Source organism: Camellia sinensis, chromosome 13 (genome assembly GCF_055761805.1).
Source record: "Camellia sinensis isolate YWXY chromosome 13, ASM5576180v1, whole genome shotgun sequence".
NCBI classification, from domain to species: Eukaryota; Viridiplantae; Streptophyta; class Magnoliopsida; order Ericales; family Theaceae; genus Camellia; species Camellia sinensis.
Window position 1 is genome coordinate 4,881,826 of NC_138973.1, and position 288,358 is coordinate 5,170,183.

A 288,358-nucleotide genomic window follows, 5' to 3' on the forward strand; every position below is an offset into this window, starting at 1 on the left:
CGCGGCCTCCGGTTTACCTCCTGGAAGGGTCACAACGTACTCAAAAAGGATACATCTTGCTTTTGACGAGTAATGATGAAACACGCATCAAAAGTTGGATTTGAAGTTCCCGCGGAGGGATTTCGCGACGAAAAGTGCACTTTTCTTGTACTTTCTCAGGGGTCGGGGACTCCGATCACTACCAAATTTTGCAGGGAGCTCAAAGAGGCATTGAGGACCACCTTGGGAACACCACTGACCAGGTTTGGAGGCCACCGACCAGGTTTGGTGCGGGTGGTGGTCGGTCTACCAGAAAAGGTGGTTGGCCGACCACCTAGCCCAAAACAGGGGCAGTTTTGTCCTTTTGCTCTTGTTTCTTTAAATGCATTCGGCCAAACACCTTTTGTTCGCAACTTTAGATCCGAAATCATCTTCTCCTCCTCCCTAGACCATTTTCCCTCTCAGATCTGCCCTCTATATGCGTTTTCCAATGCCCCACGCAAAGTTGTTTCGCGAAAACTTTCAGTTCTCTTCACTTTGAACTGATTAAATTTTGATTTCGGTGCTGCTTTCTCCATTTTCACCACTTGAGGTAAGTTTGTCTCAATATTTGGAACATTTTCTCGGGAGTTGATTTTTGTTGACTTTTTCATTTCCCGAGAGTTGACTTTTGTTGACTTTTTCCAATTTTAGCTCATTTTGCTCATTTTCGCTCCGTTTTGCAGATTTTTTGAAATGGCAGGTCATTTCCCTCATGGCGGAGGTCCTCTAGGTGCCGGAGGTGAGCCAGATATCATGTCTTTACCTCCGAGGGTTCGGCCATTCGATCCCGAGAGGTACCACCCTCAGGAGCATATCCTTCCTCGGGCCGTTTTCTACAATTTTACCGATTTTGATGATCGAGCACCTGTGGATCTGCTATTGCGGGAGCCGGAGTCCCACCTCTCTCATCAGGCACGGGAGGTATGTACCTCACTTTTACATTTTTCGCAATGTATTATGCATTTTCTGTGCATTTCATGCTTTCGCTATGTTTATTTGCTCATTCTAGCACACAGCTTGTTCTGAACACTTAGTCTATCACACAGTATTCCGTTTGCATCTTGAACACACAGCTTAATCACTTGAATTTCTGAACACGCAGCCCACATATTGATTGTGAACACACAGCACACACTCGTTGAGAGTTGCACATGCAGCCCAAACTGTTGAATTTCTGAATACGCAGCCCATTGTTGATTGTGAACACACAGCACACACTTGTTAAGAGTTGAACACGCAGCCCAAACTGTGAATTTCTGAACACGCAACCCATTGTTGATTGTGAACACGCAGCACACACTTGTTAAGAGTTGAACACGCAACCAAAACTGTGAATTTCTGAACACGCAGCCCATTGTTGATTGTGAATACACAACTCAAACTTTGAGATGAACACACAGTCCACTGATTTTGAAATTTGAGCACACTGCTCAAACACTTGACGTTGAACACACAGCTCAAACACTTGAACACACAACTCGAACTGATTTTAAAGTCTGAACACACAGCTCATTCTTTTAGATGAACACACAGCCCACACTTTGATGATGAACACACATCCCATTCTTTGAGATGAACACACAACCCACACTTGTTGAAAGTTGAACATGCAGCCCAAATCGTTGAACTTCTGAACACGCAGCCCAATTTTGAGGTGGACACACAGCACACACTTGTATTTGTACGCAACTCATACACTTCCATTCTGAACACACAGCTCATATACTTCATGTTGAACACACAGCTCACAGCATTGTATCTGATTTGGTTTGCACACAGCACACACATTTCGTTTGCACACAGCTTATTCATTTCATTCTGAAACTGAATACATGTGTTCATTATGAATGCAGGTGTCTTCCTGTGTCACACGAGGATATGGCTCCATCGTTGCGAGGGAGTGGTACACAGAGCTCCCGGAGGCTGTTCGTGATTGGGTTGACCAAGCAGGGTTCGGACCCTTTTGCACGGGGATATCTCGCTATCCTGCTAGTAGGACATTGATGGGTGCCCTTGTAGAAAGATGGTGGGACACCACCAACTCCTTCCATTTCTCAGCTACCGGGGACATGACTATGACCCCGTTCGACTTTACTGTGCTGACTGGCCTTGACGTGGGAGGCTGGGCGATCCTTTATGATGAGGATATGGGCGAGTGGGAGGCCGCCTGGATCTATCTATTGGGAGCTCGCCCACTGGTTGACAGAGCATCGGGCAGGGTCCGGTGCACTTGGTTTTCCACACATTTCAGGGGGATCGAGGTCGAGACTCCCGAGGAGATAGCGTAGTACACTCGAGGGTTCTTGATGTTCCTCCTCGGGACCACTCTGTTTTCCGATAGGGGGAACACCGTCGGACTCTATCTGCTGAGTGCCCTGGTAGACCTATCACAGGTCAGTCAGTATGACTGGGGTGGCGCCGGCTTGGCTACCCTCTATTGCTACATGAGCGCGACCTCCCACGAACGGGGGAACATAGTCGGCGGTTATTGGAGAGCCTGGGAGGTACTTTCTGTCATTTTTGATTTACATTTCTGCTTTTCGTTATCTGTACACTGCACGCACGGCACACTTTACATTCTATACTTTGCATTCTGCTCTCAGCATTCTGCATTCTCTGTACATTCTGCATTCACATTTTGCACTCAGCATTCTGTATTCTGATGGCTATTGGCTTGTTTTCCACAGTTATAGGTCTTTGCGTACTTTCCGACGCTGGCCTTGGAGCTCGAGGTGGCAGTGCCTCTCACGATCCCTTACTCGCTTGTATTCAAGGGCCAGTATCGGCCGAGGGCCCGGGAGACTCTGCCCTACCTGCGGCAGTATTTTGACACAGTGCGGACGACCGAGGTAATTCAGAACTCTTAGTTCTCCATGTTTTCATCTTTGATTCATTTTGCACATTTATGATTTCTAATCGGCTCATGCATTGGTTATCCGTAGATCACATGGTAGCCCTGGGCGCCCTTGGGTGGAAACACCCGATTTCAATTTGCTGGGAGATGGGTCGCTTCTCGGTACAGGATCTTATTTGAGGGGCTCGTTGGTAGGGCCTGGTTTCTGGGGGATCGCTTCATGCGTCAGACTATGGGCTACCCCGAGCAGAGTGTCCCTGCAGCACCTCCAGTCGATATGCGGTCCACTGAGGGGCTCACTCCCCAAGATGTTGAGTCGGCCATGCTGGGCACTGATATACTTTTGCATTTGGAGGAGGGGGAGTACGCGACCTATCGTCATACATACTTGATGGCTCAATTGACAGGTGCCCGTACTCCCATGAGGAGGTCTGCTGGCATGCTCTCATTGAGTCGAGCTCGGGCTGCAGATATCCCTTCTACCAGCAGGGCTGGTACATCTAGAGGTGGAGCTGGACTGGTTCCCCCGATTCCCCCGACGTATCATCCGGCCGGATGGCCAGATATCCCGACTGAGTTGACAGGATGGCGATAGGGACTTCATACCCGATTCCGATAGTGCCCCCTATGCCCGATCACCGATACGTCAGTGATCCTGACTCACCACCGGTATGTTCCACTGCTTTTCGTTTACCACTCAGGTACTTAGGCATTCATTTACTCGCTGATGACTTGAGCTTGTATCTGCAGCCTGCTAGGAAGTATACAGAGGGGTTACTCGGGTTAGTAGCCTCACTCAAGGGCATGGTCCTGCGGAGAGAGACGCAGTTGTCCATCGTCGGTGTCCCGGTACTCTTTAGTTTTGTTGCATTTATCATACTTCTGATGACATGCTAAATTTGAACATTTCACTGCATTTATTGACTCTATGTGTAGAGCACATTTGACACATACTACATTCATGTACTGTATCTGCATACACCCACTCTTTGTAGTTTTCTTGCATCTGCATCTGATATACATACTTTGGCTGACGTATTCAAATTGCGCTCTTTCTTTTCAGATGCCTCCGCTATATACTGGGCCACAGGCCAAGCCATCCAGGCCTTCTCAGAGAGTTGGGAGAGGGGGTTCGACTCGCGGCCGAGGTAGACGCAGAGCACCTGTTGTAGAGGAGGAGTCCAGCGAGGAGGAGGAGCCTGCACATCCCCAGTCAGAGACATTCGCTAGCAGAGAGGATGACTCTGGTTTCGGTTCCGGTAGTGGAGATGATGCCGAGGCGGATTCTGAGGGTGGCGACTCCGATTCTGATGATGATGATGGTGCAGAGGCTGTTCCGCAGAAGAGGACGAAGAGGGCCTCTTATTCCTGTGCTTGATAGCATTGATGCAGCTGTTCCCTACTTTATTTGCCTTTTTTACTAGTAATTGTAGCACATTGTACATTATTAGGCAGTTTTATTTTCTGTAAAACTTGTACCCTTGTTGTAAAATGTTGTAACAAAGGAAACATGATGGAATGAAACAGCTTTTTGAGAAAGTGTTGTATTTTATATTCTTAGCATTGCATCGCATTATTTTGCACGAAAATGAGATTGAATGGAATTGTGCACGGAAAATTGCCAAGTCAGGTAGTGAACCGACACAACAAACTAAACAATCGACTTACTAAGAAATAACACAACCTTAGTAAGTTTACAACTCGATAAACAAATCCCGGAAATGTTGATAAACAAAGAACAACAATTTCGACGGACAAAACTCGACAACTCGATAAAAACTTAACAACTCGATAAACTTAACAACTCGACTTGATAAGCAAAACTCAACAACAACTCGATAAACAAAACTCAACAACAACTCGATAATCAAAACTCAACAACAACTTGATAAACAAACGTATCTCGGACGATCAAGGTGATGGAACGCATCCGAAACAAAGGAAAACTCACACCTTCAACACTCCCAACGCATGGAAATGCTAGGAACTTTCTTCCAAAGGCTAGGACAAGACCAAAGCCCCACTTCTCTTCATGGCCGACCATCATAGGGAGCTGGCCGACCAGATTTTTTCATCAGAGACCAAAGGGGTGGTCGGCCTAGCAGAAAAGGTTGGCAACCACCAAATTGTTGACACGTGTCCCCCGAACAGTGCCTTATCCTCTATAAAAGTCCTAGCTTCGTGGATCTTTCATTTCATCTTAGTTTTGCATCAAAATGGAAGCATTTCTCATCCAAAATCTCAAAGCTTGGATTGCTTCTCTAGACGGCTCGGAAAAGTTAAACTTCCAGGGCTTCGGCTTGAAATTCGCGCTGGGCCGTACTCCGCTGCATCTTCCTTTCGTCCATGCCGCGGCAACGTTTTGGAATCCAGTAACACACGTCTTTAGTTTTAGTGGGCAAGAGATGTGTCCTACTTTCAAGGATTTCCAAGTTTTGATGGAGTTCGAGCGCAACGAGGACATCTTGCCTCAACTCCGATTTGGCCACGTCCAAGCCCTAGGACGAATGTGCGGCCTCACTTTGCATGATGCTCGATCATTGGTTCACGACGGGGAGCTGGACATCCCAAGCTTGGTTCGCTGGTTTTCTGATGCTGGTGACTGTGGCGACCATCATTGGCAGGGCTATCGATGACACGCGCTTTGCATATGTTTGCTATCTCACTTCTTGCTTGCCCCGGGCTCCGGTGGATTCAGTGTCCGGTTGATCGAGGTTGCCCAAGGTTTGAAGGACGGCAAGAGCTGCATTGCCATGACATTGGCTGAGACATTGATGGCTTAGACGCTTTTCATCGCCGGGAGATGGCTAGGCTTGCGGGGAGCCCACTACTATTGCAGGTAATGTTTCCCACCCAATCTCACATATGTATAGCTCACATCACTCGACCCTCAGGCTTGGTTTTTCTCACAAAACCCTTTTCTTTCTTTTCTCTCATCGTACATCTCTCTATTCTTTATTCTCTCATTTTTCATCTCTCCCCAGGTGCGGTTGATGGACAAGTTACAGATTGTGGAGCCTTGCCTAGCATACTCAGCTCGCGGCTACTTTTTTCGACAACGCCTGGTCGATGCCCTGGATGAGGGGTGGTGGTACAACTGGATGTGCAGTTTGTCTACAAACCGCATTGCTTGGCTCTGCCCTTGGCTCAATTTGCCGGCAATGAGTTACAATATGATCCGTTAACCTGGGATTCAATTGATTGGCATGACACAATGTGTCTTCTACTTTCCGTTCCGGTTCCAACGCCAGTTCGGGCATGATCAAACTTGCCCGCCAGAGGGGATAGAGTGCCCTGCTGCATTCCCAGCCCGAGGCGCACAGCTTGCCCGGTATGCCACAGCATGGAGGACTAGAGAACTCCTGGCCCCCGTTCCCACTTTCAGTTGCACCTTGTCTGATGAGTGTTTGGATTGGCTCAATGAAGAGGCACAGGAAGGGCCCACTTTGGCATCGGAGGCTTCGACCAGCTCTGGGAGGGGGGGCAGGAATACCTGACTTATCTATGCCCCAGATTTATTGCTTTATTAGTACTTTCAAGTTTTCTTTATGAATGTAATAAAAAATAACTTCAATTTGTATACAAGAGCAGGAGAACTCTGTATTGAAATCAATGAAATTGAAGGTTGTGGGTACTGAAAATTTTCCGCTTTGGTCCAAAAATGGTCTAAGTTGTAAAAAGATTAATTTTGAACAAAGTCAACTTTTATTAAAACTTTTCAAAATCATTTTCGATATGGATTAGAACTGGACACGCCTGAAATCTGTCACTGAGATGCACAACCTCGGATCCTAGCAACTGGAAAGTTGCCCCTAGTCTGAATAGTACTGCGACACTGCACAGCAACGGAAAGTTGTCCCTAGTCTGAAAAGCACTGCACTGGGGATCATACCCGAACTCTCGAATGTTGAATAGACAAAGATGGCCGAGATGATCAAATGGACAAAGTTGATCGGGGAAAAGTTTATGGCTAAACTTCAGGATGAAGTTGCCTACGTATCCCAAAGATGGGAATCAAGCCTTGATTTTGGCATTTGAGCTGATATTTGAAAAAAATGGAAGTTTGCCCTAAAATGGTTCAAATATTTATTGTGTATAAATAAATGAAATTTACATTGTAAATGTGAAATTGGAGGGATGTTGATATAAATGGTGGAGTTAGACATATATATATATATATATCACCTCATACGTTTGGAATTTGAATACATTATCTGTCTAAAGATTGAATATCTATTTAGAAATATCTATATTGGGCTATCGGTGGAGGATAGCCGTGATTGTTGTAGAAATTGCATGAGGATTAGGTAAATTGAAACTAATCTCTTGTTGGGTTGTCATTGAATATGACTATGTTTTTAAATACATTATATATGTATGTGGTTTTGGAGAAGAAAGGGGATGTACTCCACGTTTGGGAGGAGATAAGGGATGGACTCCATTAAATTAAGTTGGCTAGAGTGTCCATGGTGAAATTCCTAAAAACCCCGCCTATACTTGGGTGTGGATCCCACAGACAAAATTTCCTTAAAATGGCAAACAAATTGAAGTGTTTGTGTGTGATGGTTGAGCGATGAGGAAACCATTGACTTACAGTCTCAGTTGGGCTGTTTTGAATAATGCTAATTATGACTCATGAATTGAGGATATATGAAACGACATGAAAAATATTGATATGAAATGAATTGTGGCATGATACTTGTCGTAACATGGTTTTTGAAAAGAGAGTTATAAATTATTGTTGTCATTGAGTATTGAAACCTGTGCATCATATTTATAGCCTTGTTAAAGTTCATATATTATTCTAGATTGTTCCTACTGGGTTTTGGCTCCCCTATATGGGAAAACCATTTTCAGGTGCTGGTGATATGCTTTCACCAAGGTAGTAGCTTGTAGGGGCTTTCGAGTGAAAGCTTCATTTTGTGGTATACTTTCTTTTGTATAGCCAAGGGCTTTATTTGTATTGAGCTAGTCTCACTTTTGTTGTAACCAAGCCTTAACTTAGAAAGATATAAACCTATAGGACATTTACTTATGCTAAACTCGTTTGTATCATTAACTCTATGAAATGAAAGAACTTTACATCTTGATTCATGCTGTCATTCTTATATGTTCTTGGATGGAGTTATGGTTCTATTTTTGGGGCGTGACAACTTGGTATCAGAGCGTACCGGGTTTGAATACTTTAGGTACGTGAGAAGTGGTTAGTACCACAATGGGTTTGTCTCGCTTGGCAGAGATGTTTGTAAGTTTGTAATGATATGTGATTATGTGGGTATGGAATTTAAATTTCTAGGATGTTGATCAAGTCTTCGATTTCTAGGAGTCCTGTTAGAAAGACACTTGATCACTGCTTGTAGACACCTCATTTTTGACTGCCTGCAAGGCTTGAGCGCTTAGTCCGATACACTCAATGATGAAAGTGGTATTGTGCGTAGTTCAAGGTCTCAACCAAGGAGCTATAGGCAAGCTCTCAAAATAAACCCAAACCTTCTATATTTCCATTATTCAACACATTTTTCCACCCTATACTGTGCTAAACTAGAGAAATAGGGGATTACACCAAGGCCTGGCCGTGCGTTGGTAGTGAGAAACACTATGCTGGGCGGGAGGTCACCAACTGTCCATTTTTGAAGATATTTATCACCTTTTGAGCTCAAATTCTATAAATACAAGGTCCTCTCTCTATTTTGAGGGTTGAACAATTGAGAGAGAGCCTATATACATGTTGAGAGCTCCTTTTTCCTACACAAGCTATCTTTGAGCAAACCTACTTTCCTTGTATCATCCATATACACAATACACAACCTTGACTCACCATCTTAGAGCCTTGGTTGACCCTTGAGAAGCGTAATTCAAGCTTGAGAGTGTGTCGAGAGTGAGTTTGATTATCAACCAAAGTTTACTCCACTTTGAGAGGTATAAGATTGCAACTCTTGTTGTTGCTCTTGCTTACTTCATTTATATCTATTTCTTCCATTCTTGGGTTGTTTTTACATCCATTTGAAGTGTTGAAACTGGGGTTTGGATGAGCTACCAAAGGTGGTAAGGTTAACACCCTTACTTGTACCTATCTCCATTGCTCAACCCTTGGTTTCTTTACACTCCTTTTCTTTGATATTTGAATTGATTTTCAAAGTTGAACTAAGGCCAAAAAACATGGTTTGAAGCTTTGAAATTGGAGGGGTTGGCCACCCCTCTTTATTCTTGCTTACTAGCTTTATTGTCTTTGCTTTTTGTTTAGTTTTTTTTAGGCTCTTTTCTTACAATTTCAGCCACTGTTTTGGCTTGTTTTAGGGCTGTCCTAATTTATTTAATTGATTCAAGCTTTGATTAGTTCATTTGTTGTAGCATTAGTCTTTATACATAGCTTGTATTATGTTCTTCTTAGCTTCTCTTTACTTAACTTTCATGTTAAGAGGCTCGTTTCAACAAATAACCTAACCACCTATTTCTTTCATTTGAGAGTTATTTCAACCAATTGAGGTTACTCCAAACATGTAAAAGAGACTATACTTAATGGCTTAAGCTCTACGTAGATTCATCGTCAACGGTATAATCTCTCTTTCATGTTTAGAAGCACCTCACATTTGACATTTCTTCTCGTATTAGAGGACTTATCATCATCATCTTGGACAAATTGATTAAGTAATGGAAAGGTAAATAAAAAATGACTAAGAGAATTGGTTTAAAATTTGGATCAACCGACATAAAGAAAATGGTTGAAATTGCTTGGACTTGGCCGAACGTTATGCCAAGTTTGTTGTGTCAAGAGTTGTCACACGTCAATTCATGGCGTTCTGATGATCCTTGAAGCGTCGCAACCTCCTTCTTTGAGTTCACTCTATGACAAAAGGGAGGGATGGACATTTTCATTTCAATTATTGAATTTTGTCTAAATTGTATCCAAGATCATCAAGCAATCAACTTGCTCATTGATGATTTCGGAGATGATTCCAACCTTCTCTCAAGGCTTTCCCATGACAGAGAAGGAAAGAAGGGACAAACAAAGCCAAGAATACCTTTGTTTGCACTGCTTTCACTTCAAAACACAAAATAGAGTTTTGCATAAAATCAAGGCACGGCCGGCCTTGTGTAGGCCGGCCGGGATTCATTGAGGGGAGACCAGCCATCAATGTTTGGTCAGCAGTGCAATTTTACAGAAAATAGAGGTAGTGGCTGAAGGTGAAACAAAGTAAACCCAGGCAGACAACATTGTTCTTGGATGTTGTGCATACAACACTTGTGTATTCTTGACCCGTGCATTATTGTAATTAATTTATTAATTAGTCATGTTAAGTATTAATGTTGTAACTATTATTGTTTACTTGTAAATTGTTATAGCTAGTTAGCTTGAATAAGGTAGTTTATTATTATTCTTGTTGTAATAACGTAGTTAGCTAAGTTAAGCCTTTTGTTCATCCATTTCAAATTTGTAATAATTAGTTTCACTCGGACTTTCGAACTATGATTCGCACCCTCTTGCACGAGGGCCAACTATGTAGTAAGTTGTATGTCTTCCAACCCTTCGTATTTGTCCCTTTTATTTACTTGCTTATGATGGTTAGTTTTAGAACATCATGTTTATTTAGCATACTCCATGTTTGCATCCATTTGTCTCCCATACATGCAAGGCTCGGTTCATCATACTAACGCAATATCAATGATCAACTTCATTACTTGAATACGCGCCTCATCACATGTCTTGAATGAAATCATATACTACGTTCATGCCAAGCCCCTTAAAATGTATAAATATGTGTGTTGCATTAAGTCATATTACATCAAGTTAAGGGCATGCATATTTTGCTAATTGTTTTATTTTGATTGGCTTTCCTTGGAGTACTAGGTGAGCGTTTATCGCTTTAGCATCTTGCATCGAATGTTCGTGTTACAATGTCAAAGCATACTTCCATGAGGCTAATTGCTTAGATGATACAACTATTTGAATGCTTATGGATGAAGGCTAGCTGCTTGAATTGGGATAGTTTGACCAATGTCCGCTTTAAACTCACTTTTTAAAGTGGCAAATTCGCAAGCTCTTTTCAAGCCCACTTTTTCAAGTGGCAAATTCAAAACCATTTTCAAAACAAAAACATGAAATCAAATGTTCCAATTATCGTAAGTTAGTCTATACCTTGTGTGCATCACATAGTAAGTTAGCTAATAAATCAGAATAAGAGCATATAATGTACATAAAAATCACATCATGCTTAGTAGAGGTCGATCTTTGATCAGGCGAGTGGGGTGCTCAATTCATGACCTTCCCCTCTCATACGTAAATTCTCGAGCCGAGACACTTTGGTGATGACGAACTAATAGCCTTTGGCATGAGTCACGGGTTTCCTAAATTCCCCAAAACAAAATATTTAGGCGGCGACTCTGAAATTTGGCAAAGCAGTCCATTTTTGGCATTTGATTCAAAACATCAATTTTCAAAAAGAAATTATCGGATTTGGACTCTTTGTTGTTTATTTATTTCACATTTCACTTCTGAGATCAGATTTAGAATCATGGGAGTTCGAACTGTAGGGCTACTCGTATTCAAAAGGAGCACGAAAAGTCAAGCTACAGTTTCTGGCGACTATGCTGGGAAACTTAGAGAACTTGACTCAAATTCATGATGTGAAATTTTATCGACAAATATATATTCTTTGCATTTGCATTTGCATTTGCATCGGTGTGCTTAAGTCACTGTGTTTGTCATTTGCTATTCCTGGGCAGTTTGCCGGAGGCTTGCCTAAATGCTTGCCAAAAGGCACTGTGTTTGCCATTTGCTATTCCTGGACAGTTTGCCGAAGGCTTGCCTAAATGCTTGCCAAAAGGCTGACCGGTCGTGGGCTCTGCCATGTTGGAAACACAACCCTTGGAGCTAGATTACCGTTGTACTGGTTGATCCTCCTTTTACTTCTCAGTGTTAGTTGTGAGAGGTATATTAGGTAATCTTGCCGAGGTACCCTTTTTTGGACCAATTGGCCTAGCGCATATAGTACGCTCTAGTGACTGTTCCAAAAATAGGACAGGATGCCACCCATATACAAGATGTTATGAAACCACTTGAACGAAGTAGTGCAGCCTAGATCACGTCAAAAATCTAGGACAAGGTAACCCTACCCCCTTATAGGGGTGTTTTGGTTCTTTTACTTGGTATGTGCTTTTATAGTGAAACTATACAGGTTGGTTCATATCAGTATGAGTTTGAGAACGGGGTTCAATAGGGATTATAGTTCAGCTATGTGTTATGATTGGTGTGAATTGGGGTTGAGGTGTTGTCTGATTTTTAATAATGTTTTTCTTTCTTTCTTTTTGCTAGGTAGTTTACCATCATAGCTTCAAAAAGACCCAATATTCCCCAAGTTCTTTGGACTCGCTTTGGTAGGCTTTGCAAAGCTCAAGACCTTGTTAAAGGTCAGCCCGTGTTAGTTTCACTTCCACCAGTTACTTGATGAAGAAGGAATAGACAACAAGTAGCACCAGTACAAAGCACTCCGCAAACACCTATCCGTTCCCACTCAATTATATTGCCAGCATCTAGTTCACCTAGACCAACGATGGCACATAATACAACAGAGAACACGAAGGAATTCGCTACCATGATGGCCAATTTCCAAAGAATCATGGATACAGTAAACTAGAGAATGGCTACACAAGATGAAATTATCGCTCAGGGCATCAGTGTCAACCGTGCATCCGGTCTTAGCTGCTCAGCCAAATCCTGATCCACCCCCACAGGTTTAAAATTTTCCAGTCCCAGATCCTCAGGACATGTTCCCACCAGCTCCAGTTTATAGGCATATGGTACAACCACCTGCGGGGATCCTCCCATTTGACTTTAATGAGATTGATCCGGCCTTGATCAAAATTGCTAGACTTGAGAAGGCATTGAAGAAGTCCCAGGGCTTCAACTCAATCCTTGACATTGAGGATGGATATATTAAGGCTTTGGTTAGATTACTGGAGCAATTCAAAATGCCCTACATCAACAGGTTCGATGGGAGTGGGGATCCAATTGTGCATGTTCGGTTGTTCTCAGATGTGTTGAGGCCCATGGGTTTATCTATGGGGCAAAAGCTTTCATTGATTAGGAGCACCTTGTCTGATGTAACGGCCATCTGGTACGCCAAATTGGAAGACTCTACAAAATGGAATTGAGAGGAACTATCTGAGGCATTTGTTAACCAGTAGTCATATAATACCCAGATAGAGGTAACCATTAGTGAGATGGAGGCCACTACCCAGAATCCCAAGGAGTTGTTCTTTGATTTCGTCGCCAGGTGGGGAGCTAAGGCAGCCCGGATGACAAACTAACCGGTTGAAAGAGAATCGATCTGACTGGTGGTTCAGAATCTTGAGCCAGACATGCTGCAAAGGATGATAGTGGCACCATTATCCACGTTTGCTTTCTTACATGAGCTGGGGGTCCAAATTGAGAGTGCCTTTAAAAAGGGCATTATCTATAGAACAAGCGAACCCGCAAGAAGGCCATTTTCTTGGAATACCAATGCTAGCAGTAATACTATTCCACGGCTTACGGACGTCAATACTGTTGTCTCAATAGCCAAGATGCCGTATCCCTTTGCTATTACCAGGACTTCACCAACCTCACAAACCACACAAACTAAGTGTCCACCCTGGAACCGAAGAGTTTTTATCCCTCTCCACATGAGTCCAACCCACGCCCTCAAGATGTTGATGGAAAGAGAGCATCTCAAGCTTCTAGATCCATGACCTCTCCCAGACCCACTGCCACCTAGGCAGGATCAAATCCAATATCGTTTCTTCCACTAACAATATGGCCATCCACAGACTTATGCTTCTGTCTACATCATGAGATTCAGGACCTCATCGACAACAAAGTCATCGCCCCTCCTAAACCAAATGTGACAACTAACCCATTTCCTACACACAACCAAGTTCCTCTCCCCAAACAAATTAACCACATCCAAACACTACCACCCACCTTCAACCCTAGCACATACATTACCCCAGCCCACCTACCAAAACCAAAGGTGGTTATTCCAAAAGGCACAGACACGTGCATGGTGGATCTGACCTTACAAACTCAACCCAGGTCTGTGGTAGTAGAAATGGAGAAGAAGGAGAATGCACCAAAGACGGGGTTGTCTGATACCCATGTCATAGAAAAGGGAGTCTCGCTTGCAGAGGAGTACGATCCCAGTTTATACATTCTGGCCATTGATCAACCAAAGCCAGTCGTTATCTAGCTAGACTTTCTCAGCATTAATGCTATTAGGGAAGGCCAGTTAGGGCAACATTAGAATAATCGGCCGAAACAAGGCCTAAATGACCTAGCTACTTTAGAAGAAGATTTGGCTAAGTTAGAGGAGGAGTTAGAGGATTTGTACTTCTTTGAAGAGAAGGACACAAGCAATGTTCAGATAGGATGGTGGGACCCAAGCCAGCCGAAAACAAACAACAGATGGTTGAGTGAGGAAGAGTCAGATATGGAGGAATAGATAGGAGAAATTGGGACAGAAGAGAAAATCACTGCTCGTGGCAAAGCTGAGGCTAAACCCCTGACAAAGAAAGAACAGGCCCTGGAACAATTTCAAAGGGAGTGGATAGAAGAGATACTAACAAAGATAGCCCTGTGTAGATGCGCCTGTGGGCCTCATGCTACAGTTCGGACTCAAATAGTCACAGTCCTGTATCTAATCTCGCAGAGTGCAATGCAAGACCGATGAATCATCAAAGAGTCCAAATCCGGCAAATCGTTTTGAAAAACTGATTTTTAGAAAGAAGTGCCAAACATGGATTGCTTTGCCAAATACAGAGTCGCCACCTAAATATTTTTTATGGGGAATTTAGGAAACCTTGACTCGTTTGCCTAAGGCCACGCGTCCGTCATCACCAAAGTTGCCTCGGCTCGGGAACTTGGGTACCATTGGGGAAGGTCATTTCATAAGCACCCCCGCTCTCCCGATTAAGGATCGACCTCTACTAACCATGATATCTAATTTTGAAAACATTATGCATTCCTAATCCAATTAATTAGCTAATCTTACTATGTGATGCGCACAACACAAAAGTATAGACTAGATCGCCTAATTTAGAACAAAGCATCGCATATCCGTTGTTTGGAAATGATTTGAGGTTTGCTACTCACAAGTAGGCTAAAATACGGATTTCAATGAATTATTCCAATTCAAACAATCCAACCTTCACCCACAGGCATTCAGGCAGTAAATCAACTAAGCAGTTCGCCTCATGGCAAGCATGCTTTCATGTTAATGTTCACATACATGCGAGATGCTAAAGCATAAAACACTCGCAGTGTACTCCAAGCCAAAACAAAGAACATGTTAGTAATCAAATGTATGATCCAAGTCCATGTTAAGATGGCTAATGCATCGCAGGCAAAATGCAGCTAGAATAGGCTCGACTAATCTATGGATGGCATGTGAAATGTAACAGATAACATGTATTTAAGTTAGATTTGAAATACTATGCGATTAGTATGATGTGCCGAGCCGGGTGCATGCAATACAAATGAATGAATGCACACATGCATAGCATAAGGATGATAATTGAAATATGCCCTAATACTAACCATCAAAAGTAGGTAAGTGAAAGGGAGAAAGAAGTGGGGGTTGGAAGACATGCATCACATACACGCACACTTATTACACAATTCGCCCTCTCTTGGAGGGACCAAAAGAATAATACAAATTTAACTAACTAACAAGCAAATTAAATAGTTACAGACCACTTAACCAGTTAAGCAAATTAACTAAGCTAATAAAGCGATAAAACAACCTCGGGAAGAGGGTCCAATGCATACGTGCTCGGCTTCGCTGGGAAATCCACCACCAAGCACAAGTTGCCTCTGTTTACCCTGCTCTGCTCCTCTGAAAATTGTGCAAATCTCAATGATGCTCCAGAATCACTTCCTGATCACTATGGAAGGTCACCGACCAAGAGGAAACACGACCGACCAGGGGAAACTGGTCATCGACCATTGGTATGGCTCTTGGCCAAAGATATTTAGTTGGCCGACACTGAGAATGGTCGGTCGACCATATCTTCCTGCAAAATCCTGTTTTGACAGCAGCAGAGGGCAAACAAGGCATGGCAATGCATTTCAAAGCAAATGTTTGCACCACCACACTCCTTATCATATTCATGACTCAAAGGACGATGGCCCTCGACCCTCGGGCCACCAATCACGCATTTCGATGCATGATGGCCCAAGAAATCAAGTTGTGCATTTTGGTGTCAAATGAAATGCAAACCAAAACAAACAATAGGCCCAACCTCCATCACAATCAATTCAAGAGGCAAGGCATGCATGCAAAATGCAACCTAAGCATGCAAGCTAAGTATGCAATATGAGCGTGCAAGCAAGTAATGAGCACTAGTCACACAACCTAAGCAAACAAGCATGCTTGACATGTAACAATAATGCTAATGACCAACATGCAACAACATGTGAAGGGGACTTAGCATAGGAACATGTAAAGAAACTTAGCACAAGATGCATGCCAAATGCAACACCACTTGAACATACAACAACGTGCCAATAGACCAAGTATGCGACAACATGCAAGGAAAATGTACGCACAAGCATTCATGCACACATGGTCCAAAACTTGAGCATGAAGGAGTAACTTTTAAGCCCAAAACAGTGGCTAATATGCTAAGCACATGAAAGCAAATGTACATACAAACATGTATGCAAAAAAGGTCCAATACTTAAGCATAGAAAGGGGACTTTTAAGCACACTTAAAAGGGGACAAACATGGACAAATGGCAAGCATGATAAACTCTGAAAATCATGTTGAGGATGGTGCCAAACCAACTAAACAAAACAATCAAAGCATGCAAGCAAGGTTCAAGGCTCAAAGCTATCAAAGGGGCTTAAACCATGGCCGTACAAGGCAAGCCTCAAAGGGACAAAAGGACTCAAAACAGTCCTAAAGTAGACCAAAACAAGGTCAAAGACACACCTAGATGGCATCTAAATGGCCTAAGTCTAAAGGCATGCATGATGACCCAAACATGGAGCATAAAACACAAACCTCTTGAAACATCAAAGGAGCCATAAATGCAAGTATACAAGCATACTATATGGACTGAAATGGCATAACTAATGGTGTCAAACCACTGAAATGATGCAAGTAGAGCATGCTAGAGGATCCAACACCCAAGGCCTACAAAGGGGGATTGCATGGTAGCTATACAAAGCAAGTCATGGATGACCCAAATGACTAAAATCAGACCTCAAGCACATCAAAACATGCATAAAAGCTTCACAAAGCTAAACCGAAATCATGCTAAAAACAAGGCTCAAAGCACAAAGCATGTTAAGGCAATTTCATGGCATTACAAGGCAAGTATGCAAAGCATGCATGGTGTGTCTAAACCAACTAAAAACAGTGCTATATCATGGCAAAATAAGCACAAATACTACTTAAGACATGGCCAACATGAACTCAAGAAAGGTACTCACACATGAGGCTAAAATGGCAAATATTGAAGACAACAAGGAGATGGGATGGCCCTCTCCTTCTTAGGACCTCAAAACACCATCCCCACCATTGAAATCCCTCTGGATTTCAGTGGTGAGGAAGCCAACACAAGGTGGTCCCGGAGCTCACCAAAAGTGCACAAAAATGAGGCCAAACAAGGCCTAAGAGAGGTCAAACAATCCCAAACCTCAAAGAGACCTTAAACAACTATCAAAAGCAAGTAAATATAGAACTTTTACTAGTTATACACTAAGCTTAAAAATAGATGCAAGGATGGCTAAAAGCCTATGCAAAAATGAGAAATAAAGGGGTAAAGTTCTTACCCTTGAAGACCTCTTTCAAGAACAATGCTTCAGCAGCCTCTCCAAGCTTAGATCAACTCAAGAACTCTGAAAATAACTCCTTAGTACCTCAGTAACTAAAGGAAAGTGTAGCACTAGGTGTTTGTATGCAAAACTATGAACAAAAACACTTTAAACACACACAAAATACAAGGAGAAGGAGATATAGAGATAAAATAGATACACAATCCTCTAATCCTAATCTCAGAGCTTTGGAACTTTTTTGGAACCTTTGAGGAGGGAGGAGAAGCCCCCCCTTTATAGAGATTCACTTTTGCAAAGCTTACAAAACAAGCTAAGCAAGAGTGAAATCTCTCCATACACGTGTATGGAGGGGTGCAAAGTGGATGCCAGCTATCACAGCTGGCATAAAATATTTGCCAAAAGCAGATGAACAGTGATTGGCCAGTCAAAAATGATAAATTGACCAAAACAATGGTCGGCCGACCATACAGAGTGCCGACCGGCTATAGCCAATGGCCGGTAGCAACAAAACAGGGCCGATAGCCTTAAGACAAGACCGGTGAGGTGTGGGGATGGCCAACAAGCCATTTCCCACCCTCAGAAGCAAAAACAACAAGTGTTTGGTACAAAACCAAACACAAAACAAGCAAGTCGAGAGGTCTTGAAGCAAGGCGCATGGCCGAGACCTCCGAGAACTCAGGACGAACATAAACATGGATGATCACCGAGTGTTCAAACGGTGATGTCCAAGTCTTGAGGACGGTCAAAAATGGGGTGTCTACACCTTGGAACAGGAAAAAGGAAAACAGAAAGAAGAACTCGAGATGACGGTGGGTGATATGCAAATAACCCAAAAGGTCGAATGGGAGCCTAGCAACCGGAAAAGGATCTTGAGGAAGCTCAAAAAATATCGGATTCAGAAACCACGCTAAATACACTCCTATCTTCCAAAACGCTTCCAAGCTTCAATAGTTACTGAAATTCCTTATTTCCACATACCAAAACCACCCCAAAAATTCTAATCACTATAACAAAACTGACTTTTTACGACACCACATCAACGGCTACAATAAATGCACGTCGTAATTTCTCACTTTTACGACTTGCTTTTTTTACACGTCGTAAATACTCTTCCAACCACGACGTATCTATTGCGTAGGTCGTGAATGGTAATAATGATGATTTTTTTACGACTTGCAATGCATGTCGTAAATAATAATACTTTCTACGACATGCATATGGCGTGCTGTTAATACATCAATTATACACGATGCGCATACGCCAGCCGTGAAAAGAAAATACTTTTCATGGCATAGACAACGCCTGCCGTTAAAATTATTGCATTTTTTACGACACACACATTGCCTGCTATTAAAAATATTACCTTTTATGACACAATGCATGTCGTGAATTGTGTGATAAAAAAAAAAAAAGCGCCAAAATGAAATTTGGGCGCCAATCACCCAAAAAAGAAATATATTCAGTGTGTTTGGTTTGAGTTTTTTGGATTAAGTTTTTTGAAAACTAAGTTTTTTGATTTTCGTATTTTTTTGTTTTTAGTGAATATTTTTAACATTTTAAACATTTTTTTTTTTTACTTTTTTAGATACACCTTACTTAGATGTATCTAAAAAGTAAAAAATTTGTGAAAAAATATTTTAAAAAATTAATAAATACATAAAAATACAAAAAATGTACATAATTTTCGTTTTTTTTATTATATATTTTTAGTATTTAGTGAATTTGTAAAAGGTTTTTTTCACAAATTTTTTACTTTTTAAGTATAATTATGTTAGGCATGTCTAAAAAGTAAAAAAAAAAATTCTTAAAATATTAAAAAAAATGGGGAATTGACTAGTAAATCCCAAATTGTCATCTTGTAACCCATTTGGTCCTAAATTATTTATGTTAAACTGTTTAGTCCTTATGACAGGTTGTTTACAATTTTGCCACTGATGTGTTAATTTGAATTTATGGGGCGTGTTTATGGGAATGATGGTGTTTGTGGTTCACATACCCAAGAAAAGCGTACTAGTAGGTTTTGGAGTAGTGATACTGTGTTAATGTGGGACTGAGACCACATTGGTTTTGGGTAGCTAGTACGACATGGATGCGTGAATCAGGTTTTTTGTATGGCCCGAACTCGAAAATATGTGGACCCGGAAAATCAAATTGGTTAGACCTATTTAACTATTTTGGAAATAGGAATCATCCCCAAATTGGGAGACAATTCGGTGGCTAGGTGCAACGTGAACCTTAGTAATCGCTAGAATTGCCCCTCTCCCACATTTCACAAATTCAAATCAACATAATCCCTAAACAGACGGAAGAGATTGAAGGAATAATTGACCCAGAGTTTGTGCGTGTCAGAGGTGGTGTGGTTGTACTTGGCGTTGAGTGCTGTGGCGTGAAGAACACTAGTTTGGTTGGTCGGTCGGAGGTGTCTCCTGTGAATCCGGCTTAGCGTAGTAGTAGTGGACTAGTTGATCCGACGTGACGTGAACAATATGTACGACGTGATGACCCAGAACTCAGAATGGTGTGTGAACGTGAACAATGGTGTGTGAAACGGGTTAACGTGAACGTGAACAACGGTGCATGAATCCAGCTTAAATATGAACGTGAATGTGAACGTGAATAATGGTGAGGTATTACTGGAAATACTTTTTACTTATATGTTGTAGAACATTGATGGATCAGTCACAGAAAAAAGGTTAGAAAGAGAAAATTAGAGAAGAGAGAGAAAAGGAGAATAGAAAGAAAAGAAGAAGCAGAAGATATGGGAAAAGGAGAAGATGAGAGAGAACTAAAAAAACAAAAATTGATACCTGTATCTAAAACTAAAACCATGATGAGACTACATGCACTTGATTAAATGTTTTCACATTTTTAGAATTGGGTTAACGTGAACGTGAACATGAATATGAACAATGGTGCGTAAACACAAAATGTGAACCATCCCTGTGCGAAGCTGACGGTGTTGACGTTAAACCCAGCAATGGTGGACTGTCACAGATGATGTGGGCCACAAAACACAAACCTTAAAATAGATTATACATACATACTCACCAAGATCTCACACTTGCACCCCCTCACCAAACGTGGAATTATACATACCCAAAATAAAACAAACACACCCCACAATTTATGTGAGGGCATATTCGTCCTTCACATAACAATGTAAATTGAAAAAAGGAATAAACTGTAAGATATCCATTCTAATATGGACTTACCAATCAAACAAAAAATTTGTGGGACCAAACGGAACATAATTTACTTAGATGGGACTTTCCAATAATTTTTCTTAAAAAAATTCAGTAAAAATAAAAAAATATAAAAAATAAGAAAGTAAAATTTTGTGAAAACTGTTTTTAAAAAATGGAACCAAGCATAGTGATTATAATTTTTTTTCCTCCCCAAAATAAACATTTCAATCTCTCTCTCCCCCACAATTGCTGCCACTAGTTCTCTGATCGGCGCTGCCATTGTTGTCGATTCACTCACTTTTGTAAGTTACTCTCCCTCACCATCATTGCTCTCTCTCTCTCAATTTCTAAAGAGTGCCCTGTTATTTTTCTGGAAAAAATTTCGTCAGGTCCTAAACTTTCAAGGAAACCTCTTCTAATTATTCTTTCATTCTTTGATCATTAACAATTTAATAAGAAATGGAAAGGAAACATGATGGGTTAGAGAGAGAGAGTCTGTCTTCTCTCTAGAAACGACCTCAGTTTCTAGGGTTTGTTCATTCAATATTTCATTGATGATGGTTGATTACTCATCTGATCTACACGACTTAGATACGATGGGTGATGAACTAGTGATTGAAGGTACTACTACACCTAAGGGGAGTTCACACATCTTGAAAGATAGTCTTTCGGATAGTGATTTGTTAACTTTGATGGACTTTGCGAAGAGAAATGAGGGTAAGAAACATCGTTCTACATCTGATATCGAGATGGGAAGGAGCCCTAAGGCTTCGATTTGGGTTGAGTCTGAGATCCCTAGTCCAAGTTCTTTTATTGACGTTATGGGTGGTCTCTGTTCTAGATTCGAGAAATGAATGTTATTCAGCTCCACGTTAAAACAACAGGTATTTACTTTTCTCTCAAGATTTTTCTAGAGTTGTTATATAACATATATCATGGTATTGCGAAAAAGAGATGTCTAATGGTTTGATAAATTTGAGTGATTGATTAATGCAACAGACTCATAAGGATTCAGATTGATTAATTGTTTAACCCTTTTCTTTGGTTTGCTTCGGATGGTTTTGTGGGTCTTGTTGGCTAGGCATAGTTTATGGGTTTTGTTGCCTTTGGTTGCGTATATATGTAGATGAATTGTGTTAATTTTTTATTTGTACATTCTGGAATATATACCCCATTTTGGGGTATTATATTCAAGATATGATATTTTGTGGTGCTAATATTATTTTGGTAGTCATAATTTTGGTTGGGCATAGAGAATTGAAAGAATCTCACATTAGAAGTTATAAAATTATTTGTATTTTCTTTGAATCTCAGGAAAGGTCAGTATAAGCTACCGAAAAAAAATTTGTCTTTACAAAGGAGAACAAGTTGAAAGGAGGAAAGTCTCAATCTCTAAATAGTGAAAAGAAAATTGTAAACTAGTGAAAAAATGAGAAGGTTTATCAAGTTGTGTTTAATTGGTGCTTGGAAAGGTGGATCTGTATATAAACCTTTATTGACTTTTATTTAGCATCTTGGTACTACCAATGGAGGTTGGCAGATACAGTTGGGAAGAGGGAAAGTGAAGCTCTTTTTTGATTATTTATGTGTATGTGTGTTGGGAAAGTGAGGCTTATCAAATTGTGAATGTAACTTTTTCGTTTTTGTTTGTTTTTCTTTTTAAACAGAATTTTTGTAGTTGGTGGTGCGTAAATCCTAATGTAATAATATAAAAAAACAAATATTAGTGTACTACTTTTTGTTCTTAAAATATATGATGTGGCAGAAATTTAAAGATTGACTAAGAAAGAATAAACAACTTTAGAGTTGTTCATAACTACTTTATGTTTTGTCTGCAAAATTTTCTTAGATTTAATGTTTAGTGGTGTTTTTTTGTTTACATATATTTCTTTAGTGTTCAAAAACTTGAAAACAAGTCATGATTCTATGATGGTTCTATCTTATTCACAGAATGCCAGTTGCCTAAAATGATTTCTGGTTCATTATTAAAGGTATAAGAAGTTTGAAGATATAAGAGTGGGGTTTCTGTTTGATTAAATAGTGAAGCTTGTCTGTTTTTTCTAGTAGTGGATAAGGATGCATAATTTATTTCTTGTGAAATAGAGGCTTTTACCTTTTTGATTCTTCTTTATTCCATTTGTTTATCTTTATGTATGGTGCCTTGTCAACTAGGACTATTTGTGATTGTAAAACTAGTTATAAAATTTCAGCAGCCGGTATATAAACGCAGCCACAAACCGCCATTTAAGAGAAACCCTACAAATCTGTGTGTGTGTGTGTGTGTGTGTGTGTGTGTGTGTGTGTGCGTGTGTGTGTGTGTGTCTAAAATTGTGACAGAATTGCTTCCTAATACTAAGAGCTCTACAATTGTGGATAAACCATCCCGGGCCTGAAAGGTATGGTTCTCAATCTCCATGTGTAAACTGCAGGATCTGTCTTTAGTCCTTGTTGAGAGTAGTGATGATAAAGTGTTCTATTAACTTCAATGCTTCTACAATTTGCTAGAGGAGTAATGACAGAAATAAGGTGTCTAAACGATTGACTGAAGAAGCAAAGAAATATTTTGACGACTTCATTTCAAATGTTGAAGATATAGATATTTCTTTATTTGATGGAGAAAGGAGTGATGCAAGTTTGACTTTAGGAGTAACAAAGACTAGAAATGCAGTGTCACATTATAGGGAAACAGAAACAATTTATAATACAGCAGGATCTAATTCTCTTCCTATTGAAATGAATGGTGTTATTCTGCCTTGGTTGCAGTAGGAGACCGCCAATGATGGTCCCCCTCTTCCATCGAAGAATAAGAAAGAGCTTCCTGGGACTCTAAAAAGTATCTTATGGGATGCAACTCAGGTAATCTTCAAACTGTCATATAGTTGTAATATTTTAATTCATAAATTGTTGTTCTAACCTTTTCTAACTAAAAAGTTATTCTAAATCCAAGGTCCAGACACAACCTCAGACTTCCAAACCTAGATATAAATCCAAGACTAAAGGAAAGTCTTTCCAGAAGAATAAATCCAGTATTAAATGTTATAAATGTGGACAAATAGGTCACTATGCTAATAAATGTCGCGTTAAGATCCAAAATAAGCTTAACGAATTAGCATTAGATGACGATTTACAACAAAAAACATTACATTTAATTTCTGATTCCAGCTCAACATCAGGACCTTCTGATAACGAGCTAGCAGTAATTTATTCAGATAGTTCAGATCCAGAAACTGATGATAATCCAGATAGTGAACTTTGCCCATGTAAAACTACAGTAAACCAAGTTTCCGATGAAGTCAATTATTGGAAAGCTATAGTTGAAATGAATGGACTTAATATTGGACCAAGTATTAATGTCCTCACCGATTCTGAACAAAATCTTTTAGAAATTGCTGATGGAATCAAAGATCCAGCCACTAAATTAAAATTCCTTGAAATGTGCTATAATCAGAAGAAAGAAGATGTCCTTCCCCCAAAACATTATAGCATGAAAGAAGTTTTTAACCGTATCCAGACACCTAGTACAGAAAAACCCACTATAGTTCAAGAACTAAAGATGGAAATTAATGCTTTAAAGGTAGAAATAAAACACTTACAGAATTCAAACCTTGTTGTTCAGTCACAGATTAAGAAGATTAATAACCAACTACAAAATCAAACAAAAAATGAAGTACCTGAATCTGATCTAGATTATTTAATGTTATTAAATAGAATAACATTTCAGAAATGGTATATTCGTATCACTTTCATGATTCAACCAGATTATATTATTCGTGATGCAATTGCTCTGGTTGATAGTGGTGCAGATATGAATTGCATACAAGAAGGCTTGGTACCTACCAAGTATTTCCAGAAAACAAGTCAGTCACTTACCAGTGCCAGTGGTAACAGTTTGTATATTGATTACAAACTTCCAGAAGTCTTAATTTGCAATCAAGGATTATGTTTAAAAACCTCTTTTTTTTTTTTAATTAAAAATATGGCTCAAAACATAATTCTGGGTACTCCTTTCCTAAATCTTTTAATGCCTATTACCAAAATTGACACCATAGGTATTCATACAACACTTGATAACCAAAACATTGTTTTTGAGTTTATTACTTCTCCTTGTACAAAAGAATTAGATCAAATTACTGATTTAGTTTCTTTAAAACAAAACCTGATAAATTTTCTTCAAAAAGAAGTTAGCTTTTTAACTACAGAACAAAGATTACAACAATCCTCTTTTCAGCAAAAAATAAAATTACTTGAAAAAGAATTCCAGGACGAAAATTGCAGTGATGTTCTTAATGCTTTTTGGGATCGCAAGAAACACATGGTTTCGTTGCCCTATGAGCCTACTTTTAATGAAAAGAAAATTCCTACAAAGGCTTGTCCCAGTCAAATGAAAAAAGAGTATATGGAACTTTGTAAAAATGAAATTAATACTCTTCTCCAGAAAAAATTAATTAGACCCAGTAGATCTCCTTGGAGTTGTACTGCTTTCTATGTTAACAAAAATGCAGAAATTGAACGTGGTGTTCCTAGGTTAGTAATTAATTACAAACCTCTGAATGAAGCTTTACAGTGGATTAGGTATCCAGTACCAAATAAAAAGGATTTGTTAGATAGATTACAGGATGCAGTTATCTTTTCTAAATTTGATATGAAGTCAGGATATTGGCAGATTCAAATTGTAGGAAATGATCGTTATAAAACTACTTTTACAGTACCCTTTGGACATTTTGAATGGAATGTAATGCCATTTGGATTAAAAAATGCACCATCTGAATTCCAGCATATTATGAATGATATTTTTAATCCTTATACAGAATTTGCTATATGTTATATCGATGATGTTCTAATTTTTTCTTCTTCTATTGATCAACATATGAAACATCTTAACATTTTTAAGCATGTTATTTCCAGGAATGGACTTGTTGTTTCTGCTTCTAAAATGCAACTTTTCCAGACAACTGTTAGGTTTTTAGGACATAATATTCATAATGGAACTATTATTCCTATTAATCGAAGTATGGACTTTGCTTCCAAATTTCCCGATGAAATAAAAGATAAAACCCAATTACAGCGATTTTTAGGAAGTTTAAATTATATTCATGATTACTATCCTAATCTTGCTACCGATGCAGCAATTTTATATAGCCGTCTTAGAAAAAAAACCCTCCTATTTGGAGTCCAGAACATACTGCTGCAGTTAAGAAAATCAAAGCGAGAGTAAAAACTCTCCCTTGCTTGTGTTTACCTCATCCAGAATGGAAAAAAATTGTTGAAACTGATGCCTCAGACTTAGGGTTTGGTGGTATATTAAAACAATTTAACCCAAATACTACTAGAGAAGAACTTTTACGTTTTCATTCAGGTATTTGGCATGATGCTGCTAAACGATATCCAACCATTAAAAAAGAATGTTTAGCTATCATTAAATGTGTTTTAAAATTCCAGGATGATTTATTAAATCAACATTTTTTAATTAGAGTTGATTGTTCTGCTGCCAAACAAATATTTCAAAAAGATGTTGCCAATTTAGCTCAAAAACAAATTTTTGCTACTTGACAAGCTACTCTTTCCGTATTTGATTTTGATATTGAATATATTAAAGGTGAAACTAATTCCCTTCCAGATTTTCTAACTCGCGAATATTTGAAGAAATCTCATGCAGGGTAGAAGCCGAGGCTCCGCCCGTCGGGGCCGGGGATGGGGTTCTAACCCCTATCATACAGAATTTCCGTCATTATTTGGCCATTCCAGTAATCCAGGGAAATCTTCTAGCAAGTCTGCTAAAGATGTCCTCCTTACTCCAGAAACTGCTTATCTCCAGAATACCATCATAGAGGAAACCGTCCTCTATATTGATTCTTCAGATGTCCAATGGATGGTCGATCCGTGGGAGATAAAACGCCGTTATCTCGCCACTCAAAACGCACCCCCGCGTTTTGATCAATACAGATGTGTATGAGCAAATTCTTACTGAACTTGCTTCGGTACAATTCCAGCATCATTTAACTGATCCTTATAAGACTGCTAGTCCTATTAATTACAGTAAGGCTACTATCCAGAATATTGTGCCTATCCAGGCTTGGGGTATGCATCCCCATGTTACTAGAACACTTGACATCAGGTCTAAAGAATCCAGATATAGTTATTGGGATTAAATAGATGCCTTTTCCCAAGCATTTTATTATATGAATCCCCCACGAAGCCATTCTTGGTTCTTTCTTGTTCTTCCTGACGTTCTTAAAAATGATCTCCCAAATTGGTTTCTCATTTGGTGGGATAAATTTGGTATCCAGCTTGACGCCTTTCCAGAACATATTCGCCTTGCATTCAATGAATGGCAAGTCGCTTTCAGTCAACTTCCAGTAAATAAAGAAATTTTTATGTCCAAATGTCTTATTCATTTTGCTATTCGTTTTAGCATTCCTTGGATATGGAAATGGGATTTCCGATGTGATTTCCAGAATAAGGTTCCCAGACTAAAACGTGTTTTCCTGTATAAATGGTGGATTAAAATGGATGATCCAAAACCTAAGCAGGAATTACTCCAGAAAATTAAGGAGCATATGCAAGCCTGCTGGGATGCTTCTCCTAAGTCCATCCCAGCTCCTCCTGTCAACCCCTTTGTACAAATCCAGCAAGAGCTCAAAGAAAAGTTTCCAGACTTATCCAGAACAGAGCTTGTTATCAAAAGCATGGATTATATGAAACAACAATTTATTCAATCCATTGCTAGCAAAGACTCCAGCATGAAATCCACATCCAGTACCCAGAGCGAAGACGACAGAACTACAGTAGATCCATATGAAGAAGATAATACTTTTACTGTCCTTGCGGGTGAATCTCAGGATCCGAATGAAGACCCGACCGAACCCAATTATGGAGATATTTGGGACTCAGTTACAGAAATGATTGCCGACAAATTACTCCACGACAAAAGCAAAGGTAAAAACAAAGCAACATGATTTAGCTAGCTTTTGTCTGCCATCAACTTTCTAGCTCCACAACAGGCCAAACAACTTTCGGTCATTACAGACGCACCAACTTTTACAAAAGCAGATTTCCATTATCTGTTGCCTTTCCAGCTGTCCCCCTTTGCCGAAAATTGAAGATAAGAAGATAAGGATGCTCGACTGCACAACCATCCAGCACACGCCACTTGTCTTCGTTATCATTTTCCTTTGTAATATAAATTGGTAGCCTCTGGTCTGTGGAAGGCACCACGAAATTTTATTTTCTAAGTTTAATATTCTCTCTCTCCCTCTCTCTTTCTATTTTCAGGATTGTTTTCTTTTATAAAAGTTTGAAGTATTATAATAAAGTTTGTCGTTTTGGTTGTAAGTATTCCCTTTTGTATTTCTTTTCTTTTCATGTATGTCCATATATCAACTTGTTATATATAATGATATTTTGAATATTTGGGAAAATCGAAAACGTAATATTGAATATTATATTTCTATCACTCGTAATGATCCTTGGGCTCAAGCACAATTAGAAGAGTGTAATAATAAAATTAATCAAGTACAGACTTTAATAAACGAACAGATTTGCTTTCTAGCAAGGGCCAATCGGCCTTTTCCTCCTCCAGAATCTTAATTCATGGACTATATATGATATAATTAATTCTAAATAAAATAAAACTATTTGTCATGTTATTCCTGGATTTGTGCCTTTGAGAGGTAGCATAGTGTAAGGCTGAGTGGGACGCCATCCAAGTCGCGTAGCTCTAGTGTCCGTCAAGCGGTTAGCGGTAAAGACCTTGTGGTAGCATAAGTCGTTGACAGACGTGCTCCGTCTACCCCTGTGTAAGCACATCTTATTGGTATCAGAGCCATGTTTAACATTTTGAATAGTTTGTTTTATTAATTATTAATTATTCATATATAGTCACAAACAACAATTATGAGTACTGTGCCTACAGAGGAAAATACAGTAGCCCCTACAGTAGCTGAAACAGAAGCCTCTACATCAAAAGCCAGAGAGCTTGTTGCATACCAGGAAGTAAAACAAGCCCTTGATAAATGGACAATCCCGAAGGTAGATCCTAAGGCCATTTATAAGATTGACACTTTGAGTTTTTTCAGTAAAAAGATTATAAAGACCTTTGAACATGCAGCTCCAGTAAATAATAATGATACACTAATGTATTTATTAAGTGTCCAGGATCTCATGACCTTTTTTAAAGATTATAAATATATTCATATAGGTCTTGTCCAGATTGCTTTGAAACCTTTCACCCCTTTAGGTCAAAATACCAGTATGACGTGTACTCTACCAGATGGTAGGTGTACTAATTGGAGAGCATCACTTATGGGTGCTATGGAAACCAGTTTAGCCCATGGTCCAGTATACTTTGACATATATCCCAATTTCAGTATAGCTCTTTCTGACCAAAACTTATCTAAAGTTTTAGAATTCAGAATTCTCACTCATGGTTATGAGTACCTTCCAGGATCACCACATTTTTCGGTAATTTCCCGAATTTATTTAAAAGTTTTATCTACCTTGAATCCTTATGTAAGGAAGAAAAGTATTGATGGACAAACTGTGTTAATTGACACTAACCTTTACAGTAGCCAAGTTGCAGTACCAAAGATAATTGAATGGGAAAAATTTTCTTTCCCAGAAAGATGGAAGATAACTAATGCCGTTCCCACTAGACCAATTGTTAGACACAATTTGGATGATATTATTCAGACTCATCAAGGTAATGTTTATCTTCAATTCCAGCGACCTCCTATACAATTATCCAGAAGTATGTCATCTGCCAGTTTTAGAACTGCCCATTCTCATCAACCTTACAAAGTTGATTATCCAGAATCTTCAAGACAATCTTATTCTGAACCTCCAGATGCAATTTCCAAGGTCAACCTTCTAGATCTTACTCCCGACCTAATTCTGATGAACCTCAGGAATCTGATCAAGATCCCATAGTTCGCGGAGTCCAGTATTCTAATCAACAGATACCTCATGGAGTATATGATCCACCACCTATTCCTCCAAACATCTATCCTACAATTAGAGGATCCAGTAAAGGCCAGTATAGCCCTACAGCCAGTGATATGGATTTTAGACTTTAGATGGATTTCACACCAGGTAGTGAAAACCGCAAGATTCTCAATCAGAATCTTTTACAAGATAAATATACAGAATTTAGAAAATGGTATTTTGCTGTTCATAGTAAGGAACAATTACAAGAGTATAAAATTCAGTATTATTCTTATCTTGAGGAAATCCAAGTTTTATTTCCTTTTCCATTATGGTATGTACAGAATGTTTATCCTCTAGATTCTCAACTTAATGTTTTAGAAGGCATCCAGCAAAAATGGGTTACTATTGATGGAAGAGAAATTTGCACTATTCATCCTCCTATCCAAAATTTGGAACTTCAACCTACATGACCAAATACTAAGCCAATGACAATTGCAGCCTATACAGATATGCCTCATAGGAGCCAATACAAAGATCCCGTCCATATTCAAGATATTATTCCTGTTTACAAACAAAATAATTACACGAATCTTTTCTGTCAAACCGCAGGAAAAAAGCTTATACGCATTGAAGAAATGGTATCACATGTTAAGAAAAGCTGCAAAGTCGAACCTAAACCACCTGCTAACATTGAACCAGTTCTGATTAAACCAACTCCAGTCCTTCGTGATTTTAAATTAAAATCTAAGGAAGATACTGAGTTTATGGAAACCCTCCTTTCCCGCATTAAAGACCTTTACATTAGTGAACCACCACCGACAACTACGTCTCAAGTAAATGTCCTTTCCAGTAGTATTCGTTTGCCTTCTGATCCAGACCCCTTTGATTCCATATCTCCTCAAGAAATTCTTGAAATCCAGAAAAATTTCCAACCTGAGGATCAGCCCTCTTCGGTTAACAGGGTCACTTATGGGCAGAGTACCCAACGTTTATCTTTATCTGCTCCTCACCGACATTATTATCCTCGGCCTAGTCCTATGGATCTTCTCTACGAAGAAGACTTTTTCCAGACCCAACATTCTTACCATAGTAATACCATTTATGACTGGATTGTCAATGGTCTTTCTTAATACCAGATTTATGAACTTCTCCATTAGATGCTCATGTTTGCCACTATTTGCAAACAAAATAATAATTCTGACCATCAAGTTGCCCGCTATATTTTCTATGTTTTTTGTAAGATTTAGAATAATTTTTATGTTTTCTTTGTTTATGGGGGTACTGGATTGGAGGATCATAAGCAAATTGTTCACAGAATTCTCCTAATTCTTTTCTTCTTGTAATATGTTGTTGTTTAAGTTGTTGCTGGAGTTTAAGGTCGTTGCAAAGTGCAAGACCTTCAGAAGTGACAAAACTAATAAGTTGTTCGTAGGTATACTGGTAGTAAGGTATGTCTATCGAACGATGACATCTCGTAATTTCTTAGGAACTCGTTCAGCAAAGAGTGTCGGAAGTCCATCAATGAACTTAGCTTTCCAGTGATCAGAACTACCATCACCACGTTGCATGACTTTCATCAGGAAGACATCTTTATACCATCTGAAATGGGATAAAGAAGGGCATCGAAGTTTCATCAGTAGTTCCCTATTTCGGTCTAATATGCCTGTAGCATGCCCAATAAAATGGGTAATTATGGTGTTGATTAGTGTGTAGACAGCATCTTGTTCTTCAATTTGGGTAGCAGCTTCATCGCTAGCACCAACTACTTCAGTATCAATAACAGGATGGGTGGAAGAAAGGATTTCTGTACATTGATGAGGGGTAAGTATATTATCCCACCATCCTTTCAGAACACCGGTAAAACCACTAACAATATAGCGGGCAACTTGATGGTCAGAATTATTATTTTGTTTGCAAATAGTGGCAAACATGAGCATCTGATGGAGAAGTTCATAAATCTGGTATTCAGAAAGACCATTGATATTCCATTCATAAATGGTATTACTATGGTAAGAATGTTGGGTCTGGAAAAAGTCTTCTTCGTAGAGAAGATCCATAGGAGTAGGCCGAGGATAATAATGTCGGTGAGGAGCAGATAAAGATAAACATTGGGTACTCTGCCCATAAGTGACCCTGTTAACCGAAGAGGGCTGATCCTCAGGTTGGAAATTTTTCTGGATTTCAAGAATTTCTTGAGGAGATATGGAATCAAAGGGGTTTGGATCAAAAGGCAAATGAATACTACTGGAAAGGACATTTACTTGAGACGTAGTTGTCGGTGGTGGTTCACTAATGTGAAGGTCTTTAATGCGGGAAAGGAGGGTTTCCATAAACTCAGTATCTTCCTTAGATTTTAATTTAAAATCACGAAGGACTAGAGTTGGTTTAATCAGAACTGGTTCAATGTTAGCAGGTGGTTTAGGTTCGACTTTGCAGCTTTTCTTAACATGTGATACCATTTCTTCAATGCGTGAAAGCTGCTTTCCTGCGGTTTGACAGAAAAGATTCGTGTAATTATTTTGTTTGAAAACAGGAATAGTATCTTGAATATGGACGGGATCTTTGTATTGGCTCCTATGAGGCATATCTGTATAGGCTGCAATTGTCATTGGCTTAGTATTTGGTCCTGTAGGTTGAAGTTCCAAATTTTGGGTAGGAGGATAAATAGTGCAAATTTCTCTTCCATCGGTAGTAACCCATTTTTGCTGGATGCCTTCTAAAACATTAAGTTGAGAATCTGGAGGATAAACATTCTGTACATACCATATTGGAAAAGGAAATAAAACTTGGATTTCCTCAAGATAAGAATAATACTGAATTTCATACTCCTGTAATTGTTCCTTACTATGAACAGCAAAATACCATTTTCTAAATTCTGTATATTTATCCTGTAAAAGATTCTGATTGAGAATCTTGCGGTTTTCACTACCTGGTGTGAAATCCATCTAAAGTCTAAAATCCGTATCACTGGCTGTAGGGCTATACTAGCCTTTACTGGATCCTCTAACTGTAGGATAGATGTTTGGAGGAATAGGTGGTGGATCATATACTCCATGAGGTATCTGTTGATTAGAATACTGGACTCCGCGAACTATGGGATCTTGATCAGATTCCTGAGGTTCATCAGAATTAGGTCGGGAGTAAGATCTAGAAGGTTGACCTTGGAAAATTGCATCTGGAGGTTCAGAATAAGATTGTCTGGAAGATTCTGGATAATCAACTTTGTAAGGTTGATGAGAAGGGGCAGTTCTAAAACTGGCAGATGACATACTTCTGGATAATTGTATAGGAGGTCGCTGGAATTGAAGATAAACATTACCTTGATGAGTCTGAATAATATCATCCAAATTGTGTCTAACAATTGGTCTAGTGGGAACGGCATTAGTTATCTTCCATCTTTCTGGGAAAGAAATATTTTCCCATTCAATTATCTTTGGTACTGCAACTTGGCTACTGTAAAGGTTAGTGTCAATTAACACAGTTTGTCCATCAATACTTTTCTTCCTTACATAAGGATTCAAGGTAGATAAAACTTTTAAATAAATTCGGGAAATTACCGAAAAAGGTGGTGATCCTGGAAGGTACTCATAACCATGAGTGAGAATTCTGAATTCTAAAACTTTAGATAAGTTTTGGCCAGAAAGAGCTATACTGAAATTGGGATATATGTCAAAGTATACTGGACCATGGGCTAAACTGGTTTCCATAGCACCCATAAGTGATGCTCTCCAATTAGTACACCTACCATCTCGTAGAGTACACTGCTTACTGGTATTTTGACCTAAAGGGGTCAAAGGTTTCAAAGCAATCTGGACAAGACCTATATGAATATATTTAAAATCTTTAAAAAAGGGCATGAGATCCTGGACACTTAATAAATACATTAGTGTATCATTATTATTTACTGGAGCTGCATGTTCAAAGGTCTTTATAATCTTTTTACTGAAAAAACTCAAAGTGCCAATCTTATAAATGGCCTTAGGATCTACCTTCGGGATTGTCCATTTATCAAGGGCTTCTTTCACTTCCTGGTATGCAACAAGCTCTCTGGCTTCTGATGTAGAGGCTTCTGTTTCAGCTACTGTAGGGGCTACTGTATTTTCCTCTGTAGGCACAGTACTCATAATTGTTGTTTGTGACTATATATGAATAATTAATAATTAATAAAACAAACTATTCAAAATGTTAAACATGGCTCTGATACCAATAAGATGTGCTTACACAGGGGTAGACGGAGCACGTCTGTCAACGACTTATGCTACCACAAGGTCCTTACCGCTAACCGCTTGACGGACACTGGAGCTACGCGACTTGGATGACGTCCCACTCAGCCTCACACTATGCTACCTCTCAAAGGCACAAATCCAGGAATAACACGACAAATAGTTTTATTTTATTTAGAATTAATTATATCATATATAGTCCATGAATTAAGATTCTGGAGGAGGAAAAGGCCGATTGGCCCTTGCTAGAAAGCAAATCTGTTCGTTTATTAAAGTCTGTACTTGATTAATTTTATTATTACACTCTTCTAATTGTGCTTGAGCCCAGGGATCATTACGAGTGATAGAAATATAATATTCAATATTACGTTTTCGATTTTCCAAAATATTCAAAATATCATTATATATAACAAGTTGATATATGGACATACATGAAAAGAAAAGAAATACAAAAGGGAATACTTACAACCAAAACGGCAAACTTTATTATAATACTTCAAACTTTTATAAAAGAAAACAATCCTGAAAATAGAAAGGGAGAGGGAGAGAGAGAATATTAAACTTAGAAAATAAAATTCCGTGGTGCCTTCCACAGACCAGAGGCTACCAATTTATATTACAAAGGAAAATGATAACGAAGACAGGTGGCGTGTGCTGGATGGTTGTGCAGTCGAGCATCCTTATCTTCTTATCTTCAATTGTCGGCAAAGAGGGACAGCTGGAAAGGCAGCAGATAATGGAAATCTACTTTTGTAAAAGTTGGTGCGTCTGTAATGACCGAAAGTTGTTTGGCCTGTTGTGGAGCTGGAAAGTTGATGGCAGACAAAAGCTAGCTAAATCATGTTGCTTTGTTTTTACCTTTGCTTTTGTCGTGGAGTAATTTGTCGGCAATCATTTCTGTAACTGAGTCCCAAATATCTCCATAATTGGGTTCGGTCGGGTCTTCATTCGGATCCTGAGATTGACCCGCAAGGACAGTAAAAGTATTATCTTCTTCATATGGATCTACTGTAGTTCTGTCGTCTTCGCTCTAGGTACTGGATGTGGATTTCATGCTGGAGTCTTTGCTAGCAATGGATTGAATAAATTGTTGTTTCATATAATCCATGCTTTTGATAACAAGCTCTGTTTTGGATAAGTCTGGAAACCTTTCTTTGAGCTCTTGCTGGATTTGTACAAAGAGGTTGACAGGAGGAGCTGAGATGGACTTAGGAGAAGTATCCCAGCAGGCTTGCGTATGCTCCTTAATTTTCTGGTGTAATTCCTGCTTAGGTTTTGGATCATGCATTTTAATCCACCATTTATACAGGAAAACACGTTTTAGTCTGGGAACCTTATTCTGGAAATCACATCGGAAATCCCATTTCCATATCCAAGGAATGCTAAAACGAATAGCAAAATGAATAAGACATTTGGACATAGAAATTTCTTTCTTTATTGGTAGTTGACTGAAAGCGACTTGCCATTCATTGAATGCAAGGCAAATATGTTCTGGAAAGGCGTCAAGTTGGATACCAAATTGAATACAAGGCGAATATGTTCTGGAAAGGCGTCAAGCTGGATACCAAATTTATCCCACCAAATGAGAAACCAATTTGGGAGATCATTTTCAAGAACGTCAGGAAGAACACGAAAGAACCAAGAAAGGCTTCGTGGGGGATTCATATAATAAAATGCTTGGGAAAAGGCATCTATATAATCCCAATAACTATATCTGGATTCTTTAGACCTGATGTCAAGTGTTCTGGTAACATGGGGATCCATACCCCAAGCCTGGATAGGCACAATATTCTGGATAGTAGCCTTACTGTAATTAATAGGACTAGCAGTCCTATTAGGATCAGCTAAATGATGCTGGAATTGTACCGAAGCAAGTTCAGTAAGAATTTGCTCATACACATCTGTATTGATCAAAACGCGGGGGTGCGTTTTGAGTGGCGAGATAATGACGTTTTATCTCCCACGGATCGACCATCCATTGGACATCTGAAGAATCAACATAGAGGACGGTTTCCTCTCTGATGGTATTCTGGAGATAAGCAGTTTCTGGAGTAAGGAGGACATCTTTAGCAGACTTGCTAGAAGATTCCCCTGGATTACTGGAATGGCCAAATAATGGCGGAAATTCTGTATGATAGGGGTTAGAACCCCGTCCTCGGCCCCGACGGGCAGAGCCTCGGCTTCTACCCTGCATGAGATTTCTTCAAATATTCGCGAGTTAGAAAATCTGGAAGGGAATTAGTTTCATCTTTAATATATTCAATATCAAAATCAAATACGGAAAGAGTAGCTTGCCAAGTAGCAAAAATTTGTTTTTGAGCTAAATTGGCAACATCTTTTTGAAATATTTGTTTGGCAGCAGAACAATCAACTCTAATTAAAAAATGTTGATTTAATAAATCATCCTGGAATTTTAAAACACATTTAATGATAGCTAAACATTCTTTTTTAATGGTTGGATATCGTTTAGCAGCATCATGCCAAATACCTGAATGAAAACGTAAAAGTTCTTCTCTAGTAGTATTTGGGTTAAATTGTTTTAATATACCACCAAACCCTAAGTCTGAGGCATCAGTTTCAACAATTTTTTTCCATTCTGGATGAGGTAAACACAAGCAAGGGAGAGTTTTTACTCTCGCTTTGATTTTCTTAACTGCAGCAGTATGTTCTGGACTCCAAACAGGAGGGTTTTTTCTAAGACGGCTATATAAAATTGTTGCATCGGTAGCAAGATTAGGATAGTAATCATGAATATAATTTAAACTTCCTAAAAATCGCTGTAATTGGGTTTTATCTTTTATTTCATCGGGAAATTTGGAAGCAAAGTCCATACTTCGATTAATAGGAATAATAGTTCCATTATGAATGTTATGTGCGAAAAACCTAACAGTTGTCTGGAAAAGTTGCATTTTAGAAGCAGAAACAACAAGTTCATTCCTGGAAATAACATGCTTAAAAATGTTAAGATGTTTCATATGTTGATCAATAGAAGATGAAAAAATTAGAACATCATCGATATAACATATAGCAAATTTTGTATAAGGATTAAAAATATCATTCATAATATGCTGGAATTCAGATGGTGCATTTTTTAATCCAAATGGCATTACATTCCATTCAAAATGTCCAAAGGGTACTGTAAAAGCAGTTTTATAACGATCATTTTCTACAATTTGAATCTGCCAATATCCTGACTTCATATCAAATTTAATCTAACAAATCCTTTTTATTTGGTACTAGATACCTAATCCACTGTAAAGATTCATTCAGAGGTTTGTAATTAATTACTAACCTAGGAACACCACGTCCAATTTCTGCATTTTTGTTAACATAGAAAGCAGTACAACTCCAAGGAGATCTACTGGGTCTAATTAATTTTTTCTAGAGAAGAGTATTAATTTCATTTTTACAAAGTTCCATATACTCTTTTTTCATTTGTCTGGGACGAGCCTTTGTAGGAATTTTCTTTTCATTAAAAGTAGGCTCATAGGGCAACGAAACCATGTGTTTCTTGCGATCCCAAAAAGCATTAGGAACATCACTGCAAATTTCGTCCTGGAATTCTTTTTCAAGTAATTTTATTTTTTGCTGAAAAGAGGATTGCTGTAATCTTTGTTCTGTAGTTAAAAAGCTAACTTCTTTTTGAAGAAAATTTATCTGGTTTTGTTTTAAAGAAACTAAATCAGTAATTTGATCTAATTCTTTTGTACAAGGAGAAGTAATAAACTCAAAAACAATGTTTTGGTTATCAAGTGTTGTATGAATACCTATGGTGTCAATTTTGGTAATAGGCATTAAAAGATTTAGGAAAGGAGTACCCAGAATTATGTTTTGAGCCATATTTTTAATTAAAACAAAAGAGGTTTTTAAACATAATCCTTGATTGCAAATTAAGACTTCTGGAAGTTTGTAATCAATATACAAACTGTTACCACTGGCACTGGTAAGTGACTGGCTTGTTTTTTGGAAATACTTGGTAGGTACCAAGCCTTCTTGTATGCAATTCATATTTGCACCGCTATCAACCAGAGCAATTGCATCACGAATAATATAATCTGGTTGAATCATGAAAGTGATACGAATATACCATTTCTGAAATGTTATTCTATTTAATAACATTAAATAATCTGGATCAGATTCAGGTACTTCATTTTTTGTTTGATTTTGTAGTTGGTTATTAATCTTCTTAATCTGTGACTGAACAACAAGGTTTGAATTCTGTAAGTGTTTTATTTCTACCTTTAAAGCATTAATTTCCATCTTTAGTTCTTGAACTGTAGTGGGTTTTTCTGTACTAGGTGCCTGGATACGGTTAAAAACTTCTTTCATGCTATAATGTTTTGGGGGAAGGACATCTTCTTTCTTCTGATTATAGCACATTTCAAGGAATTTTAATTTAGTGGCTGGATCTTTGATTCCATCAGCAATTTCTAAAAGATTTTGTTCAGAATCGGTGAGGACATTAATACTTGGTCCAATATTAAGTCCATTCATTTCAACTATAGCTTTCCAATAATTGACTTCATCGGAAACTTGGTTTACTGTAGTTTTACATGGGCAAAGTTCACTATCTGGATTATCATCAGTTTCTGGATCTGAACTATCTGAATAAATTACTGCTAGCTCGTTATCAAAAGGTCCTGATGTTGAGCTAGAATCAGAAATTAACTGTACTATTTTTTGTTGTAAATCGTCATCTAATGCTAATTCGTTAAGCTTATTTTGGATCTTAACGCGACATTTATTAGCATAGTGACCTATTTGTCCACATTTATAACATTTAATACTGGATTTATTCTTCTGGAAAGACTTTCCTTTAGTTTGGGATTTATATCTAGGTTTGGAAGTCTGAGGTTGTGTCTGGACCTTGGATTTAGAATATTTTCTATGTTTTTTGTAAGATTTAGAATAATTTTTATGTTTTCTTTGTTTATGGGGGTACTGGATTGGAGGATCATAAGCAAATTGTTCACAGAATTCTCCTAATTCTTTTCTTCCTGTAATATGTTGTTGTTTAAGTTGTTGCTGGAGTTTAAGGTCGTTGCAAAGTGCAAGACCTTCGGAAGTGACAAAACTAATAAGTTGTCCGTAGGTATACTGGTAGTAAGGTATGTCTATCGAACGATGGACATCTCGTAATTTCTTAGGAACTCGTTCAGCAAAGAGTGTCGGAAGTCCATCAATGAACTTAGCTTTCCAGTGATCAGAACTACCATCACCACGTTGCATGACTTTCATCAGGAAGACATCTTTATACCATCTGAAATGGGATAAAGAAGGGCATCGAAGTTTCATCAGTAGTTCCCTATTTCGGTCTAATATGCCTGTAGCATGCCCAATAAAATGGGTAATTATGGTGTTGATTAGTGTGTAGACAGCATCTTCTTCTTCAATTTGGGCAGCAGCTTCACCGCTAGCACCAACAGCTTCAGTACCAATAACAGGATGGGTGGAAGAAAGGATTTCTGTACATTGACGAAGGGTAAGTATATTATCCGACCATCCTTTCAGAACACCGGTAAAACCACTAACAATATAGCGGGCAACTTGATGGTCAGAATTATTATTTTGTTTGCAAATAGTGGCAAACATGAGCATCTGATGAAGAAGTTCGTAAATCTGGTATTCAGAAAGACCATTGATATTCCATTCATAAATGGTATTACTATGGTAAGAATGTTGGGTCTGGAAAAAGTCTTCTTCGTAGAGAAGATCCATAGGACTAGGCCGAGGATAATAATGTCGGTGAGGAGCAGATAAAGATAAACGTTGGGTACTCTGCCCATAAGTGACCCTGTTAACCGAAGGGGGCTGATCCTCAGGTTGGAAAATTTTCTGGATTTCAAGAATTTCTTGGGTGATATGGAATCAAAGGGGTTTGGATCAAAAGGCAAACGAATACTACTGGAAAGGACATTTACTTGAGACGTAGTTGTCGGTGGTAGTTCACCAATGTGAAGGTCTTTAATGCGGGAAAGGAGGGTTTCCATAAACTCAGTATCTTCCTTAGATTTTAATTTAAACGTGGAATTATACATACCCAAAATAAAACAAACACATCCCACAATTTATGTGAGGGCATATTCGTCCTTCACATAACAATGTAAATTCAAAAAAGGAATAAACTGTAAGATATCCATTCTAATATGGACTTACCAATCAAACAAAAAATTTGTGGGACCAAACGGAACATAATTTACTTAGATGGGACTTTCCAATAGATTTTCTTAAAAAAATTCAGTAAAAATAAAAAAATATAAAAAATAAGAAAGTAAAATTTTGTGAAAACTGTTTTTAAAAAATGGAACCAAGCATAGTGATTATAATTTTTTTTCCTCCCCAAAATAAACATTTCAATCTCTCTCTCTCCCACAATTGCTGCCACTAGTTCTCTGATCGGCGCTGCCATTGTTGTTGATTCACTCACTTTTGTAAGTTACTCTCCGTCACCATCATTGCTCTCTCTCTCAATTTCTAAAGAGTGCCCTGTTATTTTTCTGGAAAAAATTTCGTCAGGTCCTAAACTTTCAAGGAAACCTCTTCTAATTATTCTTTCATTCTTTGATCATTAACAATTTAATAAGAAATGGAAAGGAAACATGATGGGTTAGAGAGAGAGAGTCTGTCTTCTCTCTAGAAACTACCTCAGTTTCTAGGGTTTGTTCATTCAATATTTCATTGATGATGGTTGATTACTCATCTGATCTACATGACTTAGATACGATGGGTGATGAACTAGTGATTGAAGGTACTACTACACCTAAGGGGAGTTCACACATCTTGAAAGATAGTCTTTCGGATAGTGATTTGTTAACTTTGATGGACTTTGCGAAGAGAAATGAGGGTAAGAAACATCGTTCTACATTTGATATCGAGATGGGAAGGAGCCCTAAGGCTTCGATTTGGGTTGAGTCTGAGATCCCTAGTCCAAGTTCTTTTATTGACGCTATGGGTGGCCTGTGTTCTAGATTCGAGAAATGAATGTTATTCAGCTCCACATTAAAACAACAGGTATTTACTTTTCTCTCAAGATTTTTCTAGAGTTGTTATATAACATATATCATGGTATTGCGAAAAAGAGATGTCTAATGGTTTGATAAATTTGAGTGATTGATTAATGTAACAGACTCATAAGGATTCAGATTGATTAATTGTCTAACCCTTTTCTTTGGTTTGCTTCGGATGGTTTTGTGGGTCTTGTTGGCTAGGCATAGTTTATGGGTTTTGTTGCCTTTGGTTGCGTATATATGTAGATGAATTGTGTTAATTTTTTATTTGTACATTCTGGAATATATACCCCATTTTGGGGTATTATATTCAAGATATGATATTTTGTGCTGCTAATATTATTTTGGTAGTCTTGATTTTGGTTGGGCATAGAGAATTGAAAGAATCTCACATTAGAAGTTATAAAATTATTTGTATTTTCTTTGAATCTCAGGAAAGGTCAGTATAAGCTACCGAAAAAAAATTTCTCTTTACAAAGGAGAACAAGTTGAAAGGAGGAAAGTCTCAATCTCTAAATAGTGAAAAGAAAATTGTAAACTAGTGAAAAAATGAGAAGGTTTATCAAGTTGTGTTTAATTGGTGCTTGGAAAGGTGGATCTGTATATAAACCTTTATTGACTTTTATTTAGCATCTTGGTACTACCAATGGAGGTTGGCAGATACAGTTGGGAAGAGGGAAAGTGAAGCGCTTTTTTGATTATTTATGTGTATGTGTGTTGGGAAAGTGAGGCTTATCAAATTGTGAATGTAACTTTTTCGTTTTTGTTTGTTTTTCTTTTTAAACAGAATTTTTGTAGTTGGTGGTGCGTAAATCCAAATGTAATGATATAAAAAAACAAATATTAGTGTACTACTTTTTGTTCTTAAAATATATGATGTGGCAGAAATTTAAAGATTGACTAAGAAAGAATAAACAACTTTAGAGTTGTTCATAACTGCTTTATGTTTTGTCTACAAAATTTTCTTAGATTTAATGTTTAGTGGTGTTTTTTTGTTTACATATATTTCTTTAGTGTTCAAAAACTTGAAAACAAGTCATGATTCTATGATGGTTCTATCTTATTCACAGAATGCCAGTTGCCTAAAATGATTTCTGGTTCATTATTAAAGGTATAAGAAGTTTGAAGATATAAGAGTGGGGTTTCTGTTTGATTAAATAGTGAAGCTTGTCTGTTTTTTCTAGTAGTGGATAAGGATGCATAATTTATTTCTTGTGAAATAGAGGCTTTTACCTTTCTGATTCTTCTTTGTTCCATTTGTTCATCTTTATGTATGGTGCCTTGTCAACTGGGACTATTTGTGATTGTAAAACTAGTTATAAAATTTTAGCAGCCGGTATATAAACGCAGCCACAAACCGCCATTTAAGAGAAACCCTACAAATCTGTGTGTGTGTATGTGTGTGTGTGTGTGTGTTTGTGTGTGTGTGTGTCTAAAATTGTGACAGAATTGCTTCCTAATACTAAGAGCTCTACAATTGTGGATAAACCATCCCGGGCCTGAAAGGTATGGTTCTCAATCTCCATGTGTAAACTGCAGGATCTGTCTTTAGTCCATGTTGAGAGCAGTGATGATAAAGTGTTCTATTAACTTCAATGCTTCTACAATTTGCTAGAGGAGTAATGACAGAAATAAGGTGTCTAAACGATTGACTGAAGAAGCAAAGAAATATTTTGACGACTTCATTTCAAATGTTGAAGATATAGATATTTCTTTATTTGATGGAGAAAGGAGTGATGCAAGTTTGACTTTAGGAGTAACAAAGACTAGAAATGCAGTGTCACATTCTAGGGAAACAGAAACAATTTACAATACAACAGGATCTAATTCTCTTCCTATTGAAATGGATGGTGTTATTCTGCCTTGGTTGCAGTAGGAGACCGCTAATGATGGTCCCCCTCTTCCATCGAAGAATAAGAAAGAGCTTCCTGTGACTCCAAAAAGTATCTTATGGGATGCAACTCAGGTAATCTTCAAACTGTCATATAGTTGTAATATTTTAATTCATAAATTGTTGTTCTAACCTTTGCTAACTAAAAAGTTATTCCACAGAACATACTTTCATTTAGTTGTAAGTTGACTACTTCACATGCTTACAATACTTTCCTTTAGATGTAAGTTGTTTGCTACACTGGTTTATAAGAAGTTAGTTGCCTTTTGTACTTGTGATAAGAATTATACAATATCAACTCTTTAGATTTTAAATTAAGGTTGGTAAATTTTTAAACAAGATTTTTTTAGCTGAAATTTTAAGTTTAATAGAACTTTATATTTTATAGGTTGAAATTTGATAGCATATAGAACTTTAAAAGGGGAAAATAAACAGACTTTACAATCTTCTTCTCTTTGTTTTTGTTTTTTTTGGATAAGTACAGACTTTAGAATCTTTACTCGTGTGTATCTTAAAAGTGAAAAGTTTAAGTTGGTACATACAGTTTTCAAACTCTGACTTTTCTCAATTATTTGGTCATGTCTCATTTGAGTTTTAATTGTTTTACAAAATTGTTCAAATGGCATTTATATAGGCAAACATGATGTGGTTGCAATAATTTATGTTTGTATTTGCTTGAAGTCAATGCTATTGCTGTGTAATAAAATGTTGCTTACTTGCCAATGCTTTCAACCCAAACTGTCTACCAATCCTTTAGTTGTCCAACCACCCAAGCAACTGGGTTGACTTGGGGCATCATGCTGATATCAAAATGCCTATTAACAAACATAATTAGCAAAAAAGATGAGAAATAATTTGAAGACAAATTATGATGACCTTGATCTAGTGCACTGTTCATAGCCCTGTTGGTGCCACAAGATCAATTTAAGGAAATGCTAATTTACTTCACTCTGTTTTTTATTTTGTTTTCTTTGACAAGTAAATAATTCTTCAAGTCTACTGCCATCTCCACTTATTGAAAGGCTTTAAACTCCATTCTGTTTTTTAAAACATTGATTATAGAACAGAATGTGTTTCACTCAAACATTATTTATAGGATATAGTTTTAAGAGTTTTTTGCATCACCCATCAATAGGGAATATCGGGTCCTCAATTCAATATCGCTCATATTAATTTGCATTTTTTTCCTCTAATTAAATTCTTAGATTTTGACCATCTGTTTTTGGTTGCTTGGAATATTAGTTAGGTGATTAGATTTGCTGCAGAACCATGTTCTGCACTTTTTTTTTTTTTTTTTTTTTGCAACAATGCGAAACTCATTTAGGCTATTATTCATGGGGGTATAAAATGGATGACTTGCAAATAAGCATGCATTGTGGTTGTAACCAAACGTTAATGGTGGCAAAGAGAGAATCTGTTGAGTGGATTTTAAGGTTTAGGATTTAAAAGAATGTAAACAAAAGTAAAAGCCATGTGTGGTACAGTTAACTCTTTATACAACAGAAATGGGTGATCATGAGGGCTTGGACCTTAGATTTTAGAACTCTGTTTCAATGGGAGGTGAAGGAAATAATGAGATTAAATGATGCTCTACTTACTGCACCTGCTATTAGAGACAACAGTTTTGAGAATTTAAGGTGGTCAACTGGCTAGTCAAATAGATTTTGTCTCCTTAGCCTATCATTGGTTTGAATTGTCCTTAGGCCCTATTTGTAGAATTACTGCCTCTATTTGAAAAAAATGTTGCCCCTCCCAAAGCTCAATTCTTTGGGTGGTTGGCATGGAGAAGGAGGATCAAATCATCTAGTTATCTTCAAAGGATTGGAGCTCTTAATAATAATGCTATTGTTCTTTCTGTTTTCTGCAAGACTGAGGTGGAATATGATGATCATGTGTTATTGCACTATCTGTTTGTTTGGCCACATGTTATTAGATGGTGGGGTTTAGTTTGGGCATTACCAGGCTCTGTTAATGACTTACTCCAATGGTGGGCCGGTGTAAATCTGTCAAAACTGGAGAGGAAAATTTAGAATTCCATTCTATTTGCTGTTTTATGGTCAGTTTGGAAGCTTAGGAATGAGGTTGTCATTGATTTATTTCTTTGTGTTGTGATTAGGTGGAGGAATCAAAGTTTGTGTTTGAAGCTAAGATATTATGGATATAGTTTCTTTTTGATATTTCAAACAATATTTTGGTGGTTGATTGATATTTTGTGATGCTTGTTTGTAATATTTGTTAGATTGTATAAAATTGGTCAAATAGAACTTGTTGAATTTAAAAAAAAAAATTGTATATTCTACGGCAAACATAATAAGTCGTTGTATTACATATTTTACAGCGCGTAATCAGCGTCATTATTTGTCTCACCAATTAACGGCGTGCAAAAGTAGTCGTAGAAAAAGTAACAACAACGTACAAAATTTGCCGTTAAATAGCTTTTAACAGCGTACTATAGCATGCCGTAGAAAAAGTAACGACGACGCACAAAATTTGACGTTAAATAGTTTTTAACGACGTATTATAGCATGTTGTAGAAAAAGTAATAACGACGTACAAAATCTGCTGTTAAATAGTTTTTAACGACGTATGAAGCATGTCGTTGAAAGTGAATGACTTTTCATAACTGGTCATAATATGACACGCGCTGCATGTCGTAGAAGGGTTTTTACGACATGCATTGCGCGTCGTAAAAATCCTTTTTTGTTGTAGTGAATATAGCCAAAGATCAATTTCCTTGATCATAAGGAAAAGTGTTTAGTGATTGAAAGTGAGAAAAATTAAAAAGTTAGCCACTTTCCATACCATAAACTCTATAATTTTGAATTGAGGATTTAAGAACACACTTCTTACACTTGAGGGTGATCAAGAGGGAGTTTGTGAACTAAAGAGTTCATGCTTTCCTTGGAAGATGAATTTTACAAACCTTTCATTTTCTTGCATTTCTTATTTATTTTGCTCTTTCTCTTTGATTTATTGTTATATTGTATATTGCTGTGATCTAATTGAAAGTGGTGAATTGCAATCCTATATATGTTGTTTTTAGCATGAGAAAGAGCTCTTCCATTCTAAATGGTTTAATCTCTTCAAAGGTTCATTACCAGGGCATTACATCTCTCTCATGCCAAGAACAACTCATTGTTTGATGCTTCTCTTATTTTAGTGGACATAACTCTCATTTTTGGACTAAAATGACTAAAGAATGGCAAGGTAATTAAAAGTGCTAATAAAATTGGACTAAAAGAGGCACAAGATAATAAAATTGAGTTGGGTTCAATCAGACGTCATATTGAACCCATTGTCTTTTCTTTTTTTTTTTCCATTTATTTTGCTCTTTTGCTTTGATTTCTTGTCATATTATATATCGTTGTATATAAACTGCTGTAATTTATTGTTTCAAATAAAATATTATAATTTATTATTTATATATAAATTGTTGTAATTTTATCACTTTATATGGTCGGTGAAACTGCCGAATTTGTTAAAGATCTGACCCCATTAGAAGAATAATGATTGGTGGTGAATAGTAACTTCCGGCGGTGAATAGTAGCCCCGATGATGAATAGTGCCTCCGGCGATGAATGGTAACTGTAGATGAAAAATGTCTAGTAAGATGGATAATGACTAAGAAGGGTGAATAGTAATTGTCATGGTGAATAGTACTGTCGGCGATGAATAGTGTCCCGGGATGAGTAGTGCTCCGCAAAGTAAGTTTCCCCAGATAGAACAAAGCAGCCTTCCTGCGTCAAGCAAAATATTTTTCGATGATCCCCAAAGCACATGAAGTTTTTTTATTTTATTTTCATTTTGAGAGTTTGTGAGGATTTTTATATTTTGCTGTAAAATTTGTTTTCTTCCTCTTTTATTTGGATATGTAATAATTCAAGTGTTGTAATAATTTTCCATCCCCACTTCTTATATATCTCATTCTCTAATCGCTTTCCCTGACTGTACATATGTATATATCTTACATATCATGCGTATCCATGCTTTTATATACATGATTCATGCTTAGATCTGGCTAAAATTTGCATCTTTGTGCTTTAATTGATTATTACATGATTTTATACGCTGTAACATGTTTTGCAATGTTTCACATGTCATGTTTTAGAAGTCGGATCTTTAAAAGCATTCTTGTGTATATATTGCGTTAGGATTTTGTATATAGGATCAAGTATATTTTTTTACTAACTTTGTTTTGTAGCTGTTCTTGTGATGTTAAAAATGTATGTTATTATGCTTTAGCATCCCGCTTGTACATAATTTTCTTATTATGTTTAGCATCCTACCATGTGGCTATTTGCTTACTTGATACAACTGTATAAATGCTAGTGGATGGAGGTTGTGTCACTTAAATTGGAATGATGTTGATTTTTCATGTTTGTAAACTCAATTTATTTGGGTTGTACATCTTCAAAACTCTTTCAAAATACATGAAATCAAGTTGTTCCAAAATGAATGACATAGTTTATACTTGTATGCTTCACATAGTAAATTTTAGGATTTATTAAATAATTAGAACATGAACATATAAAGAAAATAAAATTCATATCATGGTTTTGTAAATGCCAGTCTTTTGATCGAGTGAGCGGGGGTGTTCAATTAATGACCTTCCCCTTTCAAACTTAAGGTTCCAAGCCAAGCATCCTTGGTTATGACGAACAGTGGCCTTGGCACGAGTCGTGGGTTTCCTAATTTTCTAAAAATAAATATTAGGTGGCGACTCTGAGATCTGATGACATAATCCATTTTTGGCAAGATTGCAATAAAACGGATTTTCAATAAAACTTGCCAAATCTAGACTCTCATCTATGTTTCACATTGCACTCGTGAGACTAGATCAAAGAAATCGAGGGTTCGAATTGTTTGACGCACACGTGTACCCTCGGGCACGTTACAGTGTTCTAAGTTATCCATCATAAGTAAGTAAATAAAAGGGAGAAGATGTGGGGTTGGAAGGCATACACATTATTACAAGTTTGCCATCGCGCAATAGCCATAGTTAATTAAGCGAATTAACTAGCTATTACAAACCGAAATGAATTAAATTAACTATACTAGCTAATTATTACTACACCACAAATTGATTAACTGTTATAGCTAATTAAATAATTACAACACATAACTAGCTACTTTAACTAATTTAACTAATTAGTTAGAAGTCCACTACGTTAAGTACAACATACTAATAGTACAACATGTATCTCAACAGATCCTGAGAGTCGAGGGATGGTTCATGCATGGATGTGGATTTCTGCTCGAAAATGCTCTTCGTTTCACTACCGGAATGCCTCTGCGGTACAATTAGAAAATTGCACTGCTTTTCGACCTCAATCTCTACTCTACTCTGCTAAAAAAAAGTACACTGCTTGGTTGACAAAAGTGGCTGGCAGCCCGGAAGTAGTGGCTAGTAGCCTGCCATCCAAAAAAAGTGGCTTACTAACCAGAAAAGGTGGCCTACCGGCCACTGATATTGGATTTTCCCAGCAGCAACAGAGCACAAATAGAGCATCCTCAGGGGATGTTTGTACACCCTACCCCTCCTTATCATCAAACAGCTCAAATGAGTGGTAAGCTCGATTTGCAAGCCATCAATCGGTGCAATTTCATTACGTGATGACTTATGAACCAAGGGATAAAAATTTCAATAAATACTATGGAAAGACCAACAAAGCCTCCTTCCTATCATAGATTGATCAGGAGAAGTGGTTAACCTTGGAAACTTGAATCACTTCATCATTAACAAGTATGAAATGACCTAAGTCTCCATGTGTTCAATTAACATTTGTAGACACCCCATTTTTGACCGACCCTAAGACTCAGACGTCATCGATTGAGCACTCGGTGATTGCGCATGCTGTGCTCGTTTCGAGGTTTCGGAGTTTTCAGCTGAGTGCCTTGCCTCTGGGCCTCTGAACTCTTTGTGTTTCAGCTTGGCTTGCGGACCAAGCCCTATTTTCCTTGCCTGAGGGAAGGAGAGGTCTTGTAGGCCACTATTTTGTGGTCGTGGACCACTTTTCCCGCTTGGAGACTAGTTTTCGATTTTTGGAGCCTTCAGCCACGCGCCTTGTCTCGGGAGCAAGGGCCACTGTGGTCTAGGGACCAAGGGCCACTATGGTCTAGGAGACCACTTTTGTGGTCGTAAACCACTTTTGGTGCTCGTAGACTAGTTTTCGGGCCTCTCGGCTGCGTGCCTTGCCTCCCGGACGATGCCTCCCGGACTTTCGTCTTGCATCCGTTTTGGCTTATTTTTGGTACTGTGGGAGCCGAATAACTAGCAGAATCAGAAGCGTATGCTTTAGAAGATAGACATTACTCGGCTCTAACCTATACAATCAGGAGGCCAAATACAATAAATAGGCCGAGTAACTATTGAACTATGGGGCCAAATAAATAAGCGGATAGTGAGCGAAAAGTGGACCAGGCCCCGAGGCCTTGGAAACGAGTATAAATAAAGGAACAATAATCGAAGAAAGGTATGTGAGAACTAGTATGCTTAACTTAAAATCCAAGTAACCCAGAGAGAGTAGAGACTGACTTGCCCGTCGGAGTGCTAATTCCGGTACCCCCGACTGGAGTGTTCATTTCTTTTCAGGTGTCTATCTGAGGATCACGAGCGTCTCCCAGGATTAGAAGAGTATTTCCAAACCACTTCTCCACAATTGGCGCCGTCTGTGGAAATACTCAAACACATCCATGGCGGGTGTAACGGAAGACTCTCCGATAATCACTGATGAAACCACGTAGAGAGACGACCTCACTCTAACAAACATGCTTGGACCAGAGACTATCCCCGCAAGACACGCTTTGAACTTCGCTTCACCCTCGACTTCAGAGCATGAGGTAATGCAAGCGATCATGGAACAAGCGAAGCAAAACGAATAGAGGTTGGAGAACATGATCGCTGAGAATGAACGTCTCCGTCAGGACTTGGCCTTGGAAGTGGCAAAATCCAAACAAACTGTACGCCAAGATCCAGAACGACCTCTGAGGGCAGGTGGTCAACGACCTCGAGCCCGACAACAAGACACTGATAGCGACTCCGACTCATTATCCCCGGAGCCCAAGAAGAAGGGTCAATCTAAGACTTCCAGTTCCTCTGAAGAGAGTCCACGTATAAGGCGTAAGTGCAGGAGAAATAGTTCAAAGGAGGAAGACCAGCATGATCCCTTTGTGCGACGGATTGCAAGGGCGGTTCTGCCCAAAAAGTTTAAAGCTCTGTCGTTCACTCTCTATGATGGAAAATCAGACCCCACCGATCACATCCGTCACTACAAGCAAGCCATGACATTACATGCAGACCACGAGGTCCTAATGTGCCGCATATTTCCCAACAATTTGGGACCATTGGCTATCAGGTGGTATTATAAGCTGGAGCCAGCTTTGATTACAAACTTCCATCAATTACAAAAATCCTTCAGGGCCAGATACATCACCAACGAGGTCCAGCCGAAACAATTTGACTCTCTCTGGGCAATGCAGATCCAGCCAGGAGAAACACTACGAGCATATTCGGCGCGCTGTTGGGAGTGCTTTAATCTTGTCAACGATGCCTGCAACGACTCCATGGCCATCACCACTTTCATAATGGGTTTGCATCCTGACAGTGCTCTCCGCAGTTCCTTGACTAGAAGGCCCCTCAAAGCAGTCTAGTCGTTGATGAAGACAGTTGAGGAATACTGCAAAGTGAAGGATGAGGCCTTGCGACTTAAAACCGGAAACATGGCTAACAAGACGGCCCCTTCTGAAATTGCTCAACCAATAAATTCTATAACACCTTAGAGCCCTGAACCACGGCATCGAGCTAAACGCGACAAGAGACAGAATTCCCATCGATCAAGCGACCAATGCTCCCACCGAGCAAATGAACAACTGCAAGTTGACAGCAGGCGCATGAGGCGCGCTGCCAAGAAATATATGGGGTTGATAGAGCCGATCAACATGGTTATGTTCAAAGTCCAACACCTTTCGTTCTTCAAATGGCCGTCCAAAATTGTGGGACCTCCCGACACGAGAAGACGGGATAGACGGTATGAGTATCACAAGGACCATGGCCATGATACTGAGAGTTGTTATGCATTGAAGGATCACTTGAAGTAATTGGTACAAGATGGTAGGTTGCAACAGTACGTCCGAAAATGCAACTTAACCAAAGCAATAGCCTTAAGACAGGATTCCCCTCCACTCGGCGTGATCCACATGCTATACAGCCTACCGATGTCATCCGCGGTGCATATGATTCAGTCAAATCCTGAGCCTCAAGGCCAACTCACTCCGGCTAAACAGCCCCATGAAGCTGCGAGCATTGCTTTTGATGATTCAGATTTGGCCGGAGTGACACTTCCCTACATCGATCCCTTAGTAATTAAGTTACGCGTAAACCGATTCACAGTTGAGCGTGTACTCATTGATCCGGGGAGCACATCGGAGATTATGTACTACAAGACATTCACCAAACTCAGCTTCTCCGAATCGGATCTCTCCCTAACCCCTTATATACTATTTGGCTTCAACGCCAATCCAGAGTACCCGTTGGGGAAAATCACACTACCCGTTCGGGCGGGCTCCCGAACAGTGGATGTGGAATTCTTGGTTGTCAAGCTGCCATCGCCGTATAATCTCATTATGGGGCGAACTTGGTTGCACACCATGCAGGCAGTGCCGAGTACATATCATCAGCTGTTATGCTTCCCGACAGAACGCGGCATTGAGCAAATCTGTGGCTCCCAGAAATTAGCACAAGCATGTTATCTCCTCGCTGGAAAGACGCCAAAGGAGTTGCAAGTGAATTCCATTAAGGTGCCAGATCGGGAGAGCCTCGACGATGTTGGACAGCTCTCGAGTGAAAAGGCCATGGAAGGCCTAGACCGAGTGGAAATCGACGAAAGCCCAGACAAGTTCTTCATGGTCGACGTCTCCTTCAATCAAGCCGACAGACAACAGCTAATTTCTTTCTTGCTCAGCAACCTTGATGTCTTTGCGTGGACTCCATACGAGATATCGGATATATATCCGTTCGTTTCACAGCACCGTTTGAATGTTGACCCTAAGTACAAGCTGATCATTCAGAAAAGTCGGCGGTCAGCCGCAGAGCACACTGCCACCGTTGTTGAGGAGGTTGACAGGATGCTTGAAGCCGGGGCAATCAGGGAAGTGACCTACCCTACATGGCTCTCCAATACAGTGGTTGTGAAGAAGAAAAATGGGACTTGGCGAGTGTGCGTCGATTTCACGGATCGAAACAAAGCATGCCCCAAGGATTGTTTTTCCCTACCCAGAATTGACCAACTTGTAGATGCGACGGCACGCCATCAACGTATGAGCTTTCTCGATGCTTACAGAGGCTATCATCAAATCGCCATGCATCCAGAGGACCGAGAAAAAACTACATTCCTCACCCCAAGAAGAACCTACTCCTACAAGGTTATGCCTTTTGGGCTGAAGAATGCAGGGGCAACCTACCAAAGACTGGTCACTACCATGTTCAATGAACAACTCGGCCACACTATGGAAGTGTACGTTGACGATATGATGGTCAAGTCCAAGGAAGAGCAGAATCATATAGCCAATCTAGAAGAGACATTCGATATTCTACGTAAATATAGAATGAAGCTGAACGCTTCCAAATGTGCGTTTGGGATCGGCTCTGGAAAATTCTTGGGTTACATTGTCAACCACCGAGGAATCGAAGCCAACCCAAGGAAAATCACAGCAATCCTAGAACTTAGCTCCCTTCGATCGGTCAAGGAAGTTCAGAAGTTAATGGGGATGGCCGCCACACTCAACAGGGTCATCAGTCGTTTCACGGACTGCTGCCGACAATTCTTTCATACACTACGGCAGGGCAAGGCTTTTAAATGGTCTGCCGAGTGCGAAGCTGCTTTCAACAGCCTCAAGACCTACCTCCGATCAGTCCCACTCTTGACAACACCGTTGGCCGGTGATCCACTCATTTTGTATCTGGCAGTTTCCGACCGGGCCGTCAGCGTCGTACTGATAAAGGAAGAGCTGGGGGAGCAGCGGCCAGTGTATTGTGTGAGCAAGGCAATGGTTGACGCCGAAACGTGTTACCTTCCACTGGAGAAACTCATCATAGCCCTGGTCATGGCAGCAAGAAAGCTAATGCATTACTTTCAGGGACATAGCATTGGGGTGCTAACAGATTATCCCCTTCGATCAGTACTATGTAGCGTAGAAGCATTAGGACATGTTTCAAATTGGGCTCTTGAACTCGGCTAGTACGATATTCAGTTTCTACCTAGAACCTCAATCAAGGGACAGGTGTTTGCCGACTTTGTTGCCGAATTCACCAGGGGTCTTGCCGACTTCAAGTCTGATGAAATTCGATCGAAGCCGAACTGGAGAATTTATGTTAGGGACATTTGGTAGTTGTACTGTGATGGATCATCCAATCAACGGGGTAGCGGAGCCGGAGTAGTAATCATGGCTTCCGACGGCGCAATAATTGAGCAGGCCGTCAAACTCGGCTATCAAATAACGAGGCCGAATACGAAGCCCTTCTGGCCGGTTTGAAGAATGCACACCTTCTGGGTGCTTGGCGTTTGGTGGTATTTTGCGATTCAAAATTGGTAATCAATCAGCTAAAGGGGGAGTACGCAGCCAAAAATGACCGTATGGCAGCTTACATGAAATCGGCTAGCGCCTTGCTGGCCAGATTTGACCATCATGAATTGAATCAGATAACACATGATCAGAACACACATGCAGACACCCTAGCTTGCCTAGCCTCCGCCATTAACTCAGAGATTAAATGGACCATCGAAGTGGGTTTCATCCCGGAACCGAGCATCGGCCTTTCGAAAGAAATCCAGGACAATGTCATAGAGCCAGGACCGAGTTGGATGGACCCCATTGCCACATTCCTGTCTTCTGAACAGCTCCCAGCGGACAAAAAAGAAGCGCACAAGCTGCGAAATAAAGCCCTGCGATACTATTTGGATCCACAAGGAAAGCTTTATAAAAAATCCCTTTCTAGTCCATACCTGGAATGTGTATACCCGGACAAAGTCGAAGAGCTTCTGACTGAAATACATGAAGGTAGTTGTGGTGCCCATTCTGGCAGGCACTCTTTGGCTCATCGAGCTATAACACAGGGGTATTACTGGACGACAATGAGAGCTGATGCCGAATGCTATGTGAAGAAATGTGAATGGTGTCAGAAGTTCTACCCGTTAACCCATCTGCCTGCTGAAGAGTTAAGCTCCATTACCAATCCCTGGTCATTCGCCCAGTGGGGACTTGATATCGTAGGACCATTGCCGAGGGCCCCAGGGAACAAGCGATACTTGATCGTCGCGACAGATTACTTCACAAAATGGGTCAAAGCGGTGGCTTTAATGCACATTCAAGATGCTGATGTTAAGCGCTTTGTATGGAGAAATATCATAACACGATTCGACATTCCAAGAGCTCTTATCTCAGACAACGACACCCAGTTTGATTGTGGTGTCTACCGAGAGCTATGTAGCAAGTATGGTATCCGACCTTACTTTTCTACGCCGGCTTACCCACAAAGCAATGGTCAAGCCGAAGCCTCTAATAAATCCATCTTGGACGACATCAAGAGGAGGCTAAAGAAAGCTAAAGGCAAATGGGTCGAAGAATTGCCGAGTGTATTGTGGGCTCATCGAACTACGCTGAGGTGATCTACTGGAGAAACGCCGTTTACTCTATACTTTGGAACCCAGGCGATCATACCCCTGGAGATCGGCCACCCAACCTTGAAATCTCAAGTTTTTGATATGGGCCGAAACGACATGATGCTGGCTTTGGATTTGATTTTGATCGAAGAATGAAAAGACCATGCCCATGCGTCCATGGCGCGGTACCAGCAGCAACTTGCCAAGTCATATAATCAACGTGTTCAGCTGCGGCTGTGCCGCTACACACCAGGAGAGTTAGTCCTGAAGAAGGTACTTCCAGCTACCAAGAAACTGGCTAATGGAAAATTGGGTCCTAACTGGGACGGCCCATATCAGATTGATTCCTATCTAGGTCGTCTTTTTCTTTCTCTTTTGAGTCTGTTGTAACAGAGGAATCGGACGATTTGGAAATGATTAATAAGAATGGAATGGCTATGGCTTTTGAGTACTTTTCTGTGCCTTTGATTTATTGTATTAATTAGGACTTTCAAAATTTTGATGAAAACGACGAGGAAGAAATTCCTCCGATTTTACAACGTTTAATTGATCAAGGGCATGAGAGATTTGTTAAACCCTTGGTTGATGAAATCACTACAGTTAATATTAGTACTGAGAAGGACCCGCGGCTGGTCCAGATCGGGTCCACGTTGTCTTCGGAGGAACGCGAGCGCTTAGTCGCTTTATTAAAAGATTTCAAAGATATTTTCGCATGGTCCTACGAAGACATGCCTAGAATCAATCCTGAGATTGTACAGCACCGGATCCCTCTTGACCCTGAGGCCCGACCCGTTAAACAGAAACTCAGAAGGATCTGCTCAGACTGGGCTCTCAAGATTAAAGAAGAGGTCACCAAGCAAATTGACGCAGGGTTCCTGCTGGTATCTGAGTACCCAACTTGGTTGGTCAACATCGTCCTGGTACCGAAGAAGGATGGCAAGATCCGGGTATGCGTGAATTTTAGGGATTTGAATAGAGCCAGTCCGAAGGACAACTTTCCTTTACCGCATATCGACCAGTTAGTGTACTTCACAGCGGGGCATGCTTTGCTTTCGTTCATGGTTGGCTTTTCAGGCTACAATCAGATTGTGATGGCACCCGAAGACCGGGAGAAGACTGCTTTTACCACCCTGTAGGGGACCTACTGCTATAGAGTAATGCCATTTGGGCTGAAGAATACTGGGGCTACATATCAGCGGGCCACGACCACAATATCGCACGACATGATCCACAAAGAGGTTGAGGTGTACGTGGACGGCATGATTGTCAAGTCAAAGGAAAGAGAGGGCCACTACACCGCCTTACAAAAGTTTTTCCAAAGGATCGGGGAATTTCGGTTGCGGCTAAATCCTCAAAAATGTACGTTCGGTGTTACAGCAGGGAAAATGCTGGGGTTCTTGATCACACAGAGAGGTATCGAGGTCGACCCTTCCAAAATCAAGGCCATCTTAGAAATGCCACCACCGACTACTGAAAAGGAGGTGAGAGGCTTTCTGGGTAAAGTGCAATTCATAAGACGGTTTATCTCAAAACTAACCTTGACTTGTGAACCAGTTTTTAGTCTCTTGAAGAAAGGAAAGAAGTTCCAATGGGATGGCTGATGCCAAGCTGCTTTTGAACAGATCAAGAAATACTTACAGAACTCACCTGTGTTGTCACCACCTAAGCCGGGGAAACCGTTGATTTTGTACCTTTCAGTGACTGAAACTACAATGGGCTACATGCTTGCACAGGAGTCCGAGGACAAGGTGGAGAGAGCTCTCTACTACTTGAGCAAGAAGATGCTGGATTACGAAACCCGTTACACTTCGCTAAAAAAGGCTTGCTTAGCCTTGGTATGGGCCACCAGGAAGCTGCGACACTAACTGTTAGCTCACTCTGTAATGTTGGTTTCAAAATTAGATCCCATTAAATATCTCTTCGAGAAACCAGCACTTATGGGTAGGCTAGCTCGTTGGTTGCTTCTGCTTTCCGAATTTGATTTGAAGTATGTGACTCGCAAGTCAGTAAAGGGGAGAGCGGTAGCGGAGTTCCTAGCCGATCACCCAGTTGAGGGGGATGAAACAGTTGAGTACTTATTCCTAGACGAGGCCATCTTAGATATCGAGGATGAGTTTTGAACGATGTACTTTGACGGAACGTCAAACCAGTACGGGTATGGGATAGGGGTGTTGCTGATAGCACCCGACAATTCCCGTATCCCTCTAGCATTTAAACTCTGATTCAAAGTCTCGAACAACGAAGCAGAGTATGAAGCATGCATTGCTGGTTTAGAAGTCTCCCTAAAACTAGGGGCAAAACGGTTGGACGTCATTGGGGACTCGAACCTTGTTGTGTCTCAAGCTAAAGGAGATTGGAAAGTCAAAGAAGAAAAGATGAGAATCTACCACCAGACCTTGGACTTGCTGATTCCTCGGTTTGAGAAATTAAACTTCGCTCATCTATTAAGAGAAAACAACAGGTTCGTAGATTCACTAGCAACTCTATCTTCTATGATAGACATCTCTTTTGGATGCGTCCGATCATCATTGACCAAAAGTTTGCACCGGCCTACGAGCCGATTATTTCCATAGAAGAGGTTCAAGACGAGAACCCCTGGTATTACGATGCCTGGAACTTTTTGGAGAAAGAAGCGTATCCACCAGGGGCAAATGCCAAAGACAAGAGGGCAGTCCGAAGAATGGCTGCTCAATTTATCATCTGCGGAGGAAAACTGTATAAGAGAGGTCATCTGGGAATGCATAAGCTGTGTGTTGAGGCTGAAGAGTCGAAGCGCCTAATGGAGACCATCCATGGAGGAGAATGTGGAGCACACGTGAACGGGGTGATGCTAGCCTGAAAAATTCTCAGACAGGTTTACTACTGGTCCACCATGGAGGAGGATTGTATCGGCTTTGTTCCGTGATGCCACAAATGTCAGATCCATGCAAACCGCATGAACATCCCGCCGTAAAAGCTGTACAATATGACTTCTCCATGGCCATTTTCAGTTTGGGGGATCGACGTGATCGGGGCTGTCACTCTGAAGGGGTCCAATGGGCATGACTTCATTCTGGTCGCGATAGACTATTTCACAAAGTGGGTTGAGGCCCAATCTTATGTGATGTTGAAGGCGTCGCACATTACAAAGTTTATCAGGAACAACATCATCTGTCGCTATGGGGTCCCAAACGAGATTATCTCAGATAATGGTTCTCACTTCAAGAAAGAAGTGATTGACTTGTTGGAAAAATACAACGTGGCTTTTCACAAGTCATCTACATATCGGCCGTAGACCAACGGAGCAGTTGAGGTCGCCAACAAGAATGTCAAGCGTATTTTACAGAAGATGGTGGAAACCTATCGGGACTAGCCAGATAAGCTGCCATTTGCTCTGTGGGGCTACCGGACTTCAATTAGTACTTCTATTGGAGCGACTCCGTATTCATTGGTTTATGGGATGGAGGTCGTTCTACCTATCGAGATTGGAGTTTCGTCTTTGCGAGTGTTGGCTGAGTGTCAGATAGCTAAAGCAGATTGGCAGCAGAACAAATTTAAGGAACTCATGCTCTTTGATGAGAGAAGGCTGAAAGCACTGTACCATGTTCAAGGTTATCAACGAAGAATCGCCAGGGCTTTCAACAAGAAGGTTAAGTCTAGAAATTTGAAGGAAGGAGATTTGGTGCTGAAAGAAAACCGAGCCCCCATCCATGACTCTAGGGGCAAGTACAGGTCAAATTGGACTGGCCCTTACATCATCAAGTCTATTTGGTTTGGTGGAGTTGTCGTTCTGATGGACCTAGATGGCCTAGAGTTCTCATAGCCGATTAACATGGACAAGTTGAAGAAATATTACCCCTGAGTGGCTCGCTAGGCCGAAAACCCGAAAGGGCGACCTAAGCAAAAGTTAGAGCACAGAAAATTTGAAATGATAAAAACTGAGCTCGCAAGGTTGAAAACCCGCAAAGGGCGGCCTTGGCAAAAGTTAGAGCGTAAAAGGTGAGGGTTAATACACGAGTGAACCTAAGCTGAATTACGTAAGGCTTGATTCCCATCTTTGGGATACGTAGGCAACTTCATTCTGAAGTCCAGCCATAAACATTTCCCCGATCAACTTTGTCCATGTGATCATGTTTGGTCATCTTTGTCTATTCTGCATTCAAAAGCTCGGTTGTGATCTCCGGTGCAATGCTATTCAGACTAGGGGCAACTTTCCAGTTGCTGGGATCCAGGGTTGTGCATCTCAGTGACAAATCTCAAGCGTGTCCAGTTCTGATCCATATCGAAAATGGTTTTGAAAAGTTTTAATAAAATTTGATTTTGCTCAAATTAATCTTTTACAACTTAGACCATTCTTGGACCAAACGGAAAATTTTCAGTACCCACAACTTTCAATTTTATTGATTTCAATACAGAGTTCTCCTGCTCTTGCATACAAATTGAAGTTGCTTTTCATTACATTCATAAATAAAACTTGAAAGTTCTGATTAAAAGCAAATAAATCCGGAGCATAGTTAGGTGTTCCTGTGCCCTCTCCCAGAGCTGGTCGAAGCTTTTGATGCCAAGCTGGGCCCAATCTGTGCCTCTTCATTGAGCCAATCTATGCACTCATCAGAAAGGGTGTAACTGAAAGTGGGAACGGGGGCCAGAAGCTCTCTCGTCCTCCATGCCGTGGCATACCGAGCTAGCTGTGCACCTCGGACTGAAAATGTAGCCGGATACTCTATCCCCTCTGCTGGGTAAATCTGATCATGGCCGAACTGGCGCTGGAACCGGAAAGGAAAATAGAACACGCAATGTCTCAGGCCAATCAACTGAATCCCAGGCTGCTGGGACATGCTGTAGCTCATTGCCGGTAAATTGAGCCAAGGACAACGCCAAGCAATACGGTCTGCAGGCAAACTGCACATCCAGTTGAACCGCCATCCCTCATCAAGGGCATCGACTAGACGTTGTCGAAAGAAGTAGCCGCGAGCTGAGTATGTTGGGCAAGAGTCCACAACCTGCAACTTGTCGATCAAACACACCTGGGGAGGGATGGAAAATGAGAGAATAAAGAATAGAGAGGTGTACATTGAGAGAAAAGTGAGAAAAGGATTTTGAAAGAAAAATTGAGTCGAGGGTCGAGTGATATGAGCAATATATATGTGAGACAGGGTGGGAAGCATTACCTGCAGCAGTAGTGTACTCCCTGCGAATCTAGTCGTTTCCTGACAATGGAAAGCATCCAAGCCCATCAATGTCTCGGCTAATGTCATGGCAATGCAGCTCTTTCCCGCTTTCAAGCCTTGGGCAACTTCGATCAAACGAACACTAGGCCCACTGAAACCTGAGGCAAGCAAAAAGTGAGACAACATGCACAAGCAAAGGGCATGTTGCCGAAAACCTTGCCAGTAATGGTCGCCGCGGTCACCAGCATCAGAAAACTGTTGAATCAAGTTGAGGATGTCCAATTCTCTGTCGCGGATCAAAGACCGGACGTTGTGCATAGTGAGCCCACACATTTGTCCTAAGGCTTGGGCGTGGCCAAAGCGAAGCTGGGGCAAGATTTCCTCGTTGCGCTCGGACTCCATCAAAGCTTGGAAATCTTCGAAAGTAGGACACACCTCTTGCCCGCCAAAGCTAAAGACATGTGTTACCAGATTTCAAAACCTTGCCGGAACATGGAGGAATGGAAGATGCAGTGGAGTGCGACTCAGCGTGAATAGTGCATTTATGCTAAAGCCCCGGAAGTTCAACTTTTCTGAGCCGTCTAAAGTAGCAATCCAAGCTGTGAGATTTTGGATGAGAAATGCCTCCATTTTGATGCAAAACTGAGATGAAATGAAAGAACCATGAAGCTGGAACTTTTATGGAGGATAAGGCACTGTTTGAAGCCAACAGGTCGACCGACCACTTTTTCTGGTCGGCCAGCCAGTTTTTCTGGTCGGCCGACCATGCAACTGGTCTGCAAGGCAAGAAACTAGTCGGCCAGCCACTTTTGGTGGTCGGCCATGGAGGAAAGTTGGTTTTTGGTCTTTTCCTGGTCTCTAGAAGAGAGCTCCTAGCCTTTTCATGTGTTGGGAGCGTTGAAGGTCCGAGTTTACCTCTGTTTCGGATGCATTCCGTCGCCCGATTTGTCCGAAATGCATTTGCTTATCGAGTTGTTATTAAGTTTGTTTATCGAGTTGTTGTTAAGTTTGTTTATCGAGTGGTTAAGTTTGCTTATCAAGTTGTCAAGTTTTGTGCATTGAGTTATTACTCTTTGTTTAATCAACATTGTCGGGATTTGTTTATCGAGTTGTAAACTTACTAAGATTTTGTTGTTTCTTAGTAAGTTAAGTTGTTTAGTTTGTTGCGTCGGTTCACTACCTGACTTGGCAATGTACAATGCTTGATTTTCAATCAATCTCAGTTTTGTGCAAAGTGATGCGATGCGATGCGATGCGATGCTAAGAATGCAAAATACAACACTTTTTAAACAAAAAGCTGTTTCATTCCATCATGATCCTTTTATTACAACATTTTATAACAAGGGTACAAAGTTTTAAAGAAAATAAAACTACCTAACACTATACAATGTGCTACAACTACTAGTAGAAAAGGAAAATAAAGTAGGAACATCTGCATCAGTGCTATCAAGCGCAAGACTGAGAGGCCCTCTTTGTCCTCTTCGTCTGAGCAACCCCTGCGCCACCATCATCCGAATTGGAGCTGCCGTCCTCGGAACCCTACCCGGCATCACCTCCACTCTCAGAACCGGAGCCAGAGTCCTCCTCTCTACCTGCAGATGTCTCCGACTGAGGATGCAAGACTCCCCCTCCCCGCTGAACTCCTCATCATCTCTGATGGGTGCTCTACGCCTGCCTCAGCTGTGAGTCGAACTCCCTCTTCCAGCTCCTCGAGAAGGCCTGGATAGCCCAGCCTGTAGTGGCGGCATCTGAAAAGAAAAAGACAGTTTGAGTACATCAGCCAAAGTATGTATATCAGATACAGATGTGGGAATGTTGCGTAGAGTGTGTGCTTGTAAATGTAGTATGTGAATGTGGTGTGTCAGATGTGCTCTACACATACAGTCAACTAACGTAATAGAATGTTCAATTTCGATACGTCATCAGAAGTATGATAAATGCAAGGAAATCAAAAAGTACCGAGACGCCGGCGATGAACAGCTGCGTCTCTCTCCGCAGGACCATGCTCTCGAGTGAAGCCACCACTCCGAGTAACCCCTCGCAATACTCTATGGGAGGCTGCAGATGCAAGTGCAAGTTATTAGTGAATGAATGAATGTCCAAATATCTGAGTGATAAATCAAAACTGTAAAGCATACCGGTGGCGAGTCAGGGTCTCTGACGTATCGATGATCAGGCAATGGAGGCTCCAATGGAATCTGGTAAGATGCCTCATACCGCCAGCCTCTCAGCTCGATTAGAAGATCTGGCCACCTAGCATACTGATAAATCGAGGGGATATCTCTAGCCCCACCCCTCGATGTACCGGCTCCACTGGTCAAAGGAATGTCTCTAGCTCGGGTGTGACTCGAGGAAGGCACGTCAGCAGCCCTCCTCCTGGGGGCACGGACATCTGACAGCGGAGGCATCAAGTATGTATGGCGATAGGTCGCGTAATCCCCCTCCTCCAGCAATAGAACTGCATCTGTACCCAACATAAGCTCCTCGACCTCCCGGGGAGTGAATCCCTCAATGGATCGCATGTCATCTGGAGGTGCTGAGGGGATACCCTGATCAGGGTTGCCCATCGTCTGACGCATGAAGCGATCCCCCAGAAACTAGGCCCTGCCAACTGGCCCCTCAAATAAAATCCGATATCGAGAAGAGGCCCACGCCCCAGGGAATCGGAAACGGATATCTCCTCCCAAAGTCCTCTAGGGCTCCCAAGTGATTTGCGGATAATAAGTGCACAAACTGATTAGATGTCATAAATATGCAAGATGAACCAAAGCACTGCCGAAGAACTGAGAGTTCTAGGTTACCTCAGTCACCCGCACAGTATCAAAGAACTTCAGAAGGAAGGGCAGAGTCTCTCGAGTCCTCAGCCGGCACCGACCCTCGAATCTGTGAGAGTAGGGGATCTCAAGAGGTGCCTCCACCTCGAGCTTTAGGGCCAACGTCGGGAAGTATGCATAAACCCATAGCTATGAAAAACAGAACAATGGCCATCAGAATACAGAATGCATACAAAATACAGAGTCCTGAGTGCATAATGTGAATACAGAATATACGAAAAATACAGAATGTTGAGTGCAGAATGAAAAGTGTGTCGTGTGTGTAGTGTACAGATAATGAAAAGCAGGAGTGTAAATCAAGAGGACAGAAAATACCTCTCAGGCTCTCCAGTAGCCACCGACTATGTTTCCTTGCCCGCGGGAGGTCGCACTCATATAACAGTAAAGGGTAGCGAGGCCGGCGCTGCCCCAATCATACTGGCTGACCTGGGATAGGTCTACTAAAGCGCTGAGCAGATAAAGTCCAACTATGTTCCCCTTGTCGGAGAACAAAGTGGTCCTGAGGAGGAATATCAAAAACCCCCAGGCATACTGCTCTATCTCCTCGACGGTCTCGGGCGAAGTCCCCCTGTACTGCCCGGGAAACCAGGTGTACCTGACTCTACTCGATGATCTGTCGATCGGCGGGTGGGCTCCCAGTAGATAAATGCAAGCTGCCTCCCACTCGCCCATATCTGTGTCGTAGGGGATCGGTCGGCAGGCTACGTCAAGGCCAGTCAGCATGGCAAAGTCAAACAGGGTCATCGTCATGTCCCCAGTAGCTGAAAAATGAAACGAGTTGGTGGTGTGCCACCACCTCTCCACGAGTGCCCCTATAACGGTCCTACTTGCCGGGTAACGTGATAGCCCCGCGCAGAAGGGTCCAAATCCAGCCTCGTCCACAATATGGCGAATGGTATCTGCGAGCTCCGCATACCACTCCCTGGCAAGGATCGACCGATAGCCCCGTGTGGAATGGGAAGATACCTGCATTCAGAATGAACAGATGTATTCAGTTTAAAATGAAATGAATGAGCTGCGTGCAAATGAAGTAAAGGGACTGTGTTCAGTACGGGTTGCATGCAAACAAACATGTATGGATTGTGTGTTCAGTATGAGCTGCGTGCAGATAAAGTAAATGAACTGTGTGTTCAGAAATGAAAATTTATGAGCAGCGCATTCAGAATTAAGAATAAGTTGCGTACAAATAAAAATACATGAACTGCGTGTTCAGAATTGAGACGTGTGAGCTGTGTGTTCAGAACGAAATGTATAAGCTGCGTGCAAATGAAGTCTATGAGCTGTGTGTTCGGAAATAAAAAGGTATGGGCTGTATGTTCAAAGTAGAATGTATGAGCTGCATGCAAATAAAGTAAATGAGCTGTGTGTTCACAAATAAAAGTGTATGAGCTGCGTGTTCAGAATCAAAGAATGAGCCGTGTGCAAATCAAATCAGACACTGTGTTATGGACTGCGTGTTCAATATGAGCTGTGTGCAAATCAAATTAGACACTGTGTTATGGACTGCGTGTTCAGTATGAGCTATGTACAAATCAAATCAGACACTGTATTATGGACTGCGTGTTCAGTATGAGCTGTGTGCAAATCAAATCAGATACTGTGTTGTGGACTGCGTGTTCAGTATAAGCTGTGTGCTAGAAGAATGAGCTATGTGCCTGAAAATGTGCTGTGTGCCAGAAAATGAGCTGTGTTCCAGAAGAACGAGCTGTGTGCTAGAAGAATGAGCTGTGTGGCAGAAGAACGAGTTGTGTGCTCAAAAAATAAGTTGTGTGCCCGGAAAAGAGCTGCGTGCCTGAAAATGCACCGTGCGCCTGAAAATGAGCTATGTGCCCGGAAAAGAGCTGTGTGCAAATGAAATGTGAGAGTTGTGTGTTCAAACAGAAAATACGTTGTGAGCCTAAAAATGAGCTGTGTGCCTGAAAACAAGCTGTGTGCTTGAAAACGAGCTGTGTGCCCGAGAAGGAGCTGTGTGCCCGAGAATGAGCTGTGTGCCCGAAAATGTGCTGTGTCCTTGAAAATGAGCTGCGTGTCCAAAGAATGAGCTGTGTGTCCAAAAATGTGCTGTGTGCCCGAGATAAACTGTGTGGTCAGGATGAACCGTGTGTTGAGAGTGAGCTGTATGCCAAATTAACAGAATATTCTGCTATGAGCTGTGTGCCAAGTCAGCATCATATCCTAAGTAAGCTGCGTGCCAAATCAATATTGTGCTATTCGTGAGCCGTGTGCCAGAATAAACAGAAGTACTGTGCATATGAATGTGTTCGAAACAAGCGGATAAAATACATTGCGAAGGCATGAAATGCACGAGAAATGCAGAATACATTGTGGAAAACGTAAAAGGAAGTATGTACCTCTCGAGCCTGGTAGGATAAATGAGATGCTGGCACCCGTAGCAGTAGGTCCACGGTTGCTCGTCGCTCAAAGTCAGTAAAATGATAAAAAAGTGGTGGGAGGTAGGACATGCTCTGGAGGGTCATACCTCTCGAGGTCAAAAAACTAAATCCTCGGAGGCAGTGCCATGATGTCTGGCTCATCCCTGGCACGTGGAGAACCTCCCTTGTGATGGAAATGATCCACCATCCAGAGAAATCTGCGAAAATGAGCAAAAATGAGCCAAAATTGCAAAAAGTCAACAAAAGTCAACTCTCAGGAAAGGAAAAAGTCAACAAAAGTCAACTCCCGAGAAAATTTGCCAAACTTCGAGACAAACATACCTCAAGTGATGAAAATGGAGAAAGAAGCTCCGAAATGAAATTTTAATCGGTTCAAAGTGAAGAGAACTAAAAGTTTTCGCGAAACAACTTCGCGTGGGGCGTTGGAAAATGTGTATAAAGCATAGATCTGAGGGAGAAAATGGTCTAGGAAGGAAGAGGGGCTGATTTCGGCAGTAGGTGTGTGAGGAAAAGTGTTTTGGATGTATGTATTTAAAAAATCGAGCATAAAAGGATAAAACTGCCCCCATTTTGGTAAAATAGTAGGCCGACCAGATTTTTTGGCTGGCCGACCACCCCTTAAACAAAAACTGGTCGGTGGATCTTTTGGCTGGTCGGTGGCCCTCCTTCATGGTCTCCAATGTCCCTTTGTTCTCCCTGTAAATTTTGGTGGTGATTGGAGTCCCTGGCTCTCGAGAAAGTACAAGAAAAGTGCACTTTTTGACGCGAAATGCCTCCGGGGGAACTTCAAATCCAATCTTCGACACATGGCTCATCGTTACTCACCAAGAGCAAAGTTTATCCTTTTTGAGTACGTTGCGACACCTCCGAGAGGTAAATCGGAGGTCGCGTTTGAGTTTCTCTCTTCGAGGCTCACATTTCTTTACTCAACGTTTTGTTTCGAGCATGCTTTTGTAGTTGCACTTATCCTGCATTGTTATGCACATCATTTCACTGGCATTGTCATGCCCCCATATTTTACATGCATCGTCACGCACTTTTCATTTGCATTGCCATGCATATCTCTAACGAATATTGTACATGTTGAGTTTCTTTCTTTTACAGGCACGATATTATATGTACGGTTCATTTGAAGCTGGTGCGACTAGACGAACTGGACGGTATTGTATTCTCCGTGTGAGACATAGCGAGAGTTGTATAATTCTCTTACATTCTTACTGCATGAAATGTAGTTTGATTTGCATTCTTGCTTAAAATTGTTGCATTTATTGTGTATATTTGCTTCATTACAGCTTTCTTTGCATGATCATAAGTTATGTTCGGCTTCTTGCATTGTCACTTGCATTTTGCCCTTGCCTATGGGCACATTTCTTTGTTATCTTGCATGTTTGTCTAAGTCTTCGGCCTTGTCAAAAATGGGTCGTCTCTGGGCTTTGACATTCACTCTCGTCGCTTATGACTTTTGAGTTCTGTCAAAGAGGGGCAACTGTAGACACCTCATTTTTGACCGACCTTAAGACTCAAACGTCATCGATTGAGCGCTTGGTGATCGCGCATGTTGTGCTCATTTCGAGGTTTCGGAGTTCTTGGCTGAGAGCCTCACCTCTGAACCTCGGGACTCTTTGTACTTTGACTCGGTCCGCAGACCAAGTCTTGTTTTCTCTTCCCGGAGGGAGGAAGAGGTCTTGTAGACCATCTCTCAGTGGTCGTAGACTACTTTTCGTGGTCGTAGGCCACTGTTCCTATTTGGAGACTAGTTTCTAGTTTTTCGGAGCCGTCGACCGTGTGCCTCGGCTCGGGACCGCTTAACATTCCTCGTTTGGCACGATTTTTGGAACACACCTTGTTTCCTCTATCTAAAGGGACACTGTGGCCCGGGAGACCACTTTTGTGGTCGCACGCCACTTTCGGTGCTCAACAGCCAGTTTTCGAGGCACCCAGCCGCGCGTTTTGCCCCCCGAACCCTCGTTTTGCATCGGTGTCGGTTCATTTTTGGCATGAACCTTGTTTTCATTGTTTGAGATGTGGTACAAGGGTGGGAAACCACCTTTTCTCCTTGGAGACCACTTTTCTCCCCGCCAGCCAGTTTTCTTGTCAGGAAGCTGGTCTCCTTAGCCTTTGAGCCACATTTACTGGTCTCCCACCATACCACTAGCTTGCATTCAGTTGGGAGACCACCAAATGGGGCTACCGACCAGTTTTCTTTGAGGGAGACCACTCACCCTGGTCGGCCGACCACCTTAACTGGTCGGCCGACCACCTTAACTAGTCGGCCTGCTCCCTCCAGTTTTGTCTCTGTGAGTGCTTGGTAGCTGTGCCAGCTGGAAGGCACAGACTACATCCTCCATACACGTGTATGGGGGATCTTGAGCCTTGGTTTTTAGCTTCTTTGAGAAGCTTTGGCTTGAAACCTCTATAAGAGAGGCGCTCCCTCTCCTTATACATGTTTCAAATTTTGGTGAAGGCAAAAGAATATATCCCTCTCTATATCTCACTATTTTGAGCTCCAAAGTGTGTGATTCTTAGCCCTTTGAACACCACCTCATAGCCTAACACTTCCACCATCAATCTAAGGTTCTTGGAGGCCATTTTCAGAGGTTAAGGAGCTGTGTTTTGGGTCCAGAAGTTGCTGGTTTTTGTTGAGCTTCAAGGGTAACTCATTTTCTCCATTTTTAAGCTCTATTTTGATCCTTCTCTTAGCCTTATTTGCATGCATATTTAGGCTTTGTTGTCAAATGAGAAAAGCTTCCTTTTTAAGTGTTTTTTATGTTTGTTTAAGGCCATTTTTTTGTTGGGAGTCATCTACCCCTCTTGCATGCTCTATTTTGCCTTGTTTTGGGCCATGCCTTACGGCCTTTGTGTTGACCTTTGCTTGGCCCTTTAGCCACTGAAATCTAGCCGATTTTCAGTGGTTGGTATGTGGTTTTGAGGGCCAAAATCAGAGAGGGGTGACCCTCTCTCTCCTTGTCTTGTCTACTAGCATTTTTGGCTTTACAAAAGAGCCTTTGTTTTCACACTTCCAAGCCTTGGTTTAGGCCCCTTTTGGTGACTTTTAGGGCCTGCCTAGGCTCTGTCCAGAGTTGGTGTTGTCATCTAGGGTTCGCCTCTTGCATGTGTAAATAACCCTCTTCATAGCTTATCAAAGGAGCATTTCATTCTTGCATGCATTGGTCATGTTTCAGTGGGTTTTTGGTCAATATTTGGCATGTCATGCCTCTGTCTTTTGCTGGTTTAGTGGCATCTTGAATGCTTCACATGCTTGTAGTGTAAACCATGCTCACTAGCTTACATTGCATGTGGTTTTGGCCTTTGATTCTAGCACATTTTTGCCATGCTCTAAACTGATTTTGTTCATATTTTGGGCTGCCTCAGCTCTGTTTTTAGGCCTCTTGGTCGAATGATGCTTGCCATGCATGGTTGTAGTGAAATACCCTTGCCTAGCCTTGAGTTTTGAACCCCCTTGCATGCTTAACTTGAGGTGTTCCTATGTTTTGGCATCATTGAGCATGATATTAGAGCGTATAAGGTTGCCATATTCCCATGTTTGTCACTCTTTAAATGCGTTTGAGAGTTGTGCTTGTATGCCTCATTTATGGACCATTGCATGAGCTTCATTTTTGTACCTTTCAAACCATCATCTTAGTCCATTTTGCTACTGTTTTGGGCCTACATAGGGACTGTTTGGGGTTGGTTTGGTCATTTGGGCATCGCTTTGCATACCTCTAGTGTAATGTGCTTCACTAGGTTCGGTATTTGAGCCTCCCAATATGCATTGTGTGAGTTGTTTGCATGATTCGGGACCATGTTGCATGTTATTTCAGAGCTGGAACTTGTGCCATTGTATGCCATATTTCATCCTTTCAATGCTTTTGTAGAGTTGTATCTTGTACCTTAGGCTTTGATCCCTTGCATTGTGCATGCTTGTGTGTGTGTCATTGCCTTATTTTCATCATGTTTGGCCACTGATTTGGGTGTGGTTGAGGTCCATCCATCTTGGTTTAAGTCCATCTTGCATTGTGTATGCCATATAATCCATGTTATTGCATGTTCGATCATTGCATTGCGTATGCCTCGTTCATAACATTGCGTATGTTAGTGCATTGTGTATGCATGCCATATAATCCACGTGCATTGAGTATGCCCTTGATTAGTCCATAGCATTGTGTATGCTAGGTGCATGCGTGCATGTCATCCTTTGCATGTTTGCATCACTTAGTCGCATTACATTTAGGATTGCATACTAGAGTTGCATTTGTACATGCCATGCCATTCTACTTGTTGCATTGTGTTTGGAATAGGAGTTAGTCCAAACACGAGAAACGAGGAACATTTCATACTCCAAGTGATGAAACGTGCCTCGATTCCTGGTCGCCGACACTCTTGACCATCCATGATGGAGTTGTTGGTTTTAGTTGCTTATATGTGCATTCATGTCCCATTGAGCCGTGCAATTCGACTCCTCGGCCATCATGCATCGGGATACGTGATTGGTGGCCCGAGGATCAAGAACTACACTCCATAGAGCTTATGCAATGATAGGAGAATGGTCGGGCATACATATGTTGAAAATACCTTCCCTTCTCTCTCTTTTGCCTTTGTTACAGAAAAAGTAGAAACCAGGAGAATGAACTGGTCGGCCGACCAGGTTTTCTGGCAGGCCGACCACCTTTTCTGGTCTTCACCACCAAGGGTGGTTGATAGATGGTCTCCCTTGCCCATAGCTGGTCGGCAGCCTTCCCACAGCTTCTCTGGGTGGGGTTTCATCTCTCTGGAGCCTCGTGCAACTTTCTGAAATCAATTCCAAACAAAGGCGAGTCGAGGCATTGCGATGGATTTCCCAACAAGGCGACTCGGGTATGCATGCATCCTTTATCATTCAAGGCAGAGCTGAGGCAATCCATTTCATGTAGCTTGCATGCTAGTTTATTTGCTTCCTTAGTTAAATTTGTTAATTAGCTACTGTTGTGTAATAATTAGCTGTAATTCATTATTCATTTGGGTTGTGTAATAATTAGTTTAATTAGCTTAGATTAGCTAGTTGGTTGTGTATTATTCATTCGGATCCTCCGAGGAGGGCAATGTTGTAATAAGTGTGCGTGTGTGTGATACATGTCTTCCAATCCCACGTCTTCCCCATTTTATTTATCAGCTTATGACGGTTAGTTTTAGGGCACGTTTCGATTAGCATCCTTATGCTCGCATGTTTGCATCCATTCATCTCTCTTGCATGCACCGGGCTCGGCGCATCATACTAACTGCATTGTACTTTAATTCCAAGTTGAATACATGTTGTCTGTAGCATCTCATATGCCATCTTAGAATAGTCGAGCCTATTTCTAGTTGCATTTTTGCCTGTGTTGCATTAGCCATCTTAACATGAACTAGGATCATGCATTGATTACTAACTAGTTTCTGTTTTGGCTCGGAGTACTCGGTAAGTGTTTATGCTTTAGCATCCTTGCATGCGTGTGAGTGACTGCCATGATCGCATGCTTACCATGAAGCTATTTGCTTATGTGATATAACTGCTTGAATGCATGTGGGTGAATGTTGGATTACTTGAATTGGAACAATTCATTAGTTGCGAGTTTTAAAGCCCACTTGAGAGTGGCAAATCACCATGTTTTCTAAGCCCACTTGAGGGTGGCAAAATCCGCATTTTAGCCTACTTGTGAGCAGCAAACCGCTTTAAAAAACAAACATGAGATGTTTTGTTCCAACTCAGGCGATCCAGTCTATACTTGTATGCTGTGTGCATCACATAGTAATCGTTGGCTAATAAACCGGAATAAGAACGCATGTGTTTTCAAAAAAATCGATATCATGTTTAGTAGTGGCCGATCTTTGATCGGGCGAACAGGGGTGCTCATTGCATGACCTTTTCCAATTGTACCCAAGTTCCCGAGCCGAGGCAACTTTGGTGATGACGGACACGTGACCTTAGGCACGAGTCAGGGTTTCCTAAATTTCCCCAAAATAACATATTTAGGTGGTGACTCTGTATCTGGCAAAGCAGTCCATGTTTGGCACTTCTTTCTAAAAATTAGTTTTTCAAAACGATTTGACAGATTTGGACTCTTTGGTGATTTATCAATCTCGCATTGCACGTTGCGAGATCAAATTAAGAACTGTGACATTGAGTCCGAACTGTAGTAAGCTCAATTGAACAAAACGGGATCTTTCCCAGGACGTTCGTGGACGTCTACAGGAGCCCCATCGGCGCATGACGTCTTTGTGCCAATAAAGCCTTCAGATTCGGGGTCCCGTCGGCGCATGACGCCTTTGGGCCAATAAAGCCTTCGGATTCGGAGCCCTAGCGGCGCATGACACCTTTAGGCCGATTAAAGCCTCCAGCCGTTCGTGGATATCATGATTGGCCAAATAAAGTCTCCGAATTCGGCGCCCTTCGTGGATATCACGATTGGCCAAATAAAGTCTCCGAATTCGGCGCCCCATCGGCACATGACGTCTTCGGGCCAAAAAAGCCTCCAGATTCGGGGCCCCATCGGCGCATGATGTCCTTGGGCCGATAAAGCCTCCGGATTCGGAGCGCCCTTCGTGGATATCAAGATTGGCCAAATAAAGCCTCCGGATTCGGAGCCCCATCGGTGCGTGACGTCTTTGGGCCAATAAAGTCTCTGGCTTCGGAGCCCTATCGGCGCATGACGTCTTTGGGCCAATAATGTCTCCAGATACGGAGGCCCATCAGCGCATGACACCTTTAGGCCAATTAAAGCATCTAGATTCAGAGCGACTTTCGTGGATATCACGATTGGCCAAATAAAGTCTCCGGATTCGAAGCCCCATCGGCGCATGACGTCTTTGGGCCAATAAAGCCTCCAGATTCGGGGCCCCATCGGCACATGACGTCTTTGAGCCAATAAAGCCTCCGAATTCAAAGCCCCATCGGCGCATGACGCCTTTGGGCCGATTAAAGACTACGGATTCGGAGCGCCCTTCGTGGATTTCACGATTGGCCAAATAAAGTCTCTGGATTTGGAGCCCCATCGGCGTATGACGTCTTTGGGCAAATTAAGTCTCCGGATTCGGAGTATCATCGTCGCATGACGTCTTTAGGCCAATAAAGCCTCTGGATTCGGAGCCCCATCGGTGCATGACGCCTTTAGGCTAATTAAACCCTCCGGATTCAGAGGGCCCTTCGTGGATATCACGATTGGTCAAATAAAGTTTCCGGATACGGAGCGTCATCGGCGCAAATTGTCTTTGGGCCAATAAAGCCTCCATATTCGGGCCCCTATCCGCATGACGTCTTTGGCCAATAAAGCCTCCGGATTCGGAGCCCCATCGGCGCATGATGACTTTCGTCCGGTTAAAGCATCCGGATTCGGAGCGCCCTTCGTGGATATCATGATTGGCCAATTAAAGTCTCTGGATCCGGAGCCCCATTGGCGCATGACGTCTTTGTGCCAATAAAGCCTCCAGATTCGGGGCCCCATCGGCGCATGACGGCTTTTGGCGGTTAAAGCCTCCGGATTCGGAGCGCCCTTCGTGGATATCACGATTGGCCAAATAAAGTCTCCAGATTCGGAGCCCCATTCGTGCATGACGTGTTTGGGCCAATAAAGCCTCCAGATTCGAGGCCCCATCAGAGCATGACATCTTGGGGCCAATAAAGCCTCCGGATTTGGAGCCCCATCGGCATATGACGCATTTAGGCCGATTAAAACCTCCGGATTCGGAGCACCCTTTGTGGATATCACAATTGGCTAAATAAAATCTCCGGATTCGGCACCCCGTCAGCGCATGATGTCTTTGGGCCAATAAAAGCTCTAGATACGGGGCCCCGTTGGCGAATGACGTCTTTGGGCCAATAGAGCCTCCGGATTCGGAGCGCCGTTCGTGGATATCACGATTGGCCAAATAAAGCCTCCGGATTCGGAGGGCCATCGGCGCATGACGTCTTTAGGCCGATTAAAGCCTCCGGATTCGGAGCGCCTTTGTGGATATCACGATTGGCCAAATAAAGTCTCCGAATTCGGAGCCCCATCAGTGCATGACGTGATTGGGCCAATAAGCCTCCGGATTCGGAGCCCCATCGGCGAATGACGCATTTAGGCCCATTAAAGCCTCCAGATTCGGAGCGTCCTTTGCAGATATCACGATTGGCCAAATAAAGTCTCCGGATTCGGATCTCCATCGGCACATAACGCCTTTGGGCCGATAAAGCCTCCATATTCGGGCCCCCATCGGCGCATGACGTCTTTGGTGCAATAAAGCCTCCAGATTTGTAGCCCCATCGGCGCATGATGCCTTTGAGCCGATTAAAGCCTCGGGATTCGGAGCGCCGTTCGTGGATATCACGATTGGCCAAATAAAGCCTCCGATTTGGAGTCCCATCGGTGCGTGACGTCTTTGGGCAAACAAAGTCTCCGGATTCGGAGCCCAATCGACGCATGATGTCTTTGGGCCAATAAAGGCTTCGGATTCGGAGCCCCATCGGCGGATGACGCCTTTAGGCCGATTAAAGCCTCCGGATTCGGAGCGCCCTTCGTGGATATCACGATTGGCCAAATAAAGTCTTCGGTTTCGGAGCCCTATCGGTGCGTGACGTCTTTGGGCAAATAAAGTCTCCGGATTCGGAGCCCAATCGGCGCATGACGCCTTTGGGACAATAAAGCCTCCGGATTCGAAGCCCCATCGGCGCATGATGCCTTTAGTTCGACTAAAGCCTCCGGATTCGGAGCGCCCTTCGTGGATATCACAATTGGCCAAATAAAGTCTCCAGATTGGAAGCCCTATCGCGGCAAGACTTCTTTGGGCCAATAAACCCTCCAGATTCGGGGCCCCATCGGCGCATGACGTCTCTGGGCCAATAAAGCCACCAGATTCGGAGCCCCATCGACGAATGACGTATTTAGGGCGATTAAAGCCTCCAGATTCGGAGCGCCCTTCTGGGATATCACGATTGGCCAAATAAAGTCTCCGGACTCGGCACCCCATCAGCGCATGATGTCTTTGGGCCAATAAAACCTCCAGATTCGGGGCCCCATTAGCGAATGACGTCTTTGGGCCAATAAAGCCTCCGGATTCGGAGCGCCCTTCGTGGATATCACGATTGGCCAAATAAAGCCTCCAGATTCGGAGTCCCATCGGCGCACGACGTCTTTGGGCCGATTAAGCCTCCGGATTCGGAGAGCCCTTCATGGATATCACGATTGGCCAAATAAAGTCTTCGAATTCGGAGCCCCATCAGCGCATGACGTGTTTGGGCTAATAAAGCCTTCGGATTCGGAGCTCCATCGGCGAATGACGCCTTTGGGCCGATTAAAGCCTCCGGATTCGTAGCACCCTTCGTGGATATCACGATTGGCCAAATAAAGTCTCCGGATTCGGATCTCCATCGGCGCATAACGTCTTTAGGCCGATAAAGCCTCCATATTCGGGGCTCATCGGCGTACGACGTCTTTGGTGCAATAAAGCCTCCGGATTTGTAGCCCCATCGGCGCATGATGCCTTTCGGCCGATTAAAGCCCCGGGATTCGGAGCGCCCTTCGTGGATATCACGATTGGCCAAATAAAGGCTCCGGTTTCGGTGCCCCATCGGTGCGTGATGTTTTTGGGTAAATAAAGTCTCCAGATTTGGAGCCCAATCGGCGCATGACGTCTTTGGGCCAATAAAGCCTCCGGATTCGGAGCCCCTTCGGCGCATGACGCCTTTAGGCCAATGAAAGCCTCTGGATTCGGTGCGCCCTTCGTGGACATCACGATTGGCTAAATAAAATATCCGGATTTGAAGCCCTATCGGGGCATGACTTCTTTGGGCCAATAAACCCTCCAGATTCGGGGCCACATAAGCGCATGACGTCTTTGGGCCAACAAAGCCTCCGGATTCGAAGCCCCATCGACGCATGACGTATTTAGGGCGATTAAAGCCTCTGGATTCGGAGCGCCCATCTTGGATATCACGAGTGGCCAAATAAAGTCTCTGGATTCGGATTTCCATCGGAGCATAACGTCTTTGGGCCGATAAAGCCTCCATATTCGGGCCCCCATCGGCGCATGACGTCTTTGGTGCAATAAAGCCTCCGGATTTGTAGCCCCATCGGGGCATGATGCCTTTCGGCCGATTAAAGCCTCGGGATTCGGAGCGCCGTTCGTGGATACCACGATTGGCCAAATAAAGCCTCCGGTTTTGGAGTCCCATCGGTGCGTGATGTCTTTGGGCAAACAAAGTCTCCGGATTCGGAGCCCAATCTGCGCATGACGTCTTTGGGCCAATAAAAAGCCTCTGGATTCGGAGCCCCATTGGTGGATGACGCCTTTAGGCCGATTAAAGCCTCCGGATTCAGAGGCCCCTTCGTTGATATCAAGATTGGCCAAAGAAAGTCTCCGGATTCGAAGCCCTATTGGGGCATGACTTCTTTGGGCCGATAAACCCTCCAGATTCGGGGCCCCATCGGCGCCGGACGTCTTTGGGCCAATAAAGCCTCCGGATTCAGAACGCCCTTCCTGGATATCACGATTGGCCAAATAAAGTCTTCGGATTCGGATCTGCATCGGCGCATAACATCTTTGTGCCAATAAGGCCTCCAGATTCGGGGCCCCATCGGCGCATGACGCCTTTTGGCCGATTAAAGCCTCCGGATTCGAAGCGCCCTGCGTGGATGTCACGATTGGCCAAATAAAGTCTCCAGATTCGGAGCCCCATCGGTGCATGACCTGTTTGGGCCAATAAAGCCTCCACATTCGGGCCCCATCGGCGCATGACGTTTTGGGGCCAATAAAGCCTCCGGATTCAGAGCCCCATCGGCATATGACGCCTTTAAGCCGATTGAAACCTCCGGATTCGGAGCACCCTTCGTGGATATCACGATTGGCTAAATAAAGTCTTCGGATACGGCGCCCCATCAGCGCATGATGTCTTTGGGCCAATAAAACCTCCAGATTCGGGGCACCATTGGCGAATGATGTCTTTGGGCCAATAAAGCCTCCGGATTCGGAGCGCCCTTCGTGGATATCCCAAAATGCCAAATAAAGCCTCCGGATTCGGAGTCCCAACGGCGCATGACGTCTTTGGGCCGATTAAAGCCTCCGGATTCGGAGCGCCCTTCGTGGATATCACGATTGGCCAAATAAAGTCTCCGAATTCGGAGCCCCATCAACGCATGATGTGTTTAGGCCAATAAAGCCTCCGGATTCGGAGCCCCATCGGCGAATGACGCCTTTGGGCCGATTAAAGCCTCCGGATTTGGAGCGCCCTTCGTGGATATCACGATTGGCCGAATAAAGTCTTCGGATTCGGATCTCCATCGGCGTATAACGTCTTTGGGCCAATAAAGCCTCCATATTCGGGCCCCCATCGGCGCATGACGTCTTTGGTGCAGTAAAGCCTTCAGATTTGTAGCCCCATCGGCGCATGATGCCTTTGGGCCGATTAATCCCTCGGGATTCGGAGCGCCCTTCGTGGATATCACGATTGGCCAAATAAAGCCTCTGGTTTCGAAGGCCCATCGGTGCGTGACGTCTTTGGGCAAATAAAGTCTCCGAATTCGGAGCCCGATTGGCGCATGACGTCTTTGGGCCAATAAAGCCTCCGGACTCGGAGCCCCATCAGCGCATGACGCCTTTAGGCCGATTAAAGCCTCCGGATTCGGAGCGCCCTTCATGGATATCACGATTGGTCAAATAAAGTATCTGGATTTGAAGCCCTATCGAGGCATGACTTCTTTGGGCCAATAAACCCTCCCGATTCGGGGCCCCATCGGCGCATGACGTCTTTGGTCCAATAAAACCTCCGGATTCGGAGCCCTATCGACGCATGACGTATATAGGGCGATTAAACCCTCCGAATTTGGAGCCCCATCCTGGATATCATGATTGGCCAAATAAAATCTCTGGATTCAGATCTCCATTGGCGCATAACGTCTTTGGGCCGATAAAGCCTCCATATTTGGGCCCCCATCGGCGCGTGACGTCTTTGCTGTAATAAAGCGTCCGAATTTGTTGCCCCATCGGCGCATGATGCCTTTGGGCCAATTAAAGCCTCGGGATTCGGAGCGCCCTTCGTGGATATCACGATTGGCCAAATAAAGCCTCCGGTTTCGGAGCCCCATCAGTGCGTGACGTCTTTGGGCAAATAAAGTCTCCAGATTCGGAGCCCAATCGGCGCATGACGTCTTTGGGCCAATAAAGCCTCCGGATTCGGAGCCCTATCGGCGCGTGACGCCTTTAGGCCGATTAAAGCCTCCGGATTCGGAGCGCCCTTCGTGGATATCACGATTGGCCAAATAAAGTATCCGAATTCGAAGTCCTATCAGGGCAAGACTTCTTTGGGCCAATAAACCCTCCAGATTCGGGGCCCCATCGGTGCATGACGTCTTTGGGCCAATAAAGCCTTCGGATTCGGAGCCCCATCGACGCATGACGTATTTAGGGCGATTAAATCCTCCGGATTCGGAGCGCCCTTCCTGGATATCACGATTGGCCAAATAAAGTCTCCGGATTCGGATATCCATCGGCGCATAACGTCTTTGGGTCGATAAAAGCCTCCATATTCGGGCCCCCATCGGCGCATGACGTCTGTGGTGCAATAAAGCCTCCGGATTTGTAGCCCCATCAGCGCATGATGCCTTTGGGCCGATTACAGCCTCGGGATTCGGGGCGCCCTTCGTGGATATCACGATTGGCCAAATAAAGCCTCCGGTTTTGGAGTCCAATCGGTGCGTGACGTCTTTGGGCAAACAAAGTCTCAGGATTCGGAGCCCAATCGGCGCATTACGTCTTTGGGACAATAAAGCCTCCTGATTCGGGGCCCCATCGACAGATGACGCCTTTAGGCCGATTAAAGCCTCCGGATTCGGAGCACCCTTCGTGGATATCACGATTGGCCAAACAAAGCCTCCGGTTTCAGAGCCCCATCGGTGCGTGACGTCTTTGGGCAAATAAAGTCTCCGGATTCGGAGCCCAATCGGTGCATGACGTCTTAGGGCCGATAAAGCCTCTGGATTCGGAGCCCCATCGGCTCATGACGCCTCTAGGTCGATTAAAGCCTCTGGATTCGGAGCGCCCTTCATGGATATCACGATTGGCCAAATAAAGTCTCTGGATTCGAAGCCCTATCGGGGCATGACTTCTTTGGGCCAATAAACCCTCCAGATTCGGGGCCCCATCGGCACATGACGTCTCAAGGCTAATAAAGCCTCCGGATTCGGAGCCCCATCGACGGATGATGTATTTAGGGCGATTGAAGCCTCCAGATTCGGAGCGCCCTTCCTGGATATCACGATTGGCCAAATAAAGTCTCCGGACTCGGTGCCCCATCAACGCATGAAGTCTTTGGGCCAATAAAACTCCAGATTCGGGGCCCCATTGGCGAATGACGTCTTTGGGCCAATAAAGCCTCTGGATTCGGAGCGCCCTTCGTGGATATCACGATTGGCCAAATAAAGTCTCTGGATTCGGAGTTCCATCGGCACATGACGTCTTTGGGCCGATTAAACCCTACGGATTCGGAGCGCCCTTCGTGGATATCACGATTGGCCAAATAAAGTCTTCGAATTCGGAGCCCCATCAGCGCATGACGTGTTTGGGCCAATAAAGCCTCCGGATTCGGATCTCCATCGACGCATAACGTCTTTGGGCCGATAAAGCCTCCATATTCGGGCCCCATCGGCGCACGACGTCTTGGTCCAGTAAAGCCTTCGGTTTCGGAGCCCCATCGGTGCGTGACGTCTTTGGGCAAATAAAGTCTCCGAATTCGGAGCCCAATCGGCGCATGATGTCTTTGGGCCAATAAAGCCTCCGGATTCGAAGCCCCATCGGCGCATGACGCCTTTAGGCCGATTAAAACCTTCGTATTAGGAGCGCCCTTCGTGGATATCACGATTGGCCAAATAAAGTATCCGGATTTGAAGCCCTATCGGGGCATCACTTCTTTGGGCAAATAAACCCTCCAGATTCGTGCCCCATCGGCGCATGACGTCTTTGGGCCAATAAAGCCTCCAGATTCGGAGCCCTATCGACGCATGGCGTATTTAGGGCGATTAGGGCCTCCGGATTTGGAGCGCCCTTCCTGGATATCACGATTGGCCAAATAAAGTCTCTGGATTCAGATCTCCATCGGCGCATAACGTCTTTGGGCCGATAAAGCCTCCATATTCGGGCCCCCATCGGCGCATGACGTCTTTGGTGCAATAAAGCCTCCAGATTTGTAGCCCCATCGGCGCATAAAGCCTCCGGTTTTGGAGTCCCATCGGTGCGTGACGTCTTTGGGCAAACAAAGTCTCCGGATTTGGAGCCCAATCGGCGTATGACATCTTTGGGCCAATAAAGCCTCCGGATTCGGAGCCCCATCGGCGGATGATGCCTTTAGGCCGATTAAAGCCACCGGATTTGGAGCCCCCTTCGTTGATATGTCGATTGGCCAAATAAAGTCTCCGGATTCGAAGCCCTATCGGGGCATCACTTCTTTGGGCCAATAAACCCTCCAGATTCAGGGCCCTATCGGCGCATGACGTCTTTGGACCAATAAAGCCTCCGGATTCGGAGCCCCATCGACGCATGACGTATTTAGGGCGATTAAAGCCTCCGGCTTCGGAGCGCCCTTCCTGGATATCACGATTGGCCAAATAAAGTGTTCGGAGTCGGATCTGCATCGGTGCATAACATCTTTGTGCCAATAAATCCTCTGGATTCGGGGCCCCATCGGCGCATGACGCCTTTTGGCCGATTAAAGCCTCTGGATTCGGAGCGCCCTTCGTGGATATCACGATTGGCCAAATAAAGTCTCCAGATTCGGAGCCCCATCGGTGCATGACGTGTTTGGGCCAATAAAGCCTCCACATTCGGGGCCCCATCAGCGCATGACGTTTTGGGGCCAATAAAGCCTCCGGATTCAGAGCCCCATCGGCATATGACGCTTTTTGGGCCAATAAAGGCTCCAAATTCGGGGCCCCATTGGCGCATGATGCCTTTGAACCGATAAAGCCTCCGATTTCGGAACGCCCTTCGTGGATATCACGATTGGCCAAATAAAGTCTCCGAATTCAGAGCCCCATCAGCGGATGACGCCTTTGGGCCAATTAAAGCCTTCAGATTCGGAGCACCCTTCATGGATATCATGATTGGCCAAATAAATCCTCCGGATTCAGAACCCCATCAGCGCGTGACGTCTTTGGGCCAATAAAGCCTCCAGATTTGGGGTCCCATCGGCGCATGACGTCTTTGGCCCAATAAAGCCTCCGGAGTCGGAGCCCCATCGGCGCATGACGCATTTAGGCCGATTAAAGCCTCCGATTTCGGAACGTCCTTCGCGGATATCACGATTGGCGAAATAAAGCCACCGGATTCGGCGCCCCATCGGTGTATGACGTCTTTGAGCCAATAAAGCATCCAAATTTGGGGCCCATCGGCGCATGACAGCTTTGGGTCGATAAAGCCTACGAATTTGGAACGCCCTTCATGGATATCACGGTTGGCCAAATAAATTCTCCGGATTCAGATCCCCATCGGCGCATGACGCCTTTCGACCGATTAAAGGCTCCGGATTCGGAGCGCCCTTCGTGGATATCATGATTGGCCAAATAAATTCTCCAGATTCGGATCCCCAATGGCGCAAAACATCTTTGGGCTAATAAAGTGCCCATATTTGGTCCCCCATCGGCGCATGACGTCTTTGGGCAAATAAAGCCTCCGAATTCGGGGCCCCATCAACGCATGACGCCTTTGGGCCGATTAAAACCTCAGGATTTGGAGCGCTCTCCGTGTATAACACGATTGGCCAAATAAAACCTCCGGTTTTGGAGCCCCATCGATGAGTGACGTCTTTGGGCCAATAAAGCCTCCGGATTCAGAGCCCCATTGGCGCATGACGTCTTAGGGCCAATAAAGCCTCCGGATTCGGAGCACCATTGGCACATGACGCCTTTAGGACGATTAAGGCCTCCGGATTCGGAGCGCCCTTCGTGGATATCACGATTGGCCAAATAAAGTCTCCAGATTCGAAGCCCCATCGACGCATGACGTCTTTGGGCCAATAAAGCCTCTAGATTCAGGGCCCCATCGGCGCATGACATCTTTGGACTAATAAAGCCTCCGGATTCGGAGCCCCATCGGCGCATGATGCCTTTGGACCGATTAAAGCCTCGGGATTCGGAGCTCCCTTCGTGCATATCACGATTTGCCAAATAAAACCTCTTATTTCGGAGCCCCATCGGTGCGTGACGTCTTTGGGCCAATAAAGCCTCCGGATTCGAAGCCCCATCGGCGCATGACGTCTTCGGGCCAATAAAGCCTCCGGATTCAGAGCCCTATTGGCGCATGACGCCTTTAGGCCGATTAAGGCATCCGGATTCGGAGCGCCATTCGTGGATATCACGATTGGCCAAATAGAGTCTCCGGATTCGAAGCCCCATCGGCGCATGATGTCTTTAGGCCAATAAAGCCTCCAGATTTGGGGCCCCATCGGCGCATGACGTCTTTGGGCCAATAAAGCCTCCGGATTCGGAGCCCCATCGGCGCATGACGTAATTAGGCCGATTATAGCCTCCAGATTCGGAGCGCCCTTCCTGGATATCACAATTGGCCAAATAAAGTCTCCGAATTCGAGGCCCCATCGGCGCATGACGTCTTTGGGCCAATAAAGCCTCTAGATTAGGGGCCCCATCGGCGCCTGACGTATTTGGGCCAGTAAACCCTCCAGATTCGGAGACCCATCAGCGCATTACACCTTTGGGCCGATTAAAGCCTCCGAATTTAGAGCTCCCGTCGTGGATATCCAGATTGGCCAAATAAAGTTTCCGGATTCGGTGCCCCATCGGTGCATGATGTCTTTGTGCCAATAAAGCCTCTAGATTTGGGGCCCCATCAATGCATGATGCCTTTTGGCCGATTTAAGCCTCCGGATTCGGAGCGCCCTTCGTGGATATCACGATTGGCCAAATAAAGTCTCTGGATTCGGAGCCCATCGGCGCATGACATCTTTGGGCCAATAAAGCATCCAGATTAGGGGCCCCATCGGCGCATGACGTCTTTGGGCCAATAAAGACTCCGGATTCGGAGCCCCATCGGCGTATGACGTATTTGGGCCAATTAAAGCCTCCGGTTTCGGAGCGCCCTTCGTGGATATCACGATTGGCCAAATAATTTTTTCGGATTCGACCCCCCATCAGCGCATGACATCTTTGGGCCAATAAAGCCTCCAAATTCGGGGCCCCATCGGCGCATCACGCCTTTGGGCCGACAAAGCCTCAGGATTCAGAACGCCCTTCGTGGATATCACGGTTGGCCAAATAAAGCCTCCGAATTCGGAGCCCCATCGGCACATGATGCCTTTCGGCCGATTAAAACCTCCGGATTCGAAGCGCCCTTCGTGGACATCACAATTGGCCAAATAAAGTCTCTGGATTCGGAGCCCCATCGGCGCATGACGTCTTTAGGCCAATAGAGCCTCTGAATTCGGAGCCCCATCGGTGCATGACGCCTTTGGGGCGATCAAAGCCTCCGTATTTGGAGCGCCCTTCGTGGATATCAAAATTGGCCAAATAAAGTCTACGGATTCGGAGCCCCATCGGCGCATGACGTATTTAGGCCGATTCAAGCCTCCGGATTTGGAGCGTCCTTCGTGGATATCACGATTCGCAAAATAAGATCTCCGGATTCGGAGCTCCATCGGCGCATGACATCTTTGGACCAATATAGCATCCAGATTCGGGGCCCCATCGGCACATGACGTCGTTGGGCCAATACAGCCTCGGGATTCGGAGCCCCATTGGCACATAATGCCTTTTGGCCGATTAAAGCCTCCAGATTCGGAGCGCCCTTTGTGGATATCCCGATTCGACAAATAAAGTCTCCGGTTTCGGAGCCCTATCTACGCATGACGTCTTTGTACCAATAAAGCCTCCAGATTCAGGGCCACAGCGGCGCATGATGCCTTTCGGCCGATAAAAGCCTCTGGATTCGGAGCGCCCTTCGTGGATATCACGATTGGCCAAATAAAGTCTCTGGATTTGGTGCCCTATCGGCGCTTGACGTCTTTGGGCCAATAAAGCCTCCAGATTCGGGGCCCCATCGGTGCGTGATGTATTTAGGCCGATTAAAGCCTCCGATTTCGGAGCGCCCTTCGTGGATATCACGATTGGCCAAATAAAGTTTCCGAATTCGACGCCCCATCGGCGCATGACGTCTTTGGGCCAATAAAGCCTCCAAATTTGGGGCCCCATTGGCGCATGACTCCTTCAGGCCGATAAAGCGTCTGGATTCAGAACACCCTTCATGGATATCACGATTGGCCAAATAAAGCCTCTGGATTTGGAGCCCCATCGGCGGATGACGCCTTTGGGCCGATTAAAGCCTCCAGATTCGGAGCGCCCTTCATGGATATCACGATTGGCCAAATAAAGTCTCTGGATTCGGAGCCCCATCAGCGCATGACGTCTTTGGGCCAAGAAAGCCTCCAGATTCGGGGCCCCATCGGCGTATGACATCTTTGGACCAATAAAGCCTCCTGATTCGGGGCCCCATCGGTGTATGACCGCTTTGGGCCAATAAAGCCTCCTGATTCGGGGCCCCATCGGCGCATTACATCTTTGGGCCAATAAAGCCTCTAGATTGGGAGCCCTATCGGTGCATGATGTATTTACGCTGATTAAAGCCTCCAGTTTCGGAGCACCCTTCGTGGATATCACGATTGGCCAAATAAAGTCTTCGCATTCGGCGCCCCATCGGCGCATGACGTCTTTGGGCCAATAAAGCCTCCAAATTCGGGGCCCCATCGGCGCATGACGCCTTTGGACTGATAAAGCCTCGGGATTCAGAATGCCCTTCGTGGATATCACGGTTGGCCAAATAAGGCCTCCGGATTCAGAGCCCCATCGGCGAATGACGCCTTTTGGCCGATTAAAGCCTCCGAATTCGGAGCGCCCTTCGTGGATATCACGATTGGCCAAATAAAGTTTCCGAATTCGGAGCCCTATCAGCGCATGACATATTTGGGCCAATAAAGCCTCCGGATTCGGAGCCCCATCGGCGAATGACGCCTTTGGGCCGATTAAAGCCTTCGAATTCGGAGCGTTGTTCGTGGATATCACGATTGGCCAAATAAAGTCTCCGGATTTGGATCTCCATCGGTGCAAAACGTCTTTCGGCCGATAAAGCCTCCATATTCGGGCCCCCATCGGCGCATGACGTCTTTGGTGCAATAAGGCCTCCGGATTTGTAGCCCCATCGGCGCATGACGCCTTCGGGCCGATTAAAGCCTCGGGATTCGGAGCGCCCTTCGTGGATATCACGATTGGCCAAATAAAGCCTCCGATTTCGGAGCCCCATCGGTGCGTGACGTCTTTGGGCAAATAAAGTCTCCGGATTCGGGGCCCCATCGGCGAATGACTTCTTTGGGCCAATAAAGCCTCCAAATTCTGGGCCCTATCGGCGAATGACGTCTTTGGGCCAATAAAGCCTCCGGATTCGGAGCCCCATCGGCGCATGACCTATTTAGGGTTATTAAAGCCTTCGGATTCGAAGCGCCCTTCCTGGATGTCACGATTGGCCAAATAAAGTCTCCAGATTCGGAGCCCCATCGACGCAAGACGGCTTTGGGCCAATAAAGCCTCTAGATTCGGGGCCCCATCGACACATGACGTCTTTGGGCCAATAAAGCCTCCGGATTCGGCACCCCATTGGCGCATGACGCCTTTGGGCCGATTAAAGCCTCCAGATTAGGAGCGCCCTACGTGGATATCACGATTGTCTAAATAAAGTCTCCAGATTTAGAGCCCCATTGGCGTATGACGTCTTTGTGCCAATAAAGCCTCCAGATTCGGTCCCCCATCGGCGCATGATGCCTTTGGGCCAATTAAAGCCTTCGGATTCGGAGCGCCCATCGTGGATATCACGATTGGGCAAATAAAGTCTCTAGATTCGGAGCCCATCGGCGCATGATGTGTTTGGGCCAATAAAGCCTCCAGATTCGGGGCCCCATCGGCGCTTGACGTCTTTGGACCAATAAAGCCTCCGCATTTGGAGCCTCAGCGGCGTATGATGGCTTTGGGCCAATTCATGCCTCCGGTTCGGAGCACATTTCGTGGATTTCACGATTGGCCAAATAAAGTCTCCGGATTCGGAGCCCCATTGGAGCATGACGTCTTTGTGGCAATAAAGCCTCCAGATTCGGGGCCCTATCGGCGCATGATGCCTTCGGGCCGATAAAGCCTCTGGATTCGGAGCGTCCGTCATGGATATCACGATTGGCCAAATAAAGTCTCCGGATTTAGAACCCCGTTGGAGCATGGCGTCTTTGTGCCAATAAAGCCTCCAGATTCGGGGCCACCAACGGCGCATGATGCCTTTGGGCCGATTAAAGCCTCTGGATTCAGAGTGCCCTACGTGGGTATCACGATCGGCCAAATAAAATCTCTGGATTCGGAAGCCCGTCAGCGCATGACGTGTTTAGGCCAATAAAGCCTCCAGATTCGGGGCCCTATCGGCGCATGACGTCTTTGGGCCAATAAAGCCTCCGCATTAGGAGCCCCATCGGCGCATGATGCCTTTGGGCCGATTAAAGCCTCCGGATTCAGAGCGCCCATTGTGGATTTCACGATTGCCCAAATAAAGTCTACGGATTTGGAGCCCCATCGGCGCATGATGTCTTTGGGCCAATAAAGCCTCCAGATTCGGGCCCCATAAGCGCATGACGTCTTTGGGCCAATAAAGCCTTCGGATTCGGAGCCCTATCGTTGTAGGACGTGTTTGGGCTGATTAAAGCCTCCGGATTAAGAGCGCCCCTCGTCGATATCACGATTGGCCAAATAAAGTCTCTAGATTCAGAGCCCCATCGGGGCATGACGTCTTTGTGCCAATAAAGCCTCCAGATTCAGGGCCTCATCGGCGCAGGATGCCTTTGGGCCGATTAAAGCCTCCGGATTCAGAGCGTCCTTCGTGGATATCACGATTGGGCAAATAAAGTCTCTGGATTAGGAGCACCATCGGCGCATGACGTCTTTGGGCCAATAAAGCCCCTAGATTGGGGGCCCCACTGGCGCATGACGTTTTCAGGCCAATAAAGCCTTCAGATTCGGAGCCTGATCGGCGAGTGATGCCTTTGGGTCGATTAAAGGATCCAGATTCGGAGCGCCCTTCGTGGATATCACGATTGGCTAAATAAAGTCTCCGGATTCGGAGCCCCATCGGCGCATTCCGTCTTTCTGCCAATAAAGCCTCCAGATTCGGGGCCCTATCGGCGCATGATGCGTTTGGGCCAATTAAAGCCTCTAGATTCGGAGCGACCTTCGTGGATTTCACGATTGGCCCAATAAAGTCTCTAGATTCGGAGCCCCTTCGGCGCATGACGTCTTTGGGCCAATAAAGCCTCCAGATTCGGGGCCCCATCGGCGCATGAAGTCTTTGGGCCAATACAGCCTCCGGATTCAGAGCCCCATCGGCGCATGACGCCTTTGGGCCGATTAAAGCCTCCGGATTCGGACCGCCCTTCGTGTGTATCACGATTGGCCAAATAAAGTCTCCGAATTTGGAGCCCCATCGGGGCATGACGTCTTTATGCCAATAAAGCCTCCAGATTCGGGGCCCCATCGGCGCATGATGCCTTTGGGCCGATTAAAGCCTCCGGTTTCAGAGCGCCCTTCGTGGATATCACGATTGGCCAAATAAATCTCCAGATTCGGTGCCGCATCGGTGCATGATGTCTTTGGGCCAAAAAAGCCTCCAAATTCGGGGCCCTATCGGCGGATTACGCCTTTGGGCCGATAAAGCCTTTTGATTCAGAACGCCCTTCGTGGATATCCCGATTGGCAGAATAAAGCCTCCGGATTCGGATCCCCATCGGCGCATGATGCCTTTGGGCCGATTAAAGCCTCCGGATTCAGAGCACCCGTCATGGATATCACGATTGGCCAAATAAAGTCTCCAGATTCGGAGCCCCATCAGCACATGTCGTCTTTGGGCCAGTAAAGCCTCCGGATTCGGGGCCCCATCAGCGCATGCCGCCTTTGGGCCAATTAAAGCCTTCGGATTCGGAGTGCCCTTCGTGGATATCACGATTGGCCAAATAAAGTCTCCGGATTCGGAGCCCCATCGGTGCATGACATCTTTGGGCCAATAAAGTCTTTGGATTCGGAGCTCCATCGGCGTATGACGTCTTTGGGCTAATAAAGCCTCTGAATTCAGAGCCGTATCGGCGCATGACGCCTTTGGGCCGATTAAAGCCTCCAGATTCGAAACGCCCTTCGTGGATATTACGATTGGCCAAATAAAGCCTCCGGATTTGGAGCTCATCGGGGCATGATGTCTTTGTGCCAATAAAGCCTCCAGATTCGGGGCCCATCGGCACATGATGGCTTTGGGCCGAGTAAAACTTCTGGATTCGGAGCGCCCTTCGTGGATATCACCATTGGCCAAATAAAGTCTCTTGATTCGGAGCCCCATCGGCGCATGACGTATTTAGGCGGATTAAAGCCTCTGGATTAGGAGCGCCCTTCTTGGATACCACGATTGGCAAAGCACAGTCTCTGGATTCGGAGCCCCATCGGCGCATGACGTCTTTGGGCCAATAAAGCCTCCAGATTCGGGGCCCCATCGGTGCATGAAGTCTTTGGGCCAATAAACCCTCCAGATTCGGAGCCCCATCGGCGCATGACACCTTTGGTCAGATTAAAGCCTCCGGATTCGGAGCGCCCTTCATGGATAACATGATTGGCTAAATAAAGTCTTCGTATTCGGAGCCCCATGGGGCATGACGTCTTTGTGCAAATAAAGCCTCCAGATTCGGGGCCCCATCGGCGCATGATGCCTTTGGGCCGATTAAAACCTCTGGATTCGGAGCGCCCTTCGTGGATATCACGCTTGGCCAAATAAAGTCTCTGGATTCGGAGCTCCATCGGCGCATGACGTCTTTGGGCCAATGAAGCCTCCAGATTCGGGGCCCCATCGGCGCATGACGTCTTTAGGCCAATAAAGCCTCCGGATTCAGAGCCCAATCAGCGCATGACGCCTTTGGGCCGATTAAACCTCTGGATTCGGAGCACCCTTCGTGGATATCACGATTGGCCAAATAAAGTCTCCGGATTCGGAGCCCCATCGGCGCATGACGTCTTTGGGCCAATTAAGCCTCCAGATTCGGGGCCCCATCGGCGCATGATGCCTTTGGGACGATTAAAACCTCCGGATTCAGAGCGCCCTTCATGGATATCACGCTTGGCCAAATAAAGTCTCTGGATTCGGAGCTCCATCGGCGCATGACGTCTTTGGGCCAATGAAGCCTCCAGATTCGGGGCCCCATCGGCGCATGACGTCTTTAGGCCAATAAAGCCTCTGGATTCAGAGCCCAATCAGTGCATGACGCCTTTGGGCCGATTGAACCTCTGGATTCGGAGCACCCTTCGTGGATATCACGATTGGCCAAATAAAGTCTCCGGATTCGGAGCCCCATCGGCGCATGACGTCTTTGGGCCAATTAAGCCTCCAGATTCGGGGCCCCGTCGGCGCGTGACGTCTTCGGGCCAATAAAGCCTTCAGATTCGGGGCACCATCGGCGCATAATGTCTTTGGGCCGATTAAAGCTTCTGGATTCAGAGCGCCCTTCGTGGATATCACGATTTGCCAAATAAAGTCTCTGGATTCGGTGCCCCAGCGGCGCATGACGTTTTTGGGCCAATAAAGCCTCCAGATTCGGGGCCGCATCAGCGCAAGATGCGTTTGGGCCGATTAAAGCCTCCGGATTCGGAGCGCCGTTCTTGGATATCAAGATTGTCCAAATAAAGTCTTTAGATTCGGAGCCCCATTGGCGCATGACGTCTTTGGGCCAATAAAGGTTCCAGATGCGGGGTCCCATCTCTGCGTGCCGTATTTAGGCCTATTAAAGCCTCCGGTTTCGGAGCGCCCTTCGTGGATATTACGATTGGCCAAATAAAGTCTTCGCATTCGGCACCCCATTGGCGCATGACGTCTCTGCGCCAAAAAAGCCTCCAAATTCGGGGCCCTATCGGCGCATGCTGCCTTTGGGCCGATAAAGCCTTTGGATTCGGAACACCCTTCTTGGATATCACGATTGGCAGAATAAAAGCCTCTGGATTCGGATCCCTATCGGTGCATGACGCCTTTGGGCTGATTAAAGCCTCCGAATTTTGAGCGCCCCTCATCGATATCACGATTGGGAAAATAAAGTCTCCGGATTCGGAGCCCCATCAGTGCATGACGTCTTTGGGCCAATAAAGCCTCCGAATTCAGAACGCCATCGGCGCATGACGCCTTCGGGCCAATTAAAGCCTCCGGATTTGGAGCACCCTTCGTGGATATGATGATTGGCGAAATAAAGTCTCCGGATTCGGAGCCCCATCTGCGCATGACGTCTTTGTGCCAATAAAGCCTCCAGATTCGGGGCCCCATCAGCGCATGACGTCTTTGGGCCAATAAAGCCTTCAGATTCCAGCCCCGTCGGTACATGACGCCTTTGGGCCGATTAAACACTCCAGATTCGGAGCACCCTTCGTGGACATCACGATTGGCCAAATAAAGTCTCCGGATTCGGAACCCCATCGGCGCATGACGTCTTTGTGCCAATAAAGCCTCCAGATTCAAAGCCGCATCGGCACAAGATGCCTTTGGGCCGATTAAAGCTTCTGAATTCGGAGCGTCGTTCTTGGATATCAGGATTGTCCAAATAAAGTCTCTAGATTCGGAGCCCCATCGGCGCATGATGTCTTTGGGCCAATAAAGCTTCCAGATGCCGAGCCCCATCGCCGTATGATGTATTTAGGCCGATTAAAGCCTCCAGTTTTAGAGCGCCCTTCGTGGATATCACGATTGGCCAAATAAAGTCTTCGCTTTCGGCGCCCCATTTGCGCATGACGTCTTTGGGCCAAAAAAGACTCCAAATTCGGGGCCCCATCGCCGCATGATGCCTTTCGGCCGATAAAGCCTTTGGATTCGGAACGCCCTTCTTGGATATCACGATTGGCAGAATAAAGCCTCCGGATTCGGATCCCCATCGGCGCATGACGCATTTGGGCCGATTAAAGTCTCCGGATTCAGAGCGCCCCTCATGGATACCACGATTGGCAAAATAAAGTCTCCGGATTCAGAGCCCCATCAACGCATGACGTCTTTGGGCCAATAAAGCCTCTGAATTCAAAGTCCCATCGGCGCATGACACCTTCGGGCCAATTAAAGCCTCCGGATTCAGAGCAGCCTTCGTGGATATGACGATTGGCGAAATAAAGTCACCGGATTCGGAGCCCCATCGGTGCATGACGTCTTTGGGCTAATAAAGCCTCCAGATTCGGGGCCCCATCGGCGTATGACGTCTTTGGGCCAATAAAGCCTTCGGATTCGGAGCCCCAACGGTGTATGACGCCTTTGGGCGATAAAACCCTCTGGATTCGGAGCACCCTTCGTGGACATCACGATTGGCCAAATAAAGTCTACGGATTCGGAGCCCCGTCGGCGCATGACGTATTTGTGCCAATAAAGCCTCGAGATTCGGGGCCGCATCGGCGTAAGATGCCTTTGGGCCGATTAAAGCCTCCAGATTCGGTGCGCCGTTCTTGGATATTAGGATTGTCCAAATAAAGTCTCTAGATTCGGAGCCCCATCGGCGCATGACGTCTTTGGGCCAATAAAGCCTTCGAATTGAAAGTCCCATCAGCGCATGACACCTTCGGGCCAATTAAAACCTCCTGATTCGGAGCACCCTTCGTGGATATGACGATTGGCGAAATAAAGTCACCGGATTTGGAGCCCCATCGGCGCATGACGTCTTTGGGCCAATAAAGCCTCCAGATTTGAGGCCCCATCAGCGCATGACGTCTTTGGGCCAATAAAGCCTTTTTATTCGGAGCCCCATTGGTGCATGACGTCTTCGGGCGATAAAACCCTTCGGATTCGAAGCACCCTTCGTGGACATCCCGATTGGCCAAATAAAGTCTCCAGATTCGGAGCCTCATCGGCGCATGACGTCTTTGTGCCAATAAAGCCTCCAGATTCGGGGCCGCATCACCGTAAGATGCCTTTGGGCCGATTAAAGACTCCGGATTAGGAGCGCCGTTCTTGGATATCAAGATTATCCAAATAAAGTCTCTAGATTCGGAGCCCCATCGGCGCATGACGTCTTTGGGCCAATAAAGCTTCCAGATGCCGGGCCCCATCGCCGTATGATGTATTTAGGCCGATTAAAGCCCCCGGTATCGGAGCGACCTTCGTTGATATCACGATTGGCCAAATAAAGTCTTCGCATTCGGCGCCCCATCGGCGCATGACGTCTTTGGGCCAAAAAAGCCACCAAATTCGGGGCCCCATCGGCGCATGACGCCTTTGGGCCGATAAAGCCTTTGGATTCGGAACGCCCTTCTTGGATATCAGGATTGGCAGAATAAAGCCTCCGGATTCGGATCCCCATCGGCGCATGATGCCTTTGGGCCGATTAAAGTCTCTGGATTCAGAGCGCCCCTCATGGATATCACGATTGGCAAAATAAAGTCTCTGGATTCAAAGCCCCATCCGCGCATAACGTCTTTGGGCCAATAAAGCCTCCGAATACGGAGCCTCATCGGCGCGTGACGCCTACGGGCCAATTAAAGCCTCCGGATTCGGAGCACCCTTTGTGGATAACACGATTGGCGAAATAAAGTCTCCGGATTCGGAGCCCCAGCGGCGCATGACGTCTTTGGGCCACCAAAGCCACCAGATTTGGGGCCCCATTGGCACATGACGTCTTTGGGCCAATAAAGCCTTCGGATTCGGAGCCCCATCGGCGCATGACGCCTTTGGGCCGATTAAACCCTCCGGGCTTGGAGCGCCCTTCGTGGACATCACGATTGGCCAAATAAAGTCTCCGGATTCGAAGCCCCATCGGTGCATGACGTCTTTGTGCCAATAAAGCCTCCAGATTCGGGGACCCATCGACGCATGATGCCTTTGGGCCGATTAAAGCCTCAGCATTCGGAGCGCCCTTAGTGGATATCATGATTGGGCAAATAAAGTCTCCGGATTCGGAGCCCCTTCGGTGGATGACGTCTTTGCAGCAATAAAGCCTCCAGATTGGGGGCGCCATCGGCGCATGATGTCTTTTGGCCAATAAAGTCTCCAGATTCGGGGCCCCATCGGCGCATGATGCCTTTGGTCCGATTAAAGCCTCCGTATTCGGAGCGCCCTTCGTGGATATCAGGATTGTCCAAATAAAGTATCTAGATTCGGAGCCCCATCGGCGCATGACGTCTTTGGGCAAGTAAGCCTCCAAATGAGGGCCCCCTCAGCGCATGATGTATTTAGGCCGATTAAATCCTCCGGTTTTCGGAGTGCCCTTCGTGGATATCCCGATTTTCAAAATAAAGTCTCCGGATTCGGTACCCCATCAGCGCATGACATCTTTGGGCCAATAAAGCCTCCAGATTTGGTGCCCCATCGGTGCATGAAGTTTTTGGGCAATACACACTCCGGATTCGGAGCCCCATTGGCCCATGACGCCTTTGGTCCGATTAAAGCCTCCGGATTCAGAGCGCCCTTCGTGGATTTCATGATCGGCCAAATAAAGTCTCCAGATTCGGAGCCCCATGGGGCATGACGTCTTTGCGCCAATAAAGCCTCCAGATTCGGGGCCCCATCGGAGCATGATGGCTTTGGGCCGATTAAAGCCTCCGGATTCGGAGCGCCCTTCGTGGATATCACAATCGGCCAAATAAAGTCTCTGGATTCGGAGCCCCTTCGGCGCATGACGTCTTTGGGCCAATGAAGCCTCCTGATTCGGGGCCCCATCGGCGCATGACGTCTTTGGGCAAATAAAGCCTCCGGATTCGGAGCCCCATCAGCACATAACGCCTGTGGGCCCCTCCGGATTCGGAGCGCCGTTCGTGGATATCAGGATTGTCCAAATAAAGTCTCTAGATTCGGAGCCCCATCGGTGCATGACATCTTTTGGCCAAAAAAGCTCCAGATGCGGGGCCCCATCTCCATATGACGTATTTAGGCCGATTAAAGCCCCCGGTTTCAGAGCGCCCTTTGCGGATATCACGATTGGCCAAATAAAGTCTTCGCATTCGGCGCCCCATCGGCGCATGATTGCTGTGGGCCAAAAAAGCCTCCAAATTCGGGGCCCCATCGGCGCATGACGCCTTTGGGCCGATAAAGCCTTTGGATTTGGAACGCCCTTCTTGGATATCACGATTGGCAGAATAAAGCCTTCGGATTCGGATCCCCATCGGCGCATGACGCCTTTGGGCCGATTAAAGCCTCTGGATTCAGAGTGCCCCTCATGGATATCACGATTGGCAAAATAAAGTCTCCGGATTCGGAGCGCCATTAGCGCATGACGTCTTTGGGCCAATAAAGCCTCCAAATTCGGAGCCCCATCGGCGCATGACGCCTTCGGGCCAATTAAAGCCTCCGGATTCGGAGCACCCTTCGTGGATATCACGATTGGCGAAATAAAGTCTCTAGATTCGGAGCCCCATTGGCTCATGACGTCTTTGGGCCAATAAAGCCTCCAGATTCGGGGCCCCATCGGCGCATGACGTCTTTGGGCCAATACAGCCTCCAGATTTGGGGCCCCATCAGCGCATGACGTCTTCGGGCCAATAAAGTCTTCGGATTCGGAGCCCCATCGGTACATGACGCCTTTGGGCCGATTAAACCCTCCAGATTCGGAGCACGCTTCGTGGATATCACGATTGGCCAAATAAAGTCTCCAGATTCGGAGCCCCATCGGCGCATGACGTCTTTGTGCCAATAAAGCCTCCAGATTCGGGGACCCATCGGCGTATAATGCCTTTGGGCCGATTAAAGCCTCCGGATTCGGAGCGCCCTTCGTGGATATTACGATTGGCCAAATAAAGTCTCTGGATTCGGAGCCCCTTCGGTGCATGACGTCTTTGGGCCAATAAAGCCTCCAGATTCAGGGCCCCATCGGCGCATGATGTCTTTGGGCCAATAAAGCCTCCAGATTCGGGGCTCCATCAGCGCATGATGCCTTTGGGCTGATTAAAGCGTCCGAATTTGGAGCGCCCTTCGTGGATATCAGGATTGTCCAAATAAAGTCTCTAGATTCGGAGCCCCATCGGCGCATGATGTCTTTGGGCCAATAAAGCCTCCAAATGCGGCACCCCATCGGTGCATGACGTATTTAGGCCGATTAAATCCTCCAATTTTCGGAGCACCCTTCGTGGATATCTCGATTGGCCAAATAAAGTCTCCGAATTCGGTGCCCCATCGGCGCATGACGCCTTTGGGCCGATAAAGCCTTTGGATTCGAAACGCCCTTTGTGGATATCACGATTGGCAGAATAATGCCTCTGGATTCGGATCCCCATCGGCGCATGATGCCTTTGGGCCGATTAAAGCCTCTTGATTCTGAGCGCCCTTCATGGATATCACGATTGGCCAAATAAAGTCTCTAGGTTCGGAGCCCCATCAGCGCATGATGTCTTTGCGCCAGTAAATCCTCCGGATTCGGAGCCCCATCGGCGCATGACGCCTTTGGGCCAATGAAAGCCTCCGGATTCGGAGCGCCCTTCGTGGATATCACGATTGGCCAAGTAAAGTCTCCGAAGTTGGAGCCCCATAGGTGCATGACATGTTTTGGCCAATAAAGTCTCCGAATTCGGAGCTCCATCGGCGCATGACGTCTTTGGGCGAATAAAGCGTCTGAATCCAGAGCCGCATCGGCGCATGATGTCTTTGGGCCAATAAAGCCTCTAAATTCAGAGTCGCATCGGCGCATGACGTATTTAGGCCGATTAAACCCTCCGGATTCAGAGCGCCCTTCGTGGAGATCACGATTGGCCAAATAAAGTCTCCGGATTTGGAGCCCCATCGGCGCATGACGTCATTGTGCCAATAAAGCCTCCAGATTCGGGGACCCATCGGCGCATGATACCTTTGGGCCAATAAAGCCTTCGGATTCGGAGCCCCATCGGTGCATTACGCCTTTGGGCCGATTAAACAGTCCGGATTCGGAGCTCCCTTCGTGGATATCACGATTGGCCAAATAAAGTCTCCAGATTCGGAGCCCCATCGGCGCATGACGTCTTTGTGCCAATAAAGCCTCCAGATTCGGGGACCCATCGACACATGATGCCTTTGGGCCAATAAAGCCTCCAAATTTGGGGCCCCATATGCGCATGACGCCTTTGGGCCGATAAAGCCTTTGGATTTGGAACGCCCTTCGTAGATATCACGATTGGCAAAATAAAGCCTCCGGATTCAGAGCACCCTTCATGGATATCATGATTGGCCAAATAAAGTCTCTGGATTCAAAGCCCTATCAGCGCATGGCGTCTTTGGGCCAATAAAGCCTCCCAATTCGGAGCCGCATCGGTGCATGACGCCTTCGGGCCAATAAAAGCCTCCGGATTCGGAGCACCCTTTGTGGATATCACGATTGGCCAAATAAAGTCTCTGGATTCGGAGCCCCATCGGCGCATGACTTCTTTTGGCCAATAAAGCCTCCAGATTCAGGGCCCCATGGGTGCATGACGTTTTTGGGCCAATAAAGCCTTCTGTTTCAAAGCCCCATCGGTGCATGACGCCTCTGGGCCGATTAAACCCTCAGGATCCGAAGCGCCCTTCGTGGATATCACGATTGGCCAAATAAGGTCTCCGGATTCGGAGCCCGATCGGCGCATGACGTCTTTGTCGCAATAAAGCCTCTAGATTCAAGGACCCATCGACAAATGATGCCTTTGGGCTGATTAAAGCCTCCGGATTCGAAGCGCCCTTCGTGGATATCACGATTGGCCAAATAAAGTCTCTGGATTAGGAGCCCCTTCGGTGCATGACGTCTTTGAGCCAATAAAACCTCCAAATTCGGGGCCCCATCGGCACACGACGTCTTTGGGCCAATAAAGCCTCCAGATTCGGGACCCCATCGGCGCATGATGCCTTTGGGCCGATTAAAGCCTCCGGATTCGGAGCGCCCTTCGTGGATATCAGGATTGTCCAAATAAAGTATCTAGATTCCGAGCCCCATCGGCGCATGACTTCTTTGGGCCAATAAAGCCTCCAAATGCAGGGCCCCATCGACGCATGACGTATTTAAGCCGATTAAATCCTCCGATTTTCGAAGCAGCCTTCGTGGATATCACGATTGGCCAAATAAAGTCTCCGAATTCGGTGCACCATCGGCGCATGACGTCTTTGGGCCAATAAAGCCTCCAAATTCGGGGCCCCATCGGCTCATGACGCCTTTGGCCCGATAAAGCCTTTGGATTCGGAGCGCCCTTCGTGGATATCGCGATTGGCAGAATAAAGCTTCCGGATTTGGATCCCCATCGGCGCATGATGCCTTTGGGCCGATTAAAGCCTCCAGAATCGGAGCGCCCATTGTGGATATCACGATTGGCCAAATAAAGTCTCCGGATTCGGAGCCCCATCGGCGCATGACGTCTTTGGGCCAATAAAGTCTCCGGATTCGGAGCTCCATCGGCGCAGACGTCTTTGGGCCAATAAAGCCTCTGAATTCAGAGCCGCATCGGCGCATGACGCCTTTGGGCCGATTAAAGCCTCCGGATTCGAAGCGCCCATCGTGGATATCACGACTGGCCAAATAAAGCCTCCGGATTCGGAGCCCCATCGGGGCATGACGTCTTTGTGCCAATAAAGCCTCCAGATTCGGGGCCCCATCGGCGCATGATGCCTTTGGGCCGATTAAAGCCTTCGGATTCGGAGCGCCCTTCGTGGATATCACGATTGGCCAAATAAAGTCTCCGGATTCGGAGCCCCATCAAGTCATGACATCGTTGTGCCAATAAAGCCTCCAGATTCGGGGCCCCATCGGTGAAAGATGCCTTTGGGTCGATTAAAGCCTCCGGATTCGGAGCGCCCACCGTGGATATCACAATTGGCCAAATAAAGTCTCTGGATTCGGAGTCCCATCGGCGCATGACGTCTTTGGGCCAATGAAGCCTCCAGATTCGGGGGCCCATCGGCGCATGATGTCTTTGGGCCAATAAAGCCTCCGAATTCGGAGCTCCATCAGCGCATGACGCCTTTGGGCCGATTAAAGCCTCCGGATTCGGAGTGCCCTTGGTGGATATCTTGATTGGCCAAATAAAGCCTCCGGATTCGGAGCCCCATCAGCGCATGACGCCTTTCAGCCGATTAAAGCCTCCGGATTCAGAGCGCCCCTCGTGGATATCGCGATTGGCCACATAAAGGCTACGGATTCGGAGCCCCATCAGCGCCTGACGTCTTTGGGCCAATAAAGCCTTCGGATTCGAGGCCCAATCGGCGTATCACGGCTTTGGGCCGAATAAAGCCTCCAAAATCGGAGTGCCCGTTGTGGATATCATGATTGGGCAAACAAAGTCTCTGCATTCGGAGCCCCATCGGGTGATGACGTCTTTGGGCCAATAAAGTCTCCGGATTCGAATGCCTATCGGTGCATGACGTCTTTCGGCCAATAAAGCCTCCGAATTCGGAGCTGCATCGGCGCATGACGCCTTTGGGCGGATTAAAGCCTCCGGATTCGGAGAGCCCATCGTGGATATCCCGATTGGCCAAATAAAGTCTCAGGATTCGGAGCCCCATCGGTGCATGACGTATTTAGGCCGATTAAAGCCTCTGGATTCAGGGCGCCCTTCGTGGATATTACGATTGGCAAAATACAGTCTCTGGATTCGGCGCCTCATCGGCGCATGACGTCTTTGGGCCAATACAGGCTCCGGATTTGGAGCCCCATCGAAGCATGATGCCTTTGGGCCGATTAAAGCCTCCGGATTCGGAACGCCCTTCGTGGATATCACGATTGGCAAAATAAAGTCTCTAGATTCAGAGCCCCATCAGCGCATGACGTCTTTGGGCCAATAAAGCCTCCAGATTCGGGGCCCCATCGGCGCATGACGTCTTTGGGCTAATAAAGCCTTTGGATTTGTAGCCCCATCGGCGCATGACGTATTTAGGCTGATTAAAGCCTTCGGTTTCGGAGCGCCCTTTGTCGATATCACAATTGGACAAATAAAGACTCCGGATTCGGCGCTTCACCGGCGCATGACTTCTTTGGGCCAATAAAGCCTCCAAATTCAGGGCCCCATCGGCGCATGACGCCTTTGGGCCGATAAAGCCTCTGGATTCGGAACGCCCATCGTGGATATCACGATTGGTCAAACAAAAGGCTTCGGATTCGGAGCCCCATCGGCGCATGATGCCTTTCGGCCGATTAAAGCCTCCAGATTCGGAGCGCCGTTCGTAGATATCATAATTGGCAAAATAAAATCTACGGATTCAGAGCCCCATCAGCGCATGACGTCTTTGGGCCAACAAATCCTCCGGATTCAGGACCCATTCAGCGCATCACGCGTTTGGGCCTTTTAAAGCCTCCGGAATCGGAGCGTCCTTCGTGGAAATGACGATTGGCCAAACAAAGTCTCCGGATTCGGAGCGCCCTTCGTGGATATCACCATTGGCCAAACAAAGTCTCCAGATTCGGAGCGCCCATCGTGGATATCACGATTGGCCAAATAATGTCTCCAGATTCAGAGCCCCATCGGTGCATGACGTCTTTGTGCCAATAAAGCCTCCAGATTCGGAGCCCCATCAGCGCATGATGCCTTTGGGCCGATTAAAGCCTCCGTAGTCGGAGCGCCCTTCGTGGATATCACGATTCGCCAAATAAAGTCTCTCGATTCGGAGCCCCATTGGCACATGACGTCTTTGGGCCAATAAAGCCTCCAGATTCGGGGCCCCATCGGCGCATGACGTCTTTGAGCCAATAAAGCCTCCGGATTCGGAGCCCCATCGGCGCATGACGCCTTTGGGCTGATTAAAGCCTCAGGATTTGGAGCGCCCTTCGTGGATATCACGATTGGCCAAATAAAGTCTCTTTATTGGAATCCCCATCAACGCATGACGTCTTTGGGCCAATAAAGCCTCCAGATTCAGCGCCCCATTGGCGCATGATGCCTTTGGGCCGATTAAAGCCTCCGGATTCGGAGAGCCGTTCGTGGATATCATGATTGGCCAAATAAAGTCTCTGGATTCGAACTTCATCGGCGAATGACGGCTTTGGGCCAATAAAGCCTCCAGATTCGGGGCCACATCGGCGCATGACGTATTTAGGCTGATTAAAGCCTCCGATTTCGGAGCGCCCTTCGTGGATATCACGATTGGCCAAATAAAGTCTTCGAATTTGGCGTCCCATCGGCGCAAGACGTTTTTCGACCAATAAAGCCTCCAAATTTGAGGCCCCATCGGCGCATGGCGCCTTTGGGCCGATAAAGCCTTTTGATTCGAAACGCCCTTTGTGCATATCACGATTGGACAAATAAAGCCTCCGGATTCGGACCCCATCGGCGCATGACGCCTTTGGGCCGATTAAAGCCTCCGGATTCAGAGCGCCCTACATGGATATAACGATTGGCCAAATAATGTCTCCGGATTCGGAGCCCCCTCAGCGCACTACGTCTTTGGGCTAATAAAGCCTCCGGATTCAGAGCCCCATTGGCGTATGACGCCTTTGGGGCGATTAAAGCCTCCAGATTCGGAACGCCTTTCGTGGATATTACGATTGGCCAAATAAAGTCTCTGGATGCGGAGCCACATCGGCGCATGACATCTTTGGGCCAATAAAGCCTCCAGATTCGGGGCCCCATCGGGGCATGACGTATTTAGGCCGATTAAATCCTCCGGTATCGGAGCGCACATCGTGGATATCACGATTGGCCAAATAAAGTCTCCGGATTCGGCGCCCCATCGGTGTATGACGTATTTGGGCCAATAAAGCCTCCAAATTCGGGGCCCCATCGGCGCATGACGCCTTTGGGCCGATAAAGCCTTTGGGTTCGGAACGCCCTTCGTGGATATCACGATTTGCAGAATAAAGTCTCCGGATTTGAGTCCCCATCGGCGCCTGACGGCTTTGGGCCGAGTAAAGCCTCCGGATTCGAAGTGCCCTTTGTGGTTATCACGATTGGCCAAATAAAGTCTCCGGATTCGGAACCCCATCGGTGCATGACGTATTTAGGCCGATTAAGGTCTCCGGATTCGGACCGCCCTTCGTGGGTACCACGATTGGCAAAATACAGTCTCCGGATTCGGAGCCCTATCGGCGCAAGACGTCTTTGGGCCAATAAAGCCTCAAGATTTGGGGCCCCATCGGCGCATGACGTCTATGGGCCAATACAACCTCCGGATTCGGAACCCCATCGACGCATGACGCCTTTGGGCCAATGAAGCCTTCAGATTCGGAGTCCCATCGGCGCATGACGTCTTTGGGCCAATAAAGCCTCCAGATTCGGGGCCCAATCGGCGTGTCACGCCTTTGGGCCGATTAAAGCCTCTAAAATCGGAGCGCCCTTCGGGGATATCACGATTGGCCAAACAAAGTCTCCGGATTTGGAGCGCCATCGAGGCATGAAGTCCTTGGGCCAATAAAGTCTCCGTATTCGGATCCCCATCGGTGTATGACGTCTTTGGGCCAATAAAGCCTCTAAATTCGGAGTCGCATCGGCGCATGAAGCCTTTGGGCGGATTAAAGCCTCCGGATTCGGAGAGCCGTTCGTGGATATCACGATTGGCCAAATAAAGTGTCCGAATTCGGAGCCCCATCGGCGCATGACGTATTTAGGCCGATTAAAGCGTCTGGATTCTGAGCGCCCTTCGTGGATATCACGATGGGCAAAATACAGTCTTCGGATTCGGGGCCCCAACGGCGCATGACGTCTTTGGGCCAATACACCCTCTGGATTCGGAGCCCCATGGGCACATGACGCCTTTGGGCCGATTAAAGCCTCCGGATTTGGAGCGCCCTTCGTAGATATTACGGTTGGCCAAATAAAGTCTCTGGATTCGTAGCCCCATCGGCGCATGACGTCTTTGGGCCAATAAAGCCTCCAAATTCGGGGCCCCATCGGCGCATGACGTCTTTGGGCCAATCAAGGCTCCGGATTTGGAGCCCCATCAGCGCATGACGTATTTTGGCCGATTAAAGCCTCCGGATTCTGAGCGCCCTTCGTGGATATCACGATTGGCAAAATACAGTCTCCGGATTAGGGGCCCCATCTGCGTATGACGTCTTTGGGCCAATACACCCTCCAGATTCGGAGCCCCATCGGCACATGACGCCTTTAGGCCGATTAAAGCCTCTAGATTCGGAGCGCCCTTCGTGGATATCACGGTTGGCCAATTAAAGTCTCTCGATTCGGAGTCCCATCGTCGCATGATGTCTTTGGGCCAATAAAGCCTCCAGATTCGGGGCCCCATCGGCGCATGACGTCTTTGGGCCAATCAAGCCTCCGAATTTCGAGCCCCATTGGTGCATGACGTATTTAGGCCGATTAAAGCCTTCGGTTTCGGAGCGCCCTTTGTGGATATCACGATTGGACAAATAAAGTCTCCGGATTCGGCGCCCCATCGGCGCACGACTTCTTTGGGCCAATAAAGCCTCCAAATTTGGGGCCCCACCGGTGCATGACGCCTTTGGGCCGATAAAGTCTCCGGATTCGGAACGCCCATCATGGATATCACGATTGGTCCAATGAAGTCTCTGGATTCGGAGCCCCATCGGCGCGTGACGCCTTTCGGCCGATTAAAGCCTCCAGACTCGGAGCGCCTTTTGTGGATATCACAATTGGCCAAATAAAGTCTACGGATTCGGAGCCCCATCAGCGCATGACGTCTTTGGGCCAATAAAGCCTCCGGATTCGGGACCCAATCGGCGCATCACGCGTTTGGGCCGATTAAAGCCTCCGGAATCGGAGCGCCCTTCGTGAATTTCACGATTGGCCAAACAAAGTCTCCGGATTCGGAGCCCCATCGGGGCATGACGTCTTTGGGCCAATAAAGTCTTCGGATTCGGATCCCCATCGGCGCACGGCGTCTTTGGGCCAATAAGGCCTCTGAATTCAGAACCACATCGGCGCATGGCGCCTTTGGGTCAATTAAAACCTCCGAATTCGGAGCGCCCTTTGTGGATATCACGATTGGCCAAACAAAGTCTCTGGATTCAGAGCCCCATCGGGGCATGACGTCTTTGGGGCAATAAAGTCTCCGAATTCATATCCCCATCGGCGCATGGCATCTTTGGGCCAATAAGGCCTCTGAATTCGGAGCCGAATCGGCGCATGATGCCTTTGTGCCAATTAAAGCCTCCGGATTCGGAACGCCCTTTGTGGATATCACGATTGGCCAAATAAAGTCTCCGGATTCGGAGTCCCATCAGCGCATGATGTATTTTGGCCGATTAAAGCCTCTGGATTCGGAGCGCCCTCCGTAGATATCACGATTGGCAAAATACAGTCTCTTGATTTGGAGCGGTCTCGGCGTGTGACGTCTTTGGGCCAACAAAGCCTCCAAATTCGGGGCCACGTCGGCGCATGATGTATTTAGGCCGATTAAAGCCTCCGGTTTCGAAGCGCCCTTCGTGGATATCGCGATTGGCCAAATAAAGTCTCCGAATTCGGCGCCCCATCGGCGCAAGACGTCTTTCGGCCAATAAAGCCTCAAAATTCGGGCCCCCATCAGCGCATGACCCCTTTGGGCCGATAAAGCCTCTGGATTCGGAACGCCCTTCGTGCATATCACGATTAGACAAATAAAGCCTCCGGATTCAGATCCCCATCGGTGCATGACGCCTTTGGGCTGATTAAAGCCTCCGGATTCAGAGCGCCCTTCATGGATATAGCGATTGGCCAAATAAAGTCTCCGGATTCGGAGCCCCCTCAGCGCATGACGTCTTTGGGCCAATAAAGCCTCCAGATTTGGAGCCCCATCGGCACATGATGCCTTTGGGCTGATTAAAGCCTCCGGATTCGGAACGCCCTTCGTGGATATCACGATTGGCCAAATAAAGTCTCTAGATTCGGAGCCCTATTGGCGCATGACGTCTTTGGGCCAATAAAGCCTCCAGATTCGGGGCCCCATCGGGTCATGATGAATTCAGGCCGATTAAAGCGTCCGGTATCGGAGCGCTCTTCGTAGATATCACCATTGGCCAAATAAAGTCTCCGGATTCGGCGCCACATCGGTGCATGACGTATTTGGGCCAATAAAGCCTCCGAATTCGGGGCCCCATCGGCGTATGACGCCTTTGGGCCAATAAAGCCTTTGGATTCGGAACACCCTTTGTGGATATCACGAATGGCAGAAAAAAGCCTCCGGATTCAGATCACCATCGGCGTATGACGCCTTTGGGCCGAGTAAAGCCTCCGGATTCAGAGCGCCCTTCGTGGATATCACGATTGGGCAAATAAAGTCTCTGGATTCGGAGCCCCAGCGGCGCATGACGTATTTAGGATGATTAAGGTCTCCGGATTCGGAACGCCCTTCGTGGATACCACGATCGGCAAAATACAGCATCCAGATTCGGAGCCCCATCGGCGCATGACATCTTTGGGCCAGTAAAGCCTCCAGATTTGGGGCCCCATCAGCGCATGACGTATTTAGGACGATTAAGGTCTCCGGATTCGGAGCGCCCTTCGTGGATACCACGATTGGCAAAATACAGTCTCCAGATTTGGAGCCCCATCGGCGCATGACATCTTTGGGCAAATAAAGCCTCCAGATTCGGCGCCCAATTGGCACATGACGTCTATGGGCTAATACAGCCTCTGGACTCGGAGCCCCATCGACGCAAGACGCCTTTGGACCGATTAAAGCCTCCGAATTCGGAGCGCCCTTCGTGGATATCACGATTGGCAAAATAAAGTCTCCGGATTCGGAGCCCCATCGGTGCATGGCGTCTTTGGGACAATAAAGTCTCCGGCTTCGGAGCCCCATCGGCGCATGACGTCTTTTGGCCAACAAAGCCTCTGAATTCGGAGCCGCTTCGGCGCATGATGCCATTGGGCCAATTAAAGCCTCCGGATTCGGAGCGCCCTTCGTGGTTATCACGATTGGCCAAATAAAGTCCCCGGATTCGGAGCCGCATCGGCGCATGACGTATTTAGGCCAATTAAAGGCTCCGGATTCGGAGCGCCCTTCATGGATATCACGTTTGGCCAAATAAAGTCTCCAGATTCGGAGCCCCATCGGCACATGATGCCTTTGGGCCGATTAAAGCCTCTGGATTCAGAGCGCCGTTCGTGGATATCACAATTGGCCAAATAAAGTCTCCGGATTCGGAGCCCCATCGGTGCATGACGTCTTTGTGCCAATAAACCCTCCAGATTCGGGGCCCCATCGGCGTATGATGCCTTTGGGCTGATTAAAGCCTCCGTAGTCGGAGCGCCCTTCGTGGATATCACGATTGGCCAAATAAAGTCACTCAATTCGGAGCCCCATCGGCGCATGACGTCTTTGGGCCAATAAAGCCTCTAGATTCTGGGCCCCATCGGCGCATGACATCTTTGGGCCAATAAAGCCTCCAAATTTGGGGCCCCATCGGCGTATGACGCCTTTGGGCTGATTAAGTCTTCGGATTCGGAACGCCCATCATGGATATCACGATTGGCCAAATAAAGCCTCCGGATTCGGAGCCTATCGGCGCATGACCCCTTCGGGCCGATTAAAGCCTCCGGATTTAGAGCACCCTTCAATGATATCACGATTGGCCAAATAAAGTCTCCGGATTCGGAGCCCCATCAGCACGTGACGTCTTTTGGCCAATAATGCCTCCGGATTCGGAGCCCCATTGGCGCATGACGCCTTTGGGCCGACTAAAGCCTCCGGATTCCGAGCGCCCGTCGTGTATTTCACGATTGGCCAAATAAAGTCTCCTTATTCGGAGCCCCATTGGTGCATGACATCGTTGGGCCAATAATGCCTCCGGATTCGGAGCCCCATCGGTGCATGACGGTTTGGGCCGGTTAAAACCTCGGTATTTGAAGCGCCCTTCATGGATATCACGATTGGCCAAATAAAGTCTCTAGGTTCGGAGCCCCATCGGCGCATGACGTCTTTGGGCCAATAATGCCTCCATATTTGGAGCCCCATCTGCGCATGACGCCTTTGGGCCGATTAAAGGCTCCGAATTCGGAACGCCCTTCACGCATATCATGATTGGGCAAATAAAGTCTCCCGATATGGAGCCCCATCGGTGCAAGACGTCTTTGGGCCAATAAAGTCTCCGGATTCGGAGCCCCATCGGCGCATGACGTCTTTAGGCCAACAAAACCTCCGGATTCGGAGCCCCATCGGCGCATGACGCCTTTGGACCGATTAAAGCCTTTGGATTCGAAGCGCCCATGGTGGATATCAGGATTGGTCAAATAAAGTCTCCAGATTCGGAGCCCCATCGGCGCATGACGTCTTTGGGCTAATAAAGCCGTCAGATTCGAGGTCCCATCGGCGCATGATGTCTTTGGGCCAATAAAGCCTCCGAATTCGGAGCCCCATCTGCGCATGACACCTTTGGGCCGATTAAAACCTCCGGATTCGGATCACCCTTCACGCATAACACGATTGGGCAAATAAAGTCTCCCGATATGGAGCCCCATCGGTGCAAGACATCTTTGGGCCAATAAAGTCTTCGAATTCGGAGCCCCATCGACATATGACGTCTTTAGGCCAATAAAGCCTCTAGATTCGGAGCCCCTTCGGTGCATGACGCCTTTGGACCGATTAAAGCCTCTGGATTCAGAGCGCCCTTGGTGGATATCAGGATTGGCCAAATAAAGTCTCCGGATTCGGAGACCCATCGACGCATCACGTCTTTGGGCCAATAAAGTCGTTAGATTCGAGGTCCCATCGGCGCATGACGTCGTTGGGCCAATAAAGCCTCCGGATTCGGAGACCCATCGGTGCATGACGCCTTTGGGCCGCTTAAAGCCTCCGGATTCGGAGCGCCCTTCGTAGATATCACGATTGGCCAAATAAAGTCTATGGATTCGAAGCCACATCGCTGCAGGACGTCTTTAGGCCAATAAAGCCTCCAGATTCGAGGCCCCATCGGCTGCATGACGCCTTTGGGCCGATAAAGCCTCCGGATTCGGAGCGCCTTTTGTAGATATCACGATTTGCCAAATAAAGACTCCAGATCCGGAGCGCCATCGGCGCATGACGCCATTGGGCCGATTAAAGCCCCTGGATTCGGAGCGCCCTTCGTGGATATGACGATTGGCCAAATAAAGTTTCCGGATTTAGCGCCTCATCGGCGCACGACGTTTTTGGGCCAATAAAGCCTCCAGATTTGGGGCCCTATCGGCACATTCCGCCTTTAGGCCGATTAAAGCGTCCGGATTCGGAGTGCCCTTCGTGGATATAACGATTTGCCAAATAAAGTCTCTGAATTCGGTGACCCATCGGCGCATGACATCTTTGGGCCAATAAAGCCTCCAGATTCGGGGGCCCGTCAACGCATGACGGCTTTGGGCCGGTAAAGCCTCTGGATTTAGATCGCCCTTCGTGGATATCACGATTGGCTAAATAAAGCCTCCGGATTCGGAGTCCTATCAGCGCATGATGTCTTTTGGGAAATATAGCCTCCGAATTCGGGGCCTCATCGGCGCATGACGTATTTAGGCTGGTTAAAGCCATCGGATTCGGAGCGCCCTTCGTGGATATGACGATTAGGCATAAAGTCTCCGGATTCGGCGCCCTATCGGCGCATGACGCCTGTGGGCCGATAAAGCCTCCGAATTCGGAACGCCCATCGTGGATATCGCGATTGGCCAAATAAAGTCTCCGGATTCGGAGCCCATCGGTGCATGACGCCTTTAGGCCGATTAAAGCCTCCGGATTCGGAGTGCCCTTCATGGATATCACGATTGGCCAAATAAAGTCTCCGGAATCGGAGCCCCATCAGCGCATGACGTCTTTTGGCCAATAATGCCTTCGGATTCGGAGCCCCATCGGCGCAGAACGCCTTCGGGCCGATTAAAGCCTCCAGATTCGGAGCGCCCGTCGTGCATATCCCGATTAGCCAAATAAAGTCTCCCGATTCGGAGCCCCATTGGTGCATGACGTCTTTGGGCCAATAAAGGCTCCTGATTCGGAGCCCCATCGGCGCATACGGCTTTGGGCCGCTTAAAGCCTCGGTATTCAAAGCGCCCTTGGTGGTTAACCCGATTGGCCAAATAAAGTCTCCGAATTCGGAGCCACATCGATGCGTGACGTCTTTAGGCCAATAAAGTCTCCGGATTCGGAGCTCCATCGACACATGACGTCTTTGGGCCAATAAAGCCTCCGGATTCGAAGCCCTATCGGCGCATGATGCCTCTAGGCCAATTAAAGCCTCCGGATTCGGAGCGCCCTTCGTGGATATGACGATTGACCAAATAAAGTCTCCGGATTCGAAGCCTCATCAGCGCATGGCATCTTTGGGCCAATAAAGCCTCTAGATTCGGGGCCCCATCGGCGCATGACGTCTTTGGGCCAACAAAGCCTCCGAATTCGGAGCCCCATCGACGCATGACGTATTTAGGCTGATTAAAGCCACCAGAGTCAGCGCGCCCTTCGTGGATATCACGATTGGCCAAATAAAGTCTCCGGATTCGGTGCGCCATCAGCGCATGACCTCTTTGGGCCAATAATGCCTCCAAATTCAGAGCCCTATCGGCGCATGAAGCCTTTGGGCAGATTAAAACCTCTAGATCCCGAGTCGGCTTCATGCATATCACGATTGGCCAAATAACATCTCCCGATATGGAGCCCCATCGGCACATGACGTCTTTGGGCCAATAAAGTCTCCGGATTCGGAGCCCTATCGGCGCATGACGTCTTTAGGCCAATAAAGCCTCCGGATTTGGAGCCCCATCAGTGCATGACGCCTTTGGGCCGATTAAAGCCTCCGGATTCGGAGCGCCCTTGGTGGATATCAGGATTGGCCAAATAAAGTCTCCGGATTCGGAGCCTCATCGACGCATGACGTCTTTAGGCCAACAAAGCCTCCGGATTTGGAGCCCCATCGGCGCATGACGCCTTTGGGCCGATTAAAGCCTCCGGATTCGAAACGCCCTCGGTGGATATTAGGATTGGCCAGATAAAGGCTCCGGATTCAGAGCCCCATTAGCCCATGACGTCTTTGGGCCTATAAAGCCTCCAGATTCGAGGTCCCATCGGGGCATGACGTCTTTCGGCCAATAAAGCCTCCGGATTCGGAGCACCATCGGTGCATGACGCCTTTGAGCCGATTAAAGCCTTCGGATTTGGAGCGCCCATCGTGGATATCACGATTGGCCAAATAAAGTCTCCGGATTTGGAGACCCATTGACGCAGGACGTCTTTGGGCCAATAAAACCTGTAGATTCGGGGCCCCATCGACGCATGACGCCTTTGGGCCGATAAGGCCTCCGGATTCGAAGCGCCCTTCGTAGATATCGCGAATTGCCAAATAAAGACCCCGGATTCGGAGCGCCATCGGCGCATGACGCCATTGGCCCGATTAAAGCCCCCAGATTCGGAGCGCCCTTCGTGGATATCACGATTGGCCAAATAAAGTTTCCGGATTCAGCGCCTCATCCGCGTATGACGTCTTTGGGCCAATAAAGCCTTCAGATTCGGGGCCCCATCGGCGCATTACGCCTTTGGGCCGATTAAAGCCTCCGGATTCGGAGCGCCCTTCGTGGATATAACGATTGGCCAAATAAAGTCTCCGGATTCGACGACCCATCGGCACATGACGTCTTTGGGCCAATAAAGCCTCCAGATTCGGGGGCCCATCAACACATGACGGCTTTGGCCCGATAAAGCCTCCAGATTTGGATCGCCCTTTGTGGATATCACGATTGGCTAAATAAAGCCTCCGAATTCGGAGCCCTATTGGCGCATGACGTCTTTGGGCAAATATAGCTTCCGAATTCGGAGCCCCATCGGCGCATGACGTATTTAGACTGATTAAAGCCACCGGATTCGGAGCGCCCTTCGTGGACATCACAATTGGCCAAATAAAGTCTCCGGATTCGGCCCCCCATCGACGCATGACGTCTTTGGGCCAATAAAACCTCCAAATTCGGGGGCCCCATCGGTGCATGACGCCTGTTGGCTGATAAAGCCTCCGGATTCGGAACGCCCATTGTGGATATCACGATTGGCCAAATAAAGCCTCCGGATTTGGATCCCATCGGCGCATGATGCCTTTGGGCCGATTAAAGCCTCCGGATTCGGAGCGCCCTTCATGGATATCGCGATTGGCCAAATAAAGTCTCCGGATTCCGAGCTCCATCAGCGCATGACGTCTTTTGGCCAATAATGCCTCCGGATACGGAGCCCCATCGCCGCATGACGCCTTTGGGGTGATTAAAGCGTCCGGATTCGGAGCACCCATCGGGCATATCACGATTGGCCAAATAAAGTCTCCCGATTCGGAGCCCCTTCGGTGCATGACATTTTTGGGCCAATAAAGCCTCCGGATTCGGAGCCCCATCGGTGGATGACGCCTTTGGGCCGATTAAAGCCTCCGGATTTGGAGCGCCCTTCATGGATATCGATATTGGCCAAATAAAGTCTTCGGATTCGGAGGTCCATCCGCGCATGACGTCTTTTGGCCAATAATGCCTCCGGATATGGAGCCCCATCGCCGCATGACGCCTTTGGGGTGATTAAAGCGTCCGGATTCGGAGCACCCATCGGGCATATCACGATTGGCCAAATAAAGTCTCCCGATTCGGAGCCCCTTCGGTGCATGACATTTTTGGGCCAATAAAGCCTCCGGATTCAGAGCCCCAACGGTGGATGACGCCTTTGGGCCGATTAAAGCCTCCGGATTCGGAGCGCCCTTCATGGATATCACGATTGGCCAAATAAAGTCTCCGGATTCGGAGCTCCATCAGCGCATGACGTCTTTTGGCCAATAATGTCTCCGGATTCGGAGCCCCATTGGCGCATGACGCCTTTGGGCCGATTAAAGCCACCGGATTCGGAGCGCCCTTCGTGGATATCACAATTGGCCAAAAAAATTCTTTGGATTCGGCGCCCCATCGGTGCATGAGATCTTTGGGCCAATAAAGCCTCCAAATACGGGACCACATCGCCGCATGGCGCGTTTGGGCCGATAAAGCCTCCGGATTCGGAACGCCCTTCGTGCGTAACACGATGGGCCAAATAAAGCCTCTGGATTTGGAGCCCATCGGTGCATGACGCCTTTGGGCCGATTAAAGCCTCCGGATTCGGTGCGCCCTTCGTGGATATCACGATTGGCCAAATAAAGTCTCCGGATTTGGCGCCCCATCGGCGCATGACATCTTTGGGCTAATAATGCCTCTAGATTCGGAGCCCATCGGCGCATGACGCCTTTGGGCCGATTAAAGCCTCCGGATTCGAAGTGCCCTTCGTGGATATCACGATTGGCCAAGTAAAGTGTTCAGATTCGGCGCCCCATTGGCGCATGACGTCTTTGGGCCAATAATGCCTCTAGATTCGGAGCCCATCGGCGCATGACGCCTTTGGGCCGATTAAAGCCTCCGGATTCGAAGTGTCATTCGTGGATATCACGATTGGCCAAGTAAAGTGTTTGTATTCGGCGCCCCATCGGCGCATGACGTCTTTGGGCCAATAATGCCTCTAGATTCGGAGCCCATCGGCGCATGATGCCTTTGGGCCGATTAAAGCCTTTGGATTCGGAACGCCCTTCATACATATCCCGATTGGCCAAATAAAGTCTCATGATTTGGAGTCCAATCGGTGCATGACGTCTTTGGGCCAATAAAGTCTCCAAATTTGGAGCCCCATCAGCGCATGACGTATTTAGGCTAATAAAGCCTCAAGATTCGGAGCCCCATCGGCGCATGACGCCTTTGGGCCGATTAAAGCCTCCGGATTCGGAGCGCCCTTGGTGGATATCAGGATTGGCCAAATAAAGTCTCCAGATTCAGAGCCCCATCGGCGCATGACGTTTTTGGGCCAATAAAGCCTCTAGATTCGAGGCCCCAATGGCGTATGACGTCTTTGGGCCAATAGAGCCTCCGGATTCGGAGCCCCATCGGTGAATGACGCCTTTGGGCCGATTAAAGCGTCCGGATTCAGAGCGCCTTTCGTGGATATCACTATTGGCCAAATAAAGTCTCCAGATTTGGAGCCCCATCGGCGCACGACGTCTTTGCGGCGATTAAAGCCTTCGGATTTGGAGCACCCTTCATGCATGTCATGATTGGCCAAATAAAGTCTCCCGATTTGGAGCTCCATCGGTGCATTACGTCTTTGGGCCAATAAAGTCTCCGGATTCGGAGCCCCATCGGCGCATGACGTCTTTAGGCCAGTAAGGCCTCTGGATTCGAAGCCCCATCGGCGCATGACGCCTTTGGGCCGATTAAAGCCTTTGGTCTTCGGAGCGCCCTTGGTGGATAACAAGATTGGCCAAATAAAGTCTCTGGATTCGGAGCCCCATCGACGCATGTCGTCTTTGGGCCAATAAAGCCTCCAGATTTGAGGCCCCATCGGCGCATGACGTCTTTGGGCCAATAAAACCTCCAGATTCGGAGCGCCATCGGTGCATGACGCCTTTGGGCCGATTAAAGCATCCGGATTCGGAGCGCCTTTCGTGGATATCATGATTGGCCAAATAAAGTCTCCGGATTCAGAGCCCCATCGGCGCAGAACGTCTTTGGGCCAATAAAACCTCCAGATTCGAGGCCCCAATGGCGCATGACGTCTTTTGGCCAATAAAGGCTCTGGATTCAGAGCCCCATTGGTGAATGACGCCTCTAGGCCGATTAAAGCCACCGGATTCGGAGCCACATTGGCGCAGGACGTCTTTGCGCCAATAAAGCCTCCAGATTCGGGGCCCCACCGGTGCATGACACCTTTGGGCCGATTAAAGCCTCCGGATTCAGAGCACCCTTTGTAGATATCACGATTGGCCAAGTAAAGACTCCGCATTCAGAGCGCCATCGGCGCACGACGCCATTGGGCCGATTAAAGCCCCCGGATTCGGAGCGCCCTTAGTGGATATCACGATTGGCCAAATAATGTCTCCGTATTCGGAGCCCCATCAGCGCATGACGTCTTTTGGCCAATAGTGCCTCCGGATTCAGAGCCCCGTCGACGCAAGACGCCTTTGGGCCGATTAAAGCCTCCGGATTCAGAGTGCCCGTCGTGCATATCGTGATTGGCCAAATAAAGTCTCCCGATTCGGAGCCCCATTGGTGCATGACGTCTTTGGGCCAATAAAGCCTTCGGATTCGGAGCCCCATCGGCGCATGATGCCTTTGGGCCAGGTAAAGCCTCGGTACTCGAAGTGCCCTTCGTGGATATCACAATTTGCCAAATAAAGTCTACGGATTCGGAGCCACATTGGTGCGTGACGTCTTTGGGCCGATAAAGTCTCCGGATTCGAAGTTCCTTCGGCGCATGACGTCTTTGGGCCAATAAAGCCTCTGGATTCGAAGCCCTATCGGCGTATGACGCCTTTAGACCTATTAAAGCCTCCGGATTCGGAGCGCCCTTCGTGGATATGACGATTGACCAAATAAAGTCTCCGGATTCGAAGCCTCATCAGCGCATGGCGTCTTTGGACAATAAAGCCTCCAGATTCGGGGCCCCATCGGCGCATTACGTCTTTGGGCCAACAAAACTTCCGAATTCGGAGCCCCATCGGCGCATGACGTCTTTAGGCCAATAAAGTCTCCGGATTTGGAGCCCCATCGGCGCATGACACCTTTAGGCCAATAAAGCCTCCGGATTTGGAGCCCCATCGGCGCATGACGCCTTTGGGCCGATTAAAGCCTTCGGATTCAGAGCGCCCTTGGTGGACATCCCGATTGGCCGAATAAAGTCTTCGGATTCGGAGCCCCATCGGCGCATGACGTCTTTAGGCCAACAAAGCCTCCGAATTTAAAGCCTCATCGGCGCATAACGCCTTTGGGCCGATCAAAGCCTCCGGATTCGAGGTGCCCTCGGTGAATATCAGGATTGGCCAAATAAAGTCTCCGGATTCAGAGCCCCATTAGCCCATGACGTCTTTGGGCCTATAAAACCTCCAGATTCGAGGTCCCATCGGGGCATGACGTCTTTGGGCCAATAAAGCCTCCGGATTCGGAGCTCCATCGGTGCATGACGCCTTTGAGCCGATTAAAGCCTTCGGATTCGGAGCGCCCTTCGTGGATATCACGATTGGCCAAATAAAGTCTCTGAATTTGGAGCCCCATCGACGCAGGACGTCTTTGGGCCAATAAAGCCTACAGATTCGGGGCCCCATCGACGCATGATGCCTTTGGGCCGATAAAACCTCCGGATTCGAAGCGCCCTTCGTAGATATCGCGATTTGCCAAATAAAGACTCCGGATTCGGAGCGCCATCGGCGCATGACGCCATTGGCCCGATTAAAGCCCCCGGATTCGGAGCACCCTTTGTGGATATCACTATTGGCCAAATAAAGTTTCCGGATTCGGCGCCTCATCGGCGTACGACGTCTTTGGGCCAATAAAGCCTCCTGATTCGGGGCCTCATCGGCGCATTACGCCTTTGGGCCGATTAAAGCCTCCGGATTCGGAGCGCCCTTCGTGGATATAACGATTAGCCAAACAAAGTCTCCGAATTCGGCGACCTATCGGCACATGACGTCTTTGGGCCAATAAAGCCTCCAGATTCGGGGGCCCATCAGCACATGACGGCTTTGGACCAATAAAGCCTCCAGATTCGGATCGCCCTTCGTGGATATCACGATTGGCTAAATAAAGCCTTCAGGTTCGGAGCTCGATCGGCGCATGATGTCTTTGGGCAAATATAGCCTCCGAATTCGGAGCCCCATCGACGCATGACGTATTTAGAGTGATTAAAGCCACCGGATTCGGAGCGCCCTTCGCGGATATCACAATTGGCCAAATAAAGTCTCCAGATTCGGCCCCCCATCGGTGCATGACGTCATTGGGCCAATAAAGCCTCCAAATTTGGGGCCCCATCGGCGCATGACGCCTGTTGGCCGATAAAGCCTCCGGATTTGGAACGCCCATCGTGGATATCATGATTGGCCAAATAAAGCCTCCAGATTCGGATCCCATCGGCACATGATGCCTTTGGGCCGATTAAAGCCTCCGGATTCGGAGCGCTCTTCATGGATATCATGATTGCCCAAATAAAGTCTCCGGATTCGGAGCTCCATCAACGCATGACGTCTTTTGGCCAATAATGCCTCCGGATACGGAGCCCCATCGCCGCATGACGCCTTTGGGGAGATTAAAGCCTCCAGATTTGGAGCACCCGTCGTGCATATTACGATTGGCCAAATAAAGTCTCCCGATTCGGAGCCCCTTCGGTGCATGACATTTTTGGGCCATTAAAGCCTCCGGATTCGGAGCCCCATCGGTGGATGATGCCTTGGGGCCGATTAAAGCCTTCGGATTCGGAGCGCCCTTCATGGATATAACGATTGGCCAAATAAAGTCTCCGGATTCGGAGCTCCATCAGCGCACGACGTGTTTTGGCCAATAATGCCTCCGGATATGGAGCCCCATCGCCGCATGACGCCTTTGGGGTGATTAAAGCCTCCGGATTCGGAGCACCCGTCGTGCATATCACTTTTGGCCAAATAAAGTCTCCCGATTTGGAGCCCCTTCGGTGCATGACATTTGTGGGCCAATAAAGCTTCCGGATTCGGAGCCCCAACGGTGGATGACGCCTTTGGGCCGATTAAAGCCTCCGAATTCGGAGAACCCTTCATGGATATCACGATTGGCCAAATAAAGTCTCCGGATTCGGAGCCCCATTAGCGCATGACGTTTTTTGGCCAATAATGCCTCCGGATTCGGAGCCCCATTGGCGCATGACGCCTGTGGGCCGATTAAAGCCACCGGATTTGGAGCGCCCTTCGTGGATATCACAGTTGGCCAAAAAAAGTCTTCGAATTCGGCGCCCCATCGGTGCATGAGATCTTTGGGCCAATAAAGCCTCCAAATACGGGGCCCCAACGCCACGTGGCGCGTTTGGGCCGATAACACCTCCGGATTCGGAACGCCTTTCGTGTATATCACGATTGCCCAAATAAAGCCTCCGGATTTGGAACCCATCGGTGCATGACGCCTTTGGGCCGATTAAAGCCTCCAGATTCGGAGCGCCCTTCGTGGATATCACAATTGGCCAAATAAAGACTCCGGATTCGGCGCCCCATCGGCGCACGACGTCTTTGGGCCAATAATGCCTCCAGATTCGGAGCCCATTGGCGCATGACGCCTTTGGGCCGATTAAAGCCTCCGGATTCGAAGTGCCCTTTGTGGATATCACGATTGGCCAAGTAAAGTGTATGGATTCGGCGCCCCATCGGCGCATGATGTCTTTTGGCCAATAATGCCTCCAGATTCGGAGCCCATCAGCGCATGACGCCTTTTGGCCGATTAAAGCCTCCGGATTTGGAGCGCCCTTCATGCATATCGCGATTGGCCAAATAAAGTCTCATGATTTGGAGTCCAATCGGTGCATGACCTCTTTGGGCCAATAAAGTCTCTAAAATTGGAGCCCCATCAGCGCATGACGTCTTTAGGCTAATAAAGCCTCAAGATTCAGAGCCCCATCGGCGCATGACGCCATTGGGCCGATTAAAGTCTCCGGATTCGGAGTGCCCTTGGTGGATATCAGGATTGGCCAAATAAAGTCCCCGGATTCGGAGCCCCATCAGCGCATGACGTCTTTGGGCCAATAATGCCTCTATATTCAAGGCCCCAACGGCGCATGACCTCTTTGGGCCAATAGAGCCTCCGGATTCGGAGCCCCATCGGTGAATGACGCCTTTGGGCCGACTAAAGCCTCCGGATTCAGAGCGCCTTTCGTGGATATCACTATTGGCCAAATAAAGTCTCCGGATTCGGAGCCCCATCGCAGGACGTCTTTGCGCCGATTAAAGCCTTCGGATTTGGAGCGCCCTTCATGCATGACACGATTGGCCAAATAAAGTCTCCCGATTTAGAGCTCCATCGGTGCATGACGTCTTTGGGCCAATAAAGTCTCCGGATTCGGAGCCCCATCGGCGCATGACGCCTTTGGGCCGATTAAAACCTCTGGTCTTCGGAGCGCCCTTGGTGGATAACATGATTGGCCAAATAAAGTCTCCGGATTTGGAGCCCCATCGGCGCATGTCATTTTTGGGCCAATAAAGCCTCTAGATTTGAGTCCCCATTGGCGCATGACGTCTTTGGGCCAATAAAACCTCCGAGTTCGGAGCGCCATCGGTGCATGACGCCTTTGGGCTGATTGAAGTATCCGGATTCGGAGCGCCTTTCGTGGATATCATGATTGGCCAAATAAGGTCTCCGGATTTGGAGCCCCATCGGCGCAGGACGTCTTTGGGCCAATAAAACCTCCAGATTCGAGGCCCCAATGGTGCACGACGTCTTTGGGCCAATAAAGCCTCTGGATTCGGAGCCCCATCGGCGCAGGACGTTTTTGCGCCAATAAAGCCTCTAGATTCAGGGCTCCACCGGCGCATGACGCCTTTGGGCTGATTAAAGCCTCCGGATTCAGAGCGCCCTTTGTAGATATCACGATTGGCCAAGTAAAGACTCCGGATTCAGAGCGCCATCGGCGCACGATGCCATTGGGCCGATTAAAGCACCCTGATTCGGAGCGCCCTTCGTGGATATCACGATTGGCCAAATAAAGGCTCCGGATTCGGCGCCCCATCGACGCATGACGTCTTTGGGCCAATAATGCCTCCAGATTCGGAGCCCATCGGCGCATGACGCCTTTGGGCCCATTAAAGCCTCCGAATTCGGAGCGCCCTTCATGCATATCACGATTGGCCAAATAAAGTCTGCCGATTTGGAGCCCCATCGGTGCATGACGTCTTTGGGCCAAGAAAGTCTCCGAATTTGGAGCCCCATCGACGCATGATATCTTTAGGCCAATAGAGCCTCCGAATTCGTTGCCCCATCGACGCATGACGCCATTGGGCCAATTAAAGTCTCCAGATTCGGAGCGCCCTTGGTGGATATCAGGATTGGCCAAATAAAGTCTCCAGATTCGGAGCCCCATCGGCACATGACGTCTTTGGGCCAATAAAGCCTCTAGATTCGAGGTCCCAACGGCACATGACGTTTTTGGGCCAATAAAGCCTCCGGATTCGGAGCCACATCGGTGAATGACGCCTTTGGGCTGATTAAAGCCTTCGGATTTATAGCGCCTTTCGTGGATATCACGATTGGCCAAATAAAGTCTCCGGATTCGGAGCGCCATCGGCGCAGGACGTCTTTGCGCCAATAAAGCCTCCGGATTCGGGGCCCCATCGGTGCATGATGCCTTTGGGCCGATGAAAGCCTCCGAATTTGGAGCGCCCTTCTAGATATCACGATTGGCAAAGTAAAGACTCCAGATTCGGAGCGCCATCGGCGCATGACGCCATTGGGCCGATTAAAGCCCCCGGATTCGGAGCGCCCTTTGTGGATATCACGATTGGCCAAATAAAGTCTCCGGATTTGGTGCCCCATCGGCGCATGACGTCTTTGGGCCAATAATGCCTCCAGATTCAAAGCCCATCGGCGCATGCCAGCTTTGGGCTGACTAAATCCTCCGGATTCGCAGCCCCATCGGCGCATGACGCCTTTGGGCCGATTAAAGCCTCCGGATTCGGTGCGCCCTTGGTGGATATTAGGATTGTACAAATAAAGTCTTCGGATTCGGAGCCCCATCAGCGCATGTTGTCATTGGGCCAACAAAGCCTCCAGATTCTAGGCCCCAATGGTGCATGACGTCTTTGGGCTAATAAAGCCTCCGAATTCAGAGCCCCATCGGTGAATGACGCCTTTGGGCCGATTAAAGCCCCCGGATTCGGAGCGCCTTTCGTGGATATCACGATTGGCCAAATAAAGTCTCTGGATTCGGAGCCCCATCGGCGCAGGACGTCTTTCCGCCAATAAGGCTTCCAGATTCGGGGCCCCATCGGCACATGACGCCTTTGGGCCGATTAAAGCCTCCGAATTTGGAGCGCCCTTCGTAGATATCACGATTGGCCAAGTAAAGACTCCGGATTCGGAGCGCCATCGGCACATGACGCGATTGGGACGATTAAAGCCCCCGAATTCGGAACGCCCTTTGTGGATATCACGATTGGCCAAATAAAGTTTCCGGATTCGGCACCTCATCGGCGTACGATGTCTTTGGGCCAATAAAGCCTCCAGATTCAGGGCCCCATCAGCACATTACACCTTTGGGCTGATTAAAGCCTCCAGATTCGGAGTGCCCTTCGTGGATATAATGATTGGCCAAATAAATTCTCCGGATTCGGCGACCCATCAGCGCATGACGTCTTTGGGCCAACAAACCCTCCAGATTTGGGGCCCCACCGGCGTAAGACGTCTTTGGGCCAATAAAGCCTCCAGAGTCGGTGCCCCACCTGCGCATGACACCTTTGGGCCGACTAAAGCCTCCGGATTCGGAGCGCCCTTCGTGCATATCACGATTGGCTAAATAAAGTCTCCGGATTCGCAGCCCCATCGGCGCATGATGTCTTTGTGCCAATAAAGCCTCCAGATTCGGCTCCCTACCGGCGCATGATGTCTTTGGGCCAATAAAACCTCCGGATTCGGAGCCCCATCGGCGCATGACGCCTTTAGGCCGATTAAAGCCTCCGGATTCGGAGCGCCCTTCGTGGATATCACGGTTCGCAAAATAAAGCCTCCGGATTCAGCACCGCGTCGGCGCATGACGTCTTTGGGCCAATAAAGCCTCCAGATTCGGGGCGCCATCAGCGCATGATGCCTTTGGGCCGATTAAAGCCTCCGGATTTGGAGTGCCTATCGTGCATATCACGATTGGCCAAATAATGTCTAAAGATTCGGAGCCCCAATGATGCATTACATCTTTGGGCCAATAAAGCCTCTAGATTCGGAGCCCCTTCGGCGCATGACGCCATTGGGCCGGTTAAAGCCTCGGTTTTTGAAGCGCCCTTCGTGGATATCATGATTGGCAAAATAAAGTTTTTGGATTCGGAGCCACATCAGTGCGTGACGTCTTTGGGCCAATAAAGTCTCCGAATTCGGAGCCCCATCGACGCATGACATCTTTGGGACAATAAAGCCTCCTGATCCAGAGCCCCATCGGCGCATGACGCCTTTAGGACTCTTAAACCCTCCGGATTCAGAGCGCCCTTCGTGGATATGACGATTGGCCAAATAAAGTTTCTGGATTCGAAGCCCCATCGACGCATGGCGTCTTTGGGCCAATAAAGCCTCCAGATTCGGGGCCCCATCGGCGCATGATGCCTTTGGGCTGATTAAAGCCTTCGGATTCGGAGCGCTTGTCGTGCATCTCATGATTGGCCAAATAAAGCCTCCCGATTCGGAGCCCCATTGGTGCATGACGTCTTTGGGCCAATAACGCCTCCGGATTCGGAGCCCCATCGGTGCATGACGCCTTTAGGCCGGTTAAAGCCTCGGTATTCGAAGCGCCCTTCGTGGATATCACGATTGGCCAAATAAAGTTTCCGGATTCGGAGCCACATCGGTGCGTGACGTCTTTGGGCCAATAAAGTCTCTGGATTTGGAGCCCCATTGGCGCTTGACGTCGTTGGGCCAATAAAGCCTCCGGATTCGGAGCCCCATCGGCACATTACGCCTTTAGGCCTATTAAAGCCTCCGGATTCGGAGCGCCCTTCGTGGATATGACGATTGGCCAAATAAAGTTTCCGGATTCGAATCCCCATCGGCGCATGGCGTCTTTGGGCCAATAATGCCTCCAGATTCGGGGCCCCATCGCCGCATGACTTCTTTGGGCCAATAAAGCCTCCGAATTCGGAGCCCCATCGGTGCAAGACGTATTTAGGCCGATTAAAGCCACCGGATTCGGCGCACCCTTCGTGGATATCACGATTGGCCAAATATAGTCTCCGGATTTGACGCCCCCATCAGCGCATGACGTCTTCGAGCCAATAAAGCCTCCAAATTCGGGGCCCCATTGACCCATGACACCTGCGGCCGATAAAGCATCCGGATTCGGAACGCCCATCGCGGATATCATGATTGGCCAAATAAAGCCTCCGAATTCGGAGCCCATCGACACATGACGCCTTTGGGCCGATTAAATCCTCCGAATTCGAAGCGCCCTGCCTTGATATCACGATTGGCCAAATAAAGTCTCTGGATTCGGAGCCCCATCAGCGCATGACTTCTTTTGGCCAATAATGCTACCGGATTCGGTGCCCCATCGGCGCGTGACGCCTTTGGGCCGATTAAAGCTTCCGAATTTAGAGCACCCGTCGTGCATATCATGATGGGCCAAACAAAGTCTTCCGATTCGGAGCCCCATCGGTGCATGACGTTTTTGGGCCAATAAAGCTTCCGGATTCAGGGCCCCATCGGCGGATGATGCTTTGGGCCGATTAAAGCCTCCGATTTCAGAACGCCCTTCATGGATATCACGATTGGCCAAATAAAGTATCCGGATTCGGAGCCCCATCGGCGCTAGATGTCTTTGGCCAATAATGCCTCCGGATTCGGAGCCCCATCGGCGCATGACACCTTTGGGCCGATTAAAGCCTACGGATTCAGAGCGCCCGTCGTGCATATCACGATTGGCCAAATAAATTCTCCCGATTCGGAGCCCCATCGGTGCATGACGTCTTGGGGCCAATGAAGCCTCCGGATTCGGAGCCCCATCGACGCATGACGCCTTTGGGCTGATTAAAGCCACCGGATTTGGAACACCCTTCGTGGATATCATGATTGGCCAAATAAAGTGTCCGGATTCGGCGTCCCATCGGCGCATGATATCTTTAGGCCAATAAAGCCTCCAAATTTGGGGCACCATCGACGCATAACGCCTTTGGGCCGATAAAGCCTCCGGATTCAGAACGCCCTTCGTGCATATCACGATTGGCCAAATAAAGTCTCTGGATTTGGATCCCATCGGTGCATGACGCCTTTGGGCCGATTAAAGCCTCCGGATTCAGAGCGCCCTTCGTGAATATCACGATTGGCAAAATAAAGTCTCCGGATTCGGCACCCCATCGGCGCATGACGTCTTTGGGCCAATAATGCCTCCAGATTCGGAGCCCATCGGCGCATGACGTCTTTGGGCCGATTAAAGCCTCCGGATTCGGCGCCCCCTTCATGCATATCACGATAGGCCAAATAAAGTCTCCCGATTTGGATCCCCATGGGTGCATGACGTCTTTGGGCCAATAAAGCCTCCGGATTCGGAGCCCCATTGGTACATGATGCCTTTGGGCCGATTCAAGCGTCCGGATTCGGCACGCCTTGGTGGGTATCAGGATTGGCCAAATAAAGTTTCTGGATTCGGAGCCCCAACGGGGCATGACTTCTTTGGGCCAATAAAGCCTGCAGATTCGAGGCCCCAATGGCGTCTGACGTCTTTGGGCCAATAAAGCCTCCGAATTCGGAGCCCTATCGGTGAATGACGCCTTCGGGCCGATTAAAGCCTCCGAATTCGGAGCGCCTTTAGTGGATATCACGATTGCCCAAGTAAAGTCTCCAGATTCGGAGCCCCGTCGGCGCAAGACACCTTTGCGCCAATAAAGCCACCAGATTCGGCGTCCCATTGGCGCATGACGCCTTTGTGCCGATTAAAGCCTCCAGATTCGGAGCGCCCTTCGTAGATATCACGAGTGGCCAAGTAAAGACTCCGGATTCGGAGCGCCATCGGCGCATGACGCCATTGGGCCGATTAAAGCCCCCAGATTCAGAGCGCCCTTCGTGGATATGACGATTGGCCAAATAAAGTCTCCGGATTCGGTGCCCCATCGGCGCATGACGTGTTTGGGCCAGTAATGCCTCCATATTTAGAGCCCATCGACGCATGACGGCTTTGGGCCGATTAAAGGCTCCGGACTCGGAGCGGCTTTCATGCATACCACGATTGGCCAAATCAAGTCTCCCAATTTAGAGTCCCCTCGGTGCATGACGTCTTTTGGCCAATAAAGTCTCCGAATTCGGAGCCCCATCGGCGCATGATGTCTTTAGGCCAATAAAGCCTCCGGATTCGGAGCCCCATCGGCGCATGACGCCTTTGGGCGATTAAAGCCTCCAGATTCATAGCGCCCATCGTGGATATCACGATTCGCCAAATAAAGTCTTCGGATTCGGAGCCCTAAAGGCGTAGGATGTCTTTGGGCCAATAAAGCCTCCAAATTCGAGGCCCTATCGGCACATGACACCTTTGGGCTGATTAAAGCCTCCGGATTCGGACCGCCCTTCGTAGATATAACGATTGGCCAAGTACAGACTCCGGATTCGGAGCGCCATCGGGGCATGACGCCATTGGGCCGATTAAAGCCCCCGGATTCGGAGCGCCCTTCGTGGATATCACGGTTGGCGAAATAAAGTTTCCAGATTCGGCGCCTCATCGGCGCACGACGTCTTTGGGCCAATAAAGCCTCCATATTCGGAGCCCCATCGGCGCATTACGCCTTTGGGCTGATTAAAGCCTCCGGATTCGGAGCGCCCTTCGTGGATATAATGATTGGCCAAATAAAGTCTCTGGATTCGGCGACCCATCTACGCATGACGTCTTTGGGCCAATAAAACCTCCAGATTTGGGGCCCCATCGGCGCATGACGTCTTTGGGCCAATAAAGCCTCCGGATTCGATGCGCCATCGACGCATGACACGTTCGGGCCGATTAAAGCCTCCGGATTCGGAGCACCCTTCGTAGATATCACGAGTGGCCAAATAATGTCTCTGGATTCGCAGTCGCATCAGCACATGATGTCTTTGTGCCAATAAAGCCTCCAGATTCGGGTCGCCAACAGCGCATGACGTCTTTGGGCCAATAAAGCCTCCGGATTTAGTGCCCCATCGGCGCATGACGCCTTTAGGCCGATTAAAGCCTCCGGATTCGGAATGCCCTTCGTAGATATCACGGTTGGCACAATAAAGCCTTCGGATTCGGCGCCCCATCGGTGCATGACGTCTTTGGGCCAATAAAGCATCCAGATTCGGGGCTCCATCGGCGCATGATGCCTTTGGTCCGATAAAGCCTCCAGATTCAGAGCGCCCTTCATGGATATCACGATTGGCCAAATAAATCCTCCGGATTCGGAGCCCTATGGTCGTATGACGCCTTTGGGCCGATTAAAGGGTTCGGATTCTGAGCCACATCAGTGCGTGACCTCTTTGGGTCAGTAAAGCCTCCGGATTCAGAGGCCCACCAGCGCATCACACGTTTGGGCCGATTAAAGCCTCCGTATTCGAAGTGCCCTTCGTGGATATCGTGATTGGCCAAATAAAGTCTCCGGATTCGGAGCCACATCGGTGCGTGACGTCTTTGGGCTAGTAAAGTCTTCGGATTCTGAGCCCCATCGGCGCATGACATCTTTGGGCCAATAAAGCCTCCGGATTCGGAGCCCCATCGGTGCATGACGCCTTTAGGAAGATTAAAGCCTCCGGATTCAGAGCGCCCTTCGTGGATATGACAATTGGCCAAATAAAGTCTCCCGATTAGAAGCCCCATCGGCACATGACGTCTTTGGGCCAATAAAGCCTCTAGATTCGGGGCCCTATCGGCGTATGACTTCTTTGGGCAAATATAGCCTCCGAATTCGGAGCCCTATCGGCGCATGACGTATTTTGGCCGATTAAAGCCACTGGATTCAGAGCGCCTTTTGTGGATATCACGATTAGGCAAATAAAGTCTCCGGATTCGGCGCCCCATTGGCGCATGACGTCTTTGGGCCAATGAAGCCTCCAAATTCAGGCCGCCGTCGGCGCATGACGCCAGTGGCCTGATAAAGCTTCCGAATTCGGAACGCCCATCGTGGATATCACGATTGGCCAAATAAAGCCTCGGATTCGGAGCCCATTAGCGCATGACGCCTTTGGGCCGATTAAAGCCTCCAGATTCGGAGCGCCCTTCATGGATATCACGATTGGCCAAATAAAGTCTCTGGATTCAGAGCCCCATCAACGCATGACGTCTTTTGCCCAATAATGCCTCTGGATTCGGAGCCCCATCGGCACATGACGCCTTTGGGCCGATTAAAGCCTCCGGATTCGGAGCGCTCGTCGCGCATATCACGATTGGCCAAATAAAATCTCCCGATTCAGAGCCCCATCGGTGCATGACGTCTTTGGGCCAATACACCCTCCGGATTAGGGGCCCCGTCGGCGCATGGCGCCTTTGGGCCGATTAAAGCCTCCGGATTCAGAGCGCCCTTCATGGATATCTCGATTGGCCAAATAAAGTCTCCGGATTCAGAGCCCCATCAGTGCATGACGTCTTTTGGCCAATAATACCTCCGGATTCGGAGCCCCATCGGCGCATGACGCCTTTGGGCTAATTAAAGTGACCGGATTCAGAGCGCCCGTCGTGCATATCACGATTGGCCAAATAAAGTCTCCCGATTCGGAGACCCATTGGTGCATGATGTCTTTGGGTCAATAAAGCCTCCGGATTCGGAGCCCCATCGGCGCATGACGCCTTTGGGCCGGTTAAAGCCTCAGTATTCCAACCACCTTTTGTGGATATCACGATTGGCCAAATAAAGTCTCCGGACTCGGAGCCACATTGGTGCGTGACGTCTTTGGGCCAATAAAGTCTTCGGATTCGGAGGCCCATCGGCGCATGACGTCTTTGGGACAATAAAGCCTTCGGATTAGGAGCCCCATCTGCACATGTCGCCTTTAGGCCGATTAAAGCCTCCGGATTCGAAGCGCCCTTCGTGGATATGACGATTGGCCAAATAAAGTCTCCGGATTCAAAGCCCCGTCGGCGCATGGCGTCTTTGGGCCAATAAAGCCTCCATATTCGGGGCCCCATCGGTGCATGATGTCTTTGGAATAAACCCTTCGAATTCGGAGCCCCATCGGCGCATGACGTATTTAGGCCGATTAAAGCCACCGGATTTGGAGCGCCCTTCGTGGATATCACAATTGGCCAAATAAAGTCTCCGGATACGGCGCCCCATCGGTGCATGATGCCATTGCGCTGATTAAAGCCTCCGTATTCGGAGCGCCGTTCATGCATATCACAATTGGCCAAATAAAGTCTCCCGATTTGGAGCCCCATCGGTGCATGACGTTTTTGGGCCAATAAAATCTCCGGATTTGGAGCACCATCGGCGCATGACGTCTTTAGGCCAATAAAGCCTCCGAATTCGAAGCCCCATCGGCGCATGGCGCCTTTGTGGCGATTAAAGCCTCCCGATTCGGAGCGCCCTTGGTGGATATTAAGATTGGCCAAAGAAAGTCTCCGGATTCGGAGCCCCATCGGCGCATGAAGTCTTTGGGCCAATAAGGTCTCCAGATTCGAGGTCCCATCGGCGCATGATATCTTGGGCCAATAAAGCCTCCGGATTCGGAGCCCCATCGGTGCATGATGCCTTTGGGCCGATTAAAGCTTCCGGATTCGGAGCGACCTTCCTGGATATCACGATTGGCCAAATAAAGTCTTCGGATTCGTAGCCCCATCGGTGCAAGACGTCTTTGGGCCAATAAAGCCTCTAGATTCGGGGCCCCATCGGTGCATGACGTCTTTGGGCCGATAAAGCCTCCGGATTCGGAGTGCCCTTCGTGGATATAACGATTGGCCAAATAAAGTCTCCGAATTCGGCGACCCATTGACGCATGATGTCTTTGTGCGAAAAAAGCCTCTAGATTCGGGGGCCCATTAACGCATGACGGCTTTGGGCCAAATAAAGCCTTCGGATTCGGAGCGCCCTTCGTGCATATCATGATTGGCAAAATAAAGTCTCCAGATTCGGAGCCCCATCGGCGCATGACGTCTTTGGGCCAATAAAGCCTCCGGATTCGGAGCCCCATCGACGCATGACGCCTTGGGGATGATTAAAGCAACGGGATTCGGAGCGCATTTCGTGGACATCATGATTGGACAGATAAAGTCTCCGGATTCGGGGCCCCATCGGCGCATGACGTCTCTGGGCCAATAAAACCTCTAGATTTGGGGCCCCATCGGTGCGTGACGTCTTTGGGCCAATAAAGCCTCCGAATTCGGAGCCCCATCGGCGCATGACGCCTTTGGGCCGATTAAAGCCTATGGATTCGGAGCGCCATTCGTGGATATCACAATTGGCCAAATAAAGTCTCCGCATTCGGAACCACATCGGCGTATGACGTCTTTGAACCAATAAAGCCTCCAGATTCGGGGCCCCATCGGCGCATGACGTCTTTGGGCCAATAAAGCCTCCAGATTCGGAGCCACATCAGCGCATGACGCCTTTGGGCCGATTAAAGTCTCCGGATTCGGAGCCACATCGATGCGTGACGGCTTTGGGCCAATAAAGTCTCTAGATTCAGAGCCCAATCGGCGCATGACATCTTTGGGCCAATAAAGCCTCCGGATTCGGAGCCCCATCGACGCATGACGCCTTTCGGAAGATTAAAGCGTCCGGATTCGAAGCGCCCTTCGTGGATATGACGATTGGCCAAACAAAGTCTCCTGATTCGAAGCGCCACCGGCGCATGACGTCTTTGGGCCAATAAAGACTCCAGATTCGGGGCCCTATTGGCGCATGACGTCTTTAGGCAAATATAGCCTCCGAATTCAGAGCCCCATCGGCGCATGACGTATTTCGGGCAATTAAAGCCATCGGTTCGGAGCGCCCTTCGTGGATATCACGATTGGGCAAATAAAGTCTCCGGATTCGGCGCCCCATCGGCGCATGACGTCTTTGGGCCAATAAAGCCTCCAAATTAGGGGCCCCATCGGTGCATGATGCATGTGGGTCGATAAAGCCTCCGGATTCGGAACGTCCACCGTAGATATCACGATTGGTCAAATAAAGCCTCCGGATTCAGAGCCCATCGGCGCATGACGCCTTTGGGCCGATTTAAGCCTCCAGATTCGGAGCGCCATTCATGGATATCACGATTGGCCAAATAAAGTCTCCGGATTCGGAGCCCCATCAGCGCACGACGTCTTTTGGCCTATAATGCCTCTAAATTCGGAGCCCTATCGGCGCATGACGTCTCTGGGCCGATTAAAGCCTCCAGATTCGGGGCCCCCGTCATGCTTATCACGATTGGCCAAATAAAGTCTCCCGATTCGGAGCCCCATCGGTGCATGACGTCGTTGGGCTAATAAAGCCTCCGGATTCGGAGCCCCATCAGCGCATGACGCCCTTGGGCCGATTAAAGCCTCCGAATTCGGAGCGCCCTTCATGGATGTCACGATTTGCCAAATAAAGTCTTCGTATTCGGTGCCCCATCAGCGCATGACGTCTTTTGGCCAATAATGCCTCCGGATTCGGAGCCCTGTCGGCGCATGACGCCTTTGGGCCGATTAAAGGCTCCGGATTCGAAGCGCCCGTCGTGCATATCACGATTGGCCAAATAAAGTCTCCCGTTTTGGAGCCCCATTGGTGCATGATGTCTTTGGGCCAATAAAGCCTCCGGATTCGGAGCCCCATCAGCGCATGACGCCTTTGGGCCGGTTAAAACCTCAGTATTCGAAACGCCCTTCGTGGATAACACGATTGGCCAAATAAAGTCTATGGATTCGGAGCCACATCGGTGCGTGACATCTTTGGGCTAATAAAGTCTACGGATTCGGAGCCCCATCGGCGCATGACGTCTTTCGGCCGATAAAGCCTCTGGATTTGGAGCCCCATCGGCGCATGATGCCTTTAGGCCGATTAACGCCTCCGGATTCGAAGCGCCCTCCGTGGATATGACGATTGGCCAAATAAAGTTTCCGAATTCGAAGCCTCATCGGCGCATGGTGTCCTCGGGCCAATAAAGCCTCCAGATTGGGGCCCCATCGCCACATGACGTCTTTGGGCCAATAAAGCCTCCGAATTCGGAGCCCCATCGGCGCATGACGTATTTAGGTCGATTAAAGCCACCGGATTCGGAGCGCCCTTCGTAAATATCATGATTGGCCAAATAAAGTCTCCGAATTTGGCGCCCCATTGGCGCATGACGTCTTTGGGCCAATAATGCCTCCAGATTCGAAGCCCCATCGGCGCATGACACCTTTGGGCCGATTAAAGCCTCCGGATTCGGAGCGCCCTTCGTAGATATCCTGATTTGCCAAATAAATACTCCGGATTCGGAGCGCCATCGGCGCATGACGCCATTGGGCTGATTAAAGCCCTCGAATTCGGAGCGCCCTTCGTGGATATAACAATTGGCCAAATAAAGTTTTCGGATTCGGGGCCTCATCGGCGCACAACGTCTTTGGGCCATTAAAGCCTCCAGATTCGGGGCCGCATCGGCACATTATACCCTTGGGCCGATTAAAGCCTCCGGATTCGGAGCGCCCTTCGTGAATATAACGATTGGCCAAATAAAGTCTCCGGATTCGGCACCCCATCAGCGCATGATGTCTTTGGGCCAATAAAGCTTCCCGATTCGGGGGCCCATCAACGCATGACGGCTGTGGGCCAATAAAGCCTCCGGATTTGGAGCGCCCTTTGTGGATATCACGATTGGCCAAATAAATACTCCGGATTCGGGGCAACATCGGCGCATGACGCCTTTGGGCCGATTAAAGCCTCCGGATTCGAAGCGCCCTTCGTGCATATCACGATTGGAAAAATAAAGTCTCTGGATTCGGAGCCCCATCGGCGCAGGACGTCTTTGGGCCATTAAAGCCTCCAGATTCGGCGCGCCATCGATGCATGACGCCTTTGGGCCGATTAAAGCCTCCGGATTCGGAGCGCCCTTATTGGATATCACGATTGGCCAAATAAGACTCTGGATTCGGAACCCCATCAGCGCATGACGTCATTTGGCCTATAATGCCTCTGTATTCGGAGCCCCATCGGCGCATGACGCCTTTGGGCAGATTAAAGCCTCTGGATTCGAAGCGCCCTTCATGCATATTATGATTGGTCAAATAAAGTCTCCCGATTTGGAGCCCCATCGGTGCATGACATCTTTGGGCCAATAAAGTCTCCGGATTTGGAGCCCCATCGGTGCATGACGTCTTTAGGCCAATAAAGCCTCCGGATTCGGAGGCCCATTGGCGCATGACGCCTTTGAGCCGATTAAAGCCTCCGGATTCGGAGCGCTCTTGGTGGATATAAGGATTGGCCAAATAAAGTCTCCGGATTTGGAGCCCCATCAGCGCATGACGTCTTTGGGCCAATAAAGCCACCAGATTCGAGGTCTCATCAGCGCATGACGTCGTTGGACCAATAAAGCCTCCGGATTCGGAGCCCCGTCGATGCATGACGCCTTTGGGCCGATTAAAGCATCCAGATTCAGAGCGCCCTTCGTGGATATCACGATTGGCCACATAAATCTCCGGATTCGGAGACCCATCGGCGCAAGACGTCTTTTGGCCAATAAAGCCTCCAGGTTCGGGGCCCCATCGGCTCGTGACGCCTTTGGGCCGATTAAAGCCTCCGGATTCAGAGCGCCCTTCATAGATATCACGATTGGCCAAATAAAGTCTCCGGATTCGGAGCCCCGTCAGCGCATGACATCTTTTGGCCAATAATGCCTCTGAAATCGAATCCCCATCGGCACGTGACACCTTTGGACCGATTAAAGCCTCCGGATTCGGAGCGCCCATCGTGCATATCACGATTGGCCAAATAAAGTCTCCTGATTCGGAGCCCCATCGGTGTATGACGTCTTTGGGTCAATAAAGCCTTCGGATTTGGAGCGCCATCGTCGCATGACGCCCTTGGGCCGATTAATGCCTCTGGATTCAGAGCGCCCGTCGTAGATATCACGATTTGCAAAATAAAGACGCCGGATTCGGAGCACCATCGGCGCATGACGCCCTTGGGCCGATTAAAACCCCGGATTCCCCAAATATCTGCCTGTAAACTGATACCCTCGGGTAAAACTGATTCCCCAAATACTGATGCTGATGCCCACAGGCCTGATACTCAAACTTGCAAACTGATACATGCAATCCTGTAGAGGCCAACTCTAAAGCACATAGCAGATAAGTGAGCCAAAACACCCCTATGTTGGGGTAGGGTTTCCCTATCCTATTTTGTCAGGAACTAGGGTTTCACTACGCACACAGCGCTTTCAAACAACCTCTAATTGGGTAAGCAACCTGTCCTAACTTGGAATGGTCACTATGGATCCGAATATGCACTAGGTCAAATGGTCGAAAAGGGTGCCCCGGTAAAACTGGGGTTTGCGTTCCCATACTGTCAGAGCCCATAACCGGTCAGCCTCATGGTCATGCCTTGACAAGACAAGCCTCCAGCAAACCGTTCAGGAATGGCAGATGGCAAACACGGTGTCCTAGGCGCACCAATGCACATGCAATGCAAAGAGACACATAACTAAAATCAAAACAGGATATCACGAGTTCGAGTCAAGCTCTCTAATTCCCCAGCAGAGTCGCCAGAAACTATAGACGTCCCCGAACGCCCCCGGGAAGGTGAGGTCCCGTTCCGTTCGTTTTGCGGGTCTACTACAGTTCGGACTCAAATTGTCACGGTTCTTAATCTGAACCAAAGAGTCCAAATCTGGCAAATCATTTTGAGAAAACAGATTTTTAGAAAAAGAAGTGCCAAACACGGACTGCTTTGCCAGATACAGAGTTGCCACCTAAATATTTTATTTTGGGGAATTTAGGAAACCCTTACTCGGTGCCAAAGGCCACGTGTCCGTCATCACCAAAGTTGCCTCGGCTCGGGAACTTGGGTACGATTGGAGAAGGTCAGCTATGAGCATCCCCTCTCGCCCGATCCGAAGATCGGCCTCTACTAACCATGATATCCAGTTTTGAAAACGTTGTGTGTTCTTATTCCATTTATTAGCCTAGAATTACTATGTTATGCGCGCAGCAAACGAGTATAAACCAAATCGTCTAAATTGGAACAAAACATTGCATGTTCGTTTTGAAGATGGTTTGCTACTCGCAAGTAGGCTAAAATGCAGGTTTTGCCACCCTCGAGTGGGCTTTTAGAAAAGATGATTTTACCACTATCTAGTGGGCTTAAAATTCACAGTTTTAATACGTTACCCCAATTTAAGCAATTCGACCTCCATCCACAGGCATTCAAGCAGTTATATCACATAAGCAGCTAGCCTCATGGTAATCATGCTATCATGGCAACACTCACACGCATGCGGTATGCTAAAGCATAAATGCTTACCGAGTACTCCGAGCCAAAACAAAAACTAGTTAATAATCATATGCATGATCCTAGTTCATTTTCAGATGGCTAATGCAACACATGCAAGATGCAACTAAGATAGGCTCGGCTAATCTACAATGACATGTGAAATACTATAACTAACACGTATTCAATTTGGAATTGAAATACAAATGCAGTTAGAATAATGCGCCGAGCCCGGTGCATGCAAGGCAAATGTATGAATGCACGCATGCATGGCATAAGGTATGCTAATTTAAATATGCCCTAGTCTACCATCATAAGCGGGTAAATAAAAGGGAGAAAGACGTGGGGTTGGAAGACATACATCACACACACGCACACTTATTACAACATTGCCCTCGCGCAGAGAGTCCGAATAAATATTACAGTCCGAATAATAAACACATTAATTATTACAGAATTTCTAATTAATTAACAGAATGAATGCAAAAGGAAAGGTGGCCACAACTCCTGCCTCGGGATGCGCAAATGATGCATGCTCGAACCCGTCTCGCCCGGAAAGTTCGTACCATACCACTTCCGCCTCGGTTTACACTGCCCTGCTTCTTTGAAAATTGCCAAAGTTCTGGGATAGGTCCCCTGAACACTGTGGAACACCATCGGCTGAAGGAAATGTCCACCGGCCATTGAAACTATCCATCGGCTGCTGATGAAGCTACCGGCCCAGGAAGGATTGCCGGTCGGCACTAAATACTGCCGGTCGGCAGAAAGTTCCTGCAGAATCTGGTTTTTGACAGCAACAAGAACAGACAGTGTATGGCATGGAATTTCAAGCAAGTGTATGCATGACCACTCTCCCAATCATGTAATGGACTCAAGGGAGTATGCCCCTCGACCCTCGGGCCATCAATTACGCATGATGGCCTAAGAGGCCAAGTTTTGCAACTTCGATATCAAATGAAATGCAAGCACAAAACACATCAAAGGACCCCAACCCCTATCATGATTGATCAAGAGGCAAGGGATGCATGCTCAATGAAATGCAACCTAGGCATGGAGGCTAAGTATGCAACATGAACATGCAAATGAGCAATGTATACTAGGAGCGCAACCTAAACATGTAAGTAGACATGGCATGCAACAACATGCGATGATGGACTTAAACTAACATGGATGGCTCGCAAGCATGCCAAAATAAGTGGCCATTAGATGAAAATGAGACTCTCAAAACGCGTGCACGCATGCACGTAAACCGAGGACCAAACCTAAGGCATAGTATGCAACTCTAACAAGGCATGGTGAGGCATGAAATATGGCATACAAGCATGCAATTTCAGCCCTAAAATGTGATATAAAACAGCCCCAAATCACGGAAACATGGCACCCGATGCACGGAATGGTACCCAAAATGCAAAATTAGGCATACGCAATGACCTATAGCTATACAAAGCATGCATTTTTTGATCATGAAGTATGAAGACAGATTCAAGGCAGTCCCAAAATAAGCATGTTTACAGTTTTAAGCAAGACCAAACAATGAACACAAATAGGGCTAAACCAATATGCAAAAATGGCCCTAAATGTGAGGTAAAGAAGCAAGTGAGGGTTTTTGGCTTCAAACACAGGAGGGCCCTTCAACAAAGTTGAAGAGGGGCCCAAAAAATGATATTTTCCAGTTGGTGGACAGACCTAAAACACTGTACAAGCATGCTCAAAATGCTATGCAAAATAAGGCCAAAAAGAGAGCTATAACACAAAGTACAAAAAGGATGCCTCAAATAGTAAAAGACCCTTAATGAAACATGAAGAGGGGGTCAAAATAAGGTCTTTTATAGTTCGGAACAGAGCCCAAAAACAGAAGCACAAGAGGCTAACAAATCATGCAAAAATGGAGCCAAAAGAGAGATACAAAGGCAAGTGAAAAATGGAAGCCTCAAACAGTGATGAGCCCTTCAATAATGTTGAAGAAGGGCTCAAAGTAAGCCACTTTACAGTTTATGACATGCCTCAAAACAATTTATACATAGGCCAAAAATACTACACAAGAAAATGGCATACAAGGGAGGTAATGAAGCAAGTGCAACAAGGAGGCCTCAAATAGTGAGAGGCCCTTAAACAAACATGAAATATGGCTCAAAATAATCCTATCTCCAGTTAGGGTTGGATCCCAAAAATGTAAGCAAGTATGGTTTATAAATAAATCACGAAAAGGCTAGAAAAGGGAAAAAAAGAGGCTCACCCTTGAAGACTATGCATTTGACAACTTTTGGACCAAAATGCAACACTCCTAGGCTCTGAAGAACAACCTCAAGCTGCTGGAGTGGAGGATGGAAGGGTGGGGCTATGGGTTGGTGAAGAAATGGGTGTAGGACTTAAGAGGTTTGAAGCTTGGATGAGATAGATATATGGAGGATTGTATGCAATGTTCCAGCTGATTTTCTAACCTGGTATAAGGAAGAGGAGAGCTTCCTTTATAGAGCCAAGAGACTAAGTCTTCTCTTAGAAGCTTCAAACCAAGAGCAAAGATCCTCCATACACATGTATAGAGGATCCAGTCTGTGCCCTCCAGCTGGCACAGCTGGCATCCACTCAATCTGTAGAATACTCCGGAAGGTCGTCGGTCAGCAAAATTGGTCGGTCGGCTATTTTAAATGGTCGGTCGGCCATCTATTTTTCCGGTCGGATAAATTGATGGCCGGTGGTGGCTGCTAAGGCCAAAAAGTGGCCAGTTGGTGTCCAGATTGAAGCCCCGGAAGTTAGCTTTCCAATGGCGCAAACCTTGCATTAAAATTCCTCCTGTGGTAAAAGTTATGCCCATTTTGGTGAAGCCGCGCAGATTCGATCCAACCGGGATGATGCCCAACTTCAACCGATCATATCTCCCCCATCCGAACTTGGCTTTAAGATATTCTTGAGTGAAAAATGAAGCCCCGAAAGTGAGCTTTCCGACGGTGGTGGCCCCATAGCTAAAATCCAAGTGTGCAGATTAATAAGCCCGATTCAGCGAGGACAGCTCGACTGCCTTCTACCCAGATTCATGCATGTCTTCTCCTCCAACTTGGTTTCTCCTCTCCTTTCCTCTTTTCTCCAACTCCAAATCCCTAAACAAAGTGTTTTGAAAGATTTTTCAAAGATTTCATCTCTCTTTCATTCATCTCCAACTTGTCCTTGCTCGGTTTACCGAAAAGCGCAACATTTACCGAAATGTGAGCGTCGAAACATTGTAGAAATTTTATTTCAAAAATGTTTTGAAAGAGAAGGTTTTAAGGTCTAAAAACCATCCAAAATAGCTTTGGTCCAAAACGGGGTGTGAATTTTAGACTTGTCTTATGGGCTGTCAAAAATGGGGTGTCTACAGTTGCCCCTCTTTGACAGAACTCGGAAGTCATAAGAATGACGGGAGTGAATGTCAAAGCCCAGAGACGACCTATTTTTGACAAGGCCAAAGACTTGGACAAACAAACAAAATACAAATGAATGAATGGTTGTGCCCGCAGGCTGCCTACGTATCCCTTTGCAAGGAATCAAACCAGCGTAGTTCAGGGGCAGAATGCAAATGATATGAAAAAAGACTTTGACAATTGGACTTATACGCTACGCGAAGCCGGTTTGTATTCAAAACAATGCAATGTACTAACAAGTACAAGTGAGGTGCGCAAGATAGCGCGATAGGATGCATGCAAAATGCAAGTAAGGTGCACAAAACAGTGCGATGCGCAAGAAAGTGCGAGTGATTTGAAATGCACAAGACAGTGCGAGTGATTTGAAATGCACAAGAAAGTGTGTTTGAGGTGCGTAAAATAGCGCGAAATGTAAACTGCACAAAACAGTGCGATGTGCAAAATAGCACGAATGATTAAAATGCACAAAATAGTGCGATGCGCAAGAAAGCGTGAGTGATTTGAAATGCACAAGACAGTGCGATACGCTAAACAGCGCGATTGATGTGCAATGCACAAAATAGTGCGATACGCTACACAGCGCGATTGATTTTAAAATGCACAAGACAGTGCGATACGCTAAACAGCGCGATTGATTTTGAAATGCACAAGACAGTGCGATACGCTAAATAGCGCGAGTGATTTTGAAATGCAGAAGATAGTGCGATACGCTAAACAGCGCGATTGATATGCAATGCACAAAATAGTGCGATACGCTAAACAGCGCGATTGATTTTGAAATGCACAAGACAGTGCGATACGCTAAACAGCGCGAGTGATTTTGAAATGCACAAGACAGTGCGATACGCTAAACAGCGCGATTGATATGCAATGCACAAAATAGTGCGAGTGAGATACAACCACAAGATGCACAAGACAGTGCTAGTGAGATACAAAGTGTAAGTGCACAAGACAGTGCGAGTGAATGCATGTTCTATGCAAATGAGGTGCATTCTCTATGCAAGTATGGAAGAGTGCATTTTCTATGCAAAAGATACAAGCATTTTCTATGCAAAAAACAGGAGCATATTCTATGCAATATTGAAAGCATATTCTATGCAGAATCGAAAGCAAGCATATTCTATGCATAAATCATAACGATGCGCGGTACACATGTAACAGAAGTGTATATGAAAGTGCACATTCTATGCACTGGGAGGGCATCAAACATGTACTCTGGTGCCTCCGATTTACCTTTCGGAGGACTTTGTAACACACTCAGCTCAAAAAGGGCACACCCTGTTTATGTTGGCAATAGATAACATCTGCTGCTGCTTTAATTGCCATTCTGACTTGAAGCAGACTTACACTTGGGGTCGAGATACACTCATACTCCAGAGAAATGGCGAGGTCTGGGAAGGTACACCTGAAATGCAGTCTCGGATCTTGCCAAAGCTGGAACACCCTAAGATGCTCCAAATTTTCCTTTTTTCTTTTGCTTTGCAGTTTGGAACCTACATAGCTTCAGATAGGTCCTTGTTCTACTGTTCACACTTATCGGGGGTGAACCCTGCAGTTTTATGAAAGAACAAATACTATTTTGCACAAATGTGGAGAATGGCACAGCACTCTGAGCACAAGATGATTTTTCAGAAATTGAGAAATGAGTTCTTTAACCGGGTATTGAGCCGACGACTGGCCACAGCCAAAACGACTCGACAAGGGAAAAACAAAGGTAAACAACCTAAACATATCGAGTAACACCTGAAGCGACTCAAAACAAGAATCGAGACAGACAAAATAAAACACAAGACTCAAATGTGCACATGGAGCCTGTTTCCCCGGGTATTGTTTCCCACCCTTTCTCATTTGTGACTCTCACATCGCTTGGCCCTCAGGCTCCGTTTTTCTGAAAAAGAAAAATCCTTTTTCTCACTTTTTCTCTCAGCGCACATTTCTCTATTCTTCAATCTCTCATTTTAAATCCCTTCCCTGGGTGGTTGATGGATAAACAGAAAGTTGTGGGCTCTTGCCCCTAGCATTCTGCTAGATTCTTCTTCTTGTTCACAACAGTGAGTTTCTCCCAAAGAGGGGTTGTGCTACAACTGGACGGGTAGCAGATCAGCAGCTGACATCGGTTGACGATGCTCAGCTGGGGAGTTTGGACGTGATCAGATATGTCCAGATAAAGGAGTGGAATATCTTGTCCCATTCCGGTTCGTGCTTCGCACTTGGCTTGATACCTCGTTGCTTGGAGGATGAGAGAACTTTCAGCCGTTTTGTGATCCGCCTCAGTAGTGCCCTTTTCTGGGGAATACGGTGCCCTTTCGGCAAGTAGAGTTCCCTTTTTGGCAAGTATGTTGACAACAGGAGGAAGACAAAACATATGACTTAACTGTGCCCCTATTTCATCATTTTGACCATTTTTTTATTTTGGTTTTAAAATAATTTTGACCAACATGAAAGTTAGATCAACATACTTGTTTGATTTTTGATTTGAAAATCATGCAAGTCAGGCTATGAGCACTGAAAATTTTCCTTTTTTGAGTCCAAGAAATGGTCCAGTTTTTTTTGGAAAAATGGAATAATTTTCGAGAGAATAGTCAACCTCAGTAAAAATTCTCAAAAACTATTTTTGCAAACAGCCAATGCTCAACAAGCACGGAACCTACTCTTGAGATGCGCAACTTCAGATCCGAAGGAAAATTGCCCCTTGCTTGAAAAGAGCTGCACGGCAACGGAAAGTTGCCCCTTGTTCGAATGGCCCTACGGCACACTGTATGGCAATGGGAAGTTGCCCCTTGTTTGCATAGCATCGCAGCGCATTGCAATCAGTCCTCAGAGTGACGATGACAACCGAACTCTCGGATACAGAGAAGGCAAAGATGATCAAAACCATTACATGGACACAGTTGATTTTGGAGTGTTTTACGGCTGGACTTCGGAATGAAGTTGCCTACGTATCCCAAAGATGGGAATCAAGCCTTACGTAGTTCGGGGTTAAGGTACACTCGGGTATTTAACCTCTCCTTTTGTGCTCTAACTTTTGCCAAGGCCGCCCTTTGCGGGTTTTCAACCTTATGAGCTATGTTCTTCAATTCTTTTCATTTCTTTTCTTCTTTTCTTCTTTTTCATCTTTTTTTCTTTTCTTTTCTTTTTTTCTTTCTTTTATTTTTTGTATTTTTCTTTTTTTCTTTTTTTTTTCTTTTTTTTTTCTTTTTTTTTTCTTTTTCTTGCTCTAACTTTTGCCTGGGTCGCCCTTCAGGGTTTTTGGCCCAGCGAGCCTCTCAAGGGTAAAAGTGTAGCTCTGCCCATGTTGAATGGTTTGAGATCCTGAAGTCATCTGAATCCAGGAGGACGGCTGTTGTTCGCTGACGATGCAGGAGTCCATCCAATGGAGGCTGAATTTGCCCCTAGTGTCATGGATCGGAACTCAGTTTTTCTTCAGCAATACTTTATTCTTTCCTCCCTCTGGGATTTGGCATTCTTGCCGATCTTCATTGATTTGTGGAATGATCCATCTTCGGCTCTTCGAGCACAATCTGGCATCTTTTGCCCTAGTCCGAGGGGTGCTTCTGATCTAGTTTTGCAAGCTTCTTTTGATGACATCTGATCTTCTTGATTGATTTCCCTGCCCCTAATTCATGGGCTGCTTCAAATCAGGCCACACAGGCCTCACATTGTGGTTGATCGTTGAACCTTCTGAATCCAAGTTCAAGGTTTGAAAATGAGGGGTCGAGTCTCGAGGCTGAGAGCGATCCTAGGCTGCACAATCTCAAGAGCGATTCCACACAGGTCTTCGCAGGATCGCGCAAAACATTTTTTTTTAAATCTTTTAAGAGAGCGACTAGTCGCTCACGCTGAAGACAGTGTGGGACCAATCTGGATCAAGCCAGGATCCTTCTCAGTACTCACATTAATCAAGCATGATCTCGACCATTAAAGGCTTAGCATGCCTCTCTTTCTCTCAAATGATCAAATTTTTGCAAAACCAGAGGAATTCCTTCCTCTTCGTTTTTATCACCGCAGTGTTCAAAAGGTTTTTGAAAAAACTTAGGCTAATGCAATGAGTTTGGCGCGCAGGAGAGCAGGCGAGATGTAATGTCAGCCCATTCAATTCCTCTGGCACAACTAACTTACACTGGAAGCAAGCATGAAAATGAGATAGCCACCGCTGTTTCATTCAGATTTGTTGGTATAACTGGCCCCTCAGCAGAAACAGACTCAAAAGAAAGCGAAAAGACAAACACAAAACAAAATAGTGATGCCCGAGGTAACACCCCCGGAATCACCTGACTCTAACAAAACAGGACTGACACGATACAACAAGACAGACCTGACCGACTTAGTACAAAAAGACTGACCATATACAAAACAACAAAAATGACCTAATACCCAAGTCAGAAAGTACAAAAACTAGTGTTCGCACATTGCTCAAAACTGTGCGTGTCAAACGCCACATCTGAAGTAAACTGAGCGCTGCCCGCAGGTGGTTCATCCCCCGATCGCACCGCATTATCCCCCAGGTTCACTGATCCAATGACGATAGACTTTGTTGAGTTGGTGCGACGATGACCTTATTGTCAATCAGATCTTGTATTTCGTGGTGAAGACGGAAACAACCATCAGTGACATGGCCGACTTGCTGATGAAAGGCACAGTACTTGGTCGGATCATGGGAGGAAGGAAGTCTATCTGGCAGTGGTCGCGGCTCCAGGGGTTTCAGATCCCCCTCTCTAATCAAGACCCTCAAGGCCGCTGATAAAGACATGTACAGTGGTACGAACACCCTCTGGCCTCGAGGTGGGTGTTTTGAGGTTTGTGGAGATTTGCTGGATGCACCAGCAAAGGGATTGGTAGGCGCTGACTGGGTTTGCTGATCTCTTCCGAGCAAGGGTTTAGAGCTGAAATGAACATTCCTGGTACAGCGGCCCTTCTCCCGGATTGCCCCTTGATTCAGACTGCTCTCATTCTGAGTGGCGAAAGTGTCATCTACAATTTTTGCAACAACTGCGAGTACTTGATGTTTGTTCAGCCCTTCGGCTTTCAAAGCCTCAATATCCCACTGAAGGTGTTCATGGGGACCAATGCCTGCCCCTACCATGTTCTTACCACTTGCCTCCACTTTGCCAAGGGATTGGCTATCTTCAAATGCAGCCCGTCCTGAGGAGCCTTTCGACATGAACTCCCTGGTATGTGATGCGGTTGATGACGGGGCCAAAACTCCAAAGGCCAGATCTGCCACAGTTCTCTGAAGGTCTTCAATCATTTTCATCAGCACAGAAGTAGTGGGTTCGTGGGTTTGAGATGATTGGGGTTCAGATGCACCCATCATGCATAAGTCCAGGCTCTCTGGGATAAACACATTAGGCCTAGGCAGATGGACTGGGGTGATGTACATGCTGGGGTCGTAAGGGACGGCCAGTGTGTGGATTAGATTGAGATGTGAATGATGTACTTGGTCATTGGGGCCTAAAGGTGGAGCTATCGTCTGGTTGTCGATGAGATTTTGGACCTCATGACGAAGGCGGTAGCAACGGTCGGTGCCATGACCGCGCTGCTGATGGTACATACAGTACTTGGAGGGATTATGTCTGGCTGGAAGTGGGTTAGGCAGAGGTTGAGGATCGAGGGGTTTGAGATGCCCTCTTTCCACCAAGGCTTTTAGTGCGCTAGTCACGCTCATATAGAGGGGAGTGAAAGTTCTGCCCTGAGCTCGGGCTGGGCCAACTGTTTGTGGGCTTGGTTTGGCAAAAGGTTTGGCTGTGGCGACTGCATTGATCTCGGTGGGTTTGAGAGTGACACTACTACCAGCATTGGTACTCCTTGCAATCGCCTTCCTTGTCGGTTCACTTGTTCTGGGAATGATCCCACTGTTGAACACATTCTCGACCTGAACCCCCAGTTCATGCAAACTTTTGAAAGTGAATAGTGGAGCGACTATTAACTTTTGCAACATATCATGCTCGAGGTTTCGCACCATCATTTGCACTTGATCCCTCTCAGAAGGGCGATCTGTCATCTGTGCTGCCTTTGCCCTCCACCTTGCTACAAATTCCACAAAAGACTCTGTTGGGTTCTGGTGGGTTGTTTCAAGCTCTTGCATGGTCATTTCAACTTGGGTATTGTAAGAATACTGATCAACAAAGGCCTCAGCCAATTCTTCCCAGTTTTGCTTCACTTTATCTTCCAACTTAGCGTACCAAGTGGCTGCTACACCCGACAGGGTTCTTCCATACAGAGAGAGTTTCTGTGGCTTAGTCAGACCCGTCGGCTTCAGGACATCCAAGGAAAGTCGGATATGTACCATTGGATCTCCAGACCCGTCGAAACGGTCAATATATGGCATTTTGAATATGTCAGGGAGCGGTACAGCAGACTCAGTGTGCCCATCCTCGATGTCGGGAATGGAATTAAGGCCCTGTGCCTTTTTGAAGTGCTTTTCAAGGTTTGCAATTTTCACTGCAGTCGGAGCACCTGAGCTTGAGTCAACCTTTCTCGAGGATTCGGACACTGCAAATCTTCAACTGGCGGAAGTGGGTCAAAGTTTGGCTGGGGTCCCAAAGCTGGATGTGAGGCAGATGCCCCAGATGGACGCTGCATTTCAATACTGGTCTCAGCCTGCATGGCAGTTCACTGATTTAACGCTGCTATCACGGCCACAAATTCTTCCGAACCCTGGACCATCATGGTCTGCCGAGTCTGAACAAAGGTGATGTGACTGGCGACTGACGGATCAGATGAACCGGTGAGCCCTGACTGGCCGTTCTTTGCCTTGCCTCAGCGAAAGAACACTGGTTGCCCTTGAATTGAATTTCTGACCTAACAAAGTCTATCAACACTAGTCCAATGTACCCCGGGGATATCGGAGCCTTCTGAAGCTATAGTTCCAAGACTACCTCGCAAAAGAGAAAACAGACAGCATCTCAGCACAATTTCACTGGAACGGATTTGAGCATACTAGGATGACTGTACTCAATACTGATCACTGTTTCCCAAATATCTGCCTGTAAACTGATACCCTCGGGTAAAACTGATTCCCCAAATACTGATGCTGATGCCCACAGGCCTGATACTCAAACTTGTAAACTGATACATGCAATCCTGTAGAGGCCAACTCTAAAGCACATAGCAGATAAGTGAGCCAAAACACCCCTACGTTGGGGTAGGGTTTCCCTGTCCTATTTTGTCAGGAACTAGGGTTTCACTACGCACACAGCGCTTTCAAACAACCTATAATTGGGTAAGCAACCTGTCTTAACTTGGAATGGTCACTATGGATCCGAATATGCACTAGGTCGAATGGTCGAAAAGGGTGCCCCGGTAAAACTGGGGTTTGTGTTCCCATACTGTCAGAGCCCATAACCGGTCAGCCTCATGGTCATGCCTTGACAAGACAAGCCTCCAGCAAACCGTTTAGGAATGGCAGATGGCAAACACGGTGTCCTAGGCGCACCAATGCACATGCAATGCAAAGAGACACATAACTAAAATCAAAACAGGATATCACGAGTTCGAGTCAAGCTCTCTAATTCCCCAGCAGAGTCGCCAGAAACTGTAGACGTCCCCGAACGCCCCCGGGAAGGTGAGGTCCCGTTCCGTTTGTTTTGCGGGTCTACTACAGTTCGGACTCAAATTGTCACGGTTCTTAATCTGAACCAAAGAGTCCAAATCTGGCAAATCGTTTTGAGAAAACAGATTTTTAGAAAAAGAAGTGCCAAACACGGACTGTTTTGCCAGATACAGAGTTGCCACCTAAATATTTTATTTTGGGAAATTTAGGAAACCCTGACTCGGTGCCAAAGGCCACGTGTCCGTCATCACCAAAGTTGCCTCGGCTCGGGAACTTGGGTACGAGTGGGAAAGGTCAGCTATGAGCACCCCCTCTCGCCCTATCCGATGATCGGCCTCTACTAACCATGATATCCAGTTTTGAAAACGTTGTGTGTTCTTATTCCATTTATTAGCCTATAATTACTATGTTATGCGCGCAGCAAACGAGTATAAACCAAATCGCCTAAATTGGAACAAAACATTGCATGTTCGTTTTGAAGATGGTTTGCTACTCGCAAATAGGCTAAAATGTAGGTTTTGCCACCCTCGAGTGGGCTTTTAGAAAAGATGGTTTTACCACTATCTAGTGGGCTTAAAATTCACAGTTTTAATGCGTTACCCCAATTTAAGCAATTCGACCTCCATCCACAGGCATTCAAGCAGTTATATCACCTAAGCAACTAGCCTCATAGTAATCATGCTATCATGGCAACACTCACACGCATACGGTATGCTAAAGCATAAATGCTTACCGAGTACTCCGAGCCAAAACAAAAACTAGTTAATAATCATATGCATGATCCTAGTTCATTTTAAGATGGCTAATGCAACACATGCAAGATGCAACTAAGATAGGCTCGGCTAATCTACAATGACATGTGAAATGCTATAACTAACACATATTCAATTTGGAATTGAAATACAAATCCAGTTAGAATGATGCACCGAGCCCGGTGCATGCAAGGCAAATGTATGAATGCACGCATGCATGGCATAAGGTATGCTAATTTAAATATGCCCTAGTCTACCGTCATAAGCGGGTAAATAAAAGGGAGAAAGACGTGGGGTTGGAAGACATACATCACACATACGCACACTTATTACAACATTGCCCTCGCGCAGAGGGTCCGAATAAATATTACAGTCCGAATAATAAACACATTAATTATTACAGAATTTCTAATTAATTAACAGAATGAATGCAAAAGGAAAGGTGGCCACAGCCCCTGCCTCGGGATGCACAAATGATGCATGCTCGAACCCGTCTCGCCCGGAAAGTCTGTACCATACCACTGTCACCTCGGTTTACACTGCCCTGCTTCTTTGAAAATTGCCAAAGTTCTGGGATAGGTCCCCTGAACACTGTGGAACACCATCGGCTGAAGGAAATGTCCACCGGCCATTGAAAATATCCATCGGCTGCTGATGAAGCTACCGGCCCAGGAAGGATTGCCGATCGGCACTAAATACTGCTGGTCGGCAGAAAGTTCCTGCAGAATTTGGTTTTTGACAGCAACAAGAACAGACAGTGTATGGCATGGAATTTCAAGCAAGTGTATGCATGACCACTCTCCCAATCATGTAATGGACTCAAGGGAGTATGCCCCTCGACCCTCGGGCCATCAATTACGCATGATGGCCTAAGAGGCCAAGTTTTGCAACTTCGATATCAAATGAAATGCAAGCACAAAACACATCAAAGGACCCCAACCCCTATCATGATTGATCAAGAGGCAAGGGATGCATGCTCAATGAAATGCAACCTAGGCATGGAGGCTAAGTATGCAACATGAACATGCAAATGAGCAATGTATACTAGGCGCGCAACCTAAACATGTAAGTAGACATGGCATGCAACAACATGCGATGATGGACTTAAACTAACATGGATAGCTCACAAGCATGCCAAAATAAGTGGCCGTTAGATGAAAATGAGACTCTCGAAACGCGTGCACGCATGCACGCAAACCGAGGACCAAACCTAAGGCATAGTATGCAACTCTAACAAGGCATGGTGAGGCATGAAATATGGCATACAAGCATGTAATTTCAGCACTGAAATGTGATATAAAACAGCCCTGAATCACGGAAACATGGCACCCGATGCACGTAATGGTACCCGAAATGCGAAATTAGGCATACGCAATGACCTATAGCTATACAAAGCATGCATTTTTTGATCATGAAGAATGAAGAAAGATTCAAGGCAGTCCCAAAATAAGCATGTTTACAGTTTTAAGCAATACCAAACAATGAACACAAATAGGGCTAAACCAATATGCAAAAATGGCCCTAAATGTGAGATAAAGAAGCAAGTGAGGGTTTCTGGCCTCAAACACGGGAGGGACCTTCAACAAAGTTTAAGAGGGGCCCAAAACATGATATTTTCCAGTTGGTGGCCAGACCCAAAACAGTATAAAAGCATGCTCAAAATGCTATGCAAAATAAGGCCAAAAAGAGAGCTATAACACAAAGTATAAAAAGGATGCCTCAAATAGTAAAAGACCCTTAATGAAACATGAAGAGGGGGTCAAAATAAGGTCTTTTATAGTTCGGAAAAGAGCCCAAAAACAGAAGCACAGGAGGCTAACAAATCATGCAAAAATGGAGCCAAAAGAGAGATACAAAGGCAAGTGGCAAATGGAAGCCTCAAACAGTGATGAGCCCTTCAACAATGTTGAATAAGGGCTCAAAGTAAGCCACTTTACAGTTTATGACATGCCTCAAAACAATTTTTACATAGGCCAAAAATACTACACAAGAAAATGGCATACAAGGGAGGTAATGAAGCAAGTGTAACAAGGAGGCCTCAAACAGTGAGAGGCCCTTAAACAAACATGAAATATGGCTTAAAATAATCCTATCTCCAGTTAGGGTCGGAGCCCAAAAATGTAAGCAAGTATGGCTTATAAATAAATCAAGAAAAGGATAGAAAAGGGAAAAAAGGAGGTTCACCCTTGAAGACTATGCCTTTGACAACTTTTGGACCAAAATGCAGCACTCCTAGGCTCTAAAGAACAACCTCAAGCTGCTGGAATGGAGGATGGAAGGGTGGGGCTATGGGTTGGTGAAGAAATGGGTGTAGGACTTAAGAGGTTTGAAGCTTGGATGAGATAGATATATGGAGGATTGTATGCAATGCTCCAGCTGGTTTTCTAACCTGGTATAAGGAAGAGGAGAGCTTCCTTTATAGAGCCAAGAGACTAAGGCTTCTCTTAGAAGTTTCAAACCATGAGCAAAGATCCTCCATACACGTGTATGGAGGATCCAGTCTGTGCCCTCCAGCTGGCACAGCTGGCATCCACTCAATTTGTAGAATACTCCGGAAGGTCGTCGGCCAGCAAAATTGGTCGGTCGGCTATTTTAAATGGTCGGTCGGCCATCTATTTTGCCGGTTGGATAAATTGATGGCCGGTGGTGGCTGCCAAGGCCAAAAAGTGGCCGGTGGGTGCCCAGATTGAAGCCCCAGAAGTTAGCTTTCCAATGGCGCAAACCTTGCATTAAAATTCCACATGTGGAAAACGTTATGCCCATTTTGGTGAAGCCGCGCAGATTCGATCCAACCGGGATGATGCCCAACTTCAACTGATCATATCTCCCCCACCCGAACTTGGCTTTAAGATATTCTTGAGTGCAAAATGAAGCCCCGGAAGTGAGCTTTCCGACGGTGGTGGCCCCGTAGCTAAAATCCAAGTGTGCAGATTAATAAGCCCGATTCAGCGAGGACTGCTCGACTGCCTTCTACCCAGATTCATGCCTGTCTTCTCCTCCAACTTGGTTTCTCCTCTCCTTTCCTCTTTTCTCCAACTCCAAATCCCTAAACAAAGTGTTTTGAAAGATTTTTCAAAGATTTCATCTCTCTTTCATTCATCTCCAACTTGTCCTTGCTCGGTTTACCGAAAAGCGCAACATTTACCGAAATGTGAGCGTCGGAACATTGTAGAAACTTTATTTCAAAAATGTTTTGAAAGAGAGGGTTTTAAGGTCTAAAAATCATCCAAAATAGCTTTGGTCCAAAACGGGGTGTGAATTTGAGACTTGTCTCTCTCTTTGCCGAAGAAACTGGATCTTTGCCCTGCACACCTTTTATCACCAAGTAAACCATCAGTAACGCCCAAGTCTTATGGGCTGTCAAAAATGGGGTGTCTACAATCGGCGCATGACGTCGTTGGGCCAATAGCCGGTAAAGCATCCGGATTCAGAGTGCCCTTCGTGGATATCACGATTGGCCACATAGAGTCTCCGGATTCGGAGCCCCATTGGCGCAGGACGTCTTTGGGCCAACAAAGCCTCTAGATTCGGGGCCCCATCGGCGCATGATGCCTTTGGGCTGATTAAAGCCTCCGGATTCGAGGCCCGATCTGCGCATGACGCCTTTGGGCCAATTAAGGCCTCCGGATTCAGAGCACCCTTCATGGATATCACGATTGGCCAAATAAAGTCTCTGGATTCGGAGCCCCGTCAGCGCTTGACATCTTTTGGCCAATAATGCGTCTGAATTTGGATCTCCATCGGCGTATGACTCCTTTGGGCTGATTAAAACCTCCGGATTCGGGGCGCCCGTCGTGCATACCACGATTGGCCAAATAAAGTCTCCTGATTCGGAGCTCCAACGGTGCATGATGTCTTTGGGCCAATAAAGCCTCCGGATTGGGAGCCCCATCGGCGCATGATGCCCTTGGGCCGATTAAAGCCTCTAGATTCGGAGCGCCTTTCGTAGATATCACGATTTGCCAAATAAAGACTCCGGATTCAGAGCGCCATCGGCGCATGACGCCATTGAGCCGATTAAAGCCCTCGAATTCGGAGCGCCCTTGGTGGATATTAGAATTGGCCAAATAAAGTCTCCAGATTCGGAGCCCCATCAGCGCATGACGTCTTTCGGCCAATAAAGCCACCAGATTCGAGGTCCCATCAGTGCACGACGTCGTTCGGCCAATAAAGCCTCCGGATTCGGAGCCCCATCGGTGCATGATGCCTTTGGGCCGATTAAAGCCTCCAGATTCAGACCGCCCTTTGTAGATATCACGATTGGCCAAATAAAGTCTCTAGATTCGGAGCCCCATCGGCGCAGGACGTCTTTGGTCCAATAAAGCCTCCAGATTCGGGGCCCCATCAGCGCATGACGCCTTTGGGCCGATAAAGCCCCCGGATCTGGAGCGCCCTTCGTAGATATCACGATTTACCAAATAAAGACTCCGGATTCGGAGCGCCATCGGCGCCTGACGCCATTGGGCCGCTTAAAGCCCCCGGATTTGGAGCGCCTTCGTGGATATCATGATTAGCCAAATAAAGTTTCCGGATTCGGCGACCCATCGGCGTGTGACGTCTTCAGGCTAATAAAGCCTCCAGATTCGGGGGCACATCAACGCATGACGGCTTTGGGCCGCTAAAGCCTCCGGATTCGGAGCGCCGTTCGTGGATATCACGATTGGCTAAATAAAGCCTCCGGATTCGGGGCCCCATCAACGCATGACGTCTTTGGGGCCCCATTGGCGCGTGACATCTTTGGGCCAGCAAAGGCTCCGGATTCGAAGCCCCACCAGCGCATGACGCCTTTGGCCCGATTAAAGCCTCCTGATTCAGAGTGCCCTTTATGGATATCACGATTGGCGAAATAAATTCTCCGGATTCGGAGCCCTATCGGCGCATGACGTCTTTGGGCCAATAAAGCCTCCAGATTTGGGGCCCCATCGGCGCATGACGTCTTTGGCCCAATAAAGCCACCGGATTCAGTGCCCTATCGGTGCATGACACCTTTGGGCTGATTAAAGCCTCCGGATTTGAAGCGCCCTTCGTGGATATCACGATTGGCCAAATAAAGTCTCCGGATTCGCAGCTCCATCGGCGCATGACGTCTTTGTGCGAATAAAGCCTCCAGATTCGGGTTCCCACGACGCATGACGTCTTTAGGCCAATAAAGCCTCCGGATTCGGAGCCCCATCGGTGCATGACGCCTTTAGGCCGATTAAAACCTTCGGATTCGGAGCGCCGTTCGTGGATAACACGATTAGAAAAATAAAGTGTCCGGATTCGGCGCCCCATTGGCGCATGATGTCTTTGGGCTAATAAAGCTTCCAGATACGGGGCCCCATCGACGCATGATCCCTCAGGGCCGATTAAAGCCTCCAGATTTAGAGCGCCCTTCGTGGATATCACGATTGGTCAAATAAATCCTCCGGATTCGGAGCCCCATCGTCGCACGATGCCTTTGGGCCGATTAAAGCGTCCGTATTAGAAGCGCCCATCGTGGATATCACGATTGGCCAAATAAAGTCTCTGGATTCGGAGCCACATCGGTGCGTGACGTCTTTGGGCCAATAAACTCTCCGGATTCAGAGCCCCATCGACGCATGACGTCTTTGGGCCAATAAAGCCTCCGGATTCGGAGCCCCATCGGTGCGTGACGCCTTTAGGATAGTTAAAGCCTCCCGATTCGGAGCGCCCTCCGTGGATATCACGATTGGCCAAATAAACTCTCCGGCTTCGAAGCCCCATCTGCGCATGACATCTTTCGACCAATAAAGCCTCCAGATTCGGGGCCCCATCGGCGCATGGCATCTTCGGGCAAATATAGCCTCCGAATTCGGAGCCCCATCGGAACATGATGTATTTAGGCCGATTAAAGCCACCGGATTTGGAGCGCCCTCCGTGGATATCGAGATTGGCCAAATAAAATCTCCGGATTCGGCGCCCCATGGGCACATGACGTCTTTGGGCCAACAAAGCTTCCAAATTCGGGGCCCCATCGGCGCATGACGCCTGGGGCCGATAAAGCCTCCGGATTCGAAGCACCTGTCGTGCATATCATGATTGGCCAAATAAAGTCTCCCGATTCGGAGCCCCATCGGTGCATGACGTCTTTGGGCCAATAAAGTCTCCGGATTCGGAGCCCAATCGGTGCATGACGCCTTTGGAATCATGAAAGCCTCCAGATTCGGGACGCCCTTCATGGATATCACGATTGACCAAATAAAGTCTCCGTATTCGGTGACCCATCGGCGCAAGACATCTTTGGGCCAATAAAGCTGCCGAATTCGAGCCCCATCGGCGCATGACGGCTTTGGGCTGATAAAGCCTCTGGATTCGGAGTGCCCTTCGTGTATAACACGATTGGCTGAACAAAGCCTCTGAATTTGTAGCCCTGTCGGCGCATGATGCTTTTCGGCCGATTAAAGCGTCTAGATTCGGAGCGCCCTTCGTAGATATCACGATTGGCCAAATAAATATTTCGGATTCAGGTCCCCATCGGCACATGATGACTTTGGGCCGATTAAAGCCTCCGGATTCGGAGCACCCTTCGTGCATATCACGATTGGCCAAATAAAGTCTTCGGATTCGGAGCCCCATCGGTGCATGACGTCTTTGGGCCAATAAAGTCTCCGGATTCGGAACCCCATCAGCGCATGACGTCTTTGCGCCAATAAAGCCTCCGAATTCAGAGCCACATCAACGCATGACGCCTTTGGGCCGATTAAAGCCTCCGGATTAGGAGCGCCCTTCGTGGATATCACGATTGGCCAAATAAAGTGTCCGGATTCGGAGCCCCATCGGCGCATGACGTCTTTGGCCCGATAAAGCCTCCAAATATGGGGCCCCATTGGCGCATGACGTCTTTGGGCCAATAACGCCTCCAGATTCAGAGCCCCATCGGCGCATGACACCTTTGGGCAAATTAAAGCCTCCAGATTCGGAGCACCCTTCGTAGATATCACGATTGGCCAAATAAAGTCTCCAGATTCGGAGCCTCATCGGCGTATGACGTCTTCGTGCCAATAAAGCGTCCAGATTCGGGGCCCCACCAGCGCATTACGTCTTTGGGCCACAAAAGCCTCCGAATTCGGAGCCCCATCGGCGCATGACGTATTTAGGCCGATTAAAGACACCGTATTCGGAGCGCCCTTCGCGGATATCACGATTGGCCAAATAAAGTCTCCAGATTCGGCGTCCCATCGGCGCATGACGTCTTTAGGCCAATAATGCCTCAAGATTCGGAGCACCAATGGCGCATGACGCCTTTGGGCGGATTAAAGACTCCAGATTGGGAGCGTCCTGCGTGCATATCGCGATTGGCTAAATAAAGTCTCCCAATTTGGAGCCCCATTGGTGCATGACGTCTTTGGGACAATAAAATCTCCGAATTCGAAGCCCTATCGACGCATGACGCCTTTAGGCCAATAAAGCCTCCGGATTCGGAGCCCCATCAGCGCATGACGCTTTGGGCCGATTAAAGCCTCCGGATTCGTAGCGCCCTTGGTGAATATCACGATTGGCCAAATAAAGCCTCCGAATTCAGAGCCCCATCGGCGCATGACGTCTTTGGGCGAATAAAGCCTCCAGATTCGAGGCCGCATCGGCGCATGACGTGTTTGGGGCAATAAAGCCTCCGAATTCGGAGCACCATCGGTGCATGACGCCTTTGGGCCGATTAAAGCCTCTGGATTTGAAGCGCCCTTCGTGGATATCACGATTGGCGAAACAAAGTCTCCGTATTTGGCGACCCACCAGCGCATGACATCTTTGGGCCAAAAAAGCCTCCAGATTCGGGGCCCCATCGGCGCATGACGGCTTTGGGCAGATAAAGCCTCCGGATTCGGAGCGCCCTTTGTGGATATCACGATTGGCCAAATAAAGTCTCCAGATTCGGAGCCCCATCGGCGTATGATGTCTTTGGCCCAATAAAGCCTCCAGATTCGGAGCCCCATCGGCGCATGACACCTTTGGGCAGATTAAAGCCTCCAGATTCGGAGCGCCCTTCGTGGATATCACGATTGGCCAAATAAAGTCTGTTGATTCGGAGCCTTATCGGCGCATGACGTCTTTGTGCCAATAAAGCCACCAAATTCGGGGCCCCACCGGCGCATTACGTCTTTGGGCCAATAAAGCCTCCGGATTCGGAGCCCCATCGACGCATGACGCCATTAGGCCGATTAAAGCCTCCTGTTTCGGAGAGCCCTTCGTGGATATCACGATTGGCCAAATAAAGTTTCCAAATTTGGCGCCCCATCAGCGCATGATGTCTTTGGGCCAATAAAGCCTCCAGATTCGGGGCCCCATCAGCGCTTGATGCCTTTGGGCCGATAAAGCCTCCGGATTCAGAGTGCCCTTCATGGATATCACGATTGGCCAAATAAAGTCTCCGGATTCGGTGACCCACCAACGAATGACGTCTTTGTGCCAATAAAGCCTCCAGATTCGGGGCCCCATTGGCGCATGACGTCTTTCGGCCGATAAAGCCTCCAGATTCAGAGCGCCCATCGTGGATATCACGATTGGCCAAATAAAGCCTCCAGATTCGGAGCCCTATCAGCGCATGACGCCTTTGGGCCGATTAAAGCGTCTGGCTTAGGAACGCTTGTCGTAGGTATCGTGATTGGCCAAATAAATACTCCAGCTTCAGGGCCCCATCGGCGCATGACGCCGTTCGGCCGATTAAAGCCTCCGGATTCGGAGCGCCCTTCGTGCATATCACGATTGGCCAAATAAAGTCTCTGGATTCGGAGCCCCATCGGGGCATGACGTCCTTGGGCCAATAAAGTCCGGATTCGGAGCCCCATTGGCGCATGACATCTTTGGGCCAATAAAGCCTTGGGATTCAAAGCCACATCGACGCATGATGCCTTTTGGCTGATTAAAGCCTCCGAATTTGGAGTGCCCTCCGTGGATATCACGATTGGCCAAATAAAGTCTCCGGATTCGGAGCCCTATCGACGCATGATGTCATTGGGCCAATAAAGCCTCTAGATTTGTGGCCCCGTTGACGCATGACGTGTTTGGGCCAATAAAGCCTCCGCATTCGGAGCCCCATCGGCGTATGACGCCTTTAGGCCGATTAAAGCCTCCGGATTCGGAGCGCACTTCGTGGATATCACGATTGGAAAAATGAAGTCTCCTGATTCGGCGCCCCATCGGCGCATGACGTCTTTGGGCCAATAAAGCTTCCAGATTCGGGGCCCCATTGGCACACGATCCCTTTGGGCCAATTAAAGCCTCCGGATTCAGAGCACCCTTCGTGGATATCACGATCGGCCAAATAAATCCTCCGGATTCGGAGCCCCATCGGCGCATTACGCCTCTGGGCCAATTAAAGCGTCCGTATTCGATGCGCCCATCGTGGATATCACGATTGGCCAAATAAAGTCTCCGGATTCGGAGCCACATCGGTGCGTGACATCTTTAGGCCAATAAACTCTCTGGATTTAGAGCCCCATCGGCGCATGACGTCATTGGGCCAATAAAGCCTCCGGATTCGGAGCCCCATCGGCGCATGACGCCTTTAGGACGATTAAAGCCTCCGGATTCAGAGCGCCCTTCGTGGATTTGACGATTGGCCAAATAAAGTCTCCGGATTCAAAGCCCCATCGGCGCATGACGTCTTTCAGCCAATAAAGCCTCCAAATTCGGGGCGCCATCGGCGCATGGCGTCTTTGGGCAAATATAGCCTCTGAATTCGGAGCCCCATCAGCACATGATGTATTTAAGCCGATTAAAGCCATCGAATTTGGAGTCCCCTTCGTGGATATCGAGATTGGCCAAATAAAGTTTCTGGATTCGGTGCCCCATCGGCGCATGACGTCTTTAGGCCAATAAAACCACCAAATTCGGGGCCCCATCGGCGCATGATGCCTGTGGGCCGATAAAGCCTCTGGATTCGGAACGCCCATCGTGGATATCACGATTGGCCAAATAAAGCCTCTGGATCCGGAGCCCATCAGCGCGTGATGCCTTTGGGCCTGTTAAAGCCTTGGTATTCGAAGCGCGCTTCGTGGATATCACGATTGGCCAAAAAGAGTCTCCAGATTTGGAGCCCTATCGGTGCATGACGTCTTTGGGCCAATAAAGCGTCCAGATTTGGGGCCCCATCGGCGCGTGACATCTCTGGGCCAATAAAGGCTCCGGATTCGAAGCCTCATCGGCGCATGACGCCTTTGGGCCAATTAAAGCTTCCTGATTCAGAGCGCCCTTCGTGGATATTACGATTGGCGAAATAAAGTCTCCGGATTCGGAGCCCTATCGGCGCATGACGTCTTTGGGCCAATAAAGCCTCCAGATTTGGGGCCCCATCGGCGCATGACGTCTTTGGGCCAATAAAGCCTCCGGATTCGGTGCCCCATCGGTGCAAGACACCTTTGGACCGATTAAAGCCTCCGGATTCGAAACGCCCTTCGTGGATATCACGATTGGCCAAATAAAGTCTCCGGATTCGCAGCCCCATCGGCGCATGACGTCTTTGTGCCAATAAAGCCTCCAGATTCGGGTCCCGACCGGCGCATGACGTCTTTAGGCCAATTAAAACCTCCGAATTCGGAGCCCCATCGGCGCATGACGCCTTTAGGTCGATTAAAACCTCCGGATTCGGAGCGCCCTTCGTGGATAACACGATTGGCAAAATAAAGTGTTCGGATTCGACGCCCCATTGGCGCATGACGTCTTTGGGCTAATAAAGCCTCCAGATTCGGGGCCCCATCGGCGCACGATCCCTCGGGGCCGATTAAAGCCTCCGGATTCAAATCACCCTTCGTGGATATCACGATCGGCTAAATAAATCTTCCTGATTCTGACCCCCATCGGCGCATGACGCCTTTGGGCCGATTAAACCGTCCGTATTCGAAGCGCCCATCGTGGATATCACGATCGGCCAAATAAAGTCTCCGGATTCAGAGCCACATCGGTGCGTGACGTCTTTGGGCCAATAAACTCTCCGGATTCAGAGCCCTATCGGCGTATGACGTCTTTGTGCCAATAAAGCCTCCGGATTCAGAGGGCCATCGGCGCATGACGCCTTTAGGATGATTAAAGCCTCCGGATTCAGAATGCCCTTCGTTCATATGACGATTGGCCAAATAAAGTCTCCGGCTTCGAAGTCCCATCGGCGCATGACGTCATTCGGCCAATAAAGCCTCCAGATTCAGGGCCCCATCGGCGCATGGCGTGTTTGGGCAAATATAGCTTCCGAATACGGAGCCCCATCAGAACATGATGTATTTAGGCCGATTAAAGCCACCGGATTTGGAGCGCCCTTCGTGGATATCGAGATTGGGCAAATAAAGTCTCCGGATTCGGCGCCCCATCGGCGCATGACGTCTTTGGGCCAATAAAGCCTCCAAATTCGGGGCCCCATCGGCGCATGACGCCTGTGGGCCGATAAAGCCTCCGGTTTCGGCGCACCCATCGTGCATATCACGATTGGCCAAATAAAGTCTCCCGATTCGGAGCCCCATCGGTGCATGACGCCTTTGGGCCGATTAAAGCCTCCGGATTCGGGGCGCCCTTCATGGATATCATGATTGGCCAAATAAAGTCTCCGTATTCGGTGACCCATCGGCGCATGACGTCTTTGGGCCAATAAAGCCGCCAAATTCGGGGCCCCATCGACGCATGACGGCTTTGGGCCGATAAAGCCTCCGGATTCGAAATGCCCTTCGTGGACATCACGATTGGCCAAATAAAGCCTCTGAATTCGTAGCCCTGTCGGCGAATGACGCCTTTAGGCTAATTAAAGCGTCTAGATTTGGAGCGCCTTACATAGATATCGCAATTAGCCAAATAAATACTCTGGATTCAGGGCCCCATCGGCACATGACGACTTTGGGCTGATTAAAGCCTCCGGATTCGAAGCACCCTTCGTGCATATCATGATTGGCCAAATAAAGTCTCCGTATTCGGAGCCCCATCGGTGCATGACGTCTTTGGGCCAATAAAGTCTCTGAATTCTGAGCCCCTTCGGCGCATGACGTCTTTGTGCCAATAAAACCTCCGAATTGGGAGCCGCATCAACACATGACACCTTTGGACCGATTAAAGCCTCCAGATTAGGAGCGCCCTTCATGGATATCACGATTGGCCAAATAAAGTGTCCGGATTCAGAGCCCCATCGGCGCATGACGTCTTTGGGCCAATAACGCCTCCGGATTCAGAGCCATATCGGCGCATGACACCTTTGGGCAGATTAAAGACTCCAGATTCGGAGCGCCCTTCATGGATATCATGATTGGCCAAATAAAGTCTCCAGGTTCGGAGCCTTATCGGCGTATGACGTCTTTGTGCCAATAAAGCATCCAGATTCGGGGCCCCACCGGTGCATTACATCTTTGGGCCACTAAAGCCTCCGAATTTGGAGCCCTATCGCCGCATGACGTATTTAGGCCGATTAAAGCCACCGTATTCGGAGCACCCTTCGCGGATATCACGATTGGCCAAATAAAGTCCCTAGATTCGGCGTCCCATCGGCGCATGTCGTGTTTGGGCCAATAATGCCTCCAGATTCGGAGCCCCATTGGGGCATGACGCCTTTGGGCGGATTAAAGACTCCAGATTAGGAGCGTCCTTCGTGCACATCACGATTGGCTAAATAAAGTCTCCCGATTTGGAGCCCCATTGGTGCATGACGTCCTTGGGACAATGAAATCTCCGAATTTGGAGCCCCATCGACGCATGACGCCTTTAGGCCAATAAAGCCTCCGGATTCGGAGCCCCATCAGCGCATGACGTCTTTGGGCTGATTAAAGCCTCCGGATTCGTAGCGCCCTTGGTGGATATCACGATTGGCCAAATAAAGTCTTCAGATTCAGAGCCCCATTGGTGCATGACGTCTTTGGGCCAATAAAGCCTCCAGATTCGAGGCCGTATCGGCGCATGACGTCTTTGGGGCAATAAAGCCTCCGAATTCGGAGCACCATCGACGCATGATGCCTTTGGGCCGATTAAAGCCTCCGGATTTGGAGCGCCCTTCGTGGATATCACGATTGGCCAAATAAAGTCTCCGTATTCGGCGACCCATCGGCGCATGACATCTTTGGGCCAAAAAAGCCTCCAGATTTGGGGCCCCATCGGCACATGACGGCTTTGGGCAGATAAAGCCTCCGGATTCGGAGCGCCGTTTGTGGATATCACGATTGGCCAAATAAAGTCTCCAGATTCGGAGCCCCATCGGCGCATGACGTCTTTGGGCCAATAAAGCCTCCGGATTCGGAGCCCTATCGGCGCATGACCACTTTGGGCAGATTAAAGCCTCCAGATTCGGAGCGCTCTTCGTGGATATCACAATTGGCCAAATGAAGTCTCCAGATTCGGAGCCTCATCGGCACATGATGTCTTTTTGCCAATAAAGCCTCCAAATTCGGGGCCCCACCGGCGCATTACGTCTTTGGGCCAATAAAGCCTCCACATTCGGAGCCCCATTGGCGCATGATGCCTTTAGGCCGATTAAAGCCTCCTGATTCGGAGCGCCCTTCGTGGATATCACAATTAGCCAAATAAAGTATCCGGATTCGGCGCCCCATCAGCACATGACGTCTTTGGGCCAATAAAGCCTCTAGATTCGGGGCCCCATTAGCGCATTATGCCTCTGGGCCGATAAAGCCTTCGGATTCAGAGCGCCCATCATGGATATCACGATTGGCCAAATAAAGTCTCCGGATTCGGCGACCCACCGACGAATGACGTCTTTGGGCCAATAAAGCCTCCAGATTCGGGGCCCCATTGGTGCATGACGGTTTTGGGCCGATAAAGCCTCCAGATTCGGAGCGCCCCTCATAGATATCACGATTGGCCAAATAAAGCCTCCAGATTCGGAGCCCTATCAGCGCATGACGCCTTTGGGCCGATTAAAGCGTCTGGCTTAGGAACGCCTGCCGTTGGTATCGCGATTGGCCAAATAAATACTCCAAATTCAGGGCCCCATCGGCACATGACGCCTTTGGGCCGATTAAAGCCTCCGGATTCGAAGCGCCCTTCGTGCATATCACGATTGGCCAAATAAAGTCTCCGGATTCGGAGCCCCATCGGGGCATGACATCCTTGGGCCAATAAAGTCTTCGGGATTCAGAGCTGCATCGACGCAAGACGCGTTTGGGCTGATTAAAGCCTCCGAATTCGGAGCGCCCTTCGTGGATATCACGATTGGCCATAAAAAGTCTTCAGATTCGGAACCCCATCGACGCATGACGTCTTTGGGCAATAAAGCCTCCAGATTAGTGGCCCCATCGACGCATGACGTCTTTGGGCTAATAAAGCCTCCGCATTCGGAGCCCCATCGGCGCATGACGCCATTACGCCGATTAAAGCCTCCGGATTTGGAGCACCCTTTGTGGATATCACGATTGGCCAAATAAAGTCTCCGGATTCGGCGCCCCATCGGCGCATGACGTCTTTGGGCTAATAAAGCCTCCAGATTCAGGGCCCCCATCGGCGCATGATGCCTCTCGGCTGATAAAGCCTCCGGATTCAGAGCGCCTTTCATGGATATGACGATTGGCCAAATAAAGGCTCCAGATTCGGTGCCCCATCGGCTCATGACGCCTTTGGGCGGGTTAAAGCCTTTGTATTCGAAGCGCCCTTCGTGGATATCAAGATTCGCCAAATAAGGTCTCCAGATTCGGAGCCACGTCGGTGCGTGACGTCTTTGTCCCAATAAAGTCTCAGGATTCGGAGCCATATCGGTGCATGACGTCTTTGGGCCAATAAAGCCTCCGGATTCGAAGCCACATCGGCGCATGACGCCTTTGGGCCGATTAAAGTCTCCGGATTCGGAGTGCCCTTCGTGGATATCACGATTGGCCAACTAAGGTCTCCGGATTCAAAGCCCCATCGGCGTATGGCGTCATTGGGCCAATAAAGCCTCCAGATTCGGGGCCCCATCGGCGCACGACGTCTTCGGGCCAATAAAGCCTCCAAATTTGGAACCCCGTCGCCGCATGATGTATTTGGGCTGATTAAAGCCATCGGATTCGAAGCGCCCTTCGTGGATATCACGATTGGCCAAATAAAGTCTCCAGATTCGGCGTCACATCGGCGCATGACGTCTTTGGGCCAATAATGCCTCCAGATTTGGAGCCCCATCGGCGCATGACGCCTTTGGGCCGATTAAAGACTCCGGATTTGGAGCGCCATTCGTGCATATCACGATTGGCCAAATAAAGTCTCCGGATTGGGAGCCCCATTGGCGCATGACACCTTTAGGCCAATAAAGCCTCCAGATTCGGAGCCCCATCGGCGCATGATGTCTTTTGGCCAACAAAGCCTCTAGATTCGGAGCCCCATCGGCGCATGACGCCTTTGGGCTGATAAAGCCTCCGGATTCGGAGCGCCCTTTGTAGATATCGCGATTGGCCAAATAAAGACTCCGGATTCGGAGCCCCATCGGCGCATGACGCCATTGGGCTGATTAAAGCCTCCGGATTCGGAGCGCCCTTCGTGGATATAACGATAGGCCAAAGAAAGTCTCCGGATTCGGCGGCCCATCGTCGCATGACGTCTTTGGGGCAATAATGCCTCCAGATTTGGAGGCCATCAACACATGACGGCTTTTGGCTGATAAAGTCTCAGGATTCCGAGTGCCCTTCGTGGATATCACGATTGGCCAAATAAAGTCTCCGGATTCAGAGCCCCATGTCGCATGACGTGTTTGGGCCAATAAAGCCTCCGAATTCAGTGCCCCATCGGCGCACGACACCTTTGGGCCGATTAAAGCCTCCGGATTCGGAGCGCCCTTTGTGGATATCACGATTGGCTAAATAAAGTCTCCGAATTCGCATCCCGATCGGTGCATGACGTCTTTGTGCCACTAAAGCCTCCAAATTTGAGTCCCCACTAGCGCATGACGTCATTGGGCCAATACAGCCTCCAGATTCGGGGCCCCATCGGCGCATGATGCCTTTGGGCCGATAAAGCCTCCGGATTCAGAGCGTCCTTCGTGGATATCACGATTGGCCAAATAAAGCCTCCGGATTCGGAGCCCCATCGGCGCATGATGCCTTTGGCCCGATTAAAGCGTCCGGATTCGGAGCGCCGTTCATGGATAGAACGATTGGCGAACAAAAGTGTCCGAATTCGGAGCCCCTTCAACGCGTGACCTCTTTAGGCCAATAAAGCCTCCGAATTCGGAGCCCCATCGGGGCATGATGCCTTTGGGCCGATTAAAGCCTCCGTATTCGAAGCGCCCTTCGTGGATATTAGGATTGGCCAAATAAAGTCTCCGGATTCGGAGCCACGTCGGTGCGTGACGTCTTTGGGCAAATAAAGTCTCCAGATATGGTGCCCCATCGGCGCATGATGTCTTTGGGTCAATACAGCCTCCAGATTCGAGGCTGTATCGGCGCATGACGTCATTGGGCCAGTAAAGCCTCCGGATTCGGAGCCCCTTCGGCGCTTGACACCTTTGGGCCGATTAAAGCCTCCGGATTCGTAGCTACCTTCGTGGATATCACGATTGGCCAGATAAAGTCTCTCTATTCGGTGACCCATCGGCGCATGACGTCTTTGGGCCAATAAAGCCTCCAGATTCAGGGCCCCATCGGCGCATGATGGCTTTGGGTCAATAAAGCCTCCGGATTCGGAGCGCCCTTTGTGGATATCACGATTGGCCTGATAAAGCTTCCGGATTCAGAGCCCCGTCGGCGGATGATGCCTTTGGGACGATTAAAGCGTCTGGATTCAGAGCGCCCATCGTAGATATCGCGATTGGCCAAATAAATACTCCGGATTCAGGGCCCCATCGGCACATGATGACTTTTTGCCGATTAAAGCCTCTGGATTCAGAGCGCCCTTCGTGCAAATCACGATTGGCCAAATAAAGTGCCCGAATTCGGAGCCCCATCGGTGCATGACGTCTTTGGGCCAATAAAGTGTCCGGATTCTGAGCCCCATCGGCGCATGACATCTTTGGGCCAATAAAGCCTCCGGGTTCGGAGCCGCATCGACGTATGACACCTTTAGGCCGATTAAAGCCTCTAGATTCGGAACGCCCTTCGTGGATATCACGATTCACCAAATAAAGTCTCCGGATTAGGAGCCCCATCGGCGTATGACGTCTTTGGGCCAATAAAGCCTCCGGATTCGGAGCCCCATCGGCGCATGACACCTTTGGGCAGATTAAAGCCTCCAGATTCGGAGCGCCCTTCGTGGATATCACGATTGGCCAAATAAAGTCTCCAGATTCGGAGCCACATCGGTGCATGACGTCTTTGTGCCAATAAAGCCTCCAAATTCGGGGCCCCACCGGGGCATTACGTTTGGGCCAATAAAGTCTCTTGATTCGGAGCCCCATCGGTGCATGATGCCTTTAGGCCGATTAAAGCCTCCGGATTCGGAGCGCCCTTTGAGGATATCACGATGGGCCAAATAAAGTTTCCGGATTCGAAGCCCCATCAGCGCATGACATCTTTAGGCCAATAAAGCCTCCAGATTCGGGGCCCCATCGGCGCATGATGCCTTTGGGCCGATAAAGCCTCTGGGTTCAGTGCGCCCTTCGTCGATATCACGATTAGCGAAATAAATTCTCTAGATTCAGCGATCCACTGACGAATGACACCTTTGGGCCAATAAAGCCTCCAGATTCGGGTCCCCATTGGAGCATGACCACTTTGGCCTAATAAAGCCTCCGGATTCGGAGCACCCCTCGTGGATATGAAGATTGGCCAAGTAAGGCCTCCAGATTCGGAGCCCTAGCAGCGCATGACGCCTTTGGGTGGATTAAAGCGTCTGGCCTAGGAATGCCTGTCGTAGGTATCACGATTGGCCAAATAAAAACTCCAGATTCAGGGCCCCATCGGCGCATGACGCCTTTGGGCCGATTAAAGCCTCCGGATTCGGAGCGCCCTTCGTGCATATCACGATTGGCCAAATAAAGTCTCCGGATTCGGAGCCCCATCGGGGCATGACGTCCTTGGGCCAATAAAGTCTTCGGATTTGGTGCCCCATTGGCGCATGACATCTTTGGGCCAATAAAGCCTCGGGATTTAGAGCCGCATCGACGCATGACGCCTTTGGGCCGATTAGAGCCTCCGAATTCGGAGCGCCCTTTGTAGATATCACGATTGGCCAAATAAAGTCTTCGGATTCGGAGCCCCATCGACGCATGATGTCTTTGGGCCAATAAAGCTTCTAGATTTGTGGCCCCATCGACGCATAACGTCTTTGGGCCAATAAAGCCTCCACATTCGGAGCCCCATCGGCGCATGACGCCTTTAGGCCGATTAAAGCCTCCGGATTCGAAGCGCCCTTCGTGGATATCACGATTGGCAAAATAAAGTCTCCTGATTCGGCGCCCCATCAGCGCATGACGTCTTTGGGCCAATAAAGCCTCCAGATTCGGGGCCCCATCGGCGCACGATCCCTTTGGGCGAATTAAAGCCTCCGGATTCAGAGCGCCCTTTGTGGATATCACGATCGGCCAAATAAATCCTACGGATTTAGAGCCCCGTCGGCGAATGACGCCTTTGGGGCGATTAAAGCGTCCGTATTCGATGCGCCCATCGTGGATATCACGATTGGCCAAATAAAGTCTCCAGATTCGGAGCCACATCGGTGCGTGACATCTTTGGGCCAATAAACTCTCCGGATTTAGAGCCCCGTCGGCGTATGACGTCATTGGGCCAATAAAGCCTCCGGATTCGGAGCCCCATCGGCGCATGACGCCTTTAGGACGATTAAAGCCTCCGGATTCAGAGTGCCTTTCGTGGATATGACGATTGGCCAAATAAAGTCTCTGGATTCGAAGCCTCATCGGCGCATGACGTCTTTCGGCCAATAAAGCCTCCAGATTCGGGGCCCCATCGGCGCATGGCGTCTTTGGGCAATTATAGGCTTCGAATTCGGAGCCCCATCGGCACATGATGTATTTAGGCCGATTAAAGCCACCGGATTCGGAGCGCCCTTAATGGATATCGAGATTCGCCAAATAAAGTCTCCGGATTCGGTGCCCCATTGTCGCATGACGTCTTCGGGCCAATATAGCCTCCAAATTCGGGGCCCCATCGGCGCATGACGCCTGTGGGCCAATAAAGCCTCTGGATTCGGAACGCCCACGTAGATATCACGATTGGCCAAATAAAGCCTCTAGATTCAGAGCCCGTCGGCGCATGACGCCTTTGGGCCTGTTAAAGCTTCGGTATTCGAAACGCCCTTCGTGGATATCGCGGTTGGCCAAATAAAGTCTCCGGATTCGGAGCCCCATCGGTGTATGACGTCTTTGGGCCAATAAAGCGTCCAGATTTGGGGCCCCATCGGTGTGTGACATCTTCGGGCCAATAAAGGCTCCGAATTCGAATCCCCACCGGCGCATGACGCCTTTGGGCCGATTAAAGCCTCCTGATTCAGAGCGCCCTTCGTGGATATCACGGTTGGCGAAATAAATTCTCCGGATTCAGAGCCCTATCGGTGCATGACGTCTTTGGGCCAATAAAGCCTCCAGATTTGGGGTCCCATCGGCACATGACGTCTTTGGGCAAATAAGGCCTCCGGATTCGGTGCCCCATCGATGCATGACACCTTTGGGCCGATTAAAGCCTCCGGATTCGAAGCGCCCTTCGTGGATATCGCCATTGGCCAAATAAAGTCTCCGGATTCGTTGCCCCCTCGGCGCATGACATCTTTTTGCCAGTAAAGCCTCCAGATTCGGGTCCCTACCGGCGCATGACGTCTTTAGGCCAATAAAGCCTCCGGATTCGGTGCGCCATCGGCGCATGACGCCTTTCGGCCGATTAAAACCTCCGGATTCGGAGCGCCCTTCTTGGATAACACGATTGGCAAAATAAAGTGTTCGGATTCGGCGCCCCATTGGTGCATGATGTCTATAGGCAAATAAAGCCTCCAGATTCAGGGCCCCATCGGCGCATGATCCCTTGCGGCAGATTAAATCCTCTGGATTCAGAGCGCCCTTCGTGGATATCACGATTGGCCAAATAAATCCTCCGGATTCGGAGCCCCATTGGCGCATGACGCCTTTGCGCCGATTAAAGCGTCCGTATTCGAAGCGCCCATCGTGGATATCATGATTGGCCAAATAAAGTCTCCGGATTCGGAGCCACAACGGTGCGTGACGTCTTTGGGCCAATAAACTCTCTAGATTCAAAGCCCCATCGGCGCACGACGTCTTTGGGCCAATAAAGCCTCCGGATTCGGAGCCCCATCGGTGCATGACGCCTTGAGGATGATTAAAGCCTCCGAATTCGGAGCGCCCTTCGTGGATATAACGATTGGTCATATAAAGTCTCCGGCTTCGAAGCCCCATCGGCGCATGACGTCGTTCGGCCAATAAAGCCTCCAGATTCGGGGCCCCATCGGCTCATGGCGTCTTTGGGCAAATATAGCCTCCGAATTCGGAGCCCCATCGGAACATGATGTATTTAGGCCGATTAAAGCCACCGGATTTGAATAAATCCTCCAAATTCGGGGCCCCCTCGGCGCATGACACCTGTGAGCCGATAAAGCTTCCAGATTCGGCGCACCCGTCGTGGATATCACGATTAGCCAAATAAAGTATCCCGATCCGGAGCCCCATCGGTGCATGACGTCTTTGGGCCAATAAAGCCTCCGGATTCGGAGCCCCGTCGGTGCATGACGCCTTTGGGCCGATTAAAGCCTCCGAATTTGGGGCGCCCTTCATGGATATCACGATTGGCCAAATAAAGTCACCATATTCAGTGACCCATCGGCGCATGACGTTTTTGGGCCAATAAAGCTGCCAGATTCGGGGCCCCATCGACGCATGACGGCTTTGGGCCGATAAAGCCTTCGGAATCGGAGCGCCCTTCGTGGATATCACAATTGGCCAAATAAAGCCTCTAAATTCGTAGCCCTGTCGGCGCATGACGCCTTTGGGCTGATTAAAGCGTCTAGATTTGGAGCACCCTTCGTAGATATCGCGATTGGCCAAATAAATACTCCAGATTCAGGGCCCCATCGGCACATGACGACTTTGGGCCAATTAAAGCCTCCGGATTCAGAGCACCCTTCGTGCATATCACGATTGGCCAAATAAAGTCTCCGGATTGGGAGCCCCGTCAGTGCATGACATCTTTGGGCCAATAAAGTTTCTGGATTCGGAGCCCCGTCGGCGCATGACGTCTTTGTGCCAATAAAGCCTCCGAATTCGGAGCCGCATCAACGCATGACACCTTCGGGCCGATTAAAGCCTCCGTATTAGGAGCGCCCTTCGTGGATATCACGATTAGCCAAATAAAGTGTCCAGATTCGGAGCCCCATCGGCGCATGACGTCTTTGGGCCAATAAAGCCTCCAGATTTGGGGCCCCATCAGCGCATGACGTCTTTGGGCCAATAACGCCTCCGGATTCAGAGCCCCATCGACGCATGACACCTTTGGGTAGATTAAAGCTTCCAGATTCAGAGCGTCCTTCGTGGATATCAAGATTGGCCAAGGAAAGCCTCCGGATTCGGAGCCCTAGCAGCACATGGCGCCTTTGGGCCAATTAAAGCGTCCGGCTTAGGAACGCCTGTCGTAGGTATCGCGATTGGCCAAATAAATACTCGAGATTCAGGGCCCCATCGGCGCATGACGCCTTTGGGCCGATTAAAGCCTCTGGATTCAGAGCGCGCTTCGTGCATATCACGATTGGCCAAATAAAGTTTCCGGATTTGGAGCCCCATCGGGGCATGACGTCCTTGGGCCAATAAGTCTCCGGATTCGGTGCCCCATTGGCGCATGACATCTTTGGGCCAATAAAGCCCCGGGATTCAGAGCCGCATCAACGCATGATGCCTTTTGGCCGATTAAAGCCTCCGAATTCGGAGCGCCCTTCGCGGATATCACAATTGGCCAAATAAAGTCTTCGGATTCGGAGCCCCATCGACGCATGATGTCTTTGGGCCAATAAAGCCACCAGATTTGTGGCCCCATCGACGCATGACGTCTTTGGGCCAATAAAGCCTCCGCATTCGGAGCCCCATCGGCGTATAACGCCTTTAGGCCGATTAAAGCCTCCGGATTCGAAGCGCCCTTCGTGGATATCACGATTGGCAAAATAAAATCTCCTTATTCGGCGCCCCATCGGTGCATGACGTCTTTGGGCAAATAAAGCCTCCAGATTTGGGGCCCCATCGGCGTACGATCCCTTTGGACCAATTAAAGCCTCCGGATTCAGAGCGCCCTTAGTGGATATCACAATCAGCCAAATAAATCCTCCGGATTCGGAGCCCCATCGGCGCCTGATGCCTTTGGGGCGATTAAAGCGTCCGTATTCGATGCGCCCATCGTGGATATCACGATTGGCCAAATAAAGTCTCCGTATTCGGAGCCCCTTCGGCACATGACGCCTTTAGGATGATTAAAGCCTCTGGATTTAGAGCGCCCTTCGTGGATATGACGATTGGCCAAATAAAGTCTCTGGATTCGAAGCCCCATCGGCGTATGACGTCTTTCGGCCAATAAAGCCTCCAGATTCGAGGCCCCATCGGCGCATGGCGTCTTTGGGCAAATATAGCCTCTGAATTCGGAGCCCCATGGGCACATGATGTATTTAGGCCGATTAAAGCCACCGAATTCGGGGCGCCCTTTGTGGATATCGAGATTGGCCAGATAAGGTCTCCGGATTCGGTGCTCCATCGGCGCATGACGTCTTCGGGCCAATAAAGACTCCAAATTCGGGGCCCCATCGTCGCATGACGCCTGTGGGCCCATAAAGCCTCCGGATTAAGAACGCCCATCGTGGATATCACGATTGGCCAAATAAAGCCTCTGGATTCAGAGCCCATCGGCACATAACGCCTTTCGGCCTGTTAAAGCCTCGGTATTCGAAGCGCCCTTCGTGGATATCACGATTGGCCAAATAAAGTCTCCGGATTCGGAGCCCCATCGGCACATGACGTCTTTTGGCCAATAAAGCCTACAGATTCGGGGCCCCATCGGCGCATGACGCCTATGGGGCAATAAAGCCTCCAGATTCGGAGCACCCTTCGTGGATATCACGGTTGGTCAAATAAAGCCTCCAGATTCGGAGCCCCATCGACGCATGACGCCTTTGGGCCGATTAAAGCGTCAGGATTCGGACTGCCCTTCGTAGATATCATGATTGGCCAAATAAAGCCTCAGGATTTAGAGCCCCATCGGCACATAACGCCTTTGGGCTTATTAAAGCCTCCGGATTCAGAGCGCCCTTCGTAGATATCACGATTGGCCAAATAAGGACTTCGGATTCGGAGCCCCATCGGCGCATGACCCCTTTGGACCGATTAAAGCCTCCGGATTCGGAACGCCCTTCGTAGATATCACGATTTGCCAAATAAAGACTCCGGATTCGGAGCCCCATCGGCACATGACGCCTTTGGGCCGATTAAAACCTCCGGATTTGGAGTGCCCATCGTGGATATCACGATTGGCCAAATAAAGTCTCCGGATTCGGCAACGCATCTGCACATGATGACTTTGGGGCAATAAAGCCTCCAGATTTGGGGCCCCATCGGTGCATGACGCCTTTGGACCGATAAAGCTTCCGGATTCAGAACGCCCTTCATGGATATCACGATTGGCCAAATAAAGCCTCCAGATTCGGAGCCCCATCGACGCATGATGCCTTTGGGCCGATTAAAGCGTCCAGATTCAGAGCGCCCTTCGTGGATGTCACGATTGGCCAAATAAAGTCTCCGACTTCGGAGCCCCTTCAACGCATGATATCTTTGGGCCAATAAAATCTTCGGATTCTGAGCCCCATCGGCGCATGACGCCTTTGGGCGGATTAAAGCGTCCGGATTCGGAGCGCTCTTCGTAGATATCACGATTGGCCAAATAAAGACTCCGGATTCAGAGCTCCACCGACGCATGAAGCCTTTGGGCCGATTAAGCTTTCGGATTCGGAGCGCCCTTCGTGGATATCACGGGTGGCCAAATAAAGCCTCAACATTCGGAGCCCCATCGGCGCATGACGCATTTGGGCCGTTTAAAGCATCTGGATTCCGACCGCCCTTCGTAGATATCACGATTGGCCAAATAAAGACTCAGGATCCAGAGCCCCATCGGCACATGACGCATTTGGACCGATTAAAGCCTCCGGATTCAGAGCGCCCTTCGTAGATATTACGATTGGCCAAATAAAGATTCCGGATTCGGAGCCCCCTCGGCGCATGACGCCTTTGGGCCGATGAAAGCCTCCAAATTCGGAGCGCCCTTCGTAGATATCACGATTGGCCAAATAAACTCTCCGAATTCGGAGCCCCATCGGCGCATCACGTCTTTGGGCCAATAAAGCCTCCGAATTCGGAGCCCCATCGAGGCATGACGCCTTTAGGCTGATTAAAGCCTCCGGATTCGGAATGCCCTTCGTAGATATCACGATTGGCCAAATAATGACTCCGGATTCGGAGCCCCATCGGCGAATGACGCCTTTGGGCCGATTAAAACGTCCGAAATTGGAGCGGCCTTCGTGGATATCACGATTGGCCAAATAAAGTCTCCGGATTCGGCGACCCATCGGCGCATGACGTCGTTGGGCCAATAATGCCTCCAGATTCGGAACGCCATCGGCACATGACGCCTTTGGACCGATTATAGCCTCCGGATTCGGAGCACCTTTCGTGGATATCACGATTGGCCAAATAAAGTCTCTGGATTTGGAACCCCATTGATGCATGACGTCTTTGGGCCAATAAAGTCTTCGTATTCGGGGCCCCATCGGCGCATGATGCCTTTGGGCCAATTAAAGCCTCCGGAATCGGAGCCTCCTTCATGGATATCACGATTGGCCAAATAAAGTCTCTGGATCCGGAGCCACATCGGCGCATGACGCCTTTGGGCCGATTAAAACCTCCGGATTTGGAGCCCCATCGGCGCATGACGCCTTTGGGCCGATTAAAACCTTCGGATACAACGATCCATCGGCGCATGACGTCTTTGTGCCAATAAAGCCTCCAAATTTGAGACCCCATCGGCGCGTGACGCCTTTGGGCCGATAAAGGCTCCGGATTCGGAGCGCCCTTCGTGGATATCACGGTTGGCCAAATAAAGCGTCTAGATTCGGAGCCCCATCGGCGCATGACGCCTTTGGGCCGATTAAAGCGTTAGGATTCAGACCGCCCTTCGTAGATATCACGATTGGCCAAATAAATCCTCAGGACTTACAGCCCCATCGGCACAAGACGCCTTTGGGCTGATTAAAGCCTTCGGATTCAGAGCACCCTTCATAGATATCACGATTGGCCAAATAAGGACTTCAGATTCGGAACCCCATAGGCGCATGACGCCTTTGGAGCGATTAAAGCCTCCAGATTTGGAACACCCTTCGTAGATATCACGATTTGCCAAATAAAGACTCCGGATTCGGAGCCCCATCGGCACATGACGCCTTTGGGCCGATTAAAACCTCCAGATTTGTAGTGCCCTTCGTCGATATCACGATAGGCCAAATAAAGTCTCTGGATTCGACAACCCATCTGCACATGACGACTTTGGGCTAATAAAGCCTCCAGATTCGGGGCCCCATCAGTGTATGGCGCCTTGGGACCGATAAAGCCTCCGGATTCAGAACGCCCTTCATGGATATCAGGATTGGCCAAATAAAGCCTCCGGATTCGGAGCCCCATCGGCGCATGATGCCTTTGGGCCGATTAAAGCGTCCAGATTCGGAGCGCCCTTCGTGGATATCACGATTCGCCAAATAAAGTCTTCGAATTCGGAGCCCCTTCAGCGCATGACATCTTTGGGCCAATAAAACCTCCGAATTCTGAGCCCCATCGGCGCATGACGCCTTTGGGCGGATTAAAGCCTCCAAATTCGGAGCACTCTTCGTAGATATCACGATTGGCCAAATCAAGACTCCAGATTCAGAGCCCCACCGACGCATGACGCCTTTGGGCCGATTAAGCCTTCGGATTCGGAGCGCCCTTTGTGGATATCACGGTTGGCCAAATAAAGCCTCCAGATTCGGAGCCCCATCGGCGCATGACGCGTTTGGGCCGTTTAAAGCGTCTGGATTCGGACCGCCCTTCGTAGACATCACGATTAGCCAAATAAAGACTTAGGATCCAGAGCCACATCGGCGCATGACGCCTTTGGGCTGATTAAAGCCTTCGGATTCGGAGCGCCCTTCGTAGATATCACGATTGGCCAAATAAAGATTTCCGATTCAGAGCCCCATTGGCGCATGACGCCTTTGGGCCAATTAAAGCCTCCGGATTCGGAGCGCCCTTCGTAGATATCACGATTGGCCAAACAAACTCTCTAAATTCGGAGCCCCATCAGCGCATGATATCGTTGGGCTAATAAAGCCTGCGGATTCTGAGCCCCATCGGTGCATGACACCTTTGGTCAGATTAAAGCCTCCAAATTTGGAACGCCCTTCGTGGATATCACGATTGGCCAAATAAAGACTCCGGATTCGGAGCCCCATCGGCGCATGATGCCTTTGGGCCGATTAAAATGTCCGAAATTGGAGCGGCCTTCGTGGATATCACGATTGGCCAAATAAAGTCTCCAGATTCGGCGACCCATCGGCGCATGACATCTTTGGGCTAATAAAGCCTCAAGATTCAGGGCCCCATCGGCACATGACGCCTTTGGACCGATTAAAGCCTCCGGATTCGGTGCGCCCTTCGTGGATATCACGATTGGCCAAATAAAGTCTCTGGCTTGGAGCCCCATTGATGCATGATGTTGTAGACGTCCCCGAACGCCCCGGGAGGGTTAAGTCCCGTTCTGTTCATTTGGGGTCACTACAGCTCGGACTCTTAAAAGTCACGGTTCTAAGTCTGAACTAAAGAGTCCAAATCCGGCAAATCGTTTTGAGAAAACTGATTTTTGAAAGAAGTAGTGCCAAATATGGACTGCTTTGCCAGATACAGAGTCGCCACCTAAATATTTTATTTTGGGAAATTTAGGAAACCCTGACTCGGTGCCAAAAGGCCACGTGTCCGTCATCACCAAAGTTGCCTCGGCTCGGGAACTTGGGTACGATTGGGGAAGGTCACTTCGTGAGCACCCCTCGCCCGGTCATAGACCGGCCTCTACTAACCATGATATCTAGTTTTGAAAACATTGTGAGTTCTTATTCCGGTTTATTAGCCTAGGTTACTATGTGATGCACACAGCATACAAATATAAACCGAGTCGCCTGAATTGGAATGAAACATTTCATGCTTGTTTTTTTTAAAGTGGTTTGCTACCCGCAGGTAGGCTTTAAAACATTTGATGATTTATTCCAATTTAAGTAACCCAACCTTCACCCACAGGCATTCAGGCAGTTATATCAGATAAGCATATAGCCTCATGGTAAGCATGCTATTCATGGCAGTCATTCACACGCATGCAAGGATGCTAAAGCATAAAGCTTACCGAGTACTCCAAGCCAAAATAGAAACTTATTAGAAATCATGCATGATCCTAAGTATACAGAAATGCCTAATGCAACACATGCAAAATGCAATTATAGCAGGCTCGGCTATTTTAAGATGGCATATGAAATGCTACAGCTATCATGTATTCAACTTTGAAATTGAAAGTACGATGCAGTTAGTATGATGCGCCGAGCCCGGTGCATGCAATACAGATGAATGAATGCAAACATGCTGTCATACTGTATGCTAATTTAAACATGCCCTAATCTAACCATCATAAACGGATAAATAAAAGGGAGAAAGACGTGGGGTTGGAAGACATACATCACACTCACGCACACTTATTACAGTTGTGCCCTCGCGCAGAGGGTCCGAATAAATAATACAGTCCCGAATAAAAGAATATTACAGTCCAAATAATATACAAATTCCTAATTAATTAACGAATCAAATAAGAAAATAAATAAAACTGGCATGCAAACTAGGGACTGCCTTGCTTCTGATGGATGATGCATGTCCGGGTTGTCTTGCGCGGAAATCCACTGGGATGCCCCAATTAGCCTCTGTTTTGTGATTTTTCTTGGAAAGCGCGCCAAACCCCAGAAGTTTGCTGATTCCTCATTTGCTGCAACAGAGAGCAGGAAAGGGGCATAGCAATGTATTTTCACAGATATATGCATGTCTCGATCCTCGTGCCACCAATCACGCATATCGATGCATGATGGCAGAGGAGTCGAAATGTGCAACTCAATATAGAATGAATGCACGTATAAACATAACAAGAACCTAACTCCATCATGGGTAATCCGGAGTGTCGGTGACTGGGAATTGAGACACGTTCCGTCACTCGGAGTACGAAATGCACCTCGTTTCCCGTGCCCGGGCTAACTCTTATTCCGAACACGATGCAATATGCATGACATGCATGAAATGCAACTAAGATACAATCCTAACATACACAATGCTATGGAATGACATGCCTCGAAATACGTGTACACGGGCGCGCGAACCGAGAAAATGACAGAATGCGATCTAAGATACAACCTAGTATGCACCATGCTGTGAAAATGAGATGCCTCGAAATTCGTGCACACGGGCACGTGAACCGAGAAAATGACAAAATGCGATCTAAGATACAACCTAGTATGCACCATGCTGTGAAAATGAGATGCCTCAAAATTCGTGCACACGGGCATGCGAACTAAGAAAATGACAGAATGCGATCTAAGATACAACCTAGTATGCACCATGCTGTGAAAATGAGATGCCTCGAAATTCGTGCACACGGGCACGCAAACCGAGATGCCTCGAAATGCGTGCACACGGGCACGTAAACTGAGAAAATGCATGAATGTAATGAAAATAAGACGCCTTGAAATGCGTGCACACGGGCACGCAAACCGAGGCGATGGCAAAATGCTATAAAAATGAGATGTCTCGAAATGCGTGCATACGGGCACGCAAACCGAGGCAATGACAAAATGCTATGAAAATGAGGTGCCTCGAAATGCATGCACACGGGCACGCAAACCGAGGCAATGGTAAAATGTGATGCAATGACATAGAAAACATGATATGGGCTTATACCAACATGAGTGAGCCTCAGCCACACTCACATAGGATGCCGGCGGATAAAAAAAGGGGTGCCTCGAAATGCGTGCACACGGGCACGCACACCGAGGCGATGGCAGAATGCTATGTAATGATATGGAAACATGATATGGGCTTATACCAACATGAGTGAGCCTCAGCCACACTCACATAGGATGCCGGCGGATAAAAAAGGGGTGCCTCGAAATGCTGCACACGGGCACGCAAACCGAGGCGGTGGCAAAATGCTATGTAATGACATGAAAACGTGATATGGGCTTATACCAACATGAGTGAGCCTTAGCCACACTCACATAGGATGCCGGCGGATAAAAAAAGGGGTGCCTCGAAATGCGTGCACACGGGCGGTGGCAAAATGTGATGAAATGATATGGAAACATGATATGCAAGCATGCTAATGGAATTTCAGCACTAAAATATGGGGGAAAACAGTCCCGAAATGAGGCGAAATGACATGAAATGCATGGAATTGTCCCGAAATGTGAATTTAGGCACCCGAAATGACCTATAGCTATGCCAAACATGCACAATATGGACATGAAATGCAAAGACAGAAGCTAGACAGTCCCAAAAAATGCACTTTCACAGTTATAAACAAGGCCAAACGGAAAGCATAGGTATGGTAAAAATGGCATGCAAGAATAGGGGCCAAAAGAGGGGTAATGAAGCAAGTGATACAAGAAAAATCCAAACTGAAAATTTTCATTCTACAACATTGAAGAGGGACCAAAAATATGAATATTTACAGTTTATGGAAGCCTTAAAATCAGTATAAAAACATGATAGAAATGTGATGCAAAATAAGGCTCAGAAATGGCTATAACATGAGGTATGCAAAATAATCACCAAACAGCCAAAGACCCTCAATGAAATATGTAGAATGGACCAAAATAAGCACTTTTCCAGAACTGTAAAATGGCAAAAAACAAAAGCATGATGGGCTAACTAAACATGCAAGAATGGGGAATAAAAGAGGGATATAACATGAAGTGACCTATGGAGGTCCCAAACCATGAACGGACCTAAATTAAACATGAAGAATGGACCAAAATAACCACTTTTTCAGAACTGTAAAATGGCCAAAAACAAAAGCATGGTAGGCTGCCATTGCATGCAAGAATGGGGAAGAAAAGAGGAGTATAAAGGTAGGTACAACATGGAAGTCCCAAATGGTGTTGAACCCTTCTTCAATGTTGAAGAGGGACTCAAAATAAGCCTAATATCAGTTTACAACATGCTCGAAAATAAATTTCTCATGGGCCGAAAATAGCATGCAAAATTATGACATATAAGAGGATCAATGAAGCAAGTGTATCATGGAGGGCTCAAACAGGGTTGAGCCCTTAATGAAAAGTGAACATGAGCTCAAAAGAGGGCCCTTTTCAGTTAGGGCCGAAGCTTGAAACAAAAAGCAAGTGAGGCTTACAAATGGATCAAGAAAAAGGGGTCAAAGAAGAGAAAGGCTACTCACCCTTGAAGACTAAGACTTTTGTTGCTTCTTGGATCAATTTGCAGCTTCTTAGGCCTTTGAGAAACCTTCCTTGTTGCTGGAAATGAGGTGGTGATGGTAGAGCTTGGTGGTGTAGAAGAAATGATGGTTAGGGACTTAGGGTTTTTAAAAGAAATGAGAGGTATAGAAATGGAGTTGTATATGGAAGCTTGAAGATGAAGTTTTCTAACCCCAACAAAGGAGGCCACTAGCTGGTTATAAGGGTCAAAAAGGGGGTGTAAAGGTGGGGGAAAAGGAGAGTAACTTTCCCCCACAAAATATCCCCCGGATAAAGATCTTTTCTGGGGGATAAAGCTCCACAGCTGTAAAGTGCACAGTGCAAGGAATACGGCCGGCCTGGTACTTTTGTTGCAGGTGGCCGGCCGGCCACACCCCCTAGCCGGCTGGCTAGGGGTCAAAAAGGTCAATCAGATTTTCTGGCCGGCCACCAACTGGTAGGGTCCTCCTATGTGTGTACAACACAACCCTGTGGTTCAAAATCCAAGAAAGTGGGTCCAAGGGGTTCAACATTAGCCCGGAAAGAGGGGGTCAAAAGGGTCAAGTTGAATTAATGGCCGGCCATGAACTTTTAGGGTCCTCTCATGTGTGTACATCACAAATATGTGGTTCAAAGTTCAAGAAAAAAGGTCCAATGGGTTCAACATTAGCCCGGAAGGAGGGGGTCAAAAGGGTCAAGTTGAATTAATGGCCGGACATGAAATTTTAGGGTCCTCTCATGTGTGTACATCACAAATATGTGGTTCAAAGTTCAAGAAAAAATGTCCAAGGGGTTCAACATTAGCTCAGAAGTGCGAAAAACGGGCGCCGGAGGGCGTCGGAGGATGTATAACTGGTTGTTGCAACAATTACTGGCCTCTCACCCTTCAGTGACCTCTCTGGTGATAAAACAGAGGTACCTGCCAAAAATAAACGAAAACCGTTGCAAAATGAATGTTCGGGGGCCAAAACACGCAGTTCGGGGTCCCGAAAATGGGCTGTTAAGCACCGAAAGTGGCGTTCGGCCACGAAGTGGGTTTCTCAGCCCCCAGTGTGCCTCAAAAGGGAGAAAATAAGATGTATGCCAAAAATCAGAGCAAATGGAGATGGTTAAGCAGTCCCGAACCGAGGCACACGGCCAACGGTCCCGAAAAATCGGAAACCGGACTCCGAAATGGGCAAAATGGCGTGCGGCCACAAAATGTAGCCCACGGCCACTGAGAGATGGTCTACGGGACCTCTCGCTCCCCTCGGGAAAAGAAACAGAGAAAACCAAGTTTGGTTCGCAAACCGAGATAAGGCACAGAAGAGGGTTCGGAAATCCGGAGGCGGGGCTCGCAGCCAAGACTCTGAAACTTCTGAACGAGCACATTATGCAACATCACCAAGTGCTCAACTGGTGACGTCTGAGTCTCAAGGTCGGTCAAAAATGGGGTGTCTACAGTTGCCCCTCTTTGACAGAACTCGGAAGTCACAAGTGACGGGAGTGAATGTCAAAGCCCAAAGACGACCCATTTTTGACAAGGCCGAAGACTTAGACAAACATACAAGATAAACAGAGATGTGCCCGCAGGCATGCCCGCAGGCAAGGGGGGGCAAAATGCAAAATGATATGCAAGAAGATTTTGAAGATTGGACTTATACGCTACGCGAAGCCGGTTTTGAAAGTTGAGGATTCATGCAATGCAATGTAATGACTAAGAGGTAAAGGCACCTTGCAGGGGCAATTGGCAATGACTTACCTCATGCTGCTGGGGATCTTTCGCTTCTTCTTGGTTGAACTGCAGGTACTACTTTTCTCCTTGACCAAGGTCGCAGCTTTCCCTATTCTCCAACGGGGTGACAGACTAGGTTGGTTCAGTATCCAGAATTGAGGTGCGTACACGCTATCTCAACCTATGGGGCTTCCATACAGATTTCAAGCCGAGGACACGTCCGAACTCTAGTTTCCACCGTCGCAATTGGTCTCCTAGGAACTCACCGCGAACACAGGCAGGTGGCTATACCAGACCACTAGAAGTCGTTCGGGCACGACAAACACCAAAGGAATTGTACCTTTAGAGGATTTAAGGTCTCCTAGACCAGGAGTGCACAAGATAGTGCGAATAAAGATGCAGGATTTAAGGTCTCCACAGACCGGAGGATTTAAGGTCTCCTAGACCGGGGAGTGCACAAGACAGTGCGATGCAGAGTGAATGCACAAAACAGTGCTAAACAGATGCACAAAATAGTGCGATGCTAGAGGTGTACAAAACAGTACGAGCAAGGTGAATGCACAAAACAGTGCGATACCAATAAGGTGCGCAAGATAGCGCGATACAATGCACTAACAAGTACAGGTGAGATGCGCAAGATAGCGCGATTGAAAGCATGCAAAATGCAAGTAAGGTGCACAAAACAGTGCAATGCGCAAGAAAGCGCGAGTAATTTGAAATGCACAGGACAGTGCGATACGCTAAACAGCGCGATTGAAATGCACTAAACAGTGCGATTGATTCGAAATGCACTAGACAGTGCGATGCGCTAAATAGCGCGATTGATTTGAAATGCACTAGACAGTGCGATGCGCTAAACAGCGCGATTGAAATGAAATGCACTAGACAGTGCGATGTGAGATACAACCACAAGATGCACAAGACAGTGCTAGTGAGATACAAAGTGTAAGTGCACAAGATAGTGCGAGTGAATGCATGTTCTATGCAAATGAGGTGCATTTTCTATGCAAGTATGGAAGAGTGCATTTTCTATGCAAAAGATACGAGCATTTTCTATGCAAGAAACAGGAGCATATTCTATGCAATATTGAAAGCAAATTCTATGCAGAATCGAGAGCAAGCATATTCTATGCATGAATCATAACGATGTGTGGCACGCATGCAACAATAGTGTATATGGAAATGCACATTCTATGTAGTAGAGGAGCATCAAATATGTACTCTGGTGCCTCTGATTTACCTCTTAGAGGACTTTGCAACACACTCAGCTCAAAAAGGGCACACCCTATTCATATTGGCGAGAGATAACATCTGCTGCTTTAATTGCCGTTCTGGCTTGAAGCATGCTTAAGCTTGGAGTAGAGGCACACTCATTCTTCGGGGCACTGGCAAGGCCTGAAGAGGTATGTCCGGAGCACAATCACGGAGTTTGAAGAAGGTGAAGCACACTCAGATGCTTCGGTTTTCCCTCTTTTCTTTTGCTTTGTAGTCTGGAACCCATATAGCTTCAAATAGGTCCTTGTTTTACTGTTCTTGCATGACCTGGTTTGAACCCTGTGGTTTTAAGAAAGAACAAATTCTTGTTTTGCACAAATGTGGAGAATGGAACAGCACTCCGAGCAGAAAAAGATTTATGGAAATTGAGAAATGAGTTCTTAACCAGGTATTGAGCCTACGACGGCATACAGTGAAAAAGACTCAGCAACGGAAAACAAAAGGTAAACAACCTAAACACATCGAGTAACACTCGAAACGACTCAAAATAAGAATCGAGATAAAACAAAAGGACACGACACTCAGACGTGCACAGGGAGCCTGTTTCACCGGGTAGTGTTTCCCACCCTTTCTTATTTGTGGTTCTCACATCACTCGGCCCTCAAGCTCTGTTTTTTCTGAAAAAGCCCCTTTCTCACTTTTTCTCTCATCGTACATCTCTCTATTCTTCAATCTCTCGTTTTTCATCCCTCCCCTGGGTGGTTGATGGATGAACAGGAAGTTGCGGGCTCACGCCCAACATAATCAGCTCGCGGCTATTTCCTTCGGTGACATCTGTCGATGCGCCGGATGAGGGAATGGAGCATCTTGATCCATTCCAATTCGTGCTTCGCACTCGGCTCGATACCTCGCTGCTTGGAGGATGAGAGAGCTTTCAGTCCTTTGTTGTTAACTTCGGTCATTCCCCTTTTTTTTGGCGGGCAGAGTGGCCTTTCTGGCAAGTATGTTGGCAATGGGGAAAAGACAGGAAGTCTGACTCAACTGTGCCCGTAGTTCATCATTTTGACCATTTTTTAGTTTTAGTTTTCTCCTAAAAAAAAAAAAATTGACCAAAATGAGAGTTAGATTAACATACTTGTTCAATTTTCTGATTTAAAATCATGCAAGTCAGGCTATGAGCACTGAAAATTTTCCTCTTTTGGGTCCAAGAAATGGTCCAGTTTTGAAAATGGAATACTTTTCGAGAAGATTAGTCAACCTCAGTAAAAATTCTCAAAAACTATTTTCGCAAACGACCACTGCTCAACGAGCATGGGACCTACTCTTGAGATGCGCAACCTCAGATCCATGGCAACGAAAAATTGCCCCTTGTCTGAAGGACACTGCATGGCAACGGAATGTTGCCCCTTGTTTGAAATGGCACCGCGGCGTTCTGAATGGCAACGGAAAGTTGCCCCTTGTTTGGATAGCACCGCAGCGCATTGAATGGCAACGGAAAGTTGCCCCTTGTTTGGATAGCACCGCAGCGCATTGAATGGCAACGGAAAGTTGCCCCTTGTTTGAATGACACCGCGGTGCATTGAATGGCAACAGAAAGTTGCCCCTTGTCTGAATAGCACCGTAGTGTATTGTAGTCAGTCCTCAGAGCGACGAACGCAACCAGACTCTCAGATATAGAGAAGGCAAAGATTATCAGAACCATTACATGGACATGATTGAGTTTGAAGTGTTTTACGGCTGGACTTCAGAATGAAGTTGCCTACGTATCCCAAAGATGGGAATCAAGCCTCACGTAGTTCGGGGTTCAGGTACACTCGGGTATTAACCTCTCCTTTTTAGGCTCTAACTTTTGCCAAGGCGCCCGTTGCGGGTTTTTGACCTTGCGAGCTTTGTTCTTCTTTTCTTTTCAATTCTTTTCATTTCTTTTTCCTTTTTTGATTTTTTCGTTCTTTTCTTTGCATCTTTCTTTTTTGTTCTCTTTTTTTCTTTTTGCATTTTTTGCTTCTTCTTTTTTGTATTTTTTCTCTTGCTCTAACTTTTGCCTGGGTCGCCCTTCCGGGTTTTCGGCCCAGCGAGCCTCTCAAGGGTAAAAGTATAACAAGTCCATGCCAAATGGTTTTGAGATCCTGGAGTCATCTGAATCCAGGAGAATGGCTGCTGCTTTGCTTTGTAAGCTTCTTCTGATGAGATCTGATCTTCTTGACCTGACTTTGGTGCCTCTTGTTCGAGGGCTGCTTCAAATCTAGCCACACAGGCCTCACATCGTAGTTGACCGTCGAACCTTCTGATTTCAAGTTCAAGGTTTGGAAGCGAAGGGGTTGAGTCTCGAGGTTAAGAGCGATCCTAGGCTGCACAATCTCAACAGCGATTCCACACAGGTCTTCGCAAGACCGCGCAAAACATTTTGTTTTTGAAAGTTTTTAAGAAAGCGACAAATCGCTCGCGCTGAAGGTAATGTGAAACCAGTCTGGATCAAGCCAGGGTCCTTCTCAGTACTCACGCTAACAAGCATGATTTCATTCATTAAGGGCTTAGCATGCCTCTCTTTCTCTCAAATGATCAAAGTTTTACGAATCCCGAGGAATTCCTTCCTCTTCGTTTTCACCGCAGTGTTCAAAAAGTTTTGAAAAACTTAGGTTAAATGCAATGATTTTCGGGTGTAGAAGAGAGCAGGTGGAATGTACTGCCATTTCATTCAGATTCCGTCACAACTAGCACACGGCAGAAGCGAACATAGAAGTGCAAAAATTACTACTGTTTCATTCAAATCTGTTGGTACAACTGGCTCCCTGGCAGGAACAGACTCAAAACAAAACGAAAAGACAAACGCAAAACAAACTGGTGACGCCCGAGGTAACACCCCCCGGAATCACCCGACTCCTGTACAACAGGACTGACTCGATACAACAAAACAGATCCAAAATAAAAAGAGACTGACTCAAAACAAAAAGACAGACTCAAAACAAAACAACAAGACTGACCCAATACCCGAGTCGGAAACCGGTATTCGCCAATGCTCAAAACAGTGCATGCCATCCACCATATCTGGAGTAAACTGAGCGCTGCCCGCAGGTGGTTCATCCCTCCAATCGCATCACATTATCCCCTACAAATTCACTGATCAAGTGCCGATAGACTTTGCAGGACCTGGTGTGGGGATGACCCCATTGTCAAATAGATCCTGTACTTCATGGCGAAGACGGAAGCAGGCGTTGGTAGTATGGCCAGTTTGTTGATGGTACGCGCAGTACTGGGTAGTATCATGTGTAGCCGGAAGAGGGTTCGGGAGAGGCCGAGGCTCAAGGGGTTTGAGATGGCCTTGTCCAACAAGGATTTGGAGAGCTTTGGACAAAGGCATATAGAGGGCATGGAAGACCCTCCGACCTCGGGGTTGGTATTTCAAGGTTTGTGGATTTTTGCTGGACGCACCAGCAGGGGGATTAGCAGGTGCTGGCCTAGTTTGGTGATCTCTTCCGAGTGGAGGATTAGAGATAACAGGATCGTCTCTGGTATGATAGCCCTTCCCCCGATGTTCCTTCTGATTCGGACTGCCTCCAACCTGAGTAGCGAAAGTGTCATCCACAGCTTTTGCAACAACTGCGAGGACTTGCTCTTTGTTCAGCCCCTCGGCTTTTAAAGCCTCAACAGCCAACAGAAGATGTTCATTGGGATCCATGTCCGCCCCTATCTTGTTCCTCCCACTCACCTCCATTCTGCCAAGGGATTGGCTTTCCTCAAATGCAGCCCGTCCCAACATCGGGGAGTCTCTTGGCATGACGTTCCTGGTATGTGGTGTGGTCGATGATGGAGCCAATGTCCCAGAGGCCAGATCCGTCATGGTTTTTTGAAGATCTTTAATCATTCCCATCAACTCAGAAGTAGTGGGTTCACGGGTTTGAAATGGTTGAGGTTCGGGTGTACCCATCATGCATAAGTCCATGCTTTCTGGGATAAACACCTCAGGCTTGGGTAGATGGGCCGAGGTGATGTATATGCTGGGGTCAAAGGTGGATGGTAGTATGTGGATGTGATCGAGGTAGGCAGGAGATGTTTGGTCATTAGGGTTTGAAGGTAGAGCTATCGTCCGATTGTCAATGAGATTTTGGATCTCATGACGAAGGCGGTAGCAACGGTCGGTGCCATGACCGCGCTGCTGATGGTACACACAGTACTTGGCGGGGTTATGTCTGGCTGGGAGTGAGTTGGGAAGAGGTTGAGGATCGAGGGGTTTGAGATGCCCTTTTTCCATCAAGGCTTTTAGTGTGCTAGTCAGGCTCATATAGAGGGGGGTGAAAGTTCTACCCTGAGTTCGGCCTGGGCCAGCTGTTTGTATGCTCGGTTTGGCAAAAGGGTCGGCTGTGGCGACCGTATTGATTTCGGTGGGTTTGGGAATAGCGCTACTACCAGCGTTGGTACTCCTTGAAATTACCTTCCTTGTCAGTTCCCTTGTCCTGGGAATGATCCCGCTGTTGAACGCATTCTCAACTTGAACCCCCAGTTCATGCAAACTTTTGAAAGTGAATAGTGGAGCGACTATCAACTTTTGCAACATATCATGCTCGAGGTTTCGGACCATCATCTGCACTTGATCCTTCTCAGAAGGGCGACGATCTGTCATTTGTGTTGCCTTTGCTCTCCACCTTGCAATGAATTCCACAAAAGGCTCTGTTGGGTTTTGGCGAGTTGCTTCAAGCTCTTGGATGGTCATTTCAACTTGGGTATTGTAGGAATACTGATCGACAAAGGCCTCAGCCAGTTCTTCCCAGTTTTGCTTCACTGTATCCTCCAATTTGGTATACCAAGTGGCTGCCACACCCGACAGGGTTCTTCCATACAAAGAGAGTTTCTGTGGCTTAGTCAGACCCATCGGCTTCAGGACATCTAAGAAAAGTCGGATATGTACCATTGGATCTCCAGACCCGTCAAAACGGTCGATATATGGCATTTTGAATCTGTCTGGGAGCCGGATGGAAGCCTCGGTGTGCCCATCCTCAATGCCAGGAATGGAGTTAAGGCCCTGTGCCCTTTTGAATTGCTTCTCAAGGTTTGCAATTTTCACTGCAGTCGGATTGAACTCATCAACATGAAAGGGTTGAGTTTTCTCATTAGGCTGCACCAGGGGTCTGAGCACCTGAGCTTGAGCCAACCCTTCTCGAGGATTCAGACACTGCAAGTCTTCAACTGGCGGAATTGGGTCAAAGTTCGGCTGGGGTCCCAAAGCTGGATGTGAGGCAGATGCCCCAGATGGGCGCTGCGTTTCAATACTGGTCTCAGCTTGCATGGCAGTTCCCCGATTTAGCGCTGCTGTCACGGGTGCGAATTCTTCCGAACCTTGTGCCATCACGGTCTGCTGAGTCTGAACAAAAGTGATGTGACTGGCGACTGACGGATTAGATGAACATATGAGCCCTGACCGGCTTTTCTTTACCTTGCCTCAGCGAAAGAACACTGATTACCCTTGAACTGAATCTCTGACCTGACAAAGTCTATCAGCACAAGTTGGATGAACCTCGGGGGATATCGGAGCCTTCTGAAGCGACAGTTCCAAGACTACCTAGCAAAAGAGAAAACAGACAGCATCTCAGCCTGATTCCACCTGAATAGATATGAGCCTATTTGAATGAGTGTGCTCTCTACTGAATTCTGCGCCAAACTTCGGCCTCAAAATCTGAGTCTGATACCCACGGGTAAAGCTGACTCCCAAATACTGATAGTAATGCCCGCAGGCCTGATGCCAAAATTCGCAAACTGGTGCCCGCAGGCCTGGTGCCCAAACTCATACACTGATACATGCATTCCTGTAGAGACGCACTCTAAAGCACATAACAGATAAGTGAGAGCCAAAACACCCCTATGTTGGGGTAGGGTTTCCCTGTCCTATCGTGTCAGGAGCTCGGGTTTCACTAAGCACAGAGCGGTTTCAAACAACCTATAAACGGGTAAGCAACCTGTCCTAATTTGGAATGGTCACTATGGATCCGAATATGCACTAGGTCGAATGGTCAAAGAGGGTGCCCCGGTAAAAACCGGGGTTTGTGTTCCCATACTGGCAGAGCCCACAACCGGTCAGCCTTATGGTCATGCCTTGACAAGACAAGCCTCCGGCAAACCGTTCAGGAATAGCAGATGGCAAACACGGTGTCCTAGGCGCACCAATGCAAATGCAATGCAAAGAAACACACAAGTGTAGTCAAAAATAGATATCATGAGTTCGAGTCAAGTTCTCTAAATCCCCAGCAGAGTCGCCAGAAACTGTAGACGTCCCCGAACGCCCCGGGAGGGTTAAGTCCCGTTCTGTTCATTTGGGGTCACTACAGCTCGGACTCTTAAAAGTCACGATTCTAAGTTTGAACCAAAGAGTCCAAATCCGGCAAATCATTTTGAGAAAACTGATTTTTGAAAGAAGTAGTGCCAAATATGGACTGCTTTGCCAGATACAGAGTCGCCACCTAAATATTTTATTTTGGGAAATTTAGGAAACCCTGACTCGGTGCCAAAAGGCCACGTGTCCGTCATCACCAAAGTTGCCTCGGCTCGGGAACTTGGGTACGATTGGGGAAGGTCACTTCGTGAGCACCCCCGCTCGCCCGGTCATAGACCGGCCTCTACTAACCATGATATCTAATTTTGAAAACATTGTGAGTTCTTATTCCGGTTTATTAGCCTAGGTTACTATGCGATGCACACAACATACAAATATAAACCGAGTCGCCTGAATTGGAATGAAACATTTCATGCTTGTTTTTTTGAAAGTGGTTTGCTACCCGCAGGTAGGCTTTAAAACATTTGATGATTTATTCCAATTTAAGTAACCCAACCTTCAGCCACAGGCATTCAGGCAGTTATATCAGATAAGCATATAGCCTCATGGTAAGCATGCTATTCATGGCAGTCACTCACACGCATGCAAGGATGCTAAAGCATAAAGCTTACCGAGTACTCCAAGCCAAAATAGAAACTTATTAGAAATCATGCATGATCCTAAGTATACAGAAATGCCTAATGCAACACATGCAAAATGCAATTATAGCAGGCTCGGCTATTCTAAGATGGCATATGAAATGCTACAGCTATCATGTATTCAACTTTGAAATTGAAAGTACGATGCAGTTAGTATGATGCGCCGAGCCCGGTGCATGCAATACAGATGAATGAATGCAAACATGCTGTCATACTGTATGCTAATTTAAACATGCCCTAATCTAACCATCATAAACGGATAAATAAAAGGGAGAAAGACGTGGGGTTGGAAGACATACATCACACTCACGCACACTTATTACAGTTGTGCCCTCGCGCAGAGGGTCCGAATAAATAATACAGTCCCGAATAAAAGAATATTACAGTCCAAATAATATACAAATTCCTAATTAATTAACGAATCAAATAAGAAAATAAATAAAACTGGCATGCAAGCCAGGGACTGCCTTGCTTCTGATGGATGATGCATGTCCGGGTTGTCTTGCGCGGAAATCCACTGGGATGCCCCAATTAGCCTCTGTTTTGTGATTTTTCTTGGAAAGCGCGCCAAACCCCAGAAGTTTGCTGATTCTTCATTTGCTGCAACAGAGAGCAGGAAAGGGGTATAGCAATGTATTTTCACAGATATATGCATGCCTCGATCCTCGTGCCACCAATCACGCATATCGATGCATGATGGCAGAGGAGTCGAAATGTGCAACTCAATATAGAATGAATGCACGTATAAACACAACAAGAACCTAACTCCATCATGGGTAATCCGGAGTGTCGGTGACTGGGAATTGAGACACGTTCCGTCACTCGGAGTACGAAATGCACCTGGTTTCCCGTGCCCGGGCTAACTCTTATTCCGAACACGATGCAATATGCATGACATGCATGAAATGCAACTAAGATACAATCCTAACATACACAATGTTATGGAATGACATGCCTTGAAATACGTGCACACGGGCGCGCGAACCGAGAAAATGACAGAATGCGATCTAAGATACAACCTAGTATCCACCATGCTGTGAAAATGAGATGCCTCGAAATTCGTGCTCACGGGCACGCGAACCGAGAAAATGACAGAATGCGATCTAAGATACAACCTAGTATGCACCATGCTAGGAAAATGAGATGCCCCGAAATTCGTGCACACGGGCACGCGAACCGAGAAAATGACAGAATGCGATCTAAGATACAACCTAGTATGCACCATGCTGTGAAAATGAGATGCCTCGAAATTCGTGCACACGGGTACGCAAACTGAGATGCCTCAAAATGCGTGCACACGGGCACGTAAATCGAGAAAATGCATGAATGTAATGAAAATAAGACGCCTTGAAATGCGTGCACACGGGCACGCAAACCGAGGTGATGGAAAAATGCTATAAAAATGAGATGTCTCGAAATGCGTGCATACAAGCACGCAAACCGAGGCAATGACAAAATGCTATGAAAATGAGGTACTTCGAAATGCATGCACACGGGCACGCAAACCGAGGCAATGGTAAAATGCGATGCGATGACATAGAAAACATGATATGGGCTTATACCAACATAAGTGAGCCTCAGCCACACTCACATAGGATGCCGGCGGATAAAAAAAGGGGTGCCTCGAAATGCGTGCACACGGGCACGCAAACCTAGGCGATGGCAGAATGCTATGTAATGATATGGAAACATGATATGGGCTTATACCAACATGAGTGAGTCTCAGCCACACTCACATAGGATGCCGGCGGATAAAAAAGGGGTGCCTCGAAATGCGTGCACACGGGCACGCAAACCGAGGCGGTGGCAAAATGCTATGTAATGACATGAAAACGTGATATGGGCTTATACCAACATGAGTGAGCCTCAGCCACACTCACATAGGATGCCGGCGGATAAAAAAAGGGGTGCCTCGAAATGCGTGCACACGGGCACGCAAACCGAGGCGGTGGCAAAATGTGATGAAATGATATGGAAACATGATATGCAAGCATGCTAATGGAATTTTAGCACTAAAATATGGGGGAAAACAGTCCCGAAATGAGGCGAAATGACATGAAATGCATGGAATTGTCCCGAAATGTGAATTTAGGCACCCGAAATGACCTATAGCTATGCCAAACATGCACAATATGGACATGCAATGCAAAAACAGAAGCTAGACAGTCCCAAAAAATGCACTTTCACAGTTATAAACAAGGCCAAACAGCAAGCATAGGTATGGTAAAAATGGCATGCAAGAATAGGGGCCAAAACCCAAACTGAAAAATTTCCTTCTACAACATTGAAGAGGGACCAAAAATATGAATATTTACAGTTTATGGAAGCCTTAAAATCAGTATACAAACATGATAGAAATGTGATGCAAAATAAGGCTCATAAATGGCTATAACATGAGGTATGCAAAATAATCACCAAAAAGCCAAAGACCCTTAATGAAATATGTAGAATGGACCAAAATAAGCACTTTTCCAGAACTGTAAAATGGCCAAAAACAAAATCATGACGAGCTAACTAAACATGCAAGAATGGGGAATAAAAGAGGGATATAACATGAAGTGACCTATGGAGGTCCCAAACCATGAAAGGACCTAAATGAAACATGAAGAATGGACCAAAATAAGCACTTTTTCAGAACTGTAAAATGGCCAAAAACAAAAGCATGGTAGGCTGCCATTGCATGCAAGAATGGGGAAGAAAAGAGGAGTATAAAGGTAGGTACAACATGGAAGTCCCAAATGGTGTTTAGCCCTTCTTCAATGTTGAAGAGGGACTCAAAATAAGCCTAATATCAGTTTACAACATGCTCGAAAATAAATTGCTCATGGGCCGAAAATAGCATGCAAAATTATGACATATAAGAGGATCAATGAAGCAAGTGTATCATGGAGGGCTCAAACAGGGTTGAGCCCTTAATGAAAAGTGAAGATGAGCTCAAAAGAGGGCCCTTTTCAGTTAGGGCCGGAGCTTGAAACAAAAAGCAAGTGAGGCTTACAAATGGATCAAGAAAAAGGGGTCAAAGAAGAGAAAGGCTACTCACCCTTGAAGACTAAGACTTTTGTTGCTTCTTGGATCAATTTGCAGCTTCTTAGGCCTTTGAGAAACCTTCCTTGTTGCTGGAAATGAGGTGGTGATGGTAGAGCTTGGTGGTGTAGAAGAAATGATGGTTAGGGACTTAGGATTTTTAAAAGAAATGAGAGGTATAGAAATGGAGTTGTATATGGAAGCTTGAAGATGAAGTTTTCTAACCCCAACAAAGGAGGCCACTAGCTGGTTATAAGGGTCAAAAAGGGGGTGTAAAGGTGGGGGAAAAGGAGAGTAACTTTCCCCCACAAAATATCCCCCGGATAAAGATCTTTTTTGGGGGATAAAGCTCCACAGCTGTAAAGTGCACAGTGCAAGGAATACGGCCGGCTTGGTACTTTTGTTGCAGGTGGCCGGCCGGCCACACCCCCTAGCCGGCCGGCTAGGGGTCAAAAAGGTCAATCAGATTTTCTGGCCGGCCACCAACTGGTAGGGTCCTCCTATGTGTGTACAACACAACCCTGTGGTTCAAAATCCAAGAAAGTGGGTCCAAGGGGTTCAACATTAGCCCGGAAAGAGGGGGTCAAAAGGGTCAAGTTGAATTAATGGCCGGCCATGAACTTTTAGGGTCCTCTCATGTGTGTACATCACAAATATGTGGTTCAAAGTTCAAGAAAAAAGGTCCAAGGGGTTCAACATTAGCCCGGAAGGAGGGGGTCAAAAGGGTCAAGTTGAATTAATGGCCGGCCATGAACTTTTAGGGTCCTCTCATGTGTGTACATCACAAATATGTGGTTCAAAGTTCAAGAAAAAAGGTCCAAGGGGTTCAACATTAGCCCGGAAGTGCGACAAACGGGCGCCGGACGGCGTCGGAGGATGTATAACTGGTTGCTGCAACAATTACTGGCCTCTCACCCTTCAGTGACCTCTCTGGTGATAAAACAGAGGTACCTGCCAAAAATGAACAAAAACCGTTGCAAAATGAATGTTCGGGGGCCAAAACACGCAGTTTGGGGTCCCGAAAATGGGCTGTTAAGCACCGAAAGTGGCGTTCGGCCACGAAGTGGGTTTCTCAGCTCCCAGTGTCCCTCAAAAGGGAGAAAATAAGATGTATACCAAAAATCAAAGCAAATGGAGATGGTTAAGCGGTCCCGAACCGAGGCACACGGCCAACGGTCCCGAAAAATCGGAAACCGGACTCCGAAATGGGCAAAATGGCGTGCGGCCACAAAATGTAGCCCACGGCCACTGAGAGATGGTCTACGGGACCTCTCCCTCCCCTCGGGAAAAGGAACAGAGAAAATCGAGTCTGGTTCGCAAACCGAGACAAGGCACAGAAGAGGGTTCGGAAATCCGGAGGTGGGGCTCGCAGCCAAGACTCTGAAACTTCTGAACGAGCACATTATGCAACATCACCAAGTGCTCAACTGGTGACGTCGGAGTCTCAAGGTCGGTCAAAAATGGGGTGTCTACAGACGTCTATGGGCCAATAAAGTCTCCGGATTCGGAGCCCCATCGTCGCATGACGCGTTTGGGCCAATTAAAGCCTCCGGATTCGGAGCGCCCTTCGTGGATATCACGATTGGCCAAATAAAGTCTGCGGATACGGTAACCCATCTGCCCATGACGACTTTGGGCCAATAAAGCCTCCAGATTCGGGGCCCCATCGGTGCATGACGCCTTTGGACCGATAAAGCCTCCGGATTTAGAACGCCCTTCGTGGATATCACGATTGGCCAGATAAAGCCTCCGGATTCGGAGCCCCATCGGCACATAATGCCTTTGGGCCGATTAAAGCGTCCAGATTCGGAGCGCCCTTCGTGGATATCACGATTGGCCAAATAAAGTCTCCAAATTCGGAGCCCCTTCAACGCATGATATCTTTGGGCCAATAAAATCTCCAGATTCTGAGCCCCATCGGCGCATGACGCCTTTGGGCGGATTAAAGCCTCCGGATTCGGAGCGCTCTTCGTAGATATCACGATTGGCCAAATAAAGACTCCGGATTCAGAGCCCCACCGACGCATGAAGCCTTTGGGCCGATTAAGCTTCCGAATTCAGAACGCCCTTCGTGGATATCACGGTTGGCCAGATAAAGCCTCCACATTCGGAGCCCCATCGGCGCATGACGCCTTTGGGCCGTTTAAAGCGTCTGGATTCGGACTGCCCTTCGTATATATCACGACTGGCTAAATAAAGACTTAGGATCCAGAGCCCCATCGGCACATGACGCCTTTGGGTTAATTAAAGCCTCCGGATTCGGAGCGCCCTTCGTAGATATTACGATTGGCCAAATAAAGATTCCGTATTCGGAGCCCCCTCGATGCATGACGCCTTTGGGCTGATGAAAGCCTCCGGATTCGGAGCGCCCTTCGTAGATATCACGATTGGCCAAATAAACTCTCCGAATTCGGAGCCCCATCAGCGCATGATATCTTTGGGCCAATAAAGCCTCCGGATTCTGAGCCCCATCGGCGCATGACGCCTTTGGACGGATTAAAGCCTCCGGATTCAGAATGCCCTTCGTAGATATCACGATTGGCCAAATAAAGACTCTGGATTCGGAACCCCATCGACGCATGACGCCTTTGGGCTGATTAAAACGTCCGAAATTGGAGCGGCCTTCGTGGATATCATGATTGGCCAAATAAAGTCTCCAGATTCGGCGACCCATCGGCGCATGACGCCTTTGGGCCAATAATGCCTCCAGATTCGGAGCGCCATCGGCACATGACCCCTTTGGACCGATTAAAGCCTCTGGATTCTGAGCGCCCTTTGTGGATATCACGATTGGCCAAATAAAGTCTTCATATTCGGAGCCCCATCGGCACATGACGTCTTTGCGAGAATAAAGCCTCCAAATTCGGGGCCCCATCGGCGCATGACGCATGATGCCATTAGGCCGATTAAAGCCTCCGGATTCGGAGCGCCCTTCGTCGATATCACGATTGGCCAAATAAAGTTTCCGGATTCGGAGCCCCAACGGCGCATAACGTCTTTAGGCCAATAAAGCTTCTAGAGTTGGGGTCCCATCGGCGCATGTCGTCTTTGGGCCAATAAAGCCTCCAGATTCGGGGCCCCATCGGCGCATGACGCCTTTGGGCCGATAAAGCCTCCGGATTCGAAACGCCCTTCGTAGATATCACGATTTGCCAAATAAAGCCTCCAGATTCGGAACCCCATCGGCGCATTACGCCTTTGGTTCGATGAAATCCTCCGAATTCGGAGCGCCTTCGTGGATATGACGATTGGCCAAATAAAGTCTCCAGATTCGAAGCCCCATCGGCACATGACGTCTTTGTGCCAATAAAGTCTCCAGATTCGGGGACCCATCGCCACATGATGCCTTTGGACTGATGAAAGCCTCCAGATTCGGAGCGCCCATTGTGGATGTCACCATTGGCTAAATAAAGTCTCTGGATTCAGAGCCCCATCAGTGCATGACGTCTTTGGGCCAATAAAGCCTCCAGATTCGGTACCCCATCGGCGCATGACGTCTTCGGGCCAATAAATCCTCCGGATTCGGAGCCCCATTGGCGCATGACGCCTTTGGGCCGATTAATGCCTCCGGATTCGGAGCGCCCTTCGTGGGTATCACGGTTGGGCAAACAAAGACTCCGGATTCGGAACCCCATCTACGCATGATGCCTTTGGGCCAATTAAAACCTTCGGATTTGGAGCGCCATCGGCGCATGACGCCTTTGGGCCGATTAAAACCTTCGGATACAACGACCCATCGGCGCATGACGTCTTTGTCCAATAAAGCCTCCAGATTCGGGGCCCCATCGGCGCATGACGCCTTTGGGCCGATAAAGCCTCTGGATTCGAAGCACCCTTCGTGGATATCACGGTTGGCCAAATGAAGCCTCCCACGCCCTTCGTAGATATCACGATTTGCCAAATAAAGACTCCGGATTCGGAGCCCCATCGGCACATGACGCCTTTGGGCCGATTAAAACCTCCGGATTTGAAGCGCCCTTTGTGGATATCACGATTGGCCAAATAAAGTCTCCGAATTCGACAACCTATCTACACATGACGACTTTGGGCCAATAAAGCCTCCAGATTCGGGGCCCCATCGGTGCATGACACCTTTGGACCGATAAAGCCTCCGGATTCAGAATGCCCTTCGTGGATATCACGATTAGCCAAATAAAGCCTTTGGATTCGGAGCCCCATCGGTGCATGATGCCTTTGGGCCGATTAAAGCGTCCAGGTTCGGAGCGCCCTTCGTGGATATCACGATTAGCCAAATAAAGTCTCTGAATTCGGAGCCCCTACCGCGCATGATTTCTTTGGGCCAATAAAATCTCCGGATTCTAAGCCGTATCGACGCATGACGCCTTTGGGCGGATTAAAGCCTCCGGATTCGGAGCGCTCTTCGTAGATATCACAATTGGCCAAATAAAGACTTCGGATTCAGAGCCCCACTGACGCATGAAGCCTTTGGGCCGATAAAGCTTCCGGATTCGGAGCGCCCTTCGTGGATATCACGGTTGGCCAAATAAAGCCTCCACATTCGGAGCCCCATCGGCGCATGACGCCTTTGGACCGTTTAAAGCGTCTGGATTCGGACCGCCCTTCATAGATATCACGATTGGCCAAATAAAGACTCAAGATCCAGAGCCCCATCGGCGCATGACGCCTTTGGGCTGATTAAAGCCTCTGGATTTGGAGCGCCCTTCGTACATATTATGATTGGCCAAATAAAGATTCCAGATTCGGAGCCCCCTCGGCGCCTGACGCCTTTGGGCCAATGAAAGCCTCCGGATTCGGAGCGCCCTTCGTAGAAATCATGATTGGCCAAACAAACTCTCTGAATTCGGAGCCCCATCAGTGCATGATATCTATGGGCCAATAAAGCCTCCGGATTCTGGTCCCCATCGGCGCATGACGCCTTTGGACGGATTAAAGCCTCCGGATTCGGAATGCCCTTCGTAGATATCACGATTGGCCAAATAATGACTCTGGATTCGGAGCCCCATCGGCGCATAATGCCTTTGGGCTGATTAAAACATCCGAAATTGGAGCGGCCTTCGTGGATATCACTATTGGCCAAATAAAGTCTCCGAATTCGGCGACCCATCGGCGCATGACGTCTTTGGGCCAATAATGCCTCCAGATTCAGAGCGCCATCGGCACATGACGCCTTCGGACCGATTAAAGCCTCCGGATTCGGAGTGCCCTTCGTGGATATCACGATTGGCCAAATAAAGTCTCTGGATTCGAAACCCCATTGATGCATGACGTCTTTGGGCCAATAAAGTCTCCAGATTCGGAGCCCCATCGGCGCATGACACCTTTGGGCCAATTAAAGCCTCCGGATTCAGAGCGTCCTTCGCGGATATCACGATTGGCCAAATAAAGTCTCTGGATACGGAGCCCCATCGGTGCATGACGCCTTTGGGCCGATTAAAACCTCCGGATTTGGAGCGCCATCGGCGCATGATGCCTTTGGGCCGATTAAAACGTCCGGATACAGCGATCCATCGGCGCATGACGTCTTTTGGCCAATAAAGCCTCTAGATTCGGGGCCCCATCGGCGTATGACGCCTTTGGGCCGATAAAGCCTCCGGATTCGGAGCGCCCTTCGTGGATATCACGGTTGGCCAAATAAAGCCTCTAGATTCGGAGCCCCATCGGCGCATGACGCCTTTGGGCCGATTAAAGCGTCAGGATTCGGACCGCCCTTCGTAGATATCACGATTGGCCAAATAAATCCTCAGGATTTAGAGCCCCATCCGCACATGATGCCTTTGGGCTGATTAAAGCCTCCGGATTCAGAGCGCCCTTCGTAGATATCACGATTGGCCGAATAAGGACTTCAGATTCGGAGCCCCATCGGCGCATGATGCCTTTGGGCCGATTAAAGCCTCCGAATTCAGAACGCCCTTCGTAGATATCACGATTTGCCAAACAAAGACTCCGGATTCGGGGCCCCATCGGCACATGACGCCTTTGGGCCGATTAAAACCTCCGGATTTGGAGCACCCTTCGTGGATATCACGATTGGCCAAATAAAGTCTCCGGATTCGACAACCCATCTGCACATGATGACTTTGGGCCAATAAAGCCTCCAGATTCGGGTCCCCATCGGTGCATGACGCCTTCGGACCGATAAAGCCTCTGGATTCAGAACGCCCTTCGTGGATATCACGATTGGCCAAATAAGGCCTCCGGATTCGGAGCCCCATCGGCGCATGATGCCTTTGGGCCGATTAAAGCATCCAGATTCGGAGTGCCATTCATGGATATCACGATTCGCCAAATAAAGTTTCCGAATTCGTAGCCCCTTCAGCGCATGATATCTTTGGGCCAATAAAACCTTCGGATTCTGAGCCCCATCGGCGCATGACGCCTTTGGGCGGATTAAAGACTCCGGATTCGGAGCGCTCTTCGTAGATATCACGATTGGCCAAATCAAGACTCCGGATTCAGAGCCCCACCGACGCATGACGCCTTTGGGACGATTAAGCCTCCGGATTCGGTGCGCCCTTCGTGGATATCACGGTTGGCCAAATAAAGCCTCTACATTCGGAGCCCCATCGGCGCATGACGCCTTTGGGCCGTTTAAAGCGTCTGGATTCGGACCGCCCTTCGTAGATATCACGATTGGCTAAGTAAAGACTCAAGATCCAGAGCCCCATCGGCGCATGACGCCTTTGGGCTGATTAAAGCCTTCGGATTCGGAGCGCCCTTCGTAGATATCACGATTAAGCAAATAAAGATTTCGGATTCAGAGCCCCATCGGCGTATGACGCCTTTGGGCCGATTATAGCTTCCGGATTCGGTGCACCCTTCGTAGATATGACGATTGGCCAAACAAACTCTTCGAATTTGGAGCCCCATCAGCGCATGATATCTTTGGGCGAATAAAGCCTACGGATTCTGAGCCCCATCGGCACATGACGCCTTTGGACGGATTAAAGCCTCCAGATTTGGAACGCCCTTCGTAGATACCACGATTGGCCAAATAAAGACTTCGGATTCGGAGCCCCATCGGGGCATGACGCCTTTGGGCCGATTAAAACGTCCGAAATTGGAGCGGCCTTCGTGGATATCACGATTGGCCAAATAAAGTCTCCGGATTCGGCGACCCATCGGCGCATGACGTCTTTGGGTCAATAAAGCCTCAAGATTCAGGGCCCATCGGCACATGACGCCTTTGGACCAATTAAAGCCTCCGGATTCGGTGCGCTCTTCGTGGATATCACGATTGGCCAAATAAAGTCACTGGATTCGGAGCCCCATCGATGCTTGACGTCTTTGGGCCAATAAAGTCTCCGAATTCGGAGCCCCATCGGCGCATGACGCCTTTGGGCCAATTAAAGCCCCCGGATTCGGAGTGACCATCGTGGATCTCACGATTGGGCAAATAAAGCCTCTGGATTCGGCAACCCATCTGCACATGACGACTTTGGGCCAATAAAGCCTCTAGATTCGGGGCCCCATCTGTGCATGACGCCTTTGGACCGATAAAGCGTCTGGATTCAGAACGTCCCTCGTGGATATCACGATTGGCCAAATAAAGCCTCCGAATTCGGAGCCCCATCGGCGCATGATGCCTTTGGGCCGATTAAAGCGTCCAGATTCGGAGTGCCCTTCGTGGATATCACGATTGGCCAAATAAAGTCTCCGAATTCGGAGGCCCTTCAGCGCATGATATCTTTGGGCTAATAAAATCTCCGGATTCTGAGCCCCATCGGCGCATGATGCCTTTGGGCGGATTAAAGCCTCCGGATTCAGAGCGCTCTTCATAGATATCACGATTGGCCAAATAAAGACTTCGGATTCAGAGCCCCACCGACGCATAAAGCCTTTGGGCCGATTAAGCTTTCGGATTTGGAGCGCCCTTCGTGAACATCACGGTTGGCCAAATAAAACCTCCACATTCGGAGCCCCATCGGCGTATGATGCCTTTGGGCTGCCTAAAGCGTCGGGATTCGGACCGCCCTTCGTAGATATCACAATTAGCCAAATAAAGACTCAGGATCCAGAGCCCCATCGGCACATGACGCCTTTGGGCGGATAAAAGCCTCCGGATTCGGAGCGCCCTTCGTAGATATTCCGATTGGCCAAATAAAGATTCCGTATTCGTAGCCCCCTCGTCGCATGACGCCTTTGGGCCGATGAAAGCCTTCGGATTCGGAGCGCCCTTCGTAGATATCACGATTGGCCAAATAAACTCTCCGAATTCGGAGCCCCATCAGCGCATGATATCTTTGGGCCAATAAAACCTCCGGATTCTGAGCCCCATGGGCACATGACACCTTTGGACGGATTAAAGCCTTAGGATTCGGAATGCCCTTCGTAGATATCACGATTGGCCAAATAAAGACTCCGGATTCAAAGCCCCATCGGCGCATGATGCCTTTGGGCCGATTAAAACATCTGAAATTGGAGCGGCCTTTGTGGATATCACGATTGGCCAAATAAAGTCTCCGGATCGGCGACCCATCGGCACATGACGTCTTTGGGCCAATAATGCCTCCAGATTCGGAGCGCCGTCGTCACATGACGCCTTTGGACCTATTAAAACCTCCGGATTCAGAGCGCCCTTCGTGGATATCACGATTGGCCGAATAAAGTCTCTGGATTCGGAACCCCATCGATGCATGACGTCTTTGGGCAAATAAAGTCTCCGGATTTGGAGCCCCATCGGCGCATGACGCCTTTAGGCCAATTAAAGCCTCCGGATTCGGAGCGTCCTTCGCGGATATCACGATTGGCCAAATAAAGTCTCCTAATCCGGAGCCCCATCGGCACATGACGCCTTTGGGCCGATTAAAACCTCCAGATATAGCGATCCATCGGCGCATGACGTCTTTGGGCCAATAAAGCCTCCAGATTCGGGACCCCATCGGCGCTTGACGCCTTTAGGCCGATAAAGCCTCCGAATTCGGAGCGCCCTTCGTGGATATCACGGTTGGCCAAGTAAAGCCTCTAGATTCGGAACTCCATCGGCGCATGACGCCTTTGGGCCGATTAAAGCGTCAGGATTCGGACCGCCCTTCGTAGATATCACGATTGGCCAAATAATGCCTTAGGATTTAGAGCCCCATCGGCATATGACGCCTTTGGGCTGATTAAAGTGTCCGGATTCAGAGCGCCCTTCATAGATATCACGATTGGCCAAATAAGGACTTCAGATTCGGAGCCCCATCGGCGCATGACGCCTTTGGGCCAATTAAAGCCTCCAGATTCGGAACGCCCTTCGTAGATATCATGATTTGCCAAATAAAGACTCCGGATTCGGGGCCCCATCAGCACATGACGCCTTTGGGCCGATTAAAACTTCCCGCTTTGGAGCCTCCTTCGTCGATATCACGATTGGCCAAATAAAGTCTTCTGATTTGACAACCCATCTACACATGACGACTTTGGTCCAATAAAGCCTCCAGATTCGGGGCCCCATCGCTGCATGACGCCTTTGGACCGATAAAGCCTCCAGATTCAGAACGCCTTTCGTGGATATTATGATTTGCCAAATAAAGCCTCCGGATTCGGAGCCCATCGGCGCATGATGCCTTTGGGCCGATTAAAGCATCCAGATTCGGAGCACCCTTCGTGGATATTACGATTTGCCAAATAAAGTCTCCGAATTCGGAGCCCCTTCAGCGCATGATATCTTTGGGCCAATAAAGCCTCCGGATTCTGAGCCCCATCGGCCCATGACGCCTTTTGGCGGATTAAAGCCTCCGGATTCGGAGCGCTCTTCGTAGATATCACGATTTGCCAAATCAAGACTCCGGATTCAGAGCCCCACCGACGCATGATGCCTTTGGGCCGATTTAGCCTCCGGATTCGGAGCGCCCTTCATGGATATCACGGTTAGCAAAATAAAGCCTCCAGATTCGGAGCCCCATCGGCGCATGACGCCTTTGGGCCGTTTAAAGCATCTGGATTCGGACCGCCTTTCGTAGATATCACGATTGGCCAAATAAAGACTTAGGATCCAGAGCCCCATCGGCACATGACGCCTTTGGGCTGATTAAAGCCTCCAGATTCGGAGTGCCCCTCGTAGATATCACGATTGGCAAAATAAAGATTTCGGATTCAGAGCCCCATCGGTGCGTGACGGCTTTGGGCCGATTAAACCCTCCGGATTCGGAGCGCCCTTCGTAGATATCACGATTGGCCAAACAAACTCTCCGAATTCGGAGCCCCATCAGCGCATGATACCTTTGGGCCAATAAAGCCTCCGGATTCTGAGCCCCATCGGCGCATGACGCCTTTGGACGGATTAAAGCCTCCAGATTCAGAACGCCCTTCATGGATATCACGATTGGCCAAATAAGGACTCCGGATTCGGAGCCCCAGCGGCGCATGACACCTTTGGGCCAATTAAAACGTCCGAAATTGGAGCGGCCTTCGTGGATATCATGATTGGCCAAATAAAGTCTCCAGATTCGGCGACCCATCGGCGCATGACATCTTTGGGCCAATAAAGCCTTAAGATTCGGGGCCCCATCGGCACATGACGCCTTTGGACCGATTAAAGCCTCCAGATTCGGTGCCCCCTTCGTGGATATCACGATTGGCCAAATAAAGTCTCTGGATTTGGAGCCCCATCGATGCACGACGTCTTTGGGCCAATAAAGTCTCCGGATTCGGAGCCCCCTCGGCACATGACGCGTTTGGGCCAATTAAAGCCTCCGGATTCGAAGCGCCCTTTGTGGATATCACGATTGGCCAAATAAAGTCTCCGTGTTCGGAGCCCCATCGGCGCATGACGTCTTTGTGCCAATAAAGCCTCCAGATTCGGGGCCCCATCGGCGCATGACGCCTTTGGGCCGATAAAGCCTCCGGATTCGGAATGCCCTTCGTAGATATCATGATTGGCCAAATAAAGACTCCGGATTTGGAGCCCCATCGGCACATGACGTCTTCGGGCCGATTAAAGCCTCCGGATTCGGAGCGCCCTTCGTGGATATGACGATTGGCCAAATAAAGTCTCCGGATTCGGCGCACCATCGGCGCATGACGTCTTTGGGCCAATAAAGCCTCCAGATTCGGGGCCCCATCGGTGCATGACGCCTTTGCGCCGATTAAAACCTCCGAATTTGGAGCGCCCTTCGTGGATATCACGATTGGCCAAATACAGTCTCCCGATTCAGAGCCCCATCAGCGCATGACGTCTTTGGGCCAATAATGCCTTCGGATTCGGAGCGGCATCGGCGCATGATGCCTTTGGGCCGATCAAAGCCTCCAGATTCGGAGTGCCATTCGTGCATATCACGATTGGCCGAATAAAGTCTTCGGATTCGGAACCCCATCGGTGCATGACGTCTTTGGGCCAATAAAGTCGACGGATTCGGAGCCCCATCGGCGCATGACGTCTTTGGGCCAATAACGCCTCCAGATTCGGAGCCCCATCGGCGCATGACGCCTTTGGGCCCATTAATGCTTCCGGATTCGGAGCGCCCTTCGTGGATATCATGATTGGCCAAATAAAGTCTCCGTATTCAGAGCCCTATCGGCGCATGATGTCTTTGTGCCAATAAAGCCTCCTGATTCGAGGCCCCATCGGGGTATGACGCCTTTGGGCCGATAAAACCTCCGAATTCGTAGCGCCCTTCGTAGATATCACGATTGGCCAAATAAAGACTCTGGATTCGGAGCCCCATCGGTGCATGATGCCTTTGGGCCGATTAAGGCCACCGGATTTCGAGCGCCCTTCGTCGATATCACGATTGCCCAAATAAATTTCCGGCTTCGGCGCCCCAACGGCACATGACGTCTTTAGGCCAATAAAGCCTCTAGATTTGGGGCACCACCAGCGCATGACGCCTTTGGGCTGATAAAGCCTCTGGATTCGGAGCACTATCGGCGCATGACGCCTTTGGGCCGATTAAAGCGTCCGGATTCGGAGCGCCCTTCGTAAATATCACGATTGGCCAAATAAAGACTCCAGATTCAGAGCCCCATCAGCACATAACGTCTTTGGGCTGATTAAAACCTCCGGACTCAGAGCACCCTTCGTGGATATCACTATTGGCCAAATAAAGTCTCCGGATTCAGTGCCCCATCGGCGCATGATGTCTTTGGGCCAATAAAGCCTCCAGATTCGGGGCCCCATCATCGTATAATGCCTTTGGGCCGATAAAGCCTCTGGATTTGGAGCGCCCTACATCGATATCACGATTGGCCAAATAAAGCCTCCGGATTCGAAGCCCCATCGGCACATGATGCCTTTGGGCCGATTAAAGCGTCCAGATTCGAAGCGTCCTTCGTGGATATCACGATTGGCAAAATAAAGTCTCCGTATTCGGAGCCCCATCAGTGCATGATGTCTTTGGGCCAATGAAGCCTTCGGATTCGGAGCCCCATCAGCGCATGATGCCTTAGGGACGATTAAAGCCTCCGCATTCGGAGCGCCTTCCATGGATATCATGAGTGGCCAAATAAAGTCTCCGGATTCGGATACCCATTGGCACATGACCTCTTTTGGCCAATAAAGACTCCAGATTCGGAGCCCATTGGCACATGACGCCATTAGGCCGATTAAAAAGTCCAGATTCGGAGCGCCCTTCGTGGATATAGCGATTGGCCAAATAAAGTCTCCGGATTTGGAGCCCCATCGGCGCATAACGTCTTTGGGCCAATAATGTCTCCAGATTTGGGGTCTCATCGGCACATGTCGTCTTTGGGACAACAAAGCATCCGGATTCGGAGACCCATCAGTGCATGACGCCATTGGTCCGATGAAAGCCTCCAGATTCGGAGCGCCATCGTGGATATGACGATTGGCCAAATAAAGTCTCCAGATTCGGGGCCCCATCGACGCATGACGTCTTTCTACCAATAAAGCCTCCAAATTTGGGGCCCTATTGGCACATGACGCCTTTGGACCGATTAAAGCCTCCGGATTCGGAGCGCCATTGGCGCATGACGCCTTTGGGCCGATTAATGCCTCTGAATTTGGAGCGCCCTTCGTGGGTATCACGGTTGGCCAAATAAAGACTCCGGATTCGGAGCCCCGTCGGCGTATGACGCCTTTGGGCCGATGAAAACCTCCAGATTTGGAGCGCCCTTCATGGATATCACGATTGGCCAAATAAAGTCTCCGGATTCGGTGACCCATCAGCGCATGATGTCTTTGGGCCAATAAAGCCTCCGGATTCAGGGCCCCATCGGCGAATGACGCCTTTGGGCCGATAAAGCCTCCGGATTCAGAGCGCTCTTCATAGATATCACGGTTGGCCAAATAAAGCCTCCGGATTCGGAGCCCCATCGGCGCATGACGCCTTTGGGCTGATTAAAGCGTCTGGATCCAGACCGCCCTTCGTAGATATCACGATTGGCCAAATAAAGACTCTAGATTCAGAGCCCAATCGGCGCATGACGCCTTTGGGCTGATTAAAGCCTCCGGGTTCGGAGCGCCCTTCGTAGATATCACGATTGGCGAAATAAAGACTCCGGATTCGGAGCCCCATCGGCGCATGATGCCTTTGGGCCGATTAAAACCTCCGGATTTGGAGCGCCCTTCGTGGATATGACGATTGGCCAAATAAAGTCTTTGAATTCGGCGCCCCATCGGCGTATGCCGACTTTGGGCCAATAAAGCCTCCAGATTCGAGACGCCAATGGCGCATGACGCCTTTGGGCCGATAAAGCCTCCAAATTCGGAGCGCCCTTCGTGGATATCACGATTGGCCAAATAAAGCCTCCGGATTTGGAGCCCCATCGGTACATCACGCCTTTGGGCCGATTAAAGCCTCCGGATTCGGAGCGTCCTTCGTGGATAACACGATTGGCCAAATAAAGTCTCCGAATTCAGAGCCCCATTAGCGCATGATGTCTTTGGGCCAATAAAGCCTCCGGATTCTGAGCCCCATCGGCGCATGACACCTTTGGGCTGATTAAAACGTTCGGATTTGGAGCGTCCTTCGTGGATATCACGATTGGCCAAATAAAGTCTCCGGATTCGGGGCCCCATCAGCGCATGATGTCTTTGTGCCAATAATGCCTCCAGATTCGGAGCGCTATCGGCGCATGACACCTTTGGGCCGATTAAAGCGTCTGGATTCGGAGAGCCCTTCGTGGATATCACGATTGGCCAAATAAAGTCTCCGAATTCGGGTCCCCATAAGCGCATGTTGTCTTTAGGCCAATAAATCCTCTGGATTCTGAGCCCCATCAGCGCATGACGCCTTTGAGCCGATTAAAGCCTCCGGATTCGGAGCGCCCTTCATGGATATCACGATTGGCCAAATAAAGTCTCCGAATTCGGAGCCCCACCGGTGCATGTCGTCTTTGGGCCAATAAAGTCTCCGGATTCGGAGCCCCATTGTCGCACGACGTCTTCGGGCCAATAAAGCCTACATATTCGGAGTCTCATCGGTGCATGACACCTTTAGGGCGATTAATGCCTCCGATTTCGGAGTGCCCTTCGTAGATATCACAATTGGCCAAATAAAGTCTCCGGATTCGGAACCCCATTGGCGCATAACGTCTTTGGGCCAATAAAGCCTCCAGATTTGGGGCCCCATCGGCGCATGTCGTCTTTGGGACAATAAAGCCTTCGGATTCGGAGCCCCATCGGCGCATGACACCTTTGGGTTGATTAAAGCGTCTGGATTCGGAGCGCCCTTCGTGGATATCACGATTGGCCAAATAACGTCTCCGAATTCGAATCCCCATCAGCACATGATGTCTTTGGGCCAATAAATCCTCTAGATTCTGAGCCCCATCAGCGCATGACGCCTTTGGGCAGATTAAAGCCTCCGGATTCGGAGCGCCCTTCGTGGATATCACGATTGGCCAAATAAAGTATCCAGATTCGGAGCCCTACCGGTGCATGTCGTCTTTGGGCCAATAAAGTCTCCGGATTCGGAGCCCCATCGTCGCATGACGTCTTCGGGCCAATAAAGCCTCCATATTCGGAGCCCCATCGGCGCATGACGCCTTTAGGCCGATTAAAGCCTCCGGTTTTGGAGCGCCCTCCGTAGATTTCACGATTGGCCATATAAAGTCTCCGGATTCGGAATCCCATCGGCGCATAATGTCTTTGGACCCATAAAGCCTCCAGATTTGGGGCCCCATCGGCGCATGTCGTCTTTGGGCCAATAATGCCTCCGGATTCGGAGCCCCACTGGCGCATGACGCCTTTGGTCCGATTAAAGCCTCCGGATTCGAAGCGCCTTCGTGGATATGACGATTGACCAAATAAAGTCTTCAGATTCGGAGGCCCATTGGCGTATGACGTCATTTTGCCAATAAAGCCTCCAGATTCGGGGCCCCATCGGCACATGACGCCTTTGGGCTGATTAAAGCCTCCAGATTCGGAGCACCCTTCGTGGATATCATGATTGGCGAAATAAAATCTCTAGATTCGGAGCCCCATCGGGGCATTACGTCTTTGCGCCAATAAAGCCTCCAGATTCGGAGCCCCATCGGCGCATGACGTCTTTAGGCCAATAAAGCCTCCGGATTTGGAGCCCCATCGGCACGTGACGTATTTAGGCCGATTAAAGCCTTCGGATTCGGAGTGCCCATCGTGGATATCACGATTGGCCAAATAAAGTCTCCAGATTTGGCGCCCCATCAGCGCATGACGTCTTTGGGCCAATAAAGCCTCCAAATTTGGGGCCCCATCGGCGCATGACGCCTTTGGGCCGATAAAGCCTCCGGATTCGGAACGCCCTTCGTGGATAACACTATTGGCCAAATAAAGGCTCCGGATTTGGAGCCCCATCGGCGCATGAAGCCTTTGAGCCAATTAAAGCCTCCAAATTCGGAGCGCCCTTCGTGGATATCACAATTGGCCAAATAAAGTCTCCGGATTCGGAGCCCCATCAGCACATGACGTCTTTGGGCCCATAAATCCTCCGGATTCGGGGCCCCATCGGCGCATGACGTCTTTGGGCCAATAAGGCCTCCAGATTCGGAGCTCCATCGGCGCATAACGCCTTTGGGCTGATTAAAGCCTCCGGATTCGAAGCGCCCTTCGAGGATATCACTGTAGACACCCCATTTTTGACCGTCCTCAAGTCTTGGACGTCACCGCTTGAACACTTGGTGATCATCCATGTTTGTGTTCGTCTTGAGTTCCCGGAGGCCTCGGCTACGCGCCTTGCCTCAGGATCTCTTGACTCGACCATTTTGTGTCTGGTTTTGCACCAAACACATGTGTTTTTGCTTTGGAGGGCAGGGAATGGCTTTTGAGACATCCCCACATTCCACTGGCCATGGCTTGAGGCCACCGGCTGTGTTTTGTTGCCATCGGCCAAATGTGATGGCCAGCCGGCCAATTTGACTGCCGGTCGGCCACTTTGATGGCCGGCCGGCCAAGTGTGGTTTTCAACAGATATTTATGTAAACAGCTGGCAGCTGTCATTCTAGGCCATACCCCAGCCCATCCCTGGACGTGGGTGTTCTGAGGAGCTGCAGATTGATACATATCTATATCAATCAAGCTCTCTCACATAGGAAAATAGGGGAAGGAAGAGATATACAACTTGGAGCAAAAAAATCTCTCTCTCTCTACATTTTCTGCCTCTCTCTCTAAGGTTTAGGGCTTGTTTGTGCTCAAAAGTGCATTTTCTTTGTACTTTTGCATACAAACACCTAGTTCTCTACTCCCCTTATTGAGCTAAGATCCTTGAAGCTGATTCTTGGGGTGATTTGAAGCCTTTTTTTGGTCCAAAAGTTGCTGATTTGCTGCTGTGCTACAAGGGTAAGACTTTTGTCCCTTTTTACCCCCTTTTTTTTGCAAAGCTTTTTGGCCTATCTTGCATCTATTTTTTAGCTTAGCATATAACATAGAAAAGTCTTGTTTTTGAGTGCTCTAAATAGTTTGTTAAGGGTGTTTTAAGCTTTGGGGTTGTTTGACCCCTCTTAAGGCTTGTTTGACCTTTGTTTTGTGCCATTTCGGTTGAGCTCCGGGACCATTGTGTTTGGGCCTCCTCACCACTGAAATCTTGAGGGATTTCAGTGATGAGGATGGTGCCTTGAGGTCCTAGGAAGGAGAGGGCCACCCCCTCTCCTTGTTGTCCTTGAAAAGGGCTATTTTTGCCTCTTGAGGGAGCATCTTGTTTAAGTGTATGTTAGCCATGCTTCAACTGATTTTTGTGCTTATTATGTCATAATATGCCTCTATTTTTAGTTGGTTTGGACACACCTTGCATGCCTTGCATACATGTCTTGTAATGCCACATTTTTGCCTTAACATGCTTTAGGTGTAGACCCTTGTTCTAGCATGATTTAGGCTTAGCTTTGTGAAGCTTACATGCATATTTTGATGTGCTAAGGGACTGTTTTAGGTCATTTGAGTTTCATGTCTTGCTTTGTATGGCTACCATGCAATCCCTCTTGAATGCCTTAAGTTGTGGCCTCTCTAGCATGCATTACTTGCATTGTTTCAATGGTTTGGAACCACTTACCATGTTATTTCAGTCCTTATAACATGCTTGTATGCTTGCCTTTGATGCCTCTTTGATGCCTTATGAGGTTGTGCCTTGTGCTCCATGTTTGGTCATTGTGCATGCCCTTGAATTTAAGTCATTTAGAGACCATCTAAGTGGTCTTTAGGCTTTGTTTTAATATGTTGAAACTCTGTTTTGATCATTTAATTCATGCCATGTTTGGTTTTGCTAAGGGTAGTTCAATACCTCCTTAGCTTGCCTTAAGTACTTGGACCATTATTGCATGCTTTGCTTGTTTTGATTAATTGGTTTGGCACCTCTCTTTCATGCAATTTCAGAGCTTATGATACATGCCATATGCCCATGTTTGTCTTCCTATTAAGTGTGCTTAAAGGTTGCTTATGTGATGTTCAAGTGTTAGCCCATTTGCATGCATGTGTGTGTGTGTATTGGTTATCATTTCCATAACATTGGCCACTGTTTTAGGCTTGTTTAAGGGCTGCCTAATTTAGTTTAAGTCCACCCTTTGGCATGTTGTTGCATGCTTAGCTTATGACATGTTGTTGCATGTTGAAATGATGTTGCATTTGGCACGTTTTCTCCTCCTTGTTTTGGTTGCTTAACATACCATATGTTTTGCATGCTTATGTGTTGAGATTGTGCCTTGTATGCTCATTTAACTTGCATGCTTGTTATATGCCTTGCATGCTTCCCATATGCTCATGTTGCATGCCTAGTTAACATACTTAGGTTGGATTGCATTTGCATGCATGCTTCGCCTCTTGATCAAGCCATGATAGAGGTTGAAAGCCCTCCCTTGGTTTGTTTATGTGCATTACATTTCATTTGAAATCAAAATGCACATTTGATTCTTTGGGCCATCATGCATGGAAATGCACGATTGGTGGTCTGAGAATCGAGAATCATATCCCTTTGAGTCATGAATATGATAAGGGGTGTGATTGGTGCATACATTGCTTGAAATACATTGCCATGCCAAGTTCTGTCCTCTGTTGCTGTCAAAACAGATTCAGCAGGAAGTTTTGGCCGGCCGGCAGTGTTGGGTGCCGACCGGCAAAACAGGTTTGGCCGAGAGCATAATTTTGTGGCCGGTGACCATTCTCCATGGCCGGTGGAGTTCTTACTCAGCCGGTAGTGTCCCACAACACTCAGAGAAGCAACCTTGGGAGTTGTGCAATTTTCAAAGAAGTAGAATAGTCAAAGAAGAGGCAAACTTGTGCATGGCGTTGGATTTCCGAGCAAACCCGAGCACGCGCGCATTGGATCCTCTTCCCGAGGCCTTTACTGCTTTCTTAAGCTTAGTAAATTTGATTCATTAATTAGGTGGTCTGTAATAATTAATTAGCTTGTAGGTTAATTAATTTGTATTATTCTTTTGGTCTCTCCGAGCGAGGGTGAATTTGTAATAAGTGTGGGTGCGTGTGTGCATGTCTTCCAACCCCCATTTCTTTCTCCCTTTTACTTACCTGCTTTGATGGTTAGTATTAGGACATATTTACTTTAGCATACCTTATGCTATGCATGCGTGCATCATTCATTAGTCTTGCATGCACCAGGCTCGCGCGCATCATACTAACTGCATAAGTATTTCAAATCTAACTTAAATACGTGCTACTTGTACAATTTAACATGTCATTTATAGACTAGCCGAGCCTACTCTAGTGACATTCCGTATGCGTTGCATTAGGCATTTAAACATGGACTTGGATCATGCATGATTGCTAACATGTTCTTGTTTTGGCATGGAGTACTAGGTGAGCCCTTTATGCTTTAGCATCTCACATGAGTGTGAACGTTAACATAATAGAATGACTACCATGAGGCTAGCTGCTTATGTGATATAACTGCTTGAGTGCCTGTGGATGGAGGTTGAATTACCTAAATTGGAATAATGCACTAAAACTGTGAGTTTTAAGCCCACTAGATAGTGGCAAAACCATCTTTTCTAAAGCCCACTTGAGAGTGGCAAAACCTGCATTTTAGCCTACTTGCGAGTAGCAAACCATTTTCAAAACAAACATGAAATGTTTTGTTCCAATTTAGGTGATTTGGTCCATACTTGTTTGCTGTGTGCATAACATAGTAATTCTAGGCTAATAACCGGAATAAGAACACATAACATTTTCAAAAATGGATATCATGGTTACTAGAGGCCGATCTTCGGATCGGGCGAGAGGGGGTGCTCATAGCTGACCTTCCCCAATCGTACCCAAGCTCCCGAGCCGAGGCAACTTTGGTGATGACGGACACATGGCCTTTGGCACCGAGTCAGGGTTTCCTAAATTCTCCCATAAAAAATATTTAGGTGGCGACTCTGTATCTAGCAAAGCAGTTCATGTTTGACACTTCTTTTCTAAAAATCTATTTTTCTCAAAACGATTTGCCGGATTTGGACTCTTTAGTTTAGATTGAGAACCATGACAATTTGAGAGTCCTGAACTGTAGTGACCCATAAAACGAACAGAACGGGGGGACTCGTCCTCCCAGGGCGTTCGGGGACGTCTACAATCACGATTGGCCAAAGAAAGTCCCCGGATTCGAAGCCCCATCGGCGCATGATGTCTTTGTGCCAATAAAGCCTCCAGATTCAGGGCCCCATTGGCGCATGATGCCATTGGGCCGATTAAAGCCTCCACATTCGGAGCGCCCTTTTTGCATATCATGATTGACCAAATAAAGTCTCCGGATTCGGAGCCACATCGGCGCATGACGTCTTTGGTCCAATAAACCTCCGGATTTGGGGCCCCAGCGGCGCATGACGTCTGTGGGCCAATAAAGCCCCCGGATTCGGAGCCCCATCGTTGCATGATGCCTTTGGGCCAATTAAAGCGTATGGATTCAGAGTGCTCTTCGTAGATATCATGATTGGCCAAATAAAGTCTTCGGATTCGGAGCCCCATTGGCGCATGACGTCTTTGTGCCAATAAAGCCTCTAGATTCGGGGCCCTATCGGTGCATGACGCCTTTGTGCCAATTAAAGCCTCCGGATTCGGAGCGCCCTTCGAGGATATTGCGATTGGCCAAAGAAAATCTCCGGATTCGGAGCCCCATCGGCGCATGACGTCTTTGTGCCAATAAAGCCTCCAGATTCGGGGCCCCATCGGCGCATGATGCCATTGGGCAGATTAAAGCCTCCGCATTCGGAGCGCCCTTTTTGGATATCATGATTGGCCAAATAAAGTCTCCAGATTCGGAGCCATATCGGCGCATGACGTCTTTAGGCCAACAAAGCCTCCGGATTCGGGGCCCCAGGGGCGCATGACGTCTGTGGGCCAATAAAGCCCCCGGATTCGGAGCACCATCGTCGCATGACGCCTTTGGACCGATTAAAGCGTGTGGATTCAGAGCGCTCTTCATAGATATCATGATTGGCCAAATAAAGTCTCCGGATTCGGAGCCCCATCGGCGCATGACGTCTTTGTGCCAATAAAGCCTCTAGATTCGGCGCCCCATCGGCGCATGACGCCTTTGTGTCGATTAAAGCCTCCGAATTCAGAGCGCCCTTCGTGGATATCACGATTGGCCAAAGAAAGTCTCCGGATTCGGAGACCCATCGGTGCATGACGTCTTTGTCCCAATAAAGCCTCCAGATTCGGGGCCGCATCGGTGCATGACGCCTTTGGGCCGATTAAAGCCTCCGGATTCGGAGCGCCCTTCTTGGATTTCAAGATTGGCCAAATAAAATCTCTGGATTCGGAGCCCCATCGGCGCATCACGTCTTTGGGCCAATAAAGCCTCCAGATTCGAGGCTTCAACGTCGCATGATGTCTGTGGGCCAATAGAGCCTCCAGATTCGAAGCCCCATCGGTGCATGACACCTTCGGGGCGATTAAAGCCTGCGGATTCGGAGCGCTCTTCGTGGATATCCTGATTGGCCAAATAAAGTCTCCAAATTCGGAGCCCCATCGGCGCATGACGTCTTTGTGCCAATAAAGCCTCCAGATTCAGGGCTCCATCGGCACATGACGCCTTTGGGCCGATTAAAGTCTCCGGATTCGGAGCGCCCTTTGTGGATATCACGATTGCCCAAATAAAGTCTCCGGATTCGGAGCCCCATCGGCGCATGACGTCTTTGTGCCAATAAAGCCTCCAGATTCGGGGCCCCTTCGGCACGTGACGCCTTTGGGCCGATAAAGCCTTCAGATTCAGAGCGCGCTTCTTAGATATCACAATTGGCCAAATAAAGACTCCGGATTCGATGCCCCATCGGCGCATGACGCCTTTGGGCCGATTAAAGCCTCCAGATTCAGAGTGCCCTTCGTTGATATCACTATTGGCCAAATAAAGTCTTTGGATTCGGAGCCCCATCGGCGCATGACGTCTTCGGGCCAATAAAGTCTCTGGATTGGGAGCCCCATCGGTGCAAGACGCCTTTGGGCCAATAAAGTCTTTGGATTCGAAGCCCCATCGGCACATGACGTCTTTGGGCCAATAAAGTCTCCGGATTCAGAGCCCCATCGGTGCATGATGTCTTTGGGCCAATAATGCCTTCGGATTCGGAGCCCTATCGGCGCATGACGTCTTTGGGCCAATAAAGCTTTCGGATTCGGAGCCCCATTGGTGCATGACGCCTGTGGGCCGATTAAAGCCTCCGAATTCGTGGTGCCTTCGTACAAGCCATATAAACAAAAGCTGATATATGCATCTAATCAAAACGGAATAGTTCAAGCCGCACAAACATAGTCTAAAACGTGCAAACACTCAAAGTAAAATGTGTTCGTATCAAGTGTCTCAGCTTTATAAAAAGTACGATTGGTATCAAGTTTACTAACATAAATAAAAAGTACTCTACACATTGAAAATTAAGCATTTTATTAGAATCAGCCAATAAATACATAATTTCTACATAAGCATTACAAGGTCTTCTTCTCTTCGTCGGCTCCCTCATCATCACTCTTCTCAATTTCGAAAGCGGAGTAGGGGAAATGATTTTGGTACAACGACAACGCCGAATTCACACATGCTGCCTGGAGAGCCTCAGCTTCCTGAAGTGCCTTGACCCAGCTGTGCCTAAACCCACGATTTTCACAACGGCAAACTTCTTCGGTGAGTTTCTCCTTGGTCTTCTGAATTCCAACCTTTCGGCCGTCATGAAAGCCTTTTTCATAAGCCGCGGCCCTCGCAGTCTCAATCGCGAACATGCTAGCTGTGTTCTGATCGGCAATAGCATCACTTATCATCCTTTGAGTCACTTTCTCTTCCACAACCGGGTTGGGATGGCTCGCTGATTGAGACTCGACGGACTTGATTTTCCTTAGCTCACGCTCGACCTTCTAACTTCCGAATATGTTCATCTCTCTACTCTATATCCCGCTGAGCGACGCGCAGACGCATGCCGATTTCATAAGCGGTGTACAGCCCCTTCACCGCCCCGTGAACGTCTTCACGAAACACTTCAAAGTCCTGTCGACCTACCATCGACTGCTGGACCTCGGGTGAAAAAATCTGTCGAGCGAACTTGACTGCCACATTTGGATCTCGAACGATCGAATCCGCGTCTGTCATGGGTCTATTCTCCACAAAGACCGCAAAACTCAATGGGCGTGGATACGCGTCGGATTCCCTCCCAGAACAGGGTTGAGGAGATTTGCCCTGTGGCTGCTTGTCCATCTTTGGCGACCTACTTCGACGACGAGGAGATTGGTGTCTCTCCCAATCCCTCGAAGTCCCACTTCCCGTGCACGAAGGTTCACCACTTCAAGTCATATCTCCTCCTAGCTCAGATAGCGTCCTCGCTTCCCCTCTACTGTTAAAAAAAATCTATTCGACATTCGCACTTGTTTAATCTTCCTCAAAGAGCTGGATTGAGTTGCTGACCAAGCACATAAATAGGACCTTCGTTGACGAAGTACACGCCCATTTATTCCCTACGAGGGCAGCACCTGCGAGGCAATCTCATTAATATTGAAACCTCAATAGCCCGGCGCCGACTGAGTCATATTCCCCAATTGCCCCATCAACTACTGTTATTCGGTGTTCTATGTTCATGAACCAGCTGGGGCAAGGGTAGATTCATCAATCTATTCGGCTTGAGTGCCCTAGCCGCTCCACGAATCAATTCATCGGTACAATATTCATAAGCTCTTGATATTCGGCGTTCTATGTTCATGAACCAGCTGGGGCAAGGGCAGATTCATCAATCTATTCGGCTTGAGTGCCCTAGCCGCTCCACGAATCGATTTATCGGTACAATATTCATAAGCTCTTGATATTCGGTGTTCTATGTTCATGAACCAGCTGGGGCAAGGGCAGATTCATCAATCTAGTCGGCTTGAGTGCCCCAGCCGCTCCACGAATCGATTCATCAGTACTTCATAAGCTCTTGATATTCGGCGTTCTATGTTCTTGAACCAACTGGGGCGAGGGCAGATTCATCAATCTGGTCGGCTCGACTGCCCCAGCCGCTCCATGAATCGATTTATCAGTACAATACCCATGAACTAGTCCTATTCGGCTCTCGGAGTTCATACATTGTCGGGTAAGATCAGATTTATTGATTTGATCGGCCAAATACCTAAGCACAATGGCGATCAAACTGTGCTGCAGCCACTCTATGAACTAGTCTTATTCGGCATCCAAAGTTCATACATTGGCTGGGGCAAGGGCATACGATGGGGCCGAGTCGATTTACTTGTTCGGATAAATTAAGATTAAATTAATTGCCAAGTTACACTGTTATCCTATCGGCAGCTATGCAGTGGGATATTTAATCTACTCATCTCTTGATCCTACTTCCTATCGGATCGATAGTTAGCAAGCACAACAGACAGTAATCATTTTATCCAAAGTAGTGAAAAGCAAAACTCTTCATTACTATCAAAAACTACGTACAACTAATAGTGAAATGAAAAGGAAATTTTCATTAATAAATTGAGCATAGATAGTAACTAATTTATACATGAAAATTACCTTGAACTAACAGAAATCTACTAAACAAAAACATACATTGAAATTGAAAATACTTAATGTGGAAGCCAGAAAAAAATATATATCAACGTATTGGGCTAACCCAAAAAAGGCCTGCCAAGGGGCCAACATTGGGCTTATTCGGCCCACCTCCGTCTATAAAAGGAAGGGACCTCATAACATATAGGTATGATCTCTCTCTGCTCCACAGAGCACAAAAACACACTTTACTATTCTTGATTCTTCATTCATGGATTCTAACTTCATCATCGGAGTGTCCCCGGCCGGTAACCCCCGTTGGGTGGCATCAACTAGATTTATTTCTCGCAGGTTCATGGAGCTATCTTCGTTGAATCTCACCAACAATCCATGTAAGAGGATATTTCATGGTCTCACAATTGGCGTCGTATGTGGGAACGACTGAATGAGATCAACGAAGAACACAACAAACATGTTCTTATAAGTACAAATATAACAACAAATTTGATTTATTTTCCCTCTGAAAATTATTTTACCATTGGTTCTTGGATTGGATATACATATGTTTATGCTTACAAAATAGAGCTTTTTGTTCACTGTGAATCTTTTGTATCTCCTTTTTCTCTCTCTACAAATGGGTTTCACTTTTCTTGAAGAGAGCATCTTTTCGGCATATTAAAGCTGAGTGATGAAATTTTCTTGTTGAATCTGTTAAAGCTGTTAGTCGGCACTTTACCAACTTATGCAAGTGCACTTCACGCTGTTCATGTTGATTGATGAAATTTCATCTTTTCTTAGATTATACATACATATATATATATATATATATATATATCTATACTAACAATTTCTATGGACTCCAAACTTGGGTCTTTACTTTCTCTCTCTAAAAATTAGGAACTAACTTTTATCACCTACCTTTCCATGGAGCACTCTAGTGGTACAATCAATTCAGCTATTAAAATAAATTATATATATATATACATATATAATGATATTAGAAGTTTACCAAAAACATTGTTTCCCTTATAACCCTTACCTTTTTGCCGAGACCATGATTATGAATTTTATATAAATCAGTTTGCAGAGAACACTATTGAGGATTATATATATATATAAATTGCTTAGTCAACATTATTCAAAAATTCAAAATTTTCTTAGTCAACACATTATATATATATATATATATATATCAATTCGGAAACTTTATCAAGTTGCTTAGTCAACATTATTCAAAAATTTTCATTTCCTACATCACATCACTCGGCCAAGCATAAGTTCTTCGACCACCACCTTGTTAAATTCGCGCAGCCATTCAACCATTCCCTCCCCGAGTTCCAATTTGATCAAGAGTTATTACATTAGCACTTCTCAGCCACTTAAGCAGTTTTGGGAACCCGCCTTACTCGGCGTTGCCATTGGCCTATCAACTCGTCTATTCCTCTGCCTCCACAATTTGGTGATGCCACTCTAATTAAATCATTCGGCAATAGCAAATAATCGACCGACCGCGTTGCCAAAATAAAGTCGAAGACCAAATAGTATAAGGAAATATTTTCAGCACAATCAAAGATGAATTACTGATCCAGTTTTCGGCAACCCAAACGTACTAGCCTAGCTCAGTACAGCCAACACACACTATTCGGCAACCACCAACGAACCAACTTACATCCACCGGCCCAATGAACAAGTCGGCAACCTATCGGCTTATTCAGCAACTTTTATTTTCATTCACTTTGCATAGTATCACTCATCGGCATATTATCAACAAAGTTTCGATGACTTAATTGTTTTATTTGCATTACCTCTGCATGTTATCAACTTATTCGGCTTGTTCGGCAACTTACTCGGCATATTATCAGGAGCAAATTAATATCAACTTTGCATTTTATCTAGCATGGACAACTTGTTTGGCTCTATGCTCTCGGCATAAAACTAGCACCGCGACTTACCGAAATCCACATCTAACAAATACCAGAGGATTTGCGTCAACTCAGGGAGTCCAAACCCACTAACTAGAGGAGCAAAAAAGTAATCGATGCTTGTCGATAGTTGCGCAACAGCCCATATTTTCAAAACCTGTAATTTTCAACATTGTCGAAATCAAGTTTTGATTACACCAATGTAAAGTACTCATCGAGACGAGTCCAACACAAACAATTGCGTCAAAATCAAAGCTAAAATGAAGTCGTATGAGCCAATTGAAATTTGGCCAGAAAATCACATATATTGCTGAAGAAGACGACCTAGGAGTTGGCAAAACGTAAGAAATTATTCGGATGATTGCAACTAAGTTACATCTTGTAATAACCAAATAATTAAGTTCAAATATATATAATGCACAAAATATGGACACAAGGCATGTTATGGCAGAGTGGTTAAGTGTTAATCTTTTATCGCAAGAGCGCACGTTCAACTCTTGCCAGCCACACTAATTTTCTTTTATTTTTTGCAATATAAGAGCAATTATCTAGTGGATCGCATAGCACCAGTCTCCATCGATTTGGAGCATTCTGAACACATCCGTACGGTCTGATTTTGCAAATTCCATACCCAAAATTTGTAGATTTTATATGCAATGCCACATATCGTAGCTCAAACAGTACTTTTTGCCACCAAGCCTGGCATTTGATCAATGCCACATTCAACAATTTTGGTGTCTTCCCGCAACTATAACAACCCACATCATTTGGCGATTTTGGCTCAAGTCTATTCCAAATTGCTTCTGAATAACCACTGTCATTCGTAAGCAACAAGCCAATGTTATTCGGAAGAAATAAGGCAACTATACTTTGTTCTCAGCTTACTTCTCGGCAATGTTGGCCACCATCCAATCTGAATTTCTTCCGAATACCTAACATCATTTGCAAGCAATGGGGCAACGACGATGCAATGTTACATATTCACAAAAATGGAAGCAATTTTCTAACAAATTCCATAACAATGGTACAATTTAGTCGGCTTAAACGCTTATCGCCGAACTCACTGAACAACTGTTACACTCAATTGGCGCTTTCAATTCGGCCACTTGGTAGTTCAACTAACCGGCATGCAATTTCAGTAACAGGATCTTAGGGCGAGGATATAATCCTCCGTCTTCCCTGATCATTCGTTGTGTTACCCGTGTTACCTTGGCCATTTATTAGCCGATCATCATCTCGGTACCTCTCTTATGCATGCATACTCGGCCAACTTGGTATAAACATTGCAACGAAATTTACTTTAGTTACAAACTCCAGCTCCTTTTCACACCGTTCCAAACAAGCGCCAGTTTTGGGGCAATACATTATACACTTGGCAGTCGGCCGTTCGCATTTAGCAATCGGCAGTTTGCATATTTTTGCACGCCATCATTTTACCAAAGCCAAATCTACCCCACCACATAGGGCAATGGGGCAAGTCCAATCTGCATTCCTTCAGACTAACGCCTGTCGTTCGAAAGCACTAGGGCAAGTCTACATTGGACTAAACACAAACTGAGCAATGCTAATTGGCCCAAAATTTATTCTGCAATTAAATAGTTGGCCTAATATCTATTTGGCCATTCCTTACAAGTGGGGCAATATTCTTTGTGATTAACACGTCTACCTCATTTGGTACTGGCCATCACTAACACAGGATGCATTATTCAAAGTCCTTGCCATATTGGCACTTGGTCGCCACTTAAAATCAGTAAAGTCTTTGAGTACAGTGTAGTCTTCGCACTCGGCACGGAGCGCCATCAGCAAAGGCCTACACCCATGCCCGGGGGTTATAATACCGCGGCCTACACCCTTGCCAGGGGTTATAATACCGCGGCCTATACCCATGCCCGGGGTTAGAATACCACGGCCTACCCCTATGCCTGGAGGTTAGAATACCGCGGCCTACACTCTCACCCGGGGGTTATAATACCGCAGGTCTACACCCTCACCCAGGGGTAATAATACCGTGGTCCATTTTTTGGCTGTTATATCTACCTTATTTAAACTGTCTTATTTGGTTCAGGCAATCGTTTTCGTGCTCAGCATATAAAAATATTTCTATCACGGCACGAAAGTCCATATTTGGAAGCAATCTTTGCACTCAACAATATACTACACCCTTGCCCGGGGGTTATAATACCGTGGCCCACCGTTATAGAGATAGTATTACTTACTGGGCTTTAGCTCACCTCTCTCCTTTATATTTATATATTTGTACATACATTCATACATTCATGCGTTCATCCAATCATTCATTCATTTATGTTATTCATTTATCCAATGTATTCTTTGTCAAAGGACCTAACATCTATTTTAGCAGCAAAACTTGGCAATAAAAACTCTCATTCCTTCTACCGAAGACAATGAAAGTTTTGGGGCAATTGTGGGAGCCAGCTTATTGGGCTAACCCAAAAAAGGCCTGCCAAGGGGCCAACTGTTGGGCTTATTCGGCCCACCCCTGTCTATAAAAAGGAAGGGACCTCATAACATATAGGTATGATCTCTCTCTGCTCCACAGAGCACAAAAACACACTTTACTATTCTTGATTCTTCATTCACGGATTCTAGCTTCATCATCGGAGTGTCCCCGGCCAGTAACCCCAGTTGGGTGGCATCAACTAGATTTATTTCTTGCAGGTTCATGGAGCTGTCTTCGTTGAATCTCACCAACAATCCATGTGAGAGGATATTTCATGGTCTCACAATAAAACTAGAATGTCTCCCAAATCAATCTTCGGGATCAAACTCAAGTGGCTCAACGTCCACTTGCTCGTATGGAATTGGCATGGCCAATGTAACTCCAGCGGCAGCAAGGGCTTTGAGCCACCCATGTTTGAATCCCTGATTCTCGAATTTGGGGACGTCTTCTACGTAGTTCTCAAGGGTGGCGCTCTTTCCAGCTTCGAACGCCGCAAAAGCCTCAGAGTTGGCTTTTTCCTTGGCCTTCTTCAACTCTTCTAACTCGGCCTCCACCTTGGCAAGCGCCTCCTTGGCTAACTTGAGCGATTCCTCGCTCATGTTTGCCCTCTCCTTGGCGTCGGATCTGAGCTGGTCAGCAGTCCGAGCCCTCTCCTTCTCAACTTTGGCTCGAGCACTTTCCATTGTGGCTCTCATCACCTCAAACTCGGCCCTGCTCCTCTCACCTTCAACTTCCGACTTCAAGCGGCCAATTCTTTCAATGGCATCGTGCTGGCGGTGGCCTAGTTCGGCTAACCTTCCAACCGTCTGCAAAACAAGGAGTTGGGATCATCACATACCAAGAAATATCGTATGCAAACCAAACCAACCAAGGAGTAAAAAAGATCAAGTCACATACCAGAAGGGCCGACTGGGCAGCTAACGCTATAGCTACCAAATCCGGCTCTGCTTGAAAGGTGGCCTTATCAGACGGCAACGAGACTGAGGCAGCCAAGCTCAACACTACAGCTAGATCCTTTAAGGCAGATGCGTCAGAGGAGATCGGTGTGTTTTTGATCTTTGGTTGAACAACGAAAGGAACAACCACATCCGACTCCTCTAAACAAGGCCGTTTGTCAGTGGGGCTCTCCTCTGAGCCGGCCTCTCCCTTGGCGGTACATTTTTCCTCTCGCTCTTCTAGAATCAGCCGTTCTTCTGGAATCTGCTATTCGGCTTCCTTCTTCGTCTTGGCCACAACAACTTGAGCCGTTTCTTCTACAATAATGGGTTGTGAAGATTGAATCGGGGTAGGTCCAAAACGGGTGGCCTCGGTTTTTCGCTGGGTGGCCATGCGTTCGATATTTCTATTTCGCGCCATCTGCGTGAGATTTTCCCCAGCGATATCCTTAGAATAAATGTCGGGTAGGTCTCCCAAACTTGTAAAAATATCTCCGAAGGAAAACTCCACCCGACCCGAAGTGGACGGTGAGTTAGGCTGGTTAAGACTGGCTGCCTCAAACGCTGAGTTTAGAGCCTCGTCGACCTCTTCGGCCTCCGCAGCGAACTCTCTCGTTGGTTCGGTAATTACCTCAACCACCGGCTCTACGTCTTGCTCCAAATCAGAAGCTTCGAAACCAATTTGCCTAAGGGTCTTGAAGTTGGGGAATATAAGAGTGGTAAGGTGTTGTTCGCCGGATGGGATCGGAATGTCGTCCGCGGCCTAGAACGTAGTATAAGTTGGCTCGTACCGCAGGAGTATATGGGCAGCTCTCCCTTGCTTCTGTACGTTTGGATGTCCAAAATACTTGAGTGCAGTCTTAATTTTCCCAAGGACTGCGTCGTCAGCCGAGGTCAGAATCTTCTTCAACTTATTGCCTGCAAAAACAAAGGACTAGACTTGGATAAAAAGCTGAATAAAAGAAAGATCAATAAACACAAGGAGTTACACGGGAACCTGGTTCACCCCTCCGTCTGGGAATAGGGTCTAGTCAATCTTCGCCTTCGCCGAATTCCCAGTTGCCTCGGACATTGACCATTACATCGTCAACTCGTTTGCCAGAGTTGGCAAGCATGGTTACCAAGTGATGGTTGGTGTCCTTGGCCTTAAGAAAGTAGCGCCCAAGCCAACTGAAGGATTTGGCTAAAGCGTGGCAGTACCTAATCGCCGAAATGCCAAGGTTGATACAAAGGCGCCGGTTCAGCTCTACGATTCCCATTATGATTCGAAAAAAATTCACATTGGGTTGGGAAGGAATTAGACCCCAATGGCGGAGGACGACCCTAAGAAATGGGTGTAGGGGAAAGCGAACTCCGCCATCCGCAATGGACAGGAGAGGAAAGACGATTGTATTTTGGTCATCCCTCTCCATATCAAGAGTATTGTCCGTCACTAGAGATAGATGGACATCATCAGGGATAGAAAAATGTTCTCGAAACCCAGAAATACGACCCTTGAAAATGAGGTCTTTCAAATGCTTAGTCATTCTAGTAAGGACTCAAAGGTATTCTAAATCAAAAATGAACACAGAAAATAGGATTACGAAAAGAAGAGAAGAAAACTTATGAAAAAACAAGGAGAGATGGGAAGAAATTACAGAAGACGCGAGACAGAGAAGAGATACCGGCTGGCAATCCAGGAGGCTCAAATATTCAAACAAGCGTGCATTCGAAGAGACTGGAGTTTCAAATCATAATAAATGCAAAAGATGCACGAATGAGGCGGGAACGTATAATGATGACCGAGAGGCGTGTGCGTTCTGACATTCACATTGGGATATGTGAAGCCGCCTAACTTATGTTTCTCTTGACTTTTCAAATTCGAAACCAAACACACCAATTAACTGCCGTCAATGGGGAGTTTGGGGGACAATTGTGGGAGCCGAATAACTAGTAGAATCAGAAGCATATGCTCCAGAAGATAGACATTACTCGGCTCTAACCTACATGATCAGGAGGCCGAATACAATAAATAGACCGAGTAACTATTGAACTATGGGGCCGAATAAATAAGTGGATAGTGAGCGCAAAGTGGATCAGGCCCCGAGGCCTTGGAAACGAGTATAAATAAAGGAAAAGCAGTCGAAGAAAGGTATGTGAGAACTAGTATGCTTAACTTAAAATACAAGTAACCCAGAGAGAGTAGAGACTGACTTGTCCGTCGGAGTGCTAATTCCGGTACCCCCGACCGAAGTGTTCATTTCTTTTCAGGTGTCTATCTGAGGATCACGAGTGTCTCCCAGGATTAGAAGAGTATTTCCAAACCACTTCTCCACAAGTACAAACCTTGTTTTCCTTGTTTGGAAGGTGGTACAAGGGTGGTAGACCAGTTCTTCCCCTTGGAGACCACTTTTCTTCCCGCCAGCCAATTTTTTGGTCAGAAAACTAGTTTTCTTGGTCTTTGGGCCACATTTTCTGGTCGGCCACCACACCACCATCTTGGTCTCATGCTGCAGACCACCACTCCCACCTGGCCGACCACTTTTTGCCTTGGCCGACCACTTCCACTGGTTGGCCGACCAGTAGAAGTAGTTGGCCGATCACTTGAAGTGGTCGAACGCTTTTCACCAGCTTCCTGAAGATATTTTCTTTACAGCTGGCACAGCTGGAAGGCACCAGAACCATCCTTTATACACGTGTATGGAGGGTTGGCCTTGGACCCATAGCTTCTTCAAGAAGCTTGAGCTTTTGTTCTTTATAAGAGGGAGGCTCCCCCTCCCTCCTCCTGGTTTAGAAAAGTTCCTTGAGCTATACATACAATCTATATCTATACATCTTGATTTCTCTCTTGTTTTGTGCCTTAAAGTGTTATTTCTTTATACTTTAACACACAAACGCACACTCAAACACCATCCTTTTGTTGCTGAGGTGCTTAGGAGCTGGTTTTGAGGTTTTTGGTTTGGTTTAAGCTTGGAAAACCTGCTGGAGTTGTGGTTTTGAAGGTGGTCTTCAAGGGTGAGCCTTTAACTCCTTAATTCCTTGATTTTGCTTAAGCTTTTAGGCCTATTTTCATGCAGATTTAAGCTTAACCCTTAACTACAAAAAGTTATGTTTTTGCATGCTTAACATCTTTGTTTAAGGTCACTTTTGTGTTGGAGGTTGTCTACCCCCTCTCAGGCCTTGTTTGGCCTTGCTTTTGTGCCTTCTTTTTAAGCTTTTGGGACCACCTTGTTTTGACCTTCTCACCACTGAAACTCAAAGGAATTGCAGTGGTGGAAGTGGTGTTTTGAGGTCCCAATAAGGAGAGGGTCATCCCCTCTCCTTGTGTCTTCAATACTTGTTTCATTAGCCTCATGTGTGAACATGTTTGTTAAGCTTATGTTGGCCATATCTTAGCTTGTATTTGGGCTTATTTTGCTGTGTCATACTACTATTTTTACTTTGTTTTGTCACTCCATGCATGCCTAATACACTTGTAGTGTAAATCTCATAAACTAGTTTTATGCTTCATGAAGTAGCATGTCATTCTAGCTTGTTTTGAGTCCATTTCAGCATGTTCTTGGTGTTGTTTTGCCATGCCTTAGGTCTGTTTTGGTTTGGTTTGATGGCCCTATGCATGCTCCATGCACTTGTAGTGTAATTCCATGAACTAGCCTATTGTGTATCATGCTTTAACATGTCATTCTAGTATGATTTTGGCTCAACTCTAAGAAGCTTTTGTCCATGTTTTAGCATGCTTAAGCTCCGTTTTGTGTTGTTTTGGTCATGCATGCCATGTTTTGTATAGCTATAGTGCATTCTAGCTTATTAGCTTTGTGTATCAAGTCCACTAGCATGCATTGCTTGGCCTATTTCAATGATTTGGCATCATTTGTTATGTGATTTTAGTGCATGTTTCATGGGCATACACTTGCATCTTTCACTTATTCAATGCGTTGGAGGGTTTCCCCCTTCATGCCTTAACATGGGTCATTGCATATGCCTTCATGCCTAAGCTTGCGAGCCATCATTTCAATGTGTTTTGGGGGTTATTTTGCCATGATATAACTTTGATTTTTTTTGGTTAAGTCATCCCATGCTTGGTCTTAATAGGTGTAGTGTAATCCACCTTATTTGCCTTGCATTCATCATGCCTTATGCCCTTCATGCTAGCTTGCTTTTGTTTCCTTCCATACATGTTTTAGTATCATTTTGACATGTTCTAGGACTGTTTTGGGTTGCCTTTGCCATATGCTTCACGCTTTGTATAGCTGTAGTGGAATTAGCCTTGCCAGCTTTGTGTTTTGATGACTCATGCATGCTATCTTTGAGCTATTTAGATGATTTAGCATCATTTAATACTTCATTTCAGAGCATTTAGCATTGTCGTGTTCCCACTTCATTCACCCTTTGAGTGCCTCTAAGGGTTGTGCTTTGTAGCCTTGCTTGTGGCCTAGCATGTATGCCATCTTGCCTAGGTCCTTGAGCCTCTATCTTAGCATATTTTGGCCTTTGTTTAGACCTAATTAAGCTCTGTCCATGGTTGGTTCATGCACTTGTGCCATGTATTGCATGCCCCTTTTGTAGTCCTCTTTACTAGCTTCATGCTTTAAGGACCTTTGCATGCTATGCTTGCTTTGTTTGAATGATTTGGCATCATTTCATACCTTATTTCAGTGCATCTGGTGTTGTCACACTTCCATGTTTATCACTCCTTGAGCACCCTTGAGGGTTGTGCTCTTAGGCCTACTTGATAGGCCAAGGCATGTACATGTTTGCCTTACCCTTTAGTGCCTTTGTTTTGGTGTTATGGCCACTGATTTGGGCATGACTAAGGTCTGTCCACTCTTTGGTTTAAGTCCATTAAGCATGCTTGTCTTCATGTTGTTTGCATGCTTAGGTCACATTGCACTGTGTATGTCATGTTGTTTATTGCATTGCGTATGCCATGTTCATTGCATTGTGTATGCTATATTGCCATTTGCATTGCGTATGCTAGTTGTCATGTGCATTGTGTATGCTAATTGTTGTTTGCATTGTGCATGCTAGCTGTGGTTTGCATGCTTGTGTTGCATTGCATTTTTGCATGCTCCATGTTACATAGCATTGTGCATGCCATGCTTGTGTTGCATTGTTGTTTGGAATAGGTGTTAGTCCAAACACGAGAAACGAGGGACGTTTCATACTTTAAGTGATGAAATGTGCCTCAATTCTCCGTCGCTGACGCTCTTGATCATACATGATAGAGTTCTAGGCATTTATGTGTTTATGTAGGCATTCATTTCATATTGAATTGTGCAACTTCGCCTCTCGGCCATCATGCATCGAAATGCGCGATTGGTGGCCCAAGGGTTGAGAACCACACTTTCTTGAGCTTATGAAATGATAGGGAGGATGGTTGTGCACACATATCTTGCAAATACATTGCCATGCCCTTTCTTGCTCTCTGTTGCAGAAAATTGGAGAAGTGCAGCAACAACTGGTCGGCCAGCCAGAAAAACTAGCTGGCCGACCACTTTTTCTGGTTTGTAACAAAAAAAGTGGTCGGCAGTGGTCTCCCACATCAAGAACTAGTCGGCCACCCTCCCACAGGTCCCCAAGGTGAGTTGGAAGCTCTCTGGAGCTTGGTGCAAGTTTCTGAGAGTAGTTGCAAACAGAGGCAAATAGGGGCATCGCGACGGATTTCCGAACGAGGCAACTAGGCATGCATGCATTCCTTTTCCCTCTGAGGACTTTTCTTTACTGCTTTACTTAGCTTGCTTTCCTTAGCCAGTTTATGCTTTGGTTCTGTACCTAATTAGTTAAATGTGTTTAGCTATTCAATTTGAGTTGTAATAACTAGTTTGTCAACTTGTTAGTTAATTAGCTTTGTTTTGTACTTAATTAATTAGCTTGTTAGTTAATTAGTTTTGTGATGTAATAATTAGGTTAATTAGCTTAGGTTAACTAGTTAGCTTCTTATTCGGATCCTCCATCGAGAGGGCCAATTGTTGTAATAAGCGTGCGTGTGTGTGATGCATGTCTTCCAACCCCCATTTCTTTCTCCCTTTTACTTAACCGCTTACGATGGTTAGTTTTAGGGAATATTCGGATTAGCATACCTTATGCACCTTATGCTTTGCATGCATGCATCCATTCATTTGTTTTGCATGCACCGGGCTCGGCGAATCATACTAACTGTATTGTATTTCAATTCCAAGTTGAATACATGTATCGAATTGTCGCATTCATATGCCATTCTAGAATAGCCGAGCCTATCTTAGTTGCAATTTTACATGTGTTGCATTAGCCATCTTAACATGAACTAGGATCATGCATGATTTCTAACTAGTTCTTTGTTTTGGCTCGGAGTACACTGTGAGTGTTTACGCTTTAGCGTACTGCATATGTGTTATTGACTGCCATGTTCAGCATGCTTGCCATGAGGCTAACTGATTATTTGATATAACTGCCTGAATGCCTGTCGGTGAAGGTTGGATTACTTGAATTGGAACAATTCATTAAATCCCCGATTTAGCCTACTTGCGAGTAGCAAACTCCAAATCAATTTCACAAACGAACATGCAATGTTTTGTTCCAAATTAGGCGATCTAGTCTATACTTGTATGTTGTGCGCATCACGCAGTAAGATTAGCTAATTAATCAGAATAAGAGCACATGTGTTTTCAAAAACAAAATATCATGCTTAGTACAGGCCGATCTTTGATCGGGCGAGTGGGAGTGCTCATTGCATGACCTTCTCCTCTCGTACCCAAGTTCCCGAGCTGAGGCAACTTAGGTGATGACGGACACGTGGCCTTAGGCACGAGTCAGGTTTTCCTAAATCCCCAAAAAAATATTTAGGTGGTGACGCTATATCTGGCAAAGCCGTCTATGTTTGGCACTTCTTTATAAAAATCAATTTTTCAGAACGATTTTTCGGATTTGGACTTTTGGTGATTTATCAGTCTCACATTGCACTTTGTGAGATTTAGATTCAGAACCGTGACATTGAGTCCGAACTGTAGTAGCCTAGAGAACAAAACGAGATTCGCGCCCTCGCCGACGTGGAGCACGGAGAGTTCTCGCGGGGTGCGTCTACAACGTCCAATTGAACACCAAATTGTTATCATGCATCTCTTTTAGTCATCTCTTTTAGTCCCAATTTGATTACTCCATTTAAATTACCATCCATTCATTAATTCATTAGGTCCAATGATGAGCTTTAAGTCCACTAATAGAAAGAAGCATCAAACAAAGGGTTGCTTTGGGCATGAGAGAGACACCATGCCGTTGGTAATGAACCCCAAAAGGGATTAAACCATTATGCATAATACCTCTATCTTAAGCTTAGCCAAGCAATTGGTTTGAAATAACTTTCAAAACAATAAAAAGCCAATGATGAGCTTTAAGTCCACTAATAGAAAGAAGCATCAAACAAAGGGTTGCTTTGGGCATGAGAGAGACACCATGTCGTTGGTAATGAACCCCAAAAGGGATTTAAACCATTATGCATAATACCTCTATCTTAAGCTTAGGCAAGCAATTGGTTTGAAATAACTTTCAAAACAATAAAAAGCCAAGAAATGAGGAAGGGTGCATAGGTGATTAAAAGATGATCACAAATAAGGAAAACAAGAAATAAATGCTATCAACTCAAACAAGTTGGTGGATAAGGCCTAAACCACCAAACCTATGAGGACCATTACACTACAAGCATACAATACAAAGCATGAATGGGACAAACACATGAAAAAGGTCCTAAAATAGGCTAAAACAGTGCTGGAATTGAAGTCAAAAGAGCTAAGAAAGTAAACTACAACATTGAGCAATTTAAGCTATTAAACAAGCACAAGGAGGGAAGGCTACCCCCTCCTTTTTTCGGACTTCAAAAACATGATTTTTAGCATCTGGAAAACTCTAAAAACCAGTGATAAAGAGCTCAAAAAAAAGTTGATGAAAATTTGGAAAACACAAGGATAAAAGCCTACCAAGCAAGGCACAAAGAAGGGTGATCCACCCCTCTACCTTTAATGTCTTGAAGCCACAAGTTTCAGCCCTCCAAAATAGGTAATAAACAACTCAAAAACAACAATAAAATATAGGAAATAGATGGCACAAAGGAGCTAGGATGTATACCTCTTTAAGAGGAATGACCCTTGAATTACAAACCACTAAATTCGTACTTTCAAGTGCTAAAATGCAAGCTTTAGCACCTCAGCAAGGAACCCTCAAGGTTTGGTTTAGAGTGTCTAGGGAAAGGTCATGTAAATTGCAAGAGAGAAAGAAATGTAGAGAGAAATAAATTCCAAAACTTTTTGCTCTTCCAATTTTTCTAACCCTAAAAAAATGAGTCTTCTATATATAGAAATATATGAGACTATCTCAGGAAGATCTATACAAACACAGCTAGTGCAGTGCATGCACCTGTGGAGACAGTTGGCAAAAAGATCTGAAAATTTGCATAAGTGGCCGGCAGGCCACTAATGGTGGTCAACAAGACACACTAGTGGTCGGCAGGCCACACTAGTGGGTCTGGAAGTCACTGGAAAAACAGGCTTGAAAAACTACTATTTTAGTCCAAAACAAGGCATAAGGTTTGTTGGTAAAAACTGAGGTTTCCTGCTAAGGAAATCAAGCATTTGACAAGCGTACACATTCATCATTGAGTGATCAATCAGTGGTGCCCAAGTCTTAAGGGTGGTCAAAAATGAGGTGTCTACAGGTAATTATGACTCATGAATTGTGGATATATGAAACTGTGGAGAATTGGTTTGAAAATACTCTTCAGATCTTGGGAGACGCTAGTGATCTTCAGCTAGTCACCTGAAAAGATACAAACACTCCTGTCGGGGGTGCCGGAATTAGCACTCCGACGGACAAGTCAGTTCAAACACTCAGGATAGCTTGTTTACTAAGTTAAGTGAAGTGATTCTTACATACCTTTCTAAATTTGTGGTTCTTGCATTTATACTTGCTTTTTGGGCCTCGGGGCCTGAGCCTACTTTTATCCAATTCCCCTTTTATTTATTCGGAGCTACTGATCTCCGGCTATTCGGCCTTTCTAACGTATTCGGCATCCTAGTCACGCAATATGGAGCCAAATAATATCTGATTTCTGGGGTACGCACCTTCCGGCACTTCTATTTATTCGGCTCCCACAATTGCCCCCCAAGCACTTTACCAACAACAATTGGCTGGAGTGCTTGGTTCCGAATTTTGAAAAATTAGAGCCAAAATTCGGTGGTTGGCCTCATCCTCATGCAGATATCTAAGCGCACCCCTTTTGGTTGTCGTGTCGACTTCTGGCCCCCTTGTACGTGTCTATTTATTGCGATTTAAAATTTTGACGTCCTTTTGAGTATGTATTTTATGACGCTCGTCGCTAGATTGCCTTTTGAATCGTCCCTGCAACTCTCTTCTTCAATATCGTCTTCGTCCTTTGTAAGTTCTCTCCTTCCTTGCTTTGAAGACTCTTTCTAGTTTATTCCTTCGTTGGCATATTCTTATAAACTGTAGGGTATGGCGAAACATTTAAAAGACCTTCTCTCGTCAGATCGAATTGCTGGCTTTAAACGCCATTTCTCCATTCCTGATGATGTTCGTCTGTCGTTTGTGGCAAACGGCACTCTTGATATAGAGAGGGAGGACAAAACCACGATTGTCTTTCCTCTTTTGTCAATCGCAGAGGGTGGAGTCCGTTTTCCCCTTCACCTATTTCTTAGGACTGTGCTTCGCCATTGGGGTTTAATCCCTTCCCAATTCAATGTGAATTTCTTTAGAATTATAATGGGGGTTATAGCGCTCAACCGTCGCCTTAGAATTAACCTTGGCATTCCAGCCATCCGGCATTGCTATGCCTTGGCTAAGTCTTCTGGTCGGCACGGGTGTTTCTTCCTTAGGGCCAAGGATATCGACCATCAACTAATTACTATGCTTTCCAGTTCTAGGAAACGAGTTGATGATGTTATGGTCGTTGTCCAGGGTAACTAGGAATTTGGCGAAGGGGAGGATCACGTCAACCCTATTCCTAGACGGAGGGGCGAGCCAGGTGGCCGATTGCCTTCTCGCTTTTATTATTTGTTCATTTTTATTGTAAAGCCTATTCTTTGAAATGTTACAGCTTGGCTTGTGCAGGGAACGATATGAAGAAAGTCCTGTCTTCGACTGACAACGCCATTCTTTCGGATATCAAAGTCGCGCTCAAGTATTTCGGCCATCGAAGTCTTCAGAAACAAGGGAGGGCGGCCCACGTTCTGCTTCGTTATGAGCCGACATATACGACCTTCTCTGCGGCGAAAAATATCCTAGTTCTGGAGGGTGAAGATTCTCTTATCGCTCTTATTTTGTCCGACTTCAAAAACTTGAGGCAGGTTGGTTTTGAAGGGTCTGATTCGGAGCGGGATGTAGCTAATGTTACCGAATCAGATCAGTACGAAACCGAGTCTAACGAGGTATTGAATTCGGCCGATCCTCCATCCACTTCGGGCCGAGGGGATCTTTCACTTAACGGTATTTTTCACGGCTTAGAGGATCTTCCTGTCGCAGGCCCCGAAGACATGGACGGGTTAAGCCTGACAAAACTTACCAGGAAGGCGAATGCAGAAAGGTTGGCCGCGCGGCGAAGAGCGGAGGCCCTTCCGTCTGAAGTACCACCCGCCACCGAATCTCAACTCTCCCTGCCTGTTAGCAAATCAGAGTCCTTGCGCGTTATTGAGGTGGAGATGGCAAAAAATCAAAATGTCGAATCTACTTTGATCGGGCAGGCTGGCCAAGAAGTTGTGGAAGAGGCAGAGAAACACCCTGCCGAGTTTGAGGCCGGCTTAGAAGAACAAGGTGGCAAACGTCCTCGATTAGAGGGATCGAATGTAATCGTTCCTTTTGTCATTTAGTCGGTGATAAAAAAACATGTCGGTTTCTTCTGATGCTTCGGCGCTTAAAGATCCAGAAGTCGCATTCAGCTTGGCTACGTCCTTGTCATTGCCGTCTGACAGGGAGGCTTTCCGGGTGGAACCAGATCTGAATGCGACAGCACTAGCCGCCCAATCGGCACTTTTGGTACATATTCGGACTTTTCATCACTTAATCCAAATATTGTTGAAGTTATGGTTTTAAATTCTTGTTTTGCAGACCGTCGGAAGGATAGCCGATATGGGCCATCATCATCGCGATGCCGTCAAACAGATTGGTCGTTTATGAAAGAAAGTTGAGGGCCAGAGGAGAAGGGATGAGGTCGAAGCTTTGAGGGCAAACAAGGAAGCCTCAAGGGCCGAGGCCGAGGTGGAGAGGGCTCGTAACGTGGATCAATTGAGATCGGATGCCGAGAAAGAGGCGGACGCGAGCGAAGATGCGCTCAAATTGGCTCAGAAGGCAGTCTCCAAACTGGAGGCTAAGTTGGCTGAAATGAAGGCGGCGAAGGAGACAGCCGACTCAGAGGCTTCCAAAGTATTCGAGGCCGGGAAAAATGCTGGACTCGCTGAGCATTTGGACCAAGTCCCCAAGTTTGAAAATCGGGGATTCAAACATGGCTGGCACAAAGCCCTTGCTGCTGCTAAAGTTTCATTGATTATGCCAATACCATATGAGCAAGTGGATGTTGTGCCATTGGAGTCTGATTCCGATGACTGATCTGGGCGACTGACATAGTTTTTAGGATGTCGAATGTATTTTTATAGTTTTTAATTTGGTATTTTTCATATGTTGCTACAGTCATAGTTTTTTGCTAGGCATTTTCATGCGGGCTTGTAGCTTTTTGTTTAGTAATTTGCGTATATAAAATTTCATGAGTTATGCTCAACTTGCTAAGGAAAATGTTGTTGATGAATGATATTGCTTTTGTGAGGAATAGACCAATGACGGAGGCGGATTCTATCATTAAAGACCCAGGTGTGGCAGTCGAGTTCGCTCGACAGATCTTCCCGCCAGAAGTCCAACAATCAATGGTCAGACGTCAAGATTTCGAAATATTTCTAGACGGCATACATGGGGCCGTGAAAGGACTATATACTACTTACGAAGTCGGCATGCGTCTACGGGAAGCGCGACGTGAGAGTGAGAAAAAGGACGAAAGGAATCGCAGTCTGGAGATTCGCGCGGAAAAGGCTGAGCGTGAGCGTTGGGAGCTGAAGAATGTTCAAACGAGCGCGTCAGTGGTGGCCGATCAATCTAAATTGGTCGTTGAGGAGAGAGTGACCCAACGAACCTCGGGTTATGAAAAGGGGTTTCAGGACGGCCTGAAGGTCGGGATAGAGAAGACCAAACGAGACCTTGTTGAGGAAGTCTGCCGATGTGAAAATCGTGGATTCAAGCATAGCTGGATTAAGGCCCTTCAAACCGAGAAAGCTCTTGAAGCCGTGGGCATTGATTCGGCTTCGCCCCTGTATCATCGTCACTACTTACCCTATTCTGATTCGAAATTGAGAAGAGCGATGATGAGGGTGCCGAATAAATAGACTTTGGAACGCGCGAACAGACTTCGCGCCGAACAAATAGAATTTCTTTTATTTTCAACGTTCGTATTTGGTCTTGAAATGTTATGTGCTTAATTGAACGTATTATTTCAACTTACTGGCAAGTTTTGTGTTGCGTGGTGCAAATGCTTAAACATGCATTGACCAGCTCGAATTATGAACAATTCTCAGTGAATATTTATTCGGCCAGTGAAGTGGTCCGAATGCATCTCTCACAAAGGCTCCGAATTCCGAGTCTTAATCGGCCTTAAGAGGCTTAATCGGCCCTAAGATGTCATTTGCCAAAAGGGGCGCCGAATCCGGAGACTTTATTTTGGCCAATCATGATATCCACCAAGGGCGCTCTGAATCCGGAGTCTTAATCGGCCCTAAGGTGTCATGCACCAAAAGGGGGCTCCGAATCCGGAGACTTTAATTTGGCCAATCGTGATATCCACCAAGGGCGCTCCGAATCCGGGGACTTAATTGGCTCTAAGCTGTCATGCACCAAAAGGGGCTCCGAATCCGGTGACTTTATTTTGGCAATTCGTGATATCCACGTAGGGCGCTCCGAATCCGGAGACTTAATCAACCCTAAGGTGTCATGCACCAAAAGGGGCTCCGAATCCGAAGACTTTAATTTGGCCAATCGTGATATCCACGAGGGGCGCTCCGAATCCGGAGTCTTAATCAGCCCTAAGGTGTCATGCACCAAAAGGGGGCTCCGAATCCGGAGACTTTAATTTGGCCAATCGTGATATCCACGAAGGGCGCTCCGAATCCGGAGACTTAATCGGCCCTAAGGTGTCATACACCAAAAGGGGCTCAGAATCCGGAGACTTTAATTTGGCCAATCGTGATATCCACGAAAGGCGCTCCGAATCCGGAGACTTAATCGGCCCTAAGGTGTCATGCACCAAAAGGGGCTCCGAATCCGGAGACTTTAATTTGGCTAATCGTGATATCCACGAGGGGCGCTCCAAATCCGGAGTCTTAATTGGCCCTAAGGTGTCATGCACCAAAAGGGGGCTCCAAATCCGGAGACTTTAATTTGGCCAATCGTGATATCCACGAAGGGCACTCCGAATCCGGAGACTCAATCGGCCCTAAGGTGTCATGCACCAAAGGGGGCCCCAAATTCGGAGACTTTAATTTTGCCAATCATCATATCCACAAAAGGCGCTCCGAATCCGGAGACTTAATACGGCCCTAAGGTGTCATGCACCAAAAGGGGGCTCCGAATCTGGAGACTTTAATTTGGCCTTAGAAGGCTTAATCGGCCCTTAAAGGCTTGGGAGCGAGCTTGAGAAAACGAGAAGCTTTGTATTGCAACGGTGGAATATGTACAAGTATCAAGCCCACAAGTCGGGTGAATGATAGAATTTACGTAAATGTTTTGAATTCCAAGGCTGTGGCAGGCTTCTTCTTGACATTTCTGAGAGCCGGTATGCCCCTGTTCCTGCGATGGATTCTATCTGATAGGGGCCATCCTAGTTTGGACCCAATTTTCCATCGGCCGGTCTCTAGTCGGCTGGAAGTACCTTCTTTAGGACCAACTCTCCTGGCGTGTATCGGCGCAACTGAACTCGCTGATTATACGACTTGGCGAGCTGCAGCTGATACCGTTCCATGGATGCCAGGGCACAGTCTCTTCATTCTTCGATTAGAATCAGATCCAGGGCAAGTGTAGACACCCCATTTTTGACCGTCCTCAAGACTTGGACGTCACCGTTTGAACACTCGGTGATCATCCATGTTTGTGTTCGTTTGGAGTTCCCGGAGGTCTCGGCTATGCGCCTTGCCTCAAGATCTCCGAATTCGACCGTTTAGTGTCTGGTTTTGCACCAAACACTTGCATCTTGCCTTTGAGAGGCAGGGTAGGGCTTGTGGACCATCCCCACCCACCACCGGCAGTGGCTAGAGGTCACCGGCTGGTTTTTGATGCCACCGGCAATGTAGTTTGCCGGTCGGCACTATTTAGTGCCGGTCGGCACTCCTTTTGGCCAAAATGGCATTTTTGGCCGGCCGACTACTGTGCATCTGCTTTTGCAGATATTTTAAGACAGCTGTCTTGCTTTTGCTCCCCTCCATACACGTGTATGGAGGGATCTCCCTCTTATGAAGCTTGTCTTGTAAGCTTTACAAGACAAAAGCTTCTATATAGAGAGGGGCTCTCTCTTGTTGCTAGGGTTAGACACTTGAGACACTTGAGAGAGCTTAGACAGCCATTGTTAGGGTTTGAGTTCTAGGGTTAGGGTTTGATACACATTATCTCTCTCTTTTTCCCTCTTGTGTGTGTAAAAGTGTGTTTGTGTCTTACTATTGCACACAAACACATAGTGTTTCACCTTCCTTTGGCTCCTGAGGTTCTAAGGGACTGATTTTGGTGTTTTGGTGTTGGATTCAAGCTAAGGAGGGCCATTGGAGCATCACTTGTGAAGAGGTCTTCAAGGGTAAGAATCTTACCCCCTTTTCTCCCATTTTTGCATTGTATTTCTACCTATCTTAAAATCATTTTTGAGCTTAGTGTATAATACAAAAAAGTTTTGTTTTTAGGCCCTCTTGACTGTTTATTAAGAGTTTTTTGTGGTTTGGAGGTGTTTGACCCCTCCTAGGCCTTGAAAGGCCTCATTTTGTGCTATTTTGTGCTAGTTTCGACACTTTGGTGTTTGGGCCTCTTCACCACTGAAATCTTGAGGGATTTCAGTGGTGAAGATGGTGCCTTGAAGTCTCCAAAAGGAGAGGGCCACCCCCTCTCCTTGTTGTCCTTGAAAAGGGCATGGTTTGGCCTCTAAAGGGAGCCTATGCTTGAGTGTGTGTTGAGCATGTATAGACTATTTTTCGTGCTTATATTTCCATAATATAACATGATTTTGAATTGGTTTCGGTACACCATGCATGCTTAGCTTACCTACCATGTAATGCCATGTTCATGCCTTAATGTGCCTTAGGTTGTTAGCCTTTGTTCAAGCATGTTTTAGGCTTACATTTGTGAAGATTTTGTACTTATCTTGACATGTTATAGGTCTGTCCATAAGTGTTTGGGTTGATCTTGGCATGCTTAGTATAGCCCCTTTGCATTCCGGCTTGTTGGCCTTAAGTATATGCATGTATAGCATGACATTCTTGTCTTGATTTAGTGGTTTAGAGTCATCCACCATGTCATTTCAGACCTTATAGTATGCTTGTATGCTTGCTTTAGTTACCCCCTTTGATGCTTTGAAAGCATGTGTTGCATGCTCCGTGTTTTGACCATTGTGCATGCCTCTAAATTGGAGCCACTTAGATGCCATCTAAGTAGTCCTTTAGCCTTGTTTTAACATGCTAAAAATCTGTTTTTTAGTTGTTTAATGCATGCTATGATTGTTATGCTAAATGTGCTTCAAAGCTTCACAACTTGCCTCAAGTATTTGGACCATGCTCGCATGCATTTGCCTATCTTGTTTAACATGATTTGAGCATCATTTTATAGCATGATTTTAGGGCTTATAATGCATGCTAATTTGTCCATGAATGCCTCTTTCAAGTGTGCTTGAGGGTTGTTCAATTTGTGCCTAAGTGTTGGCCTTAACATGTGCATGTGTGCATGTGTATTTAGTCCCTTGTTTTGGTCATTTTGGCCCTTGTTTTAGGCCTTATTAGAGCTGCCTAAACCATGCTTAAGTCCATCTTGACATCCATTAGCATTGCCTCATATTTGCTTGTATGCTTGCATAAGTGCCTTGCCATGCCATGTTGCATCCTTAGCTTGCATGCCTAGGTTGCATTGCATCTTGCATGCATACCTTGTTCCTTGAATTGGTGATAGGAATTGGGTCTTGTTTGTTGTTTGGCTTGCATTTCATTTGACATGAAAAGTTGCATACTTGATCACTTGGGCCATCATGCATGGAAATGCGTGATTGGTGGTCCGAGAATCGAGGCACATGCCCCTTTGAGTCATTACCATGATAAGGGACATGGTTGGTGCATACATGCCTTGAATTGTGCTGCCATGCTTTGCCTTGCCCTCTGTTGCTGTCATTTGCAGATTCTACAGGAACACTCTGCTGACCGGCAGTGTAAAGTGCCGGCCGGCAATCATTTTCTGCCGACAGCTTAATTTTGTGCCCGTGGCCACATACCACTGCCGGTGGTAATTCCATGCAGCCGGTGGCACTCCCCGATGTCCAAGGATGCAGTCCTGAGGTTTTGGCAACCTCCAGAGGAGTAGAGGAAGGAAAACAAAGGCAGCCCATGCATGGCGGTGCATTTTCGAGCGGGACCGAGCATGCATTGCATCGAGCCCTCCTCCCGAGGCGGTTTACTATTTTTCTTAAATTAATTAATTGCTTAGTTGATTAAGCAATTTGTAATATTTAATTAGCTTGCGTAATTAATTATTTGTAATATTTATTTGGCCCCTCCGAGTGAGGGCAATTATGTAATAAGTGTGCGTGAGTGTGTGTATGTCTTCCAACCTCACGTCTTTCTTCCCTTTTATTTACCTGCTTATGATGGTAGATTAGGGCACGTTTAATTTAGCATACCTTATGCTATGCATGCGTGCATCCATGCATTTGTATTGCATGCATTAGGCTCGGTACATCATGCTAACTGCATTTGTACTTCAATTCAAAAATTGAATATGTGATAGTTGATCGCATTTCATATGCCATGCTTAGATTGGCCGAGCCTATCTAATTGCATCCTGTATGTGTTGCATTAGGCAATTTAACATGAACTAGGACACGCATGTTTTGCTAACTAGTTTATTGTTTTGGCACGGAGTACGATGTAAGTATTTATGCTTTAGCATGTCGCATGCGTGTGGATGTTATCATGACAGCATGCTTACCATGTGGCTAAATGCTTATGTGCTAAACTGTTTGAATGCCTGTGGGTGAAGGTTGGATTGTTTGAGTTGAAAAAACTCATTGAAATCTGTGTTTTAGCCTACTTGCGAGTAGCAAATTCCAAAGCGTTTTTCAAAACAAACGGATATGCAATGCTTATTTCCAAATTAGGCAATCTAGTCTATACTTGTTTGCTGCGCGCATAACATAGTAATTCTAGGCTAAAAACCGGAATAAGAACACATAATGTTGTCAAAACTGGATATCATGGTTAGTAGAGGCCGATCTTCGGATCGGGCGAGAAGGGGTGCTCATAGCTGACCTTCCCCAATCGTACCCAAGTTCCCGAGCCGAGGCAACTTTGGTGATGACGGACACTTGGCCTTTGGCACCGAGTCAGGGTTTCCTAAATTCTCCCAAAATAAAATATTTAGGTGGCGACTCTGTATCTGGCAAAGCAGTCCATGTTTGGCACTTCTTTCAAAATCTATTTTCTCAAAACGATTTGCCGGATTTGGACTTTTTGGTTCAGATTTAGAACCGTAACAATTTGAGAGTCCGAACTGTAGTAGACCCGCAAAACGAACAGAACGGGACTCACCCTCCCGGGGCGTTCGGGGGACGTCTACAGTTTCTGGCGACTCTGCTGGGGAATTTAGAGAGCTTGACTCGAACTCGTGATATCCTGTTTTGATTTCAGTTATGTGTTTCTTTGCATTGCATGTGCATTGGTGCGCCTAGGAACACAGTGTTTGCCATCTGCCATTCCTAAACAGTTTGCCGGAGGCTTGTCTTGTCAAGGCATGACCATAAGGCTGACCGGCTATATGGGCTCTGACAGTATGGGAACACAAACCCCGGTTTTACCGGGGCACCCTTTTCGACCATTCGACCTAGTACATATTCGGATCCATAGCGACCATTCCAAGTTAGGACAGGCTGCTTACCCGATGTTAGGTTGTTTGAAAACCGCTGTGTGCGTAGTGAAACCCTAGCTCCTGACAAAATAGGACAGGGAAACCCTACCCCAACATAGGGGTGTTTTGGCTCTTTTACTTGCTATGTGCTTTTAGAGTGTATCTCTACAGGAATGTACATATCAGTTTGCAAGATTGAGTATCAGGCCTGAGGGCACCAGAATCAGTGTTGTTAGGAATCAGTTATATCTGCGGGTATCACACTCAGATTTGGGGACAGTGGTTTCTGAGAACAGTGATCAATAGTGGAATACAGTTGTTCGGCTACACCTGTGTTTGATCAGTTTGGGCTGAAATGATGTCTGTTTTCCTTTCAGTTCAGAGGGTCAGAGAGTTGATACAGAATAGCCAGTGTTCCCCTTTGCTGAGGCAAGACTTATGGCGACGCAGAATTCAGAAGAGTTCGTGGTTATGACGACTGCATTAGATCAAGGGATCACTCTGCAAAGTGAGACCAACATGGGTATGCCACATTCACCCAGGACGCCTGTTGTGCACCCGGTCTGGGCCCCCCAGTTGTATCAGGCTCGTGAGCCCACCACCTTTGAACTAATGGGGATGATAGGTGATCTCCAGAGATCTGTGGCGGATCTCGCTTACGGAATGTCAGCTTCACCTCCAGCTGCACCATATGCCGAGAGTTTTGCACCCCAGGAGCCCCCGCTGTTGGGGCGAATTGTGATCGAACTCAGTCAACCGGAGATGGCCTCCAGCTACGGCAATGACATGCCGGCACCAACCCAGGCCCTTGATCAGGCTGAGGCCGGAGGAAAAGGCAAAGCAAAGGTAGATGCCGATCCTATTGAACAACTGCTGTGGGCAGTCGAGGCTTTGAAAGCCGGGGGGATGAACAAGCAACAGATAACCGCAGTTGTGGCAAAAACTGTGGAGGATGCTTTCCCCACTCTACCTGAGAGTAGTTCAAGTCAGTCAGAAAATCGGGAAAGGCCCCGTCATGCCAGAACAGTTCCTTCTATTCCCGCCCCTGTACCCAGGAAAGATCAGAAAGCTAAAGTGGTGCCTGCCGACCCTTTTGCCTGTGCGGCTAGTAAAATTGCTCAGACTCCGAAGTACCTGCCCCGAGGGCGCAGGGCCTTTCATGCTCTGTACATGCCTCTGTCCAAGGCACTCCAAATCCTCGCTGAGAAGGGACATCTTAAACCCTTGAAGCCCCGGCCACTCCCGAAGAATCTCCCAGCCACGCATGATGCTACTCAGTACTGCGCGTACCATTAGCAGACAGGCCATCCTACTGACAATTGCTCTCGCCTCCGTCATGAGGTACAAGATTTGATTGATAACAAGGTTATCCTTCCGCCCACCTCAGCCAAGTCCGTTACCACCCAGTTGTTGGATTTTGAGGGCTCAGATACTGCGAGTATGTAGTCAGAGAGTGAACCACCTGCGGACGGCATTCAGCATGTTTTGGATATGACGTCTGGCACGCATTTTTGAGCATCGGTGAGACTGAGTTTTGTAAATCCTGGCTTGGGTGTCGAGTCAGTCTTTTGTTTTGAGTCTGTCTCTTTGTATTGAGTCAGTCTTTTTGCTTAAGGGTCTGTCTTGTTGCATCGAGTCAGTCCCCTTTGTATAGAATACCAGGTGATTCTGGGGTTGTTGTCCCGAGCACCATTTTGTCTTGTAATTACCTGTTTTTGTTTTTGAGTCTGTTTCTGCCGAGGGGCCAGTTGCACCAGCAAATCCGAATCAAAGAGCTGTTGCTATCTCACTTTCATGCTTACTTTCAGTACAAGTGCCAGAGGAGTCGAATGAGCTGACAGTACATGTCGCCTGCTCTCCTGCGCGCCAAACTCATTGCATTAGCCTAAGTTTTTCAAAACCCCCTTTTAACACTGTGGTGATAAAAACGAAGAGGAAGGAATTCCTTGGGTTTTGCAAAATTTTGATCATTTTGAGAGAAAGAGAAGCACGCTAAGCCTTTTTAATGAATGAAATCATGCTTGTCAGTGTGAGTACTGGGAAGGACCCTGGCTTGATCCAGATTAGTTCCACACTATCTTCGGCACGAGCGATTCGTCGCTTTCTTAAAAACTTTCAAAAACAAATGTTTTACACGGCCCTGTGAAGACCTGTGTGGAACCGCTCTTGAGATTGTGCAGCCTAGGATTGCTCTCAGCCTAGAGATTCAACCCATCCATTTCAGACCTTGGACCCGTTCAGAAAGTTCAGTGGTCAAACGCCATGCAAGGTCTGTGTGGCCAGTTCCGAAGCAGTCCTCGAGCAAGAGGCACCGAAGTCGAATCAGAAGGAGTAGATCTCGATGGAAGAAGCTCGTGGAGCAGTCGGGACGGATCCTTCTGCAAATCATTGCAACAGCCGTTCTCCTAGATACAGAGAGGCTTCAATTTCAGAAACCATTTGACATGGACTTGCTACACTTTTACCCTTTGAGAGGCTCGCTGGGCCAAAACCCCGGAAGGGCGACCTAGGCAAAAGTTAGAGCAAGAGAAAAATACAAAAAATACAAAAAGAAAAGAAAAGAAAAGAAAAAAATACAAAAAAAGAAAAGAAAAAAATGCAAAAAAAAGAAAAGAAAAAGAAATGAACAAAAGAAAATGAAAAGAAGCTCGCAAGGTCGAAAACCCGCATCGGGCACCTTGGCAAAAGTTAGAGCCTGAAAAGTGAAGGTTAAAATACCCGAGTGTACCTTAACCGGAACTACGTAAGGCTTGATTCCCATGTTTGGGATACGTAGGCAACTTCATTCTGAAGTCCAGCCCCCAACGCTTTCATAGCGTCTCAGTCCATGCAATGGTTTCGATTTCATCCCAAAGTTTGGTCGCCAACACCTTCCAAGGTGACTGTGTCCATATATTTGTTGTGACCGTCTTCGTCATCTCTGTGTCCAAGAGTTCGACTACCACCAATGAAGACTGTCTGCGGATTGCTGCGGCACCATCCAAACAAGGGGCAACTTTCCGTTGCCACCAGTCGTCGCGAGACGCCATTCAAACCAGGGGCAACTTTCCGTTGCCATGCGGCGTTCTCCAAACTAGGGGCAATTTTCCATTGCCTCCGATCCAAGGTTGCGCATCTCAAAGAGTAAGTTCCATGCTCATTGAGCATCAGCCATTTGCAAAAATAGTTTTTGAAAATTTTTACTGAAGTTGACTATTTTCTCGAAAACTATTTCGTTTTCCAAAACTTGACCATTTTCTTGGACCCAAAAAGGAAAATTTTCAGTGCTTACAGTCTGACTTGCGTGGTTTTCAAGTCAAAAATCGAACAAGTACGTTAATCCGACTCTTATCTTGATCAAAACTGTTTTAGTGGAAAGCAAAAACAAAAAATGGTCAAAATGATGAACTAGGGGCACAGTTGAGTCAGGTGTTCTGTCTTTTCCCCCGTCATCGACGTACTTGCCAGGAAGGCACTCTACCCACCAGAAGAAATAGCTGTGAGCTAACGGCATTGGGCATGAACCCACAACTTCCTATTCATCCATTAATCACCTTGGGGAGGGACGAAAAATGAGAGAATAAAGAATAGAGAGGTGTAAGTTGAGAGAAAAAGTGAGCCAGATGGCTTTGAGAGAAAAACCGAGCCTGAGGGCTGAGTGATGTGAGAATCACAGATCAGAAAGGGTGGGAAACAATACCCAGGGCAACTGGCTCCTCGTGATCTGAGGTCCCCCGTCTTTGTTAACATGTCTGTGTGTCGTGTCTTTGTTTTACCTCGACCTTTGTTTTAGGTCCCTTCCGAGCGTGTCTCGTTGTGTTTAGGTCGCGTACCCTTTTGTTTGAGTCCTCCCCGCTGTGTTCGGTTGTAGGCTCGATACCTCGGTTTGAAAAACCCTTATTTAAATTCAAAAATCGCTTATGCTCAGAATGTTGTGCCATTCTCTATATTCGATTATGTTTCAACTTCAGCTGGTTTCATCTCCGTAGTTTGTCTTGTCAGATTGGGCTGTTTGTTCTGGATTTGCTGTGTGTAGAATGAGCCGAATGTTGTGTTATGGGCTGTATGCAGGTTAATCCCCAACAGAGTAAGGGCTGTGTGTCCAGAATCAGGCAGTGGGTTGCTTGGGTTATTTTGCTACAGACTGTTTAAGTTATCTGACTATTACAGTGCAAGTGTTCAATTTTCAGACAACCAATCAATTTCATTTACATTGAGGTGTAATATGGTGTGATGCGATGCAGTACATGAGATATGTAAATGTAACACTTTTTAAGCAAAAACGTTTGTTCATTTCATAATCTTTTGAAGTACAAAGTTTCGAGGAAAGCAAAAATCTGCCTGCGACAGTACAAGGTAATCTAACTACCAACAAAAGAAAAGTACAGGAAAGAGAAAAATAAGCAAAAAATCTGCATCCATGTCAAGCACTCCGGGGGGGGCCATCAGTCCGTCCTAGTCCTCTTCCTGGACGAGGGTCCAAGAGCATCATCAGCATCGTCGTCAGAGCCCGAGCTAGTGCCGCCTCCGGTCTCCTCCTCTGATGACTCTGACTCCGCCTCTGACTCCTCGTCATCATCATCGTCCGGGGCTGGAGCTCGCGAGCTACTCCCGACATGAGTGCGCCCCGCCTTCGTGCGGGGGAATGCTCTACCCTCCTCATCTCTCCCTCGAGCCGGGACAGAAGGTCCAGCTGGAGCACCTCCTGCCAAGGGAATCTGAAAAGGAGGCTGGAAAAGTACCCAAAAGGGAAATGCATCAGTATGCCATGAACAGTTTATCAGTGCAGAATGCAGTGTATGAGTACAGTGTGAGAATGCCGTGAGCAGTATATCAGTACAGAATGCAGTGTATGAGTACAGTGTAGGTATGCCGTGAGCAGTTTATCAGTACAGACTGCAGGGTATGAGTACAGTGTGTGAATGCTGTGAGCAGTTTATCAGTGTAGAAGTACAGTGCAGAATGCAGTGTATGCAGTGTATCAGATACTGTGAGATCAGTGTATCAGGTGTTGTGCCGTGCATCAGATTATATAAAGCAGTGTATGAATGGTTTGAGGCCAGTGTCAGAAGAACATACCGGGATGCTGTGGAGGGCTAGAAGGTCAAATGTCCGCTGAAGCATCCCCATCATCGACGCATTCATCGCCAACGACTGACGGTTGTACTCAGAAGAAGCCTGCAAAAGTATCAAATGCATTAATATTCTGTGGAATATCAAATAAACTGAAATGAAATGACTGTATAAAAATGCAGTAGTACATACCGGAGACAAGTCGGGGACGTCGATGAACTCATGACCAGCTGGTGGAGGGGCGAAGAGAATCTGATAGGTCGACCCACCCTGCCCCCGGAAAGTCAGTGCAGCAGGCAGGGCGGGCCAGCCAGCTCCCCGTCCTTCCTGAACTCCGCCCCTGCCACCGACTCAGGCCCTCCTCGCAGCTCCTGCTCCAACTCCAACTCCGGCCCCAGCCGTCGATGCCACAGGCCTGGATCCCCCTACTCGACGGCCGCCGCTCAGAGGTCGTATCAGGTACGTCTGCACGTACTCTCGATAGTCGCCGATGCCTCTGAAGCCAGCCTCCTCCCAGCCAACGGTGTAATCGTCCATCTGCTCGGTCGTAAGCCTCTCGGTCTCCCTCATGTCTGTAAGAGGGTGAACCGGGACTAGCTGCTCAGGTAACCCTAGGGTCTAGCGTAGGAAACGCTCCCCCAGGTACCAAGCCCGACAGACCGGGCCCTCCAGCAAGATCCGGAAACGCGAGGTCTCCTCCGCACCGGCAAATCGATCCCGCATCACCGCCGGCAACGGAGCCCACGACCGCCAAGTGATCTGAAAGTGGCAGACAGTTTGTTATCTACTGTTTTGAAATATCTAGTGGAAAAGCGAAGCTTAAATGAACTGCAAGTAAAACATACCTCGGCAGGGGTAATGGTGTCAAAGTATCGGCGGAAGAAGCCGAATGTCTCTCGTGGTCGCCGGGTGCATCTCCCGTCAAATCGCCGTGAGAAGGGGACGACCAGAGGAGTCTCTGTGACAGGCATAAGAGCGAGCCTAGGAAAGTAGGCGTAAACCCACAACTGCAAGATAAATACCAGTGCATTTATCAGATAAAGCAGAATACAAAATAAAGCAGAAATGGCAGAGCCGTGTGTTGTGTAGTGTATTGTGTACAGTGTACAGTGTGAGCAGTGTACAGTCAGTGTAAAGCAGAATGTATGTGTGTGCCGTGTGTACAGTATACAGCGAGTATGAAGCAGACTACAGTGTGTGCAATGTACAGAGTACAGAAAATATAGGGCAGAAATGAAAAGCGGAGAAGAAATGTACCTTCCAAGCCCGCCAGTAGCCTCCGAGCAGCTGGCCGCTGCCGTGTGAAGCCGAGCTCATGTATCCATAGAGGGTGGCCAGAGCGGCGCCACCCCAGTCATAGTGCAGGATGTCCCGGACGTCCACCAGTGCGCTGAGAAGACAGAGAGGCACGGTGTTCGCCCGGTCGGCGAAGATGGTCGTCCCGAACAGGAACATGAGGAAGCCGCGAGCATACCTCTCCACGTCCTCCTGGGTCATCTGCGCTTCCTCCTCCAACACGGGCTGGACCCTAAACTGGACCTCGAACCAGGAGTACCGCACAAAACCTGGACGAGCTAGGGGTGGCGCCTCCCCGAGTAGATGGACCTGAGCGGCGGTCCACTCATCCATGTCGATGTCAAAGGGGATCGGATCACCCCCTACCCCAATGCTTGTGAGCATCGAGAAATCAAAAGGGGTCATCGTCATGTCCCCTGCTGCAGAGAAGTGAAACGAATCAGTGGTGTCCCACCACCTCTCCGCCAGAGTGGCAATGAGAGGTCTGCAGGTAGAAAGCCTGGAGAGTCCTCGGCAGAAGGCGCCGAAGCCCGCTAGATCTACTATACGCCGGACTGCGTCAGGGAGCTCGTCGTACCACTCCCGAGCACTAGTATTCCCATACCCGCGGATGGTATGGGAATCCTCCTGTAAACAGAAAATAACAGTTGCAAGACAACATTCAAAATGCAGTTTTGAGAAGCATACAGATATGGCGTGTGTGCAAGTTTAACAGATTCAGACAAATACCGGGCGCCGGTGTGCTTACAGTGAACAACAACGTGTGATGTGTCAGCATGTTCGTGTGGTTCAAGGCAGATATAGCATGCGTGCAAATTTAACAGATTTAAACAAATACCGGGTGCCGGTGTGCTTACGGTGAACTACAGCGTGTGACACGTCGACGTGTTAGGGCAGTTCAGAGCAGATATAGCATGCGTGCAAGTTTGACAGATTTGAACAAATACCGGGTGCCGGTGTGCTTACAGTGAACTACGGCGTGTGATGTGTCAACGTGTTCGGGTGGTTCAGTACAGTATAGCATGTGTGTATAGTTTGACAGATTCAAGCAAGTGCTGGGTACTAGTGTTGTTTGTAGTGAAATGCAGTGTGCGCTGTGTGTTTGAGTGATTCAGGGTTAGTGCAGTGTGTGTGCATGTGCCAGTCTCAAGCAGATGTCAGTTGTATGTATGATTACAGTCAACTACGGTGTATAGCATGCCAGACCAAAGCAGTTAAAGAGTACAACTAGCTATGACAGTTTTTGTATCCTATATTGCGGAAAGTAAAACAAAAGAAAGAAAGTTACCTCGGAAGCGCCGAAGGAAAGGTGGGAGGTCGGCTCACGCAGCAATAGCTCGGGTGGCACGTGCCTCTCGAAGCTCCGGAACTGGCGGAGGCCGTCGGGTGGCAGAACATGGATCGCTGGCCGGTAGGTCGCCGGGTCGAACGGGCGCTCGCTCAACGGTAGAAGCTCGACCCCGGGATCCATCTCGTGGTCCGGGGGAGTCCCGCCACGTGGAATGTCGTCCGCCATATCAAGAATAATGAGAAAATGGCCGGAGGAAGGAAAACCGGGCCGGAATACGAAGAGTCAACCGAAGGGTCAACTCCCGGGAAGGTCGGAAATGGCCGGAAAGGCCGGAATGTGAAAAGGCACGGAAATGAAGAGGAAAGCAAGGGGAACAAACCCCGAAAAGGTGGGAACGCCAAACGAGGCACCGAAACAAAGTTTTGTTCGGTTGAAAATGTCCGAAACGCGAAGGAAATCGCGAATCCGACAACGAAACGGGCGTAGAACGCGAAGAAACGGAGAAACGGGGAGAGAAAAACGCTCTAGAGAGAGAGGGTGAGAGTTTTCGGCAGTGGGGAAATGAGGAAATAGGGTTTGAGACCCTATTTTAAAACACCCGAAGTGAAAAGTCGAAACTGCCCCGAATCAATAACTTTTTGCCGGTCGGCAATGTTTTGTGCCGGCCGGCAGTATTTTGTGCCGATGGACTTGTTTTGCAGCCGGTGGACAGCCGGTGGCCTCCCCTTCCGGCTGGTGGTGTTCCCACAACCTTGTTTAGGCCATGTGAGCAGTTTTTGGTCTTCATAGCTCAAGAAAGTGCAAGAAAGTGCATTTCCGATGCTCAACCAGCCTCCTTTTTGACTTCAGACCGCGTCTGCCGTGCGTAGCACTCCAACTCGTGCAAGGTTGTATCCTTTAGTATCCTTTTTGCCTCTTAAGAGATCCAAAAGGTTGCCCCGTGTGCGTTGCACGCGTTCATCGCACTTTCTCGGTGCATCACATTGCGCTGTCACGCGCCTCACAGTTGCATTGTCGTGAACATACTGCATGCGTTGTAACACGCACCCCTCGCATTGTCATGAACATCTCTCATGCATTGTCATTGCATTTTTATTCCATGCATTGTCATGCATTTCGAAACACGTGCATTATTACGCATTTAAGTCCATTTACATTCCGTGTGGCATGCGTGTCACACTTGGCATCATTTTACATTTCGTGTGGCATGCGTGTCACACTTAGCATCATTTTACATTCCGTGTGGCATACGTGTCACACTGGGCATCTTTTTGCACCCTATGAGGCATGCGTGTCTCATTTGTATCATTTTGCATCTTATGAGGCATACACGTCTCATTTTCCTCATTCGCATCGGCACGTGTGCCCCATTCCCTTTGGCGCGTGTGCCCCATTTGCATCGGCACATGCGCCTCGTTTGCGTAGAACATGCATTCACTCGCACTGGCTTGTGCACTTAACGGTCTGGCGAGACCTTAAACACGTACGGTCTAGGAGACCTTAAATCCTTGGGACGGTTTGGCGAGACCTTAAACACGTACGGTCTAGGAGACCTTAAATCCTTGGGGCGGTCTGGCGAGACCTTAAATACGCACGGTCTAGGAGACCTTAAATCCTTGGAAGGTGCAAAACCTTTGGCGCATTGATGTGCGCAGTTAATTTGCATCATACATGCATGTCTTAAGCCGCGTGTTGTCGCGCATTCCATGCAACATGCATTTCATGCATCATTTGCATTTCAAAAAAAAACAAACAAAACATGCATTGTCATGCATACCATTTTTGCATCCCGGTCTAGGAGACCTTAAATCCTCTAAAGGTGCAATTCCTTAGGTGTTTGTCGTGCCCGAACGAATTTTGGTGGTCTGGTAAAGCCACCTGCCTATGTTTGCGGTGAGTTCCAAGAAGACCAACTGGGACGGTGGAAACTAGAGTTCGAATGGCTTATGCCTAGAACGCAAAGGTTCGGGAGTTCCGAGACTAAAGTCTGGTTTAAATACCCAGCGGTGTACCCTCGGCTTGAAATCTGTATGGAAGCCCCATAGATTGAGGCGGCATGTCTGCGCCTCAGTTCTGGATACTGAACCAACCTAGTATATCGCCCTGTTGGTAAGATAGGGAAAGCTGCAATCATAGCCGTTGCATTACATGCATTGTCATGCATTTCCATTGTAGATCGCATGCATCCATTGCATTTTCCCCAGTAGTCGCATCATACTGCATTGTCATGTATTTTTTGTAAATATCCATTCCATTGCATATTTGTAGATATTGCATTGTAGCTTGCATGCATTCGTTGCATCACCCTCTGCCTATGGCTTGCGCCTTTCCAGGTTGAGCTTGGTCTGGTATGTGCCCTTACTTTTCATGTTAAAACACAGTTCTGCATGTGTATCGCGCCTATTCCACGCTGGTATGTTGGTTTAAGGGTTGCGGCACCTTTTCTGTGTTACACATGGCTCGTATGCGTACATGCCTTTCCTAGGCAAGATTTAGTTTGGCCCGCGTGCCATATCCATTGCATTGTAGTTTGCATGCATTCATTGCATCACCTTCCATCTATGGCTTGCGCCTTTCCAGGTTAAGCTTGGTCTGGTATGTGCCCTTACTGTTCATGTTAAAACACAGTTCTGCATGTGTATCGCGCCTATTCCACGCTGGTATGTTGGTTTAACGGTTGCGGCACCTTTTCTGTGTTACACATGGCCTGTATGCGTACATGCCTTTCCTAGGAAAGATTTGGTTTGGCCCACGTGCCATATCCATCACCATCTTCCTAACATATCCATATATATTACATTGTAGTGTAATTTTTGCATCCAGCATTAGGATCGTAGTCCTTTCTCCAGCGGGTCATTTCCTCACTTGTGTCAATCCCACCCAATACTTGTTCTTGTGTCTGTCTACAATGCTCATAGTTCAGTTGACCGTTCTATGGTAGACAGACTTGTTACCTCCATCAATCTATTTGACATAGGTGTGGTTTCGAACCGCTCCTGATTGGATCATGATTCAATTGCCTTGCATATAGTTTGCATTGTTTCAATTACATTGCATCTTCATTTGCATTGTTTATACATTGTTTTGTATATATTGCATATCGTTTTGCATCCATCTTGCATTGTCATGCATGTTGCTAACAATATTGTACCTGTTAAGTTTGTTTTCTTTGCAGGCACGATATTGTATGTACGGTTCATTTGAGGCTGGTGCAACCAGACGAACCGAACAGGTATTGTATCCTCCGAGTGAGACGTATCGAGAATTGCATAATTCTCTTACATCCTTTCTGCATTGTAGTGTAGTTTGGTGTACGCTAGCTTAAAATTGTCGCATGTGTGCCTCATTACAGCTTTCTTTGCATGATCATAAGTTATGCTCGGCTTCGTGCATTGTCTTGCATTTTGCCCCTGCCTTCGGGCGCATACCTTGTTTATCTTGCATGTTTGTCTAAGTCTTCGGCCTTGTCAAAAATGGGTCGTCTCTGGGCTTTGACATTCAATCCCGTCATTGTTATGACTTTCGAGTTCTATCAAAGAGGGGCAACTGTAGACACCCCATTTTTGACCGTCCTCAAGACTTGGACGTCACCGTTTGAACACTCGGTGATCATCCATGTTTGTGTTCGTTTGGAGTTCCCGGAGGTCTCGGCTACGCGCCTTCCCTCAAGATCTCCGAATTCGACCGTTTAGTGTCTGGTTTTGCACCAAACACTTGCATCTTGCCTTTGAGAGGCAGGGTAGGGCTTGTGGACCATCCCCACCCACCACCGGCAGTGGCTAGAGGTCATCGGCTGGTTTTTGATGCCACCGGCAATGAAGTTTGCCAGTCAGCACTATTTAGTGCCGGTCGGCACTCCTTTTGGCCAAAATGGCATTTTTGGCCGGCCGACTACTGTGCATCTGCTTTTGCAGATATTTTAAGACAGCTGTCTTACTTTTGCTCCCCTCCATACACGTGTATGGAGGGATCTCCCTCTTATGAAGCTTGTCTTGTAAGCTTTACAAGACAAAACCTTCTATATAGAGAGGGGCTCTCTCTTGTTGCTAGGGTTAGACACTTGAGACACTTGAGAGAGCTTAGATAGCCATTGTTAGGGTTTGAGTTCTAGGGTTAGGGTTTGATACACATTATCTCTCTCTTTTTCCCTCTTGTGTGTGTAAAAGTGTGTTTCTGTCTTACTATTGCACACAAACACATAGTGTTTCACCTTCCTTTGGCTCTTGAGGTTCTAAGGGACTGATTTTGGTGTTTTGGTGTTGGATTCAAGCTAAGGAGGGCCATTGGAGCATCACTTGTGAAGAGGTCTTCAAGGGTAAGAATCTTACCCCTTTTTCTCCCATTTTTGCATTGTATTTCTACCTATCTTAAAATAATTTTTGAGCTTAGTGTATAATACAAAAAAGTTTTGTTTTTAGGCCCTCTTGACTTTTTATTAAGAGTGTTTTGTGGTTTGGAGGTGTTTGACCCCTCCTAGGCCTTGAAAGGCCTCATTTTGTGCTATTTTGTGCTAGTTTCGAGACTTTGGTGTTTGGGCCTCTTCACCACTGAAATCTTGAGGGATTTCAGTGGTGAAGATGGTGCCTTGAAGTCTCCAAAAGGAGAGGGCCACCCCCTCTCCTTGTTGTCCTTGAAAAGGGCATGTTTTGGCCTCTAAAGGGAGCCTATGCTTGAGTGTGTGTTGAGCATGTATAGACTGTTTTTCGTGCTTATATTTCCATAATATAACATGATTTTGAATTGGTTTCGGTACACCATGCATGCTTAGCATACCTACCATGTAATGCCATGTTCATGCCTTAATGTGCCTTAGGTTGTTAGCCTTTGTTCAAGCATGTTTTAGGCTTACATTTGTGAAGATTTTGTGCTTATCTTGACATGTTATAGGTCTGTCCATAAGTGTTTGGGTTGATCTTGGCATGCTTAGTATAGCCCCTTTGCATTCCGGCTTCTTGGCCTTAAGTATATGCATGTATAGCATGACATTCTTGTCTTGATTTAGTGGTTTAGAGTCATCCACCATGTCATTTCAGACCTTATAGTATGCTTGTATGCTTGCTTTAGTTACCCCCTTTGATGCTTTGAAAGCATGTGTTGCATGCTCGTGTTTTGACCATTGTGCATGCCTCTAAATTGGAGCCACTTAGATGCCATCTAAGTAGTCCTTTAGCCTTGTTTTAACATGCTAAAAATCTGTTTTTTAGTTGTTTAATGCATGCTATGATTGTTATGCTAAATGTGCTTCAAAGTTTCACAACTTGCCTCAAGTATTTGGACCATGCTCGCATGCATTTGCCTATCTTGTTTAACATGATTTGAGCATCATTTTATAGCATGATTTTAGGGCTTATAATGCATGCTAATTTGTCCATGAATGCCTCTTTCAAGTGTGCTTGAGGGTTGTTCAATTTGTGCCTAAGTGTTGGCCTTAACATGTGCATGTGTGCATGTGTATTTAGTCCCTTGTTTTGGTCATTTTGGCCCTTGTTTTAGGCCTTATTAGAGCTGCCTAAACCATGCTTAAGTCCATCTTGACATCCATTAGCATTGCCTCATGTTTGCTTGTATGCTTGCATAAGTGCCTTGCCATGCCATGTTGCATCCTTAGCTTGCATGCCTAGGTTGCATTGCATCTTGCATGCATACCTTGTTCCTTGAATTGGTGATAGGAATTGGGTCTTGTTTGTTGTTTGGCTTGCATTTTATTTGACATGAAAAGTTGCATACTTGATCACTTGGGCCATCATGCATGGAAATACGTGATTGGTGGTCCGAGAATCGAGGTACATGCCCCTTTGAGTCATTACCATGATAAGGGACATGTTTGGTGCATACATGCCTTGAATTGTGCTGCCATGCTTTGCCTTGCCCTCTGTTGCTGTCATTTGCAGATTCTACAGGAACACTCTGCCGACCGGCAGTGTAAAGTGCCGGCCGGCAATCATTTTCTGCCGACAGCTTAATTTTGTGCCCGTGGCCACATACCACTGCCGGTGGTAATTCCATGTAGCCGGTGGCACTCCCCGATGTCCAAGGATGCAGTCCTGAGGTTTTGGCAACCTCCAGAGGAGTAGAGGAAGGAAAACAGAGGCAGCCCATGCATGGCGGTGCATTTCCGAGCGGGACCGAGCATGCATTGCATCGAGCCCTCCTCCCGAGGCGGTTTACTGTTTTTCTTAAATTGATTAATTGCTTAGTTGATTAGGCAATTTGTAATATTTAATTAGCTTGCGTAATTAATTATTTGTAATATTTATTTGGCCCCTCCGAGTGAGGGCAATTATGTAATAATTGTGCGTGAGCGTGTGTATGTCTTCCAACCTCACCTCTTTCTTCCCTTTTATTTACCTGCTTATGATGGTAGATTAGGGCACGTTTAATTTGGCATACCTTATGCTATGCATGTGTGCATCCATGCATTTGTATTGCATGCATTAGGCTCGGTACATCATGCTAACTGCATTTGTACTTCAATTCAAAAATTGAATATGTGATAGTTGATAGCATTTCATATGCCATGCTTAGATTAGCCGAGCCTATCTAATTGCAACCTGTATGTGTTGCATTAGGCAATTTAACATGAACTAGGACACGCATGTTTTGCTAACTAGTTTATTGTTTTGGCACGGAGTACGATGTAAGTATTTATGCTTTAGCATGTCGCATGCGTGTGGATGTTATCATGACAGCATGCTTACCATGTGGCTAAATGCTTATGTGCTAAACTGTTTGAATGCCTGTGGGTGAAGGTTGGATTGTTTGAGTTGGAAAAACTCATTGAAATCCGTGTTTTAGCCTACTTGCGAGTAGCAAATTCCAAAGCGTTTTTCAAAACAAACGGATATGCAATGCTTATTTCCAAATTAGGCAATCTAGTCTATACTTGTTTGTTGCGCGCATAACATAGTAATTCTAGGCTAAAAATCGGAATAAGAACACATAATGTTGTCAAAACTGGATATCATGGTTAGTAGAGGCCGATCTTCGGATCGGGCTAGAGGGGGTGCTCATAGCTGACCTTCCCCAATCGTACCCAAGTTCCCGAGCCGAGGCAACTTTGGTGATGACGGACACGTGGCCTTTGGCACCGAGTCAGGGTTTCCTAAATTCTCCCAAAATAAAATATTTAGGTGGCGACTCTGTATCTGGCAAAGCAGTCCATGTTTGGCACTTCTTTCAAAATCTATTTTCTCAAAACGATTTGCCGGATTTGGACTCTTTGGTTCAGATTTAGAACCGTGACAATTTGAGAGTCCGAACTGTAGTAGACCCGCAAAACGAACAGAACGGGACTCATCCTCCCGGGGCGTTCGGGGGACGTCTACAGCAAGCATCATGTCGTTTCGGCCCGTATCAAAAACTTGCGATTTCAGAGTTGGGAGGCTGATTTCCAGGGGTAAGATTGCCTGGGTTCTGAGGCATAGAGCAAACGGCGTTTCTCCAGTGGATCTCCTCGGCGTAGTACGATGAGCCCACAATAAACTCGACAATTCTTCGACCCATTTGCCTTTAGTTTTTTCCAGCCTCTTTTTGATGCCGTCCAAGATGGATTTGTTAGAGGCTTCGTCTTGACCATTGCTTTGGGGGTAGGCCGGTGTAGAGAAGTAAGGCCGAATGCCATATTTACTGCATAACTCTCGATATACGCCATAATCGAACTGGGTGCCATTGTCTGAGATGAGTGCTCTCAGAATGCCGAATCGTGTTATGATGTTTCTCCATACAAAGCGTTTAATGTCAATATCTTGTATATGTGTTAAAGCCTCCGCTTCGACCCATTTTGTGAAGTAATCTGTCGCGACGATTAAGAATCGCTTGTTCCCTGGGGCCCTCGACAATGGTCCTACGATATCAAGTCCCCACTGAGCAAACGGTCAGGGGCTGGTGATAGAGTTCAACCCTTCAGCAGGCAGATGGGTTAATGGGGAGAACTTTTGGCACTGTTCGCATTTTTTTACATAACTCTCGGCGTCAGCTCTCATTGTCGGCCAATAATACCCCTGTGTTATAGCTTGATGGGCCAGGGAGCGTCCGCCAGAATGGGCACCACAACTGCCCTCATGTATCTCTATCAGAAGCTCCTCCACTTTGTCGGGGTGCATGCATTCCAAATATGGACCAGAGAGGGACTTTTTATAAAGCCCTCCTTGCGGATCCAGATAATATCGCAGGGCTTTATTTCGCAGCTTATGTGCTTCTTTTTTGTCCTCTGAGAGTTGTTCAAAAGAGAGGAATGCAGCAATGGGGTCCATCCAGCTTGGTGTGGATTCTATAACGTTGACATGGATTTCCTCCGAAGGGCCAATACTCGGCTTTGGGATGAAACCTACTTCGATGGTTCGTTTGATCTCAGAACTAATGGCGGAGGCTAGGCACGCCAAGGCATCCGCGTGTGTGTTCTAGTCGCGTGTTATTTGGTGCAGTTCGTGATGGTCAAATTTTGCCAGCAAGGAATTGGCCATTTTCATGTAGGCTGCCATACGGTCGTTTCTTGCCACGTACTCCCCCTTTAGCTGACTGATCACCAATTTTGAATCACAAAACACAAGCAGACGCCGAGTGCCGAGAAGGTGCGCATTCCGCAGACCGGCTAGAAGGGCTTCATATTCGGCATCGTTATTTGATGCTTCGAAACCAAGCTTGACGGCCTGCTCAATTACTGCGCCGTCTAGAGACATGATTACAACTCCGGCGCCGCTGCCCCTTTGGTTAGACGATCCATCACAGTATAATTACCAAATATCCCCGACATAAATTCTCCAGTTCGGCTTTGGTCGAACTTCAGCCTTTGGTCGAACTTCGTCAGGTTTGAGGTTGGCAAGCTCGCCAGTGAATTCGGCAACAAAGTCGGCCAACACCTGCCCCTTGATTACGGTTTTAGGTAAAAACTGAATGTCGTATTGGCCGAGTTCAAGAGCCCATTTTGAAACACGTCCTAATGCTTCTGCACTCTATAGTACTGATCGGAGGGGATAATCTGTTAGCACCCCAATGCTATGTCCCTGGAAGTAATGCATCAGTTTTCTTGCAGCCATGACTAGGGCTAAGATGAGTTTTTCCAGCAGAAGGTAGCGTGTTTCGACATCAAACATTGCTTTGCTTACATAATACACTGGCCGTTGCTCCCCCTCCTTCTCTTTTAGCAGTATGGCGCTAACGGCCCTATCGGAAACTACCAGATATAGAATGAGCGGGTCACCAGCGGCGGGTGTTGTCAAGAGAGGTACTGGGTGGAGGTAGGTCTTGAGTCTGTTGAAAGCTGTTTCGCATTCGGCGGACCATTCAAAAGCCTTACCCTGCCATAGTGTCTGAAAGAATTGTCGGCAGCGATTTGTAGACCGGCTGATGAACCTGTTGAATGCAGCAGCCATGCCCATCAACTTTTGGACTTCTTTTACTGAACAGGGGGAGCCGAGTTCCAAGGTTGCTGTCACTTGCCTCGGGTTGGCTTCGATTCCTCGGTGATTAACGATGTAACCCAGGAATTTTCCAGAGCCAATTCCGAACGCACACTTGGAAGCGTTCAGTTTCATTCTGTATTTGCATAAGATACTGAATGTCTTTTCTAGATCGACTATATGATTATGTTCTTCTTTGGACTTGACCACCATATCGTCGATGTATACTTCCATAGTGTGGTCGAGTTGCTCTTTGAACATGGCGGTGACCGGTCTTTGGTAGGTTGCCCCTGCATTCTTCAGCCCAAAAGGCATAACTTTGTAGCAGTAGGTTCCTCTTGGGGTGAGGAATACAGTTTTGTCCTGGTCATCTGGATGCATGGCGATTTGATGGTAGCCTCTGTAAGCATTGAGGAAGCTCATGCGTTGATGGCATGCCGTCGCATCGAAAAGCTAGTCGATTCTGGGTAGAGAAAAACAGCCTTTGGGGCAAGCTTTGTTCAGATCCGTGAAATCGACGCACACTTGCCAAGTCCCATTTTTCTTCTTCACCACTACTGTATTGGAGAGCCATGTAGGGTAAGTGACTTCTCTAATTGCCCCGGCGTCAAGCAGTCTGTCTACCTCTTCAACAACGGTGGCAGTGTGCTCCGCGGCTGACCGCCGGCCTTTCTGAATGATCGGCTTACATTTGGGATCGACATTCCGATGGTGCTGTGAAACTGACAGGTCTATTCCCGGCATTTCGTACGGAGTCCACGCAAAGACGTCAAGGTTGTTGAGCAAGAAAGAGATCAGCTGCTGCCTGTCGGCCTGATTCAGAGAAGCTCCGATCATGAAGAACTTTTCTGGGCTTCCATCGATGTCAACTCGGTCTAAACCTTCCGTGGCCTTCTCATTTGGATGCCGCCCAACGTCATCAAGGATCTCCCGATTCGGCACCTCAATGGAGTTTACTTGTAGTTCTTTTGGCGTTTTGGCGGCAAGGAGATAACATACTTGTGCCAATTTCTGGGAGCCGCGAATTTGCTTAATGTCGTGTTCTATTGGGAAACGTAGCAGTTGATGATAGGTGCATGGGACGGCCTGCAAGGTATGCAACCATGATCCCCCCATGATGAGATGGTACGGCGATGGCAGCCTAACGACCAAGAATTCCACATCCACCGTTCTGAAACCTACTCAAACGGGTAAGCTGATCTTTCCCAATGGGTACTCTGGATTGGCATTAAAGCCGAATAGTGGATAAGGAGTCGGAGTCAGGTCTGACTCGTTGAATCTGAGTTTGATGAAGGTTTTATAATATATAACCTCTGAAGTACTGCCCTGGTCAATAAGAACGCGTTTGACGGTGAACCGGTTTACGCGTAGCTCAACAACCAATGGATCGATGTGAGGGAGTGTTAAGCCGATCAAATCAGAGTCATCAAAGGTGATACTTGGCGTTTCTCGGAGCCACTTTACTGGCGTGAGTTACTGTTGGGGGCCTGGATCTGATTGGATCACATGCACTGCCGGGGCTACTGGCAGGCTGTATATCATGTGGACGGTGTCAAGCGGAAATGCATCCTTCGGAAGGGCAGGTGTTTTGATCGCACTCCTCCGGACGCATTGTTGGAGACGTTCGTCCTTTGTCGACTCCTCAAGATGATCTGTTGAGGCATAGCGGCTGTCAGCTTCTTGCTGTCGAGCTCAAGATCATCGATCATCTACCCTCGGGGGTCGCTTAGAAGCCTGGTGCACTGTTTGTTTGGATTTTGCTATTTCCGAGGCCAGATCGCGACGAAGGCGTTCGTTCCCATTCCCCTTTTATTTAACTATTCGACCTTCCTAACAATATGGAGCCGAATAATATCTGATTTCTGAACTTTAATAATATTGATGTGAAATGAATTGTGGCATGATACTTGTCGTAACATGGTTTTTGAAAAGAGAGTTATAAATGATTTTTGTCATTGAGTATTGAAACCTGTGCATCATATTTATAATCTTGTTAAAGTTCATATATTGTGCTAGATTGTTCCTACTGGGCTTTGGCTCACCCTATTTGGGAAAACCATTTTTAGGTGCTGGTGATATGCTTCTGCCAAGGTAGTATCTTGGACAGGCTTTGGAGCGAAAGCTTCCTTTTGTTGTATACTTTCTTTTGTATTGCCAAGGCTTTATTTGTGTTAAGATAGTCTCACTTCTGTTGTAACCAAGCCTTGACTTGGAAAGATGTAAGCCTATAGGGAATTTACTTATGCTAAACTCCTTTGTATCATTAACTCTATGAAATGAAAGAACTTTATATCTTGATTGATGTTGTTGTTCTTATATGTTCTTGGATGGAATTATGGTTTATTTTCGGTGCGTGACATCAACTCACTTAACTCGGTAGGTGCAAATCTATACGGGGCCATAGAAATGGGTGTCGTGCCAGGCACTAAATTAATGGAGAACTCGATCTCTTGATGAGGTGGTAAACTAGTAAGATCCTCTAGAAAAACATCCAGGTATTTACAAACTACCCTTGGCAACTCAACTCGAACTTCATCGCACTCAGTACTTAAGAAGTTAGTGAGAAGGCAACTAAGTTCACTCCGCCCACGCAAATCATATACTGGTGATAAGACTGTACCAACCCGGTCCCCCAAGAAATGAAAACAATCCCCGCTCAGGGTACGTACAGTAACCCTCTGACGGTAGCAATCTATAACAGCCCGATATGAAGACAACCAGTCCATTCCCAAAATAACATCAAAGTCAGACATGTCAATCAACACAAATGAAAAAGGAAGTTGATGACCGACAACTTCTATGTCACAACCCCGACACCCCTGCTTAAAAATCACCTCATCACCAATAGGTGACTCTACACAGATAGGAGGTGCTAACCAAGCCAACTCTAACCCCAAAACCGATGCAAATGTAGATGAGATAAATAAATGGGATGCACCCGTGTCAATCAATATATTAGCAACTGAATTGCAAAACAAGAAGGTACCTCTCACTACCGAAGGTGCTGGTACATGATCTGGCGTGGTAACAACATACACTCGCCTTGTAGGCCTATAGTGTAAAATATAAGTCTTATGCCATTTTAATTTTTAGTGTTTAAATTGTATCAATTTAGTCCATAATATATTTAATTTCTAAAGGATTGAGTTTTTTTTTGTATCATTTTAAACTCTTATATATTTGTCCCAATTAGACATTAGACGTTTTGAGTTAAACAGTTTTCATATACTTAATTGATATTTTTGATTTATACGCAATTATAAATATTTAAACACTCGACAGTGTCTCCCTAAATACAATTAATATCTGTGGACTACAAAGAATTATAGCTATCAATTTGTGATTTACAAGCGATTATAAATATTTAAATACTTGTTCCTAAATACAATTGATACCTGTGATTTGCAAAGGATTATAGATATCCAAATTTACTTTGTTAGGGTTGGAGCAAAGGGCCCACCTCATCATCAAATAACGGGTGATTCTATTTACCCCCCAAAAATCATTAAGTACTCCCTATTTCTAAGTACACCCTTTTCAATTATTTAAAATTGTATATTATTACTTTGAGTACACCCTTAATTTTTCCTAAGTTACCCTTAATAAATCCAAATAATAAATAATAATCAATTTTTTTTAAAAAAAGTATTGAAAAACCTTTCAAACTGATACACAGGATGCATCGGCGAAGGACTCCATAATCAGAGTCACCATTGACAAGCTTCATCTCCTTGCTACTGGTTTTTTTTTTTTGTGTCTCTTTCTTCTCTTGTTATTTTGCTATAACAATTTGTTGATTACTATGTTTTTGACATTTCTATTGCCGGTTTGCTATTCTAATTTGTTGATTACTATGTGTTTGACAAAATGCTTAAATGTGAAAACATTCTGCTACCTTGCTTGGCTTACCTCTTTTATTGAATTTGTTTCTATATTTTTTCACAATTTAGGTGTATGTGCATAAGAAAAAGTTTAAATATATATATATATATATATATATATTTCAAATATTAAAAAAATCACAAAAAAAATGGAAAACAAAAATTCAACAAACATGAAGTTTTTTTTTTTTCAGAACAAACATAAAGTTCAATAGAAAGAAATAGTAAAAGAACAAAAAAAAAAATTATTAAAAGGTGCCGCAGGATATAGCTTGTTTTTTTGGGGAAGGATATTAACATTCATATTTTGTCCCAAATATCATTATCACATCATTATAAAAATAAAAATAAAAAATTAATATATAAATCTTTGTGAAACATTTTCTAACTAGGTGAGTTGACGTCTCTAAAAAAGTTGGGTTTTTTTAGTTATTTATTTAATAATGCAATTAGATTTTTACAGGATTTAAAGTTGACAACACAACAATAAAAAAATATAAAAATGAAAAATATAAAAAATCATCATTGTTGTAATTTCACCAAGGTAAATGGAGAATAAAGACTAGTGTTGAGGAATAACACACCTCTTTAATTTATGAATGATTGATCAAAATAAAGATCTTTATTTTGAATGAATAAATATCCTTCTTGAATTTTACGAAGGATCCCTCAACCTTAAGAATAAGACAACCACTGATTTCTAGTGATAGTTTAGTTTATAGTTAGGCACATCCTGTCCTCGGCGTAAAGTTGGTTGCCTTGTCTTTTTCATGTTAGATAAAAAATGATATTATTCTCACAATTTTTTATAAGAATAATCTAATGATAATTTTAAATATCGTAGATTAGAGATTCTTAAAATATTATTCTTAAATTTATTTATACTGTTGTAAACAAATTAACAACTGGCATTGAACAATCCATCTCATTGAGAATAATATCAATAATATTATAATGGCCACATTTATATATATTCCATTTAGCCCCATGTATCACTTGCCATAATTGCATGGATTGAAGGAGTCTCATCACCAGTGTGTACTTATTTACACTACTTAAATAAATTTACACTCATGTCCCTACTCATATTATGAGTTATCAATACAATTGTGACATTTTGCATAGTACGTCAAATGTAATATATACATATGGTTTTTATAGCATTACTCGAGTAAATTTAGATAGATGTTTTAAAGACTATAAGCATTTTCTGTTGAAAATATCAATTGTTTGACAATTTTGTTATTTTAAGTGATAAAATTAACTATGAAAGAAAGCGAAGAGAGAAAATGTTTATAATAATGTTAGGATGATCATGTACTTTTCCCATGTTGTACCCGGCATTTTTGTATGCGTTAATACTATATTAGTTTAATGAGTCTCTCCACTCGTATTTGTTATTAATCAAAAATAGATTTAGGGTTTTGAAATGTTTAGAGAGAGAGAGAGAGAGATGAAAAAGTGATGTAAAAAGTGACTATTACGAACTGATATATGCACAGTCCGCTGGAGCGCAAGAAGTGACGCTCGAGCATCCAGACACAAAAATAATTACTGCTCGAGTGCATAAAGTGACACTCGAGCGTCAAGACACAATGAAAAAGGCATCATTGCTCGAGCTCAGGAAGTGACGCTCGAGCGTAGAATACACACTCCAAGAAGTTTGCAAATAAAAGCCTACCGCTTGAGCTAAAGAAGTGTCGCTCGAGCATAGGAAGCACCCCTCGAGCATCGAATACACTCTTCCAGTAGTTTTGCAGACCTGCCAAAGTACTGGGAGCCTACAAAGTCCGCTCGAGTGCAAAAAGCTACACTCGAGCGTAAAGGCCAAAATTTGGCCAACCAAAGTTTTGACAAACAAGCTACCATCCCGTTCCAAACACAACCAACACATCCCAATAGCCAAACTCAAGGAGGGAAAAGAGGAATAAGAACAATAATACAAAACAATGAAACCCGAATCCAAAATATCAAATGGGTGCGGATCTCGTTCTAGCAAAAAGAAAAAAAAATTGTTAATATTACTTGGAAATTTTGATCCACTCGTTCCAAGAGCTTTCCAATCATACGTATGGTCATGTTTTCAGATATTGGGTAATTTGAAAGGGTGAACAACTTTGTCTTCAGTTTCCAATATTGGAATCTTAAAATGACCAAGTTAGCATTGTATGCTGGAAACACACAAATTGATGAAGTTTTGTTGACTAAATTTTTTTAAATTAGAATGTAAAAAAAAGAAAAAGTTACCAATGGATGGGAAAAGCAATTAAGGCAACTATAAAGGTGATACTCAGAACTAGACCACCTGCTGTGGTGTCCATAATATGAATTGGATAACAAAAGTGCTTTTTTGCTTCCAAAATTTTTCTTTTCTAATTATGTAAAGAAACAATTTTGAAGCATCCTGCCTTTTTAAGAAATAATTTTGGGCTTCAAACCAAACATTAGTATCTCTTTTTGGCTTAGTGCTTTTAGAAATAAAATAAGTGTTTTTAATGTATCCAAACAATTTTTTATTAATCTAATGCTTTTAGGTGCTTATTTATTCTTATTTGTCATTCGCTTGAGACTGAGTGCCCCCTTTATTCGTACATCAACCAAGGGTAAGGTTAAATTCCCACTATGCCTTATCTTAGTAAGTGTCTGTGCCATTAGGTAGGCTAAACCTGCACTGATCTAGTGTGTGTCTGCTCCTGTTCGGGCTCACTCAGCAAAAGGCTAACCCTCTTCTCCTGCTTTAGATTGAGGCCCACCTAGACAGACTACAGACGCATTTTACAAAATTGTCAGTTCATTTCAAATGCAAGAAAAAAAAAATTTAAGCAAGTTTCCTTGGAAAACATGCATAAATAGAACTTGATTGATTTCACTTTTTGTATAGTTTCCTTATCTTGGTAGAGTTGGTAGAATTTCCTAATCTTTCTTTGAATTTACTTCATGCTTGTCTATATCTACTTGGATAATGCAAGATTCTGGACCTTTACAATTATCAATAATTTTGCTTGCAAACCTTTTTTAAAATTTAAGTTTTTTATTTTTATTTTTTAGGTTCTGTATGACCAAGTGGCTTCTTGGAAAATAACAGAGATCCACCGCACTCTGACACCATCCAACTCCTTTCATCATGCAGTTACCGGCTCCCTTAGTTGTTTGCCTCCAATATGCTTATCCAATTTCATAAACCTGCTAGCCCTTTACACTAGATGGGTGTGCTTGATCCTCATAAACAAAGTGTTGGCACAAAGTTCAAGGTAGACATGCTACTGAAATTTCTTTTTATATTGGAAATATTTGCAGTTGTAATATACTTGCTTAAACCTATGAATCCGTGACGATGCATGACATACCAATTTTTTAATCAACTCTTTTCCGAAAACTATATTTGCCATCTTTTTATATTCTCTTTTTTTTTTTGGTCTTCATTTTTCTTCTTTTTAGATATAAGTATAATGAGAAGTTTGAAAACACTTTGTATTTGTGTCATTTTCATTTTTAGAAACAAATCTCTTTCTTGAAAGTGTGTTGTTTTGTGTAAATTTTATTTCGGAAACAATTTCACCAAATGTGTTTTCTTTGTCATTTTTTTTATTAGCTAAGTGCTTTTTGTTTCTGTGACGACATGAATATCTCAAAATAAACAGATATAATGATATGTTTTGGTGCAATGGGGTATGCTCATTGCATCAATTTTATTGTGGAAAATTATATTTTGACTTTCTAGTATGTTTGTAGGGTCAATTATTCAAATTAATGCTGCATTTGAAACAAGATTGAGCATTAAGAATTTCAGATTTATGAAATCCAACAGCCTGCATATATGTGAACAACTTAACCTCTACTATACATATATGTATACAAACGTACATACCTATGTTTATATACATATAAATATGTAACTTAAATAATTAAATTATAAATGAAATTAAAATGTTCGAAATTAGGAAAAATCAATTTTTTTTATTTTTTTATTTTTAAATTAGACTCTATTAAAAACAAAAGAAAGGTGTATTATATATTTCAATATATAATACAGTTATATGAATTATTAAAGAGATGTGACTTTTGAGTTTAAACCAAAGGGTGCAACCATTCAGTTTAAACAAAAAGGCCTGACTCTTGGATTTAAAAGGTGTTAATTTTGAATCTAAAGGACACATCATTTGGTCTAAGGGACGCAAACCCATGCCTATATAAAGGCAGAATGGATTGGCAATTGGACAAGAAGAAATCTATATGAAATCCATAGAATTTATCTCAACGATTCATGTTGATATTTTCCTCTTTACTTGGTGGATTAGAAAAATCTAAAGGTATTCGGGATCTAGTTTGGTTCATGCATAACGCAGTCCGACATCAATCTTTAGACTAGATTTTATTGTATCATGGAGGCGGATTCGTGGGTAACCCGGTGCACCTCATATTCGACAAAATTGGTGAGGGCGAATATCGTCTTAAGAAAAGCGACGTTGTAACACGCCTTGAAACAATACTAATTATTTTCTGTTTTATCTATTTCCATCTCATTTACCAAATTTGCACCAACAATCTTAAGACGATATTCTTGAAGAGATGGAAGAAAATAATCGTTTATATGGAAATACAATTAACAATAAAGTATTAATTAAACTGTAGCTCACCTTTTTTGCGCCCCCTTTCGGAAGGTTCGAAAGAAGCCCTATAGTTCAGACTCCCGCAGTTCTGAATCTAATCTCACAAGCGCAATGTGAAATTGATAATCACCAAAGAGTCCAAATCTGGCAAATCTTTTGGAAAAATAATTTTGAATCAAATTGCCAAAAATGGACTGCTTCGCCAAATACAAAGTCACCACCTAAATATTTTATTTTAGAAAAATTTAGGAAACCCATGACTCGTGCCAAAAGCCACGTGTCCGTCATCACCAAAGTTACCTCGGCTCGGGAACTTAGGTACGAGAGAGGAAGGTCATGAATTCAGCACCCCCGCTCTCCCAATCAAAGATCAGCCTCTACTAATCATAATATGATTTTTATGCACATTATGCGCTCTTGTTCCAATTATTAGGCTAGCTTTACTATGTGATGCGCATGAATAAGTATTGACTAGTTTGCTCAATTTGGAATAATTCAATTTCAAGTTTGCTTTGTGAAAAGGGTTTGAATTTTTCCACCTCAAGTGACCTTAAAGTTTGCGAATTTGCCACTTAACAAAGTGGGCTTAAAACTGCCAAATTGCCACTAGACATAGTGGGCTTAAACATACATTCGTTGAATCATTCAAATTCAAGCAACAAGCATTCATCCACATGCATTCAAGCAGTTTGTCAAGTAAGCATGTAGTCTCATGGTAATCTTGCTAGTCATGGTAGTCACTCACGCTCATACAAGTATGCTATAGCACTAAAAACTCACCTAGTACTCCAAGCTAAGAAGATATGAGTTAGAAAACAATATGCATGATTCCTAGCTATACAAGATACCTAATGCAACAAATGCAATAATGCAATTTAATAGGCTCGGCTACTAATATGACATATGAAGCAATTTGATAACATGTGGTTAAACACGTATTCAATGAAGTAATTATAATGGCAATGCAGTTAGAATGATGTGCCGAGCGTCGGTGCATGCAAGACAAGATGAATGGATGCAAGCATAAGGTATGCTAACTGAAATATGTCCCTAATCTAACCATCAAAAGCGATTAAATAAAAGGGAGAAAGACATGGAGTTGGAAGACGTACACATTATTACATTTTGCTCTCACGAAGAAGAGTCCGAATAAATAAAGAAAAATTAACTACCAACTAATTAGAGCTAAGCTAATGAAGCTAATTATTACAAACCAAATGAATAACTAGCTAAACTAATTAACTAATTACTACAACACTTTTAATTTAACTAACTAGTAAGCTAATTTAGTTATAACACAAATGCAAATAAGCTAAGTAATTAAAGTATTTAACTACTCTGCCACTACTCTGCCTTAGGAAATGGAAGGCGCACATGCTCGGATACCACCCGAAAAGACCTTCGTTTTGCTTCTGAATGCCTCTATTTGCACAATTGAACACCAACACTACTGCTTATTCTGCTCTGCCTTACCAAAACTCTGCTGTACTTTGCATCAGTGGCTGGCCAGCCACTGGTAAATGTCACCGGCCACCAGCCGGCCATGGTTAATGGTTGTCGGCCATAGATGATGGTCTGCCGGCCATGGAAAGTGGCCTGCCAGCCATTGATGCATATGTTTATCTTGCTGCAATAGAGGACCAACAGAGCATATACAGGGCATTTTCAAGGATTGGATGCACAATTCATCCCTTTTTTTATGCACAAATCAAAGGGAGACAAACCTTGGTTTACAAACCATCAACTCAAGAAATTTCATTGCATGATGGCTCATAGACCAAGTGTGCAATCTGGATAAATGCAACCAAACAAGACGAAAACCACCTCCCTTTCATGGAAGATCAAGGGAAGTGATGACCTTGGAACCTTGAATCATTTCATCACTAGTGAGTATGAAATGGTTCAAGTTTTCATGTGTTCAATTAACGTCCGATTGAACATAACCAATTATTATCTTACACCATTTTTAGTCCCAATTTTAATTACTCAGTTGAATTTACCAACCATTCCTTAATTAATTAAGTCCAAAAGGTGAATTAGGATCCTCTAATGGAAAGAGCATCAAACCACAATTTGTTTTAGACATGAGAGAAGCTACATGCCGTTGGTAATGAACCCCAAAGGGATTCAACCATTAAGCATAAGGCCTCAATCTCATGCTTTAAACAAGCAAGTTGTTTGAAGCACTTTCAAAGCAAAGCAAAAAGCCAAGAATAGAGGGAGGTTGTAGAGATGATTAGTGCTAAAATTAAGTACGAAAAGCACAAAAAACATGCAATCAACTCAAACAATTGGTGTCTAAAGGCCTAAAATACCAAGCTTGTGAGGACTATACACTACAACTATGCAATACAAAACTCAAATGTAATAACACTTAAAAACAATGCTAAAACAAGTTCAATACAACCCTAAAACATGCAGGAATTAAGTAACAAAAGCCAGAATAAAAGGCTAAAACATAGAGCATGAGAGGCTAGTAAACAAAACACAAGAAAGGGAGGCTACCCCCTCCATTTTTGGACATCAAGACATGTTTTTAGCCACTGAAATAACTCTGAAATTTAATATAAAGAAGCTCAAAAAGAGTTGACAACAAAATGGGAAATATAAGGGCAAAGGCCTTAGAAGCTAAGTAGAAGGAATGGTGAGCCCCCCTCCACCCTTATTAGCCTTAAACCACAAGTTTCAACCCAAAATTTTAGAGTTTATACAGCCCAAAAACAGTACAAAAAGGTGCTAAAAGTAGCTATAGCAATAAGCTAAAACATGGAGCAATTTGAACTAGTAAACAAGCCAAAGAATGGGAGGCTAACCCCTCCATTTTTGGGACTTCAAAACCACTTTCTTAGCCTCTGAAAACCTTTGAAAATTAGTGGTAAAAAACTCAAAAAAAGTTGATTAAGAGATGGGAAACACAAGTGGAAAGGCTTAGATAACAAGGTTCCAAGAAGGGTGATTAACCCCTCTACTTTTAATTGCCTTAAACCACAAGCTTCAGTCCATAAAAACAAGTTTTAAAGAGCTTAAAAACAACAAGAAAAGATGGAAAATAAGTAGTGTAAAGATTGTACAAAGGCAAGAGAAAGTATACCTCTTGAAGAGGAATATCCCAAAAGGCATAAGCCACCAATTTCAAACTCTTAAGTGCTTCAAGAGTTCAAATCCAAGCTCAAATCACCTCAACAAGAAGCTCTTTAGGTTTGGTTTGGTGTGTTTGGGCGTAGGCTATGCAAGTTGCAAAAGAGAGAGAGAGAATTGTAGAAAGAGAAGATATTTTCCAAAATATTTCTTCACTCCTAATGTTTTCTAACCTTGAAAGATGAGAGGGAGGTCCCCTATATATAGAAATATATGAGCTTTGGTCGAAAATATCTAAAAATGGACAGCTGGAACAGTGTGGAACAACTGGAGGGAAAACATCTGGTTTTTACACTGATGGCCGACAAGCTTGCAGTGGCCGGCCGGCTATCACTAATGGCCGGCAGGAAAAATATGGTGGTTTAACAGCCATAAATGGTGGTTGTCGGCCATCTGCTAGCCATGCTTCTAGGCCCGAGTTCAAATGGGCATATCTCCCTCATCCAGACTCAGTTTTAGGTCATTCTTGAGTCTAAATTGAAGCCCCGAAAGTCTACTTTTCAATGGTGGCAACCTCAAATCTAAATTATAAGTGTGCAAAGAGATATTCCTAGTTTAGTGAAGGTTGCTCAGTTTTGGCTTAATCGGATTGATGCCTAACTTCAAATAGCCATATCTCTCTCATCCGGACTCGGCTTTAGGAGATCCTTGGGTCTAAAATAAAGCCCCAAAAGTCCACTTTCCAATGGTGGTGGCCTCATAACTCAATTCCAAGTGTACAAAAGGATAGGCTCGATTTAGTGAGGCTGCCCAGTTCTCTCTCAACGGTTTCTAGCCCAACTTCTTTCCCAATTAGTTTTCTTCCCTCCACTCTTATTTTCTTCAACTCCAAACCTCTAAATAAGATGTTTAAAAAAAGTTTTTTTCGAAGAGTTCATCCCTCTTTCATTTATTTCCACTTTTTCCTTGCTCGGTTTACCGAAAAGTGCAGTTTTTAACGAAATATGAGCCTCAGAACATTGTAGAAGCTTTTTTCAAAAATATTTTGAAAGAGTGGGTTTTAAGGTCTAAAATAGTTTTGGTCCAAAATGGGGTGTAAAGTTGGGATTTAGAGCTCTTCTTGTTGAAGAAATCGAATATTTACACAGCACAACTTTCATCATAGAGTGATCAATTAGTGGCGCCCAAGTCTTAAGGGCGGTAAAAAATGGGATGTCTGCAGTTGCCCCTCTTTGACAGAGCTCGAAGTCATGAAATGACGTGAATGAATGTCAAAGCCCGAAGATGACCCATTTTGACAAAGCCGTAAGACTTGGGCAAGCAATCAAGATACAAAAGCAGTTGGTTGAACTCGAGGGTTGTCTATGTATCCCTTTGTAAGGAATCAAACCAGCATAGTTCAGGGGTAGAATGCAAATGATGCACGATGCAAAGCAGTTTGAAGGTTGGACTCACACGCTACACGAAGCCGGCTATTTTGAAAAAACTTATGATCATGCGAGATGATGCAATAAGCAATAGCAGATGCAATAAGCAAGATAACAACATATGAATGAGCAGCTTCAAAGCTTTCATGCAAAAAGCTATACAACAAACTCCAACCATGCCAAAACACAGGATGAGGAAAGAAAACACCACTCAAGGTAAACTGAGAATCGAAAACTGCTTGGGGTCACGTTTCACGCATCCTGAGATAAAACATGCCCAGGCTCACACATCACGCGTCCTGAGATACTCTAATCACACTGAAATCGTGAGAAGAGAAAAAAATATGCTCGAGTTCGCACTTCACGTATCTTAAGATAAAACACGTCCAGGGTCATGCTTCATGCATCCAAAGATAAATTCCAAACACTATTAAATCATTGTGAGGAAATGAACACTCTAACCACGTTGAAATCATGAGAAGAGGTCCCCGAAAAATAAATAAATTCCAAACACGCTGAAATCGTGTGAAGAAAGGAACACTCAAACCACACTGAAATCGTGAAAAGAGGTCCTAAGAAAAGCCCTTAGGAGCACATTCCATGCGTCCTGAGATAAATTCCAAACACACTGAAATCGTGGGAGGAAATGAACACTTAAACCATGCTGAAATCGTGGGAAGAGGTCCTAAGAAAAGCCCTCAGGGGCGCGTTCCCGCGTCCTGAGATAAATTCCAAACACGCTGAAATCGTGTGAGAAAATGAACACTCAAACCACGCTGAAATCGTGAGAAATGGTCCTAAGAAAAGCCCTCAGGGGCGCGTTCCACGCTTCTTAAGATAAATTCCAAACACGCTAAAATCATGTGAGAAAAGGAACACTCAAACCACGTTGAAATCGTGAGAAGTGGTCCTAAGAAAAGCCCTTAGGGGCGCGTTCCATGCGTCTTGAGATACATTTCAAACACACTAAAATTGTGTAAGGAAAGGAACACTCAAACCACATTGAAATCGTAAGAAGAGGTCCAAAGAAAAGCCCTCAGGGGCACGCTCCACGCGTCCTGAGATAAATTCCAAACACGCTAAAATCGTTTGAGGAAAAAAACATTCAAACCACGTTGAAATTGTGAGAAGAGATGCTGAGAAAAGTCTTGGGCACAACGATCCTAAACGTTGCTCAGCATAAAAGGATAACTGATACAAGATAATGCAAGATGCGAGGAAATGCAAGAAGAGTAATGCAGTGTATGTGTAGACGCGCCCGTGGGCCTCATGCTACAGTTCGGACTCGATTTGTGTCACGGTTCTTAATCTGAACCAAAGAGTCCAAATCTGGCAAATCGTTTTGAGAAAACAGATTTTTAGAAAAAGAAGTGCCAAACATGGACTGCTTTGCCAGATACAGAGTCGCCACCTAAATATTTTAAAAATAGGGGAATTTAGGAAACCTTGACTCGGTGCCAAAGGCCACGTGCCCGTCATTGCCAAAGTTGCCTCAGCTCGGGAGCTTGCGTACGATTAGGGAATGTCAGCTATGAGCACCCCCTCTCGCCCGATCCGAAGATCGGCCTCTACTAACCATGATATCTGTTTTTTAAAACATTTATGTGTTCTAAAACCGGTTATTAGTCTAGAATTACTATGTTATGCGCACAGCAAACAAGTATAGACTAGATTGCCTAATTTGGAAATAAGCATTGCATATCCGTTTGTCTTGAAAAGCACTTCGGAATTTGCTACTCGCAAGTAGGCTAAAATGCGAATTTCAACGAGTTTTTCCAACTCAGACAATCCAACCTTCACCCACAGGCATTCAAACAGTTTACCACATAAGCATCTAGCCACATGGTAAGCATGCCGTCATGATAGCATTCACACGCATGCGAGGATGCTAAAGCATGAAAATACTTACATCGTACTCCGTGCCAAAACAATAAACTAGTTAGCCAATATGCATGGTCCTAGTTCATGTCAAATTGACTAATGCAACACATACAGGATGCAATTAGAGTAGGCTCGGCTAACCTAAACATGGCATGTGAAATGCAATTAATTGATGCACGTATTCAGTTCAGAATTGAAGTACAAATGCAGTTAGCATGATGTACCGAGCTCGGTGCATGGAAGACAATATGTATGGATGCACGCATGCATAGCATAAGGTATGCTAATTTAAACATGACCTATTACTAACCATCAAAGCAGGGAAGTAAAAGGGACGAAAGACGTGGGGTTGGAAGTAATGCACACACTCACCCACACTTATTACAAACCCGCCCTCGCTCGGAGGGATCGAAAGAATATTACAAATAATTAACCTACAAGCTAATTAAATATTACAGACCATCTAATTAGCTAAGCAAATTAACTAATCTAGGGAAAACAGATAAATCGCCTCGGGAAGAGAGCTCAATGCAATGCGCGCTCGGTCCTGCTCGAAAGTGCACTGCCATGCGCAATCTGCCTCTGTTATCCTTGATATACTCCTCTGGAGACTGCCAAAGTCTCAGGATTTCTTCCCTGGACATTGGGAGACATCACCGGCTGAGTAGGATTGCCACCGGCAGTGGTATGTGGTCACCGGCCATTTGTGAAGCTATCGGCCGAGAGAGGATTGCCGGTCGGCACTTAGCACTGCCGGTCGGCAAAGAGTTCCTGCAGAACCTGCAATTGACAGCAACAGAGGGCAAGGCAGAGCATGGCAATGCAATTCAAGCAATGTATGCACCAATCATGTCCCTTATCATGTTAGTGACTCAAAGGGACATGCTCCTTGGTTCTCGGACCATCAATCGCGCATTTCCATGCGTGATGGCCCAAGCGACCAATTTATGCATGTTGATGTCAAAATGCAATGCAAACCAGCACACAAATGAGGAACTCAACCTCAATCATGGATGATCAAGAGGCAAAGCATGCATGCAATACAAACTAAGCATATTGACTAGGCATGCAACATGGTAATGCAAACAAGCATACAAGACATGCAAACAAACATGCAAGGTAAGCATGTAAGCAAGCAAAGGGTGAACCTAAGCATGATTTGGGCAGCTCTAATTAGGCCCAAAACAGTGGCCAAAGCCAAGGAAATGAGGCCCAAAACACACACACACATGTATGCAAATATGGTCCAATTCCTAAGGCCCACCAAAGGAGCATTGAACTACACTTAGTGCAACCACACACGGTATGAATTAAATGACTAAAAACAAAATTTTAGCATGTTAACACAAGGCCTAAAGATCACTTAGACGGCATCCAAATGTCCTCAATTCAAAGGTATGCACAAATGCCAAAACATGGAGCATGCTACACAAGCTTTCAAAGCATTAAAGAGGCGTCCAAGGCAATCATACAAGCATGTTAAAGGGACTGAAATAACATGGCAAAGGGTCCCAAATCACTAAGTTAGGGCAAGGGTGCATGCTATACATTCACACACTTAAGGCCAACAAGCCAAAAATGCAAAGGGGCTATACTAAGCATGCCTTGGTCGACCCAAACAACAATGGACAGACCTTAAACATGGCAAAATAAGCACAAAAGCTTCACAAAGCTAGACCTAAAACATGCTCGAACAACGGTTTACAACCTAAGGCATGTTAAGGCCTAAACATGGCATTACAAGGTAGCTATGCTAAGCATGAATGGTGTACCAAAACCAACAAAAAACAAAGGCATATTATGACATAATAAGCACAAAAAACAACTAAGGCATGGTCAACATGAAGCTTAGCTAGGTGCTCCCTCAAGAGGCCAAAAATGGTCCTTTTCAAGGACAACAAGGAGAGGGGGTGGCCCTCTCCTCCCTAGGACCTCAAGGCACCATCCTCACCTCTGGTGAGGAGGCCCAAACACCAAGGTCCCGGAGCTCACTCAAAATAGCACAAAATGGGACCTCTCAAGGCCTAAGAGGGGTCAAACACCTCCAAACCACAAAACACTCTAAACAAACTATTTAGAGGGCCTAAAAATAGAACTTTTTTATGTTATACATCAAGCACAAAAATAGTTCTAAGATAGGCAAAAATACAATGCAAAAATGGGGAATAAAATGACTAGTTTCTTACCCTTGAAGACTTTCTTCAAAAATGGTGGACCAGCTGGTTCTTCAAGCTCAAAACCACCCAAGAACACCAAGAACAACCTCTGGTCCTTCAAGGAACCAAGAAAAGGTGTAACACTATGTGTTTGTGTGCAATAGTAAGACACAAACACACTTAAACACACACAAAGGCCAAATGAGAGAGAGGTATAGAGATAGAATGTGTATCAATCCTAACCCTAGAACTCAAAACCCTAATATGGCTGTCTAAAATCTCTAACCCTCAACAAGGGAGAGGAGGGCTCCTCTTATAGAGCTTTTTGTCTTGTAAAGCTTACAAGACAAGCTTCTAAAGAGAGAGATCCCTCCATACACGTGTATGGAGGGGAGCGAAATGCAAGACAGTTGTATTAAAATTTCTGCAAAAGCAGATGAACAGTAGTCGGCTGCTCAAAATTGCCATTTTGGCAAAATGGACTGCCGACCGGCAACAAAGAATGCCGACCGGCAATATACATTGCCGATGGAAACAAAACACCAGCCGGTAGCCTCTAGCCATGGCCGATGATGTGTAGGGATGCCTCACAAGGCATTCTCTGCCCCTCCAAGGCAAAACACAAGTGTTTGGTGCAAAACCAGACACTAAACAGTCGAGTTCAGAGATCTTGAGGCAAGGCGCGTAGCCGAGACCTCCGGGAACTCCAAACGAACACAAACATGGATGATCACCGGGTGTTCAAACGGAGACGTCCAAGTCTTGAGGACGGTCAAAAATGGGGTGTCTACAGTTGCCCCTCTTTGACAGAACTCGAAAGTCATAACAATGACGGGATTGAATGTCAAAGCCCAGAGACGATCCATTTTTGACAAGGCCGAAGACTCAGACAAACATGCAAGACAAACAAGATATGCGCCCGAAGGCAGGAGCAAAATGCAAGACAATGCACAGAGCCGGACATAACTTATGATCATGCAAAGAAAGCTGTAACGAAGCACAACATGCGACAGTTTTAAGCTAGCATACACCAAACTACACTACAATGCAGAAAGGATGTAAGAGAATTATGTAATTCTCGATACGTCTCACTCGGAGGATACAATACCTGTGCGGCTCGTCTGGTTGCACCAGCCTCAAATGAACCGTACATACAATATCGTGCCTGTAAAGAAAACAACTAAATAGGTACGATGTTATTAGTAACATGCATAACATGCAAAATGAATGCAAAAGGATATGCAATATATACAAAACAATGTATAAGAAATGCAAATGAAAATGCAACGTAATTGAAACAATGCAAACTAAGTACAAAGCAATTGGATCATGATCCAATCATGAACGGTTCGAAACCACACCTATGTCAAATAGATTGATGGAGGTAACAAGTCCTGTCTACCATAGAACGGTCCACTGAACTATGAGTAATGTAGACAGACGCAAGAACAAGTATTGGGGGGGGGGGGATGACATATGTGGGGAAACGACCCGTTGGAGAAAGGACTACGATCCTAATGCTGGATGCAACAATTACACTACAATGTAATGAAAATGTTGGGGAAATGGCAACGGATATGGCACGCGGGCCAAACCAAATCTTGCCTAGGAAAGGCATGTACGCATACAAGCCATGTTTAACATAGAACGGTCCACTGAACTATGCTTCGACACGAGAAGTATGGGCACATACCAGACCAAGCTCAACATGGAAAGGCGCAAGCCATAGGCGGAGGTGATGTAATGAATGCATGTGATCTACAATGCAATGGATATTGCACGCGGGCCAAACCAAATCTTGCCTAGGAAAGGCATGTACACAAACACGCCGCGGCTAATCATAGAACGGTCCACTGAACTATGCTTTGACACGAGAAGTATGGGCACATACCAGACCAAGCTCAACATAGAAAGGCGCAAGCCATAGATGGAAGCGATGCAATGAATGCATGCAAGCTACAATGCAATGGATATGGCACGCGGGCCAAACCAAATCTTGCCTAGGAAAGGCATGTACACAAACAAGCCATGGCTAACATAGAACGGTCCACTGAACTATGTTTTGACACGAGAAGTATGGGCACATACCAAACCAAGCTCAAGATGGAAAGGCGCAAGCCATAGATGGAAGGTGATGCAATGAATGCATGCAATCTAAAATGCAATGGATATGGCACGCGGGCCAAACCAAATCTTGCCTAGGAAAGACATGTACACAAACAAGCCGCGGCTAACATAGAGCGGTCCACTGAACTATGTTTCGATGTGAGAAGTATGGGCACATACCAGACCAAGCTCAATCATGGAAAGGCGCAAGCCATAGATGGAAGGTGATGCAATGAATGCATGCAAGCTACAATGTAATATACACTATATTGTAATGATGCATGACAATGCAACTATTTATGATGGTGCATGACAATGCATGTTTTTTTTGTTTGTTTTTTTTTGTTTTTGAGATGCAAATGCATGATGATGCATGATTTTGAAGTGCGCGACAATGCGCGACTCTTGAGATGCACGACAATGCAAACGAACTGTGCACATTAATGCACCAAAGGTCTTGCACCTTCCAAGGATTTAAGGTCTCCTAGACCGTGGCATGTATAGGACGGTGTGATGTGCAAAATAGCGCGATTGAATGCACGCAAAATGCAAGGAGATGCGCAAGATAGCGCGATGCGTTTAGACAACGCGAGTGCATAAGACAGTGCGATGCGCAAGATAGCGCGATAGAATGCATGCAAAATGCAATGAGATGTGCAAAACAGCGCGATGCGTTAGACAACGCGAGTGCACAAGACAGTACGATGCGCAAGATAGCGCGATGGAATGCATGCAAAATGCAATGAGATGCACAAAATAGCGCGATTGAATGCATGCAAAATGCAATAAGATACGCAAAACAGCGCGATGCGTTAGACAACGCGAGTGCACAAGACAGTGCGATGCGCAAGATAGCGCGATGGAATGCATGCAAAATGCAATGAAATGCGCAAAATAGCACGATTGAATGCATGCAAAATGCAATAAGATACGCAAAACAGCGCGATGCATTTGACAACGCGAGTGCACAAGACAGTGCGATGCGCAAAATAGCGCGATGGAATGCATGCAAAATGCAATGAGATGTGCAAAATAGCGCGAAATGTAAACTGCACAAAACAGTGCAATGCGCAAAATAGTGCGAATGATAAACTGCACAAAACAGTGCAATGCGCAAAATAGCGCGAATGATAAACTGCACAAAACAATGCGATGGAGGTGCGCAAAATAGCGCGAATGTAAACTGCACAAAACAGTGCGATGCACAAAATAGCACGAATGTAAACTGCACAAAATAGTGCAATGCGCAAAATAGCGCGAGTGATTTGAAATGCACTAAACAGTGCGATACGCTAAACAGCGCGAGTGATTTTGAAATGCACAAGACAGTGCGATACGCTAAACAGCGCGAGTGATTTTGAAATGCACAAGACAGTGCAATGCGCTAAACAGCGCGAGTGATTTGAAATGCACAAGACAGTGCAATACGCTAAACAGCGCGAGTGATTTGCAATGCACAAAATAGTGCAAGTGAGATACAACCACAAGATGCACAAGATAGTGCTAGTGAGATACAAAGTGTAAGTGCACAAGACAGTGCGAGTGAATGCATGTTCTATGCAAATGAGGTGCATTTTCTATGCAAGTATGGAAGAGTGCATTTTCTATGCAAAAGATACGAGCATTTTCTATGCAAGAAACAGGAGCATATTCTATGCAATATTGAAAGCAAATTCTATGTAGAATCGAAAGCAAGCATATTCTATGCATGAATCATAACAATGCGCGGCACGCATATAACAGAAGTGTATATGAAAGTGCACATTCTATGCAATGGAAAGGCATCAAACACATACTCTGGTGCCTTCGATTTACCTTTCGGAGGACTTGGCAATACGCTTAGCTCAAAAGGGGACACCCTATTTATGTTGGCGAGAGATAACATCTGCATGTGAAACCCTCGGGTGCTGCTTGGACTGCCAATCCGGCTTGAAGCAGGCTTACACTTGGGGTCGAGATACACTCGTACTCCAGAGAAATGGCAAGGCCCGAGAAGGTGCACCTGGAGTGCAGTCTCAGAATTTACCGAAGTTGAAACAGACTAAGATGCTCCAAATTTTCCCTCTTTTCTTTTGCTTTGTAGTCCGGAACCTATATAGCTTCAGATAGGTCCTTGTTCTACTGTTCACACTTATCAGGGGTGGACCCTGCAGTTTATGAAAGAAACAATCCTGTTTTGCACAAATGTGGAGAATGGCACGGCACTCAGAGCACAAAACGATTTTATTTTTGAAATTGAGAGATGAGTTCTTAACCGGGTATTGAGCCTATGACTGAACACAACGCGCCACGACTCAAACAACGGAAGACAAAAGGTAAACAACCTAAAGACATTGAGAAACACTCGAAACGACTTGAGACAAAACAAAAGACACAACACACAAACGTGTTACAAAAACGAGAGACCTCAGACCACGAGGAGCCAGTTTCTCCGGGTATGTTTCCTACCCTTTCTAATTTGTGTGATTCTCACATCACTCGGCCCTCAGGCACGTTTTTTTTTTCTCTCAAGACCCTTTGGCTCGCTTTTTCTCTCAACTTACACCTCTCTATTCTTTATTCTCTTATTTTTATCCCTCCCCGGGGTGTTTAATGGATGAATAGGAAGTTGTGGGTTTACGCCCGACATGGTTAGCTTGCGGCTGTTTCTTCTGGTGGCGTTTGGTCGATGCCCCAAATAAGGGAACGGAGTACTTTGATCCCTTCAGATTCGTGCTTCGCACTTGGTTTGATACCTCGTTGCTCGGGGGTTGAGAGAGCTTTCAGCCCCTTTAATGATAGCTCCAGTTGTGCCCTTCTTGGCAAGTATGTTGGCAATGGGGGAAAAACAGGAAGCCTAACTCAACTGCGCCCCTGGTTCATCATTTTGACCATTTTTTTTTTTTTTTTTTTTGGTTTTCTACTAAAACAATTTTGACCAATATGAGAGTTAGATTAACACACTTGTGCGATTTTTGACTTGAAAACCATGCAAGTCAGGCTATGAGCACTGAAAATTTTCCTTTTTTAGGTCCAAGAAAATGGTCCAGTTTTGGAGAGATGAAATAGTTTTCGAGAAAATAGTCAACCTCAGTAAAAATTTTTAAAAACTACTTTCGCAAACGGCCGGTGCTAAACAAGCACGAAACTTACCCTCGAGATGCACAACCTCGGATCAGAGGCAATGGAAAATTGCCCCTTGTTTGAAGGACGCTGCACGGCAATGGAAAGTTGCCCCTAGTTTGAACGGCAACTCATGATGACTTGTGGCAACGGAAAGTTGCCCCTTGTTTGGATGATGCCGCAGCAGTCCGCAAACAGTCTTCACTAGTGATGATCACGACCGAACTCCCTCGGACACAGAGAAGACGAAGATGGTCAAAACCAATATATGGACACAGTCACTTTGAAGGTGTTGGCGACTGGACTTTGGGATGAAATCGAAACCATTGTATGGACCGAGATGCTATGAAAGCGTTAGGGGCTGGACTTCAGAATGAAGTTGCCTACGTATCCCAAACATGGAAATCAAGCCTTACGTAGTTCCGGTTAAGGTACACTCGGGTATTTTAACCTTCACTTTTCAGGCTTTAACTTTTGCCAAGGTGCCCGATGCGGGTTTTCGACCTTGCGAGCTTCTTTTCATTTCTCTTTTTCTGTTTATTTCTTTTTCTTTTCTTTTTCGCATTTTTTCTTTTATTTTCTTTCTTTTTTTTGTATCTTTTGTATATATTTTCTGCTTTTTGTATTTTTCTCTTGCTCTAACTTTTGCCTGGGTCGCCCTTCCGGGTTTTCGGCCCAGCGAGCCTCTCAAAGGGTAAAAGTGTAACAAGTCCATGCCAAATGGTTTTTGGACTTGAAGCCTCTCTGTATCTAGGAGAACGGTTGTCGCAATGATTTGTCGAAGAATCCTTCCTGGTTGTTCCACAAGCTTCTTCCGGCGAGATCTAATCCTTCTAATTCGGCTTTGGTGCCTCTTGCTCGAGGGCTGCTTCAGAACTGGCCACGCGGGCCTTCTCCGACAGCTGACCGTTGAATGTTTCGGATGAGTTCATGGTTCAAAACAAACTGGTCGAATCTTGAGGCTGCACAATCTCAAAAGTGGTTCCACACAGGTCTTCACAGGGCCGTGTAAAACATTTGTTTTTGAAAGTTTTTAAGAAAGCGACGAATCACTCGCGCCGAAGATAGTGTGGAACCAATCTGGATCAAGCCAGGGTCCTTCCCAATACTCACGTTGACAAGCATGGTTTCATTCATTAAGGGCTTAGCATGTCTCTCTTTCTGTCAAAATGATCAAAGTTTTGCAAAACCAAAGGAATTCCTTTCTCTTCGTTTTTATCACCGCAGTGTTCAAAAGGTTTTTTTTTTTTTGAAAAACTTAGGTTAATGCAATGAGTTTGGCGCGTAGGAGAGCAGGCGAGATGCACTGTCAGCCCATTCAAATCCTCTGGCACAACTAACTTACACTGGAAGCAAGCATGAAAATGACATAGCCATAGCTGTTTCATTCAGATTTGTTAGTATAACTGGCCCCTTGGCAGAAACAGACTCAGAAAACAGAAACGGGTAATTACAAGACAAAACGATGTTCGAGGCAACAACCCCGGAATCACCTGGTATTCTATACAAAGGGGACTGACTCGCTACAACAAGACAGACCCTTAAGCAAAAAGACTGACTCAAAACAAAGAGACAGACTCAAAACAAAAGACTGACTTCATACCCAGGCCAGAATTTACAAAGCTAGCGTTCGCAAATGCTCAAAAATGCGTGCCAGAAGCTACATCCAAAATACACTGAATGCCGCCCGCAGGTGGTTCACTTTCTGATTACATACTTGCAGTATCTGCGTCCTCAAAATCCAATAACTGGGTGGTAACGAACTTGGCTGAGGTGGGCAGGAGGATAACCTCGTTGTCAATCAAATCTTGCACCTCATGACGGAAGCGGAAACAATTGTCAGTTGCATGGTCTGTCTGCTGGTGGTACGCGCAGTACTGGGCAGCATCATGCGTGGCAGGGAGATTCTTCGGGAGAGGCCGAGGCTCCAAGGGTTTAAGGTGCCCTCTCTCGGTAAGGATCTGAAGTGCCTTAGACAAAGGCATGTAGAGAGCATGAAAGACCCTGCGCCCTCGGGGCAGGTATTTTGAAGTCTGAGCGTTCTTATTAGACGCACAGGCGAAAGGGTCAACAGGCGCCACCTTGGCTTTCTGATCTTTCCCGGGTGCAGGGTTGGGAATAGGAGGAACTGTTCTGGCATGACGGGGCCTATCCTGATTTTCTGACTGACTTGAACTACCCTCAGGTGGAGTGGGGAAAGCATCCTCCACAGTTTTTGCCACAACTGCGGATATCTGTTGCTTGTTCATCCCCCCGGCTTTCAAAGCCTCGACTGCCCGCAGCAGTTGTTCAATAGGATCGACATCTGCCTTCACTTTGTCTTTTCCTCTGGCCTCAGCCTGATCGGGGGTTTGGGTTGATGCTGATATGTCATTACCATAGCTGGAGGCCATCTCCGGTTGGCTAAGTTCAATCACAATTCGCCCCAACAGCGGGGGCTCCTGGGGTACAAAACTTCCGGCATATGGTGCAGCTGGACGTGAAGCTGACATTCCGTAGGCGAGATCCGCCACAGACCTTTGGAGATCACCTATCATCACTATTAGTTCGAATGTAGTTGGCTCACGAGCCTGGTATAGCTGGGGGGCCCAGACCGGGTGCGCAACAGGCGACCTGGGTGGATGTGACATATCAATGTTGGTCTCATTTTGCAGAGTGATCCCTTGATCTAATGCAGCTGTCATAACCACGATCTCTTCTGAATTCTGCGTCATCATAAGTCCTGCCTCAGCAAGGGGAAACACTGGCTATTCTGCATCAACTCTCTGAACTCTCTGAACTGAAAGGGAAAACAAGCAACATTTCAGCCCAAATGGATCAAATACAGGTGCAGCCGAACAACTGTACTCTATTACTGGTCACTGTTCCCCAGAATCACTGTCCCCAAAACTGAACCTGATACCCGCAGATAACTGATTCTCAACAACACTGATACTGGTGCCTTCGGGCCTGATACTCAAATTTGCAAATCGATATGTACGTTCCTGTAGAGATACACTCTAAAGCACATAGCAGATAAGTGAGAACCAAAGCACCCCTATATTGGGGTAGGGTTTCCCTGTCCTATTTTGTCAGGAGCTAAGGTTTCACTACGCACGCAGCGGTTTCAAACAACCTATAAACGGGTAAGCAACCTGCCCTAGCTTGGAATGGCCACTATGGATCCGAATATGCACTAGGTCGAATGGTCGAAAAGGGTGCCTCGGTAAAACCGGGGTTTGTGTTCCCATACTGTCAGAGCCCATAACCGGTCAACCTTATGGTTATGCCTTGACAAGACAAGCCTCCGGTAAACCGTTCAGGAATGGCAGATGGCAAACACGGTGTCCTAGGCGCACCAATGCACATGCAATGCAAAGAGGCACATAAGTGTAATCAAAACAGGATATCACGAGTTCGAGTCAAGCTCTCTAAATCCCCAGCGGAGTCGCCAGAAACTGTAGACGCGCCCGTGGGCCTCATGCTACAGTTCGGACTCGATTTGTGTCACGGTTCTTAATCTGAACCAAAGAGTCCAAATCTGGCAAATTGTTTTGAGAAAATAGATTTTTAGAAAAAGAAGTGCCAAACGTGGACTGCTTTGCCAGATACAGAGTCGCCACCTAAATATTTTAAAAATGGGGGAATTTAGGAAACCCTGACTCGGTGCCAAAGGCCACGTGCTCGTCATTGCCAAAGTTGCCTCGGTTCAGGAGCTTGGGTACGATTGGGGAAGGTCAACTATGAGCACCCCCTCTCGCCCAATCTGAAGATCAGCCTCTACTAACCGTGATATCCATTTTTTAAAACGTTTATGTGTTCTAAAACCGGTTATTAGTCTAGAATTACTATGTTATGCGCACAGCAAACAAGTATAGACTAGATTGCCTAATTTGGAAATAAGCATTGCATATCCGTTTGTCTTGAAAAGCACTTTGGAATTTGCTACTCGTAAGTAGGCTAAAATGCGGATTTCTACGAGTTTTTCCAACTCAGACAATCCAACCTTCACCCACTGGTATTCAAACAGTTTATCACATAAGCATCTAGCCACATGGTAAGCATGCCGTCATGATAGCATTCACACGCATGCGAGGATGCTAAAGCATGAAAATACATACATCATACTCTGTGCCAAAACAATAAACTAGTTAGCCAACATGCATGGTCCTAGTTCATGTCAAATTGACTAATGCAACACATACAGGATGCAATTAGAGTAGGCTCGGCTAACCTAAACATGGCATGTGAAATGCAATTAATTGATGCACGTATTCAGTTCAGAATTGAAGTACAAATGCAGTTAGCATGATGTACCGAGCTCGGTGCATGCAAGACAATATGTATGGATGCACGCATGCATAGCATAAGGTATGCTAATTTAAACATGACCTATTACTAACCATCAAAGCAGGGAAGTAAAAGGGACGAAAGACGTGGGGTTGGAAGTAATGCACACACTCACCCACACTTATTACAAACCCGCCCTCGCTCGGAGGGACCGAAAGAATATTACAAATAATTAACCTACAAGCTAATTAAATATTACAGACCATCTAATTAGCTAAGCAAATTAACTAATCTAGGGAAAATAGATAAATCGCCTCGGGAAGAGAGCTCAATGCAATGCGCGCTCGGTCCTGCTCGAAAGTGCACTGCCATGCGCAATCTGCCTCTGTTTTCCTTGATATACTCCTCTGGAGACTGCCAAAGTCTCAGGATTTCTTCCCTGGACATTGGGAGACATCACCGGCTGAGTAGGATTGCCACTGGCAGTGGTATGTGGTCACCGGCCATTTGTGAAGCTATCGGCCGAGAGAGGATTGCCGGTCGGCACTTAGCACTGCCGGTCGGCAAAGAGTTCCTGCAGAACCTGCAATTGACAGCAACAGAGGGCAAGGCAGAGCATGGCAATGCAATTCAAGCAATGTATGCACCAATCATGTCCCTTATCATGTTAGTGACTCAAAGGGACATGCTCCTTGGTTCTCGGACCATCAATCGCGCGTTTCCATGCGTGATGGCCCAAGGGACCAATTTATGCATGTTGATGTCAAAATGCAATGCAAACCAGCAAACAAATGAGGAACTCAACCTCAATCATGGATGATCAAGAGGCAAAGCATGCATGCAATACAAACCAAGCATATTGACTAGGCATGCAACATGGTAATGCAAACAAGCATACAAGACATGCAAACAAACATGCAAGGTAAGCATGTAAGCAAGCAAAGGGTGAACCTAAGCATGATTTGGGCAGCTCTAATTAGGCCCAAAACAGTGGCCAAAGCCAAGGAAATGAGGCCCAAAACACATACACACATGTATGCAAATATGGTCCAATTCCTAAGGCCCACCAAAGGAGCATTGAACTACACTTAGTGCAACCACACACGGCATGAATTAAATGACTAAAAACAGAATTTTAGCATGTTAACACAAGGCCTAAAGATCACTTAGACGGCATCCAAATGTCCTCAATTCAAAGGTATGCACAAATGCCAAAACATGGAGCATGCTACACAAGCTTTCAAAGCATTAAAGAGGCGTCCAAGGCAATCATACAAGCATGTTAAAGGGACTGAAATAACATGGCAAAGGGTCCCAAATCACTAAGTTAGGGCAAGGGTGCATGCTATACATTCACACACTTAAGGCCAACAAGCCAAAAATGCAAAGGGGCTATACTAAGCATGCCTTGGTCGACCCAAACAACAATGGACAGACCTTAAACATGGCAAAATAAGCACAAAAGCTTCACAAAGCTAGACCTAAAACATGCTCGAACAACGGTTTACAACCTAAGGCATGTTAAGGCCTAAACATGGCATTACAAGGTAGGTATGCTAAGCATGCATGGTGTACCAAAACCAACAAAAAACATAGGCATATTATGACATAATAAGCACAAAAAACAACTAAGGCATGGTCAACATGAAGCTTAGCTAGGTGCTCCCTCAAGAGGCCAAAAATGGTCCTTTTCAAGGACAAGAAGGAGAGGGGGTGGCCCTCTCCTCCCTAGGACCTCAAGGCACCATCTTCACCTCTGAAATCCCTCAAGATTTCAGTGGTGAGGAGGCCCAAACACCAAGGTCCCAGAGCTCACTCAAAATAGCACAAAATGGGGCCTCTCAAGGCCTAAGAGGGGTCAAACACCTCCAAACCACAAAACACTCTAAACAAACTATTTAGAGGGCCTAAAAATAGAACTTTTTTATGTATACACCAAGCACAAAAACAGTTCTAAGATAGGAAAAAATACAATGCAAAAATGGGGAATAAAAGGACTAGTTTCTTACCCTTGAAGACTTTCTTCAAAAATGGTGGACCTGCTGGTTCTTCAAGCTCAAAACCACCCAAGAACACCAAGAACAACCTCTGGTCCTTCAAGGAACCAAGAAAAGGTGTAACATTATGTGTTTGTGTGCAATAGTAAGACACAAACACACTTAAACACACACAAAGGCCAAATAAGAGAGAGGTATAGAGATAGAATGTGTATCAATCCTAACCCTAGAACTCAAAACCCTAATATGGCTGTCTAAAATCTCTAACCCTCAACAAGGGAGATGAGGGCTCCTCTTATAGAGCTTTTTGTCTTGTAAAGCTTACAAGACAAGCTTCTAAAGAGAGAGATCCCTCCATACACGTGTATGGAGGGGAGCCAAATGCAAGACAGTTGTATTAAAATATCTGCAAAAGCAGATGAACAGTAGTCGGCTGCTCAAAATTTCCATTTTGGCAAAATGGACTGCCGACCGGCAACAAAGAATGCCGACCGGCAATATACATTGCCGATGGCAACAAAACACCAGCCGGTAGCCTCTAGCCATGGCCGGTGATGTGTGGGGATGCCTCACAAGGCATTCTCTGCCCCTCCAAGGCAAAACACAAGTGTTTGGTGCAAAATCAGACACTAAACAGTCGAGTTCGGAGCTCCTGAGGCAAGGCGCGTAGCCAAGACCTCCGGGAACTCCAAACGAACACAAACATAGATGATCACCGGGTGTTCAAACGGTGACGTCCAAGTCTTGAGGACGGTCAAAAATGGGGTGTCTATAGTATGTTGTTTAGAGAATGTAATAAACAAACAAAGCGGCGCTCTGAAAAGCATTTCATGGGGTGAGTGACGATTAACCGCTCTACTTTGATGGGAATCTCCCTCTTGTGTTCTTCGAACACTTACCTTCAACTCATAGTTCAAAGGCCCTCAAATGCAGACAAGGGGTAACCTCTACATGTAGAAGCCACCACTACATGAAAAAACACTTTTGGCGACCACCTATTTTCAGTTGGTTGCAAATAGTCTACTTTCTGCGACTAAAATTTTTGTGGTCGCTGATGGATATGTTTTCACGACCAAAAAATTTTTGGTTGCTAATAGCTAATTTTTGGCGACCAAAATACAAATCTAGTCGCAAAAGGTCGTCTTTTGGCGACCAAAAAATAAGTTGGTCGCGAATGATCATCTTTTGGCGACCAACAAATAAATTGGTCACGAATGATCACCTTTTGGAGACCAAAAAAATAAGTTGGTCACGAATGACTTAACTATTGGTGACCAACTACAAATTTTGGTCGCGGAAGATTACCTTTTGGCGACCAAAAAATAAGTTGGTCACGAAAAGTTATAGTGGGATAAATTTTTTTAAAAAAAAAATGGGTACTACTGTAATTACATTCTATTTTTTTTTTTAGGCATTGAATGTTTTATGAAATAGTATATAACCCAATTTTTATGGGTTATATATTTTCTTTGCCATATGTGAACAAGAAGCATGTTATTGGCAGAGTGGATTAGGAGTATGGGGTGACTCCTTGGTCAGGAGTTCGACTCCCAAGCAACGCAAAAGAATATTTTTCTTTGGCTGAAGGCGCTGACTTTTGGCGACCAACTATAACTTTGGTCGCAGAAAACTATCTGTGACGAGGCTTTAGTGACCAACTCGCGACCAACACATTTTTGGTCGCGGAAAGGTTTTAGCGACCAAATATGGCACTTTTCGCGACCAAAAACGTTGGTCGCGGAATGTGTAATTTCTTGTAGTGCAAGGATGCTGCTTTTCTTCCTGATCACATTCGTAACTTTCCCTATTCTCCAACGGGGTGACAGACTAGGTTGGTTCAGTATCCAGAATTGAGGCACGCACATGCTATCTCAATCTATGGGGCTGCCATACAAATTTCAAGCCAGGGATACACCCCTGGATATTTAAGCTAGACTTTAGTGTCAAAAATTTTAAACCTTTGTGTTATAGGCATCACTATTCGAACTCTAGTTTCTACCGTCGCAATTGGTCTCCTAGGAACTCATTGCAAAACACAGCCAAGGCGCCTTTAGCAGGGAAATGGTGCTCAGGGAGAGCACTTCTGAGCACCATTCTGGCTTGAAGCATAAAGTATTGATCTAATTTCAATATTTTGTGAGGTGTTAATTGAAGGAATTGGTTCGGATACAGGAACACAGTTCAAGTCACAAAGTTTTGCCCCACGTTAGTTCTGATATTGGGTTGTTCTTTCATTCAACTTTCTAGAGGGACACTCTATAAAAGGTTGAAGGTAATTGCATTTTTCTTCTAGTACAAAGGTATGGATTTTCTATATGTGTGCAATTTTATATGATATTATTCATATGTAGTAGTTTTTTGCATGGTGTTATATCTAATTTCTTTGGTTCCAATAAATCAGAAGTTTTATTGTTACTGGCATTCTTTTTCTTTTCATGTTATGACAGTGATATCTTCAGTTTATTCAAAGTAAGAAACTTTTGGGGGCAGTTATAAATTTCTTTGCCTTGTGAAAATTATTAGATTCTTTTTTGTCTTTTTTCCAATGTAGATTTTCTTGTGTGCTTCAGTTCTGTGAAGAAAACAAATTAATAATGTTCATCTTCCATGTGTTCATATTAATTGATGACATCACTATTTTATAATGAAAATTTCATGTGATATAATGCATCATTGATCATTAGTAGAACATTATGACCAAGACCATACTTTGCAAGTCAAAAAGGTAAAGTTTAAAATTAACTTTTGTTTTGAAAAACTAGATCATTTGCATGAAGTAACTCTGGTTGTTTGTTTAATATTCAATACTTTTTGTGTAATTCGTGGGTAGATCATCACACAAAGTTTAAAGAGAAAAGGATGTCTTATTGTATAAGTCAAAAACACTTTGAATAATTGCAAATAAAATTTTAAACAGGCTGTAAAATTTTCTTACTTAAAAGACTCGTTTTGAGCTTTGTTTAGTCATGTCAATTTTTGTCTGCATCCTTTGCTAAGGAAGAACCATCGAATTGTCGGTGTATAATGCATGACAAGTTTGATTTTTCTGTATTGGTGCTTGGGCCAATTTCATATCTTCTTTGAGTTTATTTATTTATTTTTCTCATAGGTTCATTGATTATTTAAATTTATAATATGTTTCTGTTAATTAATATTGTAAAAGTTGATCATGCCGTTATGCGTGATCCATGTAGTTGAATGCATTGTAGATGTATAAACTATTTTATATAGTATTGTTGGCATTCTATCAACGTACATCGAACGGTGTATAATGGAATCGTTGCCATCTTTTCACAAATTTATTTTTGGACTTGGGCTAATCATTATTCTATGTAATGGGCTTATAAATGGACTTACTTGTTTATATTGCCGTGTATGGAAAATTGTTATGGATATAAAAGAAATGGATCCAATTTTGTTATATAAAGACCTAAAACAATATGTTGTTTTTATATGCCTGGTTTGAAGTGGTTAAATCCATATATTGGATTTAAGTCATTGGGTCTAAGGTTTCAAATTTATATTCATGGTTTATTTTAATAAATAGCCCACAAGATTATTTGTGAAAGTTTCCACAATATATTTTAAAATCAAGTTATGATTTTAATTATAAAAATCAAGATATTATTTTTAGTTTGTGATCTCTTGAAGTTTGAGAAAATATAGAGTATATTTATTATAGGTCTCGTAAATTTTCTGAACGTTATTAAATTAGAATTTCTAATTTACATAACTTGTATTTTAATGAAAATTTCATATTGATTGGTCAATTTATGATTCAAAACAAATACAAGCACAAATCATAAAACTTAAGCTATAAGAAAGTATTATCTCTAAATATCTTTAGTATTAATTGTTTATTCCCACAATTTTTAATTTTTCAAAGTTGTTTGAGAATGGTTAGTTTATATGTTAAAGTGGGTATCTAGTTATTTGAAAAAATACATAGGCGCCTGTTTGAACACTTAGCATATGACAACTATGGCTTAAGAGTAAACAAAGATTACGCTTAGTGGGGGTTTATCTCTTAGAATTAAAGAGATGATTTTTACAAATTGTTATGTCTCTTGTAACAAAAAAGATGGAGTGACATGGTATTTTTGTCACAAATTTTTCTTGAATTTTTCAAGATGCAAACTAATCATCAATATGAGTTAATTGTTACGACAATGATTCTTAGTCGGACATGTTGGTCACGTCATAAACTGTAGTAATACATTGCTATGTAAGAATTTTTGTCCACGTGACTGTAAATTATCTTAAGAAATACTTGCAAGGGATTTGATGTGAGATCATCAAAGGAGATGGGTCTTAAGACCAAGTAATATATCACTTTTGGTGGAAACTCGACTCAACGCTTGAAAAAGCATAAAGTCCTTGAGTTCAATGAGCCCAAGTACACCATATGTCATGATTGCAAGCACTTAAATTTTTATTTTTATAATCATCCCAAGGTATAAAGTGTTTGGAACCTGTAATGCAAAAGAGGAGGTTGAGCTACTTAGCTTTTAATAAGTTTACAACAGTGAGATAGGGTACTTTAGTTATAGGGGTACTCTTAGTAAACTTACCTATATGAGTGCAAGATGTGGTGCCACTTCCTATGAATCAAAGGGCTTGACTCTAGAGTGCTTATGAAACAAGATATAGACATAAGGCCAATCTACGTGTCGGCCTTTTGAATTACCTAAGGATAAGAAAATTTGTGTGTGAGGCGTGTCCGGTTAATCGTATAAGATCATTAGTTCAAATACAAGTCTACTATGTCATCCTGATTAACTTTGATGTGTTTTCACTAAGTAAATGATTCAAATTGAAAGATATCTTCATTTATGCATAAATTTTCCTAATCTATCCGAGTTGTTATTTTCATATATTTTGAAAATGGTAGGGGATTGTTGGAACATTTTCATAACATATTTATATATATTTAAATATGTAATATAGTTATATGAATTATTAAAGAGATGTGACTTTTGGGTTTAAACCAAAGGATGAAACCATTGAGTTTAAACAAAAAGGCATGACTCTTGAATTTAAAGGGTGTCACTTTTGAATCTAAAGGACACATCCTTTGGTCTAAGGGATACAAACCCATGTCTATATAAAGGCGGAATGAATTGGCAATTGGACAAGAAGAAATCCATATGAAATTCATAGAATTTATCTCAATGATTCATATTGATATTTTCCTCTTTACGTAGTGGATCAGAAAAATCCCAAGGTATTTAGGATCTGATTTGGTCCGTACATAACACAGTCAAATATCAGTCTTTAGACTGTGTTTCATTGTATCCTAGAGGTGGATTCGCAGGTAACCCAGTGCACACCATATTCAACAGAATTGATGGGGGGCGAATATCGTCTTCAGGAATACGACATTCTAACGCGCCTTGAAGCAATACTAATTATTTTTTGTTTTATCCATTTCCATCTCATTTACCGAATTTGCACCAACAGCTCCTATAGGGAAAGTGATATTGTGATCTACCTTGAGGAAAATGGATGGTAATTCGCTTGGGTTAGCACTCAATTCCTCTTTACTAGGTTGATTTAATTATATGTACCAATATACTGATTAGTTTTGCGATTAGAGATTGGGTTATAGATGCTGAGACGATGATGATTTGGATTAGATGTGTTGTATTGTCATTAACATTAGAGGGAGAAACACAGGGCACTATTGTCTGTTTATCACTAACGTTGATAGAGTTAGTGTTGCAATTTGGTCCAAAATGACAAGGAATCTCTTTACATATATTTGAACTATAAGGGGATAAAGTGCTTCGGGCTCAAACCACAAAGGAGTCAAATGAATTTTGCCTTAATATAAATTATCACAAAATGAATTTTATCTGTTTTTTCACCTCCTATTTGAATTCACACAACAAATACACTATTCAGGCCCAAAAATTACACCCACTTTCTAAATTTAGTGATGTATCAAAAAGATGATTGGTTGATATAATTAAATATTCTCTAATTATTAATCAGTCATCTTCTTGATATATCACTAGGTCTAAAAAGTGGGTCCAAAAAATATACTTGTATATCATTTTTCAATATATAAGCATTTGTGCTTCGGTGGTGTAAAGTAATGAAAATGATATACAAGTTCACTTTCTGGATCTATTTTCTAGATCCAATGATGTGTAAATAATATGATTAGTTGATGATTGAGAAAATAGGAAAAAGTGTGTTACTTTAGATATCCTAATTACTTGTCACATTATTGAATTTGAAAATTAAATATAATTTTTGGACTTGTATAGCGACGCCCATAAAGTAAATATGTTGCTGCCAAATTCTCAAAAGGGACATTTTTCAATTCCCAAATATACAATTATTACCCGAACAAAAAATATGTTTCTTTCTCCGCAGTCCCTCCAAAACTATGCTTCTATACCTTTTTGTAAGTAAATTTTGGGCAAATTATATGTGGGCATACAAACTTTGTTTGTTCATGAACATCTCAGCCTTTTCATAAGCTCTCTTCAAATAACTCTTAAACCTAACCACATCTATCTTCACATCTTGCTCCATATATCTATACCAACTTGTCAAATTCCACATCAATGTCGAAGCTGGATCGTGCGGATCCAAGAACTGCTTCAGTGTAAATTCATCAGCCTCTAAGCTAGTCTCATGTATCCCAACTGCATAAACTATGTACTCTAATCCCAATCGAATTGCCAATTTCCCATAACACATGTCGGCCAACCACCCTGTGTTGATCGGCACAATCTGCACCAACACTGCCCCTGGCCGCATGAACAGCTCGTGTGTCAGCCCTGCTCCGTGGACCCCCACCATTGCATGGCTTCTGTCAATCAGCTTGAACAGCTGTCGCATCGAGGTTCCAGCCGTTACCTCAAAAACTGCCACCTCAAACCCCACCTCCTCCGCAGCCTGCAGGACTTCCTCAGCGTTTTGTAGCCTCCGGGTGTCCTGCCGGCTCAAAAACGCTAGCTTCGGCCGAGGTCCTGATGAGAAAGTTGGTAGTACGTGACTTGCGTGACCTGCATGGCTTGGATTATTATTATTATTATTATTATTATTATTATTATTATCGTCGTATGCCTTTGCTAAAAGGGCGCGAAAATCGAGCATTGTCTTGGGGTGGGGCCTTCGTTGCACTGTGGGGTCCACTATCATGATGCCATGTGTTTTGAGCCCTACGATCGCTGACGGGAAGCAATGGGTGGCGGTTTCTTTGTCGAGGTTGATGATGGGGTGGCGCGTGAATTGTGAGAACAGCTCCGCATATTTGATCAGCCACCAATCACTGCAGTCGATGATCCCGAGGATGACATCGCGGTCGATGAAGTGTTCATCAACAGTGAGGAAGAGAGGAATCCAACCCTCATTGAAGTCATGGAAGACATTTCCAGTGAAGCCGCCCGCACTGAATACTAAGGCTGGGGTAGTGTGTGTGACGGCACAGGAAGTATTGAGTGGGGTTGTGGTGAGTTTAAGCTCCTTGGTACGTTGCATGACCTCGCGTTGACCTTTACAAGGATAGGGGCGGATCTTTATCACTGTTCGTGAGGTCATGTTTGTGGGGTCCACAGAAGACAAGGTTGCAGCCGTTGGATCCACTACAGTTGGATGGTTGAGATAACAGAGATCATACTCTAAATGGGAAGTATCACATGTGATTGACCTGGTGGGCTCAAGGCTCTCCCATACTTGGGTCCAGAGTTTTTCTTCCATGTATGTTTGTGTGTATGTATCTACACAAGTATGCCAATACAAAACAAAACCATATAAATAAATACGAAAAGTGAAAAAAAAAGAAAAAAGAATGCTAGGTTACAAAGCAAAAGTTAAACGACGGTTTCAATTCAAAGTTTTAGAAAAATTCTTGGTTTGGATTTTCAAAAATTATTTTTAGATGAGTTTTCTATTTTTATTGATTTTTTAAAATATTTTAATCAATTTTTTTTAATACTTTTTTAGATGCACTTAATCAAGATACATCTAAAAAATAAAACGAATTCACTAAAAATATTTATAAAAAAACACAAAAACAAACAAAAATTTAAACAAAAATCTGTATGCATTTTTGTTTGAATTTTTATTTATTTTTAATGATTTTATTTTTTTATTTTAATTACTTTTTTCTGTGTAATATTAATTTCTCTATGTTGGTAGCATTATTGCTAGGATTTGTCTCTAGTCATGCAAATGGAGTGGATCATCTAGTGTGATTTTGTCGGTCCAGCATAACACCTACTTTGATGAACACCTTACTTGATGTGCAGATGGATCATTCATAAAAAAGAAAGACATATTAATATTGCAACAATGTTAAGTAGCTCAAAATTTTGTGGCTCAAATCACTTAAAACGACGTCGTTTTGACAGATTTGAACCATTTGAGCCACAAAATTTTGAGCTACCAAACATTTTCCTTAATGTTATAATCATATCCCTCCCCACACAATTTCATCCTCTATTTTGCAAATATTTGTTAAAATCACACGCCGTTCATTTATTTGATGATAAATTAAATAATTACAATTATCTAATCAAATTAAAAAAATACATGGTGTAAATTAAATCGTCAAAAGTAGCCCCTAAGACAAGCCAGTCCTATAATTGTTAACGTAAACATAAACTAGTTAGAACAAAGATCAAAAGTAAATGAAATAAATTAAACCTGGAGTGGTGGTGGTGGTGGTTGATGAAGACAATGTGGTGTATGATTTAGACATAATGTGGGCAATTTTGAGGAGGAAGAAGAGTGCAACAATGTTGACAAGGAAGAAAAACAAAAGCAACACCAAAGATATTGCAAATATTGTTGATACTTTCTTCTTCTTCATAACTTCTGTGTATGGAGCTTGAATCATCATCACTACTGATGGATATGTTGCTGCTCCCACTATTATGCACCATCAAGTTCTTTATCAAAACCCTCAATTACATTACCATATCTGTAGTGTTGAGTCAGAAAATGAATCGAAATGCGGCAACTATTAATCACAATCTTAATAGAATAATAACTTTTATGCTTAAAATCAACAATAATCAGATAATAAGATTTTTTGAATTGTGAAGCATGAAAACTTTATTAAAGTTTACAATTGACGGTAAGAAATTACAATTCCTGATTTTAGCACAAATCGCCACCACAAATGAAAATTCTTAATTTCAACATATCAAAATCTCTAATGTTAGCACAAATAATCACAAATCAAAACACATTATTTTTAGCATAAATAAATTATTATAAAACAATTACAAACTGAGGGGGACATGTGACCCTTGACTCATTTGTGCCTCCGCGCTGCATACATGTAAACGTTTTGTAATAATTAATAAAAGCTGAGATTATCTTAAGTAAACATATAGAATGACTAAAATATAAATGAACAGAAACGCATTGAAAATTTCTTCATGAATGAGCAAAGTACTTTTTCAGTTTGGAT